Source organism: Poecile atricapillus, chromosome 2 (assembly GCF_030490865.1).
Source record: "Poecile atricapillus isolate bPoeAtr1 chromosome 2, bPoeAtr1.hap1, whole genome shotgun sequence".
In the NCBI taxonomy this organism is placed as follows: Eukaryota; Metazoa; Chordata; class Aves; order Passeriformes; family Paridae; genus Poecile; species Poecile atricapillus.
The window spans coordinates 94,474,745-94,763,102 of record NC_081250.1 but is presented as its reverse complement, the minus strand read 5'-3'; the positions used below and the strand labels follow the sequence as shown (position 1 = coordinate 94,763,102).

Here is a 288,358-nt window from a genome sequence, read left to right as displayed (position 1 = left end):
ATAGATAGATAGATAGATAGATATAGATAGACCTGCCCAAGCAGATGAAGGCTTTGAGCTTCCTCACCTCCCCCTCACTCACAAACCTGCCCCTCAGCAGCCAGTCTGGCCATGAGTAAAAGCAATAATCTCTGCAGCATGAGAAACAAGCAGGCTGCTGAGCCTTGTGTGTGTACCAGAAAGCCATCACGAGAAACTGAATAAGTGATTTTTTTTTTAAAGACGTGCTTATAAATCATTAAAATGACACAGTATGGGTTTGGGGTTTGTTTTGCAAGCTAGAATGGGAATTGTAACATCCGTATTTCAAAACACACCCTCACCCTTACACTACCATTTCCTGTGGAAAGCATCCAAATTTAACCTTTAATTTCTTGAAGAGCTGTTTCTTATATTTGTTTGGTAGAATAAACAAACAGCTGACTACAGAAAATCCAGGGAGCCTTCTAAAACTATCCAAAAGCATCAAGGTAAGTGCATTTCAAACATCCCCCAGGAACTTTAAAAATACACCACTCACCTGCTGCCAGATGTTTCACTTACTTAAATGCAGCTGGCATAGGCTTATCCCAATCTGCTGTGACCCCCAAAAGTCTGAAAATGGTTCCATCTCTGTTGTGTCAAATACAGTGGAAAAAGGCAGGCTGAGAAGAGCCTGCTGTCAAGTTAAGATCTCCCAGTGTGCCTTTGAGGGGCCACATTATCTCTGACAGCTGGTGGCCAGGCACCTGAGCACACCAACCACTATCAGAGTGCCCACCCTGTGGGGAGATGCTAATGCTCAGGAAGGGCCTGTATCCCATCCACAGGATGGGTGATCCAACACCAGCACAGGCATGGGGACTCTGGGTTTGGGACTCACTGCCCAGGGGAATTAAGGTAGATTGGGTGCCTGCTGACATCTTACTGCATTTAGACACTGCTTGCAGCCAAAGGAAGTCCTGCAGGAGGAGGTCAAGTGTGCCTTGCTCTGAACAGCAAAGCCTTGGCTAAAAGTTGGCCATAAATGACAGCAGTAACAAACACCATCTTTAGGGGCACTTGTACAGTGGCTGTGGGAATGGCTCCAGCTCCTGAGCTCCTGGGCGGGATGGGGAGCTGCAGCCACGTAACTCACGGCATAAGGAAGAGCATACGCAATCCCTGGTAGAGACTGATTGGAATCATAGTCCTCTTAAATTTGCACCCCCTTCCTACACTCTCAGAAATCAGTGTGTAAGTTGTCTACAATATAATGGTCTGGACCTGATGAATCAGGAGTCCAGTGCTCAGGAATTTCCTCTGAAACCTCACACATCCCCCTGTGATCAATTTAGACTTGACCCAGATTGCAGTCAAGCTATCCCTCAGCTGTGATGTGTGGTGAAGATGCTGGTTGCTGCAGTACCTGGACAAGCAGCTCTTAACTGTTTCTACTTTTCCTTCTGGCTGCAGCTTCCTTCAGTGACTGAGCCCATGCACTGCTTTCTCCATTGCAGCTACCTGAGCCTGGGCTGTCAGCAGGTGGTGACTGCTGATAAATTAGATTTTGGTTCTTGTAGCCCTTGATGCTGGTCATGTTGCTTCCCTTTCAGAGAGGGTATTTTTGGTTTTACGTATGTAAATTTGAACATGCAGGCAGTGTGTCACAAATGACAATGTAGCAGTTTCCATTTACCACAAACACTTATACATGGGTACATCAGCAGAAGGAGCAATGTCTGATGGCTTCTTCACTGCCTCAGATTGTACTTCCAAGATTTGGGGCTGCCACGAGAAACTGATGGAAAGTCTTTTCCATTAGCAGGAGTTGCAGGACTTTTAAAAACTTCACTGAAGTGCCAGGGAATGTATTTGTAGGAGCTTCAGGACAGGCCCCAATGCTTGCAAAGGCAGGCTTGAATAACTAAGGGTTAATAAATGCTCTATTGATGAATCTGGCTCTGATGTTTACCCCAAGGGTTTCAGAGAGTGGCAAAGCTGGGGAAGGGAGGGACTTTTCACATTGGTAGGCCCATCTGAGAACTTTATAATCCTTATAACAGTTACACTTTTCTGTGCTTGCCAGCCCGCAAGAAAGTTTGAAAGTCAGCCTGACCTCTTGTGTGTCTGATCTAGGTCCAACGGGGAATGAGATCAGGGAGCTGTGAGAAGCAAGCTTAATGGGGAGACTGCTGCAAATGTAGCAAAACAAATAATAGAGGCTCAAGTTTTTTTGTTGTTGTTGTAGAAAATACAGTGCTGTGGCTTTTGGGTGCCAAGAAGCAGTTCTTTTAATAGCTACATTCTTTGTAATGCTGATGAGTGGCAATATAGAAAGATGAAAGTAGGAGGGCATTGTATTATGGTCTTACATATATTATGCCACAAAGAAAATGCGGTTGCTGGGTGGGGATTCTTCGCCCTCCTCCTGCTGAGCTATTCATGCAAACTCTCTTCTGTGGATGGCAATCCCTATTCCATCTCTCCTAAATCCCAAAGGGTTTGCCAACTGACTTTCAATTTTTCAAGTGGAAATCGCGGGGCTGAATGGTGCATTGAAGTATTTCCTCCTACACCTAACTGCTCCTTTAGGAAGTGAGCAGACATTTTTTTCCAAAAGATGTATGCCATCTCCTGGGAACAGTAGAAACTGCAGGCCTCCTGTACGGAAACTCCCTGTAAATTGTATTTGCCCCTTCTCGGAGGGCATTATAGAACCTCCGGATAAGGTCTGTGTAGCTGGGACTACCCTCCACGCCTAAATTTGTTGAACTGTCCACAATTTACACCAGAAAAACTCAAATTACATCGAAAATTTAATCGTTTACTTTGTGCACCGGAAGATTTGGATGTATGCCAAGTAGTGTGACAACATAAGATTTGTCAATACATGATACTGATCAGTTACAAAGCAGTGGTGGAGCTTAGAACACACTGATGTGAAGTTTTTAGTCTATGGTACGAGTCTGAAATAGAGCTCTGGTGTGACTTTCTTGTCCTAGAGGACATGTGCAATAGACACAAGAAAACCAGAGATTCCCATCTTAAAATACCATACGATTCTCTAGCATACAAGAAAAGATATGTTTCTCTTAAGTCATAAACTGCAACTTTCATGTGTCAAACAACAGACTCATCTCCTCATCACCCTTCTGCTTTTTATTTGCTACTGACATACCATTAAGCTTTCCCTTGTCAAGGAGATGTAACAGGGAATTAAATCCATGGATGCAAATAAATGCATTTTTGCATAGTGAATTAATAAATATATAAGTGAATGAACCCTTTGTCTTTGAACTGGTCTTTAAAATAAGTTAGTTATATCATGTGGACAAGTCCTTGAAAAAACGTGTGTAAGCATGTTTTCATATATAAAATGTTTTTCTAGGTTCTGTCCATTGAATATACCTGCAAAATACCATTAAAATATTTTTTGTTTTATAAAGGTAGATCAATATCTACTTTAAATAATTAGGAATGGCAATCTATGCACATGCAATTTGCTTTTGTGTCGTAAGCAGTAGATTTAATTATCTTAATTTATAACTTTTTTATCAATTAATAATACTAATTTTTTTTAGCACTTTCCAGTCCTTCCACAAACCTCAGGGTCTTTGAACAAGAACTGAAATGAGATCTCTTTTTTTTTTCCAAAAAATATCATAGTAGCAGAAACTTTATAGAATAGCATCAAAAAGTAAGTAAACAATGACTCAGGAACGAGAGATGACAATGTCAGGCATCCCATTGGCTACTGGCTGAGCTTCAGCAAAGGACATCTTTTAACTCCCTGAAGTCAAGTCAGGATTCTCCAGTCCTCATCACCAAATTCAGTTTAATAGAAATTTTGCTTCACAGTTTGTTTTCATCTCCCCCTTCCTGATATCTGCTAAGTGATTCTAGCCACCGTTTAGGCTGTGCCCCCTGTGCATGGGGGGTGAGTGTAAAGGTGGGAGAAGGCAGGGGGAGGTCCATTGCATGCAAGGTGGTGGAGAGCCCTTACTAGAAGGAAACAGGCTTTTCCTTAGGGTGGATCACAGTCCACCTGCACACAGGTTTTATTAGACCGTGTTCTTTCATTTATATCCAGCTGATTGATTAATAAAATGTATTCCAGATCTCCAAACACCTAAGTAAAGTATATTTATGCAACAGGATTTGCGAAAGTCTCCACCCAGGGGGAGACAGAACATCACTAAATCATCTAGTGAAGTGGTCTGTCAGTGATTTGTGTCCCTGGCAGTCAAGTTGCAACTACTCAGTCCACTCTGCCACCCCCAAAACCACCAATGTAAACTCCTGCCATTTAACCCTTGGCTCAGTGAAATCCCTTGAGCACACATGCAGGTACTCACATCAGCATAGCTTGAATTTTTAGGGAGAAAGAGGGTAAGAAGTCTTTGCATGAAATGCATCATCTTCATAAGTTTAATATAAAAATCCCTAATCAAGTCAAAAACATTCTGGCACTGCAAAACCTTTTAGCTCCACACTGACACCAAGATTTTTAAGTTTGAGCAGCCGGAGCTAGGCCATAATTAAATGCCCAAAGAGGAAGTATCTGGCTTGCCTAGAAGTTGCAAATCTCCTCAATGCCCATGGTAACTGCACATTTCTCACAGGTTTGAAAATCTGACCATTTCCTTTTAAGCAGCTTAAGTATGGTATGACGAATCTGTCTGTAGGAATCAACGCTTCCAAGATCTCAGGAAAAGCACAGAGAAAATTAGTAGAAAGTTAGTGCCATCTAAGTGGATTTCTGCAATGAGTTTTCTGTGTGCAGTAAGCATTTGCTTGTCTTTTGAGACCATTAATTTTATATACTTGGAATGATTAGAGCTGAGACAAACTGCTCTTTCATAAGTCATCAGCACGATGCAGGACACTGTTCCACAGGTTCTCGTTATAAGGTCTCCATTGTTTGGGATGTCTCAGAAGCAGACTTTTGGAGTGTGGCCAAAACCAGAGGGAGAGTATATTATAAAGAGATATTATTGCTGTGCAAACTCTCTAACCTGGACTTTTCTTTCACTGTCTCTGAAATTGCTTCTCTCAACAATACCTATATTTAGGATTTTTTAATCTTTAAGATTCTATGTTTATGTGGGTGGCTACCGTATCAAATTTAGTATAATGATTAAAGAAAGGCTATTTTATCCTGTTTTAATTTAGTTTACTTTAACATCCATTTGCAAACTCCATCTGACAATGAAATAAAAACTCTTTCTGAAACTTACTAACTCCCACAATTAAAATTTCACTCATCTCTGCTCAAAGGTAGGCTGTAGAATACTTTGGGTTCCCCTTGCAGTCTCCTGGAAAACAATTAACTTTTTAGGGTGCTTTTACTTTGGAACATTTCTTATGCAACTATCACCACTGATTCCATTAATCTGGTAGTATTAATGGATGATGGAATCCTGATGTAGTATGAATTAATTTTTGTTACTGAAATAAACAAAGTATAAAATAAGCAATAAACAAAAAACCAAAATAAACAATAACTGATGCTATGAAGTAAAAGGGAACTCTTTTTGTATTCTCAATGGATTTTCAGCCTATGTAGGGACTCTGGGCAGCCAACACATCAGAGCTAAGCTCTCCTTGGCACTGAAGATTCGCCATCCCTCATGTCCTCACAGCATGCTGTATCCCTGACCAACCGAAAGACGAAAATATCAAATAACCTTAAAAAAATATTTTAAATCTGAAAAATAAAATCACAGTGATAGCAGCTCTGGTCTGAGCTGCTGCCAATATTAAAAGAAAAATGAGGAGAAAGTCCCCTGACTTTGTATTCCATGATTTGAGATAACGAGAATCATCTGATTAAGACTCAAGCAGTCGTTGTTGGGGGTTTTTTTCTTGGTTTTTTTCCTCTTCCTGTTTAATCCCCCAGGCTGTCGATTTCAGAGCTCAGGCTCCTCAGGCTGCTGCTGTAAGAACTGTCCGACATCATTACAGAAATCTCCCTTCAGTGGACAGCAGCACTTAGACTTGCCCGGCGTTACCCAATAAGGAAGCTTCTGTCCCTCTCATCATTGGGAAACAGCAGGACCCAAGAGAAGGAGGGGGGAAGGAAAGTTTGAAAGATTGCAGGCCATTGAGATAGATACAGAGCACTGAAACAAAACATGTTTTATCTATTTGCAAGGTCGGTGCCCTCAGCTGGAACAGAAGTTTTGGAAGTGTAGTAGAGGAAAAGTTTAATCTATCACAAGCACTAGCTAAGGCAAGTTTAAATTCTGTTTATGAAGCAGTTTAAGTAAATTTGGGCAATGGGATTTAGGAAATTGTAAACACATTTGCCTAGTAGATTGCAGAACAAATAGCAGACAAAAAAACCCAAAAACTCCAACAAATCTCCCTATAAAGTGATCTAGACAACACTCAATTCCCATGTTAGGTAAAATGCACATATTGACTGCTAGGAACAGTGATGTAGATGAACTTGACTTAAAACAACTATTTTCATATGCCTTTAACTTAAACCTAAAACGCCTGTGAAAGCTACAGCAGTCAGGCTTGTCACAGAAACATAAAATGAAAGGCACTGGCTCTTTGGCACGTCTTTGATTTCTTTCTGAACAGCTTGGTTCAGTCAGATAATTCTGTTCATAGTTATATCTATTTAGTCTTGGAGTAATGCCATCAAATTCAATGGTGTTACATGGATTTAAATTGCTTAAAGGAGAAGAAAGTATATTCATTACATCTCTAGAGTTACTCTAGCAGTGCATTTAGCCCAGAATGTGCAGCTAATGTGCTAGATTATTTAACTGTTACTGAGATGAGACAAGCACGGGGCTTAGTTTCAGAGGCCATAATGTAGCAAATATCATATTGTTTTACTTTTCAGCATTTCCATATGATCTGTCTCTCTCTTCCCACACATGTGGGTGATTATCCTTGAGGCCACAGCGCATTACATGCACACAACATACGTAGTAAATGCTTAAGAAGTTTAGGGAGAGGGTTATTATTGTGTGCTCAATAATAAAAGGAGAAGTGGCACTCCAGCCTGATGGTTTTGCAGTATTCCTTGCAAACTCCATTATCTTCTTCCTTATGCGAGTAGGCACATGTTGTGCTTACATGTACACACTCACTTTGGGTGTCAGCTGGTTAATGTTCCCTGTGGGTTCTTGACACCTACAGCTTATCTAAGTGCAAATAAATCAATGTGAATTATGCAAATACAACAAGCCAAGAATGAATCCACAAGTTCTGAACAGTATGGCACAAGCCAGGTCAGTGGTAATAATTTGTTTAAAGAGTATAATGATGGGGAGGTACGAGAGGCCTCCTCCACTGGAAGCAGAAGATATTGATACAATGGCAGCTAGCTTGTCATTAGAAAAATGTTCTTGTGTAGTAACACTGACCAGTATTTTCAAAAGATGCAGAATGAAGTAATCTGAAATTAATCTGATGAGTCAGTCATGACTGCTGAAGCACATCTAATCATGCAGCGATTAGATTGCTGGTTTACAGTCACTGCACCTATGTGCAGTGTAGGTATAGTGAAACTAGAGGAGGTCTGCAATTGTCATGACAATACTAAGTTTTTGTTGCCCTCCTGGTGGAGGAAATTGGCAAAAAGTAAAAAAGCCCTTTAGGGAAAAACTGAGTTTCAATAAGGTAGTCTGCTATGGGCATTCTGTAAGGTAAATTGTTGGCATGAAAGATGGTGTGTATGAAAATTGGAAACCCTAGTGTTTACTTGTATGTATGAAAGGAAATAGGTCAGTGACTTTGTTTCCATGGTGACCATTATTGAAATAAAACAAACTGACACCAATGCTGATTTATTTCCCTATTCTGCACCCTTTTAAACAATGGCTAAATCTGAGATTGCTATTCAATGAACAGGATATCAGAATGAACTTCCACAACGTGATGATCTTCTCAGGGTTATTAATGAGGGGAAGACCTAAAGAAAAGGTTCCTTCAGAACAATTCCATCCTCTGAGCAGGTACCATTTCCCACTATCCTGCAGCAATGTAGCTGCCATGCTGAAGAGTAGGTGCTCTTTGGCACTTACTAGACAAAGCTAGTTTCCACAAGGTAAAAAGAAACAGATTCATCTTCATCAGATCCACAGCATTTCCTAAAAGGATAGTTTGATGACTATGAATCATTGCTGGGTTTGCTGATCACCCACTCTCTGCTTTGAGTCAGAGGGATTTTGTAGTTATTGGGGTCTGTGACTTGAGGGAGACTTAAGCATCTAAACCTAATTTATGTGCTCCTGAGTGTCAGGCACATTTTAGTAGCTTTAATAATCCTGGTTTTATGCTTTTTCTTGCTTGTGGTCTTGCTTGTGATGCTTACTTCCAAATACATAAAGTGATAATTATAAGAGTTTTCTATTTCACAGAGGCTCTGGGAGGTTAAATTCATTGAAGATTTTGAGATGATCCAATAATAGGTTTATACAGACATGCTGGAAAGATAAATCTTGAAAGTTCTTGACACAACCTACCAGACCAAGGATATCAACCTTGTTATCTCAGCACAGCACATTAATAACATTAGAGATACCATGTTTGTTTGGCAATGTTTGTTGTATAAGAATTGCCACAGATAAAGAAATTAAGAAAAGAGCACGATGTAATAATACTTGTGACAACAACATCAATATTTGGTAGCAGCTGAGTGTACACAGATGTTTTCCCAATATCATTGTTTTGATCTGTTATAATCATAGCCAATAAATTTATCTAGGTAAGGTAACTGGTGAGGAACATCCAAGTCAGGGTTTTATTGTTTTTATCCTGCATATGATATTGCAGCAGCCCTGCTTTTTTCATTAGCACTTGAAGGAAAACAAAAGATGAAGGAATGCATGAACACTTTTTAAACCTCAACCTGTGAAAGCAAAGTACAAGGAGATGTGTTTATCAAAAAATGTATGCCTATCTACAAGCATGTAAGTCTCTAAGGAAACAGAAGCATAAGGAACTGAAACCACAGCTATTAAACAAAGGGAATTTCTCTCTCCCTGTTTTGTATGATGAAGCCTGTTACTTCAGTGGAAGCAAGATTAGAGTCTAGCTATTTTCTTTTGAAGCAAAGGAAATAGTCTCCCCCTCAATTTGAGCCCTGAGCCTCAAAAATGTTATACTGATATTTTTGGTTAGGATGATATTTTTTATATAAACCTCCTTTCTTAACATCCTTTCAGTGAGTTTCAAGAGGAGATTTGGATGTCATTAAAATAAAAAACAGTGACAGATGTGGTTGCTACTCAGAATTGTACTGATGGTAGCCCAGTGCAATCTAATTTTTATTATTGTTTGTGTTTTCCTATACTATGGTTTTGACATCCAAAAATCAGTGGTAGGAACTTGTGGCTACTCATTATCATGTACAGCTAGGTGCAAGATGGAAAACCATCAATTATCACATATTAACTTTTAAACAGAAGAAAAGATAAGTTCTTTGGATACTGAACTGCATCATTCAAGTTACTCAATTATTCTTCAAATTATTCTATGAGTAAGATGATAGCAAAATTGGGATTACAAGAAGAGTCCTTCTTTATCTTAATTCAGTAAAAAAACCCCAGTAATTCAATGTCCTGAATGTTTCATGCAATGCTATGGTGGTTATCTTCTTTTTCTACAAGGTCTCTTCTCCCAGTCAATTTATTTTTTTTTAAGATTTAACTAATCCATTTTAATTATTTGGGGTAAATGCAGATTCCTGTAAATTACAATTATTTTTTTGACAACTGATTTTGCTGCTAATGCTAAGCTAGCTGTTATTTTTAAATCTTCTTATCTCCTAGACACATACTTTCTCAGGAGATATCACTTCTCTGATCAGGGAAAAGATACTTTACTTTACTTTACTTCTAATGGTTGCTGGTCTCTCACCATACTTCAGCTCACTTTTCCCCTCTACATATGCATCTTTGTTCAAAGCTTATGCAAAGTCCTCTGATTTTGTTTCTGCAGAAATTAAAAAAAAAAAATAAATAAAAATCTGGATTTGATATAGCCATTAACAGAAAGGAGTTAAGAAAGATCAGTCTTTGCTTCAAATTCAGCCCACTGAAGTCAAAGGGCTAAAAGTGATTCTGATCCACTGCATAGTTTTCACTAAATCCTGCCTTTTGAGCAAGCAAGGGCATTCCTTTGAATTCCCAATGACTATTACAGGAATATAAAACTATAAATGTCTACCATGAATGGATATATTCAAGACAAAATGTCAGAGCACTGAAGAGAAGCAGATGTCTTTTTATCAGGGATAGCTTTAGAAAGATTAAATCAAATTTACCACAATACCAAAACATGGATGACTCATCAGTGGTCATATGCAGCTCTGAACATGCAATGAAGTACTAAATTATTTTTGCATAATATCTTTAAGTTCCCACAACTCTTTTTTTTTCTTTTTTTTATTTAATTGGCCTTTCTAGGCCAAGAAAAGTAATAAACAAACCAAACATCAGAAAATTATCATTTTTCTTCATTATTAAATTCTCTTATCAAGAAGGAAAAGGTCTTGTGAGCTGAGAAATGTTCCATTTGATTCAAAAATAGAATAATATAGTTTAGATGGAGGAGAAACACTTACAAACAGCCCAACTAAAGTCTTTGAACCATGAAATTACAATGGTACAACAGTTACCAAGATTTGGCTAATAGTTATCTAATATGTTTGTATGCTTTTCACATTTACATATTATCTTAGGGTGAATAGAAAAGGTCTAGGGATAACTCTACTTTGTTGTCAGAACCTTTCATCTATTAAATAGTGTGGCTCAATGTCTCTCTAATTATACTGCACTTTTTGTTCTCTCACCACAGACCAAACTTCTGTAAATTGAAGAGGCATACACTTTTCCATTGTCAAAATTACCTAGAGGGGAATTAGGTTAAAGAATTCCACATACATCACCTAAAATTATAGAAAGGGGAGTTTTTTATAAGGCATTTTTCCTTGGAAAAATAGATTTGAGCTGCGCAAAATGTAGGGAACACATATGTTAACTGGGCTATGAAATTTTCCCAAAATGCAGTGTGCTTTGTGTTCTGGGCTTTACAAATATTGATGCATTAGGTTCTAGGTAAATGAGATAAGACACTTCATCTCAGGCAGTTCTTGGCTACTACAGGGCCCCTCCTTACCCAGAGGAATGAGAGGCATTTCTTTCATAAACTTGCCCTCAAGTAAACTTTGGGTTGTACCATGCTATCACAACTATTCTATTTACATAAAAATGGAACACATACATAGTGGGTGAGAAGATATTAAGATGTATGTATTCATACATCAAGATGAGAATGTATTCACTATTAAGAATATATGAAAGGATACAGTTCCCACACTTTTGTTCATTTTTGGCCCAAGGGAAAAAAAAAACTCTCCTGCTGTGCAGTTTTTGGAAGATGTAGCATGGCTGCTTGTGCTCCCCTGAGCACTAGTTGAGTCAAACCAGCACAAAGTAGGGCAATATCTCTTCTCCAAAAATGTGTTTGAGTAGCCAAGAGGATGCCTAAACAGTTGTAATATTTCTAAGCTTCTGGGCCCAGGTACACCTCTTGACAAGGTATGGAGCCCAAACTGGGATGAGACATACGCATGCCTCAGACTCTTCTGTCTTTGTTTTTGGTGCAAAATTCATGTTTCTGGGCCAGAAGGAGCCCTGGGAGTTTGGTGAGTGGCATCTCTAGGGCTTTTTCTGGCAGTAAATCCTCATTGCTCCAGATAAGGGCAGCCCTGCACACCCCAGTTGTGTCTGCTTTCCCTTGGGTTGCTCTGAGAAAGCACACTGCAATTCCTCATGCTTTTGTTGAAAATGCCATTAAGAGGGTTGTGAGGTGAATTGAAAGCTGTTTAAGGACCCCTGTGCTGTAAAGGATTTTTGCTTGAAGGTAGTTTTTTATTTAGGAATAAAAAGCCCAAGTAAACAGCAAACCAAAGGGCATGTGTTGTGGTGCAAGTAAACACACATTAGGCAAATGCACACTAGAAGCACAGCACAAATTATGACTGCTGAGGTTAATTAATTGATAAAATCACTTGTATAGGGAGGGATAAAGTCTGAACTAGGTCTTCCTTGAAAACCCATGCCAACTCATACAGATTAAATTTACTTTGGCCTCTGTTATGCAGCATATGCTACCATAACCTATTAATTGATGAGTTGATCCCGGAAGGAACTATGGGCTGCTCCTTCCCACTTGGCAGCAGAATAACACTATATAATCTATATAATTTTAGCTATGCAGACGTACTAAAAAAATCTAAGTAATGATATCTAACATTTTAGACAGCATATAAATATGTAAGATTTTCAGTAGCACCAAGTGGCTTGGATTACTTGCAAATCATTGGTTGCTCATAATGCAACTTTATATTCTGTTAATCCCACAGTGGCTAATGGGAATCAGCTAGATGTATACTGAAATGGAAAGAGAGAATGCAAAATGGGTTGTTAGCAGCCCTGGGGACTCGGACTTTGGGGTGTTGGCTGATAAGAAACTCAGCACAACCTAGCAATGTGCACCCACAGCCCAGAAAACCAAACCTATTGCAAGATGTATCAAAAGCAGAGTGGCCAGCAGGACGAGGGAGGGGATTCTGCTGCTCTGCTCTGCTCTGCTCTGCTCTGCTCTGCTCTGCTCTGCTCTGCTCTGCTCTGGTGAGACCCCACCTGGAGCACTTCATCAGGCTCCAGGGACCCCAAAACTAAGGACATTGACCTGTTTTAGAGAGTCCAGAGGAGGCCATGAAGATGATCAAAGGGCTGAAGACAGACTGAAAGAGCTGTGGTTGTCCAGCACAGAGAAGAGAAGACTCCGGGTAAACCATACAGCACCTTCCAGTACCTAAAGGGGACCTCCAAGAAAGTTGAGGATTTTTTTATGAGGTCATGGAGTCATAAGACAAGGAGTAATGATGTTAAACTGAAAGAGAGCAGATTTAGACTAGATTTTAGGGAGAAATTCTATACTCTGAGTGTGGTAAGACACAGCAACAGATTGCCCAGGCCCCCTGGAAGTGTTCAAGGCCAGGCTGGATGAGGCCCTGGGGAACCTGGTCTAGTAGAAGGTGTTCCTGACCCATGGAAGGAGAGTTGGAACTGGATGATCTTTAAAGTCCCTTCCAATCCAGGGAATTCTAGATTTTATGATTCTACGATTCTACAAATCTGTGATAACATCGGATGTTCTGACATGACAGGAGAGAGCTTTGCATGGTTTTCAGTTCTGCCTATTTTTTTTCCTCTTTATTTTCTAGGTCATCTGTGTGAGACCCTGATGTTGTGAGCAGTCAGGATAACTAGCTAAGAACATAAACTGGGATTAACATGCAAGCAAAGAATAAAAGGGGCTCTTCAGGCAGCAGTTGCCGTCACTGGCTGGGTGAGGACAGCTTCACCTCTTGGTGAGTTCATCTAGCAGTCAGTCCCATAGGTGGTGTCAACCACAGTTACAAAAGCTGGGTTAGATAATTTGGAAATTTCCCACCAGTCATGGTGTGGATTGTTCAGATTGCCAGGCAGCAGCCTTAATGTAGCTTGTCCTCTAAATACTTCTATGGACTCCTAATATTAAATAGAACTAACAATGCCTAAAGCTAATATATAACTGCTTGTGATGATGCATTTTTTTCTACTGTAAGATATTAGGTAGAGAATACTTGTTTCTATGAGCAAAAAACAAGTCTTCAAGAATTTACTAGTATTTTAATGACATGCTGTGTTTTTGAGCAAACAGGTATGTGTGGATGCTAGCTTTGGAGCAGGCTGTAGGCCCATGGCCTGACAGCCCTGCCTGAGAAGCTAGCCTGGGAAATTCATGGGAGGATTCAAAACAATCCTCAAAGACAGAAAACAGCCTGCAGGTGCTGTTTTTCTGATTCCCGTGTTTTCCTTACAGGAGAAGGTCAGGGGGTGGTAAACCCCACTGACCAATGATGGTAATGTAGCACTTTACTAACCAATAAGAGTTTCCTTTCTGTACTCTTCACGAACTAGTCTATATAACATGGCTGTAACAATAAACTAGAGATTCTCTCCTGTTCTGACTCCCTTGAGAGTCCGTGTCGTTCTTCCTGCCGTTCCCAATTAGAACGACATCTGGTGACCCCGACGTGATGACGGACCGACCCTCCGAGGTCTGGTAACCCGACGTGATGTACAGCCGACCCCCGAGGTCAGAAAGCAACGAACGTGAAGACATCTGCTAATCCCCTGAGGGTAAGCAGCGAGCGGGAAAAACACCAGCCCTTCCCCCTAGAGGGGAAAGTGGAATTCTCCCGGGCTTTCCAGGAGGAAGCTGGTTTTTAACCAACGGGATAGTGAGCCTGCCGGAGAGCGGGCTTGGAACGGCTATCTTGGTGAAGCAGAGCTTGAAATCCCGGGTCCAAGTCGATAGCGTTTGCATAATTGCATTCGCGGAGCCGCCAAGATAAAAAAAGTTTTCATAATGTAGAACTGTGATTTAGCTGATAAGCAACTTGTCAGCTTTGCATGGCAAGACGCCTTGCTGAGCATGGGACTCTGTATTCCTGAAGAAGATATACGCGCTTTGTTCCACTGGGTGAAAGCGCAGGAGTTTGCTATGACTGTGAATGATGTGTTTAACCTTGAGATTTGGTGGTCAGTGGGAGACCACCTGTGGACTAAGCTAGCTGCGGGAGATACCAGTGCGTGCAGCTTAGCAGCAACTTGGGGAGTGATTTTTAAGGCACTGGAACAGTGCCAGCCTAAAAACAGTGAAACCGAACTGTGTAGCAGTCCTTCAGCTCTGCCCGGACCCTTAGAGAACTTTAGCAGCGGGCAGGAGCAATCCGTGAGCCAGAGATCTCCCTCTCCAGAAAAATTTGAGCGCCCGCCCTCCACGGAGCTCGGCGCGCAGGTTTTACCAGCAGAAAAACAACAGAAGAGCGAAAATCGCTCGGCTCTGCCTTTACCGCACCCACAAGCGCCGCCATCGCCAGCGCCGCGAGAACCCCCTCCGCCTGCGCCCTCCGCGGAGCCCCCGCTGCGAGCACTGCTGCCAGCGGCCGCCGTGGAGCCTCCGCCGGTGCCCCGAGTCCCCACAGCAGCATCAGCAGCAGCGAGAAAAAAACGAGAGAAAAGGTGGAAAAGAAGGAAGAAAAAGCTAACTCAGGACGCCACCCGCCGCCACCGGCCGCGGGCCGGGCGGCCGGCCGGGCCCCCTGGCTCCGGCCGGCTGCAAAAACCCCGTAAAAGCCAAGCCCAAGCCCGGATCTGGAGCCGGGGCCGGGGCCGTGGCGAGCATTCCCCCCCCCGCTCCCATCCAAGAAGCGGCGGGGGAGGGGGGGGGAGCCAAGCCCCCCTTTCGCTCGCGCGCGCGCACCCTATGAGCTCCTTTCTTCTGTGCCGCGGGAAGCGGCGCGAAACCGCGGAGTCCGCGCGGACGCCCCTGCTCCCCCCGCGCGTGTGCGCCCCGCGCGGAGCGAGCCGCGCGGAGCGAGCCGCGAGGGCGGCGCGGAGCCGCAGGACCTGCACAACACCCCCGCTGCCCCGCGCTCTCCCGCGCTCCAGCGGGGAAGCGGCGGGGAGGATGGGGAGCGAACTCCGCCCCCCCCCGCGCCCGTCAGCGTGGCCCGCGCGCGCGCGGACCGTGCTACGGGCGCCGAGCCAGGTTCTGCCAGCCTTGTGCTGCCAGGTTAACCCGAGCCGCCCCGCGGGACGGTCCCGGGGCTCGAGCAGTGCCCTGGCCAGCACGCGTTCCCCCCCCGCCTTGCAGGGGGTGAGCCGCACCAAAGTCCTGCGGTCCCTGCGAGACCCAAATTTGCCCACCCTGACCACTTTAGTGTTCTTTTAAACTACTATATTGACAAGTTAGACTGTCAGTTTGAACAGACTAACAATGTTTTGTATTAGTTCACTGAGTTAAGGATATTTGACTCAACCATCAAATCCTTGCAAGGAAAACAATCTTTAAACATCAAAATCATAAACCAAAATTCCAAATTAATATCCATTCCAATATCTAGTAAAAAAAACCACTTGTGCCGTGTTTGTTCTCTCTCCTGCAAGGGCCCAGCAGGATGTTACAAACACTGTACATTTTTTATTTTTTTTCCTAAACTGAAAAGGTGAGTTGTGGATGCTAGCTTTGGAGCAGGCTGTAGGCCCATGGCCTGACAGCCCTGCCTGAGAAGCTAGCCTGGGAAATTCATGGGAGGATTCAAAACAATCCTCAAAGACAGAAAACAGCCTGCAGGTGCTGTTTTTCTGATTCCCGTGTTTTCCTTACAGGAGAAGGTCAGGGGGTGGTAAACCCCACTGACCAATGATGGTAATGTAGCACTTTACTAACCAATAAGAGTTTCCTTTCTGTACTCTTCACGAACCAGTCTATATAACATGGCTGTAACAATAAACTAGAGATTCTCTCCTGTTCTGACTCCCTTGAGAGTCCGTGTCGTTCTTCCTGCCGTTCCCAATTAGAACGACAGGTATGCACCTGAGTAATCCTAGTCTGGTCTCAATAAAGCTGAGGTAGGACAAGGCTTTATTTTTTTCTCTTCTGTGAATCTATCTAGAACTTCAGCCCACAGGGATATAATTCAACCATTTGGTTTCAAGTGCTTCTTTCCAGTATGGTGACTTCTTTGTACATAGTTTTCTTTCTTCTGTATATGCCAGGTGTCATCTCTTATTTGGCCCTGAGGGTAATGAGCTGAATGCAAGATGGATGACTCACATGGAGCACCATTCAACTTGAAGAACTCCAAGCAAAAAAGAAAGCCCTGAAATGAGAAACCTGAAAATAAATCAGGATGTGTATATACAACAGATGTTGTATATGTGTGCTGCCTTATGTGATAGCTGGAAAAGGAGATGGGGATCCTTTAAATACACTCGTGGCAATAGGACATGAGGCCTAAGGCAAAGTACTAAATGATTTAGCTCAGACACCATTTCGTCAGGGAAAGCCAGACAACTACACTGTAGGCCATCTGAGCTGAAACCCTGGGCCTCAGAGCTCTCCAAGCCAGTTAGTGTCTGAGAGGCCACAGCACTCTGCCTGAGACATCCAAGTCCTTGTGGAGCAGCTCTGGCCTTCTCCTTTCTGCTCTCCCTCTGCCCTTGTTAGCCTTGTTAGTGATGGAACCTTAGCCAAACCTGGGCTGCACACCTTGCTGCTCTCTGTGGGTGCTCAAATGAGATTGGAAGAGGGTCCTTTTGTATGGGAACAGCTGAACAGCAGGTGCCAAGTATGACCCTGGTGCAATATTTGGAGTTCTGAATAATTTCTGTTCCAAACCCCTAAGGTACCTGTCAGCAACACCAAATAATGTAAGGGTGCTAGAGAGGAGGAAACAGCATGTATCATTCCTTCCCACTGCAATGCTTAGCTTTGGTTTTCATTACCAGTCGTCACTGATAAAAATGAGCCAAGAATAAGTAGAAAATTTTTTTAAAAAATTTAAAAGCTCCCTTTAAAAACTTTTCCTACTTTCATTTTACTTTCAAACTTATTTTTCCAAACAATGTGTCCCATATTTACAGTATTTTTACTGGAGATCTAAATACACTTTTTCAAGTCCTAGTTTATTTAGTCTCCATTCATCCTTCTGAAATAAATAAGAATTGTTTGGCAAATAATTGTAAAAAAACTGTAAAGTTGTAAAAACTGAAGCACATAAAGGTTTAGTGACCTATTCAGGCAGAGAAGTGCCTGTCAGAGCCAGGAAGAATAAGTTCTCTGATTTCAGATACTCTATCCTAATCAGAACAGCACTCCTCTCTGCATCAAACAAAAAGCAGAAGACAGGTTTGTTTTACCTGAAAATGTGCTTCTATCTACAGAGAACAGATATCATTTTTCACCATGTTTGAATGATCAAACTATATATTACACACATGCTGTCTCTTCTTTTTCTTCTGACAGTTTTTACAAGAGAGCCCCAAACAAATATATTTAATATAGAAGGCTTTAAAGCAACATAGTCCTGTTTCTTGTGGGAACATTCTGTAATGATTACATATACTGGCAGAATCCTTTGTATACCTTAAAAGCCAGCAATGAAAAATCCTTAGTTGTTTAGAGTTTTTCAGGGGGGGTTTTTGGGTTTTTTTTACTGGAAAAAAATCTAAAAAAAAGCAATACTATTATTGAGGTAAAAACAGGCACAAATGTGTGACTCACCCACTCATTATCACATCTATATTCACACTCCACACTCTTTCTAAGAGGTTCCCTGAGCAAGGAGGTCATGCATTTGAGTATAGTAGCTGTTAATCAAGCTGATACTACACAAAGAAGCCAGTTTACTAATTTTACTGCAAGAACAGTATTACTGAAAGATGTGACTTTTTTTCGGGCTGGAAAGAGGAGAAGAACTAAAACACACAAACAAAGTGCAATTATAGTGATTTTAATAAAATTACATTTTATGGGAACTGGCTATTTCAGTTCTATTGCTACAACGAAAACTGGGACAATTCCCTCCATATAGAACCGAGAATTTTCTACCGCCTTGGTATTGCTAAATCAATAAGAGAGACAATTTATTCCTGGAACTGCTACAGATATTTCTGAATGGTAATTTTGTTCCATTTGGGAGAAAGCAGAGTGCACCAAATCTTGTGTATTTCCAATATCCCTGCTGAGGCATAAGACTTAAGGAACTGAACACAGGAGCAAAACACAAATTTTTATTTTTTTTTACTCCACTGTCTTTTATTACAATAAAAAACAAATGCATAACACCTCTAATTTTTCTAGATGTTATATTCTTGCAGTCCATGAAAATGGAGTAGAATGGCTCTACTACAATTTCAAGATTTTGCCACTGGATTTCCTGTGGCTCTTCAGGTGTGTTGGCAGCACAGCATGAAGAAAGCCAGCGCAGTCCACCCATCCTTGTTATCCTGTGAGCCATGCAATCCTCAGGCCTATTCAATTTCCTCATTGCTTCTACTTAGAGGGGAGAGAGTTGGAATTACAGCTGCTCGCTGCTCAAATGGAGTGAAATCCTTCTGGACATGTGTGTAGGGCGAGGCATAATGTGGCATTAAGAGGTGGCATTTGCCTTCCACCAGTACATCTTGGAGCTGGGGACTGAGGTGCATCAGCATGGAATTTCTCATTAGCTACCACACTGCTGCTGTTGTGTTTGGGCTTACAGCATTGCAGGAAAACATGTTTGATTTAATATTTTTTTAATAAGGTTTTTACCTGCAATATTTAAGAGACTCTCTTCACATCAGTCATTCAGAGGGAGCATGGCAGCTGGTGTAAAGGTGGGCTTGAGCTGAGGAGAGCAGAAGTGGGTCAGTTTGCTGATCCGAGCTGGAGGCGTTCTGGGGAGGGATTTTGGCTTACATGAATTTGTGATGTCCAAATGAACTTTGCAAATCAAACAAAAAGACTAGACAATCAGATTACCAAATACACCTATTTCTCTGAAAAGAGTGCCGCAGTCATTCAGCTGTGTGCTGGCCATCTGTGTGCGGCTGTTCAGAGAAATTTTTCTCAGGAATACTGTCAAATATATTTCAATGGAGAATATAAAGTAAGCATTTTATATCAGGCTGCCATAACTTTTCTTGTGCTGTGGTAGGATTCAAGAAAAATAACAAAAAGTGGGTGGAAAAGCAGAACCCTGAAGTTTTATTAAGCATGAATGACATTAAGTGTTGGTGTAAACCACAGGGTGAGTCAGTGCTCTTACAGTGAAGCATTATGTCCATCTTGTAGTCATATGATAGAGAAGGAATGCTCCTCACAGCACACACAGAAATTACTTGTCTTGGCAGCACCAGCAAACACACAGCCCCAAGACATTACTGTGTAATAATTTCCCTAGCAAAGGAACACAAACTATGACTGAAGCTTTTCCTGACCTTAGAAGTGTCAGTTGGTCAAAGCTGACCTACTTTGGATTTCCATTTTCAATTTCTTTAACTAATAGCTAGGGTACTTTTGTTCTGTGACACTGTTTCTATGTTTGTTTTGTGGGGTGTTTTTGATCCAGGGTGGAACAGTAGATCGAGGAAAAGGTTTTCAAGTATAGAGGGAGATAACTAGAGAAGAATTTTCCTTTGCAGATTACATGTTTTCTAATAGCATGTTCATTTGCTACTGAATTTACTCTAAATCTGGCAGACAACACATTTCTTTTATTACCCATCATAGATTTTTATGAATCCTACTATCTGTCAGTGATTTCTTAAGTAAAGAAGAAAGAGGGACTACCTTAATTGCTCGTGTCATCATGGAGTGCCTTAGTCAACACCATTATACAATCACCAAAGTAGGAACTTTTATTTTTTTTCTATAGATTTTAAACATGCTGAGAAGAAATATTATTTATTCTTTACAAAAGGTAAGATTCAGTGTAGCCTACTCTGTACAGCACAAAGTAGAGTCAACCTACTTTTTCTTTTGCTAACCACCCAAGGCAGCTGCAGGCAGTCAGCTTAGCTACAACAACAGGGATTTTCACAGCGATACAAAATTCCTTCCCTGGCTAGAGACAGAAGTCAGAGTTGAATTCCTCATCCTTCTGGGTGGAACTTCTACAATTATCCAAGGGAATTTCTATGCAACACTACTGTTTTGCCTTTGGAAAAAAGAATATTTATGCTTTTGGGTATGAGACTTGTTCACTATCCCCTTGCCTCTCACACATCTACGCTGGGATTTCATTTATCAAAGGTCAGCCTTCCTCTCACTAACTGCAACTGGAGCTGAAGGACACTACAGGGATATGCTGCACAGTGAACAAGGTGCAAGTTTCTTAGGAAGTTTGGATCCCTTTTAATAGGCACATCTTTCAGCCTCATGCCAATGAGTCTCTTCTTTTAAAAATGTACCATTTTCCCCAACCAACCTAGTCAGTTGTGACTGAATAATTTCTTTCCCATTCTTCCTCCATAGTTTTTGGTAATCAGAAGGCACTCCATAAATTTAGACATATTTTTCATATTTAGACATACATCCTCCTGCATAGTAGTGGCGTGGTTTTCCCAAACACAGAGCAGAGCCAGACATAAAGCCCAACACCTACCTACCACCATAAATGCTGGACAAATATGGCTTGTTTTAGTGCAAATAGACTATTGTGTATATAAGCCTGGCATCTGAGCATGAAAATCACATGGGCTGGCAAAATACCAAAAGGTAGGGCTGTCATCTAGTACAGGCCTAGAAACACTGCAAAAAATGAGCACCACTGGTCTCCTTTTAATGGAAATCTCAGTTGCCTTGAGCAACACTGGAAGTCGCTGTACAAGTATTCGTGTTTGTAGCGCACTTTGTACATGCTAGGAGTCAGAGAAGGACTTGAATCCTGGCCATCAGTGCAGAAACTCCATGCCACAAGTGGAGCAAAAGAGGCATTAAAGGTGCATAACTCCCCAAATGATGGTTTCTCTGCATCCTTACTATCCACCTTGCAATTGCTGCCAGGGAGACAAGAATGGGTGCTGTTAACAGCTCAAAGTGGAGCCATCATCCTTACCAAGTGTACCAGCTCTCCCCAAAGGTGGGTTTCTGCAAAGAAAGTAAGTCCACTTTCATTCATAGGGAGCTGCAATAAGCACAGGCAAGCTAGGGCTGTGCTTCAGGCCCAGAAGACAGTTTTGTCATAACTCTAGAATATAATATCACATTGGATACTTGAGCAAGCTACCTTCAGAGTGGTGCTAAATTAGATGTCATCTTGCAGTTTCCTGTGGGACTCTTTGATAGCACTAAACCCCTGTGCAATTTTACCAGGTATAAATTCAGAAATTAAGGGATGCAGACCAATTTACACCAGTTGAAGAAAACTGGTGTAAACACCTTTTTCAAAAATCTTCACCTTTCTCTAAATTATGCATAAAGTTATAAAACGATAACTGCTTTTGCTTTATCCTTGTGGAGATAGAGACTTTTCAGCAAGTCTTGACAAATCTAGGATCTTTAGAATAGCATGGGAAGAGATCTTAAGGGCTTGATTTAGAAACAGTTTATTTCTAGTGTTTCCTTTGCAAGGATGGAGAAAATGGTGAAGGGAAGGGTGTGGTGCTTCCCAAAATATGATTTTTGACTGGTTCTCGCTTTATTTAGCATGGATACTGTGTCAGACCAGATGACACCAATGCAGCATTCACCATGCTAGCAGAGACTGGTTTGTTTCTATTGTAGAAAGAATAGAGATCTTTCCAAAAGAATCATTGTTTTACACTAAATTAATTTCCCAAGTTACATTAAAGATATGTGTTCTCACTTCCTTCATTATCACAAATCTCACTGATTTAGAAAACCTAAACTGTCATGCAGTTTTGTGGAGTTTTTAGATTTATAAACAAGTAACACTTGAAATGTTCCTGCAATCTTTTTGTTCTGTGCAGGCTTAATGCATTTTATGTCCCAAGTTTCCTCAGCCTTCACTCCCATGGATCATGACATCAGTGATGTTCCTCAAATGAATTAGTCTTTGTGTGCCCCAGAGCCTTCTCTAATATTGTATATCCTGTATCTCATGAAAGAAATGATAAAAAATGCCATTCTTTTATGATAATAAAATACAGTTGTGGTTTTTGTAAAATAACACAAATAATTATTTGACTCCATAAAAAAAAAACCAAACTGTTGTAGTTTATTTTCTGTCTTCTTAGGCACAAGTATCTTCACTGCATTGATATAGTTTAATTTTTTAAGATATATTTTTTTTATAAATTTGTACTGAAATAGCCAGAATAACTCCTCTGAATCATTGGGATAAATTCTACTCTTGTTTAGTTTGATATTAATTCAGCAATGTACATCAGTGTTGCAGAGGTCAGAATTTTCCTGAGAATTTGATATTTTATCACTCTAAGAATAAACATAGGTCAACATATTAATACAGATGCTAAATTCATTAATATAATAATTAAAAATCTATATAGAAAATTGATTCAATTCAAAGCCCAATGTAAAGTAATACATTTTTAAAAACCATATACGTAAGTTAGATTTTGTACCTCAGCAATTTTTGAATGTGTTATTCAGACAAAAGTGCTTTTCTTTTCATGTGCAGCCTACCTTTGCAAGACAATAATAATTATGTGGTCGTGGTGTATGTTGTCTTCTTGTAACCTTTGAGTCCCTTTTGCCAAATTCAACCTGATTCAGTGGCATATCTGTGCAGTATAGCAGTGCCACAAAAATAGATGGGGACATATAAACAAGACTCCATTGCTTATGTAGAAAATGGAGTAATTTAGGTTGGAAATGACCCCTGGGGACCACTTGGACAAAACCCTTCTCAAAATGGGCTATCTAGGCTTGCTCAGGAACTTTTCCAGTGCAAAACACAACATCTCTGTAAACTGATACTTCAGAGTTTCTCTGGACAGCCCCTTCCAGTCTTGCACTATTGTCTCTGTGGAAACATTTTTCCAGTAAGGCAAAGGATGGTTGTGAACTTTTTAAACTTTAAAAGGTCTACAGCAGAAATGGAAGAGCCCTATTGTGAATAATCTTAGTATGGAAAAAGCTTTGAGTCTGTTATGTCCCCGAAGATGCAGTTGCACAAGTGTTAATAAATCACGCATCATTAATTCAACTTCTCACAGTAAAACTTGGTTTTATAAGGAGTTTTCAAATTGAGTAGAAGTATTTTCCTACATTATAAAAGTCCTTGAGCAAGAACAACAAGACTTAATAATTTAAAATAAGACATAGAGAATGCTGGGCAGGGATTCCAGCAGACATTTACTAGGATATCCCTAGTATCCAGCTAATGCACAGTAACTTATTAAGGACATGGGGTACCAGGTATCCCCATGTTCCTTAGCAAACAGTAAAAGAGGAGATACAGATCCTGCTGACACATTATGCATTCTCCTCATGCAGGCGGGCAAGAGCAGGCAGATAGAGATTTAGGCTGGAGAAAGCTTTGCCAGAATGCCAGCACATTGTTGAGTTTTTGCATAGAGTTGTTTACCCTTTTCCTGAACTGCACGGGAGTTGGAAGGGGTTTTCCAAGTGGAACACAGCAGGATGTTTCTTCCTGCCCTGAATGCTTTCTGAAGCCCAAAGAGCTGCATGTATATTGTGATGTCTCCCCAGCCCTTGGTGGGGCCAAATTTATGCTGCAGTCACATCCTGACTCTGTGTAGGCTGAGACCACAGCTCCTATCCACAAAATCACCGAGTCACAGAATGGGTCAGGTTGGGAGGGACCAGATCTGACCCAGCCTCCCTGCTCAGACAGGGTCATCCCAGAGCACAGGGCACAGGATTGTGTCCCCACAGTTCTTGAATATCTCCAGTGAAGGAGAATCTACAACTTCTCTGGGCAATCCGTTGCATTTTTGTCCTTTCAGCTCTGTCTTTGTGGAAATGAAAGCACAGTATGTGGCCTGGAAGTTGTGGGGGAAGGCAATTACCAGCTTGTTTTCCAATTTGGTGAACTGGGACAAGCACAACTTCCACACAGCTTGGATGTCACTCGTGTAACCCTGAGCATACACTTGCTTGCTCCCACAATAAGCAATGCCTATACATTTCATTGATCATTTATGCTCTATTTAAATCCTCTTTTCCTTTTTTCACTGAGGAACATATATCTATGCACAAAAAAGGAAATAAAAATGTAGAGAGAGTAGCATAACAGGGATGAGGGGATACAAAATTAAATACTGTAAAACTTATTGCTACATTGTAAAACAAGGGGCTGTTTTAAATAAAAAAAAAAAAATCAGTTGCTTTATCTCTCTTCAGCGCTATCTATACATGTTTCACATGCCAAATATGATTTTTAGCATATTATTGTATAATAACCTTACAATAGATATTTGGTGTGGAAAATTTAATGTGGGTGGGGAAAAAAAATTCCTTTTAGGATCTTCTAATCAGTGTGTGGCCTTACACCTCCAATTTACACTACCATTAATTTTTTGCATGCAAGACTCACATTTGCAGATACACTGTATAAAGACTGACAAGTAATACTTTGTTTTTGCTTTTCAGCAACAAGTGCTTTCTTTATTGCCAAAGCACATTTCAGAGAGTCACTTCAGAGAATGCAAATGAAATCACAGAGTAAATGCCTTTCATCTTACTTCGTGTTGGAGGAAAAGTGAGGTCTTTTTAGAAAATATTCTATTTTGGCATCATTTGAAAAGAAAGCTTTAATTAATAGTATGTTCAGTTTTCTGATGTTGAGTACTATTCAGAAATGTGGGCATCTGCAGCCAGCTAGAGGCCATTAAACATGCTTTTGCACTCTGTTGACAGGATTTTGCCTCAGTACAAAAAAAAAAAAAAAAAAAGCTTTGACAAAAGTCTCTCCAGCAGCTACACAAAAGTGAAAAAGTAGAAGGAGCCTAGGAAAGCATGTTAATACATCAGATAATGCACAGAAGGCAGAAAATGAAAATGTGAATCTGTATATACATGGAGTGAAATGTTCATGTGAAATGGAAGCTGAGTGACTCATTTCTTCGTTTCCTGAATGAACAACAAGTTTGCTCCAAAATAAATGCTACAGAGTTGTTATATGTGGGATGCAAAGGCAGAAAGCAAAACGAAAAACTAAAAATTCACCTCCTCTTGTAAAATTGCTGATATGTAATGGCATTTTTCTGAAACATAGTACTGAGGGGAAAAAATTAGCATGCACTACTACATAACACAGAGCTCAATCCTTGCTGACCTTTTGCACTGGCCACGTTTGAAGCAGGAATGTTAAATATATTGTAAATCTGATCTGTAAGGTCCTATTGTCCCTAAATTTGAAGTGACCCATGTAATCCATCAAAGAGTGAGAGTATTCTGAGCATCTGCTGCAGGCACTTGTACAGTTGCATAATCCTCAGGAACAGGATCTTGAAGAGAAGGGAAAAATCTCCCAAGTTATGCATTCAGAACTATGATTTCTAGTTGATAGGTTTTTTTAAGAAACAAAAAGAGGAATGCAGTCCTGGAAATACACTTAACCTCGGTATCCCTGTTTGCCAGGTGCTTCACCCTGTTCCAGCGAAATGCTTTAAGCACCAGCCACTGGGAAACTCCCCTGCAGGTTGGGTTGATCCTGCTAATGCTATGCACAGTGCAGTGCTGGCACACAGTTGCTAGGACGCCTCAGCAGAGATTTGGGAGCAGGCAGGGATGCATTCACAGGATAGCTGACTGTGTTGCTATGCCTGCCAACTAGTGGGCAGAACAACAGCGAGCCCCTTATTTAGCAGGATCCATGCTAAGGGTACATTTTCTATGTCTTCCTTCTGCACATGCCTCAGGTTGATCAATACTGGTTAAAATTGTCTTTTCTTTGTATTTTCTGTCTTGAAATTTGCTGTCTGTTCCTTGCTACAACTCTTCTATTGACTTTGATGGCAGCTGTGAGTACTTAATTATTGAAAAACCCGGCCATTTATTTCAATGCCTGAAGGCAGACTTAAGAGTGTAACTTGGAATAGTGATATATATTCCAATATTTTAATTTTAAATGTATATAGCAAGAAAATGGACATGTTGTGCAAGATCCAAGCTTAGAAATACACTCAAGGCACTCTGATCTCCACAACAATCATGAACAATTACTCTAAAGCAGATCAGGTGTTGTAACATCAGTCAGGACGACTATGTCTACAGATGTCCTACAGCAATTCTGCTCACAATACCCATTCTTCCCAAAATACCTATTTGAAAGCATTAAGGCAGGAACACAGGGGTCAGAAATGAGACTCATATTCAGAAATGAGACTGGCTCCAGAAGAGCTGGTTTATCAGCAGGCCGGTGATGCTGGGGTCATTGACATACATGCTGTGGACAGCGTGCAGAATCACCCTCAGGACTCACAGGCTTTGCCAAACCTGCCATGACCTGCAAACATGACTGCAATGACCTCAAAAAGGCCTCCAAATATAGAAAAATGAGTCTCTCTATTTGAACCCAAAGCTTCCTTTTTTTGAGGCTGCCACAGCTTTTAACACACAGGAAGTGAAAGAAAAAACCCACAAAGCTGAATTTTTATTGTGGTGAACATTATCCAAAGAGTAGAGGATACTGAAGAGGGAAGAGATATCTACCAAATGTATCACGTGGAAGCCTTCACCAAGACCAGTCACTTGCAGAGTGCAAATAATGCCACTGAGAACGATTTGGAGAGAGCAATTCTACTGATTCAACCAGAACACACAGCCCTGATTGTGTCCTGAAGGGCAGCTTAAAAACATGAATCTCCCAAACTCCTTCTGTGGAGCAGAGGCTGCACCCATCCAACTCCCTGCAGTTAGGACATTTCAGAACACTGGAGAGCACAATGTTCTTTTGGCCTTTCTGCTCCACAGACAGAGTCCCTGCTGGCTGCTGGCATGTAGCACACACCTGCAGTGTTACAGGGAAAGGTTAAAAAAAACATCGGAAGTACAGAGCAAATCCATGGCCAACAGTGATGAAATTCTGATATATCACCACACCTGTTTGGTATAGTTGAAGGATGTGGAAAAGGTGTTTAGGACAGTTTTATGAGCATGCCTGACTGTGTGAAAGCTGAGAAAGTGGCCAGATAAATACAGATGAGGTGACTTACTTGGAATGTAGGATGAGAAGTGGCTAGATCAGACAGCAACTGGCTATGCTGGAAGCTGACCTACCTAACCAGCACCAGATGATGACTTCTTGAGGGTATTATTGCATCTCTTGGTAACTATCTACCATCTAATTTCCGAAAACATAGACTAAAGGACCAGTGTTGGGGTTTTGTTATTCCCATTTGGGGGGATGCATACGATGATCACGATGCCTTGCTGGGAATATTCCATTACCTATGGTGTGAGTACCAAGGCTCTGGTAATTTTCATTTCAGGCTGACAGGTAAAGTTGTTTGAAATATGATCCAATTTGCCTCAAGTAAAAAAAAGATTCTTGGAGTAAGCATTAGTATTAGGTGTCTATGGCAGATGACTTGTGTTTAATTTTGTCACTGCAAAAAAAATTACTTCAGTTAATGCAGGACTATTTTTTTTCTTTGTATCACATCTACTAATTTTTGCTTTCTCTCTCCTGGACAAAATATTGTCACCTAAACATATTGGATAATGTTATTGCAGTTTGGTTGCACAATAACTGGAGTTCATAAACTAATAGCTATTTTCCTGGATCCATTCTAGGCAGCACTCCATTAAAATATGTGATGAATGCCCCTAGCCAAGGAAAGTGTCAGAAATCTCTTCCTATGATCATACATTCATTTTTCTTGGACAGCTAGCCCCTGAAGCCCTTATTTGAAGTCAACAGGAATTTTCCTTGGAAAAAAAAAGAAAACAGAATTTGCCCAAAGCAATTTTGTTTTTTAACACAGGAAGTTTTCAAAAATCCAACAAGCAGCCCAATCTTTATTCAAGCAAAATGTTTAGTAACATCACAAGAGAACATAAAAGCCATGCAAAGAACAGCAATAAAAATAAGAAAACCGACTTATCACAAAGGCAGTTATCTGCCACATGAAATAAAGCAAGCTAAGCATGCTGTTCCTGATAACACAGACAACACAGTACCTTCTCATTAAATATTCTTTTAGTGAATCTGCTGGTGGGTGCAGGTGAGGACAGATTTCTCCAGGAATTTCAAATATTTACAAAAGTTCAATAGATAAACAGAAGAATTTGGGGAAGAGCGTGACTATAAGAATTTGTATAGCTGGGGGGGTTTCGCTGCTGATCTGCATTTAGAGCAGATTAAAATTGCTTCCATAGCAGAAAGAAACTGTGCCTTCAAATGGCTTGCTTGGAGAAGTATAAAGCACTCTGGAATGGTCTCACCCTGATGGACAGAGGACCCTATACCCACACTCAGATGGAGACAGACATCCGAAAAACACACGCCATGTTTCTTTTCCTCTTGGAATTTTGGACAGAATTTCATTTTGATAAACTGAGATTTATGCCGATGTAAATTACACATGCAAATCTTCCATATGTCAAGATGGGAAAATTTACCACTTATATTTTGTACTCGATATTTCTTTCTCCTGACTAAAGTGATTTTATCGACATAATACAGGCAGTGGGGAAACACTTCATAAGCCAGATGTTTATTGACCTATGTGACCCTCCAAGTGTTTTCCTCCTGATTATTTGTGGTATGAACATAACAGACAACATCTGAAGTAATGTGGGAAAATGGGCCTATAAAACCAGTCACTTTTGATTTTTGTTTCAGCTAATTTTGATTTCATTTGATTTTGTTTCCTCCAGGTAAGAATTTAAGGTGATAAAAACCAAGAAAACAATTGAGCTGGCTCTCATAAAGTTTCTAATTTCCACTGTCAAATGCTGTAAGGCAGCTCTGAAAATAGGATTAAATGAGATAACGGTCAGTAATTTGATTCTACGAGAGAATTTATACAGCAAAATAGATGCTATGTTTATAATTAACATTTTAGTACTATCTATGAAGGGCACTACATTGTCATAGTCATTAAAATATTATATGAAAATAATTATTCTGATCTAAAAAAACTGGAATGTTAATTGGTACAGTGCATCTGAAGTTAAAGCTATTATAGAAGAATTTAAGGTACACTGGAGGTTAAAGATGTGTAAACAAACAGGGTAATGCTTTGGAGAATATTTTGCCAAAAAGTAATTAACTACGACCAGATAATTTTATTTTTCTGTCTGGATGGCATCTGGATCCTTGAAGTTCCCTTATATTACACAACCCCAGCAGAAAGCAAAATGAAGAGAAAGGAATCGAAGAAAAGAAGAAAGAGGGATTCTCAGTCTCATCTGCATATTCTAAATAAGCAATATGCAGCCTTTGGCTAGGAGTTTCCCAGTTGTGAAAAGAGCAATTGTTATTGAAATCACTGTAGCACTCACTCCTCTTCCTTTGTCCACAGGTATTTTAATGAGCCTTCAGCAGAAGACTATTTGCCATACAGCTGATTTAATGAAACAATTTGGGTATCCCCCTCATTCTCCTCCTGTCAAGTCACCTGGATGCCACGAACTGCCATTGATGCCTAGAGAGGCTACCTAGAACAGAGGCTAGACAGAGTTAAAGGAATAAAGTAGGTATTTATTAAAAAGGCCTTCAAAGGATACACCTTGGGCAGCACAAAAGCCTGGCCAAGGCTACACCCAAGATGGACAACAGATCACGAGTTTTCACACTTTTATAAGTTTTGGTCCTTTTACATATTGGGGTGAATTGTCCACCTACAGCTAGGAGTTAGGACATTAATTTCTGTTTCATATGAAAAACTCAACTCAAAAGCTCTAGATTTTGCTACTACTTAGCAAAAAGAGATTACTCTAGATGCTTGCTATGGATTCAGAAAACCTTATCATCATCAATGAAACAAAGTGTCCCCAAACACTCAAACATTGTTTTTTGTTACTAGAAACTGAAGGATTAGACTGAAAAACGTCACTTGCCCTAGGTCTCATGGAAAACTTGCAAATTGATAGTGGACATACTGTCCTGAATGTTATATTCCCTGGATCAGAAAACATGCAGATGATTACTTTCAAATTGTATATGAAAAACACCTCCAGATTTACAAAAGTAGTTTCCAAGGCAGGATTCACTAAACCTAATACTTTACTTTTCTTTGAATGCCACAGGTTCCATAATTAAACTAGTCTTTCATTAAAGAAAATGATAATGATTGCTGCTCCATTAAATATTTTGACTGCTTGTGGGATTTTCTGAGAACTGATTTTCCAATTTACCATCAAAATGTATTACCAGGTTTATCAAGCTGTCAGAGCAAAAACTGTCTACTTTTAACCAGTATCTCAGAGTCTTCACCCAAAATGGGCTGCTGGGTTTGGTGCCACATGCTTCAAACAGCAAGAGAGAGCCATTCTGATGTGAGGGAGAACTTGAATGGGTTACACAAGGTGAAGGAGGGAAAACAGGGCAGTGGAGAAAGACTCATGCTCAAGCAGCCTCAGAAATGATGCTTAGGCAGGTGATGCAAGAGGAATCAGAAGATCTAAACCAAGTAATGTTCATCTGCTTCTAAACAGGGGAACTGAGTCGGTTAGAGGGACCAACAGCACTAGCTCCCCCATCCTTATTTACTAAAACTTTGGTTTAAATTGTTATTCTGGACAGATCAGGCTTTAAACAGTGTAAATTCAACCTCTTTATCAATAGCTGTTTCTTATTTCATCTTCAAATGCTTCAGACATATTACCAGTATTTGAGTCTTTGATACCTAAATTGGATAGGAAGAAGCTGTGTTTAAAAAGCAACAATTTATCTCGGTTAATTTCCACAGATCTCAGTTCCTAATGTTTCTTAAACGAAGCATTAGAGAACTTTGCCTGGGGTATGTTATCTGTAAACTTTTTTTTAGCCAGTAAAGCTAGGATTGAGAAAGCCTAAAGTGTATAAATAGAAATAGTAGTTGGAAGTCTTATTTTAGCATTAATGTGTTTGAAATTAGATTCTAGATAACATGCGGAGGAGTATAAACAGAAAGCACTTCTGTTGCTGTATATAAGAGCACGATGGCCTCTCCCAGCTCACAGCACACCCCAGCAGTGCAGTGGCCTCATAACAGGGGGCTGAAAATGCCAGATGGACTCCAGAAAACTGATCTTAAAAAGGATTTAAGTAGCTATGGGGGAGGGGAAGCATCTTCTGGACAATAACAAAGCCTACAGTGCTGCTTGGAATTGGAGAAAGCATCAGCGAGCTCAGCAAGCATAACTTTACCTGCCAAAATCCAAATGTAGGATGCAGTGTGCAAGCAAGAGACGAACAATAATTGTATTCATATGGAAAATTGTGAAACACTGCTGTGGTTCTTCGTGTAGAGAAAACAACCTTTTCTTCTCTTTCATGTTTCAGTTTGATGTCAATTGTTTTGAACAACAAAAGAGAAAGGACTAAAAATTTGGACTGAAGCCCATTTACTGAAATGTATGTGTAGGAAAGTACCAAAGATGCCATACGGAAAGGTTTGGACTGTTCTTTAACAAAGCTGCAATGACAGAAACTGAAAAGAACAAATGACAAGGAAAAAGCATACTTCGATTCCTTTCAAAAATTTATTACAGTGCTGTGAGATTGAGATGCCTATATGACATATATATTACTTATCTGAATGACAAAAACCTTATTTATATTCTACTTGGGTGTTTAGTTTAGAAAAAGAACACAAAATATTATTGAATGATGATATGCAAAATATATAAGCAAGTAATTAACTATTTCAACTATTGTACAAGCTGATACGGTAGTTATAAATTAAATATTTGTGGATTTCCATCTGTGTCTGTATTTACTACAAGCTTCTCAAACAGGGAATACAATATTTTGTCCATCCCAAAAATAATGTACTGGGATGTTTGGCTTCATGTAACATCAGTGGATTGAACTCAGCTCTGATACAATTTCAGTGTTCTCAAAAGAGTTACATCTGTTATATGAGGTCTGAACATGCAATACTCTTCTAAACTTCCCTGAATTTTCCTCTTTGCCCTCTACTCTTTCTTTCATTACAGCAATATGTATGCAATGTTTAGTTTTATTCTTGATACAGCTTGCCTCAACTGCTTAGATGAAAGCAATGTGAAGAACTGTAAAAATATCAGGATTTTTTTTTTAATTAAATTGTAACAATAAGATATAATTTAAACAGATGTAAATATGGCAAAATGTTAGGGTGCCTGGTTGCTTTAGCTCTTTTTCTCCTTTAGTGGGAGATTCCTAAAGCAGATGAGAGAAAGCAACTTGCCTCAGGTCACATTTCTGATTTCCCTTTATTTTACTCAGTTTGGCCAGTTTCAGATGTTGAGTATGTACATTTATGGCATACTAGATAGGATACATCATTTGTGAGCATTATTTTAGTCCAATGCTTATATTCAACCCACATTTACACACTATCTTCATCACCAGGGCTGTCTCACACACTTCTGGTTCAGAGGTTGCTGGAAGAAGACTCTTATGTGTTTCATTATATCAGCTTAAATATATACTTCATATCCTTCCTTTCCTGAAAAATGTAAAGAATTCCCATAATTTCTGTAGGCAGATGAACCTCATTTGCAAATAGTGGAAATCTCACTCTCTCCTTCCACCAGTGTCTAAAGACAGTGGTGGGTTTCAGTCCCTAAGTTCCTTTGCATGTAGAAAATGAAAATGACAACTGCATTCTTTAAGATGCGGGGCAGTCTGTAGCACCCCACTCTTCTGGCCCTATAAAATCATGATGTCCAGAAAGTCAGCTGTAGTGACTGACTGCTGCGTGGTGATACAAGGAACACAGTGCCAGGTCACCTTGAGCCCACTCTCAATGTCTCTCTCAATTTTCCTGAAATGCTTCTTTTATATATGCTAGGATCATTACTGTGTGAGCAGCAAAATGAACAGATTTCTAGCAGCAATTAGTCTTTTTGTGCATTGAACAAATGTGCTTTCTCTTTAAACAGGATTCTCTTTTTCCACAACTTCAGAGGTAATGTTTATTCCCGACAATTAAGAGGAACTACATTTAGGCTCACCACTGCTACAGATTTTTACTTGCAGATGCCTATTTTCATATTAATGCATTTAGCTTTATCTGTGGCCTCTCTCTAGGCATTATATTTTATCTTTAATCAACCATAAATTTCATTGCTATTAATCATGTTTTCCCCTGTAATTGCATGAAAGATGCCAATAGCAACTACATTTGATCCATCTCCCATTCATATCTCTTTTACAAAATAAGAGTCTCCAACTGTTCTTGTTACAAATGATCCTTAAAGACCATTTAAGAATCATCTACTCAACACGCTAAACATTAACTCAGTAAGAAGACATTATCTCATGTTTTAACATACTTTGACTTAACTCTTACAATTACATCAAATTTACAATAAACACCCACTTTGTATGTTCCTCATTCATGTTTATCCCGGGCTTGACATGTCACACTTATTTATTTCCCTAGGATTCTAAATAGGCATACAAAAACAAAATAAGTAAAGTAAGTTGCATTTCACAGAACTGGATACATGGTGGTCCTTGTAATTATTCAACATGTCAGAATCTTTTAGCAGGAGAATGGAGTTAACCCTGTGCTGCTTAAAGCTGTCTTATTAAATTTATGCTCAACAAAGCCCTTTCTAAACTGTATAATCCAGGCTACAACTTATTTGGTATCTTTACCATGGCATCAGAGTATTTTTAAAGTTCATAGTGTCTTCCAGACTATTTTTCTTAAGCAACTTTTATGCCTTCATTTACATTATTATTCATTGGTTCTTTGTTTGTGGCAGGAAGAGACCTCACCTCCTCCAATCTCCTACCCTTCTTCCCCCAAAGCAGGAACAACTAGAACAAATTATTCAGGACACTGTCCCATTGGCTTCTGAGTATCTTAAAATATAACAGCTCTCCAAGCTTTCTGGGAAATCACTTCTGAGGTTCCACTAGTCTCACAGTAAAAGAAGATTTTCTTATGTTCAAGGGAAGTTTCCTTTATTTCATCTTGTTCCATTGCCTCTTGTCATTTCATTAGGCACCACTGAGAAGACTCTGGCTCCATACTCTTTACTCCCAATCATCAACTAATTATGCACATTGATATAATATCCCTGAGCCTTATTTTCTCCAAGCTAAACAGTCCCAGCTCTCTCAGTCTCTCTTTCTGTGTCAGGTGATCCAATTCCTTAACGGTTTTTGTAGCACTTTGCCGAATTCCTTGATCATTTTCACAGGCCTTCACTGCACTCACTCTTGTGTGCCCATGCTTCTCTGTACTGGGGAATCTGAGACTGGGCACAGCATTCCAGATGTGTTCTCACTGGTGCTCAGCAGAGCCGAATGATCAGCTCTCCTGACCTGCTGACAGTGCTCTCAGTGCATCCCAGGATGCTGCTGGCCATCTCTGCTGCAGAAGCTCTTCACTGGCTTGTGATCATTTTGTCCACCAGCATTCCCAGAACCTTCTCTGAAAAGTTGCTTCTCAGGAAGTCTGCCTCTGGGGTGTACCTCTGCATGGGTTGTTCTTCCCCCAGGTTAGGATTTTGCATTTCCTTTTGTTGAACTTCATTATGTTCCTGTAGGCCCAGCTGTCCAGACTGTCGAGGTCCCCCTGGTGCTCTGTCCCTCATGACCTTTTTAAGGTTCAACAATATTGAATTATTGAATAATAAGAGGTGGCCTTGCAATGACATGGAGTTGATGAGTCCTTGTGTTGAGCCTGTTGGGCAGCCCTTTTTCTGGCCTACTGCTTGCTGAGGCATCCATACATAATTCTGTGTTTGCTGCTTGCTTTCTCCTGCTGAGGTGTCTTTGCAGCTTCTATCTGAGTTTGTAGATTATTTTTTTCTGCTCTCTTGATTATTTTGTTAGAAACATGAACTACAGTAAAAGACAAAAGTTTACTATTTGATATCATGTTCTTCACCACTAAGTGGTCAGTCACTCCTCCTGACACTAATTAATAAAGTGCCCTTAATTCATTGCCTTCATTCCTGCACTTGATAAATAAAGCAATATTAATATGAAATTGTGCGCCAGGAGAGTTATTTATGGCAATGTTAATTTGACAACATAGTAAGATACGGGGGCTGAGAATGTGTCAACTTTCTGTTTAATCAGGAATTTCTTAGATTGGTGAGTGGTACTTTGATCACCTGTAAAATAATCATTGCTTTGGCATGATAGTGTCACTACAGTATATTCTGCCTGGAAGCTTTTATTACAAGTATTTATACTCAGCAGCATCAACTTTTATTTCAAAATGTTTCAAAACATGAATTTACTGTGACCATGACTGATTTAGTGATTTATATTTGCATGGTGCTGGAAAAAAAAAAAAAATTAGGCAAAAAAAATGCTAGATAAAAATGGAATGCAGCTAAGTAGAGAACTAAGCACATCACTAGCACTGATGGACACAAGCTTTACAGAAAATACACCTTGTCAAAGTTGACATAGGTCAGTTTTGCTTCAACTTTCATAATAAAATAAATAACTACACTTCTAATTACTCTTCCAGCAGTCAAAATTGCAAGATGTCATGATTTTGTTTTTCTCTCACAGTGACTTCAAGAAATAAATATATGGTCTGTTCAATGCAGAGAATTAATGAGCAAAATGTAAGAAAATATCAGTTTGAAGCCATAAGGCTTTGACGCACCAAGGAAGCGTCATGGGGTAATGAATTGCCATGTGTCAGCTCTTGTGAGGTAACCATATACACACCCCTCCTCTCCTGCTATAATGTTAGGTGGTTTTTCTCTCAATTAAAGGACAGGCTGCTTCACTTTTACTTGAAGTAAGAGAATGCACACAGAGAATTCAACATGGCAATTTCCTATGTCCCAATAATTTGTTCACGTTCCCTATGTATCTGTAACAGTTCAAATGCAAAGGTAGGTGCTACTAGGATTACCTAATTAATATCCTGCAGAGCGTTAGATAGCAAGTTTCATTCATTTTCAAAGACAGCAATTTCCAGAGTGATCTCAATCATTTTTTGTAATCTGGATTACATATCTAGAAAGACATGACACCATCAAGCACACCCCTTAAAGACAATTAATTTGAAACCTCATGTTAGGACATGTCATCGACTGTACTTTAAAAACTTGAATATTTTTGCTGAACCAGACCTCCAAACTGTAGGGGATGAAGAATAACATTTTCTTGTAAGTGATTTCAAAGTTTAGTTCACTTGCTTTCTACTTTGAGTGCATCTGGTATTGTCTTTCAGGTGCAATCCACCCTATTTTCCTGCTCCTAAATGAATACTGGGATTGAGATAACAGACAGATCAAGAATCCATCGAGCCCCGTGACAGAAGGTTAACATGGTTGCTTAGGGGCATACCATTAGAAACTGGTCAAGGGCAGGGCAATGTTCCATAGGAATATTCTCCACATTTCCAGGTACATCCTGCGTCAGAGACTTCTGTGGGTGGCTTTAGTTGAGACCTCAATGGACCCGTCCTTCCCAGGTGTGTCCAGTCCCTTTTCTTTAACTTCCTCATCCTTCCTGGCAAATGCTCAGTTCTTGCTGTGGCTGATAAAGAAAGCTCCACAGCTGTGGAGCTGGTGTACGCACCATTCAGCCCAGTAAGTCAGCAGGATAGGCCTGACACAAACAGGGGAAAAGGAGTGCTCTGCCACCATCCTGCTCCAGTGCTTAGCAAGGACTGGGCCAACAGCTACTCCAAAGCAAATATGACAATAAACAATAGGTCGCATAATAGTTTTTTAAAATGCAAAATTTTGGCACTTTGGATGCTGAGAAGAGATGCTTTCTCTAACTTAGAGACAAGTAAAATCTAAAGGGCAGTAGAAACTGGCTTTTCAGCAGCCTAACTGGAAGGAGCAAGTAAGGGCCCCTTTGGGGAGTGGTAACTAAGTAACTAACTAAAGAGGTTGCAATTCAAGAAGATGAGAGAGATGGAGGAGGTCCCTGGAGTGCTGTGAGACTGATTACCAATGCATACATATGAGGCAAGTAGAAACCCAGAAGAAAGCAAGAGATGTCAGGGGCATACCTCTGCGAGCAAGATGTGCGGAGCTGTTTGGGGAAACATTTCTCAAAAGCCAGGCAGATTTTAATTTTTGAACAAAAGACGCTGCCTCATAGTGCTTATTTTGACTACTTCCTTGAAAACAGGATGCTGCATACATTCCTGTAAATTACCGGGATTCTCACCATTGAGCTATTCTCCATTTCTCTTGCTAATGAGGACAGGCTCTTAATATTGGCTAACTACTGCTACCAAAGGCAACAAATTTCATCTTTACATCCAAAACTCAGAAACTTACCTTCCAAGCACTTATAGACCAGCAATCTCAGTAATATTTGCATGTTTTACAGCACAATATAACAATTTCTTTTTGTCACGAGGTTCCAAAATGTGATGAAACACATAAGATTTATTTATATGGAGATGTTAAACCCTGAAGGTTCACTGAGTTTTATTAAAAAGAGAACCATGATTCAGTTTTCCCAGTGCACTTCTTAAAAATAAATGACACAACTACATGTGTAAAGTGATAAAGGATCATGACACTATGACTATATATTAACAGTTTCAACTGATATAATAGTTTCCTTTTGTGGTAATTTAATTCTATGCTTTTTAAGAAAGTGTCATACTAACTACTGTCAGGAAAAATTGGCCCCAGTCTGGATACCTTTGGGCATTTTACCCAAATGGCTTGCTCTGAAAAATGAGTGATAATCTGATTAGCTTTTCCCCAAACACAATTTTCTTTGGAAAGGAACAACCATGCTGTGTCTGAGACAGATGTGGAAAAAGTACTCACCCTTTTCCCAGAGAAAATAAAGATTGTTGTAAGCCCACCTTGCCTACCCCCTTTCAGGAATGAAACTAAATTTATTGTTTTAAGATGAAAAACATCTAGTGTCAAGGAGGTAGTGTTATATTTGTATTTATACCAATTAAAAATGACGTGGAAATGCATAAAAGCTTTTTTCAAGTGCCTTTACACGAAGTCCAGAGTTCTACCACATGAACAGGACAGTATCATTTGAAATGCAGTTGCCTTTTTTTTCACACTCCATTTCACACTTCAACTGAAATGCAGGTCCAAAGTAACACCCCTCCAACAGTAAGAATCCTGGCTCTAAATTCCCATATTAAACTTAATTATGGTCATTTCCCAGGTATTTGTTATTCTGCCAGCATTGTCCCGTAGCTGAACAGCCATTTTTTTTCCCCTCATATTTTTCTCCCCCTTGTAGATGTATGGTTGAGGAAATAAAACATCGGTACTGGGGTAGATTCCATCAGTGCCTGTGCTTCCAATTGGTTTTAGTTACTTTTTTTTTTTTATTATCATGACACAAGCAGCATGAAATATGTTGATGTCACATATTTGGGATCATCAAGAATGCGAACCAGGACTGGAATGTCATTGAATCATAGAATCATAGAATAGATTGGTTTGGAAGGGACCTTAAAGATCATCTAATTCCAACTGCACTGTAGTGGAAAAATACCCATCGATGAAATGCAGCAGCCTAAAATACAAGATGCTCTGCTTAAATAGCAGAATTTTTTGCTCTGAGAAGTTTTGCTCTTTGTACTTACAGCTGAAAACAAGATTTTGCACATATTTACCATACATGAACCAATAGGCAAAGGGAGCCCACAATACTCGGGAAAGGCACTGCAGAGATATTGAGTGTTGCTGTATTCCATAGCAGAACTCAAATGTTTCAAATCTGATGGGAGTGCAGAGGAGGACTGGGACACAACAAAGCACACATTTTGTGAGGCATTTATTTGTTAACCTCAATCTCTGTTTTATTTTGTAATTCCCCATGCAATTACAGTTATACATCAAGGTATTAAATACTTTAAATCTGCTGAAAAAGAATGAAAGGAGATTAGATGAGATGTTGTGATTTAAATTTAGCTTTTCTTACCACTATAGCGCTTTTATTTTACTAATTTTTCTTCTTCCTCTGTACCTTTGCCAAGTGTGGAAATTAACATGAATCTCCACGTCAGCCTTCCCCTGCTGTGCAAGCAATTTCTAAACATCAGGTTGAACTGCACAAGCAAAGCAACCTTGCGCTGCAGCCAGGCTGCTTCCAAAATGAGAAGTAATTTATGTACAGCTGCACTACATTTTAAACAATGCTGCAAATATGAGAACCACTTAAAGCTTGTGTTTTAAAGCTCCTCTTAGTCGTGCAAAAGAACAGCACTCCAACACTTAAGTGGAGTCCATTTTCAGATTCCTCATAAAAAATTCTCAGTGACTCAGAACCCTCATAACCAAAACCTTCCTCCAAAACCAGCCTTACCACACCACACATTCCATACCACATTCCATACCATACCATGTCATGCTCAGTACATAAAGAGGGGGTAAGAACAAAGGAGAGGGACTTTCAGAGTGATGCTTTCACCATTACTTGTGATGGAGTCCTGCGTTTCTGGGAGTGGCTGAACACCTGCCTGCCCATGGGAAGTGGTGAATGAATCCTTTGTGTTGCTTTGCTTGCATGCATGGCTTTTGCTTTATCTATTAAACCTTTATCTCAACCCACAGGTTTTCCTCACTTTTACCCTTCTAGCTCTCTTCCCACCCTCTTCCTCCGCAGAGTAGAGTGAGTGGCTGCATGGGGTTTCACTGCCAACTGGGATTAAACACTGGGAAAAGTGTAGTCAGCAAGTCAAATGAAGTGGGATTTTCTCCTTTTTGTTGTAATTAAGAGGCCATGGCCGATACTGAGTTTAGGGATTTTCAATAAAACAAGGATATGGACATATCAGAATGAACACACTGGAGGACCACCAAGATGACCAGGAGGCTGGAACACATCCCACCAAGGAGGTGATGGAGCCCTGTTTGTGCAGCCTGCAAAATGAAGTTTAATGGGGGCTAGTCTGCCGTTATAACAGGGGAAGTTTCTTCTTGATACATCATAAAAAAAGAACAAGACAATGGTCCTGAATGGCAACAAGAGAAATTTCTATTGAAACTTATAAAAAATGTTTTTGCTGGAAGAGTGGTCAGACACTGAACTAAGCTGCCCATTCAAGTTGTAGACTCTCCATCTTGAAAGCTATTCCAGACTTGACTGGACAAGCTACAGGCATAGCTCCTCACATAGGTGAGGAGAAATTTGTTTGGTTCGGTGAAGAGGAAAATATGGTGTGACCTAACAGTAGCCTGCAACTACCTCAAGGGCAATACTGCAGTGACAAATCTTTCATGGTAGTTGCAGACAGTTTTGCAAGATGCAATAGCAGCAATGTGCAGTGAGGGAAGTTCTAACAGGACATTACAAAAAATGTCTTTGCTAATTGTGGTATGGCACCAGGACAGAAATGCTGACTTTATCTTTGGAGATTTTCAAGACTGAGCTGGACAAAGCCAGTGCTGACCTGTTCATCTGTTGAAAAATTCTCATTCAACTAACTATGCTAGTGGACTGGATGATTTTCAGAAGTCCCGCCAACCAATAAGTTTATATTTCTGTAATTCACAGTTTCCTGTATTACACTGTTATGTCTCCTGCTCTGTTCCCTGGCTATCTCCATTTTCCCACTTTCCTATAGGTAACGTCTGTTCTTTCCAGAAAATAAGCCTTCTATTTCTTCTGTTCCTTGCCCAATCTTTTCAGTGATTTACACCTGTTTTTGGCTCATCTCCTCTTCCACTAGTGATTTCTTCCTTCATTTTGACCTATGACATATGAGTTTTTGTTTCATACAACCCATCCATGCATTTCTCCTCTATGTCATCTCATTTAATAGGTGTCTGTAAATTTCAAATGTCTGCACAGCCTCCTCTCTCCCTTCCTCTGCCCTCTATTTTCATATCACTCTTTCACCAATCCTCCAGCTGCTGTGCTAATCCTCAAATCTTTTCTTCTGTCTGGCAACACTTCATCAGTAGGTAATTTCCGTCAGGTACCTTTTCAAGATTAGAAAGTATTCTACAGCTTCTGCATCAAGTCCTTTTCATGCCTGTTCCATTTTTAGTTGGATTTTATACATTAAAGAAACTATTTTTCTGTCCCTTGCCTGGTTTTAATAGACTGTGGAGGTTTTTTTGGATGTGTCATATTGAGTCAACAACAATCTGTGTGGACATGAAAATATATAGTAACTTATGAGAATGATGAAGTTTGCAAAAGACAGTTTTGCCTGACCTTTTAGAAACATATAGTGTATAAATTAGTTCTGTGAGTAAGAGGTCAATTCAGATCAAATTTCCCTAAATTTAAAGAGAAAATTGTACTTCCATCATCTCACCCTATAAAAAGATTTTTTTTAAAATGCTCTTTGCTTTTTAGTCCCTGGACTTTCCTCAACATTGGCTACTTCCACTGTTAAATCCCTGCAGTTAACTGTCCATCAGCTGTGATTAAAAGCAGAAAGCTGCAGCTGGCTCAGATGCACGCTGTCTGTATTGCTCAGCTCCCCTGGAGAAGACTGTAAACTACAAACTGCAGCAAACCACAGATCCCACACACTCTAACCCAGACAACTAGCACCAACCACTGCAACCTTCTCTTGCATTTGAAATTAAGTGGGAATCTGAGAGAACACTCCACAACTTTCTGGAACTTGTTGGAGTTCTCTAGAATGAGGAGATGCAACAGGACCAAGTAGCTACAATGGATACAGCTGGTTTGAGATGTGGCAACACACGAGTAAGTGACACATATTTCCAACACTGGAAACTTATCTCTGTGTCATGATTTCCATACATTTGGTGATTTTCTTTAACATACCAATTCCTAGAGTCAGAAGACTACAAGAAAACACCAGACTTGACAGGTTTTATACATTGAGGACAATGACCTCAGTCTTCTGCTCATGGTGTACATTAAACAAATCTATTTACCTTGAGTCACTCCCAGTCTTAAAGATCTATTTATTGAACTACCTTGCTCATGAACACTGGCAATCACAATATTTTATTTATGCATGTTTACTGTAATAAAATAACACAGAAAAAGTTAATGCAGCACATTGTCTCAACCCACACTTATGGACATTTATTTTAGAATAGGTGCTTTGATGACAATTCAGATCTAGATAAAACATCTAAAACGTAACTCTTCTAGCCATCATTCCTAGTTTTGTTTGCTACATATTTTTATGTCCTTTTTCACTACTGTGGCAGGTTTATCAATTATATAGTCTCACAATATTTTGGAATAGGACTAGAATATCTGGTCACAGCACAGATACTATGCTGCTTGTAGAAGCAGGAAGGATTTAAATGAATTAGTGATACTGAAACAAAGCAAAAGGAAGGAGTTTTAAGATCACATTTTTTCAGTTGATGGTAAGATATAGCACAGCAGAAGTATAATGATTTAACTGCTTGCTTATTTAGCTTATTTTTTCTTTTATAATGAAAATGCTTGTATTAATTCAAATGTACTACATCCTTTCTGTTAGTACGTGCAACCCTGTATAAACAATGACACCATCTAGTACTGTAGATCTGTTCTATTACCTGGACACCAGAAAGCCTTTTAAGAGTATGCTGTAGTATAAGCTGCCATTTTCTTTGTGTTCTGATTTCTTGATGTTGCCTCACCACAGCTTTATGTGCTAATTTTCTGCAAATATTTGTCTTTGAAATATGCAGACATAACTTCATCACAAAAAAGTGAGATAACATCCTGACCATGGGATTCTCAGAGTGATCCTCTAAGGCCCTTCCTCCTTTACCATCATGATTTGAAAAATCTCCCCTAAAGTACAAAGACACTCATAAAGGGCATTAGGGCTGTGACAGAAGCTTTTGTCTGACCTTTTGTGGAATCAGGGGATTTAACTTAGTTCTGTAAATAACGAGCAACCCAGATAAAGATGCTCCAGTGAGTAAATAACTTGTAGAAAAAGGGAGTCCTTTTGTTCAGGCTAAAGCTGAATTTTTTATGTGTTCTTTTTGCTGAGTTGATTTTCTTTTCCAAGAGAAAAGAATACATGATGGGGTAAAAGTCTCAATTTTTTTTTTTTCTCTCATATAAGATTTGCAATCAAAGGACTGAAAGAATTGGTAAGATTAGTTAAATTCAATGTAAAGGTTAAACAGTTATTTTTCATGTGTTGTGTGCTTACAAATTTTTAAATTCAGTGTGGTTTATTTATTCCTTCTTAGTTAATGAACAAAATGTTTAGTGGGTAGTAGGTGATGCCTTGAGAGGCTACCTGGAACAGAGGCTAGACAGAGTTAAAGGAAAAAAGTAGGTATTTATTAAAAAGCCTTCAAAGGATACACCTTGGGCAGCACAAGAACCCAGACGAAGCAGCACCCATGATGGACAACAGATCATGAGTTTTCACACTTTTATAAGTTTTGGTCCATTTACGTATTTGGGTTAATTGTCCAATGACAGCTTCAGATTATGAAGCCTCATCTTCTCAGATTGCTCTCCTCAATTTGCTGTTGTTTATACTTTTTGGGCCTGAAGCTGCAACGGTGTCAGCTGGAAAAAGATTGTTGTGTCTAACTACCCTGTGAGGAGAACTTGCTAACACTTTATATGAACTTCAGTTATATAACAATGCAGTACAGAATTTGGAAAATATGAAAGCTTAATCTTAAGTCATCATAGGAAGCAGGAATTAGAAGACTTAAAAATGTGATAATGAACGGATTAAGATAATTCAAATAGGCAACCTGTTCACACCTAAGCTTTGGGTTTTTTTTTTTTTGTACCAAGTTAATATGGAACACAGTTATAATTTTACTCAATTCCTACATAATAAGCACAGTTAATTGCACAAGAAAACAAAGCAGTGTTTTGCAAAACCTGAAAGTCTTTTAAAGGTATCTGTTTCCTGGAATGATAGTTTTAAAATTATAATATCTTCTAAATAAGTAACTGTTATCAAAGAAAACAATAGGTGTTGAGAGAGAAGATTCTGCACAGAAGACTTCTCTTATATATCCAGAATCACACAAAGCATTTGAAATTTAGTTGTCTACTCTTAAATTTGCCCTAAAGGCTACAAAATTAATTTTAAAACCTGTAGATATCTTCAAGCCATTTTATATTACTATGAGACTTTAAAAGGTTTGCTACACTAACAAGATAAATACTACAAGACCAACCTACAGAATCAAACTATACATTTGTATTTCTCAAAAGTAAAAAGGTCCACAAAAAAGCAGGCATTTGAGCCAAGATCTAACTTTTAATACTTCCCCACCAATAATCACCAGTCTTTATCATCTCTGAGCAGTTGGAAAGAATTTGCGGAATACACCAGGCTAATAACGAACCTAAGGCTATGTCTATGCCAGTGAATTAAACAGTACCTGTGACTGTTCCCAGACACTGGAATATGACTGGTCTGAAATTATTAGAGCAGTCCCTGACATGCTTTTGGCCTGTACCAACTAGTTGTCTCCCAAGCAATTCCCAGGCATGGAATTACAACATCCCACAGACCATTACCACCGAAGGATTTGCATGCAGTCAGCCTGTTCTGGAGTCTGCCTGTGTTTGTTTACTGGAGTACTTGTGAGTCAGTCCATGCCAGCTGGCTTCTGGGGCTGGGAATATTCTTGGGAATGGTGTTATTTGCTGGTATAGACATATTTCTCACCCTCTCTCAGTAGTGCTCAGGGCAAGTAGGTTAAGGAAGGTAAAGACCAAGTCAATAAAGTTTCATTCAGTTAGAATAACTTTTGATAACCAAATCCATATGGATGAGGTTTTAGGCTTTTTTCTTTTTTTTTTTTTTTCTTTTTTTTTTTTTAACAAGCCCCCTTCCCTTTTAATTTTAATCCCATTGCAATAGATGCAACACGAAATTCAATTACATTCAGAAACTGTTTGAGGTGCAGCCTTTTTTTCCTGTAAATTGATTAATCCCATGCAGTATGTCAGGCTGGAGTTACATTTAAAGGTAGAATATGCCAATATCCAATGCTACCAGTAACCAGAGACACCTCAAGTCCTGGAAGCCAAAAGAGCAGAACATTAATTTGTGCTTCTGCAGAGTTCTCTTGTTTTGGACAACCTGTTGACAGTCCAGTCAGTCCATAATGTCTAACCTGTTAAGCTACAGGTTTATGCTTCCCCTCTGCCTACAGTATAATCCATTTAAGCAGACCACCAGCAGACCACCTACTGGTAAAGGCACCCCCAAAGTGATGATGATTTAAATACTTCCAGCTAAAGAGAGACAAATTGGAGGGGCCAGAGGCTCCCGTTTGCAGAATGCTCTAGCCATTGGGATAGACAGTACTGTACAACCAAGGTTTACTTTGCTCCCTTCCAACTTGTAAATACTTACTTTCAGAGGAAATCTAGATTCTTACCTTGTAGTCATAGTGTAGACATGCAAGTCTCAAACAGAATGAGTTTTCAAACAAATCTTTTACTGGTACCTTTGAGATAATTCCAAATGACTCCTCAGAACATGATGTTTCTGGGTTATCTGAACGTTGTCTAGTCCCCAAAATCTGGACTTTGGATTCCACTCTTGAGTGCAAATCTCATAAAATTCAGTTGTGCTGTGCTGAAATGAAGAACACCTAATTACTGTAATAGCTTTGGCTTTTAAATCGTTGCTGTATTTACACTGCCTTGCCACTTGGGGCCAGAGGCAAAATTCTCTGGGGACTGCCTGCAGGTTGACTATCACTTTGCTTCTCATCTGGAAAATCAAGATGCCTCTTGAAAAAAGAAATCTAAGGCAGAGAACACGACTGGCTCAAACCTGAGCCCCTCCAGGCCGCACAGACACAGCTTCAGCCAAATTGGTTGTTTGAATTCAAACACAGATTTCAGAGTCAGGAGAAACAGAGTGTGGTCTTAACTCACCATGTGTAATATGAGGAGCAGCAGAGCTTTTCTACCTTACAGCGATCAGGAGGATAATACATTCGCATTCTGGAGTCAGGCAGTACACCACGGGAGCCGTACAAAACACCCAGCCCAAAAGACGGAAAGTTTTTGGGGGTGTAGAGGAGGTCGAATGACAGCGGTACTTACAGATAACTGATTCTCAAGACAGACTCACACTGTTCTATACCCTAGTAAAAGCTTCTCCACACGCACTGACTGAGTACAGCTGAAGGACAAGGTACTTGCAGGTTTGTGACACAGGAGCAGAGTGTGGTAGGTGTCAGCCAAAGCAGGCAGCCAGGGGAACTCTCAGCTGGGAGAACCTGGCTGCCTTCCAGCCTTGCTCATCTGCATCTATATATGTATATATATTTGTGTGTGTGTATACATACATATGTATGTATGTATGAATACATATATAAAAAATACACACACACACACACGTTTGTATATCAGAGCATTTGAAAGAATCATTATCTTAAATATGTCTTCTAGATTGGCTGAGTTTTTATCTCATATCTAGTCACAAAGTAAATCTACAGATGCCTCATCTGTGATCCTCCTTGGCTTTCACATACACCACGCTGTTAAACAATCATGTTGATAGAAGTTTCTATGCTTCTCTTCTTGGAAAAAAAAATTAGGACTAAATATCCCAACAGAGCACTAGTTGGAATATTTGTACTGGAGAAGAAATATAAGTAGGCACTCCAAAGATCTTAAAAAATGCAAAATATCTTTTTACACCTAGCACAGATATGGGTGAGCAAAGGTATTGTCTAAAGGCAGTAGGGAAGAAGGAAAACCTAAATGGATTTTATGATAAAAGTGTTCATTCCTTCCACCTTAACCCTGCCCCCCCCCCCCCCCCCCCCTTTACTAGTTTCCAGGTAATTCTAATTTAATTCCTTTCATTAACATCTTACAGCTTGCTCAGCCAGCTCTGCAGACAATTGATTTTTATTACCACATGCCTCAGTGACTTTCTACTCTAGGTTTTGGCTTTTTCTACTGACTATACCATTCTTGAAATCTCTTCAAAATTGTATTTTGTTTGTCTTTTCATAGTTTAGTCTGTCTTTTCAATCAAACTGATCACTTATTTATCACATTCTTCTATACAACAAATTCAATAGATATTATATAACAGCAAATATTTACTATTATGATTCCTGCTTTCAGAGGTGTGATTTCAAGGTTCTTATTATGGTGCTGCTACAAGAGAAAATTGCTCAAAAGACAGAAAAATAGCCTAATTATGATATGGTAACGATTTGACATGTGAAAGAACAATATTTGGAAAGCACTTTTGAATAATAAAAGAGCTTTTATGATCCACAGCTGAGAATATTATGTGATGGTGCTGAAACTTCTTAATCAGATTGGTTTCATCCTTAATTAGAAAGGCAGAGTTCACACTGACACCTGCTGTTTAGATCGCCTAACTTTTTCCATCATAAGACCATTTTCAGCTTGATTGTGTGGGCTGAAATTTGCTGGAGTAAATGTCATCTTCAGAATTAAATCAAAGGATAAAAAGGGAGAGTCTGTTTCAGACGAACTTGTGATTTTCAAGAATTACGTGGGGGATAACAGCTTACTTACTTCATATGGACTCTCAGTTATTTCATTTTTAAAAAATCAGTTATCTACATCCTTTGAAAAAAGAACTTGAAAATCAGCACTTCACTCACTGAAGTTCCCTAGAGAGGCATTCATTCTTTGCCAAGCTACAAGCCCCAGAAAAATCAGACAATACACACTGACTTAAGTAGAAAAGTATTACAATTTTGTACCCAATGTCTTTGAAGGTTCTACTTCCTTTTACCTCTGACAAATCACCAAGAGTGAAAAAAGACAGTTAGGGACCTCAAACACTGACAAAGTATGTAGGATGATGAGGATAGAGGTGTTGCAATGTGATGTATAAAACAGAAGAAGAATAGAAAGTTTGGTAGGACATGCAATGCCAGTGAAAAGAATAAATATTAACAAGAAAAAAAGAGAAGGAGACAAGAGGAAAAGGATAGTAGGCAACAGGCATTTTAATGATGAAGCATTAAATCACAACTCTAATGTCTTGACACTTCTCTGATCTTTAAAAACTGCCATAATTTTCCATTTCCTTTTACTTGTGTGTCCACAAAAAGGACAATACATTTTTGTTGCTTCTTTGGTACTAAAATAATGATGAAGTTCAGTGCCAATGACCTAGGTAGCCCAGGAAATAACTCATACGGAAGATGAGCCTGTAGTTGTTCTAACCTTCCCCACAGAAAGTCAGCATCAGGCTTCTGTGAAGGTGACTGCATACCTAGAAACTGAGTCCAGACATATGCTATTACAAAATCATTTGTTCTTGTCATGAAGTGATACTACTCCATTCATGCTACATAGGAAATATCCTCCATAAAATAAATGTTGTTTGAAATTACTGGCATCCCTAAAATTGCAATTGCTGACTGCTCAACTGCTAAGACTTAGATATGAAATTATTGTTTGTTTTTTAACTGGGAGGCTTTTACACCTTCCTCTTTTCATCACCTCTGAAGAGAATTTGGAATCAGAAAACTTGGGGGCTGACTATGAATTTGCCTCTAGTGTTCTAAATTCAGTAAACCCATCGACCTTTGCTGTTACAATATCCATAAAATAAATATGAGCGACCTATGAGCAATATACAGAGCTTTCCACATGTACATTGGCAACTACATTTGGCCCAGGTCAGCAGGTGCTGAATGTAGCAAAGACTACAATGTACAAGGGGAATCCTCAAAGTCCTTCTTTCATGTCATACAGCTCAGCATTTCCACCTTCCTTCTCCTGTACTGATGACTCACATGACCCCAACACATCATGGTCATCTGCCACCTAACTAACATTTCATTAATTAGAACACCTGCAGTGATTTTAACCACAGCTCACCGGAATTTAGCCACTACTGATCTATATAAAACCAGAATTCATTAACTGCTTGGAAATTACCTGGTTGTCTCAGCCTTATGGGGTTTTAAGATAGAAAATAGATGAATTGGTTCCTTTTTATTATTTAAATAATGAAGAATATTAAAATATTGATTTGTTATGATGCTGACTGACTGGTGTATTCTTGAGCTGGTATATTCTTCAAATACTGATAACCATTATAGAGAGAAATTAATTCAAATATCTGTCCTCCCAATTTAAATTGGAAAGTTTGGAGTTTGTTTAGTTTAGAGTCCCAGAAGGTCATCTGAAAGCTTCATGTGAAGCTGGACTCTGAAATACATTAAAAGATAAGTGCTTACCACTTACATTTCAACAAAACAATTAAATGAATTAAAACATACAATAGCTGAAAAATTGCAAATGTAAATGTGTATCAAACTAGATGCATTTGATTAAAAAAGAAATTCTTCAGTATTTAGTGTTGAGCTGTGGTCATACACCTTGCTAAGCCTCTTTGCACAGAATGGCTGAGCAGTATTCACCACATCTTTGGATGCCCTCAGTGTGCTATCTAAAATTATTCTGCTTACTACTTTAGTATCTCTATTTCCCTGTTTTTATGGTTTTTGCACTCTGACTTTTCCTTCAACTCTTTTATTTTTTTTCAACTGTGATTATAATTATTTGTTGCCCCTAATAATTTTGTTTCTTCCTGGTTAATTTTTCCAAAGTTTGCCCCTTGTCATAGAGAATATCTCCTTTCAGCCTGAACCATTGTAGCTTAAGTGATTTCTAATATGGAAGTTAATCTATGTCTCTGACTGTCCTTGTTGGCCTTGACTAAATGTTCTTTGGTCCCTTGTACTTTTTTGAGGCGGTAGGGAGGGACAAGACCAGAACTGCACAATATAGACAGGCAAAACCAGAGATTTACATTGTGGCAGAGCACTAGTCTCTTCTGTTCTTCATCTCCAAACAGCTCCTGATATTTGATTTACACTTTTGAACATTACTGAGCACTGATGTTTCTGTGTGACTATTGATCTAACTCCCAGCTCTCATTCCAGGCACCTTATAGAAGTGAAATTAGTATTTTTTCTCTTTATGTACATCACTGAACATTTAGCTACACTGAATTTCAGCTGTCATTTTATTGCTCAGCCACCAAGTTTTACTACCCTGAATAAATTAGTATCATCAAACTTGATTACCTCAGTGCTAACATGCTTTTTAAAATAATTTACAACTATGTTGAACAGCAAAGGCTCTAGCATAGATCATACAGAACCTCATTTGTCACTATCTTCTACTATGAAAATTGACCATTTCCTTCTGTCTTCTAAGCATTTGACCATATGAGAGGAGTCTTCCCTCTCATGACATGGTGCAAAGCTTCCCTAAAAGCCTCTAATAAGACATTTCTCAAAAGACTTTCAGAAAAACCAAGTAAGCCACATAAACTACATCACAGTCATCCACATAACTGTTGGTAAGACTTCAGAAAGGCCAACAAAAATATAATTCTATCAAAATATTGAGTAGCTCTGTTCTTGATAGCTATTCTGCATGGTACAGATATCATGCTTTAAAAAATGCTTAAGAATTTTGTCCTTCCCCAGGTATCTTCTTAAAAAGTTTTTTAAAAGTTGCTTTCAGATTTTCAGTTGTCTAAGGCAGCTTTGAGAAAGTTACCACTGTCATATTTTAGGAGTAATTCGATTCTCTCAGGCTTGAATTCGTGTCATGACGTCATGAACATCACCTTGTCCTGGCAATGTACTACTACATGTGCTCTGTTTGCTCCATGAGTGGTCTTCTGTAGCCACTTTCTCTCCATGTGGGTCCTCTGAGGAGTCTCTCATAAAGACAGCTTTAGATCAGAATCTGCCCTGTTTCTTGTGCAGTGAGTGCTGATGAAAATAATTTAATATAATTCCTCTGCAATGCCCTAACCCTCCCGAGGGCTCTCTTTGTACAATTACTACCCTTGCCCTTCAAATTTTGGCTTAATTCCTGCTTTTGATATATTGAAAGAAAGATTTGTTGCTGCTTGTGAAGTCCTCTACTAGATGCTCCTCAAAATTCTCCTCGTCTTATTGTGCTTTTACATGTTACCTGCCAGAATATATAATTCTTTCTATTCTTTTAATATGGACATCAGTTTTTTGCGAGCATCTCCTTGCTCTTGTTATGCTTGTCACTTGCTCCTTAGTATGTGGGTTTTCTTCTACCACTTTCTTCATAAAGAGGGTGTGTTGACGCAATGCTTCCAGTGTGGTGGTGACCAAAAAAAATTCAAGTGAAGTAAGAGGATACCATTCTCTTAGCTGACCTTCTTAATTTAACAAGTTGCTTCTTTCCCTCAGTTCCCCTTTTTGAAGAGCCCAACTGTGGTTGCACCTAGAAGAGCACTAATGCTGAGAGTGCTGCAGCAGCTGCTGCAGAGCAATCCCTGAGCTGTAAGGCTCTGGGGCAGCCCCTGGAAGCTGCTCTGACATGGCTCACAGGCTGCAGACCCTCCTGGGCCCTGCCCAACCAACTGGCCCAGGCCCATCTACTGAGCAATCTCCATGGTACAGTCTCATGGTGTTCCACCTGGCAAATAAGGCAGCCCTTGATTATTCAGTTGCCTGACTTGGCTGCTTTTTTGGCGGTCTAGGATACTGAAAACAGTGTCATCATCTTTGCTTAGCAGTTACAAACTAAATGATGCATTTCTTTGATTTAGGCTTTAAATTTCAGTCCATGTGGATTTGTAAGGTTGTTTGATGAAGCAGGGAGTTTCTTCACTATATTCTAACTTTTAAGAAGCAATTAACACCACATCACCACCATGAAGACCTAATTAATTTTCACCTTCATCAACAAATTTTTTGTTTTGGTGTTATAATCTTTTGATTAAATTTCTTCTGTCAAGGTTTTGGTAAGTGTTCTATGCCACTTCTTCCACTTAGGACTGGACTTGCTTCCCTCATTATGTATCTTTTTAAGCAGTTGTTTCTGCCACATTTTGTTCTTTAACTGGAAGCCTATTTGATTTTTCTCTGCTTTGACTGATGTATCTGAAATCCCATAGCATTACTGGTACCACAATTTCCACTTCAAACCACATGTTCTTCTGAACTTACTGGCTTTCTCAACACTTCTTTGTTTACAAGCTCATGATACTCCTGATTTTAAGTGCCAGAATCCCAGTTCCCTAATGACCCCTCTCATATGTCTTCGTTGTACAAAGCAATGTTTCTAAATCCTAGTAAATCTGGCTCCCAGATTTTTGCAGCTTTAATATCTGGCTGAGGGGATGGCATTTGTGTTTGGCACCAGTATATTGCGCTTGCCAAAAACATAAAATACAAATTTGGGTCAGTTCCATAATCTCTTTCAAGTATGGTGTACCCTCTTGGACCATCATGCCAGCACAGCCCAGGGTGACAAGCTGGGGAGAGAAGAAAAATCAGTGTGAGAATGGTAGGGAGGGAATTTCTAAGTGAGAACAGCCACCAACTATTTCACAATGTGCAGTTACATCCCCAGAAGGGCTCTGTCTAAGCAACGGTTCTTCACATGGATTAACACTGTGAAAACACAAAACAATTAATTATATTGTAATGTTTGCTATTGCACAAGTTTTCAAAATTACAAGACTATGAACATTCAGATACTTACATTGATTTAGAAAATTTCAGGCTTAAGTTTAAGAGAGAAACATTTTTCAGATTTTTCTAATAAATGTTTTTAAGAAAATTTTCTTATTCCAATAATATTTCTGTTGTTCAGGGAAATATAATTGCTTACTTTCTTACTCTCACCTTCCCTGCATGCACATACTTACTTTGTTTTGTGTTTCCTCACTGTGAGCCCATTTATATTAATACCTCTGTACGTGATACAGAGTGAGAGACTCCCATCAACCAGAAGGAAAAATATAGGCTTGTGAAATTACAAAAATTCTTTAGTTATCTATCTAAAGAATGGATTAGCACTGGTTGCAGCAGCTAAGATCTTTGCCCTTCAAGAATGAAGCTGGGAAACTTAATTTTTTCTTCCTCAGGATCAAAGTATTTAGCCTACATTGCTACTTCAGGCTATGTCCTATGTATAGTCAGACTCTGAGGTCTGTAAATTTGTTTCCACTTAAAAATTTGGGAGAGAAACATCTCCTGTGCACTTGAGTTGTTCAAGCTTCTGTGGTCTGTGCAGCATCCAGATGCCAGGGCTCTGTAGCATGTTCAAATATAATACAATAGATTTAAGGAAATACAAGTAGTGTCCAAGTACAAAGATATTTTTTTCTATTAAAAAAATCCTTCACGTGAAAAGATCAATGATTCAAACACAGTCTTCGTGTTGAAAGAATATGTAAAGTGTAATTTCTATGAAAGGAAAGCCTTGTTCTTTCTGAAACTGCTCAGCAGGAGGGGTCTTTATCTGTGGAGGGCAGAATGATGTCCTGGGATTACTTGTTACCCGTAAAGATGACTACATACTCCAATGGAACCTTGACATAGGAAGAAAAGATCAGGACAGTTCATGCTTTTAGAGGATTTCTTGGATTTTATATTCTCTCAAGAATTAATGAAAAAGGTTTTTTAGAAACAGAAAAACAACTATGGTCAAGAATCTGAGGAAGACCAATACTGAATCATATAAGAAAGCTAAATTCTAGAATTGTCAGATTAAAATTCTCATCATTTAGAAACTGGAACGAAGTTGCAGAAGATTGAACAAAAATGTGCAAAAGCTTCATGTTAACATTATGAGGAGATACAGACAAACACAATATGGACAACAACTCTCCAACAGAGCAGTCTCAGGGACAATTTGGCATTTAAAGAGGAAAAGAACAAAGAGACAGCAAAAAGCCTGCCCAAGAGCTCACTCCCACCACCAAAACCATGAAAAAGCAATACAGAGCAGAAAAGACAAGCAAATTACAAGATCACATAAAATTACTATGTACTAAGTACTATGAAGAAAAAGGTGATGGATAGACCTTGTGTTTGGGGTCATACACTTGCAGCAGAATAAATTATCGTGGCAACACTTATAGTCAAGGGAAAAGGAAATAGGAGAGGGAAGAGGAGAGGAAGAAGGAGGAAGGGAACAAAAAGGCAACATAAAACAGAAAACATAAGCCTCAGCCTATCATAAGACATCAAGACAAGGCAGCTACAAACAGGAAATTAAATGCCAAGTTCACAGTAAGGCATCAGTGAACCTAGTAGGTTATGAAGACTCCTACATTATTACTTGTGAATAGAAAACAAAATTGAAACCATAACAAGATAGATTAAAATTATAAAATGCATGACCACAAAACCAAAAGGACCACGCAATAACCCCCACCCCTGCAAAAAGACACACAAAGTAAACATACAGAGAAGGCTTACAGGCTGAGATTTCAGGTAGTACAGACAACATAGAAACTAGTGTCACTGAAAGAAATAATGAAACTTATTTGAGGTTTCTGACAAATTGTTTCAAACAGATTCAAAAATTTAAGAAAAATCAACACCCCATACTATCTAGAGCACATGATACACTGGCATCCCTGCAGCAAAGCTGCTGAAAGTTTAGCAGGTTGTATGTGAAGGACTGGAACATGTAGCATGTTACACCCACAACAGAAAATAAAGCTGAGCCAGTGGAGAACCTGCCTCACAGGGTACACATTACATAAATAAAAGAAAAATAGGAGAATCAGATAGAAAATACATCGCTCTGGTCATAGAGCCTCAGACTGATCAATGTGACAGTAAAAGCTGTACCCTTAGGAATGCTGCACAAAAAATGGTGATATCTGTGCTCAGTATTAAATGTGGAAGGAGACCTTAAATCCTAGTGTAGGAGCCAACCTAGGTACCATGGTTCTGGAGGAATTCATAGGAATCCTATTAGAACTCTGACACTGACAACAAATGTAAGGTCTATCCTTTAGAGGATCAGTGTGAGTTAGTGGCCAGCTGGCAGAATGTGAAGTCACACAGATGTAAAATATCTAAGTTCAGTAGCATATGTTAAAAGAAGCTGCTAGACTCAGTGCTGCTCTTATTTGATTAGTCATCCTTGTCTCAAAATAGATTTCACCTTTAGTACAGCTCTACTTATACTACAGTACAAGCCTGCCTTACTATACTGAATTTCCTCTTAAAATACTGAACTGTACATGCAGCCTCATGGTTGCCAATGAGACTTTTATGGATATTATTCAAGGGATATTTACCTTTTCAATCTTCATTAAATGTGTGGGGGTTTGTAACAAGTGTAAACATTACATTTTCACAGGGAATTTGTTTTTCATCAAAATACTATTTTCCACTGGAATAGCACCTTTAAAAGCAAGATAGCTGACCATGCTGGAAACCCAAGTCCTTTAGCGACACAAAAAGAAATCAAGAAAGTGTAGGAGGCACCATTTCTTTGATAAATGAAAAAAACAAGCCAACAAAGCAGGAAACAACTACCTTTCCTTTAAAATTAATACATTAATGTTGGAAAACTACCTCTTTAGTGAAATCCTTCACAAACAATGCATAGTGCAGTTCTCACACTGTATAATTTTAACAATTTCATATATTCTGAACATACACCAGGCCTATTCTAGCTTTTGCTGTTATAGAAATATGACAGAAGACTTGTTTTTATTGACATTTCCACATTCCTGCAGGTTCTAGTCCAGGTTATGTGCTATAATCATCAAGTTCCTACCCAGGACAGCTTATTTCATTTTGGCAACAGCACTAAGTCTTATTTACTGTTTCGTGCCAATAGTTGCCAAATACAGTGTTCAGGCCAGGCTGGATGGGGCTGGGAGCAACCCTGTTTTAATGGAATGTTCGCTACCCACGGCAGAGAGGTTGGAATTCAATGAGCTGTAAGCCCCTTCCAGCCCAAAAAGCATTCTATGAAATTTGATCATATAGCTCTCAAACCACCCTTGTATGGAGGCCTGGCTGTACTGTGAATCTAGGATATGGAGATTGCTTCTCTTCCTCTCGCTTCTGTCTGAACACAGAACTACAGAAGTACTTTTGTATATCAGCATTTTCATCACGCTGGGAACATTGCAATGCTTTTTTCTTAAAATGCCATTGCCTGAAGCAAAACCAAGACACAAAAATGCATTCACTAGAAGTATGTTTGCTTCTACTTCAGAGGCATTAAGACATGCAAAAGCCAAAACATAAGAGTTCAAAAGGTGTTCTACTTCTCTAAATGTCATGATTTTAAGCAAATTGTAGAGGGATTTTCCAATCTGGAATACTACACATCTACAGCCTTAACTCAGGGAAAGTACTGTCCTGCCTTCCCCAGCTTGGAAAACATGGACAGAAAGATGTCACATGACCCTTAAAATGAAAAAAAAATTAAAAAAAATTGAGCACATTCTAGTTTGAATTTGTTTGACACATAGAGAAAAAGAACAAATTTGAAGTCTTACTGGAATGGACTCCTCCTGAACTAAAATTCATGCTAAGATCAAAATTTTCAACTACTGGTTTCACTGGCAAGTGCAGCAAATGATTTCATGGGCCTTCTTCAATTAAAAACAAAACAAAACAAAACAAAAAAAACCCAAGGTTGATACATAATCTGACAAATAGAAGCAGACTGTTCAAATCAACAGCAGTGAGACAGCTGGCATGGAAATTTTAGTCCAAAGATTTCAAGTAGGGCAAAGCCATAAACAACTGAAAAAAAAATAAATCTTACAATAGTAAAACAGTATCTGACAACTGCAAATAGTACCCTAATTAGTAATTAGCTTTACTGAAATTGTTCACTGAATTTCATTAGTTTGCCTTAAAATTCAGCAGCACATCTAGTAGTCCTGGTTGGTAGTAAAACTTTGTTCTGTGGCCTTACATTAACCTTACTCTCTGTTGCTTCTGTACATCTTCTTACAGTTCATCTGTAGGTATGAAATAGGCATAACTGTTAATGTTGCAGATTTTAAGGGATGACACTATAGCTGCTTTTCTGCCTAGAAATTAGTGATGCTTGATAAAATTGAACAGAGAAAGAGTTAAAGGCGAACCATCTCACACTCTCTGTATTACATTACAGACTCCATCTGGGAAATAGACCCATGTTTTCTTTAGAAGGACAGCAGAGCATAAGTAATGGTCTGCTAAGCGCTCACCTGAGAAGGCACTGGGTTGTAATGCTAGGCACACCCAAAAACCGAGAGTGTCCCCTATAGCACTTCTGGAGTAATGCCAGAGACTTTAGAGAGGGACTTCACTTGGCGATTTTATTATTTACAAAACACTAAAACTTTTAAATATTTTGAAATATCAGCTCTTCTGCAAATGCAGACAATAGATTCACTGACAAGTAGCACAGAAATTATAGCAATGCATGCAGTACATTTCTTCCAGGAGCTGCGAAGTGCAGGTGAAAAATATTGTGTCAATCACACAGACAAAGAAGGAAAATTACACACAGATTAGACAGCTTGAAAATGTAAAGTTAGGCATATGATACACCACTGAATTTCCTTATTAATAAAAATTTTCATATGCTCTTCAACATGTATTCCATACACTTTTCATAAACAGTACCACAAGCTTCTTAAGGCTCTGAAGAAAAAAATTGTGTCTATTCTGCTTTTATGCAGAGCAAGTTTTATATAAAATGAGAGTGATGCAGAAGTGTTAGAAGACTGATAGGCAATGACAAACATACCACATAAATTTGGAAGAGATAATGAACAGACTTCTGCAGTACAAAATTAAACACAATTGTACGTACTGCTGCTGAACACTGAAAGACATGCAGGGAACAATAATTTTGAAATGCTGAAATAGAAATGAAGGTTGGCTTTTGCATTAGACAATTTACATTACTATCTGTACAGACAAAAGCTGCCTGCACATACAAATTCATTTACATTCCTGTAAAGTGTGCATCAGGTCTTTTCAAAACTGAAAATAAACTCAACATTTAAGGTTCTTAATCCTGAAGCAGACGACCTCAACAAAAAATGCAGGCACTCTTGATAACAAAGTTAGAATTAAATCAGGGGAAGTATGTAAAATAATGAGGTCGTGCAAAGTTTTTTCCCGATACTGATTTGGTTCGATTTCATTGGTTTTCATTCCTGTCCCTGGGGCCTCTCTGAAATCATGCAAAAAGCTGTCACTTTGCTTCATGTACTTGTAGGTTGTATTTCACCACTGAAACGACCGGCGATCTTAATATTTTAGCACAGAACTATCCTACAGCCACCAGAGGCCACTGCTGTTCTTTGCTCTTTTCCTGCCTGCAGCTGAGTAGTGAGCGCACAGAAGCCCCAGGCATTGGTCACACCACCTTCACTCCTCCTTTCCATTTTTATATACAAATGCTGCACTTCTGCATAGAAATTTAAAACCACAACACTTTTTGTTGGCGGACGGAACGTGAAATTATCTAAATATTGCTTACCCAACCTTAGCCTTCAGGAAGAAATGAAACCTTGCATTCCAAAAACCTGAATTCATTCTTTGATATGATTAAATCGGGTTGCTTAAGGCAAGCTTTTAGATGTAACTTAATTAGGTATCTGAAAGGCTTTAAGAAAAAAACCCCAACACCCATTTGCAACGGAACAATATAAATGAACTAACGAAGTGATAATTAACATTCGATGATGAGAAAAGTGTTAAGTAATGCTTTGCTTCTATTGTTTACAGATATCAGTACCAAACCCACCCTATTTTTTTCATCACTGATCTGAAGTACCTGACCAATACTACTTGCAGAGACTACAGAAAGTGACATTAAACTAATAAATGAGAAACAAATGAGGACAGGATCATCCATCCTGGTTAATGCATCATATTAAATGTGTTTTAATATAGTCTATTGAAACACTACGTAGTTTGTAATAAAGAAACTGGACATATGCCGGCAGCTGGAATGGGGGGAGGAGAAAGGGACATCCTGGAAGGCAGTGAGAAGAACGCGAACATTTTAAGAGTTTAGCAAACAAGCAGCAGCAAGCCAGTTCAGTGGCAATGGGCTTTGGATCTATTTTTGGCTGTAAGACTTGAGTAGCCAAAAAAATTTAATTTTTATTTTTTTTTTAATACTGCAGGCAGTATTCTCATACAAGTTCCTGCTGAAATATACAGAAATCTACTCCTTTTAAAAAGGTCTTTAAAATTAAAAGTTGTAGAACACTCCCTTAATTCACAAGGAAGCTTTAGAGCCTTAATTAGGTTGAAATACAGAGATAATGGAAGAAGAGGAATCAAGTCATTCATCGTAAGTATTTTATATTATGTTTTATTTAGTTAGAAAGAGGTGTAATAAACACATCACTTTAGAAGCTGAACCCTTGTGTATTAAATGATGACATACAGCAATGTCTTTGGAAGCAATGAAATCTATGACAGTGCTGAATGTGCTGTCAAGAAAAGCATATGCAACTTTATTGCCATCATTCCAGAGAATTTCTATTCACAGAAATTACAGAATCAAACACTATGGCTTGTGATACCAAAAAATCATTATGACTTTTTACAACAACTCACATTAAGATCTGGAGAAGGACTTCTGACAAAGCTCACAAGTAGTGATAGGACAAATGGGAATGACTTTAAACTGAAGGAGGGTACATTAGATATGAGAAAGGAATTCTTTTCTGTGAGGGTAGTGAGACAGTGGCACAAGCTGCCCAGAGAAGCTGTAGATGCTCCATTCCTGGAAGTGCTCAAGGCTAGTTGGGTAGGACTTGAACAACCCGGTCTAGTCAAATGCGTCACCGCTCATGGGCAGGGGCATTGGAACGAGACGATCTTTAGGGTCCCTTCCAACCCAAACCACCTGGTGATTCTCAGATCTCCTTGGGCAGCAATTCCGTTCAGGTAGCAAAGCTTGGCCAGGGCACAGCCAGGCCAAACAATTCCAGCAAGTTCAGTCGGTTTCAGCAGCAAACCCCACCTGCACCGGCAGCCCCGCGGGCTGGAGGCTGCTGCCTTTCTGGGCACCAGGTGAGTCCCATGTGCTCATGTTTTGTACCCCTCAGCCTAAGATGAGAATTTATGGAGGGCGTGAGACGGGAAGGCAGGGAACAATCACCCACAGAGAACAGAATCACAAAATACCCACAGCTGGAAGGACTCATAAGGACACGAGTCCAACTCCCAGCCCAGCAGAGGACAGCCCCAAGATCGCACCATGTGCCTGAGAACAGTGCCCAAACACTGAACTCCGCCAGGATTGGTGCTGTGACCACTTCCCTGGGGAGCCCGTTCCAGGGCCCAGCCACCCTCTGAGTGAAGAACCGTATCCTACTACCCAATATCCAAACTAGGTTTTCCCTGGCACAACTTCGGGCCATGAAACACTCGGTTCTGGCCGAGTCCTGCTTTCAGGCTCTGAGACTCACACCCTCACAGAATCACAGAACTCTTAAGGACTGGAAGGGACCTCTACTCCAACCCCTCTGCCAAGGCAGGGCCAGCTACGGCAGGGGACACAGCTACACGGCCAGCTAGGAGCGGTAGGCAGGCAGACCCGCTGTACCAAACTCCGAGCGGCCCCGTTCCCGTTCCCAGGCCTGCTCCCCGAGGGCGCCCTGCGGGCCCCGCCCGCCGGCGCACCCGGATGTGCCGACCTCCCCCAACCCCGGCACAGGCCGGCGCATGCGCACCGGGGGCCGCCGCCGCCCCTCGCCCGCCGTGCGCCCCCCGCCCGCCCGGCCCTGCCGTGAGTTCCCCGCAGCCCCGCTCGCCCCCCCGGGAGCGCCGGCGCCCGCCCCCCGCAGCCCGTGTGAAGGGCCGGGCCCGCCCGCTCGTCCCCGCCCCTCCGTCCCCCCTCCGCCGTCGCCAAGAGTGTGTGTGTGTGGTGTGTCTGTGTGTGCGTGCGCCGGGGGGGGCGGGAGGGACGGGTTGGGGGCGGCCATGCCGAGGGGGCGGCCCCCCGAGCCCGGCGGGGAGAGTGGTGAGGCCGGCGCCGAGGCAGGTAACGAGCGCGGCCGGGCGGGCGCGATCCGCGCCCGGGGGTGGGAGGCGAGAAGCCTCCGCGGGCTCCGCATATAGTCCCCGGATATGGGGGAGGAAGGCCGGGTCTATTGTGCGAGGGTACAGGCGAGAGGGCGGAGGGGAGGAGAGGAGAGCGGAGGGAGCCGGGCCCGGCCCTGCGGAATGATACCGGGCGGGCAGCGGCGGAGCCGGCCGGGGCGGCCTCGCCGCCTCCCCGCAGCCTCCCGCCGGGGGAGCGGCGGCCGTGGCTGTGATGGCCGGCGGAGGAGCGTTCCTCGGGCCTGGCCTTCCTGCTCTTCCTCCTCCTGCCGCGGTGCGGGCCCCGGGGCCCGAGGAAGAGCTCGGGTCGGCTTGCGGCGGGCAGAACGGGAAGGCTCCGGCTCCTTCCGCTGCTCCTCTCCCTCCCCTCCTTCTCCCGGCCAAATTTTCGAGACCTTCGAGTAACGCATGAAAACAGATGGAAAATCAACTCGTCCATCTCTCTGATTTGCAAGGACGACGTTATTTTTGAGTTTGTTGTTGTCGTTTTCATTGTGAATATATGTGTAAAAATCACCAAACGAAACTAGTTTTCTCTCCCAACATGTATTAGTCTCATGCTTAAATTTTAAAATTTTTGATTGTGTTTTATTGCCGTTGATGTCTGGAGAGTACATTCAGGGCAGGATTGGTTTGATGGGCTGGGGCGCTTTTTTTTTTTTTTGACAGCAGTTCGTAGCTGCTGAGTTTTACGGCTCTTTTGTGTAGTTTGCTCCTGCTGATGTTACTGTGATACTGTGAGCAATATTGGAATAAGGCCTGCAAACAAAAAATGCTGTGGTTGAGGTAGGCCTGAAGCCCTCATAAGTGACTTCTCCTTCAGCACAAACGTGTAGCAGTAGGTTTTTTATTTCATATATATATATTTATCAGATAGAATGGAGAGAGATGTTATAAAACATTTGAATACCATGCCTATTTCAGTCATGAAAAGTCTGCTAATTAATATTTCTAGTATATATTTAGAATATTTTGCTTTCATAATGCTTGCAGATGAGCTCTGTAAGGGGAATGTGTAGGTGAGCTTTCTGTGGAATACTTTTCTGTAAAATTGAAATGTGCTGATAGGCGAAGAAAAAAGCTCTACTGTTAAGTGAAGGTTGGGAAGTTGAGCACGATTTTTTTCTACAGTATGGAAAGCCAGATGGGCCACAGGTTCCTACCAGAAGTGGTTTGGCTTGGTTTTTGTTGTTGTTATTATTAATTCTGTTTGATCTCAGATTTTGATTGCTAAGTAATCAGGATATAAAGAAGGTCCTTAAAAACTTTTGCCAGCTTTGGAGGTTGAGGTGTTTGTGGGGGGAGTTTTTTGTTTGTTTGTTTTTATTGTTTAAACTAAAAATCTATGTAAAGATCTACTTAGTTCTGTAGTTTTTGAAAGGGTATGCATGTGTCACACGTATGTGAAGTCCTACAGTAATGGCATGATGTACAAATGGGAAAAAGATGAGAATTTAGACTTGACACAAGCTGTTCAGACAACTGTAGCCTAATAGTTGTATTCATTTTGCTTGTAGCTGGACCTTGATCTTAGGCTATTTCTATGGTAAGAGGTGTGTTATGGCTGGCAAGACTTACTGTGAGTTTCATCACATTCTCTATTTTTCACATTTTCATTTCTTTTAAAAGAAATTTGCTAGTTTATTAATGATAGAGGTGGTTTGAATGCAGACAGCAGTTGAGAATTACAGGGTCTAGGGCTATCACAGGGACTGAGAGACAACTGCAGGGATTGCCCTTTATAGGCAAATTCTGTGGATTCTGGTTGTTTTGGTCCTTGAGATTTCAGCAGTTTGGGAAAGCAGCAAAGTCAGTGTTGGCAAGCAGCACGTTTTTTTCTGCACTTCCCTGTGACAAAAAAGGTCATGAATGAGGAAGCTCTAGCTGAACAGGACAGCTTGAATCTTGGAAATTTATGTTCTCAGGACATTTGGCTGTTTGTCCTGTTCATATAGAGACTGTGAAAACTGGTTGTGCATTTAGTAGGTTTCACTCTTACCAGGAGGAATTTTATTTAGAAAATACATGTTTACAAAAATAAGTTTTGTGTCCTTAGGAAATTGCATAGGTTTAGGTTTTTTTCAAGTGTGCTCTTCGGAATTCCTGCAGTTGTGCTATGCTGATGTCTTTCATGGAAGTGTTGCTCTCTGTAGTTGTACAGCCTGTATGTTTATGGTAAATCTGCTTTTGCAGAAATGGAGAAAATAAAGGTGAATCAATAATGTTTTATGTAGCTTCCTTATACTGCTCTAACCACCATGCATGTCAAAGACTAGAACAAATTCTTTGTTCTAGGAAAATTAAATATGTTTGATAAGAAAAATGAATTGTAGGTTACAGTAGTCAAAATAATACCTCGACCTCAACAGCTGATACTTTAAAAGATCCTTTTCCTTTTTTGGTATTGTATTGTTTTCCGAAAACCATCTTGCAATTTTTATTTCTTTTTTAAACTCAGTCGAGCTGCTCAAATTGACCTCTCTAGTCAAAACTGAAACATGGTAGGTTCTGTCTGAGCATAAGGAAACACTTCTTCATTGTGAGGGTGACTGAGCACAGGCAGTGGTTACACAAGGGAGTTGTGGAGTCTCCTTCCATAGAGAGGCCCTTTCTGTTTTTACCTGTGATGTTTGTCACTGACTAGCAGCAACATGAAATGGGCAGTTTTGACTTTCGTTATCTGATCATTTTCAAATGGTAGGAAAGGAATGCTTTGAACAGCAGAACTAAATATTTCAGGCTGTACTGAAGCAGTTTTTAAGCCTAGAGTGTATGTCCTTTATTAAACCCAAGGGCTACTTTTAAACAAGTTTGAACTGAATTCCTTTATGAGTGCAGTTAAAACTTCAGTATTTCATGTCTTCAGAGGGCCTGAATTGTAACAGAATTTACACATGAAGGATGATAAATACTAAATAGACAAAGCTAGGAAAAACAGAGATGGCATAGCTTTAAGTTTGCCTCTGCAGAGCTGGCTGTATTTTGTTTGCTGCCTGTCAGTCCTCTAGCAACGTTTAGGGTGTGAGTACATTGAATTAGGGGAAAATCAATTTAGAGGCTTTACATTCCAATTTTATTTTACTGAAGAAAAATGAAATTTAAATGCATGTAAGTTAAATCCTTCCAAATTTTTGTAATGTAGATGATTTTAGTAGGTGTGCATTAGGGTTTTATGTGGTGACCTCTGACTGACAAGAGAAGAATAGGTGATGATGTGATGATGTCATGCAACCAAGAATGAAGAGGTTGTGGTACAGCTTGTGTGGTGTGCAGTAAATCTCTTTAAATACAATAGGTATAAGTAATTCCTTTTGAAAAGATGCAGGAGGAGCAACTGCTCAAGCTTTTGCCTTGGAAAAAGTTCATATTTAGGCTTTAGTGGTGATACTCTGGTATCTCACTGTTCTGCAAAGGTGTGTGTTGGGTGTAAAGGTGATAAATTTGGATTACACTGGTGTGCTTTAATTACACATTAGTTCCTCACTATACTTGAAATAATGTCCATGTCTTTTCTCAAGCTGAATATCTTGTGTTGATGCAGTTGAATAACTTGTTCTCTGTGATAGCTTCAGTCCTTTTTCTGTCCCTTGTCCATAGATTTCTGCCAGTTGCAGAAGTTTTATTTCCTGTTGAATCTGTGCTCATACCTTCATTTATTCATTTATTCCCATGCATTAAGTGCTTCCAAATATAATTAAAATTGTTATTTGAGACCTCTCATGTTTCTCTTTTGAGTTTTGTTGCTGCAATTGGATTATGTTCACTCTCTGGAAGAAGGAAGACCATGCAGTAAATCATTTAGTTCATTCAGAAGTTTCTGTTAACAGTGTAGTAGCTGGGCACAGGTAAAGGTCGTGGTTTCAAACATGAGAAATCCAAATCATGTGAAAACAAACAGCTGAAAAATGGTAGTTTGGTATGCAGCTGTCAAAAAAAAGTGTAACTCCTGTTTTGGAATATTTAACAATAAATATGGCAGTATTTACCTAAATGTCAAATGAAGCTATCCAAGTTGATTAAGGAAATGCCAATTTTCAGTTGTCTGTGTAGGTCAGGATGATGTGGATGGGTCTATCTGTGTGGTGGGTTGACCTTTGTCAGCAATTAAGCGCCCTGCAACCACTCACTCACTTTTGCCTGCAGTAGGGTGAGAGAAAGAATGGGTATAGGAAGAGCAAGAAAAAGCTTGTAGATTAAGATGAGGGCAGTTGAGGAAATAAAGGAGGAACATTTAAAAAAAAGGTAAAAAACCCCCAAAACCAAACAAAAAACCCAAACCAACCAAATTGCTAACCAACAAAAAAGCTCAACCAAGTGATGCAAAGGTAAATGCTTGTCATCGCTCACAGAGGTGCAGTCTGGTGCTCAGTCTCTGAGCAAAGAACACAACCTTGGGAGAACCACCTCCAGTTTTATATTGCTGAGCATGATGGTTTATAGCTTGGAATATCCCTTTGTGTTAGCTCCAACCTTTCTCCCACCCTCAGCCTACCCACTGTGGGGGCAAAGTGAGAAACAGAGAAGGCCTTCATGCTGTGCAGCACTGTTCAGCAATAGCTTAAGCAGTGATGTTAGCAGCATTGTTTTAGTCACAAATTTGAAACACAGCACCATATGGGCTGATAGGAAGGAAGTTAACTCTCTCCCAGCCAGACCTAGTGCAGCCTTACTTAGCATCTAACTGGCTGTGATGGAGCTGTGAATTCTGTGTCAGTTAATTCAGGCTTCTCTGCAGCATCGGTGCAGCAGCGTGGCTGTGCTCTGTCTGGACACTGCTTCTGAAAGGAGTGCATCTACTTTGTGTTGGCACATGGCAAGTGACTGGCCCCTGGATGTCCATCTCAGCAGTGTGTCCCAGATTAAGTGTTGACCAAAGCATAATAAAAATACCTTGTCTTACATGAGCAAATCTTGATTGATTTCTGGATTTTGGCATGATGCATAGACTGAAGTTGAGTCCTTCTCCTGCTCTTCCCTTTAGAAGTCAGAAGGAATGTCTGCTGTTTTTGTTTAGAGTGCTGGGCTAGACTTAAACTAACCTGTTGCTTTTATGATTGCAAAACTAAGCAAAACGTTTTAATGATTCATTATCATTTGTGTTCTACGAGTTCAAGTGTAGTATGAGAAAATGTCAATATTGCAATCCCTGCTTTGTTCTCTTGTCCTACCACTTTCTGTCCACTTTTAAATTAGTAAATAGGTTTTGATAGGGTCAGACCCTTTTGTCCCTAGGCTTGCCAGCTGCCATTTAACGTAAGTGACAAGTTTTCACCCATGAATTTCACAAGCTTGCGTGTTTATTTGCAATATCCTCTCAGTCAGATTCGTGGAGGTTATTGGAGATCTAATAAGGCTGTGCTGCATTCACAGCTGAATGAGTCCATCTGCGCCTTGCAGAGAGGGCTGTGGGCTGCCATGAGGCACAGTGCTGCTTACATAAGGAGAGAATGGCTGGGAGTGCTCTAATTCTGTCTTCCTCCTTTCACATTGAGTTGTCATCAGCAGCTTCTAGCAGAGAGCACCTGCTTGCTGACTCAACTCCTGAGGTCAAGTGTTGGTGAAGGCTGTATCGCAGCTGAGTTCACCCAAAGTGATTGCTGCTGCTCTGTGAGGGACAATAAATTCAGGAAAGACATAACAGGTTGTAACATTGAGAGTACTCAAGTAAGACAATCTTTAAACTGAACGTTTGTTATCATTGATAGATACTTTGCAAATCTGATTCTTCTGTTTTTGGGCACTTAGGACAAACTGTAGGAATACAGACAAAAATACATTTGACAGTGCATGTTGACAAAGATGTGTTTGATGGTGCATAATGAGCTAAGTGCTCCCTGTTTAGGTTAATTGTATTGATACTTGACTGTCTCTCCCAAGCTGTGAAGGAATAAGGTTGATTTATGTTGCAGCTAGACTAACATGCAAATTGAAAAAAAAAATAAAAAATAGAAAGTGACAGTAGCTTCTGCACTGTTTCTATTCAGCTAACACTAATAAATGCAAATGTTTGAAACTTTCCCTCAGTTCAGCAAGGTTTATCATTTGTTGTAGTGCGCAGATCTGAAAGAATCACTTATTTTTCAGGAGGTTTGTTACTCTGAGAGTAATTTTCTGTTTTCTTTCTCTGTGATTGTTTACAGATATCACTAAGAAGCCACTCTCTAGTAAGAACATGCCAGTTTTTCGTGTGATTGTGTTGATACTTTGTGCTTAATCAGTTAGTGTCTTCTTGAGCTAAAACCTCAAACTTAATTCTTTGTTTTTGGCTGGAATGGCATTCTGAATTGCATTAATTCATTGAAGAAGCAGACTTGTGTTTTCATCTGCCAGAGTATACCTGACAATAAATACATTGATTCATTTGTGTTTCTAATGCTTATCTTTTTCTAAGAGGATAAGCATCATATTGGCTATTTATGAGATGCTTGCTAATATGATACATGTGTCCATCAAATGTTATGTCAGTTATGTCAGTATTTTGATTTTTTTCACTTGGGTACTCAGGGATTGTTTAGAATTGTTGCATTATTTTTTTTAACTGATAAATTTCTCAGTGCATTTAAAAAGGATTCACGCCTCACTGCCAACTTCTTGAACTTGCTTTTGTCTGTCATGTACTGGTCTTTAAGACAGGTTCAGTATTTTGCAGTGTTTGGCTTGTTTAATGATCCAAGCTGATGCACTAAAAGCGTTTTTTCCTCTGATATAGGGAAAGATTATTTTGTTGCTGATTTGTGTGAAATACAGTAGTGTAGGTTATTACTTTGACTTGTTATGAAAGAGGTATCTGTAAATAAAGTTTTCATTGGGATACTGATTCTTCTAACAAGCAAATTGTGTCAAATGGTTATTTCATTTTTGAAACATTTCTTTTGATAACATTGAAATGAATACTTTACAAGGCTGTGACACCTTCCTGAAAGGTCAAAATATGGCTCACTTGCTTGTGAATTCTTTAATTGACTGTGTCTTTCTTGGTTTTACTGTCCTAATTCTAAACACAGTGTAACAGTTTAGGCCTTGCTGTTATCCAGTTGTTTGATTTCAGGAGGGATATTTTTCTGAATACTCTCCTTGTTAGTAGAAGTGTAAGCTATAGAGTCACTTCCTATGTCTTTAATAAAAAGGTCTTTAATAAAAGGTCTTTAATAAAAAGCTTTAATGCAGCTCTCTGAAATAGCCAGTATTTGGTAGGTGATAGATGACCAGATGGTTCTAGTGACAATACAAAGGAAAAAGAACATTATATTTTTATCTCTCCCATAGGCTATTTCAGATGCAGTGTTAACGAATAAATGAGTTTGTGTTTTAATTTAAACCTGTATTACATAGCAGTCCTGCCCTTTGTGTGAAAGTGAAGCAATTGAACTTTCAGAATTCTTTAATGTCCAGCCTGGACTGTTTATGTGGACATGCTGGCTGTAACTGTCTAGAACAGACTTCAGCCTGATCTCCCAATAGCTGAGCCTTTGAAGACTTCTGGAGTCTAACCTAAGTTGATTGGCTGTGCCTTGTCCTTAAGGATTTCTGCACTGAGAGTCATCTGCAAAGAGAAGTTGGACTTTACACTCCAGTTGGTGATTATCTAGAGTCCAATCCTGATTCCTCAATGTCTTTCCTTTTCTTTTTGGCACTATGAAAGACAGGACCAAAAAACCCTGTAAGATTTTCTGTGGAAGAGTAATGCTTAAAATGTTACAGATGTAAGCAGTCCATTTTCTATATGGATGCACTCTGTTTCTTCTCCCATGGGATCTGAGTGCCATGGGAAGGTGGAACAGCTTGGAGGCAGCTCAGTATTTATGATCATCCATGAACTAATCTTGAGAACTTTGAGATGCTTTGGAATGGCATGTGACATGCTCCAACTCCTCATTTATTGAAGTTCAAGCTGTTTTTCTGTTATTTTTTTTATCAAATATTTTAATATTATGCATTTGTTGCCACTTTCTGCTTATTTTAGTGGTGATCATTTCTGTCTTTTTACAGAAAAGCTGAAGTATTTTCAGGTACTGTATCAGGTGGTCTGATTTCATAGAATTGTAGTAATCAAATTATTTTGAAATATTACATGATACTTTATTTTTCATTCTATAGTTAAACTCCTTTTTAAATTGCAGAAGAAAATTCACATTCACATTAATTCACATTCAGATTAATCAGTATTGTAGTCAATACAGATATGATACACATTTTCATATATATGATACATAGATATATTATTGACCCGAGACCAATGCCACTTGGCAGTATTATTCAGAAACTGGAGAGCATGTTGGGATTTTGTTTCAAAGTGTAGAGAAGTTAGCACCTTTGATGATATCACATTTCTGCTACTTCAATTGCTTAGACATTGTTTTAGCATATTGCCCAGTTCCTTTGATCTCAAGAGTGAATGTTTAAAGATAATAATCTCTTTGGCTCAAAGAAAAGGTTTGATGGCCTTTGTAAAGTCATGGATTGGATCATTTTTCATTTGTCAATTTGAAGTGAGAGGTCAGGCCTACATGGGATTGAACAATTACTTCTTTTTCCAGTGGAAAGGAAAGCTTTGTGCGTTATGTTTTCATATAGCCCAAGTATAGGAGTAGATTTTTTCTTTCACTTCTCTTGTGATGCCATTATTTACAGAAAATGATTCTGTGTCCTTTCTTCTACTCTGGCATATTTATCACAAGATTGCTTAAAGGTTTGTATCTTGTAATTAAAGCTATGTTTTTCAGCTTTTGAAGAAATGTGACCATTTCAGGGTTGTTATTGATAGTGTCTGCATACTATGAATTTATAGTCTTCTAAAGGGTGCAGTAAGTTTACACAGGATAAACATTAGTGATATTTGCATCATTCTGTTACAGAGAAATACATGATAACTAAACTTCACAAAGCAAAATTTAATTGTGTGACTTAGTCCAGGAATGGGAAGTTTAAGTCCCTAGGGCATTGTTTTTTATTGTGATTTCTTGCTTGGAATATATTGTGCTGAGATGTTTCCTGCAGCTTTCTCAACTACAAGCTTTCAAAGTTTGTTTATGAGAATTTTAGCAGGAAAAAAAAAATTGATCAGAACATAAGGTACAGATATTTTTTTCCCCTTGTAAATGGTGTGGTGAATGAGAGAGGACTTTGAAGTGGGTGCAGTAGAGTAGAAATGCTATATGAATTGTAATCTTCAATTTCCTCTGAGGAAATGTAAACAGGATGCTGTAAACTACTCGGGTTGTTGTTACTTCCTATGCCTAGTTCTTACATACATGAAGAAAAGTACTGACTTAAAGACAAACATCAGAAACTTTCCATGTCTAGATAATAAAATCAATTTCTTTTTGAGTTCTGTTGTTGATGCAGTTTTGGTTGTGGCTGTGTTTGAAACTGAATTTTACAATTTTTTTTTTTCTTTCATGACCCTAACCTGCAGCACAAGCTGATTCCTGCTGCCAGTTGATTTTCTTAAAGCTTTGTTTTTAAATAAAGATAACTTCCTTAGTAAGACAGTATCTTCTAAAATGTAAAATGTGTTTAACTTCCTTGATTAATATTTTCCTTATATCATGAAGTATTTATAGGATTGACTTCACTCATTTGAGCAGGAGGATGTAGAAACTTGCAACTTGTATATCAAAAGTTTTGCAGGAGTTCAGAAGAAAACTGCATGGGCTTAGACTGGGTCTGTTTAAAGAAAAATGCATCTCTTTCCATTGAATTAATATGAATGCACTTAGACTTGCAGTTTAGTGCATCTGTCTCAACTGTTTGAAACGTTGGTGCTGGGTTTACAGCTCTAAAGGTTTTAAAATAGGCTTTATTAAAGGTTTTATAATGCCAGAAGGAGAAGAAAGAAACTATGTCTAAACTTTTCTTAAGGCAAGAGATTAGAGAGAGATGGGAGGGAGGACAGAAAACCTGTGTAGTCAGAACTGCTGACTATATAATTTTAAAAAACTTTTTTAGAAACATGTGATGTAATATTAAAAGTAACCCCTGGCAGTATCTTACTCATACCTGGTGTTTTTTGCAACATTTCATTTTGTCTCAAACTTGATGTGTGTTTATTAAGCACAGAAAGAATTTATTTCAGATTACTGGGTAAAGGTGATTATGTATGTCTGTAGTGACTGGCAGTTTGAGGTATGGATATTTTTGATTGATCCTGTGCCAATGGAAGCAGGAATATATGTATGCCTGAGATCTGCAAGATTCCTTGAAGTTACACTGTTGGATAAGTCACAAATCTTAGAGGAATTGGAATAGTTTCTGCTTCAAATTTTTCAGGTTTTTACAATTATAAGTAGATGTGACTTCATAAAAATGTTTTGTTGGTTGTTTTCTAGATGATGTTCTGACGCCAAATACAGAGAACGGTAATTTTCCCTACCAAGTACCCAGCTTCCATAAGTGTGAGATTTGTTTGCTGTCTTTTGCAAGAGAGACCCAGTTCCAGCGCCATATGAGGGATCATGAGCAAAATGACAAGGTATGAATTGTGGTAGATATAACCAGTGTGCATTGGTATTTTCATATACTGTCAAGTGAAGCTAACACAAGACAACTTTTCCATTTCTCTTCAGTCACAGCACTGATAATTATTACTTCGGGACCTCAGAGTTCTGTGACATTTCTCTTTCATGTTTTCTCATGTTTCCTTTGAGATAGGACTTTCTTTGATGCCCTTTAATTGGATTGTTGTTTCCAGATCAGCAATTTTTAATTTTAGCCATTTTATTTGATATGTAAAATACCCAGGTAGATGACAAAGTGTGAGTTTTTTCAATAGAGTTTGCAAAGTGGTTCTATACATTAGCAATAAAAAGAAAATAATGTTTATATTAACAGGACCCTACTGGTAAACTAATTTAGTATGTATGTATTGATCAATAGATTAATGTCTTCTCTTTAGCTGCTTACAAATCAAATTTGGGAAAGAAAGAGAAGACTACAGATATGTGATTAAGACCGGACTGGTTTTTTAAATGAAGCTTTTTACCACAAGTTGCATCTGTAATATGAAGCATTTAATTTATTTCCCTTGCTTTCTATTTAACAAAGTTAGAACTACTTACATGTGGTAGGAAAATAATTTTATTACTTTTTGAGGTAGCCCTAAATACAGATTAAATTTTGCAAAACATAGCACTTGGAGATAATTCACGTATACAAAGAACAATTACACTAGTTTCAGTGTTGTAAAGTTGATAAAGTTGTACCCATGCTATTGCAGATTTATGTGAGAGCCTTTAAGTCTGAAAGTGAAACTGCTCTTAAAGAATGAAAACTGGTTGTGCAGATACCAAGTGAAGAGCAGTCAGGCCTAGTATAAACTAAGTGTTTTGCTGTTTTGATTATTAGTTTTACTTAAGGAGATTTCATGCAATCTCAGAATATGCTGAGTTGGAAGGATCCACAGGGATCATCAAGACCAAGCCCTGGCCCTGTGCAGGACACCCGAAGAGTCACAGCAAGTGCCTGAGAGCATTGTCTAAATTCTCTTTGAACTCTGTCAGGTCTGGTGCTGGGGCTGCTTCCCTGGGGAGCCTGTTCCAGTACCCAGCCACCCTCTGGGTGAATCATGATCACAGTTAAAGGAGAAAAATGTGTTTCTGTCTCTTGCTCATTCCTCTCTCCTACTAACTTCACTCTTTTCAGACAGTCTCAGTTTTGGGTCTCTGGTTTCCTTAGTTCCCCTGCTTTCTTTCCCTTTGTGCTCTTGTAATGCTGTATTTGTATGTTCCGTAGTGAAGAAGATAAAGTAATTAATATTGATATTATTAAGCATCATTATCCTCTATAGGTGCTTGAATTCGTCTTTTTTTAATGTTTAACACTTTGATTTGTATGGTTATATGTGTTACTCAGGGTATATGTAGCTTATGGGAAGACTGAATTTTGTCTTTATTTGTGATTTTAACAAACAGCCTCACCGGTGTGACCAGTGTCCCATGTCATTTAATGTTGAATTCAACTTGACACTTCACAAATGTACTCACAATGGCGAGGATCCTACATGTCCTGTCTGCAACAAGAAGTTCTCCAGAGTAGCCAGTCTGAAAGCACATATAATGCTACATGAGAAAGAGGAGGTAATTAATTACAAACATTATAACTTAATTTTAAAGAGATATGTCATAGTGGTTTTATTTAATCCCTTACCTTTATGCTTTAGATTGGAGGATTGAATAAATGATTTTGTTCAGAAGAAATACAAAACTTTAAGTGGGGAGTCTGTTTTAATATTAGTTACAGACAGAAATTAATAACCTGAATATAAATCAGTATTCCCATTGTGCCTTTATGAACAAAAGGAACTTGAGCATGTTTGATAGATACTATATTATACTAAATATAAACATTAACTGATTGGTTATTTACACATACTTTTATTTTGAAGATAATTCTGTGACCTAATATACATTGATATGCCCACGTATAATAAGTAATGTGTGATGATGTTTGATGGCAGATGTCATGGAGAGGCACTCTCACCATCCATAGAAATAGATGAAGCTGTTCCCTTATCTTAAGTGCCCATGTCTTGTTTTGGAGTGGTTGGTTGTTTCACTTGAGAGAGTACTTGTTCCTTCCCCTCTCACAATTTCATTTTCTATTTTGATAGAGTGTTGGTTAAATTCTTAGCAAACAGTTAATACATAGAGGTGTATTTTGCACACTTTAAAGCCATTACTGCATTGCTACAACTGCCAGTTGATGGCAGTGCCAAAAATACCAAGTTTTCGATCATGTAATTGCCTCTTCCTCCTGTAAAGGCTTATTTAAAATTGCCCTTTGTGTTAGAGAATCTGAGCTGAATCAAGAATGCACTTTTATTGTCAGACTTCTAATCATAAATGCAACAGTGGTGTGTTTCTCCATGCCTATTGCCGACAGCTTACAGCAGTTTTGACCTGTAAGTCTGAGATAATAGGCCTGTGTGCACTTTTCCCTAAACCAGATGCAGGGCATGCCATCTGTAGAGATTGTATTCCTTGTTAATCATTTTAGCTCATGTTTTGTCATGTACACAGTCAAGTAGGCAGCCAAGTTAAGTGGACTAGAGTACAATTTTGCTGCATATTAATATATCTATAATGATAAATGGCTTAATTGGTATTACTAAGGGAACTTGATTTATGAATTGCTAAGCACATCAGAATAAGGAAACTAAGCATCAAGAAAGACACCCAAGGGTGGTTTTTGGTGTTTGTTTCTACCACTAAGTGATTTTTCATGTACTTCAGCAGTGCTGATTTTGTTGCTTTGGTGCAGATGTCAGAAGAATAGGCTGTGTGATGCCTTCCAGTTTAAAATTCCATCTGCAGCTTGAAAATTAAATTAATAAAAATACGAACATATTTCAATTGCTAATGAATGTGTTTCTTATAGTACCCAATAGTTTTGTGGAAAAACAGAGACAAATGTAACAATTAATTCACATAAAACTGCAGGAATAACTTTCACAGTAATTACGCACAGGACCTGCAGGAGAGCTGGAATTTGAACTTGAACAAGAGGGTATTCGTGATGACACTAATTGACATTGAGGAGTTTTCCACAATGTGCAGGTTAATAAGTTATTGGTGAAGTACATTTTCCATCTTGTTTGCTCTTCTTCCTTTTGCTGTTAGAAGAGTTAAAAATCTGAAATCAGAGCAGAGGTGCTTATGGGGGGACATACATTAAGGGACATGCATAGAGGTTAAGGACATGGCTTCACAAAATGAAATTTGGGGAACTTTACCCCTGTGTTGTGCTGATCAGGCAGCTTTATCTACAGATGAATGCAGATGGCCAAGAACAAGAAATTTAAAGTGATTAGCTTCTTGGGAGCTCCAGTGAGATTTGGGAGAGTGTGTCTGTTTGTGAAACTTAGATTTTTGTGATTGGTTGCTCCCTGTGGGAGGTTCTGGAAGGAATTTTCTGGGCTATTACTACTGAGCTTGCAAGAGACTCTTATTTTTTCCTCACCTTCTTTGGTGATTTGTGTGTGATAAACGGGTGTGAGGAAAAAACTTCACATTTGAAATTCCTCACTAATAGGGGGTAGCTTTCTCACGAGAAGTCATAAAGAATATATCTTGTGTAAATATGCCCCATCTTCTTGAGGATTGTTTATCTTGTCCATTTCTTCAGTGGAAATGTGCAATGGTTTTCATTGCTACATTTTGCCCTGGCAGGACAGAAATGGTGAATAAGAACTTGAAACACAAATTATTTATTTCTTCATGAACATGAGGGACTTCTGGGCTTTAAGAACACCTTAATATATTGAAAAAGTTAAAACTGATATTCGGTGGATATAAAAATGAAAATTCCTTCATTATAAGATCCTCTTGGTTTGGGTTTTTATATTTTACGTTGTTTGATGTTGGGGTTTTGCTTGTTTGTTTCATGTTTTGTTTGTTAGGGTTTTTTTTAGAAATACTCGCTGTATTTGATTTGTACTGTCTAATAATTCATGAGCAATGATTGTCGTCCTGAAAATTAAGCCTTCTGATAATGTTTTCATAGTTTTAGTTACTTTCCCATGAAAATCCTGTAAACATAAGTTGTTTATCACATTCCTTCTAAGAAGCATCTTTTGATGGACATTTCACATGACCAGTGTGATTGGGAAGGTGGTAACTTAATTATCCAATCCCTGGTCATTGTTGAGAATCTGTAAATACTGGAGTCAGAGAATAAAGTCATGGGTTTATGTTCTGACACTAAGAGTGGTTGTGTGAATCATTTTGCGTCCTTTAGTGACAAATGATCTTTTGCAAAAGTGCTGATTAAAATCCTTTACAGATGCTGGGAGTCATAGATACCAGACAGGTGAAGATCATAAGTTCCAAAGTGTTCTTTAGATGTTGCATCTGGTAAGATAGGGAGAGGTAAAAAGGAAGAATCCAATTATTAGAACTTTAAACTTTTTTTTCTGAGTTTGGGAATTTTGCGTATGATTAGCCCCTTTTGTTTAGTGTTAAAATGTGAGTTTAACCATAGTGAGGTTACCGTGTTCAATTACTTGTTCTGTTTGTGGTGGTGATTTTTTTTTTCGCTTGAGAAGCAAAAAAAATACATTTGGTACTGCCTATAGCAGAGTCTGTTTGGCATGATACATTGGTGGGTTTTTGTAGTTTTCTGCTTTACTGTGCTCTTGCTTTCCTACAGCAAATTCCACATTACTGAATAGAATAATGAGGACTTTAATTGTCTCAAATACTTCATTTTAGGCTATTTATTTTTTTTGTTTGTAGAAGTTGCCTAATAGAATATGTATATTTGCAACTTAACATGCTGCATATGCATGTCTGAAAAATGCTGAGAAGCAATTCAAAATCCCTCAGTTTTGAGGTTCATGAGCTTGGCATAGTAATTTTAAGTTTCCTACATAAAATTTTCTTCCACTTCTAGAAATCTAAAATCATAAACTAAATTTGTTGTATAAGAACAGTAGATGCTCATAAGAAGTATTCATATTTAAATGTATGTCCTAGAAGAAAAAGTATTAGTTATTTATTGTCTCACTCTGTAACTTGAATCCAGTAATAATGACATTTAGGTTAGATGAAACAAATAATTTTTGAGTTGGTAATTAATTTCATTAAAGGACTTCAGCTTTTTAAGCTTTTGTCTGGAAATGTGGTACTGCAGAATTATTTTTTCAGACTTAAAGAACAAATTCATTGTCAAAACAGTCCATTGCATACCTGTGTTCCTCTTGATTAAAACCTTCTTGTCAATATCTTTCTTGAAATGAACACTGTTGCTTTCTGTTGTTTGTTTTTATTTTTTTTGTTGATCATCATGGGAGAGGGAAAAAAGGGGGCAGGATAAAAATAATTTCAATTTGCAGTGATAATCACAATTACTGAAAACTGAGCTGATAGAAAACCTGTCTGAAGTTACTTATGCACACCAGTGAAGAACATTTAACAGATGGATATTTTTAGACATTTAAGATTAACTCTCAGCTTAGGTTTTCTAAAATAGACTGACGGATAAAATTAATGATTTCAAAAGGCAAAAGGAAATCAAATAAATGCAGAGCTTTTAATTTTCACAGAAACAATATTTGACTTTGGTTCTTACTCTGAATTTCAGAGAAATGGCAACACTTTTGCATTAAACATTAGAAATATAATTTCTGTTCTAAATGACATGGAATACTAATATAACTGGAAAATGGTGTGTTTAACACTTTTAAAATTAATGGGTTGAAGAGGTACCTCTTAAAAACATCGTGTCCCTCTATTTCTGTCATCTTTACTGTTGAGAAAGCTTAAGAAGTCAGTGCTAACTGTGGTGAGATTACTGTTTAAAAGTGACAATCAATATAAATTTAATCTGCAAAAGTATGAAATCCCTGAATCCACAGTTACCATGCTTTTGTTTTAGAAAGTAATTATTTTTTACAGATGTTTCTCTAGACCACTGTGTAATGGCACTGAGGTGAGCTTCTGTGTGTGTCTTGAACCAGCCCACCAAGGAATTAAGGAGTGGTGAGGATGGTACTGAACTGCTTGTTTCTGTTTCCATATGAAGTTTTTCAGAACTCAGTTCTAGTGGAGTTTCTTAAAATACAAATATTAATATAATCTTGCAGTGATTATTGTACATGATTTATATCAGAGGGCTCATACATTTTTCTTGCTTGTATACTTCTCTTGCTGCTTGCTTCCAGCTGCCAATGTCCATAGATGGATAAGTTAATCTACTTGAGCAAAGCTTGTGCACTGCTGTTTTGAAAAATCAGTCTCTATTATCTCTTTCAGAATCTTATCTGTTCAGAGTGTGGAGATGAATTCACTTTACAGAGTCAGCTGTCCATACACATGGAAGAACATCGTCAGGAACTGGCAGGCAGTAGGATTCACAGCTGCAAGTCTTGTAAAAAAGAATTTGAAACTTCCTCACAGCTAAAGGAGCACATGAAAACTCACTATAAAATAAGGTGACAATCATGGGATTATAACAAAATGAGCAGATGTTACTTTTATGGTGGTAGCTGGGAAAAGCAGGAGTAGTATTTCCAGTCAGCAAAATACCATGATTTATGCAGATCATTTCTTTTCTTTGGTATGCTGCTCTAAAATGACACTTGCTTTTTAAAACCTTGCTTAACTAGTGGTTATTTTTGGAGGCCTCTTTTTTTTTTTTTTTCTCCCCCTGTTTTTCTGTTTAGGCACACATACTGAGCATAGTTCATATACTAGCTATTTGTAAGCATGGGTTAAGTTTCTCTAATGTAAAGTGTTTATGATTTTAAGCACCAATAGCAGTATATTGAAGCAAATGTATATTAATTTTACATGGCATTTATTATAATGACAAAAGTTTTAATGTTTTCATTCTGCAAAGATGTAATTTGTACTTTGCAGTTTGATCATCTTTCCCAAGAGGTCCTCATTATAACCTCCCATGAGTTTCTTGTAAATCTAAAAAAGCACAAAATGAAGGGGGTAAAAAAGAGGCCTGGTAAATGCTGTTCTTATTTTTGGTAAATATTTGTTCTGTCCTTTCTTTCAGCTCTCTAGTTTACTTTTAGGAAGGTAAGAATTACTTAAAGTTAGAAGGAAGAAAATCTTCTCTTGGTTTACTTTATATATTAATAAAGCCTAAAGTGACGGGTGATATCTCTTTTAATTTTCACTATTTCTACAAAAAAACAGATAAGGAAAATTACATATTTAAAAACAATAAGCCCTGTCTATTTCCAATTCCTTTTACTAGAAGTTAATACAGTTAATTCTAAGATGTTAATAGTTGTGTTGCAGGAGGTTTAAACAAGTGCTGTAAATTTTCATCTGCGAACAGAAATTTAAAGGTTTGAAATATCAAGTTAGGTTTCTATTGGGTTATATAAATGTATTACCTCCTAAAGCCATTCTTCTTGTGCACATCTCCTGTGCAGAGATGTTAGGATGAATAAACTAGTTGGTTTGATCTGTAGCAAAATGAATTTTGGGAATTTGTATTCTCTCTTTGTGTGATTCTGTGGAGAGTGTGATTTGTATTTGAGGGTCAACGGTGAATATTTGTGTTGTTAAATTCTTAAATTGCTCTTACCAGACTTCAGCAAGTGCATTTGTACTCTATTTTATGAGATTTGTGTATTCTAGTTCAGAATGAAGGATTTGGCTATGTTCAGGCAAAAGAAGTAAAAGTTGCACAGAGTTGAAAGTTCCCAACCAAAACACGACTCAAATGTTTGTGAATTCACTGTATACTTCTGGCAGAATTTACCCTGAAAATGTCTGAAGAGAACCTCTAAGATCTATCAGATTTTTACTGCAGAAGCAACTAAAATTCTTGGTGCTTGTAGGTACTGAGAAAATAACTGTTTGCCTTGTTCTTTCAGAATCATTATGGAATTTGGGTTTTCACTGTTGCAGCTGATACTATGTTGCCATCACGTTAATACTATGATAAAAATGATGAGGTAAAAGAAGCTTCTTCAAAATAACATTTCATATTAATAAATTTATTTTTTTTTTTCAATCACAGGGTATCAAATACCAGATCTTACAACAGAAATATTGATAGAAGTGGGTTTACCTATTCCTGTCCTCACTGTGGAAAGACGTTCCAGAAACCTAGTCAGTTAACACGCCATGTCAGAATACACACAGGTAAGGCAGTGGAAGTTTGTTTTAATTTGTTTTTGTTTTACAAAAATCAATTAACCTCTGAAACGCTGTAAATGTCTTCTTCCTGTTTGGACCTGAAATAATATTAATACATTTGGCTCATTAGATGCAACTACCTGTTGGTTTGAAATAAACTTTATGTAATTCATTTGCTTAGGAAATTTATATGCTCTTATGATTTCCAGATTTATATGATTAGAAACAGCTAAAAAATTTGAAAAACTCTATAGATTTCATTTGTTACAAATGAAAATATCAGTTTTGGTATTTAGAGTTTCAATGGGCCCTAAAATTCGAATCCCTAGATAAGGGCCAGTCATCTACTTTAAAATGGATCTTATGTACTCTAGAGAGTGGGTTCTAAAATTTACAATTGCAAAAAGAGCAAAAGTACATGAGAATTATTGATACTAATAAAGTAGTGTTCTTGCATTTTTTAAAAATTGATTTATTTCAACTTGCAAAGTGATGTTCTGAGGTGATAAGCCTAGGTTGTAATTTTAATAATTGAACAAGTGCAGGTGACTGTTCAAATTTGCAGAATGAAAAGGATATGGTTTTTGCTACATTTCTGTCATAAATATGTGCATGTTTAAACCATAAGCAATTGAAATAATTGAAAAATACCAAGCATAAAATAATACAGAACTTTTGAAGTGTACAGGTGGCTACAAAAGAATAGGTCTTATGTTTTAACCAGGTATACATATTATAGCGGGAGTTTGGCTTTAAACAAAGTCTTCACTGAAGATGTTCCAGTGATGTTCAATATGTATTTTTCATACATACTGAATAAACTGCCATTTGTCTAGTTTTTAGCTAATTCATGTATTCATTTATGTAAGTGTGCAGTTCTGTTTGTAACATCAGTCAGTGTAACATCTCTGTTCAGACAGTGATGTGATGAGTTGCCGTTTACAAGAATGGCCTTGTTTACTAAGAAATAAAAAGACCATTGTGTGACACTTTCTTAAGAATCTTTTGAAATTTTACAGATTTAGTTATAGAAAAGTAACACAAGAGGTCACCCTTGTACCTCCTTTAAAACAATTACTTGAAAATAATATCAAAAAAAGGTCAGTGAATATTAACTTCAGTATTTTAGATTCTTGGTTCCATTTAATTTGTTAGCTTATTCTAGTCAGAATTAAACAAGATTATAGTTGGTTGAGGATGCTTTTTTCAAGCTTCAAAAAGTTCAAGGCATTTATTTTTTTTTTTTAAACTAAAAGACATTTATCTGTTGAGAAACCAGAGACAGAAAATGCAGTCCCAATCTGCACATGATAGGAGGTCATTTTAACTTCTAAGTAGCTTGCAAATACTCAGTTAATTTGTGAAGTATGTTAGTACTCTAAATCTGCAGACAATCTGTCTGGCTTTCGGCTGTGTGAGATACTGTAAATATGTAGAAAACAGCTCTGCTTCAAAGAATATAGAATGTCCAAGCCTTTACATGTTAAAATAGCAGGTCTGTGCACAATGTGCAGCATTACGTTTGCCTCTTAATTGCAGTACTTTTTGTGTTCTAGCTAATCATTTCAAGCACTTGCACCCTTCTGGGAAAAAAATAAAGTCTCAGGGACTGCAATTCCCACATTAATATATGGGTAATGAACCCCTTGTCCCCCCTCTCAAATCTGTATTTGATTAGGTTATACTTGAGAAATACAGAAATTTTACATTTCCACAACAGAATTAAGATTTCGTTTTTATAGTGAGATTTACTTACGTAGGCAAACTTAACCTGAAGCAATCCTTCCATGTGTCCACCAGAAGCTCTTACTGGAAATTAAGCTTTTTGCCTATGAAAGCCTAATAGGAATTTTGTATTTCCAGATGTGAATCAGTGTTCTTTATTTTAATATCTTTAAAAAAATATACAGTTAAAACTTGCAATCCTTAAAGCACCTTCAAAACCCCTAAGCAGCAGAACAAGATACACATTCCTTCAGTGAGTTAATGCTTGTAATCAATTTCAGAAAAACTGCTTTTATTTCTGATAATGTGAATTTAATTAAGAATTAATAAGCTTAAAGTAGATGTAATTACAGCTATAAAATTAGAAATTATATAAAATATTTATTAAAACTGATTTAATGTGCACATGGTAGTACTTACTGGTGTAGCAGACAACATACTGCGTGCTTATACTGGTCTTGGCTATGGAAGTGTGCAAAGGCAAGGTGCTAAATATTTTCAAGGTCCTAGAGTTACCACAGCTGAACTATTTCACTAAAAGAAAAAAAGAGTAGTACTTAAGTTCACAGCGGAGTTCCTGGTGTTAAGTTCCAGGAGTTAATTAAGACACATGGTTGTAAGAAACTAAAATTTATTATTAGTATGTTTATGTAGCTTTGTAATCTGTTTATGCAGTCCTCTTATGTTCTGTAACTTAAAGTTTCTGTGGGGTTTTTAATGCTTATCTGGTAACATACAAAAAGTGCAATTATGCACAGCACTGAGGGCACCAAAATTGGGAAATCATGACAGCATTTCTGTAACAATATTGGCTAGTTTTCTTTTAAATAGTCAGTAGGAACAGTTTTTTTAAATTATTTTCTGGGCAGAACTGTCTAAAACATTATTTCATTGCATATTTTCAGTAGGTGGTTGCAAAGAATGAATGGCTGGTAAAATTTATTGGGGAGTGGGAACCATATACCATCTTTTGCAGTGTTGCTGTAAGACTTTGTGATTTAAAACCAGATAAAAGGTTAAATTTTTGACTGTTAGTTACTTATTACTGTCCATTTACCCTCTGGGCCTGTTGTTTCTGTGAAGGTATTTGCGTTTGGTTTAAAACACATGGTTAGGTGTAAAACATATGTGAGTTTCTTTTTTCTTTTTCCCTTTGTTTTTTTTTGCTCCAATGATTTTGCATAGCAGCTGAGATCTTTCAAACCACAAGTAGAGGGAAGCTGTTTTAAATAATTGCTTCATCTAGATTTCCTTTCTTTTAACGCTTTCACCTGATAATCCTCAGCTAAGTCACAAAACTTTCCCAGGGCTACATTTTCATCAAGAGTAGGTGCCGAGGTTGGTGGTCGAGGCAAACAATTTTATTGTCAAAATCTCCCAATAACATATATAATAACGTGTGTATTGTATTTTATTTGGTACAATTTTTCATTTAGATACAGGAAACTGCTGACAATTACTTGAATCTCCTTACTCTTCCTCCTCCTGCTGCTGTTTCCTTGCAGGTGAAAGACCTTTCAAGTGCAGCGAGTGTGGGAAGGCCTTTAACCAGAAGGGGGCTCTGCAGACCCACATGATCAAGCACACGGGAGAGAAGCCCCATGCCTGTGCCTTTTGTCCCGCTGCCTTTTCCCAGAAAGGCAACCTCCAGTCACACATACAGCGAGTTCACTCTGAGGTAAATGCAATTATTCATCGAGTCCTGGGTGCTAACATGCATCTGAACTCAGTTTTGCTATTCCTATGTGCTCCAACCAGTAACGATTTACTGCTGTAGTGTAGATTCTGGTTTGCTGCTTTTGGCTGTGAGCTTTCCTTAGCTTGGTCTGAATAAATGTATACTTAGGAGAAGTAGCAAAACCTTCATTTGCCAGTGTCTTTTCAGTACGTGGGTAGATTAATAAATAGTGGGGTTAGGTGTGTAAAAACGTACCTATGTCAGTCTTGGGAGAACAAGGGCTAGAATCACATGAAAATAAGCCAAAAGCAGCCAAGCAGAAAATGGTGACAAATTTCAAGGCCAAACAGCAGCTCACTAATTATATTGCAAAACATACTTGTCATTTGTCTTTGAAGTATATGTCTTGCAGCCTGCAAAAAACCAGAGGTTTTTTGGTTACAAGTGGAAGAAAATTTCAGAGTAAGATTAAAAAAAAATGTTTCAGACCTCTTTATGTCTGCTCTTTTTCCTCTTTTTGACAGACAGTTTTTAAGTCTCAAAAGATACTGCTGTGATAAAGTAACACAGTTTTCTTAGCAATGTGAGCTGTGCAACTGTGTTTAGTAATTTGCAGACTTTTAGTGATTTGTGGTTGGAAATACCCATAGAAAGAGATGTAGTTTTGGTTTAGAAATTATGAAGTGATTGAGGTAATGCTTTTTGCTGATTTGTTTTCCTGTGTGCACAGTATCATCTTTGTTTTCACTCTTCCCCTATCTCTGAGATTTGCAATCTTTTCCATTTTTGTGTTACAATGGTAGATATTACTAAGGATCCTTTTAGCATGTTTCTTACTTTTAGTATATGCTTTATTATATTGATATGTCTTAATATTTGTGATACAATTAATTATATTAAGTCATTTAACTTAGAGTACTGTGTCCAGCTTGGGCCACTCAGTTCAGGAAGGACATTGAGGTCCTGGGGTGTGTCCAGAGAAGGGCAGTGAAGCTGGTGAGGAGCACAAGTTCTGTGAGGAGTGGCTGCAGGAGCTGGGGATGTTTAGCCTGGAGAAGAGGAGGCTCAGGGGGGACCTTTTCACTCTCTACAGCTCCCTGGAGGGAGGCTGTGGCCAGGTGGGGATCAGCCTCTTCTCCAAACCAACCAGAGACAGGACAGAAGGACACAGTGAAGCTGTGCCAGGGGATGTTTAGGCTGGACATGAGGAGGAATGCCTTCATGAATGTGTGATGAGACATCAGAATGGACTGCCCAGGGAAGTGGTGGAGTCACTGTCCCTGGAGATTTATTTAAGATTGTACTTGTCACTCAGTGCCATGATGTGATTGACATAGTGGTGTTTGGTCATGGATTGGACTTGAGGACCTCAGATGTGTTTTCCAACCTAATTGATTCTGTGATTCTCTGGTATGACTAGTCATCCTCAAGGTTAACAGCTCTCTATATGTGATAGCTTTTGCTACATAAAAAAATGCACCAACTACCAAAAAAATTGCACTATTGATTTAATAGTTTAAATTTACTTTTTTCAGTATTAGTTAGGGGTGAAGTAAAAAATATTTTTCACCTTTTTCTCTGTTATTCTGTTTTTCTGTAAGAAAGAAACAAGCTGTGGGATAAGGTACTTTTAATAAATGCTACCTCTTGATCACATCCTATGCTGTGTTTTGCAGTCCTGAGCCCAAATTTGAATTACTACTTTGGATAATCTATTAATTTTTTTTTTTCTTTCTGGTTGTTGCTGAGTTTTTTTCAAGCCTGCATGGAACTCTTATGAATTCTTTGTTTTATTCTGAGACAGTTATAAAATAACATTGAAGCTGCTATTGCAATGAATAGTGAATTGGAGGTTTATTTTCACTTCCTAAAGCACTGTTTAGCTGTAGCATATTTTGTTACTTAATACCTCTTTTTGAAGGTCTTGTTGTTAGTTTAATGTCACAAAATATGAAATACCAATATTGTATTGCAAGTACTGCAGTGTGTTTTCTTTTGAATACCTTGTTGCTCCCTGCACATTGCAAGTACTGGATGTTATTGCTGTGTGGACTGAAGAGGGAAGGTGAGGATGGATGGAAGCTGCAAATTTAACTGCTTTAATTACCTTAACCCATTGGTCTGAAAGTCTCAAACAAGTGGCTGCTGATCACTTTCTCATTCTGTGTGTTCAAATTCAGTTCAAACCAGACATTAAACTTCCATGCCCTTCATGATGTTGGTTTTTATCTGCATTTTTCTTATCTCATACTTCCAAACTTCCATTTGTATTATGTATGATGCTTCATCTTCAGGCACATCTTAATTGATCAAGTTGCATTTCAGTTTTGCTTTTAAGTGTGGAATGGTAGGAGATGGTAAAGAGAGAAAAGTCTGAGGCCTCGTTTGCCGCACGACATTTGTTTTGCTGTCTGGTGCTTCACAACGTTGAGAAGTGGTAGTAAGCAGCTGTAGTCATGTACATAGATTATAGTTCATTCATATCCAAGAGGTACCAGCCTGATTCCATAACTGCATATTAGTAACTTGAAGAAATAAACTATTTTAGCTTTCATAATCCAGTAGTGTACTTGTTCTATAGAAAAATAATGAAAACCAATATTTGGTAGATGTAGGGAAAATTTACTTTATTATTTTTTTAAAGGTGAAGAATGGCCCTACATACAACTGTACAGAATGTAGCTGTGTCTTCAAAAGCTTGGGTAGTTTAAATACACATATCAGCAAGATGCACATGGGTGGTCCACAGAATTCTGCAAGTGCTTCAACAGATGTATCTCATGTTACAGTGGTAAGCTTTGCTTGGTATATTGTGAAAATGCCTTTGAGAGTTTAATTAGGTCTATATCTTAATTCCAGTAATTCTTCAGATAGGTTAGAACTTCTGTATCTGTAGCTGTCTTTTGTCTTTTCAAGTTTTGTGCAATTTTTGTTATTAATTTCCAGGATTAAATATTGGGAAAATGTAAATTGGCCAACTATATGCAAAAAAGTATTTGCAATTTGAGGGTTTGGTTGAAAATATAGCAGTTTAATTCTGCAGCTAAGTATAATTCTTGTTCTTAAAAATTGTTAGCCTCTTCTGATAAAATAAAAATTATGGGGAAGTCTTAGAACGATTGAAATAATGTATTAATTTCAACTCATTTTCAAAAATCGTTTGTATGATTCTAGTCCGTATAAACACATAGTGGATTCTTCTGTGTATATCTGATAACTTTTTTTAAATGTTAGCTTCTTATTAGCAAGATTATAAAGGTAAAAATAGAGCTTTACTGGAAGCAGTGAATGTTTTTCTTTCTTTACCAAGATATAAAAAAGAGCTAAAATTCAGAAAATGTCTCTGGTTTCATAGGACTACAGTATTTTTGAGCCAGTGAATATTTAATTTATCATAGTTCTCTTCTTTTTTTCTTTTATTAAAACAACCTTTTCTACCTTTAGTCCCCTCTGTTTTGCTTAATCTCCAATTCATGCTGTAATGTTCAGTGTGTGATGAGGAGTACCAGACTTTGAAAGAGGAGGGTTAAAATTTGAAGTATGAACTTCATTCTGCAGCTGTGTCTTCTTGAAATAACTTTCTAGTAATGTTGTTTGGAAAAGCTTTTCTTTTACATTTTCTGAAGCTGTTTTATAGGGCTGATGCTATTTGTTTCTCCATGTTAGTTCATAAAGAGGAAGACTAATGTGTCTTATTTGTTTGCAAGTACATATATTCTCTACGTCTTTTTTTCATTTCTACATTCTCAAGCCTAATCTTAAAAGCAGGATGGAAAAGAATTCCTTCATACTACCTCATGTTTTTTACCCCTGGCCAGCTCTGTTTTTAATTTTTTGGTTTGATTAACTATTTTGGATTTGCTTAGCATGTTGGTATTACAGCAGTGTGGTATTATCTCTGCTTTCATGAATACTTTGCTGCTTGCATGGGAGAGAGGAATAGCAAAAAATGCCATACAATACTATAAGCAAAGAGAGAGAAGGGAGAAAAGGATTCTTTCTAAAAATTGATGCAAAAAAGTTTAGCAAGGAGCAGCAGAGATAGAAAATGACATGTCAATTGCATATTAGAGGGGATTATGGTTTTTATTTGTTATTTTATATCTGAATCTGCATATATTTAATTATTCCTATTTTTTTCTATTGCTTTAGAAACTTAGTACATTATTAGATTAGCATTAACAATCTTAGATCAGAACTTTCTTTCATTCTGCTGAAAATTTGCAGAGCTGCTTTAACAACAAATCTCCAGTACAATAGTTCTATTTTGAAGTTTGCCATCAGTCTCTGTCATCCCTTGGTACATACCTGGGGATAAGATTATGTTCTTATTAAGTACACATTCCAAAAGCTGAAGTTTCCTGAAGTGCTGTGCTACCAAAGAATGTAGTCTTGTGTGATACATGAGAATATTTTCTAAATTATAGTGGCTGTAAGGCTGTCATTTTGCTGTCATTTGCTGCATTAGTATTTATAGCTAAGATGATTTTGTGTACTTCTGTTTCTCTCACATAGTCTGATTTTTCTGTGCTATGTTTCTGCATTGTATCAGCCATGATTTTCTTCTTTTTGATAAAGATTTAAAATATTTTGATTTCTTTTTAGGACTCTGTCACCCAGCCTTTAACAACATCCCCTACTAATCTTTTGCAACCTGTTGATAACAAATGGAAGAACGTAAGTGTGAAATTTTTGTCACATTTTTGTGTCAGGACTATAAGTGGGAGAAACTGTACATAAATTTGTAAATTTTTATTTAACTGGTGAAAAAGGGTATGCTGTGATACTTTGTGATGAGTTGAATCAGCTGATACGTGAAGGGAAACTCCTTGGTGAATGCAGCTGGTTATTTGGAGGTGGAACAGGTCTTGAATGGATTATTTTGCCTCATTTGTTTACACACTCATGATTTTACATGTAAGTCTCTTCAACAGGTCTTCAAAATGTAGGTAAATACTTTTCTGTATAAAAAGACCAGAGAGTAAGGAATCTTAAAAAATCTCAATTGCCTTACCTCTCTGCCTTTATTTTGCAGGCATTACCATGTTTTGTTTGGAGAAGGAAAGAGCTGTGTTCGTATGGGTTGAGTTGGTTGGAATTTAGGCAGCAGAGGAGCTGTGGGGCTCAGGAGGAGCCGTGGAGCTGGGGAGGGATGATGCAGGGCTGACTTTCTGCAACTCCATAGCAAGCAGTTGTGGTGTACAGGAAAGTCTGTGTGTGCCAGTCACCCTGAGAATTCTGGCAGATTTTGTTGCAGCTATACAGCATCGTCTTTGTCAGCTGTAGTTTGCAGCATGGTACCTTAGGGACGGACTGTCTGACTTACAGTCTCCCTACCCAAATTCAGCTACTGATTATTTTCCCTTGCAATCAAATCCACAAAACCGAGAGCTGAGAAATGTGGCAGTATTGCTTTAAAGTCACCATAAACAGCCTATCCACTCTAGGCAGGGCAGAAGAGGTAGAGGGATGGCACTGAATGTGTGTAATAGAAGGGTTAGAATGTTTGGAGCTTGCAGTTGGCAGTGGAATAGTTGAGTGCCTGGATAAGAATCAAGGGGCAAACAAATAATGCAGAGATCATTGTGGGGGTATGCTGTAGATCTTCCAGGCAGGATGATGACATTGATGAATTATTCTTTGAGGAACTAAGGGACACCTCTGAGTCAACTGCCCTTGCCCTTATGGGGGGCTTCAGCTTGCCAGAAATTACCTGGGAGAATTGCACAGCTGATACAACCTGGGCCAGAAGATTGTTAAAAAACCTGCATGACAACTTTATGGAATAGGTCTTAAAGGAGCAGACTCAGAAAGTTGCCCTCCTTAATCTGCTGCTTGTCAGCAGAGAGGATCTCATAAGCAAAATGGAGATTGGCAGTCATCTTGGCCACAGTGACCATGAAGTGATAGAGCTTAAAATCTCTGTTGACAGGAAGGAAAGTGCCAGCAAAGCCTAAGCTCTGGACATGAGGAGAGAAGACTTCAGGCTGCTCAGGGAGCTAGTAAAGAAGGAACCCTGGGATAATGTTTTAAGAGGTTCTGGGGAATATCAGTGCTGGTCACTTTTTAAATATCAGCTTCTGAGGGCACAGGAGCAGGCAATTCACAAATGTCAAAAGTCAAGCAGGCAAGGCAGAAAGCCACACTGGGTGAACAGAGATCTTCTCTTGGACATATGGCAGAAAACAAAGGTGTGTGCCCTGTTGAAACAAGGTCAGATGATGCGGGAAGAGTACAGAAATACTGCTTCTTGCTGTAGGGAGAAAATTCATGTGGCCAAGGCTCAGTTGCAGTTGAAGCTGGCCAGAACCATGGAGGACAATAAAGATTTGTTTTTTTCAAATGTATTAATGGCAATAGGAAGTATAAAAAATAACATTTGGCCCATTATAGGATGAGGATGGTCACCTCACAAATAGGGATAGGGACTTGGTCTGTTCAGCCTGGAGAACTTAGACCTCATTGCAGTTACAGCTTCTTCTTGAGGGGAAGAAAAGGGACAGATACTGATCTCTGTGGTGACCAGGGACAGGACCTGAAGAAATGCCCTGAAGTTTTGGCAGGGGAGGTTTAGGCAGGATATCAGGAAAAGGTTCTTCGCCCAGAGTGGTTGTGCACTGGAACAGGCTCCCCAGGGAAGTGATCACAGCACCAAAACTGACGGAGTTCAAGAAGCATTTGGGCAATGGTCTCAAACATGTGACGTGACTCTTGGGGTGTTCTGCACAGGGCTAGGAGTTGGACTCAATGATCCTGATGGGTCCCTTCTAAAATATTCTGTGATAATGTGATGAAGAGTACCAGGTATTTCGTAGTGAGAGGTGTGAGTTGGGAGCAATGGATCCCATTGCCTTCTCCACCCAGAATTCAAAACTGAAACTGCCAGTCAGCTTTCCAGCCACTCTGCCCCCAGCCTGTGGCGCTGCCTGGAATTTTTGTGACCCAGGGGCAGGACCTGGCACTTGGCCTTGTTGAACCTCACACAGTTGAACTGTTGACCAAGTCTGTCCAGATCCAGGGTTGTATATGGTCTGTATTTCATTTTGGCCATTTTTAGGGTTTTCAGTTTTCTGTTTATAGTGTTCACTATTCATGAACTGTTTTCAATGATGCAGGAGGAATCAGAGCCATCAGAATCCTTAAAATACTATAGTGTGTTTACTAATGAAGAGATTCAGTGTGCATTAGCTGCCTTGTCCATCAGATGAAATACTTAGATGTGATTTCATCTTCTGTTTCGAAGAAGAGGGAGAAGTCTGTCATCTTAATAGAGAAGAGGAAAAAAAGGTTGAGGGTCAAAGCTAGGCAAATTGACACTTGGAAATAAAGTATGAAATTTTAGTGAAGATGATTTACTCTTGGAGCCATGTGGGATGTCAACAGAAAAAGTTAACCACAATAAACTACTTGACTTAAAGATCTACTTTAATTTTTTACAGTTACTGGGACTTGAAGGAGTAATTCACTTAGAGCAGGCACACTGTCTCTGTTACACAGCAGATCAGACAAACCAAGGGCCATCACAAGGTCCACTGTTCCAGTTGAACAACAGTGGAATGACGAAACAGTAAAAAAGCAATTCATTTTCCATGTATTAAATAGGATATTCAAATAAGATCTAGAAAGAGACCTCTGAAACTTTCTATAATTAACGTATCTTAAAGGTAATGGTAACAAGCATCATATATGTGCATGTGTGTATATTATTGTCCAGAAAAGATAACCACCATGAGACTGTATATAAACTGCTGTATAATACGCAGGACACAGTGGCTAAATACATGTAATGCTGTAATTTTTGTATCAAAGACGATGTTGAGAAGTTGCTTCATTAACAACTAATTTTTCTCTTGCTAAAGCCTGGGAGAATTTTGAACACTTCTAGTGTAGGCATCTTGCTCTACATAAAAGCTTCACTACATTCCATTTCCAGAAAATAAATTACCTCTATAAAGGGCTGTTGCACTTTTCAGCAAACTGCTTTCCTTCAGTTCCTGTTTATCCCATTCTCATTGCAATATAGTGTGTCGCCCATATTAAAATGTTTATAGAACCTCTGCTAAATTCGAATCTGAAGAGATACGGAGTCTCTCTGTCTCACTAGTGAGGTGAAAAATAGAACTAATGGTTAAATCAGCAAAGTAACAAGTGATATTCTCACATGCATACAAGAGAAATAAGGATTTGTTTTTTATCATCTCATGAGAAGGCATTATGAGGCATCAAATTCACAGGATATAATCCGAATCAAACTAATGTTTTTTAACGTAATTCTTTGTAATCATCCTTTCTTTACTACAGTGACTGTCATCTTAACTATCTAAAGTGTCAGTATAAAGAAAATTTCAGGGAAGTTTTCAATTGAGAAGGAAATAGTACAAATGTTAAACCTAAGATTATTCTTTGCTAAAAATAATCTGAAAGAAGATAGCCTTTTATGTCTCTATGTGGTTGCACATGCACCTGGAAGTGGTTCTTTTTAGAGAACAGAAGTGAATATTAGAAGCAAATAACCGGTGTGTCCTAGGATACCCAGCTATGGCGCTAACCATTGTATAAATACATATTTCTATTTTCTGCAGTAAAACAAATTATTGAAAGCAGTTGTTTCAGCAATGGTATACTTAAGCAGTCTATTTGTTATAAGAAGAAAGTTTATAAATAAATTATAAGCAAACAGGAGTCTTTGTTTCCGATTTTAAAATGAATACCAAGGCTCTTTATCACTTTCTTCCTTCATGTTTGTTACTAAGATAGTCTAAGATACACAATTTCAAATTTAAGATTGAGAAATTAGATTTTTACACTTCAAATTTTTTTAGTATTTTGATGGAGCCTAATGTGTATTTAAATTTTTAGAATATGAAGAGATTTCTCTAAAGCTAAGTGGTTTCAAAGGTTCCAAATTGAAGGGGAAAAGTTGGTTGTTTGTTCTGAAAGGTTTTGATACAGTAATACAGCAATATAGATACATTACTAAAAAAAAAATCTGTAATGAAAGGTTGTTTTTTACAAAGGACATGCTTGAGATAAATGTGAAATCTAAAAAGATAGCCATGACAGTTTATTTCTTTTGGGAATTACTTTTCGTGTGGCCTTTGCGCATGGAATTTTGTAGTTGATCCGTGCCTGTGTTTTCTAAATTGGTTGAAGGCTCAGTAGTTGACAGTAAATTTAATTCAAGCTGTAAGCTTACAATCTCAAGCTTGGTAAGAACTTAAAAAAAAAGGATGTACAAAAGCAATTTTATAATGGAGTAAGCAAACTTTGAATGAGGCTCTGTATAGTCATTATGTCTTGTATAAATAGCCATCCTCATAGTGGACAGTTACCAGACATTTCAGGTAAGGGAGCTGGACAGGTGAGTTCACAAGACATACTCTTGATCTTCCTTGACAAACATACCACTGTATATTTCAGGCCACACATTTTCGGTCTCCACTTCTTCAACAGACTGAAAACCAGGTGTCTCCAGCTGCTGCTCATCAGGGCCAGCAGACTGTCACTGATGTCATTCAGCAGCTCCTTGAGTTATCTGAACCAGGTCCTGTAGAAAATAACCAGCCTCAACAACCTGGTCAGCAGCTCAACATTGCTGTGGGGATCAGTAGAGATATTTTGCAGGTAAGAGCTCTATGTGAAAAGAGCTTTACATTTCAGTGGTTCCTTTCTCATTCTTTCTTATATTTTAATGAAATTCGTTCTCAATATTTTCAATTAGAGCATTCCTTGTGGATTTCTAAACAATCCATCAGTCAAGAAGGAATTATAAAGATTTATTGAATGAGTATGGACTGCACTAATATATCTTGATATGGTTTTAAGTGAACACCTCTGTACATGGATATTTTTACTGATACCTTAAGCCTTTTTTTTCCTGTTGCCCAGAAGCAGCTTGTGGCGTGTCCTTAGGTTACACACTGCTTAAAGCATTATATCATTCAAGAGGGGAAAATTATTTTTATGTGGTTAAAAAACGAGAAGGTATACATTGCCTTTACCCTGTTCTGATTAGTAAGGGCTATCTGAATAGTTACTATTTGTGGAATACTTTTTTTATTGAAGTCAGCTAGTGTTTTTCTTAAAAAACTTACTATATTTTGTCCTTGATAATGACAGAAGGAGAAGCGGTGTAACAGAAGAGATGTAGGGTGGTGAGTTACTATCTGTGCATGTTCTGAAGCCTGTGCCTCATAAAGGCACAAACAGGATGGATCAGGGCAGAGAACAGTATCATTTAGTGTTAGTTGTAGCCTGCTAACCTGTAAGGTACCTTTTCATCTCTAGACTGTTAAGTACCATTTAAATTTGGGTTTGGAACACCCAAATGAACACCCGTATGCAGCTGTGGGCAGGTTCACCCTGTTACCTGTGTTCTCTAATGTCTGGAATATGAAGAGGAATTGCAAAGAGTAACAACATGGTACATAACTTTTATCCTGATAGCTATTAAAAAAAAATATTGTTGTTTCCTGAAAGGCAGTTCCTGGCAAATGTGTAAATGCAGAAAATCCAACCTAAAATTTCACAGACAATCAGAAATCAATGCTGTGTAATAATGTGTTTGCAGGTTTTGAAATACACCTGAAATTTTGTGAGAATAAGACATTTAATTCCTTCAATTATATTTACATTGTATCTTCTAAGTACTTGTTTGCGAAAATTTGGGAATAACTGTGAAATGTTTCTTCCTTAATCTAGAAGTTTTTTTGTTCTTTTTTTAGCAAGCATTAGAGAACAGCGGGTTGTCATCAATTCCCGTCTCTGCACATTCTACTGACTGCAACCAGGCTAAAGCTGCTGGGGCCCAGGATCAGAACCCAGATGTTCCAAGCCTCTCAAATCATCAGGCTGATTGTAGTAGTGCTGAACAAGATAAGGAGCAAGATAGTACAGATAAACTAGATAAAAAAGAAAAAAAGTTCATTAAGAAAAAATCACCGTTTTTGCCTGGTAATGTTGCCACTGCTTTCTACTTCTTGTGCTGTAAAGAGTGTAGCAATTGTCGATGTGTTTATGGCTTTATAAAGGATTTTCCCAAAATGTGTTGTGGATTAGTTATGAACAGTATTTGTTTTTAACCTAAAACACAGTGTAAGGTATGATTAATAGTATGTATAATTTTCATTATAAAAAATATCATTGAAAAAGCATGTCAGGATGACATGAAGTGAAATTATACTTCTAAATCTTTTGGATTAAATAATTTGAGTTATAGGAAAAGGACAAATATCTATTTTTCTCTCCCATCATCCTTCTCTGACAAGGACTGGGTTTTCACTGTGTGTCCCAGAGTAAAGAGTTCTTACAAGGGCTGTTCTTCCTCTTTGAAAGTGAGACCTTACAGAGGCATAAGGGCAGGACTGCAGATCTTGACTGATCCCATGTAGGGAAGGATGAAGGCTGGTATTATGAATAATTCTTCGTGTCACCTGTCTCTGGAATCATAGTACTGATCTAATATTGTCACCATAAATACATATTATTTTTCTGCCTCTGTACTGTGTTGTGTATATGCAAGCCTTGTGTATATGCATTTTTAGTCTGTGTGCTTAAATGCCACTTCAGTTTCAAGGTTGCTTGAGCTTTATGGTTGCTAGAAGTTGTTTGTTCCAAGTAAAGCCTTCATACTTTAGTGGCCAGCCTGGTATATACAGTGCTATAATGTGATTGCATTTTTTGATCTCTGTCTGTAGTATCTTCATGAGTACATTGATGTTGCTTTTTCTTTTGCAAGGGATGGAGTAATTGATCCAAAGTAAAAATTTGTCTTCTTCAGTATAGCTGTGATAAAAACTACCATTAAAGTTTTCCTCCTTTAATAATAATTTTGTTACTTGTGATTAACAGTAACAACTCTACAGCTGTGACTGCAGATAAAAATAAAAGGTCACTGCTGTACAGTCAAACAAAACCACTTTTGTTTTTTGATAAAGCAGCATGACCCCAGTGTGTTAACTGATTTAAATGAGCAAACAATCTGACACTGAACAGCATGTATGAATGAAAAACTTGGATACATTTTTTCATTTTTTGAGAAAATGAAAGAAGGGGTTTCTTTCATTTTTTTGGTGAGAAAAAATGTCCTGTTGCCTTCGGACAGATCTTAGGGTTCTTGGATCACAAAACAACTTTTGAAGAAAAAGTGGCCTTAAATTGTTAATCATCAGAAGGATTTGTACAGTTTTTCTTCCTTTACAAGCTTACAAAATATAACTGAAGTCTAAATTTGCAAAAGAGAGGGTCAAGCAAAGTGTGTCCTCCAGTTAGAGAATTGTTAAGTACGTAAAATAATTTGGTGTGGTTATGGTTGAGGATTTACAGTTGATGTATAATTTTGTGTTAGATACGTTATTTATAAGTTAATTGGTATATTATATTGCATTAACAGGTGCATTCTACATTTCTAAGTGGCATAGAAATTGTGTTATTTGAATTTCAACAGGATTCTGTTGGTTTTGGTTTTTTTTGTCATTCCAGGCCATCACCATTTTTGTGAAGTAGAATTAATTGGAATTAATCTTCTATAGAATGTGTTGTGATGGCATCTATTTCGCAAAGTGTTTTTGTGGTCTGGTTGCTTTGTACAACAGCATCAATGTAGTGGCATTTTTCAAGAATTATTAGAAGATTTAAGAAGCATTCATTTTGATATTCCTTGTTTTAGGTTCTATACGTGAAGAAAATGGAATCAGGTGGCATGTTTGTCCATACTGCTCTAAAGAATTTAAAAAACCAAGCGATTTAGTGCGCCACATTCGCATTCACACCCATGAGAAGCCATTCAAGTGTCCCCAGTGCTTCCGCGCCTTTGCCGTGAAGAGCACTCTAACAGCACACATAAAAACACACACTGGCATTAAAGCTTTCAAGTGCCAATTTTGTATGAAAAGCTTTTCCACCTCAGGGAGTTTAAAAGTTCACATTCGCCTGCATACAGGTAAGGCCTTGAAATGGCTTTGTGTATTCTATGATGTGGGTGGGACCTTGAATGAGACGACTGAAATGTGTAAGTTGTAGACATGTCTGCTATGTCATTGTTAATATCTCTCAGAGAATGTATCATTTTAGCTTTGTATGTGATGAGTGTAATTTTTTGTCATAACTTTATAGTGTTTCATGGCTTTGAAACTTTGGGCTCTTACAAATATCATGGGCATTTAATTTTCTCATGATGATTCAGGTGTTGTTCCTTTCTAATACCACTATTCTGAATGTATTTAATTGTGCCTTCTAAAGAGTCATACTCTTGCAGTTTGAGTTCTGATTTTATTTATCCCCAGTTGCCTTTAATATTTGCATCTTCCCTCCCCCTCCCCACACTTTTGATAATTTCACTGTAACACTGAGGGCTGCTTACTTCCCGTTTTATGTTCTACATTACAGTGTAGCTTCATGTTTTCACAAACCAACCTGTTTTCAGTATCTTACACTGAATATCCTAGAACTCCTCTGCTCATATGGTCTTTGTTTGCATAATATATGATGTCTTCAAAACCTTTTTATGTGGTTGAACTATCCTTTCCATAAAGAACAATGAAATTTCTGCTTTTGGTAGGCTACTTGATTGTTTTCCAAGTTCTTTCCTTGTTCATACAGGTAAATAAAGTTTCATCAAGATAAATGTGCTGCTCTTCCCTTTAATTCCTGTTTATGTAATTACCTTCTGCAAAAGGATCATTTATTGGCATAGGTGCATTTTGGATCCAATGTGTTTTATAGTTTGATGTATTTTATCCATGAAATATCAATGTTGGATTCATCTGCAGAAAGTTGTCCACTTTTTTTTGGTAAACTTGTAAACCAGTATATTTTTTCTGTTAGTGTGAAGTCAGGCTTACTTCATACAAGCATTCAGATCAGTTCAGAGTGGCAGAAGCACTAGGTAGCTTGGAAAACAGGTAGTCCAGTGTTTATGGAACTGCTTTGTAGTTTCAGATAATGTTTCATTTATTGCATTGTGAAGAATGGTTCATTCTTTTACATTTTTTCTGCCTGTGATTGAACTTGATAAAAGCCGTCTTCATAATACCCAGTCACATTTCCTAACTTTTTAAGTCCAAGATTTCCCCTTGAACAAAACCATAAAGTTGTTCAGCTTTGCCTGTCTCTAGCTTAACACGTTATCTAGGAAATCTCTCCCAAGGAGATGTTTCTACTGGATATCACATTACAAGAGTCTTTGATACTTTTGTTGGTGTGCTTTTTTTTACTGTCATCAAACAGAGTTGATGTTTTCAGAGACAGATAGAGAATCTTTTTGACTCTGTCACATCCCTGTTCCCTTTTATCATGTTATAAAACGTCCTGTGTGTTTGTTGATTCCTTTTTCACACAGTTTTTTAGAAGTTTGTTTTGGAAGGACTTTAACCTGCAATGTGCAATTCTTAGGAGAGCTTCTGAAACACTTAAAAATTGCTGTCACTTTTGCATCATCCAGTTTCTTGATAGGGAACTTACTTCAAGTAATGTTTCAATTAATTATCAGTTCAGCAGATTAGTTTTTACTTCGATTGGGTTTTATAGATCTGTTTTGAAAACCTGTGTTGGAATAAACACCATGAGAAAGAAAAAAAACCCAAAAAACCACCAGGAAAAAGAATCAGTATTCTAGTTACATTTATAGGTTGATAGAAATAAAATTTTAAACTATTTTTTTTTAAATCTTTTGCAGGTGTTAGGCCTTTTGCTTGTCCTCACTGTGATAAGAAGTTTAGAACATCAGGCCATCGGAAAACTCACATCACTTCACATTTTAAACATACGGAACTAAGAAAGCTGCGACATCAGCGTAAACCCGCAAAAGTTCGAGTGGGAAAGTCAAGTGGCCCAGTACCAGACATTCCTTTGCAAGAGCCCATACTCATAACTGATTTAGGTAAAGAGCGAGTAAATCCATGCTCTCTTGAAATTTGGATTTCAATGGAATATAAAGGTTGCATTTTAATCAGTCAAAAGCATTCAGAACTCACTCGTAAAAATACACCTTGAAATAAGTTATCAAAAACAAACTTCAGCAAAGTGCTGTATTTTATAGTTTGCTTGCACTAGAATTAATAAGAACAGTATTTTTTATTTACAGTGAAACTGTATAATCTTTACCAGTAAGAAAGTATGTGCATTTTCATATCAGGAGTTTAACTTGAATATTATTAGACTATTGGTATAGAGGAGACGACAGACAGTTCATTGCCTAGAGTCTTCTTAAGATGATCATGTTCCAATAAAAATTTGTAATAAAGATTACAGATATTAATGAATCAGTCTGTTACATGATTTTAAAGTATTTTTTATAATTATGACCTCAACTAAATTAGTAGTAATCATTAGTGGTCATATTTCAAAAAACAAGGGCAGCTCAATTCTGGAACCTGATGTGGAGAATGCATCCAGTTATTTTACTTCTGTTATATAAATATTGTCACAAGGTTATGTAAAACCGCTTTTTGGAAGAAGTTGTGCAAAACAATATGTTGTTGTCCAGTAGAGAAGAATTTAGTGGGTGAGGTGTTTACTCTTTGTTGTTTGATTGAACAGTCTGCTAATCCCTGACTTGCCTATTGTGCAGGCATTTTTATGGTGATACCTTTAGTTTATATCAATAAAATTATTATCGTGCTTTAAAAGTCCTTTTGCTTTCACTGGATCCAGGAGTTACTGAAAGCAACAGTAAGGCTTATTTTGATATCAGATAGAAGGAACTTAAATTTTTGGGATTCAATCAAAACTTAGCTGACAGCTTCAGACAGATCACTCAGTACTTCTTTCTTGAATGAACCCCAGAAAAAAGTATAATGACATTTCTTGATTTTGAAGAGAAGCTCCACTTCAATGCAATTAAGGTCTGCACAGTAAAAGTCCAATTTTTGGAAAAATACTAACATTAGCAAGAAATACTGTAGACATTATTTCCTATGGATGCTGATAAAACATGAACTCTGCTGATACTAGAATGTTCAATGTAAAAATAAGTTCTACGGTTTATCTAGAAGGTGTAATGGTTTTTCAACCCTCTGACAATATTTTCACATTTTTACTCCTTCCCCCCCAAAATGATCCTATTTCTTTTAGACGTGTCAAGAACCTAGTAATGTTACTTTTATAATAGTGTTAATCTTTGAGTGGCACTTGTGTTGATACATATTTTGTTTTCCAAAATAGTCTTAATTTTTCTAAAAGTCTATGAAAAAAGTCTTCAAATTGTTCTATACCTGTTTCAATGCTTTTCACAGAAGGCGTATTAAATATTTGCCAAGTTGTATACCTGATAATACCTGATATACATTGATTAAATACCATTTGCAAAGGTCGAGGTGGGAAGAAGGAGGTATTATTGGATCAGCAATGAATTCACAACTCAACTTTTTCTAAAGTTAGTGCTTATTTTATACAAGGCTGCTACTGTAATGAGGTGGACCTGTGGATAAAAGAACTTAATACTAAAATACTATGTACAGTATAATAACTGTAATGCTAGATAGATGTATGCATAATTTTAAGTAAATGCTGAAAATGTGCACATTTTCTTTGTATTTTTGGATACTACAAGTTTAATCATGGTTTCTTTTCAAAGAATAGATCTTCAGACTACTGCATCTTTGGAATAACTTTGCCAATCAAATTTTTCTTTTGTTATTTGTGTTTATATATGCAGGTCTTATCCAGCCAATCCCAAGGAATAGCCAGGTCTTCCAAAACTATTTTAACAGTAATTATGTGAATAATGCAGAGAGACCATACAAATGCTATTATTGCCATCGAGCCTATAAAAAATCCTGTCATCTTAAACAGCACATCAGGTAAAATAAGCACAACAAAGAAAGGAAATGTATGCCATAACAAATATGTGAAAAAGCATGAAAGTTATATAGTATTCACTGAAAAGACTTATTTTTTACCATCTCTTAAACACTGAACCAGTGATAATTGACTTTTTTTTTTTTTCTTGTAGAGTTGGAGGAGGCTTTGGACTAACTCATGCCCATGTGCAGTTCTAGCATTATTAAGTGGTTGTGTTCAATGTGCAGTTTAGTTTACTGACAGTTGTATTCTTTTTTTCCAAAACTGTATAGGAAATAGCAAGCATTGTTAGTGAATTCTTATGGTAATTTTGTAATTGCATACTCCAGATTGCCTCCTTTGTATGTATGTAACTCCTATTTTTTGAGAAGGAAATTTGCCTTCTGTTCTGTATAGAAAACCTAAAAGAATTTGAGCATACATTGTAGTCGAGTAAATATTGTTGGGGATCATTTTGTTGCTTGAAGCTCAGTTCAAATTCCATGTAGTCAGTGATTGTTAGAACCACAAAGTCATGGAGTCATAGAAAAATTTAGGTTGTAGGAGCACCAGTGGAGGTAACTAATCCAATCTTATTTTTAAAAGAAGAGTAGCTTCAGAGTTAGATCAGGTTGTGGTTTTATAGGCAATGAGATTTAACATTTAGTTAAGGTATGAAACAGTGCTTTCTGACTTACAAACTATAAATAATTAGAAGAAGAAATATGAAAAAACCCCACCAAAGATGATTACAATAATCTAAGGGAAGAGTCCTTACAAGCAGGTAGCAATCTGCTTTTTTCTGCAATGTAAGCTCTGTACTGCTTTCTCACTCTCTTTAGCTCAGATCATGGTGGGTTCCTCACACTCTCTGTACAAATCAAGTTCTGTATTTTTTAAGTTCTCAGACTGCCTTTAAATAGTTCTTGGGTTTTATATGCTGTTTTAAAAGAAGGAAGGGAAGCTTTACAGTATCCTATCTTTTCTTTTCTAATATCCTAGCTAGACTTCTCACTGTCATCTGTAGACACATTCCAGATGAATTGATTTAAATGAAAATAATTTTGAATTATACTGAAAATTCAAAAATACAGTGTGGGTACCAATCACCTGCTGCTGTGTTTCTTTGATCTTTCAACAGAGTACTGAGAGAAGCATGGCTTTTTTTTAAGGTTTTGTGGAGGAATTAGAAACTTTTTTCTTTTTATGTGTTTGCTCTTTGTAAATTTGCATTGCTATCATTAAATTGCTATGCTTGATAATTTTGTGGACAATGTGTCCTCATGGAGTAGTGCTGATAATTGCTTGCAAAGCTTGTTCCCCTCTCTGAAAAAAGAGGTAAATTTGTAGTAGGGGTATTTTCAGTAGAGCAGTGACTGTGAATACTGTGTCAAATAATCCCCCAGGCACACCAAGGAAGGTCAGGATACCCTACTGCTGTTTTTTATTGTGTGTATTGGTAGCAAAACAGTAATCTTAATATCTGTCATATACTTTGTTATGGCATCTGATGTGGTCATCATAGACTTCTAAGGTTAATATAATCATAAGCTGTCCCTAACTTTTCCTGATTCTATTAAATCTTACTTTTTTTATCTTCCAATTCATAGCATTCCCATTGCCCTCTTTCTAGCTCTCTCCTGGTATTCTGCAGTTGTAACCCTTAAAATTCTTGTTGCATTCCATTTCATTTCCTATCTTTTCCTTCCATCTGTTTTGTATCTCAGTGTAGTCCTAAAGGGAAACTCCTCTAGCACCTCTGGAAGGAAGGATATAGCAAGTGCTATGTATTTTGATATTACAAGTGAGAGACTTTCCCCACTTGAATATGTTTTTCACATAGCATTATGAGAAACAGTTTGTGCCTTGTTCAGGTACATCTGAGGCTATTCAGGATGGACACAGTTCTTTTTCCTAGAGTTTTGTTGTTAAGTGTAGTGGTAGTATATATAAGGAGAACCATATCTCTTTCTCCAAACTTTTGTGGACAGTTTTTTGCCTGAATTGAGTGATAATATAGTAGTCTGAAGAACTGAAGAACTACTACACCATCTGGAACAGAAAAATTAAACCCAAGTATTGTGATGAAGACAAAGTATGGTTAGAAAAGGAGAATGGACTGTAGAACATAACTAAAACTACCCAGATAGTATTGTTTTTAGCCCAGGATAGTATTGCTTTAGCCAGGTTGTTTGTAACTTCATAAAGTTTAATTTCTGGCTTTTCTTAATTGGGGTCTCTTCCATCCATACAGCTGTCCACCTTAGTTCGGTTTATTTTGTTCATTTTAAAATTGAGCCCTTTAAAAACCTTGTAAATCAAACTGTTAAATCTGTTTTAACTTCTGCTTTCTCTTAAAAAGGTCACATACTGGTGAAAAGCCATTTAAGTGCTCTCAATGTGGAAGAGGTTTTGTGTCAGCTGGAGTTCTGAAAGCACATATTAGAACACACACTGGATTGAAAGCTTTCAAGTGTGTTGTGTGCAACGGGGCCTTCACTACTGGTGGTAGCCTCAGGCGGCACATGGGGATCCATAATGATCTTCGACCATATATGTGTCCCTACTGTCAAAAAACGTTCAAAACATCACTCAACTGTAAAAAACACATGAAGACTCATAGGTATGATTGCAGTTTTATGTATGTTAAGTATGTTTTATGTATGTTAAGTATGTATCTTTCAATGTAGTTCAGCAGCTTAGTTTACCCTTAAAGATACTTGGAAAGGCAGCTTTGATCTCTAGCAACTGTATATGTTTGAACAAGGATTTTTATTTATGGGTAGTGAACCTTAGGTACCTTTGCAGGTATAGTAAATTGTGGTGTATAGTCACAATAAAAAATTGTTCATATAAATAGGATATATGTCAAACTGAAACTATAAAGTCTTTCTCACCTTACTTTGTAGATATGAACTTGCACAGCAACTTCAGCAGAATCAGCAGTCTTCTTCAATAGATGATTCTACAGTAGATCAGCAGAGCATTCACGTTTCTACACAAATGCAAGTGGAGATTCAAAGTGATGAGCTACAGCAGTCAGAAACTGTTGCAACAGATCAGCAGGCTATTTTAGAGTTAGACCAGCAGCCAGTAGTAGGCACAGAAGAAACAGCACTAGAACAAGAATTGGCTGATCAGCCTTTAGAGCAAGATGAGGGTGAGTATTTGAAATATGATAAGGTTTATAATGAGGTAAGTTTACAAGTTCTCCAATAATTGTTTCTTGACAGAAACTAGAAAAATACATGGAGAAAAGGCTACTTACTATATACTTACAGTATATAGTACAATTTCATTCATTGGTGTTCAGGTTTGCTATTAAAATAGAGAAGGATTAGGATTTTCATATTTTAGTTGTAGCAAGCAAAACTACTAAACAAATGTACAGAAAAATAATATGCCCACAAAATCTTACCATGCCAGTTCTGTTACTATTAAAAAGCACTGCTGTATAGTCTACTTAGAAAGTAATACCTGTGTTTTGGGGTGAATGTTCCACATTCTTATTCAGTTTGTAATAATGGACCAAAGTATTTTCGTTTTGCTTGTTTACTCTTTTTCATAGTGCAGTGAGTTACCAAGTGCAACAGGGGAATATAAATAAAATGTACTATAAAAGATTTAAATTCCTGTTCAGCTAATAATTGTTTAGTGTATTTTTAATGTGAAAATTTAGATGACTGTAAGATATGGGGGTTTTGAAACAACTGAAATATACATGTAATTACATTTTTTTTATACTTTCCCTTTTCCCCTGTCCTTCCTTTCCCTATTTCAGATAGATTTGTGACATCTGAGCATACTTTGCAGGAAAACATTACTCAGTTTGAACAACAGACTATAACACAGCAGCCGTTTGATCAACAGAGCTTATCACAAGGTTAGTAATAAATAAAGGAGGTGAAAAGTACTTCTTATAAATCTGGCTTTACAGCATAGCTATGATAAAACATTTCTAAAGTGGGCATCTGCAGTCATAGTAACTGCAATGCAGAGAACTTGGAAGAAAATTACCATTCTGAAGCTATACTTGGTAGAACATTATAAATACTTAATTTTTTTTTTTTTTGCTTTTATGAGCTGATGTCTAGTCATTACAATAGGGGATTTATAGTCAAGCATTTCATATTCTTTCCTTGATTGTGTTTGAAATTGGTGTGTCAGTAGGCAGTTTGCACAAGTTTCCCCCTCAATATACATGCTCATAACCTGAGATGATCAGAAACACAGTCTTAAGATTTGAGTGAGTAGCTGCTGGGATTCATTTTGGAAAAAGACGATGCCAAATATAGTCACATAAAAATCATACTTTCACATATCCATAGCAGTTTCTTTTTATATTTTATAGAGCAGTGAAACTAACAAATTAAGAGATTGTAAGCACTTGGAAACTATTTTTTTCCTATAAAATACAGAGAAATATGTGTAGGTGTGTGTAGCCTGCAAATAGTGAAGAAATTACTGTTTTTCTTTGCTTTTCACAGCTGGATTTCTTGAATTGTTTCATAATATGAAGCTACTAATTTTGTTTTGGGGATTTTTGGTGGTCGTTTTGGGTTTTCTGTCAGGGAGGCTGTTGCTGAGATGGGGAATATTCAATGGCTTTTCATTTGTTTTGGTTTGGAAGCATACATCACTGGCTTATCCCTTGATCTCCTTGTTTCTGACTCTAAGCAATAACTTAGTGTAGCTGGTAACCAATAATTGGTATTCTATCTGCACAAACTTCTCAGTTCTTAGTTTCCTTCCCTTTTAATTGTATAGTATCATTCGTAAAAACTTAATTGACTGGTAAGTTGCATCACACTGTGAAAAAATAGTATAATTTTCCAATTTTAATTCTCTAGGTTGTGCTGCTTTGCGTGTAAAGAAAAGAAAATTAAAGTTCCCATCTTTATTAAGCAAGACTGATCCAGATCCTCTTAAAATATTATGATTATTTTCATTGGTTGACTTTTACAGTTTTTCAAACGAATGAGAAGACACTATGGAAAAAAAATGAGCTTTTTGTTCTACATTACAATGAAGAGTGGTGGTAGTTTTTGTTTGGTTTTATTTTAATGGCTCCTTAGAATTTATAAACCCAACGAGTAACTCCTGTTTTGTTAATTAAACTTCAGTTTCTGTGTGTGCGTATCTTCTGTATTACATAAATATAGAATGATTTCCTGGGGAGGGTAAAGACTCCTAGAACTCACAAGACAATTCTTTCATCATCAGAAATCTATACTGATCATCAATATATTGTAAAATTGGTTCTCAGAAACAGAACATGTGTGGTGTGGGCATTTTGAAGTCTCATTTGTATAAGATGTCTCCTATTCTACTTGGAATCTCATCCACAGATTCCCAACTCTTTGAAGTTTCCTTGAAGATCCTGGAGCCCTTCAAAATTTTTGAATTTCAGGTAGGTAAGCATTTGCGCGGATGCATGCGTTAAATTGGTCGACCCTCTCCCTATGTCTGCATCTGTGCTTCATGCTCCTAATTTCTTTTTCCTATCAGCTAGGCAAAACATTCAAGCTTAAACACTGTCTTTTTTATTCTTGATATTTATAGGCTGTATTCTTTTTAAAAGATTTTGCTTCAGTGTTTTTTAATTAAATGACATAGGAGTTTAAAAAAAAAATCTTCAAAAGGATTTTTGAGTTTTCTTTTTCCTTTTTAAGGGAAAAATCCCAAATTTGCATTTTAGACAGGTGAGGCCAATCTCTAGGTCTGAATAGAACTGGCAGAATTTTGTTTCTTCTTTCAGGTTTGTTTGTAATACTTTGTTGAATTTCTTGTTTGTTCAGATAGATTTTCTTCCTCGTATATTCAGACTTGTTAAGAAGTGCAGATCCTATGAGGGTGCTACAGTATCATAATCTATGATTCATTTGAGGTAGATTTGAGGGCTGAGGAAAAGGACTTGTATTCTTGGTAGTGTGTTCAGGCATCTTCATTTGAAGACTTCAAAGTGAAGTCATAACAAATTTGTCTTTTATCTGAAATTTTCTTTGGGTTTTTGGGTATCACCTGTCACCAAATGTGTATAAATTATATCACCTTTACTTCTGTTAAAGTGTCCCTGTAAGCATGGTTGAATGATAATTCAAATAGTGGTGATAGGCAAATCATCTTGGAAAACCAGAAGTCCAAATGCTGTTAGTTCTATAGCCTATACAAATACACCCTTGCCACCAGAATGCTATTTGCTTTCCTAAGAAACTGATCTGCAATCTCAGGACTCAGAATTCTGATCTGTCAGTAACTGTTTACACGTGTTTGCAGTCAGTACTGTTCAGCTGGTTGCCTTTGCCTAAGAAGCAAACCTGCAGAACTTGTAGTTGATAGTCACTGATCCCTGTTGAAATGCACGTGTTCATGTGGGTGTTTATAATGTTAGAATTTAAAAGATCTGTCAGTAAAGAGGTGATTTTTTTTCTAAATTAATACTGTATTTACTACAAACTATCATAGGGTTGTTTTCTCATTCTCACATGCAAGACACATCTTTTTACGAGTAAAATTATTTCCAGAGTATTCTATTTTCGCTGTGTTTTGTTAATATAGAAGATGATAGGTTGGATGATGTCCTAAATCCAAAAAAACCCCAAGCAACACAAATGATTACTTGTACTGAAAAACATGAAATCCAATTCCAAGTTTACAGGACTTGTACTAAGAGGCTTCCCTTATTATACAGAGCTTAAGATATTTTCTGTTATTTTAAGATTGATCAAAAGCTTCTGAGAAGCAACATACAGTGATGAAAACAAGAGCAGGAAATAAAGGTTGTGAAATTTCTGTCTGACTGAATGTCTGGCTTCTGGTGTTTGGTGCTATGGGTTTTTTTTTTTTAGTGTAGTTCTGTATAAATAGGATGGTGATATAGCAAATGCCTTCAGAATTCTCAAAACTGTCCTATCTTTTTTAAATTTTGAGGGGAAATGGACCCTTGTGCTAGGAATTGAGCAAAATGGGGATTCATCATGTATATTCTTGTTACAATTTTGGCTTGTATTTATTTCAAAACTACTTTCAGAAGTAGTATTTGTTTCTTCATTTTGTCCTCAAATACCTCTAAATGCTTTTCTCTTCCCGAGCATTTTGTTGCACGATCCTGGGAAATTTTTCAGGATATCAATAATTTATTCAAACATTGTGAAATGAAATAGGTCATAGTACAGTAACTTCTTTTTTCCTTCTTAGACAGTAAAATTTAGCTACTGATTAAAAAAGAAGTTTCAGGGTTTTATATAGTATATTTAATAGTTGTTTTGTTTGTTTGTTTGTTTTTAATGTAGGGCATGTAAGTAACATCATTTTTCTTCAGTTTCTTGAGTCTTTTTTTGTATTCTCATCCCAAGTAGTGTGAATGTCATTTTTCTATAAAGATACTTCTAAAATTTATTTGAGAAGTAGAAATTAGCAACCTTCTTATCTCTGCAGAACTTTCAATTTAATTTGCTCCAGGCTACTTTTTTGTCATTTCACAAAGGGTAATTGAGGTGCAAGATCCAGCTTTTAGGATCTTTTTTTCTTGTAGTCTTGTTGTACTTCTAGGAGAGAAAATAATATACGCGTTTCAACATTGGGTTTGGTGATTAGTTATGACCTTATTAATAATGCTTTGAAGATTTATTTAGATTTGTGAGTTTTCATTCTCTGGTGGAAGCAGTAGCATACAGAGGGATTTTTTTCTCTACTGATTACAGTATTCTTCTGCTATGGAAAGTGTCTTTTGGGAAAATTTCTGCTTAAACTCAATACATCCAGGTTTTTGTCTTACTGTTGCTCAAAAATATTCTTTAAGCATTGCTTTTTGGCCTTTGATGCTGTGATCATCTGATGTGGGTTTGTTTCTACCCTGTTTTCATAATCTTCACCCTTTTTGTCCACTAAAGGCAAACTGCATAGAAGTACTGAAATTGTTGCCCATACATGAATTCCTAGTACTGTGGTTTAATTTTTTTCCACATGACATTATGGGTTATTTTTTAATAATGGAACTATTAAGACTTAAAAGGGTTGATAGAAAGACATCTCTAATAGCATTAAAAACCTCTGCAGTCTGAGCTGTATTTCCCTGGCTCTCAATCATTGGTGCTATCATTTCATTAATTCATTTACAAAAGGAGATGATTAAGATCTGCTATTTCAGGAGAACAAAACCAAGTTAAACTTTCAGAGTTTTATACCAGAAATATGAATAAAAAAAAATGTTTATTTTTTACTTTGCAGTTTGCCTTTGAGAGGCTCTACTTTACTATTATCTAAAGAGTGGGAGTATGTGGAGGAGATCCAAAGTAGGAGAAAATGGGGTTACTTTATCAGAAACTGGAGTTCTCCTATTGGGTCATCTCCTCCACTCACCCGCCATCCTCCCCACTGAGCTTTGCATCCTTGTGATCGGCTTCCAGTGTAGTTAAGGGAGCGTGGTACCAACGTGGATAAAGGGAGATGGGTCAACCTGTTTGACACATGCATGCTTACATACAAGAAATTCAAAATTTCAATGGCTCTAAGGTAATTGTGGCACCTTGAAGAAACTTCAAACAGTGGTTTTCTGTGGAGGAGATTTTCCAATAGAATTCCAGCTAACGGTAAGTAACCCTGCTATGCGTATGATGTAGATCTCAGAAACGTGTGTGTTTTGATGCTCAACAGTGAAAAGTACAACTATTACTATATGGTAATACTACTTATTCTCTTTTGAAGGTAGTCTTCAGAAAAGTGTGGTGCTATTCAAAGTCCAGATCAGTGTGTTTTACAGGTTTATGACTGTTCAATTTCTGGCAGGTTTTACTGTGAATGACAGCTACAATCAACAGACTCAATTTCCAGCTGTACAACAGCTGCAGGATTCAAGCACACTTGAATCTCAGGCTCTTTCAACGAGTTATCATCCACCAGCCCTTCTTCAGGTTGCAAATACAGACACAATTAACGTAGTAAGTACTACTTGAAGGCAGGATTAATTGTTCTGTGTTCAGTCGTGACTTTATTGCACCATTTCATTAGTGATTAGGTAAGACGAGAAGTCAGAAAAGTTTCAGGGTTTCTTCTCTAGATTGCTTATGTTTAACAACTGGAAAATAGGTGAGGTGAGGATAAGGGACTTGACCTTTCTGAGAAGGAAGTGTATGTTTTGATGCTCCTGACTTAAAAAATACTGTAATTGGGTTTGTGAGTTTAAAACTAAGGAGAAGATGCAATGTTATGAAATAATTTTATATTATTGCATTATATTATTTCCTAATTAGTAAATTTCTATAGATATATATGATCAAGAAATAAAAAAAGCTTTACAAATCTTCAGTGATCATTCATGGAGCTTGCATATTGCAGTGTATGATGCTTTTGCATGGTTCTCATTTAGTTAAATTTGTAAAAGGGCTCAATTGCTAAAAATACAGTTTAAATGTAACTTTTTATGACAGTAGAACTACCTGGCAGGAAGACTACCTGTTGTAATGTATTTACCATGAAGACCTCTCCGAGTTACGGTCCCTTCAAGCTTGTTTGCAAAGTGCAGATGTTGTCAGAGAACTCACATGGGTTTTAGGATCTGGAAGAGTTTGAGTCATTTCAATTTACAGGCTTCAGAATTTCCTTGGATTCAAATTTTGAAACATACTCTTGTTCTTAAGGATTATTCTGTTGTGGCTTTTACATACAGGACTGTTCAGAGAGTACTGAAGTCTGTCAGCAAGACTGTTCGGCTGCTTACTCAGTGTTTAAATTGGCTGCTCTAGTTTTAAACACTAGAATAATCTAGACAATTTAGATAAATGTTTGTGGAGATTCAGAGAAGTGTAAGTGTGCTATGTTGTCTGCTTATTCCAGTTCAGTAGCTGAACATTTTGATGCTTTCCTTCTTACTGTGGAAGAGTGAGGTATTATATTGCACTCAATTTCCTGTCAGAATGTATGAAAGCATAAATTGAATTACTTGTGTTGACTGTAAATGCTGTCATTTTCTTCTTGCCTATTTGGGAGACTATATTTTAATATTGTGTTACTAAAATTCACTTGAGGCTTTGATTTTTAGACCACTCGCTTGATACAAGATCAGTCACCACAGGAAGAACTTGAGTTACACACCCAACGGCCTCATTTTCTTGAGGATAATGAAGATCAAAGTAGACGTTCATATAGGTATGTTACACTTTTAGCTTTTGTAACAGAATTTCCTGAATCTTTTATGGATAATTACATGAAACTAATGAAAACTATTTTTTTCTAATAGATGTGAATATTGCAACAAGGGGTTTAAGAAATCCAGCCATTTGAAACAGCACGTACGATCACATACTGGTGAGAAACCATATAAATGCCAACTCTGTGGCCGTGGTTTTGTTTCCTCGGGAGTTCTTAAGTCACATGAGAAGACTCATACAGGTAAACAGTATACCAGCTCTATATTAGCTTAACCCATGTTTGGGTTTTGTAAATGTCCTATGTGAGTAAAATTAAACAAATAGCATGCTACTTATTTGTTTCTGTTACTTTAAGGAGTTAAAGCATTCAGCTGTAGCATTTGCAGTACTTCCTTCACAACTAATGGCAGCCTTACCAGGCACATGGCAACTCACATGAGCATGAAGCCTTACAAGTGCCCATTCTGTGATGAAAGCTTTCGAACAACTGTTCACTGCAAAAAACATATGAAAAAACATCAGGCAGTCTCCTCAGCTGTAGCAGCAGCTACAGATACAGGAGGGGGAGGTAAATGATTTCATTTTTACTTTTACAGTCCTTACTACATAAGAAATACAGATGTTTTGGTGGATTACATGAGTGCTATAACAGTAATGGTACAAAATAGCCTTCCAGCATTGATAATGTCTGCTGTTCTGAGATGCTGAAATCTCTGTTATCTGAATTGTTTAAAGAAATTAGTTTTCCAGGATCTGTCCAGCACATTAAAGGTATTGTATGTGACATAGCTACTTAAGTATTTCACTAAAGTAGAAGATTTTTTTTGTCCTGTATTACTTAATCTGTGTTCATTATTATAAAAATAAGAATCATAAATCCAGCTTTTTTTTAAAATGAACTACAGATATGATTAGTTAGACCTCTAAAAGAGATTGAAGTCCATCATAGTGCAAGTCCAAGCACAAAATGTACTGGCTGTGTGTTTAATAATAAACCCTTCTATTTTTTGTCATTTCAGCTGACAAATTAAACTAACAGAAATGTGTTCTTTGTTTGGGTTTGATTTTTTTGTTGTTGTTGTTGTTTTTTTTTGTTTTTTTTTACTTAATAGTTGGATGTGTTGAAGATGATGATGAAAGCTCTGAAAGAACTTCCAGAAAATCTCGTCCAGGTGTCATAACTTTTACAGAAGAAGAGACAGCAGAACTGGCAAAGATCAGGCCTCAAGAAAGTGCCACTGTTTCAGAAAAAGTTCTTGTCCAGTCAGCTGCAGAGAAAGACAGAATTAGTGAGATCAAAGATAAGCAAGCAGAACTGGAAGCAGAGCCCAAATATGCCAACTGTTGCAGTTATTGTCCCAAAAGCTTTAAAAAACCAAGTGATTTAGTCAGGTGAGGAATGGAAAATTTTCATACGTTTTTAATTTGCTGAATAGTTCACCAGAAACTTCAGCAATAACAGTTTCTTATAACTCTTTATGCCCAAGTTGAAGTTGAACTAATATTTAAATAAATTTTTCTTTTTCACAGTGTTTTAAAAATGTCTAAATGTTACATATTCTGAATATGACTAGTCCAACCTTTTCATATTTATTTTCCTGCTGTATTAAAATTATTTTGAAGTTTTAGAATAAATTGTCTTTTCTTGTGTTAATACCTGCATTAAAAAAGTAAAAATCTGTTGAAAAAATGTAAATACATAAATCTTCTTGATCTGCATAGTGTAGTGCTAGTATAAGTATTTCAGTAATTCTAAAATTAATAGGATAGAAAGTAAATATTTGAAAAACTGACATAAAAGTAGAAATTCACTTATATCCTGGAATTATTAGGCATGTTCGTATCCATACTGGAGAGAAGCCGTATAAGTGCGATGAATGTGGAAAGAGTTTCACTGTAAAATCCACTCTGGATTGTCATGTTAAAACACACACAGGTCAGTGAAGTTTTGCATGTCTTTGTTTAGAAGCTGTTTGCTTTCTTGACCAGCTCTTTACAGATTTTGCAAGAAATGTTATGTTTCACTGTGATCTAGTATTTGGAACTGTGGATGGCAGTGCTAGGGGAAATTCAGTACTTGTGACACTATCAAATGAATCGCATCAGAACATTCTGAATAAGCTATGTTATTACAGCCTTCTGTATTAGTAGGCTTCTAAAGCATGGTCTTAGCTCTTGCAAAAACTCTGTAGGTAAGTATCCTGAATATGTTCATGTCCAATCTTCTGTAGCATTTCAATGATAAATGATTTTCCTGAATAAGAAGGTGGAGGTGAGGGAATCTTATAAAATTAAGTTAGAGAAAAAAACACAAACTATAAACATTAATGTTTGTGCTGCTATATAAACTGGAAAATAAGAGTACAAAAAATTGTACAAAAATTTTGAGCATTCAGCTTTTTGAATCTTGCAAGTTGAATGTAAACCTAGTATCTGTAATATTTAGATTTTTAGAGCAGGTTTTCCTAAGTATTTCTAAGTTTAATAGTAGTATTTTTCAACTGTGATTTTGCCCTAATTAAAAAAAAACCAACTTTCTAACTCTTTCTTGTTTTTCTTACCATTGAACTTCTGTAATAAACCCAGTCCTGAACTAATTAATTTCTAAAATTGTCTACAGTTTCATTAGGTTTCATTATTTTCTTTTGTCAAAAACAAGATAGAAAGCTTTTAATGCTGTAATGCATGATTATTTTGTTCATGGAAGCTTCTTCTTCATTTTACCGTATGTGTACTTTCTACTGTTGTTTAGTAAGAAACAGTACTTACGTTACATGAAATAGTGTAGATCAGGACAGACAGTAGCAGATAGTAATAATAATGAAAGGAACAAAGCAAGGATTGTGTCATGTACCTCCAAGTTCAAGCAGTTTACAAATTGTGGAGCTCTGAATAAGAGATTGCATCTCTTTGCTCAATAGTTTAAATGGAAACATTAAATACATTAAATACATAAATTTTATCCACTTGTTTTCTGATCATAGACAAACAGGCTAAAAAGGAATGGCTTTCAATACAGTCCGTAGTAGTAAGGTCCTGGATTCAAGTTTGATTTTCAGTTTGCCATCTTGGTAATTTTGTTCCTAAGCTCGCTAGTTTTTTGTTTGAGAAATAAAGAGAAATTGTTTCCTCTTCTTAATTTTTAAGCTCTTTATGGTTGTGCAAACTTTCTGATAATATATAATGGAGCTTTGTAAATTATTATTTTAACATCCTTAAACAGATCTTCCCACCCTGCTATACATTCTCTCTTTCACATTACATACAGTACAGATCTGACGGTTTGAGTCCTTGCTCGGGTGTGTAAGAACTCTACTGCTGACTTCCAGCCTTGTGAAAATTGTCCATATAAACCATCTGTGTTCTGTCTTAGAACTGTTTTTCTTTAGTTCATGAAAAGACTGTCCTTTTATTCTATGATAGCATTTTTATTAAGATCTTTTCATATAAAACCACCGTAAAATTCCGGAAATCCAGATACAGTGGAAATCTGATCTTCTTCAAAGAGTGCTCACAGTTTTGTGAGGTGTAATTTTCACTGCAACAGTCACATCACCTTTTCCCTATTATAACTCATTTTATCTTATGGAAGTTTTTTTCCATGTTCTTTTATACTTGGGCCAGTTTGTGCTGGATAAAGTTTAGCTAATGTGCAGTTTTCTGCATTTGAGACTGGATTGCTTTCTGGAATGCTCTCTTAATCTGTGGGCAATACCTACACCTAATAGTTCATTGCTTTTATATTGAGATATATGTAATTTATTTAAGTTAACAATAAAAAAATTTTACAGTATTAGTGTCTGTAACTCCCCTAAAAATAGTTTCATATGGAAAGCTACTCTGTTCCTCATCTGTAAATGAATGTTGCCTGGATAGGAACCTACCTGATACCATCTGTAGTCAGCATTGATCCAGAGAATTAGTTTGGGGCTTTACTGGAAGATTGGAAGTTACTCAGTGAGGTATATGGTTCTTTGTCTGAACACTTAGCTCCTGCATCCTAGTGTAGCATAAAGTGGGATAACTGAAGTCATGCAGTATTGCATTTCTGTCTTCATTCCTTTTCCAGTTTCCTGATTACAGAACAGTTCTTGTTAACATGTTAGTTATGTAGCCAGTAGTGTGGCATGTCGGTGGCATAAAACACATTTAATTTTTCTACATTTGGGAGCAGTGCCAGTTTAGTGTTCGCCATTCCTCAAGTACTTTTTGTCCAAATTTATGATCATCTTCCCTCCAAGTTTCCCTTATGGACACTAACTTGAAACTACTAAATACTTCAACCATCTTTTTTATTTTTTTTTTCTTCTTTTCAGATTCCTAATATTTACACAAAAGGCCCAAGGGTCAGGTCGTAATCTCATGGCATATTTAAATAACAGGACTTCAGACAATTCTGTCTGTTTCTTCCTGCTTATTTTTTGTTGATTTTCTTCTCTCTCTCTCTTATTTTTCCACCCCCCTTTCTCCCAATGGGTGAGGATTTTTTGTTTAGTGGGAAAGGCTGCTGGATGGCTTCCTTTGTGGTATTGTGAATGTGGTAGATGACTTTGCTGCAGCCCAGATTCCCATTGTTTTACTGGTTCATGTTATAGAGCTCTTTCTTCTCCATTTTCTGAAACAGAACATTGCCAGAGGTTTACTTAGTTTTGTTGAAAAAGAAGTGACAAGAGTGTGCCAGTATTTTGTAATTTGAAGTAGGTTGAATTGAAATTCAGGAAATTGATGAAAGATTCTTCTGTGTAAATGGAAACTAGAACTCAATAGCAGGAATCATAGGCACATATTGCCTTGTGGTTTCTTGTGATTTCTTTACCAAATGCATTGGTTTCTTTCCCTTGTTCAGCTAGGAAGCAGTATTGTGCTGGAAAGCCTGGAATTTCAGGAGTTATAGTGGGCTTTCAGCTGCAGTGTCATGTTTTCTGCCAGATAGTTATATTATGCTTTTTGTGAACTGTACAGCTGTGCATATGATTAAAGGTATAAACTCTGTAGTTTGCTCTTACTTATAGTACATTAAAAATTCCATTTGAGACCAAGGATATTTTTCAGCTATTGGGTACTCTGAAAGGAGAGACAGAGAGGTCTGTGTACGTATAAACTACATTTCTTTACTTCTGGATTGCTTTGTGGGGTTGATATTTTATTTTAGAATGTTATCTCACTTAATTTTAATAATTTCCTACTTGTAATCCATTAATACTGGTTAGTTTAGGCAGCATTGAAACTGAAGAATAAAGCTGCTGGAATTAAAAGGAAATTAGTGGCTTAGTAAGTAGGAGCCAAATGTTGAAGAGGTCAAGATGAAACTTCTAATTCTCCAGTTTATGAGCTGTGTAGTTGAAACAACTGGATTAGTCAGGAAGATGTGATGGGGAGGATAACAGAGGCATGAAGGTGACCAAATAAGATTCTGCCTGAAAGCTTTAAAAGCATATGGAGTTTTAGTAAAAGGAAAAAGTTAATATGCCCTTCATTGAGAACCTTAACTCATTTGAAAAGCAGCTAAGTGATAAAGTTTGATTACTTCAAAATTTATTCTGTTCAAATTAGTTTAGAATCTATTCTGGGGTTTGTTAAATAGATGATTTTGTCCTGTCAATCTTTTCAGAGGTTTAATCACTTATCTTTCTGGTTTGAAACTTTTCTAGGCCAGAAGCTCTTCTGTTGTCACGTCTGCAGTAATTCTTTTTCTACAAAAGGCAGTCTAAAAGTACACATGCGCCTGCATACAGGAGCAAAGCCCTTCAAATGCCCACACTGTGATTTGCGGTTTCGTACTTCAGGGCGCAGAAAAACGCACATACAGTGTCATTATAAACCAGATACAAAAAAAGTTAGGAAGCCTGTTGCTCGGACTTCAACAGAGGGACTACAACCAGTCAGTCTTCTTAATTCATCCTCAACAGACCCTAATGTTTTCATCATGAATAACTCTGTTTTGACGAGTCAGTTTGATCAAAATTTACTTCAGCAAGGACTTGTGGGCCAGGCTATCCTGCCTGCTTCAGTGTCAGGTAAAAATGGATGGTGTGGTGGTGGTGTGGAGATCAATTTGTGAAATTTGCTTTCTATTAGAGTTTGGAAAGTTTTGCCAAACACTGCTTTCCAAACAGGTGAGAGTTGTACTGAATTCATGGTTTGATGCACAGTGGTGACATGAATAGAAATTTATTCATTTAAGAATGAAAGAAAATTATACACAGTTCACCTAAAAGTCTCTTCAGTTCTGCTTAGTATTGCATTGCAGAGAAGAAGAAAATGCAGATAACAAATAGCTGGAGTACTTGTATTCTTTGTGGTAATACTTTCTTTGTTTTATTTAAAAAGAAAAGAAGCAAAACAGCTGCTCTGTCTATACTGGTTATTTATGTGAATAATGAAAAGTGTCTTTTAAGTGCATCTCCTCTGTTGTACATGTGTAGTTATTTCTCCAAAATTAAAAAAAAAAAACAAAAAAACCAAAGCACACACACCAAAAGAAAACCAACCATAAGACCCCCAACCTCAAAACAAAGCAAGAAAACTCTTTAGCAATACAAAAAACTAGTAGATGTGTATGCTAGATAATGAAGTGCCTAGGATATGAAGTCTCACCAATTGGCAGTGACTACAGCTGTATTAGCACATTAAATGTGCCACAGGCCATTCTTTGAGGCCAACTGGCACAGAATACCCAACATGCTTCATATTGCAAGAAATTGGCCTTTTGAGAATGATCCTTGCTAATTTCTAATTTATTTCAAGTATTTTTGGTGTCAGTGCTCGCTGACCCAATGTCTGTGTAAGTGCTCAGGTAAACAAGACAGGGACAATTTTAAGAAGAGAATAGTGTTATGGTGTCTGGAGATGTGCCTTGGTACTCTTAAATGTACTACTTAAATTATGGGTCTTGGATTGTCTGTAATTTATGAAAGTGAGGCTTTGATTTTGTGTGCTTTGGTGTTTTTTTTAGTACATGTCCTATGATTTTGCAGGTATGCCCACAAATTCAGAGTATTATATCAATCTCTTATTTAACTGTAGTCATTGCAGCTTATCTGATTTGATCTAAACAGTTGTCCAAAACGAACAAATTGTTGGTGTTCAGAAGATACTGATATTTGACAGGCACCGTTAGTGGTGATGAAAAATTGATTGATGTTTGCTTGGATTTTTGCACATAGTAAAGAGGAGTTTTTAGTTTGTTCAGATGTCCTAGAAAGAGGCTTTCTTAAATTGAGACTAGCAATGTGGGTTTTGGCCAGGTATTTTTTGGGTGCACTGTAAACCAGGTTTACTGTACTAAGGAATTCTGAAGAGAGAAGGTGTTTTTGAAGCATCAACCAAAAGAAACTGGTTGATCACACTCAAGGTGTTTGAAGAAGGTACCTCCAAAACAAGATGACTTTTCCATATATTCTCTCAAGACCTGTTGTGGAGATGGTTTGTTCAACTTTTGAAATTAGAACCTTTTCAAGTTCTAAAGACTTTTGAATTTCAGTTGCTAATGCACCTTTATTTTCATCCACGTAAGTATGGAGGATGAACTTGGACAGTTCGATACTGAACTGTGTCTGTGCTGTGCAAAATGTGGCAGTAACTTTCATGTGTATGTTCAGGGTCAGAATGTAAATATCCTGTGTGTGTGCTGTTTTGTTTAGGTGTAGCACACTCTCCAAGGAAATCTAAACCAAATTTCTCCAGATTTCTAATGCTACTCTGGAGGGATTCTTGTTTTCTAAGCCACTAACTACTGCCTAAATAGCAATCCTTAAATCACATGGAATTTATGAAGCTTTAAAACAGGCAATCAAATTACTTAATAATAAAATTATACATTTCAAATTTTCTTTCTTGTCATAAATTAATGTGTGCGTATGTAGCCCTTATATTGATTTCATTTATAAAAATAAGCACACTGAAAGAGGTAGCCAGTAATGGTAAATAAAAACATTACAATATAACTGTTTTCTTTGATAGCTGGAGGTGACTTAACTGTGTCCTTGACAGATGGTAGCTTGGCCACTCTTGAAGGAATACAGTTACAACTTGCTGCTAATCTGGTTGGACAGAATGTTCAGATTTCTGGAATAGATGCCACTGGTATTAACAACATCACATTACAGGTAAGTTGCTCCCTGTTCCTTGCTTTGAATTCTGTAGAGTCACTTTGAAGGCTGAAGAAAGTTTAAGGAGCCTACATAATTCTGGAAGAGTTCCCTTGAGCTGAGTGGGCTAGTAACATACTCTATCACTTGTACAATGTTAGAAGACTTAAAAAATAGCTGCACAGTGGGATATTTTTCTGGTTTGGTTTCTTTAATTTTCATTTTTTCAATGTTTTTTTATCTTTCAGGGATTTTGACAGACTGCTTGAAAATATGTATTCTTTTCTTTTAATTGCATTTTGTCTTTGCACTTCAAAAGTACTTTAGGTTCCCACCCAAGCCCCCGAAGGCACCCACCCACCCCACAAAGCAAACTCAAATTATTGCACAGAGTGTTCTTTTCTAAACATAAAGCACTGTGTTACTTTGCAAGCTTTTAATAGTAGAATTTATAATTTAAATTCCCATTGAGCTTATAAAAGGACTGACAGAAAGAGGTGAGATGATTGCATTTAAAAGTTCTTGAAATGTGTGAAACAGTGATTTTCTAGAATTTGGTTGTGTTTCATCAGTTGCACAGAATTATTAGTGTTGGAGGAGCCCTCTGGAGGTCACCAGATACAACTCCAAGGTCAGGGAAGGGACATCTGCAAAGTTGCATTGATTTGCTCATAGTCCTCTGCTCAAGGAGTTTTTAGCATAAAATGAAGACATTTTCTTTTTGATTTTCTCAACTGCTAAATGCCCCTGAAGAGGAAAATGTCTTATCTTTAAGCATAGAGAACAGCTGTTGGCTTTTCAAATGAGACCTCAATGATCCTAGGATTTAAAAAATTAAATAATTTCTTGTATCAGTCTTCTCTCTGCTCCATGCCTTTTCCTTTTCAAAGGCTTGGAGACAGTGATAAGCATTACATGCACTAACAGGACAGTACAGAATACCAGCAGTGTGATTACCTGGGGCCAGGCATGCTGATATGTAACTGATCATGATTTCCCAAAAAATTTTGCTGAAGGAAGGGAGGGAAAGCGAATCTGAATAGACTGATTACATAGTCACTTTAGAGACTGGCTATATACAGACACATAAAAATTAAATGTAAATTTTAAATAGTTCATTATAAATTTTCAGTACAGTATATACTCTCTATCCTGTAAATATATATTCTGGACTTAAGAATATTCGTTTAACCCAGTTAGTTAACTTCAGATTGATTGCTGAAAACTTGTTTTTCAGATCGATCCAAGTATCCTACAGCAGACATTACAGCAGAGTAATTTACTTACTCAGCAGCTGACTGGAGATCCCACTATGGCTCCACAGAATCCCTCCCTCCAGACAACAGAAAATGCAGTGCCAGCTAATGTGGTTATTCAGCCCATATCAGGCTTGTCTTTACAGCCCACAGTAACATCATCTGCTAATATGACCATAGGGTCCCTGTCTGAGCAGGAGTCTGTGCTGACAACCAGCGCTAATGGTAAGCACTGTCAGTAGTTTGTGTATTCAATGTCTTAATTTTACTCGGGGTATAACTCGCAGTGAGAAAATGTCACCCCCTACCTCCCCCCACTCCCACCAATCACCTCATTTTAATAAAATAGCTTGCAGTTCTTTCTTGAGCATCTTCAGCAGATTTTACAGCTTTCCCTTAAGTGTCACCCTTTCTCAATACAATTTTTTTTCAGAAGGTGAATTAGAGAGTAGGTTTAGATTAGATATGAAGAAGTTCTTTACTGTGAAGGTGGTTAGGCACTGGAACAGCAGGTTGCCCATAGAAGCTGTGGATGCCCCATCCCTGGAAGTGTTCAAGGCCAGGTTGAATGGGGTTTTTGAGCAGCTTGGTGTAGTGGAAGTTGACCCTGCCCAAGATGGGGCACTTGGGACCATGTGATCTTTAGGGTGTCTTCCAACCCAGGCCATTCTGTGATTCTGTATAATGAAAATATTGAAGAACTTCCATAGTTTTGAGAATAATACAAAATCTCTGTTCTGAAAATCTTAACTGCAGAGGAATAAATTGGATGTGAAAAAATTTTATACTTTATGCTACAAGTTCTAGCATCTTCCCTTGGCTACATCAATTATAGTGGCTCAGAAAATATGGTATAAATTACTTTAAAAAGTTATGTCAGAAATATCCAAGGATATTAATGGAATTTTTTTCTTGCTCTACCACTTCCATTTAGGTGCACAAGACATTACTCAAGTCATGACTTCACAGGGTATGGTGTCATCTACAAATGGGCAACATGAGATAATGTTGACCATAAATAATTCCAGTTTGAGTCAAGTTCTAGCTCATGCTTCAGGTTCTACAACTGCGACCTCATCAGGAAGTCCCCAAGAAATCACTCTTACAATATCTGGTTTGTGTTTTTAAAAATCTTTAATACCAGATCTCTATTTCATAAATAACTATACAGTAGCATATGAGGATTTTCACAGTCCACAGTTTTCCTAAGGCATATTTTTCTTACGTTCATCAGCTTTAAAATATACTCCTCAAATCCACATTTGAAACCCAAACATGTTTGCTTTGAGAACATGTTAGATTGGTTCACTGTTTTATTTATAGCCTCAGTTAACAGCTGGATTTTTATAGATTGGTCAAGTTGGTGCTTTGAATCTAGATAAGTAAGATCCATATTTCTCTAAATATTACTAATATCAAGTATTTCTGTACATATTAGGATCTGGATTTCCATAATAACATCTGTATTAAAAACTTGTCAAACCGCTGCATAAAAATCTGCATGTGTAGAAGTTAGTTTTATGTTTTGGTTATATTTTCTACTTCTACTATTTTATGATCTGTTGTAAGAACAGTAGCAGAATAATGTTGAGATGATTCCAGTTACAGTAGGACTTATTTGTCTTCAGGCCAAGATCTTATTCAGCATAATTCTGGAAGCACTGATCTGAACACTGGCTTAAGGCTGACAGCACCAACCATCAGCAGTCAAACTACAGGTGCTACATTAACTATAAGCAATGACCAGCTTCTTTCTCAGGGCCCTTCACTAAATGCTCCAGGTATGCATACCATGATTTTTCTAATTGAAAATAATTTTTTGTTTAAAAAATAAATACTTTAATGGAATGGTATAATCTTGCACATCATGACTCAGGAGCTTTGAGTGTTTCGTGTGTTTTCTCACAAGCTTTAAATTGTTATGTCAGTTTAAATGAACTTTATTCTACACACTAAGAAAAAAATGAAAACAAGAAGATATATCTTAAATTAGTACTTCGAGGCAGTTAGAGGAGTATTGAAGAATTATATCTATAAATTGGAGGTTGACAAAATCTGGTGCCTTTGCTGCAGAAGTGATAAAAATATCAAGTTTGTTCTAGTACTCAAATTTTGAGTTTTTAAGTATGTATATTGATTTCTACCTATATATGTTTGTATATGCACGTGACCACTTGTGAGTGCAATACTGTGTTCATCAAGCTACACTTAAATGTATTTTTTTCTAATTTTATCATCTGACTGACAGCTTTAGGTTCGTGATTGGCTGTTTAACCGATTTTGTTGATTCCAGAATAGAAAATCCTAGCAACGAGAAACAGAAATTACTAAGTTCACTTAAAGTAAATTTGCAGTGTAATGTTTATGCATGTAACAGATTTTATCTTTTTTTACCATTTTTCATATGTTCCAGAACTTAATACAACAGGGGGAACAAACCTTCCTCCAGCAACACCCATATCTCAGTCTGCAGTTTCTGCACAGAATTTGGTGATGTCTTCATCAGGAGTTGGAGGAGATGGTAGTGTCACTTTGACTCTTGCTGACACTCAGGGAATGTTGTCAGGTGGTCTTGATGCAGTTACACTTAATATCACTTCACAGGTAAGACACTTTCCTGAACTGACAGATAAATTTGTGTTTCTGTCTTACAGAGCAGGAATTGCAGATTTTGCTTAGAAAATAATTTTGTCCTGTAAATGCATACTATTTGAAAATGTAGTTAATTTTTCTTCTCTCTGCCAACTGTGTGTGTATGGAATCTAGAAACATGAACTGTTTGAACAGAAATGCAGATAAATTTTGCAGGGTTGTTTGTTTTTTAAATTAACAGATAGATTCTGCTGTTTCAAACATGGTTTGAGATCAGTTTTTGCTGTTAGACCATGTACTTCATTATCACTATTCAGTAATACAGCATAGTACTCCTAAATATATTATTTCATATGGCAAATTTTTCTTTTCCTACTTGTGAATGGGAGAGTTGAACAGCAGTTGTGACAGTTCTTTTCACAGCAAGTAACAGGACAGAATTTAATTGGCTATCTTTAATAACATGTGGCATTATAAGAAATTTTATTAAAATGGTACTGTGTGGACTGTCATCTGCTCAGTAACCTTATTATTTGTTTTATTTTTAACATAACTTAAGAATTTTGTGGTGTCATCAAGAGCCACATACTGGCAAATAGACTCTACAGAGTGGGGAGATAAAAAAATAATATTGAAAGACTACAAAGCAAAAATGGGTTGTGTGGTTGACATTTCAGTGTAGATTTTACATCTGAAAAGTTGAGCTTTTTCTTCTATTTTCTTGGCTTAACTAGGTTTAGATTGATTTTTTTTTTTTAACTTCTTGATCTGAGTTAAAGTGTGTAAATGCATACAAATTAAATACTATTTATCTTGCACGTGCTGTGATTAAAACCAGTGAAGCAAAGTTATATGCTTCCCTCTGCAGTTTTGCTCTGGGGAAGGGAAGAAAAGATTTCCTAAACAATTCTTAAGATATGTTTGTAATTTCTGGTATCATAGAGTAACAAAGCAGTAGCAAAGCAAAATATGGTTTCATTTCATTTTCATTTCATTTTTATTTTCAGTAATAGTTTAAGTGATTACATTTGGCAGTGTTGCTGTTTATTAATAAGATCCCAAGTCTCCTGTTAAGAGAAGCATAAATAAAATTGAAACATTGAATAATCATAATAGCTATGCAAACACAGTTTATGTTGCTAGAAATCATGGTGAATAGACAGGTAGTATGTAAAAGAACTGTGTTTCCTGGGGAAATTTAAGTCATTAAAAGTAGTGTAGAAATAGAAGTAGTAAGATATTAGTAATTACATATCCTAGGTAGTGATTTTGCATCCTGATTTCATGGGATTTGGAAGTATGTTTAATCAAGATGTTTAAGTAAAGGAAGATACTGTGGGGAGGAGAATAGAATAGAGAGTAGAATACAGGGGTTAAAGAAAGGCAGTGGAAGGCTAAAACATTTAGCACTTCATGCAAGGCTGGTAAAAATTTATCGAAACTGAATCTAGTCTTACAAACTTCCAGCTGTTGTAGTATTTAAATGGTTGGATATAAATTTAAATGAGAAAATGAGGGAAAACAGTTTCATTTGTTCAGATAGGATTCTGAAATGTTTCTTTCTAAAGGAAAAAACACAAGTACTGTTTTGGTATGAAGACTTACATTACTACAGTTAGCTGTTTAAATACAGCCATTTAAATATAGTTACTCTTTTATTTTTTTTTTTTTTGGTGCTCCTCTCTCTGACAGGGTCAGCAGTTCCCTGCTATACTCACAGATTCCAGTCTTGCTAGCCAGAGTGGATCAGGATCACAGCAAGTCATACTGGTGAGCCATACACCCCATTCAGCACCTGCAAACTCTGATGAAATAGCGTATCAGGTACATACTATACATTTCTGTATCATTTGTGGTAAAGGACTTTTATTTATACTGGAATAGTTTCTTTTTATCTTGAATCATGAAGGCTGATGTCATTCCCCAAGAAGAGTATTGGGAAGAGGTTCTCTGTGAGTTCCTGGTCACCCAGATTTTAAGTTTTGAATTAAAAACCACTTTCATATATATATACATGCACATGAAAAAGAAATGTGTTGCTAGAGGACATGAAATGATTCACACTACTACTGTCAGTGTTAGAACAAAAACTTGTGACTTTATTATTAACTTCAGTATTTATAGGTTCTTGACAATGACCAGGGATTGGATAATTAAGTTACTACTTTCCCAATCACACTGGTCATGCGAAACATCCATCAAAAGATGCTTCTTAGAAGGAATGTGATATACATTTATGTTTACAGTTGCTTTCCTGGGAAAGCAGCTACAATTATGAAAAACAAAATCAGAAGGCTTAATTTTCAGGGCAACAGAAATGTAATTAATAATTTGTTTCTTTCTACAAATCACGTAATCATGTGCTCAACACAGACTGCTTCAAAAATTTCCAAGTAAGTTGGTATTTAGATAATAAAAACACATAACTTTTGGAGCTGGAAGGGAAAAATAGCACCTATTGGTACACTTTTTCCATTCTCTTTCTGTATCCAAGTTGTTTCAGTGATGGTGCAACATAAAGCCTTAGCAATTTCGTATGCCTTTGAATCACAATAGAAACTCCTACATAAGTAATACAGTTTTGTTATTAGAAAATGTGGTTCAGACTTTTTTTCTTGAAGGCAGAATGAATGTTTTCAACCAGCCTGGTAAGACAAGCTCTAAAATAGGAGAAGTGGGAGAGGCAGGTGGTGACTTCATTTGTTGCTTTCTGTGTTACTGTACTTAGGATTCTTCTGTATCTATAAAGCTGAATTTGGTATTAAAAAGGAATTTGGTATTAAATTATCTGAAGAAAGTAGCTTTTCCAGGCAGTTCTCACTAATTAAAACAAAACAATAATGTAGCACACCACCATCTAATTCTATCAATTATTGATTGTGTTTCAGTACTTTAGGAGGTGGAACTTTACTTCCTTATGAAAATAGAATCCCCAATAAAGAAGTTTAACAAATAGAAAATATTCTTCTCCCCTACAAAATCAGAGATAATTTTTTTCTGTCCAAAATGCTTTTGGCTTTGAATTCTGTTTGGTGGCAAATTGAGGATTATCTGAGATGTTCAGGAGCATAAAACTGAATGTAGAAAAATACAGTTACACACGTGTTCTATTTATGATGTGTTATGTCAATTTGATCATAGTTATTAATGTTGTTTTCTTAAAATCTGTACATGTGTCAGTCTTTAGAGCAATGAAATAGTAGTTCATATTTACATATAACTGACTTCTTTTGTGTCTTTAAATTGCTTGCAAATGCCCTCAAAAGTTTGTCATGTTGAGGTAGATTTTGAAAAATAAACAGATGTGGATGTGCTTACAAAATTACCTGAAATAAATTCATAAATAGTGTATTTATGAATTGTTACAGGTGACAGAAGTTTCCCCTAATGTGACTAAAAGCAGTCAAGCAGAAAAAGAAACTCGTGGGCACCAGTGTTTTGAGTGTAGCCAAACCTTTTATTCCGTCACCATGCTGACACACCACTGCAAAGAGGTTCACGGCAAGGAGCGAATACACGTTTGCCACATCTGCAATAAGGCCTTTAAGCGGGCAACACATCTCAAGGTATTTGGTAATAACAGTTGATTGTTCTCTTAACTCCTTTTGTTGTGGACTTTCTGTGATATTAACGAAAGGTACCTATTAGCCCTTTGTCTTTGCTTTCCCTTTACAGTGTGAGAGGTGTGCATCTGAGAGAGGGAATCTAAGTGATAATGTATGCACAGATAGAGAACTCTCTTCTGGAGCATGGAGAGGATTTTAATGCATATATTGACTACAGAATGAAAAATGTTAATGCCTGTCATGCAAGTAATAGTGTCAGGAAAAGACTTTGTTTACTTTATTTGCATTTGATTATCATCAGTGCTAATCCGGATTTCAAGATAATCTTTTGGTATCTCAGAAAGTTACCTGCTTTACAGTCTTAACATTTCATTTGTAGGTGCTCTGTCATGTGAGTACAAGTGACAGAGGAAATGTTTGTTTTAAAATGTCCTTATATTATTGCTGTTGTCTAGTGATACTTTCTCTGTTTTCTCTAGATTATGAACAACCTAATACTTCCAAGTATTTTAAAAAAATTTGTGGTGTACCTAAGTTCTTAATTGGATTATAGAATGTTCCTTCTAGGAACTTTGGGCTGTACTAGACAAGTGTTTTGTTCAGGCCAGTGTCTTACCTCTGAGAGATACTTACAGGAAGTATCTTGTAGAAGAGTTTTAAGAGAAGAGTAAACATATAAGTTGCTCAGAATTTTGCTATCTTCCCAGAATTTATAGCAAGAAATTTTTGACGCCAAAGGCAATGTATTTATATTTATTTATATTATCTTTATATTAGCTTTTAGGAGAGCTCTTCAGTAGATTTCCTTTCACTTTGATATAATATTTTAATGAAATAGACTCTCTTTGTGAAGTTCACCCCCTTGGAGTGATCATGTCTGTCAACTAGACTATTGGAAACTATCATAAAATATGTTGTTGTGAAATTCTTAACCTCTGAGTTAGAAGAAATTTTCCAGGAAAAAACAAAAGCACCTTAATACTTGTTTTCCATAAGTAATGGTAAGAAACTCCAAAAATCAGTCTGTCTTAAGTTTGTTTTCTTATAATTGGGCCCAGGTTAAAGATATGATAACTTCTTACCCTTGTATGTCCCTTGAATTACTATCCATAACTGATTTTTCAGGAAGGCAGCAATTAAAGTTGCAATAAGAAGTTCAAGGACAGTCACAAGAGACTTCAGGGCCTTGGGACAACTTGTTAAGGGATCAGAAGCACAAATAATCTTCTCCTCTGTCCTTCCATTTGCAGGGAGTGGTGTAGGAAGAGACAGGAAGGGTTGGCAGATCAATAACTGTCTCTGAGACTGACATCACCAGCAGAATTTAGGGGTTTTTGATCATGGATTGGTCTAAACAACATCAGGCCTGCTGCAGATGGGCTACACTTGTATCAAAGGGGAAAAAAGATCTTTGCTGAGGAGTTAGCAGGGCTCATTGAGAGAGATATCTAAATTTGTAGATTTGTAGGGAGGAAGGGATAAAAACCAGACTTGCTGGAGGTAAGCTTGAGGGCAGCACAGCAGTGTTTGAGGGTTCATGGGCCAGCGAGGCCCTTCAAGCTCCACTGCATTTGAAGCGTCCCTGTGCTGGTGCATGCATTCAATCTCAGTGTGGAGATAGGGGAAATGGACGGTGACCTGCTAAACCACTTGGACATGCACAAGTTGTCTATAGGACTGGATGGAATCCATGCAAGGGTACCAAGGGACCTGTCAGAAGAGCCTGCCAAGCTACTTTCAATCATTTATGATGAGCGGTGCTGGCTAACCGGGGAGGTCCCAGCTGACTGGATCTTAGCACCTATGATGCCCATCTACAAGGGCTGGATAACTAGGATTAGGATCTTGGAAACTACAGACCTTTCAGCCTGGTCTCAGTGCCAGGAAAGGTTATGGAGCTGCTCATCTTGAGTGCCATTATGTGGCACGTGCAGAACAGCCAGGATATCAGGCACACTCGGTACAAGTTTATGAAAAGCAGGTCCTGTTTGAGTAACATGATTTCCTGTGACAAAGCAACTTTCTCAGTGGAGCTGGGAAACGCTGTGGATGTTGTCTACCTGAACTTCAGCAAAACCTCTGACACGGTCTCCCACAGCATTTTCCAGTCAGGATAAACTGACCTCCATGGCTTGAACGGATTCACTGTTAGCTGGGAAAAAGTTGGCTAAACATCCAGGCTCAGAGAGTGGTGGTGAATGGAATTACATCCAGCTGATGGCTGGGCACAAGTGGTGTTCCCCAGGGCTCAGTACTGGGGCTGGTTCTATTTAATATCTTTAGCAATGATCTGGACAAGAGGATCGAGTGCCCTCTCAGTCATTTTGCAGACAACACCGAGCTGCCCAGGAGTGTTGATCTGCTGGAGGGCAGGAAGGCTCTGCAGAGGGATCTGGCCAGGCTGGATCAGTGGGTTGGCGTCAATGGTGTGAGGTTCAACAAGGCCAAGTCCCCGGTCCTGCCCCTGGGTCACAACAAGCCCAGGCAGAGCTGCAGGCTGGGGGCAGAGTGGCTGGAGAGCTGCTGGTGGAAAAGGACCTGGGGGTGCTGATTGACAGTGCCTGAACATGAGCCAGTGTGTGCCCAGGTGGCCAAGGAGGCCAATGGCTTCCTGACCTGTATGGGGAACAGTGTGGCCAGCCAGGAGCAGGGCAGGGATTGTCCCCCTGTACTCAGTACTGCTGAGGCTGCACCTCAGATCCTGTGTTCACATTTGGTCCACTCACATCAACAAAGACATTGAGGTGCTGGAGTGTGTCCAGAGAAGGGCAATGGAGCTGGTGAAGGGTCTGGAGCACAAGTCTTAAGCGGAGCAGTTGAGGGAAGCTGGGATTGTTTAGCATGGAGAAAAGGAGCCTGGGGTCACTTAACACTCTACAACTACCTGAAAGGAGGTTGTGCCCAGGTGGGGGTTGGCCTCTTTTGCTGGGTGATGAGCAATAGGACAAGAGGAAATCAGCTCATTTGTGTTAGGGGAGGTTTAAATTGGATATTAGGGAAAAATTCTTCATGGAAAGGCTTTTCAGGCAATGGTACAACCTGTGAAGGGAAGTTGTTGAGTCACAACTCTGAAGGTATTTAGAAGGTATGTATATGTGGCACTATGGATAGTGTCTTTGTAGACATAGTTCAGTGGTAGACTTGTTAGTGCTGGTTAATGGTCAGCTTTGATCTTAAAGGACAGTTTACCACTGGATCGTCATGTACTAAAACAAATTCCACTCCTCATCACACTCTTTTCTTTATCAAGGTGTTAATAACAGCTTCAGCTGTGAACAGCCTTCAGTGGCACATTCAAAGATAAATGTTGGGGTTTGGCTTAGGGTGTTGGGAAGAGTTCAGTGATCAGTTACTCATGGTCTTCATTTTATACTGATGGAATTCTGAAGATCACCAAAAATATTAAGGGCACTACCAAACATCAGTCTTTTCAGAAAAATCCAGTAAGAGGTAAGGGTATCAGTGTTCAGATGCCAGTATGTAACTGTGTGTTTTTTCCAAATACGTCAGTACCATCAGTTTCACAATTATCCACAAGAAAATCCTCTCTAGAGATCAAGTACAAACAGCTTCACCACGTAGCCAACCCCCAGTGTTAAGGCTTTTCAGTCCAGTGACTTCAGTTCCCCTTCTGATCTGGGTTATTCTCCTGCTTCACAGCTTCAGAAAGGAGAATCTTAAGACATGCACAGTGACTAAACTGTCCAATTTCATATGAATATGTAGTGGAACTATCTGGAAGATGTCTGTTGATAGTAAATAAGGCACAGGCATGATTCCAAGATGGAAGGAAAAAGGCCTTACCATCTTATTGAAACAATGGAATAAAACAAACTTTCTATTGCCACACTTTCAGAGGTGGTTACAATTGACCTTTCAGGAGTAATGGGGTATGAGAGTGGCATACTAATGCCAATGAGGCATTTGAAAGAAGGTTTCCTGTTCTTATTTTCTGATTAGATAATGATTGTTTGCTACCCCAAGACAATTATTCTCTGAGGAATAAGAATTATACAAATAAATTTGTAAAACATCACATGAACAATCAGTGAAATACTAACTATGTCTATAAAGAGATGATTACACTTCAGAATGTTGCATTTCCATGAACTATTTTCAAAAGTATATTTATTTTACAGGAAAAGTATAAGAGGTGCACAGATCAGTGGAACAGAATTGCATCACAAACTGTTTCTTCAGAGAAAGCTGACAGAAAGTTTTACAGGGCTATCTGGATGATATGTTGCTTGCTTTCAAGTAGAACATGGGGTGGGGGTTGTTGGGATTTGGAGGCTTGGTTTTGTTTGGTTTTTGTTTGGGTTTTGTGGTGGAAGAAAGAAGCAACTGGTTTCAGTTAATTTTTCTGAAGTAAGTCACAGTATGCTTCCACCATTTCAGTGTTTGAGGGGGTAATGAACAAGATAAAACCAAAAGATTTTGTTTATTTCCGCCTAAGTGGGGGTTTACAGATACCTGATTTTTCTCAGGAGACCTTATATTATTTCCCTATAATACTATTATTATAATTACTGTGATAATAATATTCTTCCATGTAACTGTCTCGCTGATTTTCCAGTGTAAACAAACTCTGCAGACACAGTTTGCCTCAGTTCGTGGAGTGAGGAGTAGGACTTCATAGACATCAAGAAGGCTTATTGTTTAGGTATAGTAAAGACTAATTAATAGTTTAGCCTGTAATCAAATAGACTAGAAAAGAATATCCACACGCATTTTAGAAAGTGGACAAGTATTTGCAGTACTGTTTCACAGACAGTTCTTGATTAGATTATTTTAGTTATATATATTTTTATTTATTTTCTTTTGTCATTTGAATTTTATCTGGGTATTAATAAATTTAAAATGAAAAATATTAATAGATAACATAAGATACTCTTCTAAGTTTCATCTGGGCCCAGCATCAGTGTATTAAAATCACTGAAATTAGAACTGTTACTAATGCTTCTTCATGAAGAAAAAACATCCTGCTGTCTTACCATTAAGAACCTTAGTGATTTTATTTTCTGGTGTGTTTTTCACTTAAGAGTCCATTGTGAAGTGTTCTGTTTGCATCTTGCCATCGTGCAGCTGTGTGTGTGTATGTTATAATAGCTGCCTCTTTGAGGCCTGTATAGTTTGACAGTGTTTTAAAAATTCAGATGCTGAGGAATACCCACATATGAGACAAGGAGGGAGATGGATGCTGTAGAGGAGAGGGGGGAAAAAATCCTACGTTAGCTTGCAATGCACAGTTTTCAATATACCTCTTTGTAGATGAAAAGAACATTTAAGGAACTCTGGTTTGGTTTTCTGTATTTTATTTTACTTCAGATAATTAGTAAAGGGACTAATGTATGCAAAAAAAAAAGACATACAGTTACTGATGGAGTTTTTCAGAAGTGTAAAGATACCAATGGTTAGAGAGTTGATACACAAAAAAAAAAAATCTCTTATTTAAAAGGAAAAAACAAATGCAGGCTTCCATTTTCTTCCAGCTTGTCTGCTGATGACTAAGATCCTCTGCTTTTGTCTTCAAGGTGTGAATATATTTTTATGTTAAGTACTGAAGTCTTTTTAAATGGTCTGATTTTTTTTTTTCCTATGCTGCCTTAGGAACACATGCAAACCCATCAGGGTGGACCTTCACTGAGTTCCCAGAAGCCTAGAGTGTTTAAGTGTGATACCTGTGAAAAAGCTTTTGCTAAGCCAAGTCAGCTGGAGAGACACAGTCGCATCCACACAGGTGACACCAGAAATTATTTTTATCTTGAGATTTCTTATGGATATCTGGGTGTTATGTTTGGAGCCCTTGCTTATGGTTTCAGCTAACTGCTTTTAAATACCAACTTAAGCTTAAAAACGAAGTAAATTTCTTACCTCAAATGTTTAGAAATTAAAAGGAGGAACAGCAAACTTGAAAACTCGGGCTTCACTAAGCTGATCTGTAAATTGGAACAGGCAGTACCGCAGTGATTATGTGAGTGCATGAGCTTGTGTCTAAGGGTTTGTCAGCCTTTGAAACAGATTAATAAAAGCATATTTTAATTGTTTGAAGTGATTTAAAGACTGGTTATGATCATCCTTAAGCATATAGAAGAATGTGGAAATGAGGGGTTTTAACAGTGATGTTAAACAAGGGATAGGCTTGATTGCTGATATTGACTGCTGTATGCAGTGCTTCACTGTCACTGAACTACTTGCACAGGTCATCTGTTTCCAATGCCAGTGCTTTTAGTTTGTTGTGTTCTTTTCTATGTTTCCACTAATACTATTTTCTTCAACAATTAATCTATAAAAAGTCTATATTGTCTTTTCCTAGGGAGCAGAACACTCATTTTCTGTGATGTTAAGTGCTTTCCAGGTTGCAGCTTCTGCCCTGCTATAAGTTGAAAGCTGTACACAGGCCCAGCTGCCCTCCCTGTTGCCTTCTGTGCCTGAAAATAATTTTTTTAAGAACATGAATTCTACATATATGAGTCCATTCTCTGAAACAAGTTATTTCTTTTCCCCTACCACTGCTACAAATAAAGAGCTGACATGGCTGCTAAATTTAAAGAGGACAGGGAAAAGTTATCTGTGTTGCTACTAAGATGGAGGGGACTAATGAATTTGGCTGGATTAAAAATTAGAATTAGAATTTGGCTGGATTAGAATAAGAAGATTCCCTCAAAAAGGTTATTCTCTCTTCAAGTGAGACAACCAGAGCTCTTTCCCCAGCATCAAGCTGTTTTTTGGTTACTGCATTAGAAAAGAATATTCTGGTTCTACTGTTGGTAGGAAAAGAGAAGCAGGGGTTAAAATCCAAGGAGATTAAAATGCCCTCAATAATTTGCTTTTTTGCAAAACTGACTTAAATAACTCAGACTCTTGAAAAAGTTATTGTCTCCTAGTTTAAGGGTTCCACAAAATGTGCAGGCAGCAGGAAAGACGGCCAGTTGTCATTTCCCATGGTTAGTTTCATTTCATGCTGCTGCTCCATTGTAATAGGCACAGAGCAGTTCAGGGAAGCTGAGAACAGAGCAGTCGCCTTATTGATCAGTTTCTCGTGGATCTTCACCATCATAGGAAGAGTTCTTTCTGTTTTGGAATGACTTGTAATTCACTCAGTAAATCCTTAAATCCTTAGATATTTTTGTGTTTCTTATACTAGGGGGCTCATGGGCTAGGCTGTAACAGACCTTACTAAATTCATATTTATTTTTGTGCTTCAACAATGTCAGGCAACAGTAGAGACCAAAAGAGTGAAAATGTACTGCACAGAAGTGTTTAGACGGATACACTCACATAAACTATGATAGGAAAGGTTAATCTAAATCTAAACTGACTTGTTTCCATAAACGTACCATCCTTGTCTGTGAGAAATGTTTGTGATTTCTATCTTGACTAAACATATTTAACCATTTCTAATGGGTAACTTTACTTGAATCAATGTCCAGAAGGAAAACACATTATTTCTCCTAATAGCTCTAAATATCTTGCTATTTAGGATTTATCAGTGAAGAGTGGTTTGATGAAATTTGAAATTAGAGGGAAGCAGTTGCTTCCAGTTCTACCAAAAAGCCATGTGGTAATCCATTACACCAAAGAGGCTCTTTGCCTTCACTGAATTAAAAAAATGGAATCAAAAATATTTGAGGAATTCTGGATTTCTCTTCAAGCTATTGAAAAAGTTGTTAAAAATAGAAAGAAAATTTCTTTGCTTTAAGGGACCTTCTGTTGATTGTCTGAGAAGTTGGATTTGGTGCGCAGGTGGAGACATGTTATACACGAAATACAGGCAATGAAGAGAGAGGGATATTGGTCCTGTAAGGAAGAACATAGAAAAGTGTTTTTACTCCTGTTTGTGCTTTATTGTGCTAACTAATATCAAGGAATATCTCAGAAAGTGCTTTTTGAAGTCCTTAATGACATACAAAGTGTTTATGTCAGCGATTGTGGTGTTGAGTGTTGAAGCAAAAATCTGGTTTTGCAAAGTAGGTATTTTTAAATTTTAAAGTATTTTTAAAGTTAATATGTTTTCATGTTTATAGTTAGAAATCACAGTAGTATTCTGGCAGAATTGGAACAATAAGCCTCTTTTGGTGAGATATGGGAATCACTAGTTGCTGTTGGCAGAGGAAGCCACAAGTCCCATGCAGAATTGCCAGGAGACATTTTTTTGTTAATATATTTGACTTTTTAGTTTCTTAAAGGCATCAGCTTTGTTAATTCTAGTACATTGCTTTACCTGCGTTACTCTTAATGATGTAAAAAGGTGGTGGTTTCCTTGAGTACAGAAAAGTCAGATCGGTAAATTGGTTTTTTCTTTCATACCTCTGCTAAATAACTTACCCAGATGATAAATTGGATAGGAAAGATAATATCAGTGATTTAGTACTTATGTAACTATTCTGACATTTAATTTGAGATTTTTGCTGACAATATGGAGCTATAGCATTGTTTGGAGAAAGCCTTAAGGAAAGTGATGATGTCTATTTCATTTCTAGATCATCTTGATAATTTTTACTGAATTTCAAACTGTATTTTAATCTTAAAAGGAAAATGATGAAATATGTTTTTCTTTCTTATAAAGGGGAACGGCCATTTCAGTGTACACTGTGTGAAAAGGCATTTAACCAGAAGAGTGCTCTTAAAGTCCACATGAAAAGGCACACAGGAGAGAGACCTTACAAATGTGATTACTGTGCAATGGGATTTACACAGAAAAGCAATATGAAGCTGCACATGAAACGGGCTCATGGTTACACTGGTATGTAGCATGGTGGTAGTACTGCTGAGGGTGGGAATCCATATGTTTAGTTAGGAGGGCACGGAGCACTTCCTTTAAGTTACTGAGGAATCAAGCACTAATAGCCAAAAACCACAGCTGATGAGCTAATAGTTGCACGTGCAACCCAAAAATCAGATTGAAACAGCAATTTTTTTGGTTTTTATGGTTCCTTGTTTTTTATATGGAGCTCTGTGTACAGAAATACAGAGTTGAAAAATTATTCCAGGAAAGCAGTATATTGTATTAAATTTTTAATTTTTTTTTCCAAGACTGCCTAATGAATTTACAGTATATGAAGTAATTGTATAATACTGTTCACATCCCTTTATTGCCAAGTGCTATATTTGTATTTTTCGTACACCATACATCAAATCAAACCATACTCACGTGCTTTTTTCTCTTGTGCCTTGGTAGGTCCTGTACAAGAGCCTGCTAGTCACCAAGAACAAGAAGGGGAAGACATTAGTCGCGCTCTGAATTTAGAAGAAGTGGTACAAGAATCTTCAAATGAATGGCAAAGTATAGGCAATGTTTTTCGATAACATCTTGAAATATGAAAGTTAAAATTGTTTCTGGGACTCGAACTTTACAGTTAAAGCTTCAAGCATTGAAGATACTAACAATAGAATAATATATTATAGTTTTTTTAATTATTTACAAAAGTTACCTAAAAGATGATTTCTTTTTTTAAAGCTTGTAGAAGAATATTGGGAAAACTTCATTTAATCTGTGCTAAGTTGTCTGTGAATCAATGAACTCAGGTAATAATGTATACAGTTTCATGTTTGAATTCACAGCCAGTATATCTATTTAAAAATAAACTGTACCTTTATATCAGAATAGAATGATTCCCATTTTTAATGGAGATGAAGAACTTCACAGGAAAATCATGAAACTGTCAGTCAACATTTTTAATGTGTTTAAAGAAATAATTGAGATTGGAAACAAATGTTGCATTTGATGATGCATGCAGTATAAAATAGTGGAGTTTTGCCTTTTTTTTTCTTACAAGGCACAGGAAAAAGTATTTCTTTTTAAAGCTTTCTTTTTTAGTGCATTTTGAGAATTTGTTGAAAAAAAAATAAAATACTGCAAGCTCATGGCTTTTCTTGAGTTAAACTCTTGAGATGGAGCATGTTCATTTTCATTCCAACCACGGAGGCAGATAGATGTTAGTTTTTACAATAAAAGTCTTGAGGTTTTGGACTTGGCAATAATTACTTAAAAAGAATCCAAATAAGAAAAGGTTCTAGTAAAAGCCTCTGTTGTTTGCTGTACTGGGTCAGCAGGTCCATATCTCAGTATCTGTGGAAAGCAGCCATATAATAAATCTGTGAGATAAATAAGTACAATATTGTGGTAGCAGTGATAAAATTAGATGCACACTAGGTTACATATACTATACAGTGTTCCCCAGTGCTGTAAACAGTTATCATTTTGACTCTGTAAATTCCTTATTATTTTCTTTGTGGATTTTGGAAATATGTTACATTTATTTGTTGTTTAAGTCATTGTTTCAGCAAAACTACCTAGCTGACTTGAATATTGCTTTCAAAGGTGCCACTTGTTTAGCATATTCATAGCAAAGAAACACTGGAGTAAATGCATAGTTGTCTTTTAGACATTCCAAAGACAGAAGCTGTTTTCTTATTTTTGCCTTGTTCTTTTGAATTTTATTTATATGTTACATATATATAGATATATATATGTGTGCTTATATATGTATATATATATATATTTAAAGTCTATGAGCCTCTGTGTGGCTGATCAGTATATTTTGTAAATACTAATCCCAGTTGCAAGGAGCTCATCTGTTTGGTTGCCACAAATACTTCTAGATCAGTGGTGAATATGTTGTACAATAACACAGACCTGGACTTTACTTTCTAAAAGATAATTGTTCTCAGATCCAAAAAGCCCTTTTCTGTAAATATTGTCTATATTATGTCTACGATACAAACTAGTTATTTCAGATGGCTGAAGCAAGAAATCGCTGTTGGTTTTGTTAGGGCATCTCTTAATTCTTTTGTTAACTGTTCAGCATATGTATATAAGTAATATAGTTGGTGACATAAAAATAACACTTTTGTTATGTGGAATATTTAATTGAAAAACATGCTAAATAATATTACTTTTTTCCAAATTCTGTTCCGTGTATTTTTTAAGCATATGATTCTGGATTCTTGGAGATTGGAAAAACTCTGTTTACAGAAGTGTGTTTGAATATTAGATGTAAAGAATAAAGTCCTTCCAGCAGTGCCTTCCCTTCCAGGCAGCCTGTGAGTGTTTCAGGTGTTTAAGAAAGACATTGTATTTTACAGTTGTTTGGCCTCATGGCATAGCATGCTGCTTATCTGTAATATAGCAAAATGTGCTGTTTTGCATGTACCATGGATGAAATTTTTTCCCTCTTATTTCAGGGAATACTGTATAAATGCACAGAGGGCTTGGAACTAGGTGATCTTTAAAGGTCCCTTCCAACCCAGAACATTTAATGATTCTGTGATACTTGGTACACACAACCTAAAAGCTGATCTTATGAGTAAAAAGATGGCATTTTTAATGGTTCACTTCTCAAAGTGTTACGCCTTGGTTAAAGGCAGTGAGTCTGTCTAGCAAGTCTTGGAAGTGTTAAATAGACAATGTGAGTTATAGAATCAGCTGACATTTTTCCTGAATTCAGTTTGCTATTCCTCCAGCACTTGGAAATCCTGTCAGCTACAGTAACAGACTTCTAAAAAATTTATTTTTAATAGTGTATTTGATTCCCTTCATCCTCTTCCCCCATGAACTTCAAGTGTGTTGACAGAGGTTTTTATAGCTTTGGTAAGATTGAGTTGGAGCTCTTCAGGGCAGTGTATGTGTTGATACTCAGAACGAATAGAGACACGGTAACCAATATGTCAGTATTTTCAAAAGCAGTATTAAAGCAGATGCATTATTTAAGGAAGCAGAAGAACTCCTGTTCTGAGGAGTGCTTGAGGTGCCACGTTGTATAGTGGGTAAGTGAATAGTGCTTGGGACAGCCTCTGTTCTTTCTGGTTTAATGCAGTTGTAGACTTGTGCTAGCCTTGGGGTTTTTTGCTTGCGTCTGCTCACATTTCTTTTGGTTTATGTCCATTCCTTCAGTACATTAAATTTCACACTCCTGGTATTGGTTGTGCATTTCTGTTTCAGGAAAAATCCTTTGCTTACAAATCAAATGGCCATTTAAACTGCTGGTTTTCATCAAAAGCACTAACATGTAACTAAAAGAATAAATTTCAGGCCAAGTTTTACTCTCTTTTGTTGGTAAAACAGTACTTTCAAGTAATGTACCTATTCCTTTAAAGGAAATAAATCCACAAAAGACACTTTGACCCTCTGGGAAAGATGACTGAGGTGAAAGTAGAGTGATGACAGCAAGGAAGAAGTTTTGGTTAAATTCTGTTACTCAAAATACAGTGCAGTATTTTGAAAAATGCTTTTTTTTTAACCTTAAATATTCTTTCACTTTTTGAGGGCTGTTTGCACCACAGTTGTTCATGAGGGAGGCTGTTTTTTATTGCCTGTTCATAGACATTTTATGCCTTGCAGTATCTCTCTGGCTTGCAGCTGTCACTCTGTTGACACTGGCATTCCATAACTCTTGCGTCCTACTGTCAGCCTTCTGGGCCATGCAATGTCACTAAAAGCCTGTTTACAAGGCCTCAACTTTATTCATAAACGTGGGGAGTGGAAGGGACCAAAACAAACAGACCTAAATATATATATGTAGTATATAAGTATATATATATTTATATCTCCTCTTCCTTTGTAAAAAACAAAACTGGCCCAAGTTTCATTTCAAGTTGATTACTTTATTTCAATAGTGACTATTTTTAAAAGCTCTGTTCCTATAAGAACAATATTTGTTCAAATTAAATCAACTATTACGTTGCAGAGTATACATCTGAATGAAGCTAACAATAGAAAAATACACATAGCAACCAACCAAGGTAATAGATGTAATATGTGTGTGTATGCTTAATAATTTTGGCAGTTTTGTTTTCTTTAGTCTTTATGTATTTTCTATCATCTCATCTTCCATTGCTTCATATTAATGGACACTGATTTAAACCTACAGTAGATTTAGGTGTGAAATGCAATTAACATATATATTTATAGGTAACTTTTACTGGGCACTTACTGAATGCTGTTTCAACCTAGGAAGCACTAACTGTAATCTACAGTGCATAGGCTAAAACTAAAAAATAAAATAATTAATCAGACACTTAGATGACAGTTTGAAGAAATGGTAAGTTTAAGTAATAAAACAGTGCAATTCAGAAGAGCCTTTTATTTCCCTAAGTGTGGTTGGAAATACCATCTCCACACTTTCATTTTAGTAATTTGTGAATAGTTCATTTCTAAATCTAACTGAACTATAATTTATTTCTACGAGGCAACTACAACACAACAGTTAAATGTTCACAGTAGTTTACTATGAGTTTGCTTTGGTGCACTGCCCTTAATAGGCATCCAGGTATTACTCAGGCAAAAGATGAGCCAATCAAATACAACACTGCTGAAATACCAAGAGAAAGATTTGAAATTCTAATGTGAGATGTGCAGGACTATCTGAGATACCCGTACTGAAGGGCTTTCTTTCAGAAATTAGACTTTTTTTTGTTTATATGCTTATTTACTTATTCTACTGCAAAGTTAATGCTGTTGCAGCAGAGTTTATGTGAAGCACCAGTGACATCCAGTGGTCACATGTGCAGTCTTAGATGTTTCTCTGGGAATATCCCTTGTTTTGTAACATTAGTCTAACTCAAATTTGAAATCCTCTTTCTCTCCCTCATCTACTCTTTATTCTAATGGTTTGGATGCAATGAGCAATTCATGGTATGGAAAGAATTTCCTTATTGCTATTGCTCCACATCGTATTGATTCTTTAACATCTACCCCCTCCCACACTTCACATACCTTGAGCTCCCAATATTTGATAAACCTTTCTGTGACTGCCTAATCCTGTTATGAAAATAAATTATTCTGTGAGTGAGAGAAGGAAGATTAAAATAAAACAAAAAAAAAAAAACAAACCAAAACCACAAAAACGAAAAGAAAATTTGGATAAACAGTCCTTACAACTTCTGCACATGTCGGGTTTTTTTTTGTTTTTAACAGCAGTGTCTCAAAAATTCATTAACAGCAGTGCTCAGTGTCCAAGATATTATAGCTCTTTATTTGTAATTCTGATATTCACTAAAACGAAACCAGAGGAGTTGAGTTTAAATTAGGTGCTTGGGAGAAATAAAGGAGTCCAGCATACAGTTAGGGCATCCTGAAGAAGAATGGGTAAAGTCAGAGATCTTGTTACTTCACATAAAATAAGGAAAACATCTAGCAAAGCTACTTTTTATGTTCCTTTCATTCAACTGTTGCTCAGGGATTGCCAATAGAAGTTTGTATCATCTACTGCATGCAGAACCTAATTGGCATTAAGTAATGGATTGCATCTATCTAGGTAATTGTGGCAGCTGTTACTAATTTTAAGGCAGTTATATTATGAAGCAGAGTACATGATCCTTGGATGGCTTCTTGGAGCTTCAGCGCCTAGCAATGGGGGAACCAGACCGCGATCCAGGTCGGGACCCAGAGCCTCCCTGTGGAGGGAAGAACAGTGTTGCATTAATTAGAAATTAATATGTATTTGGGGCTGTGCATTGAGGAACATCAATCTGTTGTAAACATGACAGAATTTTAAATACTATCTAATAAAAATAGCCTGAAGTATATCACTAAAATATTACTGGAATTTTTACTTCAAAAAGAAGATCGATTTTCATTGTTTTTCACATAGGATTAACTTACACTTATTAAATCTTCTGCACAGGACTAGACAGTGTCTCATTAATTACTTTTAAGTGCATGTTCTTATTCAGGCCTTCCTAATGAAAACCATTTATTTCCTTGGACAGCATGGAAAATTTCATTTTTATGTACCCTGTATTGTGTGTATACTTTAAAACAAATAACAAAATCTCCAAACCTTGCATATAAGATGTAATAGTCACACATCTGAAAGAACTGAAATTTAATAGTTTCATTCTGCAGTAAATTCTCAGTGTTACATCAACATGAAGTTTATATGGAAATCAGATACAGGAGAAAGCTAAGACAAAATAAAAGGGCTGAAACTTGCCCTATTCTTAGAAGTAATTAGGAAGTGACAAACTGTGAGGAAAATAACTGACAATTCATAAATCTGTACTTGGGAAAAGAAGCAGTTTTACAGCAAAGTGTATCTGAGTTGAAATACTGATATTTTATTTTTTTGAAATTTGAGATTAGGTTAACTTGGTATCTTGTCCCTTAGCTTTAGCAATTCTTCTCTAGGCAAATCTTGAAAAATGCACTTAAGACCATAAATTTAAGATGGTGTAATTTTACTGTAAACAGGTGATGACTGAACTGTTTACTTGAAAATAAACAACCCACCATGTGTGTACTTTGAGACTTCATTTTCTTCATTTATGTTCTTCTCATCTTTCAGTGCTGACTCCTTAGTTTTATGGAACTGTTACAGGAGATTTCAGCCTAATTCATTAGGTAATTGGCTTTTTTTCTTTCAAAGATATCTTAGAGTGGATTACTTTTTTATATTACAAGACTGTAGAACTATATAAAGAAATAGTAATTAATGCCTTCTGCTGTAAACAATGGGTCTAAATCAAAATGGCCTGAAAAAAACTTGTATCCAAGTTCCAGAAATGATACTGGCTGGGAAAAGATTATCTAAAAAGTAAAACTGGTGTATGTGTCTCTCAGAGATAGACAGATAGATAGATAGATAGATAGATAGAAAACTAAAATAGCTGTGATGAATATGCAAAAAAGAGAATGTTAAATTTCATGAGAGATCATTAATGCATATTTTCAGATGTTGAAATGACAAAATGTTACAAATAAGTCAGTATGTAGCCATGGAATAGTTGATGTACCTGAACTCCACTAAAACTACCAAGTGCACAGTGTGAAAATAAGACTTAAAATGTGTTTGGTTTTCACCTGTGATTCTGAAGAGATCATTCCTTTTCTTAAATTACAACATAGGGATTCCTACTACTTTCTTGAAATTTTTGTGCTGTCATTTGGTGCTGCATATATTTGGAAAACAACTGTACAGTGGGAGATATAAAACCTAAACTGTTTTAGAGACAAAAATGTGGTTTTTTACTGCAAAGGAAGATACTGTTACATCTGTTGTAGAGGAACAGTAGGATTCTGAGATAATCAGCTCTGACTGCTGATGGCATCTTTATGTGCAAATAGTGCACTGGGTGATTTGTTAGGAGTGAATTCACTGCCATCGTTATCTTTCAGAGAAGATACAGTCTTCCTTAAGTATCTGCCAGTGGATATGGTGTGCTTTTCATGTGTCTGTTTTCCTGACACAGAATGTGAAAAACCCTCACAACTGACCTTTTTTTTCCTGTTCTGTTTTCATTTATTGCCTGTTTTGTTGTGGCAGTGCTATGCCTTGAAATGGGGAATTGAACCAGACTAAAGATACTCTGATCAAATGTTTGTTTCTAATATGACAGTTTCCTAATTTGCCCCACTTTGTGGTTCGCTAACTTGTGATACTGACATATTGTAGGAGTTCTCCCACCTGGGGTGGGAACAAGCAGGGACTGCTGGAGTTGTTAATGCATTCAAATATATGTCCAGCACTCCTCTGTATTGCCCTTCTGCAGTTTTTCAGTTCTCCTTCATCTTCATTATCCTAAATAATTTAGCAGCAATGAGCTGTGTCACCTCATTTGTCATCTGTATTCCAGATAATTTGTGCATTTAGTAACAACACTAATCCTGGTGCAAGTCTTTGTGGAACACTGTGGGCTTACCTACTTTCCTGATAGCCACTAACTGTATTTTTACCTTTGTTTCCTATCATAGAAGTAGTCCCTAAGCCACAAAATAACCTTCTGGTTTATCCATGCAAATCTAAGTCCATTAGAAGCTTTAAGAAAATATGGTTGTTTCAACCATAGCAGGTTCTGGAGAGGTTTGGTTTCTCTTTTTTCCAGTTCAATTTTTTTTGTACCTAAAGTTCAATTTTACTTTACCAGTTTAAAGATTCTGGAAAGAGTGCCCTGGCCCTCATGATAGGATCCCTTGTGTCCCTTATGAGCAGATTTATGCTCATAGAATTTTCCGCTTCCATATCCTGGCTTGTGTGTTTCACCACCCTGCAAAGAAAGATTTTAATGTGAATTGCAAAATATCACATTCAAATTATCATATACACATTGTAGTCTTTCTTTGTGATCACTGAAATATGTAATGCTCAAATGAGGAATTTGGAGGTTGTTGCAATAAAGCAATCTTTTATGTAATAAACAAGGATGAAGGAAAATGTTAGGAAATTGTCTGAATAGATTCAAATCTGAGGGAAGCATCAATCTGTAAAAAAATGAATTAATATTCAAAAATTAAATAGAACATTAAGCTGTATGACAAAACTCAAAATGTTTTAATGTCAAACACATCAGCTAATACGTGGTGTTCTGATAGTGAAAGAAATGCTTAATGGCTTGAAGGCTTTGATATTTTGTCTTAAAATGCCAGTAATTTACATGCCATCTCATATAAAATCTAACCTGTGGTAGAGAAGTAGAATTTAATTAGTTGTGAGAGAACTGTGGGAAGAACTTGTCTAGGAATTGCTTAGGCAGATCACTTCTAACTGACAGGAAAGGTGGGACAAAATACTGAGGTTAGTGACAGCATTAGTTTTGCAGACTTTACTGTGTAAAAGCAGTTGCAAAAGTGGAATAAGCCCCTATCTCGTTCCAGCCCTCCCTCCCATTTTCGTCCATCCCAGGAGAAGAAAAATGCACCAGATGGATCTTCCAGGAGCCTTTAAAGGAAGAGAGCTTTGCCATGCAGTGGATTTTGCTCCCTTTGTGCTGAAGCAAAAGAAATTATTGCTGCAAGGGCTGTCAAATTGCAGGATAAGAGCAAGCAACACAATTACCATCTTAAAGTGCTGTGGAAGGAGGAAAGAAAGTGGAACAGGAAAAGCAAAATAGCAAACTTGAGACAAAACAAAATTATCACGTTGCTGCAGCAGCTTGAGGCAATGGAGCAAGATATGCTTTGGCCTGGTAAATAAAAGGGCTGTTACTGAAAGCACATTCATCACCTACCCAGCTAAATCTGGTGAGAGATAGTCCTCTTCCCTGTACATGCAAGAAAAAGAAACAATGACACCATGATCACTATGGAACACAGCATCTGGGTCTGCCATACACAGAAAAAGATGAAAAGACAGCCAAGATTATGAAATAATGGCCAAATAATGAGGCAGGCAGGAGTTGAGGACAACAGTCTGTGCAGTCATTTCATGAACCAAAAAAAGGCGCAAAATTGTTTATTGTAATTGCTGGAACTGACTTCAGTAGCCATGGTTTGTCATTATTACATACTTCAAAAGCCAGCTGGGTTGAGTAAATGGAAGGACAGCTCCTGGTTGGTGAGGCTTGTTTGAAAGCATTACCTATTGTTAGTTCACTATGTAAAGCAATCACACCATAAATTAAATATAAAAATCCCTGCAAGTGGCTTCAATTAGTCATGAATGAAATTAGGAAGTGCGTGAGGAAGAGAACCATGGCTTCTATGTCTTAGGCTGTTACTTTAAATTGTTCCCAGGGATACCTGCAGACTTTTACTGAGTGCCATTACACAGTGAATCAGGCTTGCAGTTGAATTAGTGTGAATTAGCCTGAGTCTCTGAAATTGCTTACCTTTGCTTGCATTGGGGGAGGTGTACGGGGTGAGACCTAAAAGCCAACACAAAAGAGGTGTCAAACAAAGGCAAAAATAAACATCAGAAATCATCAGGCCTTCTGCACATTGTCATGAGCTAAAAATGGTAATTGTATTCAGAAGCTCCTCTGCTGTCTTAGGCTTGCCTGGAATACACTGGATTCATATCTTATCTTGAAACAGTAATAATTCCTGAATACTGCCAGTGTTGAGGACACAAGGACAAAACCTGTCTATGGTGAAGCTGTATAAGTGACATGGGTAGCATTTGACTATGGAGGCTCGCATGCTTTTTTGGTAGCATTTCAGTATTGTTTGTCTTCTAGGTAAAAACTATTTTTGTATTTGAATGGCATAATGAGCTCAAAAGGCACAGTACAATTTGAGGCTCAAAATAAAGGGTAATGATTGGGGAGTGTTTGTTTACTGATGGATTCTAAAGAAGATATTTCATTTTGGTGCATAAGAGGAGGGGAGACTTACAATGTTCTTGAAGAAGTGGACTACAGGGTTGTCATCAACAGGCCGGCCATGCTGAGATCTCGGGGGGATGGACCCGACATGGTGGCTGACCCTGGCTGCATGTATGTCCTGAAAAGCAGAACAGGCACGTCGCCTAGTCAGCTGGGAAAAACAGCTTAGCAGCCATGGCAGGAACAATCATTTTCTGGAGTGAAGACAGGAGGAATATGCCTTGGAAGTCTACAGAGATTGCCCCCTACAGTTGTCAGTGCTGTGAAATGGCAAATACACAGTATGTATATGCACATATGTTGTGCATATATATATATAAATATATATGGATGCCCATGTTCTTGACATTGCAGCCCAGTGTGGAATTAAGCCTCTTATTGGAAAGTTCAGGTAACAGAAACATTGTAATTTTCCTTAAATAGGATTTTTTTTCTTAATTAGGATCATAGACTGTGATTTTAGAAAATAAACCAAAATGGAAAAAAAATTAAAATTATGTTGGATCATTCTGCATGGGAAAGCAGGAATAGATTGTGTATAATTTTTAAATCCCAAAGACTGTGTAACACTCATGAGCTGCAAGAGCAATGTGGTTTTTTTTAGAATGAGGGAATCAAGTGAGGCTGACAATTTCTATTTCAGTAGGGCTTTCTATTTTTAGTAGGGATTCCTAAGCAATAGTCCAAATGAAGTCAGATATGTGGTTTATGACTTTGATGTCTTTTGGAAAAAAAATAACCAATGCAGAGAAGTTTGACTGGTTTTTATCAGGGTTGTTTTTTTACGTGCTGATGATACGTGGACACTTAACTGTTTTTAAAGCAGGAAAATACAATTTTGGGATCTGTGAAATCTCCATAGTGTCAGGCAGTTCTGCTTACATTTCTGCAGCAGTTCCTACTTGGTTGCTAGTTCCAGTGTTGCCAAAGTAGCTTCTGCTGCTGTGATTAGGAAGAGAGAGCCAGTAGTGTTTAGAGCACAATATTTCAGCTATGGTTTTGTCTTGTTAATATTCATTCCAATCCCCTTTTGAAACCTGCAGACTGCCTCGTCTTTAGGATAGATACCATGGTGTTGCAGATCTGAAGGGCTATTCCTGTGGCACAGGAATGGAGAGAAATTGGGATAATAAGGTTTTAGAATCTAGATAGGGTTGAGTTTCTTGATTTCGGTGTCCTGACCAATTATTACGTGCTAATAACTTGGCTTATTGGAAAAGTTATGCCTGCAGTGCCAAATGTCATCACAGGCTTCAACTGTCTCCCCTTTTAATGTGTATGAAGCAGTAGTAAATCTGAAGTAATTTTTAGTGACTGTTCTGGGTGAGTTTCCTGGTGTTTAAAATAAAGTGCTAAAGATTAAAATAATATGCTTTTTCATACTGTCATCAGCAAATATCATCTGACATCAGAACCTTTGATATTATTCTTTATTTATGACAAGTAATTTACATGTTTCCTCTCAATCCATTGCTGAAATTACTCTTTCACCTCTAGTTTGTTCTTTCAATTTTTGGACTCCTAGAGACAGAAAAAAAAATCCAGTGGTGTTTTTCAGAGACTGCTTATGTTTATTACAGGTACCAGAAGTTAAATTCTAATGGATTTGAAATTAAAAGAGAAAATAAATCTGATGTATACTGCTCCAGTAGGCTACTGAGATGGTGTCATGTAAGTGGACTTTTTGAAATGAACTCAATTTAACATTTACCATGGGTTTCATTAATGCATTCAGATCATCACTATTTACCTTTAAATAAGTTTTACGTGCTTGGCTTTAAATAATATTCTTCATAAAACCTAATAGGAATAAAGAAGAGCAACTGTGTTTTAGGAAGGGATGTAATTTACTTCTTATTTGTGTTACTGGTTTCTTTAGCCCAGGGGCTGCAATGTGAGTTCTCCCCACACATCTTGCAATGTTGTTAGGAATTTCAGTCTTGAGAGCCTTGCCAATAAAAGGCATCCTTGGCTTCCATATTTATGTATTTTGAAATGTATTTGCCAAGTGTGAATATGAATTCAGAGCCCATGGGTATTGGTGGTGAAGTTTAAAATGGAGGTGCCTCTGTTTGTGCCCTTAAAGAAAGTTTAAACATACAATAATTTGCAGTACCTTAACAAGAAGAACACTCAGCTTTTCCTGTTCCCAGTTAACATTAGTGAAATGTTTGAGCTCAGTTAAGGGTCTCAACAAAGTCAACTCTTCTGCACATTCAAAAAAGCCAAAAAGAACCCTAAAGCTGAATGGTCTTAATAAAAAAGATTTGCCAATACTGAAAATTTAAGCAGTAACAGGGAGATCTGTTGACAAAAACATAGTTTCCGAATTCACAATTAAATCAGTGGTTTTAAGGATTAATAATCTATATAAGAATTCTTCGAAATATACATAAAATACCCACAGTTATCCTGTAAGGGGAGTGATTTGGTTTTTTTTTTTAAACATTTTGTGGTTCTTTCTGGTAATGCACAGGAAAGTTGCATTGTTTTACTGTGTCACCTACCTTGGTAGTATGGTGGTATGTTGGCCACTAAGACAAAAAAAAAAAAAAAGAGTAACTGTGAGTAACAGTGCGAAGAAAACATGCAGGTATTTTAAGCCTCAACATTAGCTATACATTGGAATTGCATTCCCTGTGTTAGCCATGTACTTTCACATCAGGCTAATTACATTTACTGGCACAACCTCTATTAGTACCTCGTAAGAGCTGTTAATAAAAACAAATTAAAATTGCCACTTCTCCAACAGTATGGGCTCCATTTGGGGTTTTGTGCAAGGTTATTACATTTCCAATTGACCTGAAGATACCCAAGTGTGTGTTTGTGTGTGGGTGTGCATATATTTGGATATAGATATAGATATATATGCACACTCTTTTCAGTATTATGCAACAACTGGCTCTGGGTATAAAATGGATAAAAACTACAGTTAAGCAGTTACAGACTTTTTTTTTTTTTTTTTTTTAATCAGTCATGAAATCCCATGAAATCTATCCCTGACTGTGCTTGCTATAAACAGGATTATGTCAGATCTTTCAACTCAGATGCATTAGGGGGGACTTTTAAATGCATATTATGATCTCTCTGAGGGCTCTCATCCCCCACAAGAGGATTGCTTACAGCTGAAGATTCCATATGCATGTAAGTAGCTCTAACTCCTCATCTGTCCATGATATACATTTGTGACAATAACAGTATTAAGATACTTTGGGAGTACTTGGATTTACAGGTTTTTACAGTTCCTTTCGGTATCGCTGTTGTGTGCTTCTGTTGCCTACTTTAGGATATGAGATGAAAATCTAAAGTACATCCCATGTTGTTTCTCTACTGGCAAAATCTACACATATGAAATATGGAAATAGCTGATATAAAATGCAGTCAAACAAGGTAAAGATGGAAAACAAAGGGCTTTTTCATGGGTTCAATGGGTTTCATGGTTTCCAATGGCTTTTCTTCACAAGATACCTAACAAGTTGCTGTTCGTGAGTTTAAAAGGTTTCATGCAAAATACACACATTTTAAATTCACATAGACATGAAAATTGCATTTAGATTGTCTTAGAAAACGAAACTGTTCCACAGCCTGTAGGTTGTCCATAATGCTTAACCACCCCCACTAGGACATTTGGAACTGTACTGGTAGACTAAAATTATCCTTTAAGCATTACGTGATGAACACTCTGCTGTTCTGTGGGAAGAAAAACTGAAAGTTCAACAGACAATTTGTAAGCCACTTAGCTGATTTTGTGTTGGTCCTTGAAATGGACTCTGAATCCAAACTCTAATGAAATTCCTATCCAGGTTCAAACATAGGTAGGCAATGTGGTTTCTAAATATGTATGCCAAACAGGAATTGAGATGCATCCTTCAAGTAAATATGAATGAGTTGTTTATTTTTTTCTTATTTTAATAACATGGAAAACTAAGATATAGTTTAATGAGAACTCTGACAGGCATTTGAATCCAGAAATTGTTGCATCTTGGGATTTGGAGGAGGTTTGTACATGGGGCTTTGTGTTCCTGGGTATGGCTAATGCTTCATCAGAACCTTCCAGTGCTGCTAGCCTGGCTCTCACCAAGCAGCGACAGAATACACAGCCCATGTGGGATGTATTTTTCCATGCATATTCTAGGGGTAATGTAACTTCTGTGAGCATGCACTGCTAAATCAGAGCTGTGTTGTACTGGGGTTGTTGGTTCCATCCTTGTTCACGTACAACCCACGTAGCAGTTTGCTCTTGGTGGCAGCATTTGTCCCAGGCTGTTCACCACTTGCTGATCTGTTACCAAAAACACCAGGAATGCTGACGTCTTCTCCACTGGCTGATCTGGTGATGACATGATAGTTAATTACGTAATTCAGCAGGCTTTTTTAGTCTCTTTAGGAAGGATGAGCCACACATCCTTGTAATGGTACTCTTAATTTTTTACTAACGTGGAAGTTAAGAGAGAAATTAAATTACTTGCTTAAAGGTATAGAGGAGAATTGGGAGGAAGAGGGATGTAGAATGCAGGAGATTCTGCCTTTCAGGGTTGTGCTGAGATGCATCTTTGTCTAGAATATAGGTGATGAACAAAAGGAGGAAGAATTCTTAGCAGAATGATAGGAATAACAAACGTGGCAGTAAAGAATAGAGATGACTGAAAAGTAAGAAACACAAGGAAGAAGAAGAAAACAATGGAGAACACTCCCAGATCAAGAGAGGTGCCACTCAATAATCCAGAACCACATTTCTCCATAAGCCTGTTACCCCTTGGTGCCTTGATGATTAGTGTTCATAAATTAGCAGGTAAAAGAATTACTGGGGAAAAAAGAAGAATGGGAGCAGTTTTTCAGGAGAGTTCTGGTTTATGATGGGACTCAAATGAGAGACCAGTGTCATCATACATTCTGTTTTTTTTCCCTGTGTCTAGTTTATTCCATTGTTGTGACACTTGAAAAACGGTTTCAGAGGCTGAACCCAGCGCTTTAATTCGATTTGGCTTTTTTAAAGCATTTTTTCTGCCTAGCATGAATAATTTTATTCAAATATTCTTCATTATAGAAGTTCTTTATCTGCTTGGACATAATCTGTGATGCATACTCAGTATTGTTCTATTGTTTTATCAACTTGGTATCAATGACACAGATTAAACTTTGTTGAAATGATCCATTGTTTGGGTGGGGGTTTTCTTGACTGGTTTTGTTTTGGATTTTGTTTGAGAATAATCACTCCAGCAAAAAGAAAATACTTTGGCTAGTAGATATTCTCCAAGTAGCTTCTGCAACCATCAAGCTTGACGGCGTTAAGGACTTTACTGTACATGGGCAAGATATGGAAGGTGTCCTGCACTGGTATTCAACATGATCAGTTTCTATTGATCACCTATGTATTTGATGGAAAAGCATCTATTTGTTGGTGCTGCTACAGCAAAATAATGTAACGTTGTTGGTATGGCCATTCGTAAGAAAGCAGAAATTTATTCAAATTTTAGATGTCCTGATTCCTAGTATTTTCATATAGTCATGGAGGTAATTCAGTACGCAAGATGGCCATTATTTGGAAAACAAAGCTATAAATACCAGGTGTACACTATCACTTTACAGCTGCTGGCCAGAAAAATGTTACTACAACCTTGATTTCTGGAAATCTCAGATTGCATGTACTCACCCACCCCCCCACCCGTTCCCATAAAATATTTGATCAGTTCTCACCTTTGAAGGATTGGCCCAATTCTATTTCTTTTCTGCCTTTAATAGGTAAGCAAGTGAGAAGCTAAACTCTCAAACAGGTTGTTAAAAGCACTGTTACCTGTCTCAGCATAACTTATAGAGGGAGTGTAATAGCAAGGAGAGTTTACTATTATGAAATATTTAGACATGGTATTGTTAATAGCATATTTCTTTGAAAGAAATACCATGTTAAAATTTCTAATAAATGGCTAGTATAAAGTGGGGCAGATGGACCAATCCAAACCTGAGGCCTGTATAGTTTCCAAGGCACATTAATTGTATGATGTATCAGAAATTGAGAAGTAGATTCATCATAAGCAAAAAGGGAAAGAGAGCTCATTTTGTGTCTGCAGCTTTTTTTGTGCTTTACAAACATTTTTAGATTGATTTGTAAAAAATTCAGTAAAATCACTTGAAAATGGCAGTGGACGATTTCTCATGCAGCTAAGAAATGAAACCAAGTAACTTTGGAGTGCAAAGTGTGAGTGAACACATCTAACTGGAAACCATTTCAGGAACATGGTGAGATATTTTGCATCAATACAAAAGGTGAAAGCCAGCAATTGTCACTAACACTATGTGATGACAGAGGTACAAAACAAGGTCAGGGACAAAAAAGTAGTAACTTTTGCTCTGGTTTTCTATCTGGCAGATTACACCACTGTGTAACCTGAAAACAGCTGAAGTACAGTCATTTATTTTGGCATTCTAGTATGGAAAGTGTTAAAGATAATGCAGTTCTTCATTTGCAATGAATGTGATAGAAAAAAAACCAATATAGCAGATTTTAATCTAAAGCAATTTCTTACTTATCGAACTGGTTCATCTGCAGAGAAGTAAACAGATTAAATTGTTCTCAGTCAGAGAAAGTCCTTGTGCTGAATTTTTAATAGCTGTATTTGACCATCTGTATGTACATTTTGGGGTCCTCTCACTTCTTTAAACAAACACCCCCCTCTGACAGATGGTTTTAGAATTAAATCCAGACCTTACTCTCAGCTGGACTGTGGGGCCATGCAGGTGAACAAGAGAGGAATGGCTGAGAACAGCTGGGGCTAGTTCCCACCAAAAGATCCCAAAGCTGCCATCACTGCTCCTCCAGCAGCTCTGCCACCAGGCTCAGGCCCAGGCAAAGGGCACCACAAGCTTTGAACTTCCTCCAAAGTTTCTCAAAAAAATCCTTGGAGCTCTTCTGTAGAACTTACATGCTCTTCTGCATGCAACTTACACATACTATTGTTATTATTGTATCATATTAGTGGATAGAAAACTCCAGAAGCAGTCATGCAAAGACTGAACTGAAAGATCCTGTTAGAAGTTTAATGAAAGGGGGAAACCTTTTGCTGTGGAGTGATTAGAAACAGAGATCCTTCAAATGCTTCAGCCAATTAATTTACATTTTAGCCTGCACACGTTACTAATACATTTCTGAATGTAAGAGGCACAAGACCATATAAAAAACAGTAAAAGCAGTGAAGCAGACAGGCATTCTCCCCAGTCTTGATCTCCTCTTTGACTTGTAATAAAAATCAGCAAGCCCCAAATACTTTGTCCCATTTCTGAACAAACGTTGCCATGCAGCTGATGTCAGGTGAGCACAAAACATCACTAGTACTTTACCCAATTTTAGTGCTTGCACTTTGAAGTACCACTTAAAGAGCATTTAACCTAGTCCAATTCCCAAACTCCTCTAGTAGCTTGAAATAATTACTTCAAGCAGTAACTTCCTTGAAAATGCAAGTTGCAGTGTGTTAAGTAATGTGTTAATTATTAGGCACAAATAACATGTTTATGGCCATACATGTGTTAAATGAACATGTCAAAATCAATCCCACATAATGTTGGCGCTAAGGCCTTTCTCACACGGTGTGTGTACTCACCAGTTGATATTTCCTTGTTATGTACAGGTGATACTTTCTTAAACCAGGAAGATCTAAAGTACTCTGAGGTTCTAGCATTGCACAAGCCAAATGAGCTTCAGGCTGGCAGTTCTGTTACCCTAATTCATTTTTAGGTATTCATCATTCATTACTACCTGCTATAAACAAGAGGCCACGTTCAGTTCCCATTATCATTGAGAACATCAGGATTCAGGAGCATTGGTTATTCAAAGCCTCCCCTTTCCTTCCAGAAGGAAAAATCTCTATTCTCTTCTGTCCAATGAACTATTCTAACTGAATTTTGCAGGACACGCAGTCTCTTAGTGAAGTAAAAACCTGTCATGTAAAAGTAGCAGTTTGTTGCAACTTCTGTTAATGGATTAAAGCTTTTAAAACAAATTAAATCATTAGTACACTGGTTTTTTTTGTGATGTAAACAGTTTAATGAATACATAAAGCACATAAAAAGCAAAAGATTAAAACAAAATGATTGTTACAACCGCCATAAACTATAAAAATTTTTTTACAAGTATACTGCTTGCACAGCAGGTTTTACAAAACAGTGTATCACAAGCAATACCACTCCCTGAAAACTAAGACTTGGAAATTAAAATCACAGTAAGTATTTACTTAAATCACATCAAATACTAGTCACACTAGCACTGATTTAACTACTTTTCAAATTCTTCATGGTGCTGTAGTATACATTAAAGCTTCCACAGGAAATGTGAATAGAATTCAAGTGCAAAAGAAAAAATATTCTAACTAATTTATCCATCCACAGCATTATTTAAAACTGTGGTTCCTAAACTTTTTGCCTGTGCATGGTAATTGCAACCATTTTTGTAGATCCCCACGCTAGCAACTGCTTAGCTCAGGTGTGGGTTTGGAGCTGCTGATTCGGAGATGCTGATCCCAGAAACCCTGACTCTGCTCAAGTTGAGAAGAACATCAGCCCAGTGCTGCTCCTGCCTCGTATCTGTCTGTAGCATGGGGAAGCCCCATCTCTACCTCCTGTATTTCTTGCACCCAAACACATAGAAATTGTTAGGAAACATAAGAAATACATGAAGAATGAGCAAGGCTTCATTCAGGCAACCAATACTGTTACAAGATTGCATACAAAACTGAAGCAAAGTGTAAAAGAGAAATTGATTTAATCTTTCACTAAGTGTTGCCTCACCTATTGTTTATTGTCACTCACATATTTTGGTTTGTTTGATCTGTGTCATGAGCATAGTTTAAAGTTTAGTATGTTAATGCAAAATGTTAAACCAGGACAGAAAAGTTCTTGTTTCACAATCCAAATTTTAGTAGAAAAAAAACCAAAACAAAACCATAAACAAAAGGTTTACAAAAGCATAAACAACTGCATCAAAGAAACAAAATAGCAGTCAGTACATACTGAAGTTGAATACAGACTCAGAATCTAGGAGGCACAAAGAACATTTGATTGTTTTAACAAACTTGCTTAGACAAATATTCTATAAAGATTAGAAAGGAAATAATTTATTGTTATGCTACTCTCTCTTGCATGCTATGAAAAATGTCTGCACCACAGTTTCTTTCTGACACCATTTGTAATTCTTTTTTAATTCGATTAAATTTGAGCTGTGCACAACAACAATTTTGTTTCAAATAGTTTACCTTAAAATTTTTTCTTAAAATACAAAATTCAAGCTGGTTTTGATTGAGTTTCAGCTACCCAAAATCTTGATGGAACTGGGGGGAAAATGGCAGATGCACTTGCTGCCCTTTAGAGGAAAAGGAGTATTTCTGTACATTTCAGTACTTCTATTTTTAACAACTCCCATGGAACTCCCATGCACTCTTAATTTAACTTCAGAATTGCAGGGTGAGGGAGAACCTGCTCCACATGAGAAAACAAGGCCATGAAACAGTCCCAGCATTGTTCCTACCCCACCTTTCTGGACACAATAGTGAATATTATTCATTAATGTACTTCTTAGCTATGGATGCAAGAAGAAAATGCCTCCACAAAGAATTTATAATGTGTTTTTCTTGAATGTCAGCCCTAAATCTGTACAAAGAGCAAGTGTTGTCTTTGCATTCCAGTGCTTGCTGGTGTGGGTAGTTGAGATGCTCCCACTGAGGCATGTGCTGGCTGAAGAAGGAAGACTGCAAGAAAGGCAGCTGCAGAATTGCTTTGAAATGCTTCAAAATAAATATAGAAAAAAAGTGCAAGCAAATAAACAGTGCAGCTCTTTGAAATTCATCCCTTAAGGTGCTTTTAGTGGTATCTTATTTACCAATGCCCTGTTTATTTAGTGGAGTCTGGAAAAATACCCAGGGACTTCATTCTATTCTGGCTGGTCCACGAACACCTTCATCATCTATCAGTGATCCTCTAAAAAATTCAGCAAATGGCAACAACTATTTAGAGTTTAAGTACAAATGAGCCACCTAGATTTCCTCTGTCTACACTTGTATAAATAAATGACGCCACAAGCCTTTCTTGATACAAGAAACCAAAAGGCATTGTTTCAGAGGCTAAATAAATAATAGCTGAAATGACTGTGCCACTTGCTCAATACTTTCCACACTGAAGCCCTCCCACAAGAGAGCTTCCTAGGAATGTTTCCTAGGATGTACATCAATATTGTCATTGTGTGGAAGAGTGCTAGAGATGCTTTGGCACTGGAAGTCCTAATGTGACAGACTTTTGCCAAAATAATTCAACTTCTCTGTGCTTCCAGCTCAGAACTGCAAATCAGGACTCCGTAACACTACGAGTAGTCGTTCTTAAGGGAAAAAAATCCCAAACAACTACTTCTGCTAGGTAAAAAAAGTCACAATTGTCCATAATTCTGTTCTGTTTTGCAGACATTTAAGTTCTTCAAAATAGCATTTTACAGCAGAGATAAAAGAGATGATCTCCTGTCCTCTCATACATAATTACATCAAAATCTATAGAGAATCACTGCACTCATGTTCGCGCCAAAGGATAAAATACAGAATTTTACTGCTCACAGACATTTTTTAGTCGTTACTCCTAAAAACTGAGTTGATTGGTTTGATTTATTGCCAAGCAGGAATGCACATACCTCTGTATATTCCGTATGCAGAATATAACTTTTTGGTCTTATCTCCTTGGTGTACAAAGAACATTTCAAACACTATTTTTCATCGAGTAACACAGTACATGAACAAAACAGCAAGAGTTGAGCTGGCCAACCAGGTTCCCGAAACTAGCAGCTGGGAACAATCTCTGTTATTTGCAGTAACAGTAAGAATAAAGGTTTTCTTCGTGCTCACAGCAACTGCTTGTTGCATTTTTGAACATTACACCCAGAAACATTACACACAGAAACATTACTACAGAAAAAACAGCCTGGCTGCTAAATCTTTAAATCTAAAGATTTAAATTTAAATGCTAAATCAATAGCATTACAGGCCCCAGTGATAAAGGTGAGAAATAAAAAGAACAAAACACCCAGCTTGCTTAGTACCATTTACTAAGTGTGAGAAGCTTCTGGTTTTAAGTTTCTAGAGTATTTTTCATCCAGTGGTCTCTACATTACAACAACTCTTCGGGGAAAGGCTGTTACACATTGTGCTTCCAGGTTGTGGAGCTGTGAAGGACACTGAGAGTCACAGCTGTGGGACTACCACTGATCAGTTTTACATCACAGGACACAGGACACAGTTTGTGTCCTGTCCCAGTGCAGCACTGAGAGCACAGATCACAGGTTGGAACACTGAATACACCTCAAAGGTTGTCAAAGGATTTTCAAACATTTGGGCCCAACCAGCAACTATGAACACTGCTTTTTGTGACACACAGCTTGAGCAACTACAACAAATTCAGCTAAAAGAAAGGATTTACAGCCCTACAACAGTTCTATTTGAATGCTTATGTAGTGTGTGGACACACAAACACAAGACTCCACTTATCATTTACATGGCAAAAGGTACAGCAAAGACATCTTAAAAAACATTGCTACTTGAATAACTGTGAACTAATATGCCAGCTGCATAATTTATCAGAGGAGGCAGGTATCCTGGAAAAGCGGAGAATTTAATTAACAGCCTTTCATCAAGGCTTTGTTTTTGAATTCATAGTGTAGAAATGGCTTGTTATACAACTTCTAATATGAAATGCTTGGAATAAATCTCAACTTCTCATCAGAATAAAGCAGCTGGATTCTTTTGTACATTATCCTGGGATTCAGGATAATATCTGTCAAGCCATCTCCCCAGCAATGCTGTCAACTGACTTTAAACATACTCTTGCACAAGCAGGCTGAGAATTTGGCCACAATTCCTTTTCTAACATCCATTTCCAAGTCTGTCCCTCAGTTAGTGCCAAGATAAGCAGAGATTGTCTTGCATCTAGCGCTCTCATCCAGCTCCCTTTTGCAAATATTTAAGAGCAACACACAAAAGCAGACCGAAGTTTCTCTAAATGGCACAGCATTGAAATGCATACAACACACCACATTAAATGCTCATAAAAATTCCTCCCGGTAATGTTTCTAGAGCCCCCTGGATTTCTAATACTCCTTGTTACTACCCAGAGTAGCTTCTCTTGTTTCCCAGATCTTTGATTTGTTGCTGTTGCTGTTTTCAGTTTAAAGCCAAGCATTATATTACAAGTACCAGCCTGCTGGCTAGGTCAACTCTTGCCTCATAGCAGTGAGACCTTTCTTTCAGACCCACCCTTCCTCTTTAATTGTACTGTATTTTGCTGTAGCCTTGCGGTTCTCTATTCCTCAGAGCTCACCTTGCTCGAGCCCCGCCGGGGAACGTGTCTTTCACCTCCAAAGAATCTGCCCAGCGAGTCAAGCAGACCCGAGTCTCTGTGCCGTGGGGATCCGTGTCTGGCATGGTCTATAGTGCTCGCAGATGCCAGTTTTGATCCGTGCCGGAAAGAGGAGCGTTTTTGTGAAGCCATCAAATCCGAATTCTCTGAAGCTGCTGCACTGTCCTCTTGGATGGTCTGTAGCTCGTCTGACTCTGAGGGCCGATCTTTGAAGGTGTTGTCTTCTCTTCCTGGGGCATCTCGGGAAAAGAGGCGGATCAAGTGGGGGCGACCAGTCCTGTCAGCTGGGTTGGCCTCAGGCCAGGCATTCTTCGGGTCTGCTGTGCCTTTGGGGTCTGTCACCGCTGGGCTCTTCGTGGAGCTCCCATTGTTCTGGTTCACATCTGCCTCTCCTGCAAACAACAAGGATGAGATATGAATACAGGCCTGTGAAAAACAGCCCTGGAACAATGCTGCTTTCTTTCACTTGCCTTGAGATGCTCATTTCATACAAAACCCATAATATGTGCAGTTGTAATGAAACTATGTTCTCTTCCAGCCCTAAAGAACATTAAGTTATCTTGGAACTGAAACCAGAATGATGTTCTCACACAAATTTGCAGTAGTTCTAGGTGATTTTTTGATGCTTTTTTTTTGTTTGTTTTTTAAACACATTTATAAATAGATCAATAGATGAAGCGTAACTGAAACTAACTTTATTTACATGGAAGGCTTGTGGAAGAGGAAGCTTTCAGTGAATAATCAGAATTCGTCCCTTGAGGACTGCAACTCTAATTATGCCATCTTTCTCCAAAACGGGAAAAAAAAAAAAAATTACGGTGACATAGCAGATCTGTGCCTTCATAAGTGCACATTCCCTCTCCACAATGTCAGACCTTATGGCCTCATTTGGAGCCCCTTGCTGTAACTTCAATATGGATCAAACAGCATAGTCAGGGGAAGGGGGTTTTTTTCCCCACTATAGAAATTGTCCTCACTTCAAAAAAGAGAGGACTAAACTGCAATTTCTGCTTGGCCTCTCATGACAGTTTTTGTCCATGTATGATGATCCTGGCACTCCAGGTGCAATGTCTTAGCACTGATGCTGAAGGCCTAAAACTGTCCAATTTGCATTTAGTTCTTGTGAAAAGTGACAAAAACAATTACCTGCAGCAACTGACAAGCCTTTTTTTCAGCCAAGAAAGGTACCAAGACAGACCCCTGTGGTAAGTGAAATACCTGTTGCATTCTCCACAGTCATGTTCTGATGCACCCAGTAAAGTATCTGAGAAGCATCAGCTGCAGCACACTTAGCCCTTCTTTCACCTGTAGTAGCTCCTTCTATCAGTAACAAAAAGATTTATGGAGGTTTTCATGGTCTACACCATGACTTCTACTGTTCTAAAGGAAACTGCACCCACTGAAGAATATGACTTCTCTCCAAGGAGAACCAAAAGAGTATTAATAGGTCATTGCTTGAGGAGCAACCTTCACCACAGACATCTCCCACACACTCTGCATCAGAAATGTCTTTTGGAGTTAAGGGGGCTCAGAAGTTCATAAATACGTCAATCATGTGTTACCTTTAGGGTCTCCTAATCACCTTTTTACATCCTCATTTGATTTGGCCCTTGTTGCCATGGGAGGGATAGGATCTGGCAAATACTACTGTGTTTTCAAAGTACTCTGGGCTCAAGTACTTTGCTGATTCAGCAGAGCAATTTTAGACCTGATACAGTCATTTCATATGGTTTCACCCACCCACAGGGCCCTAAAGAAACCTTTTCTCAGGCTGAGAATAATTGTGAAATAATTTTATGGGTAACAACACAAGACAGTAATGATGGCTTCTGCAAAACCTGTGTGTAGGTTACAACTGGTTGTAATCAGCCTGCTGCAGTTTTTCATATAAAAACATAAAGTGCAGTTTTGCTGTGCAATTTTTTAATTTATTTTGTGGAAACTAGCTACAAAATGTTGAGGAACTTCAAGAACAATTTCTTCAGTTAAAATATCTGAAAGTCTCTCAGGAATACAATTATTTAACCAGTGCCTAGCTGTCACTGAAGACCTCATTAGTGGTGAAAATATTTGCTGGCAACTTTGGAATTTGAGTTTTCCTGAAAAGATGCTCTTAAACCTATTAGAAACTACTAACATACCCAAATGATTTTCTTAATAGAACAAAAGAAAAGTAACTAACTTGGATGTGTGACCCATTCTGAAACTACAAAACATTTTAAACAGCAACTCTAAGCCTAGGTTCTATAATACAAATCCATAATACAAATCCATTCAAGGACAGAAAAAGAAAAGCAAACAAAAGAGTTATTGTATTTAATTAAATGCATTAACAAAACACCAGAGCATCTGCATACTAATATTTTTTACAACAGTTGTTCTTTGTGCCACTGAATACGGGTATTGGTAAGCAACAAAGAAGGGTATTTGTGCCACAAAAGTAGCTTCTCCCAATGCATACACAGCAAGCTATAAAGTATAAATCTTTCTGGAGCTTTATTTCAGCAGTGAAAGCACACATTTAAGATTGCCTCTAAAATTTTCTTCATGCTTATGTCTTCTCTAATATAGAAAAAACACGCAAGAGAGATACTGTTAATATTATTGCTAACTAATCAAAGTCTTCCAGTGCATTTGGAGAAAGAGATCACTTTAATAATGTCCTAAGGACATCCAGAATTAATGGACTATATGAATGTATGCTTATTTGTTCATTTAAAAACAAATATTTAGACTTCTATTAAAGCCTATTGTAAAGGCTGTGTATAGCTACTATTTTTTTAAGTCGTTTTTCTTTGGAAGATGAAGCTCTTTCTTAAAGTAGAGCACACAACCTGTACCATATCACTTGTACAAGAGAAAGGTGCCCAGGGAAGAAGAGATCTTAGGCGCTTTTTTGTAAAATGAAGAAGAGCAGGATACATTGCCATAGGCATTAACTAGAAGGCTATGGAAGTGTCCTCTATTTATATGTAAGTGAACATGGTCCTTGAGAGCTGCACAAATGAGAGCACAAGAGAAGCACCTCCTCACATTAGCCCCAAAACAGCAGGAGGGAGCCTGACTCCAAGAAGGGATGAGACACTCCAGGTGTGACCAAGGACCACTCCCAAAGGCAGTGCCACCTCTGCTCTTTCCCTCACCACATGGTGCTCTGAGCCTGCTGCTGGCACTGGGCACGTTGGTCAGAGTCAACGGAGGCATTTGTTCCTTGTACACACAGTGACTTCCAAAATTACAAATACAGATGGACAAAAATTCTTAGCAGTCTGTTAATTCTTTAATGAAACCCAACTGAAAGTCGAAAGGTGCTTTCAATGAGGCAATAATAAATCCAATCCCTCATTGTCCTTAATAGGAGTTAGGTCCCATAAAAGTATTTTCAAAACTACTGTGGCCTTGGAGCTTAATTAGACATTGATAGTTTATCCCATTTCTTGAGAATCAAAATAACTTTTCGCTAAGCTACTAATTGTCAGGGACCTCTCAGCCCAATGCTTCAAACAACAACTCCTCTCAACAACCACAGAAATTCATTCTGTGCAAAGGACAACTCCCAGTGGAGACACCTCAGATACAAATATCCTTCTCGTGGGTCACTTGGGAGGGCTGCTCTGTGCCAGCCCCTGCTTGTGTGTACCACAGCACTCTGTAGTGTTCTTCCATACAGAGGACAGCCTGGACAGCCACATTGTTAAGACGTTGAAAAAAGATTACAAGTTTTTCATCTCCTCCTACTCCTTTCCAGTCTTGCTTTCTTGCAGATACTTGTAATTCCTCTCACATTCCTATTGCTGCTCCCTCTACAAATGCTGTAAAACTAATGAGGAAGATGAAGCTGACAGAAGCTGAAGTACATTACCTTAGTTTGGGTTCTCAAGGGAGGCTTAGAACAACAGTCACAAGATATTGCAAATACTGATTATACATGATAGCAGCTTAAATATTTGTATGAAATCTTAAGAATTAAGTATTATTTACTTGTTACAAATGCCAGAAAGTACATTAATCAACTTTGTAACACTGAATATTTAATACACTTTATCATAACTACAGGCTGCTGTGATTGATTATACTTACTTTTTCTCGGCCTTCTTTTCTCAAGGTATGAAGATGGAAATTACTGAACTTTTAAATCAATTTTTCATTTTAGCTTAAGTCATCTATATACATAAAGCACAGTTTTTCAGTAAATTAAATATAATCTGTATTTGTCCTTTTCTACTTTTTAGTTCCTCTCTTCTCTGTAAATGTCAACTGGATAGTGATATACAATGCAGTATAGTCCTCAATTCTGAGTTCAGTTTATTTTAGTATGTTTACTGAAATGCTGACAATATAATACTGGCTAAAATATCTGACTTTTTGTATTGATTCATCCGTGCCTATTCACTTGAACAACAAAAGGCACCACCTAGAAATTAATCAACTTTGTCACAGCTGAGATTTCAAGAACTCAGGTAAGCTATAGCAGTAAGGCAAATGTATTAGTAATAGGTTGTCTTGCATTATTTAAGAGGCTGGGACCACTGTTTTGGAACATGTGGTTATTAACAATACTTGTGGTAATAACAGGCAATTGAAAGAATAAAAGGCCAGAGAAAACACACCTATCATTACTAGATACATGCTGCAGCTGAGGATATCTGGGTTCCAACTCTGTGCTGAGACAATTTCACAATAATCCAGCTCCTGGTTTGGACTTTTACTGCAGCACAGCCCACAGTAGAGTAGTGTCTCCACAGCCATTAGGCTTCACTACAGAAGTATTTGGGGAGAGAGGAAAGAATTATGTCTGCCTTGTTAAATCTGAACTGCAAAAGCTTGTTTCATCCTCATTATGCTAAGACACTGCAGACAAAAAATGGCTCTTAGCCTAACTTCTCTAATATGGTTAGAAGGCAATATGCCATCAGACACTTCAATTCACAGACCTAATTACTGGGTTTGTCTGATGCTTGTCAAACAGTTGGGAATAAATTTTGGACAAATATTTCTGTTTAAAATGGATGGCATGCAGTATAATTGTGAAACAAACATTGGTCATAGCTCTGAACATAACCAGAATGGATGTGCTGGAGCATTTAGCCTTTACACATTCTCCCCATTTTCTAGCAGAGTGAATGCAGAGAGAAGTACTCATGTGCCTCATGATACAGATTCACATGAGTTTAACACTCCTACTGCACTTAGCCAAGAGATCACTTCCGTTACAGCTTGCTCTCCTCCCTCCCTCCTTGCCAAAGCTTATCACTTTCAGGAACAAAAAATTCCAGCTAAAGGCAAATTTTCTCCATGGCTTCAGCATAACTGAAGGAATGATATTTTTCTGCACAAGAAATGCGGCTTTTTCTAGGGGCAAACCAAGCTGCAGACCAAACCACCTCAAAAATGAGAAGCCACCTGCTAAGCATGCTCTCAAAGGAGTGCATATTTCCCTCCCTGACTTCCTTCATTAGACATTTTACAGCATATAAAGCTCTTACCAGACTAGAATAAAAAAGTTGTGAGGGTGTTTCCATTCCACTGATCTGCTGAAGCAGTGAATAAGGGGTCTGCTATGGCATCATTTTCCTTACAATAAAACTTAGTACTAAAAATATAGTAAGAAGTGAAAAACCTCACCTGGTCCAGTATTTACTTCCATTGAACTACATTTAAAAAAAAAAATACCAAGTTTAGTTCTATACTACATCTTGGGTCAATAAGGATCAGTGGCTGAGCCTGCTGAAAGTTATTGCACTGCTGTTGCTAAAGGCACAATATAGTTCTAGACATTTAGACTACATTGTTGGGGCTGGGTGAATGAAACTTCTTCCACTTAACATTTTACAGGAAGTGCCTGACAAACGCTGCTTTTCCTGAATCCTTGGTACCTCATGGAACAGCAGTTCTTAGCTGTTCTCTGCAGAAAGCATTATGCCCCCTAAAAGCTGATGCCAGACCGAAAATTAATAGGTTCAAATAGGATCTATTAATGACTAGACTTTTGCTAATACCCAAGTCTTGGGACAGTTTCTTTCAGATTCATGAAAGATTTCATTTCTCCAAGCCCTCTCCTGCTGATGAAGAGCTGCTGAGCTAGCAGAGTTTGGCCTTACAGCAGAACTCACATGAAAACACAAAAATGCTTGATGGAGAGAGGGAAAATGTAGTTTGCATCCTGTCATGGAATTAACTGTCTTTGCAGTTGACACTTTAGCTATATTATTCATGCTCATATTTCAAACAAAAACACTGCATTCACTCAGGTAGAATAAGAATATGTACTTTTTAGCATAAAATTATGCAGTAGGGAAAAAGCTGAAAATTGCACAGGAGAATGTGAATTCTGTCAGACACTAACTACTACAGGATGAAAACATAAGCCTGAGTCCTCTCACTTTATTTCTGATACTAACCTAAACATACTCCAGATCTGCTGAAAAAAACCCCAAAAAGCCCTTGAACATTTGACATACTTTGGCATGAATTCACAATAATTTAATTTTATTAGATAAGAGACAGAGTGCTTCCAACAACAGTGCTGTTTCTTTTGACAATGGGATGAATAAACCTCTCAAGTTGACTTGACAGTTTCTTCTCGGTTCCCTCAGTGCACCAGACAGCAGGCCTTGCCATCATCCTGAGGTGTACCACTTTCAGCACTTCCCTCAGCTACTTGAAAGGTAATTCTCAGATCTGGGAAAATAAACCTGTGAAGTTGTTCATTGCAAAGGTGGCTGGTATGAGGGAGGTGATTCCCCCAGAAGCATTCATTAATACAACAGCCACTGGTGATCTATCTGCATAAGGATAATCAGAACCATCAGTCCCCTCTTCAGAGGAACAAGAAAGGACTTTAAGATTTTTATCCCAGGCTCAGAGTATGTATAGATTATACAAGCAGTACTGGACCCACAAAATCTGGTTAAAATAAATACAGTCCCTTCAACATGGCAGCAACTGTTTAAAGGCTGTATTTATACCAAGGCAAGTTGTAAAATTATACCTAACACAACCAGCAAATTATGTCCTTTAACAGCAAATATCATCTGCTTTCTAAAGTTTGCATCTTTCATTTCAGGGTGCCAGTGCTTAAAAGCCAGATGATGAAGACAGTGTAGATGTCAATGCACACTTATTTAATCTATAAAAGTAGTGCTGGATTATGGAGTGATAAACAATAAATAGCATTAATTTTGCAAGTTCAGTAGGTTAATAGCCTGATTTCAACTGCCTGATTTTTTTTTTCTTTCCCCTTAATTGTGCTAGACTTCATCATCCCAAAGTGTTTAATATGCAGCTGTGAACCACTGCTTGTTACAAGAGTACCAGTTAAATGATAAATACATCCCTTAAGCATTGCTCTGCAGTAAAGCCAACATTTTCTGGAAGAGGGATCCCTGCAAGGTGGTACTGGCAACTGGAATTGTTACTGTGGTATCTTTTTTGGTAGGGTAACTTTACTGACTTTTTAAACTTACCCAGTAAAACCATAATGCAACCAATCGAATACTAGGTGAAAACACACAGCTGGGATGGTGACACTCTTACAAACATGCCTAAATCTTATTTTGTGAATCAGCAAATGGCATGTAATTTTTAGTTCTGCTGACAACTTCATGATTTGATAGGATTGGTTCTGTGAAATGACTACAAAATAAAAATTAGAAGTTAAAAATATGTTGTATATTCATTACAGTTTATGTTCAGCATTATAACTCTGCTGAAGGCAATTGCATTTTATGGTATCAGTGTGTAAAAAGTAGCAATACTGTCTGAATCAGAGATTCTGGATATATCAGGAGTCATCTTGCTGGAAAGCTTTTCTGTATTTTCACCAAGGCACACACAACTCCTAGCAGCTGCATGTCAGAGATATGAAATCACTTCCAAGTCTGTGCAGTAATAACCCACAGTCCATGCCCAAAGTCTGGATATTAATGGGAAGCATGTGTGGTTACTGTGGGCTGAAAAGCTTTAACATCCCATTACCCACTGTGAGGGGCTGCACTCCAGGAGCCAGGTTTCAGACTTGGTGGAGGAAAAATAACATCATACCTTCCCCAGACTTGTACACCCTGTGTTGTTTATGCCTTTAACAACTCCCTCTCTTCTGTGTTCTTACTGAAGAAATTTAGCCAGTTCATTCTGCCCATGTCAGAGAAAGAGATGAAAGCAAACCAGTCAGCAAGGCATTTCAAAGCACAGGAATCAGAGCAACACTGGCATACCAGCTCTGTGTGCTCTCCTGTCATTGATGCTGAGGCTTAAATGCAGGGGTGCAATAGACCTTTTTCTTCTTAAACCTACTGTGAAAGTCATATCAGATTCAACACACAAGAATTTATCTGGGAGGCCTAAGTTACACATCATCTGTCACTGCATGGTGCTTAACTTCCTCTTCATGGTCTTTTTTAATGCGCTATGTGTGTATTTCAGCAATTCAGTGACACACCTTCACAAGGAATTACCGGAGATTAAGCACTGAACTGGACTGCCTAGGGAAGTGATGGAGTCACTGGAAATGTTCAAGGAATGGATGTGGCACTTAGTGCTGTGGTTTAGTTGATGTGGTGGTGTTCAGTCAAAGGTGGGATTCAATCTTTGAGGTCTTTCCCAACTTTACTGATTCTATGACTCTATGAAAGTGACTCAGGACTGTTATGAGCCTCGTGGGTGTGTGAAGGTGTTGTCTGCTTGTGAGGACAGGTAAAGAAACCTGCAAGTAAAAAGAGGCGTTCAAAAAAGTTAAAGCATCCCCTGAGTGAGAACAACTTTTGATATTCAGATTGTAATAAAAACCAATCTATACTTGGTTGCAGAAACTGCCTTGCACTCTGCATGCCTTCACAGAGTTGGGCACTTGGTTTTCTGTGCCTCTGGTTTACAATGAAGAGCTGAAACAAAGCCCACACGGTGTCCTACCATTGCAGAGGAATGCAGCAGTGTAGGCCTGGCTCGCACCCTCTCGCTCTTGTTTTCCAGAACTCCTGGCACTGCTTCCACTTGCTGAGGGTTGCAAAGGCGAGTACAGAAAACAAAAGAGCCTGTGGTTGAAACCAGTGGGACTTGCTATGGCAGAAATTTGGATTCTATGAGAAGCATGCGGCAATTCTCCACACGGCCTGCAGAGAGGTTTTTAAAAACTTCAACAAAGAATTTTATCCACCCACCAGTTCAAAGAAAAATGTTCCTTTGTGTTACTAGAACATATAGGTTTGTTTTAATCTCAAATATCTCACAAAAGATCCTCCCACAGCAAAGCGAGCTGGAGCATCATTTGTAACAAATGGTTTCTTGAACTGAAGGAGGAGAAATTAAATCACCTGCTGACCCATCAGCTTTTGTATTCTTTAAAAACTGTGCAACTGACTAGTATTAGACAAAGACTGTTTGATTATTAATCTTTTCTGCTTCAGTTTCACTGAGTCTGAGTAATTGCTAGGTTGTAAAACTTGGATATATCCCCCTCTCTCCCACCAAAGTATGGCAAAATGAGTAGTGCTTCCATTCCATCAGACCTCACAACTTCCACTACCTTTTGTGTTTTCCACATCAGTTATATTTTATTGGAAAATAACCTATTTCCATCAGTGCAACTGGGTGCCAAATACTACAGTTAATTTTTTTTTCATAATACCATAGAGAAACAGGGCTTTCAAAGCAGCAGACAAAGAAATCTTGGTGAAATGAGCAAGGTGAGGACAGTGACTGAACGAGGTGGTTCAAAAAAGTTGCTCAGAGCATGATAAGTAGCACCAAAAAAACCCCCCAAAACCAAACCCTATCTGTAGAATATTTCCTGTTAAAACCCATCATGTAGTGCCTCCAAAGAGGGTCTGCCTGGTAACACTGCTGTGTTTTTCTTTATTAGGATTTAAGTGTCTGAGTGGTATTTTATTATTTAAAGTATAAACTGCAGAACAAAGTACACTTGTAATAAGTTAACCAAATAAGCAACCTTTAAAAAACATGGTTTGATTGTGATCACAGGGAAACCACTTACAGCATGAGGTTATAAACTCCAATTCCTATAAGCTGCATTTTTATCCTACAGAATAACAGTGTTCTTGTGTGTTAACTTTCCCTGAGACCAACTAACCCAACTAAAGCCAAGCAGAGAGTCCAGAGTACTGTAGAGGAGCTTTTCATATGTTAAAATAAAGAGAGAACATGAATGTTTTAACTCCCCCCAAAATAATGCACCCCTTTGCTGGTTTGAGGACATAACTTCAAAGTTTGTTTTCCAGTACAGCCTTGTATAGGGCAGGTCCAGGTGAAATGCAAGCTACAGGAGTATGGCAGTTCTAGAGAGAAGAGTACATAATGCAAGCCAGGTTCCTGGAGGCTCTGAATCACCTGCAGGGTGATGTAATCAATAAACTTGACATTTCCATGCATTCTTCAGGTGTACATAGCCGTATCTCTGGATTTCTCTATTCTTCCCTGTTAATGTATTCTGAACTGAAGCTTTTAATAGCACAAGCGATCCCAGAGAGTCACGGTTACAGAATTTGCAGTGAGGGGAATTACACTGGTAGTCTTCAGAAGACCTTTCTGTTCCCCAGAAAATTCTGCAGTACACCACAGTGGTATAAATGACACATTCTGAGTATGACACACATATTTGCCAATATTTCTAAAAATATCTGAAATACCTGGGCACAAATAAGCCATTTACCATTCTGTTGAATTCTTGTATATGTAAAACAAAATTGGAGATGTGGTTCTTCAGAAGCTGACAAAGCATACCTCACAAACAACCACAAGCCAAAAAAAGATGGGGTAAAGTTGTTCAAGTCTGCTGTAACTGCAGTTCTTTACAATCAGAACAAGTCCACAGCCATTAGTTGTTGTCTGACATTATTTTCACTTTGGAACTTTGGATTTTTGCCTTAACACTTACCGTGAAAGGTCAGAGGAGCAAAAGTGAGCAGGAGTTTCTCCCAGTCACACAGAACTTGTTCACAGAGCTTACCACATCTCAGAGACTGATGAATTACTCTGAGTAGCCCAGAGCCCTGTGGGAGGCAGAAGCCCAGGTGGGCAAGCTCCCTGCCCTGGGAGGGTGCAGACTGTGACCTGCATACCCAGCTGTGCCCAGGAGGTGGAAGAGGCTCACATCCCCGTGGGGACAAGAGCCACACCACCAGCTGCATCCATGAGGTGGAAGATGAGCACCTCTGTAACCCTTTGGGGAAGCAGAGGACCAGGTCTTGAGCTTCACCTCCAGTTCATGATGCTGGCATTAAGAGGAGGTCCCTTTCTCTCATGGACACTGTAGCAGCCATGTGCAGCTCCAGCTCTGCCTTTGGTATGGATGGTGAGAAAGTTACTCTGCCTAAAAGATCAACAGCTGTCTGTAAATTTCAAAACACAGTAAATGCTTCACAAACGTGTCATTTTGGGGATGTTCAGCACTCCAGATCTTAGTTTTTGTCTGCCTGGCAATGCTTACTCTAACCAGATTTTAAAATCTCTTCATGTAATAATACAGGATTTTAGAAGGTGACAATCAAGATAACTCTGAACTCTGAGGAGAAACTTAAAAGCCAGATTACTCAAAAGACAAATTCCACATGCCATATCCAAAGTCAGCAGAGAAATCATAGCTGAGCACATTCACGGCAGGGATGCTGCTGGGGCACAGATTCTTGAGGCTGTGTTTGGCCATTCTCACAGATAAAGTCTCTCTGCATGCCCTGGCACGGGAGCACAGCACTCGAGGATGTTGTATCCTGATCACTGTGGTGAACAGAGGGAATGGGATTTTTGCTGCCATACTCTGTCCTGCTTGTCAGAACAGCTTTGTCTGGAAAATGCACAATGGAGAATGTCAGCACAGACCTAGGAGCAGAGCCATGGAATTGCTGTGGCAGAATGAGAGGAGGGTATAAAAATATCACAATACATGCAATGAAAGGTGGGAAGGTTTTTCTGGATCTTAGAATTAAGTATCAGAAACAAGGGCACACACTCTGTATCTCAGACTCCAGCAGGAAGTTTGTTAAAATACTAGCAAAAATTATTTCAAGGCCCTTATACAATCAATACACTAAAACTACCAAGAGTTTTAGAGGTAGTTTGGACTAAACAGCAAAATAAACTGTTCAGAGACTTCTGAGCAAAACGATTTCCTCAGTGAAGAAATTTCATAACCAGAGAAATATTTTTCACTCTAAAATGAACTCTAACGTATGCCTGAACAATTGATATGAGATTTGATTAAAATATCTGCCAGCCTGGCAGACAGATTGAAAGAAAAACTTATTCCAGAACTTATCATTGGGCTTACAGGTTTACCTTCCTCGTAACTTCCTCAACTGCAGCCCTAAAACCAGAAAAGAAGAATATTTGGAACCAAGAAAATAAAACAATGAATCCAAAGGACTAAAGCACTCTGCACTGACTGAACTTGCACAGGGCCTAATACCAGAGATATTATTCCATATAAATCCTGTCAGAAAACTGAGAATAAAATGTTCAGAAGAAAGATACCGGGGGAAGAAAAAACAAAAGATGAATGGTGTTTTTTGATGATGAACTGGATGAACTGAAAACATTTAAATCTGGATACAAATCACCTTATCTGCCTATCCTGCAAGCAATGACTGGCATTTACCAGGGGAATAAAACACCAGCAACCACATGGAAAGACTTTATACTCCAAGGTGAGACACAGCCTTACATGCCTAGATGTCAGAAAGGAAATTCTAAAGGAAAGGACAGCATTTGCACTGGTCACACCCTTCTGCTGTTCTCTCTTGTCTCCCTCTGGCCCCCAGCAGTTTCCAGTCCTTCCTCCCACCTTCCCTTCCCAAGGCTCCTGGACCAAAGCTGCTGTCCAAACCACTCTCCTGCGCTGCCCATCTGCCTCCCACGAGCTCCACCTCCACAAAGATCATGATCCCTTGCTAGATAGTAGATCATGATCTACTGCAGACTTTAGCAGGCTTCTTGTGGAGCTAATTCCAAATTATCTCGGCACAGGAATTCACCTCTGGAGTCTCTCCCTGTCGTAAGGCCTGCCTACACAGTACCAGTCAGAGCAGTCAGAAGCTAGTACAAGCAGACAACAAATACTAAACCAACTACAAGAGTCACAAGATTAAAGTGCTGCCTCTCCTAACTTACTCTGTCAAATGCTTACAACCCATACATGGTCTTAAAATGTTAACACAAACCATCTAAATTCAAGGGTTCCCCTCTTGGAAACCTAATACTGCATGGCCTTTTGTCTTTTCTCTCTTGCTTCTGCTGCTCTGGATTACTGACATTTGTCCACATCAGCTAAGAGCTTTCAAAGTCACGTCAGGATATGCTTCACAAAGACTTTCCAGCAGCAACCACCTACAGCTCTGCTAATGGAGCACCTCTGGATCAGCATCTGCCCACAGTTCCTCTTAAACCAGCAATATCTGTCACATGGTTGGTGCCACAGATTGATCTGGTTTGGGGAGTTTGTCTTTTCTGCACTGAAAGAAGAAATATTTAATTTCTCACCCTTCTCAAAGAAATTTAAATGGCTGCACTAACAATGCTGCTTCCCTTATGTCCCAATTGCAAACAGAGTTATCTCCATCTCACTCTACAAGCTCATTTATGCAGGTAGTGCATGAAAGGAAAACAAAACCTTTCTATATTGGTTAAATAAAGGAGCAAAATTACAACATTTTCCAAGTAGCCTAGGCCATTGGTATGATTTATACAGCGTGAAATCCCACATTTCTAAAGGATGTATTTAAATGGTGTTTGACAGACTGAGAGAAAATGTGATCTGCTCACACATCAACTTAAAATCATCTATTATTTCGGTGGGATTTTACCTGAGATTCAGTATGCTCTGTCATAAAAAAACCCCAAGGAAATTATTAGAGAATCCCAAAGCTGTTAATGTAAAACCAGATATAAAAGTCCATTTCTGCCTCTGAGCTAAACATGTTAGAACAGCCTTATAGATATCTGCTCCAATATTTCTGATCTCAGCTGTTCTAGGTCTTTAGAAACTTCATTCCACTCTCCATCATTATAAACAACATCCTACACTTCTAAACATATTATTAAATCTGTTTTCATCTATACTAGGCCACATCAGACATATTTGCTATACACTAACAAATCAATGATATCAGATCATAAATAATTAAGAGGTTTTTTTCAATTAAAACACCACATTTTTCCCCCCACGCTGAACACTTGTGAGCTGTACCATAGCTCTAAATGTGACTCAATGCTATATGAAGAACAATGGTGACAAACTGTATAAAACCGCGGCAGTGATCGATGGTACTTCACACAATATCTGCTTTTCAGTAGCAGCATTCTAAGAGTGAAAAACTGCTTGCACAGTACCAAGCCTTGTACCAGTTCGTGGGAGTTACTGCCATTAAAAAAGGAAAGAAAGAAAATAAAAGAATTCACAAACTTTACTTTGCTATTTGGCTACATATAAAGTCACTTTTCATGTGATGAAGAAAGCATGTTCAGCAAAAAGAGCTGTTAATTCTGAAGACTAAACTGGTAGTATGACTGAGCTACACAATATTTTAACAAGCAAGAAAGGCTATAAACATGTTTTTTTCCCAAGTGTACTTTGGGTATGTTTCTCTCAATCCACCCAGCAGGCATGAGAATGAGTAAAACCACCACTTCTGGAAAAGTTTACAAAGAGCCTGAGAACAACTCAATGGGTTCCACCAGAAATGGGTTACACTACATCAGGGCAGCAACTGTATACAGAAGATGCACACAGAACGCAGTCCTGGTTACCCTAATTTGGGATGCAGCCCTGGGGAGGCAGATAAACCATGCCTGAATTTTGCAGACAGAGATTGCTCCACTGTGCCCCAGGCCAGCAGAAGTCATGTTGGAGCCCTCGACACCACGCTCATCCCAGCCAGCAAACCTGACTAATGCCTGGCAGGGGCTTGGTGCTGCACTGGCCTGGGACTGGCAGCCTCCAGCTGGCACTTTCCTGGCTGCAGCAGCCAACAATTCATGGTTCTGGGCCTGTGCTTGCAGCAGCACTACCCACAAGCTGTTTCAGAAATCAAACAACTCCACCTTGGTTTTCTCAGCAGGAAGTTTTCAGTTTTCTTCCTCCTAGGAAGTTGTGCAGACACCTCACAGAAGGTAGAAAGTGCTCCATAGACAGAAAAATAGCTGTGTTAATATTATCTCTGAAAATAAAAAGTTATTTATTTCCCAAGTAAGTGCTGTAAGAGCATTTCTGCAGCCAGAGTGTGACTGGCAAAATGAGAAGTCTTTAATATTCACAGTCTGGTTTCCCAGAAAGTTACCTAGCATCCCTTTGAGATAAGTAAATATGTGCAATCTGTTTATAAAGCCCTTGCACCTTGGTTCAGTTCTCAATTTAGGATGCAGTCCATTGCAGAGAACCACAGACTTTGCTTATCCTGAGCAAACAGGATAACCAGGACAGTCTGACAAAGGGATGCCACAGACTGCAAAAGTCTAATGTGCTGGAAATAGCAGGAAAATTGCCATGTACTTCCAGATTTGTGTTCACGGCCTACTAGGAATTTCTCTTCTTCCCACTGAAAACCTGAAGCACTGGAATCAAGGATAAAAAAAAAAAATACCAAAGGAAAATAAATCTAATTCCATCTACAGCAACTGTGAAGAATAGCTGGAAAAACATGTGGCTTAAGGACACCTTTCCAGGTCCCAAGTGCACCAGCAGGCTCTGCAACCACTTCCCACTCACTCACTTGGGAGTTCCCTGTTCCTGCCCAATGCCAGCTCCAGCCCAGGCTCAGCCTGCCAGGACTCAGCTGGGATGAGACCAAGGCCCTGTGGATCCCCCTGGGTGGCTGGCCCGCTGCTGCTGCCCATGCCCAGCCCTGTGCCCAAGTGGGACCTGCCCGGGCTCCGACAGCCCTCGCTGCTCCTGCTCCCCTGCCCGAGTGCCTGACCCTGCCTGCCTCGCTGTCACCCTGGCACCAGCTCATCCCCACGGCTCATAATCAGGACAAACACACTTGCAAAAGTCTCCAGCTCTGACTGCTTGCCTTTCAGAAAGTATCATAAAGAGGCATTTACTGAAACAAATTCCCTTCTTCCCACCCACATCTCCTGACAACTCTTTCTGTGACAATAAATAAGACAGGTCTATCACTCACCCCATTTTCAATTTCCCAATTTTCTATTCTGGCATGGAAAATATTTCTCACATACCTGAAGGGAATAAAATTAAGCCCCATATTCTTTGCAGGTGGCTGACACAACTTAGTTGAAATCAGCAATTGTCAAATTATCCTACACTTCTACTGATGGCACAAGCAGCATGTTGCAATCCATATTAAAAAAAAAAAAAAAAGGGAGAAAAAAGAGGATAAATTGGTGTGGAGCTATACTGTGACATTATCTGAGCATCTATTCCTTTTCATACAAGTCTAATTTATCATTTGATACAGTTTGACTAGATGATTGCAAGTTGAAGTCATGCTGCTTACATCTTTCTCTCATTGCCAGGTCTGTCACACATAATAAAAGGTGTCAAGCTTTCCAAATGCAGTGAAAGTGAACTTACAGAGTATTTCACACTTAATTACTGCACACTTTGTATGGTCCTTAGAAGCTGCATGGGGCTAGCTAAATGATAAATCACCATCGCCATCACCTCAACTAACCAGCGGATAAAACTACATTATCTTCAGACATTACTCTTCTGCTTGCACTGAAGTATAGATTTGCTACTTTTTTACGATTATTTTGACTGGTATTCAAGTCCATAGGAGCCACTTGCACTTGTGTGAGTGGCAGGACACCCAGCCCAATTCACAGGAACTTTAGCGTAATTGGGTGGCTGTAAAACCTGTATATCAAAGATGTATGTGCAAGATTATCCAAAAACAATGCATCTGTATAGCTCTAAGTCTGCATGGATTCACAGACAACTGAGACCTACTTAATGGAACAAACTATTAAGTTTTGTAAGCAGAATTCTTTTGTTAGCACTACCCTGCATATACACAAATCTGATGTAATTAGCAAAAGCTGGCTTACCTGGTGACAGAACAAAGACAATTCCCTTAATAAATATAAACACTTAACAAATGAATAAATGTCAGCAAGAGTCAAGGGTGGATGTACTACAAGGCAGAGGCACCACATCCCTGGTGAGTGCTCCAGGTTACCTTCTGACAGTGAAGTTTCTCATGTGGCCATACACAGTTTCTCCAGCAACATCTACATAAACATGCCTGGGCATTAATAACTCAGAGGTACCAGCAGCATTAAACCTGCATAAGCGCTTGCTAACTAAGATCAAATATGCTTTAAATGGTAGCCAGAAAAGGAATGGACATGGAAATGAAATACATTTAAAAGAGTCAGTGATTCTATGAAAAGAAATTTATTCAGAGACTGTCTTTTCGTGTTTTGCAACACAAAATAGATCAAACAAGGCTCAGCTTCTGAAAAACACGACATTCAAAGAATACCATGCCACTTGAATGCTGACTGGAGAGATGCCAGTGATACCAGAGAAGCAATGTCTTCTCCTCCTCTACTGAAACACTCTTTGCCATACACAATAGCTAAAAAGTCTTTAAAAAATGCCTGAGTGGAACTCTTTTATCTCTGACTAAGCATACATATCGGGGACTATGTGCTTCATCCCTCTTACAGGAATTACACAGTATCATGATCCAGAACTAAGCTGATCAATCCCTGGGAAACGCCCATCATATTGTCAAAGCATTCTTTAGTCCTCCCTGCATCTGTTTTACACAAATTGGAAATTTATGTAATGCAAAATCTCTGAAGAACTGAGAAGCAGCCTTAGCCATACCCCAAACGACCTGAAAAAATCTGTTCTTTTTGTTTGTTCATACCAGGTTCATTCTTGTAGTACAGCTGTACACGTGTCGTGTGTCAGGATGTGAATTCTGACATCCTCAGGCACCCAGCCTGCTCATTAAGGTTTTTTTTACATGGAAACATAGATACAAAGGTGTGGAAGAGGGAAGTAAAGGGACTGTAAGCACATGAATACAGGTTAAAGAAGAGGACCTAGCCCTAGGAGAGATGGAAAATGTTGCTAGGGCCCTGCAATTTAGAAGGCTGTTTGTATATTGTTATCCCTCAACTTTAAAAGAAGGGACAAACAATTTTTTGTTTTAAAGGATGCACATATAAACATACATCATTCACTGAGAAAGAATTCCAAAGTAAAGAAATAAATCTTTAGATTCCAGGATCAGTTATGTGCTTGTCAAATTTTCAATCCCACTTGGGATGTGAACACTCTACTACTGTATGTGTACAAAACAGACCAAGAAGCCAAAAATAAAAGCTTTCAACCCATGACCATGGCCAGTGCAAGACACATGCCATGACCTTCAGATCAAGATCCAGGTACAGAAGAAGGAAACATCCTGCTCCCCTACCAGCAGAAGCGTACTCTCCATACTGCACATTCCTCTTGCTTCCCTTGTCTTGCTGCCCCATGAAGATGTAACAAATCAATTGTTAATGTCTCTTCTTTCAGCAAACAATGGAATGTGTTCACCCAGAGCAATTCAAAAATGAGGGGTCTCCAGAAGTGAAGTGTTCTCATTGTGTAGTTACTGCCCCAAAATGCCTGCCTTTTTGAAGAAAGCTTTTGAGTTAAATTGCTTTTTAGGGCAAATATTGACAGGTTACTAGGAAGACAAATTCAGCCTTGTCACTGGTATGACTGGGTGGTTTTGGCAGTAAAAGTCTAATGGAAATCAAAAGCAAACAGGCCAAATGTGTAGCCACTCTACCTTGGAATTAGGCTTTGTTTGTAATGGGGTGGAGAGAGGAGGTGGCAATAAAGCAGTGGCTGTCAAATTCTGCTTTTGGACTATTTACTTCAAATTTAACAAATCCATCCAAACAGCTTACAATGAGCATAAAACAAATTAAAAAGAAGAAGCAAAAATCAAATTAGTGCTTAGCCAAGTGGAACTGGATGTCACAGATGGCTGCTGTTTAAGAATATGTGTCCATTTATCCATCTTGCTTGGCTGCCCCCGGTGTGTTCTTACAAAACACACACAGCTAGGGGCATTGCTGCCAGCCAGACTGGAAAGGTTTAGTGGTGTCAATATTTTGCCTGCCAGGCAAAAGCTCATATGTAGTCTGGCATCAGGTATTTTGACCTTCAACTCTTCCAAGAAGATCCCCAAACCCTGCCTAAACTTCCAAATGCCAACAGTTGTTTTACATCTCAGAGCCCTCCGAACATAGTATTGACAGCGTTCATCACTAACACTTCCATGGACCAGATTTTTCTAGTCCTTCCCTTCCATTTACAATTCTTCCTTTGAGACTGAGCTGAGAATGTGAAAATGCTTCAGGATATTCTGTAGAGCTCACCACTGTGCTTAACATTTTTCATTATTTAACAATACACTCAGGTTATGATATTTTTGATATTTTTTCTGGCGTATTTAAAATTCCCTTAAAGTATTTCAGAAAATCTGTCCACAACATGCAAACTGCCTGCTTAAGAATTTTATGTCACTTTTTGTTTTCTGCCAGTTTTGTCCTCTTAACACAGAGGGTAACATGTTGTCAGTATATCATGCATATTTATCTGGCTTTTGTTTTGGAAGGTTGTTTTTTAAATCTGAAGAGAGATACTAATCCACAGTATTTAAAATAATTAAGAGAAAGGAAAAAAGTTCAGCAGTAGATTTAGACATTCACTTGTCTCCATAAACAAAATCTTACTGGGACCCTGAGAAAACTGACTGTACTAAACACCCTCTGCAAGATATAATAAAACCAGCAAAGCTTCCCCACCTTCCCATTCTTCCTTGGGACCCCAGTTATGCAGCAATTTGCTGTCATCTAAATAACCACTTGCTTTTGGACTCATTATCATAGGTTTTCTGCTCCACCGGGAGAAAATTAGATTGCAAAGGGAGAAATGCATGTGTCTTTTACTCAGCAGGACTATCAAATCAAGTGTCAAATTTATACATTCCCATTTCCAGCCTCTGGCCCTCCAACAATGCAAAGTCTGACAAACTGTATGCGCCTCCTGATTATAAGCAGCTCAAAGCCAACCATCACAGCCTATTCTACTGGGATAGGCTGAAAGCAGCAGGAAGAGCTAGTGAGATTCTAGAATCAGCAGTTGGTCATATCTGAGATCCAGGCTAAGACTGAAATTACTTCCCTTTCCTAAATAGTACAGACAAACCTGAAATTATAGATAAATAGTTCAAATATAAAAGTAAAAATAAGTTTCTTATGCTGGCAGCATTAAACTAATTGATGAGAAAAGGGAAAAAAGAAACCCAACAACAAACCAGTAGAACTCTATGACAAGAATATAATTATTACATTGAGGCTCATTTCAGTGCCTGAGAACTAGCAATTTTGCTAAAGAGCACGCTTTTTTTTCCTTGAGGTGTTAACAGGGCATGGGCACTGCATCAGCAAATAATGTAAACTCCAGATCTTAATTTTAAATGAATGCAATTTATAATCTTCAACTTTTATTCTTCTTCATCTAGAATGAGAAGGTTAGGTAATATGAACATCTCAGAGAACACAGAATAACATGTATTTTTACTTATTCTGCTGCACTTGTGTGTCATACAAATACTTGTTTGCACACACACATGTACAACATAAGAAAACCTCAGCTTTGTTACTAGTTTTCAAATTCAAATTCAAAGAAAATAAAAGACATCCTGTTGTGGAATATGTCTCTGTCTTGACTAGAATTTGTTATTACAACAGAATGGCCTCAATTGCCCTGAGCAATGCTATTATCCCAGGTCATCTCATCAGTATTCATTTGTGCAAGGCTGGAATAGTCACTGGTATGTGGCTTGCACTGTCCCACATTCATCATTTAAAAATCAAAAAATGTAACATCTAAATTGCTTCAAATTGACCCCTTTCTCCCCTGCCTTTTTTTTTTTTTTTTTATGATCAGGGATGCAAGAAAAGAGATAGGCCAATATTGTTTAGAATGGGAACAACCAGGTAAATCATCAAGAAGCTCACCAGAAGAACTTTGTGTGTTTGTTGGTAGAGAAGATGCTAGAAAGCAGCTGAAGTACTGATCCCCTGGCAGTAAAGGAAGACCACAAAGAGAAGAGGATAAGGAAGAAAAGGAAGGAACTAGTCAGATGGAAGGATGCAAATGCAGCTAAAGAAAGTCTGGCAGAAAGAAATGGACGAGAAGGTGAGAAGAAAATGTGGTGAGAAAAACACAGGGGAAAAAAGACTGTTGGTAAGCAAAAGCAGACAACAGCAGTAAAATAGTATAGTCACACAGAAGAAATCAGTCACAGAAAGAAGGAAAACCACTGGGCTGGAGAAATGACCCAGAGCATAAGAAAAGCACAGTGTGTGGTTCTGTTTTAGGATCTTTAAACTGCTTTAAGGAAAAGCAGTAACACCAGACAAGAGACTGGAGGGGTGGCAGGGGGGAGGTATTAAAAAAAAAAAAAAAGCACCAGGCAGGCTAAACCACAAAAAATCTCAAATATTTATTTCTGCAGCACCCTATTCTACTAAAACCAGGGAGCTGGTAACAGATCAGGCTGCATTTCTCAACTGCCAAACTGGTTTAGTTTGAGATAGTAACAACAAGGTAACATAAACTCTGACTTTCCTCCTCAGAAAGAAATCATGGCAACCAGCGACCCTATTGTGCTTTGTTGTTGCATAATTGTTAAAGAAATGCTTTCCGATGCCCTGTGAGAGGGGGTACTATCTCGAAAGCTCAAAGGGATTGTTCATTTGATCACTAAGCACAGTGTTATTCCAACCACTCATGCACGCAGAGAATGCCTCTATTCTTATGTTCCCCTGAGAGTTGAGGTCATCTGAGATATGTTGGCTATCACATATAAAGGCCGAGGTAGAACTGCTGGCAGGATGTTTTAAGTTAAGTATTTTCACAGACCTGGAATTTCTCTTCTGCCTTTTCAGACGAACTCACCAACCACTGGGCTAATTTAAAAGGTGTTAGGATACAAGCAATCCTTTAGTTAAGAGTTCCAGGCTTGAGACCCTGTGTGCTGACTGGTGAAGCAGTTTTAAGAATGACAAAACAGATACACATGTGTTTCTGATCCGTCTCTCCCCAAAGCATTAGGCAGAAACCTAAAAGTGCATTTGATTCAACGTTCTTAGCACAAGTAGATACTAACACATGAGAAAAACAAAACAAAAACCCCACAAAACAAAAAACAAAACAAAAACCACCACACCCAAAATCCCCAAACAAATCTCCCAAGAAACTGCACTCCAAAACACAAGGAAAATCCCTGCACTCAAAAACCAAACACTAGGCTAAGAAGCTGCACACAGAGATAATGTAATTAGGAAAGAATAAGGTTATTCCATTCTGCCCTGTTCTACAATCTCCCATACAAGGTTTATTTCTTACCTCTTAAATTTTGTTTTATAATATTTCATTCAAGTCACGTCCCTATGATGCTCTTTAATGATTCTTGAATTGTTTTGTTGAAAACATTAAGTTGTTTACCAGTAATCTCAAAAATGAGATGCTCAGCCTCTTACCCATAGATGTGTTAATTTAAAAAAAAATCCAAACAACAAAACAAGCCACCTCTGATTCACGCCACTTTAGCAGAAGCAGAATATAGACAAGAGCTCCAATTGGTACTATGTGCTAAAATCTACAGAAAATTATACGCTTTCCAACTTACACTTCAAAGAGACAAGGAAATTGCCTATGCATCTCCACTGTGTGCACATTACTGTTCTCTGAATTAACACACAAACCAGCCTAGGAATTAAACACATGAATGCACAGAGCATGAAACGACATAAATATGCTTTATCAAATTCCACCTCCTAATCCAAGTTGTAATTTTTTTTCTTTGCCCCTTTGGAAGACACAGCTTACTAGCATGGTTCCTTATTTTTGTGTATAAATAATATCCTTAAAATAAATGCACTATTGCAGCCACAACATTTTAAGGAGGTCTGAACTGTTGTAAAACCCTACACTTAATGCAAATTAACCGCAATTTTCAGAAAGACGTGACCTCATTAGCAATTCTAGAAAGAAGAAACATTAGGATATTTCACTCAGATGAAAATGTCACTATTTGCACAGATTTTCTGTTTAACATTAGAGAGAAAAAATTACAACTTTCCAGCATTCTGAGATCCTCCAGGTCCCTTTTCATTCACTAATTAAATTAGCAAATAAAACAACTAAATAAAAATACTAGAAGTATCAAGTATTTATATAGTTCCTCAATGAAAATTAATCAGCTAAATTAGAGGGGTTATATTTTTATTTAAATGATGATATTTGAACTATGAATCTTGCCTTTAAAAAATACTTGTCTTTATGTTGCATCACAATTATGTCAACACAAGCAGACTAATAGAGATGGAGGAGAAAATGCTCTAAATTCCAGATAGCTCCCTATGTCAAGCTATTTTATATTCTGACTTTTCCCACAATTCTTTCCTGATAGAGAACATGATTACAATACTCTGAAAATACACAGGGAGTTGACTAGAAAAGCCATGCCAGTAGTGCTTGGGTGTCAAAGCCAGTGTGTGATTTTAAATCAAATGCTGATTTCAAGACATTCACTTCTGTTTTCTCGAGGGGCCAGCTCCACAGCTTTCTTTTTCTTATTTTCTTTTTTAATGGAAACTTGAAATTAATTTGCAAGAACATTTCAGTCTCAGAAATCCTCTAATAGGTACCTTTACATAGAGCTAAAAAGGGTCTTTTTGCATGAGAACTAAGAAAACACAGTAGAAAAGGCCTCATATTTTCACTGCAGGAGACATTTTTAATCAGCACACACATTAAACAAAAGTAACCCGTGGGTGGCAAACACGTAACTCAGAAACAAGAAAGACATTCGTCCCTCCTCAGAATTATTCAAAATTGAACAACAAATTAAATTTCAATATAAAAGGATTGTTGGGCTGAAGAGAGGAATAATTTAAATGCTTGCCTTCAGGGAGCAGCCACTAGCAGAGGTGTATTGCCACAGGTGTGACACTGCAGCTGTAACCCTGGTCAAGAGCAGCAACACTATTTAGAAAGGCTGCTAATGAAGTACACATCCATGGAGAATAATTGTGCTGTTGAGATTCTGCTACTGGGTTTACCTACATAGAACAGGTTTTATCATGAAACTGCAGTTAGTCTGCAAAAATCTAGAGCAATTTGGTTTGTGTTAAAAGCAAAATCCTGCTTGGTGTAAAAACATCTAACTGGCAGGGAAACACCTCCTCTCAGAAACAGGAATCAGCAGTAACAACCTTGTTATGGTCTAATGTTTATAGACCAGCAGGCTCAGTGAGGTCCCGTCCTCGACTGGGTGCTCCTCAGTGACTGAAATAATGCTGGGAGGGAATCTGCATTTGGATTATAGTACTTTAGTACCAGAGGGAAAAAAAATCCTGTGCACCATGAAAATAATGAGAGCAGCTGAAAAAGAAAAATCCCAAGCATGAATGCATTTAGAAGTCTTAACTCCTGGGTTTCTCACTTTTAGAAAAACCCTCAATTTAATCTCGCTGATCATCCCAATCCTCATCCTGGAAAAAGGCCACTAAATATAAATTACTACAATCAGGTGAGCACTGATTTTAAAACAAACACCAAGTTTATTGTCTCTGGCAAATGGAAGTCACATCTCTCTGCTGAAACCTGGGGGAATTTATCACAGAGGAGTGACAAACAGTTATTTTGCCCAATCTTCTGCCCAAGTGATCCGCCAAAATATCTCGGTCAAAACCTGGACAGTATTTCAAAGTGTTAAAGCATGTCCTTAATTCTGCTGAAATCTAGTGAAGTTCCTCTATTGATTTTCACTTATTATTCCCCATCTGTAGTCAGCTCATGATGATTGATGTTGGCCAGCCACTGATGCCTCATACCAAGGGTGGAAGAGGGAAGCTCTCCTTTCTCAGGAGTCTTAAACTGTTTGTGGTTCCAGGTTCTATTTTAAGTATGAATCTTGAAAAAAAATTGCCTTCAGAGCTTCATATCAGAATTATATATTCTGAAATAGAGCAGTAAAATTATTTCAAGAAATTTTGGCAAATAAATCAAAATAAATTTCATTTTCAGAATTTATATTTAATGCTGACTCGGGCACTCAGGCTTGTTGTATAACTGGAATCCACACATCTATTGCCTATTTTGTAATAGATTTCCTATGTTGACAAATGCAGAAGGAATGTGATACTACAGCAATAAAATCTGGAGACCAAACAAGAGGGTCTTGTGGTCATTTTAAGGATGGCCAGTTTATACACAAGATTGAAAATGATACACAAAACAAAGGACAGCCTGAAAGTAAGTGAAAGGAAGCAGAATAACACTGCTGCCTGCTTCTGCCATAGCCTTGCCTTATAAAGTGACATACTTGCGTATTTTAGACCTGATGAATAGGTGAAGCAAAAGCTGGCAAAAATTTATCATGTCTATACCTAATCCTGCCCAAAAAGGTTTTCCAAAAAACTCAGTTCATTCATGGAAATAAATATCAAATCTGCAATTAAAACTTGGCCCATCCATTTTGGAATAAAATTATCTGTTGCACCTGTTTGACCTTGGGCTGCAAGACGTCAGCAGACCAGAAAATGGAAATACCTTCCTGCCTGAAGCTGCCCCAGGGCCATGATCAATGCCTGATGTGAAAGGCAGCTACCTCGAGCCTGCTGGCTGAGTTGATGACTTCAGCTACCATCGATCAGCATCGTCCTCGGTAGGAACTTGGGCAGAACCTCTGCACGGCTCTGTTAAAATCGGCAGAGTTGTGGTGCTGAAGAAGCCAGGAGGTCTCATCAAGGTAAACAGTCACCACATCCTGATAAACATTCAGAGAAGCAGGCTTATTTCAAAGAAGGAATCATTTGTCAAATGTCAAGTATTTATTTTAGAAGCATCAATATTTTAATTTTGTCTTCACTGAGTCCAATGAAATTAAGTCTATTCATTGTAACATAACATGGTGGCTTAGTTAATTGTCCAAAACCTATCATCACTTCTGTTTCAAGAGCCCATTCATTCACTTTTCCACAAGCAGAGGTTAAAAGAAAATGCTATTACAGATATTTCAGAACAGAAATAAGAACTCCTGTGAATTTCTTTCATCTGTAGACTGTTTCTGTTGAAGTCACTTGAGATAAACATATTTAAAATTATTTTTTCACAGTCCATGCATGTGTTAAAACAACTGAGGTTAATCTTTAGAATGCTAATTTTTACTGCAGTCCTTCTGCAGCAGATTAGTATGATGCACAGCAGAGATTTTAAGATGCTACAGCAAGAACCACCAAAAAGGAAAAAAAAAAATTCACAATGGATGACAGCTACTAGAAATAACTCAAACTAATTTAAAGTTGCTGTTTTGATTGAAATATTTGTATCCAGTATAAAAATGGTTCCTTCTAATGAAGTGGGACTATTAAAAGGACTAGAGAAGGCCAAGCTTTTCATAGGCAACAGGGAAGGGAAGCATAGGGATGGCTCTAGAGAGGGAGCCTGCTCTGAACAGCACTGGAAATAAAGAGCAGCATTATCATGGCTGTTCTCTGCCCCTTGCAAGGCTTGTGAGCGACTGCAGTCTTGTCGCCACCAGGATGTTTCTGTACAAGTACCAGTGTGTGCACACCAGTAAATACTAGTCCTTTTCACTTCTATTTTCCTCATCAAAAATGGATTATCTCAGATGTGAATTTCTGCTCTGTTCCTCCTTGTCAGCACTTAAAGGGCCACTGTCCCACCCCTGAAACTGAACTATTGCACAAGTGCTGTTGACCTAGGCATTTGAAGGAGTTAAGCCAAACCACAGTCAGCCTTCTCGAACAAATGCGTAACAGAAAGCCACAGCCTCAAGTATGGATTGGATTTCCTGCCTGACACGGTACTGGAGCCCTGGAGTTTCACAGAGCTCCAGGGTACAGTGATGGGAGTGCCAAGGGGAAACTGGCAGATGCCAAGTCCTGCAAATTTTCATTCACTCATTCAAATGCTCTGTGACTCTTCTTACTTTCACTCTCCACCACCATCAGATTCATTTTCAGTCTTATGGACACAGCTGCAAATGCCATATGTGAGGCTGAAGTACAATTTAGATTAATCCAGCATAGGAATAAAAATATTTTGTTAGGGTCAGCACCAAAACAGTGTGCATGGGGTGTTTACAATTGCTGTCATTCTCTACTTTCATAATCCTTTCACTGTGAGCTTGGTTCTCCTTCCAGAGCTACACCCATCACACACTCAAGCAGGAATTTTTGCAGAACTGCTGCTGGACAAGAGGATGCAGCTACAGTGGCTCTCTCCCTGCCCTTCCCTACTCTATGGGCATCAAGCTCAACATAAGAAAATCTACAGGTTATTCCAATTTCAGCCCAACCCTTTAAAGGACAAGTCAATGGATTTTTGATTTTTAAGCTCAATTCACTATCTTTATAGTTTTGGCAAAGTTAATAGAGCTAATTACAGTATCATGAGTGAACACGACTTAAAGGTGGGCGTGAGTGGAAAGTATCATTAAGAAATCCAACCCAGAATTTCTTAGGCCTACCAGATCCTCATGAGGAATTGGAATTTCACCCACTCAACAACACACTGCATGGGAATCATCAACTCAGCACTGACATATCGTATTTATGAGGGCAAGATGTTTACCCTTTTTCCCCTTGGTTTCTGTCTTCTGCATTCAGATGAGAAAAAAACTCTGGGCTTGGATATATCTTTCATGCTGTGTGCTATGGGCAGCCTGATGGAGGCCAGACACGCAAGCCGATGGGGTCCAAACCATCAGCAAAGTGCTTCTAACCAGGGTAACTGGTGACTGCTTAAAGTCTGAGGAGAATCCACTGTTTTAACACAATTTTTGCAATCGGATATTATTCTGGGTCAAATCAGCTATTAAGGATTTTATCTAGAAATTACATAATGAAATTCCATAGCTTGTATTATGCAGGAAGCCCAAGCTGCTGGCTTTTGTATTTTTTTTTTAAGACACAGAAGTATTATCAAATCTTAGCTGCTGTTTTCATATTCTCCTAACGTACGGTACAAAAACTCCTTCTATTTCTTTTCTAGCCACTGCATTAAAAAGTGAGCCACGTTGTAATTAAAGTTTAATGACAACATCTGTTTCAGCTAACCCAACAGAAGAGTGGTTGGCCCACAGAGAACTATTCTGCTTCTTCTTTCACTCAAACCAGAACTGAGTGGTTATTCAGCCTCAACAAAATTGGAAATCAGACAACAGCAACATTGCAAGTCCTTTCTCCAAAATAAGGATCTTTCAGAAGCGCTTTTAATTCATTTACAGATAAAATCCTGCCTTGACCCAGCAGGGTGTTTCATAAGAATCAGAGACAGAGAACACTAAGGAAGTCTGTGCACACAGAATACTCTCTTGGGCTGCAGCCTGCTAACAGGACAAAGATGACAAAATACACTGGGAAAGGAGTAATTTGTTTCATGACTAGCTAATTAGCCAAAAGCCTCATATCACCATCCAGAAACATGTGACATTAGACCACCCTTGGCCATCCTCACTTTTACATTTGGATACAATGCTTATTCTGGATAACAATAGGATGGTAAATGCCTATTGTGCTTCCCCCCATCTTGCATACAGACTCACTCTTATTGAATAAACAAGGGGGAAATAAACCACCAGCTCCTGTACACTGTACAGCAAGCATTAAAATAATGAGTAAGTCATTTATTGTTAATGTGCTGACTAATTACAACAAGAATAGCCCACCACTGCTAAAAATACAGCAGGCATCACTGTCTCAGCTCCACGCCTATGCCAATGACCCAAGGAACAAATCCAGTCCCTCTGACATCAGGAAAACCCAGACCTCTGTTATGTATGTTGTTTGCATGTGGTACACACAAGAAGAAAAAAAGTAAAAAGAACCAAATCAGAGTCATTAAAATGCCGTTAAGTGCTTGTGCACTCATTTTGCAGCAAACATAAATGTCATTGTAAAAGTAATCTTAAAAATTTAGATGATGCTACTGTAAAATACTAAATTAATTAATTAATGGCATATTAAATAATTATATGTCCAAGAGCTACAGTTACTGTTTAAAGCATCAGACTGATGCCAGGAAAAAAATGTTTAAATGCTACTTTTAAATAAAGAAAAACCATAAAAATGAACCATAATCAAAACAACCACAGAACAAATATAGTAGTTGCAAATATCTATACTTTATAAAAACCTTCAAACCTTAAAATAACAAAAAATCCTACCAACTGGCCAGCTGTTGTCTCTGAACTCCTACAGGTCTCTTTCTACCATAGCACGTCAAGCTTCACATGTTCATATATAAAAACTACACTCAGTTTGCAAAAACCACTTTATGATATGTTAAGATACACAAGATTCAGCCCATTCCCCAAAGATAAGATCTGCTGGTAGGTATAAAATAGCACACTAAAAAGGGAAAGCTGTGAGCCATACCTCTGAGACAAATTGCACAAAAAATTGCATATGGGTTTTTTATTAAAATGTAAATCTATTCTTTCCACTCAGAAAGCTAATCTAGGGTTGCTGTTGTAATCTTGATAAATCAGTGGTCTCTGGATGAAAGCAGACAGGCCAAGTCTTTCAAGAAACTGGGAAAAGGAAAGAGAGTTAAGGAAAGTGGAAATATGTGGATAGCTGGAAAACCAGAACCATTACCTAGCTTATAATGAAAACCAACAGGACGCTAAATTCCCCCATTTGCCTCTCAGGCAAGAGGAAATAACTGCACCACGGTAATAACACCTATTTTAGAACCATTTTCTGTCTCACCAGATTGATTTTTTTTTTTTGGTGTAAGCTTGCCATTATTTTGCATTAAAGTCATGGCTTGTGTTCCACAATTGATCGTGTTTACAACGATAGAAGCTTCCCAGTAAGATCACTGAACTGCAATAACCCTCAGCTTTTAGCCAGCTCCTGGCAGGACTGCTTCACCTCCTGATAAAGGCCTTGTGCCTTCCAACCCCTCCCTTCACATTCTGTCCCCTGCCCTTTTTAAGCAAGAATCAAAAAGCAAAAACAGGCACAAGAAAAAAGTGACATCCATACAGGTATAACACACAATAATTTACATTCCCAACTTTGTAAGTATATGCTGTAAGACCAGAATACAAATTCTCTCATTTTCTAAGTCAAACTTTATAAACTATCAATAAGAAAAAAAAAAACAAAAAAACTCCACGACCAAAAAAAAACCCCAAACTGGCATTCCGTGCACAGCATCCAAAAATTCCTGTGTTTTAATGCAGTGGGACCATGTTAAGGAAGACCCACAGTGAGCGTGACTGCGTCTGTCAAACCACTACAGATGGAAGTCTCATGGAGAGAGAAGTTCTTCATGCTGCGTGGGTTTACACAACTCCCCACAGGACATTCTGTGTGGGACACACAGCAGCAGCCATCAGCATAAGCAAGAATCAGACTGAGTCAGGGTCACTGTGGAACTGTGCTGAATGTACATTTTCTTGCTGTATCTTTGAGCTCTGCACACAAGAAGATACCTCGGGACATACCCAGTACTGCAGCTGGAAACAGCAGAATGGCAGATGGTGCTCAAAAAGCTCTACAATAGGATCTCTCCTTTTTGAGGGGGAAAAAAAAAGTGTTTATTTTGTGTCTTTTTAGTAAAAAAAACCCAAAGAACAAACAAACCAAAAACCAAAACCAACCAAAAAAACCCCAAAATCCAACAACAAATAACCAAAGCACAAAAGCCCACCTCCAAACCCAAATAACAGCAAAAACCCAACACCTCACAGTGCAACTCCAGGCACACAGCATGGACCCCTGGAAAGCTCTAAGCCAGAAGAAAAATGGCCACATCCAGATACAATTTTAGACCTAATCTACCAGATAAAAAAGGAAACCTTCTGGTTTGAAAAGATAAAGTCCTACTCTGTATTCCCAAGGAAGATATTTTTTACCATGAGGGTGGTAAAACACTGAGTGTGTTACCCACAGAGGTGGTGGATGCCCCAACCCTAGAAACAGTCAAGGTGATGTTGGACAGGGTTCTGAGCTACTCAATTTAGTTCAAGGTATCCCTGCCCATGGCAGGGGGTTAGGACTAAATGGCCTTCAAAGCTCCCTTCCAACTCAAAATATTCTGTGATTCTATCACAAAAAGTTACCACACTTTGACTTTCACTGCCATCAGAAAGGGGAATACACAATATACAACAGTTCCCCCTACAAAAAAATCTTGCTTGTAATTTTATGCTAATTCAATCCCACAGGAAAAAAAGAAAAAAAGTATAATTAAAATTCTGCATTTGTCGTTTTCCAGGTTAAAGTAATAGGGGTTGCACCAAAGAAAGGAAGGTCCAATCCTTCCAGTGGTCAGAATGACAAGCAGTTTTCCCCCCTGCTTCTGCCTGACTGTTGTAGCATTGGATCAAATAAACTTCTGAAAATATTCTCTGGAAGTAAGAGAAGCTAAGAGTCCCCTGCTGACCCATTTCTTTAAATGCACAGCACCATAGCCAGCAATGTTCTTCTCTTCCTTGGACTGAGATGTAATTCACAATCCTTTTCTGACTACATACTGGTTGCAACAGAGACCATGTTGACTACGTGCAAGTTCAACAGAAGTTTGTAGCGAGCAAGACATTCTAGCTCCACACCACAGATGCATATTCAGTATATATCAGACAACAGAACTCTGTTGGGTGCCACAAGAAAATCCTTTCAAAGGGCAAACAAAACTAACTCTTGTCAATTCAGAATTTCATAGCTGCAAATGCCATCACTGTGATGTCTTCTCTCTCCCAATACCCTTACCCTTCTGCTCCATTTCTCCACTCCATCCTCCTGTGCAAAATGTTCATTGCCTTTGAGAATCAGCTCTCTGAAATGGAAAACACACCTGACTTGTTTGTTTCATAAAGCAGCTGGTACAATGTGGCTTCATCATTGGCAAGGTCATTTCATCTATACCCCTGTCTAAAAATAAATATTAAAGAGAAATGAAAAAAAAAAAAAAAAGAAAAAAAAAGCCTCCTGGAATAGTAATTCCCAAATTTAACCCATACAAAGAGGAACAACAGGAAAACAGACATTTATGTGTTTACAAATGTCCCTTTACAGTAGTGGATCAAACCTTGCTTGAATTTACAAAGAATGCTACCAGGTCTAGCAGACTTGAAAGAGAACGCCACACTTGGCTCCTTACCATCGCGATATTTTCAATCAATAACAATGTGTTTGCCTCCAAAACCTGGGCCCAGCTGATAGGGACTACAGAAACCACATTTACTCTGACAGGATGTATTTTTTTAAAAAACCCTGTCATATTCAAATGGTACCGTTCATCAGGTATCTTCTGTATAACAATCCTTAGCTGCTCTATCTATTCCACGTGGAATTCCAGAGCACAGAAAATTCCCTTATGCTGAAAAGTCATTATTGCCACCTGGTCCAACGCCAACACCAACCCTGCAGAGCGAGGAGACAAGCACAAATCAAGGGATTTCTGCCTCCTTGCTGAAGAGCTTTGGAGCTGGCAGTGCAGCCTTGGTGGCGGCCAGGGGCTGGCAGCTGCTGCCACCGGGTGGCTCAGCGACAAGGGACAGCCAGCGGAGCTGGGGACACGGCTCCTGCCAGCACCCAGAAGAGGCAGGCGGCTCCCAAGTGATGCTGCCCCTCTTCAAAGGGGGCTCAGAGGCCTCGTCAGGCTCCTCTGCTGCCCGGGCTAACCTTTCTGTAGGGGGTGGCATTGTCCAGAGAGAGCTGGGGGAAGGGGTCTCTGGGGAAAATAAGAAAGTCAGAGAAGAGAGTGATCTCTGTGAAAAGGGAAGGCTGAGCTGCATCCTCTCCAAGAGACTGGAGGCTATTAAAAATTCTTCAGAAGAGGGATTCTAGTCAAAGCTGGAGCTATAAATTAATCAACTATTGGTGCACAGTTGATGCTCGGTATAATTAGCATCACTGGGGAAAAGGAAAGAAGAAAGAAATGAGGGATAGCTTGAAATAGATCAAGCCAGAGGGAGAATAACTGAGCAGGATCTGTAATCATTTAAGTCACAGAACAACAAATAACTCACCTAGGGAAAACTGCTTCAAACTTATTCTTTATCCCTATAAGACGTAAGAGTATTTTAAGAAATTTTCCAGAACTGCAGGGAAAGGCACATACAGCAGTCATTCTCAAGACAACATGAAACTTGTATCTGTGAAATTATTCTCCCTGATTCTCACTACTGTGGTTTCATTTGCATCTTCAGTCCACTTTGATTTACTCACTTGACCAGGGTAAAAGAAGATTTAGACAGACACAATTTGCATCATACTTAATCTTTTTTTACCCCCATTTTGACCTAATCTTAAAATTAAAAAAAAAAACCCAGACTGTCATTTCGAAAATGGTAGGAGGGTTGATATAAGATACTGTAGTCTGACTGGTTTCGGGGTTGGAAAGAAATTTTCCTCCTTGTGTGGAGTTATCAAAGGCTGATCAGTGTCTTATGTTAGATAACCAGCTCAGTTCACAGATTCAGAACATGGAAATACTTAGCAGTTAGTAAATCATTAGCTTTAAAGACCACACAGCATGCTGTATGTTGACTTTCTTCAATTAAAGAATTTGTTGATCCAGGATATGGATCACTGGATGGTGAGTTTAAACCTACCAACAGTGAACTTCATGCTTAATTCCCATCTTTAAACTCACAGCTCCCACATGGAACCACAAGCCTGACTAACTACTGGGTTAGCTCACTGGAACATGGGAGTAGTGATCAAAAAACACAGAAGGTTTAAATGCCTGAGATTTTGCTGCTAGAAAGAGGCAGATGGAGATCTCCTTGCTTTGCTGTCTCCACCCTTCTTATAGAAAGGAAATGAGAGATCTGCACTGAGAAAGGCACAGTTTGAGATGCACATTATGCCGTGCCATGGGGCTTTACAACCAGTCATACTGGATCTACTGCAAATAACTGGCAGAGCAAATGGCAAGGAAATGAGGTAATTAGCCTCAGCACCCATTTAATAAAGTTGAAAGCTGGTTCTAAAGTCCATTTGTGGATTCATCAGACACTGGCACTATATGATCAGCACTGGAAACATTCATACCAAGGATTCAGGCTCATGTGCCAATCACACTGTATTATCTCACTGAGAAAGGATGATTTCACACAAAACCAGTTCAAGTGGTTTCCTTATATAGTAAGAAAGACTAATTATCCATGCTCCATTCCTTTTGTACCTTGAAAGAAAAAAAAATCCTTAATCCTTATGGTATTCAAAAATATTGCACTCATCCAAAAGTTTTCAAGCTAGTCAATTTGAGTAACATCCACATGACCAGCCCTGCCCTAACCTCTTCTGAGCTAATGTTGGACTACTGCTTCTTTATTGGAGTTCTATTAGCCTAAAATCAACCTAAAGTTATAACAATAAGGTTTCCCTTATCAGGAAAAGGTGCTTCACCCAGCGGGTGGTGGGGTACTGGAACAGGCTCTGCAGGGAAGCGCTCACAGCACCAGGCCTGACAGAGTTCCAGAAGTGTCTGGACAATAAAGGCACATGCTGTGATTTTTGGGGTGTTCTATGCAGGGCCAGCAGTTGGACTCAGTGTTCCTGATGGGCGCCTTCTAATTCATCATATTCTGTGATTCTATGATTCCCTGAGTCTTTTCCAAAACTCAGTGCAGAAGAAAAGGTCAAATGTGGCTTTCAGATCAAATAATAAAAATATCAGCAAAACCTATATGGAGAGCAGGGAAGGGATTCAGAGGAAAATACCAAGAGAAGCTCATTTAAAATCTAGGCCTCCAAGAATTCTCAAAGGTCATACAGTCTATCCTTCTGGCACAAGATGATTACATCAGTTTAGACAGTTACTTGTCTAACCTGTTTTTCAAGGCCTGCAATGATGAATCTGCACACTTTCCAGATGATGTATCACAATGCTTCAGTATTTATTTCTGTATTTCCCTTCCTGACATTTGATCACATCTTTCTTTTTGCAGTTTTAAGAATCTACTGCTTATCCTCTCCATTATGGATGGAGAAAAGTTTGTTTTCCCTTACTGCATAAACCTTTAATTTTGCCAAACAATTGGATTCAATCTTTCTCCTCCTCAGAGATTATTTGTTTTAGACTGCTGAGAGCTCTTTGTTTTCTTCTTGGTCCTTTCCTCCATCTTTTCAGGTCTCTGTACAGCCTGCACTCAAATGCGGTACCTCAACATTAAATATATCAGTAGATCTTGATGTGAATTCCCTTTGTATTAACACATCAAATAACATTTTCCACTTTTCACAGTAACTCACCAAATACTTCATTATCCTCTGATGACTGCTGTGTTAGTCTGGCTGCTTTCGGGCTCTCCTTAGCTGCTTCCTCTACCTTGGTTTCAGCGTTCTGTAAAACAAACATTTACTGAAATTAGTTCTTCTTTTACAACTCTCAAATAGAAACACTCTTCAAACTTCTTAATTAATTAACTTCTTACATTTTTGATGAATACAGGTGGTTTTGTTATCTTTGCTATACATATGTAGTTTTGCAAAATATTATGAACAGATACTCTCACGAAAGCCTGATTTTTTTTCCTTTTGAGTCTGTTCTAATCTGACTAGACTACATAAATTGGAGAGTTATAAAAAACATTTAAACAAGAAAGAGATCTTAAACCATAACAGACTTGAAAGTTTCCACCTTTCCTCTTCATATTTAATTTTATTTCTATTGACGTACTTCATGTTGACTTAGTGAACCAAGAGATCAGAAGATAGCACACAAATATTTCTCCTTATACAGCAAAGGCAAGTGAGCTAGACCTTCAAATCTTTAACCAATTAATGAACTTGACTGTTTAAAGCATAAGGATTTATCTCTTTCTGAAAAAAGTCTGCATATTAGCTACCTGGTGTTAGACTGGTCCCAGAGATAAGTCAACAGCTTCAGCACTTAACTTTCCAGAAGTTAAAACATTTCATTCCCTAGCTAGAAAAGTCTGAGGAAAATGTAATCTGTGAAACACTGAGTTTTAAATATTTATATTTATAAAAAATAACTCATGTTTTAAAAATGTTTTACTTTAGTACGCAAGAGAAACATATACGCAAGCTTACAGCAATACAGACAGTAAATTGCATAAGCAGTCAGCTGTTGAATGATGGATATGAAATGACTGATACAATATTAAATATTACTGGAAAGAGTTGACAAAGGAATAAAAGAGGAATGTTGTCTGCCTATGCTTTTTAAAGGATACCTATTGCTCAATTCAAGTATGTGTTCATTTGGAAGACTTTGTGTGATGTTTGAGAAATAAAATTTTTAAAAACTGACATATATTTGAAAAGACTGCTGTACAATCTGTTCCTGAAAAATTACCATCTCTGCTCTCAGAAACATAGCACACTTGCAAATTTCTCTTATTAATAACAATAAGGAAGGTGTCAGAAGACAGGTAGATTAAGTCTGTTAACCTCCCTATAGAACAGAGGAGTGCAAACTTAAGGCACATAAACTCAAGAGAGTTCGAAGCAAGACAGCAAGAATTCTCAGAAAGAAATGAAAGATAGACCTAGCAAGCCTACTGGTGTCACACAGCAGCTGACAAGAACTGGGTAAAGCAGAGAAAGAGCCTCAGAGGAACAGTGAAGCAGGTGCTTCCTGCTTCCTGAAGCAGGAAGGACATGCAAAAGTAAAAGGATTCTGCACTCCCTCCAGGCACCAACATGAGTGTGTCCCGTGCAGAAAACCCATCAGCTCAGTACCTCTCAGAGCTGAGGAGGGAAGCCAGTTTTAGCAGATGCTCACCTCAGTCTGGCTTAACTAGTGTCCCTTGGGAAGATGGAGGGACCCAGTCAGAAATCAGTAGTGGCTATGCTGGGAGACAACTTGCTTTGGGTAAACAATTTCATGATCAGCACAATTAACTTAAGTCCTGTCCCCCAGAGACATAATCTGTCAGTTGTGCAGCCACACAGTGTGCAATGCTGTCCACTCGGACAAGGGACATATGCTAAGGCTGGCTGACAGGATCACCTGCATTTAGAGGCCACTGCTTCTGGAACCTGCATATTGGACTCAGGTTCTCCATCCTATTTTAGTTGCTCTATAGTGAGCAGCAAATCAGCTACATCTTTGCTGTACAGAGAGATGGAGAACAGCAGTCAACTCTGAAAAAAAGCAGAAGAGGACGTCTGCTACAGCAGAGTAAGTCAATCCCACAGGCAAAGAAAAATACTAAAAATTGCGTCATTGCAGATGAGACAGAATTAATACATTTAGATGATCAAAAGTTCAGGGCTTTCCCAAATGAAGGGCACAGCTGAACTCCTAATAAGAGCTATTGCTCTGGGCTTGGTAAAGACAGTGCCCATTAGCTCCATCTTTAATTGTATTCCATCATATTTAGTGTATGGTAAGGCTGGCAGTAGAGGAGGAGAGGGATTGCTGCTCTTTATGCTCTTGTTCCTCTTGGGAAACAGCTGAAGGTCTGTAACCTGCTGCAAGGCATCAAGAGCAGCAGCAACAAAACACTACCCAGCAGAGACTCAGCTGCGTCTGTGAAATGTGCTGTCACGCCAAGCTCTTACCAGGAAGATGTTTGCATCCCTTACTTTGAAAACAGGATTTTGGCAGTTTCAGGGAAGTTAGAAAGACTGAACCCTGAGACATTTTGGTTTGACTTAAATCACTATAAAGAACTACACAGCAGCTGTGCTGTCTGCTCCCTGAGTAAGGCACAATGTTGGTGTTGACAGATGCCAGCTCCAAGATGTTAACAGCAAAGTTGTGTGAAGTATCGGCCTAAAACATGACAGTGTATGGCTAGATATAATTCTACTTGGCATGCCTTTGCAAACCAAAATGCAAACTTCCAAAATACTTATTTTGCTTTATTTTTTCCATTATTATCACATTATCACTCAACACATTATTTCTGGCATATATAATATTTGCATTACCAAACCCAATACAAGACATATCACTGCAAAAGAACAATCAATGATCCAGATCCTGATCAAGCCAAGCTGTATTGAAAAAAAGTCAAGACTCGGTCAGTTGCTTGATTCTTTTTTCTATGGTCCTAAAAATTTTTAAGCATCTCCATCCTTGCAATCATGAAGAGAAAAAGTTGAAACACATTCCCTTACATTGTCTGAGCTGTGCCATAAGAGATTCTTTACCTACAGTTACAGTGTGCTTTAGGCTGATTATAAAAATAAAGGCCCTTTGTACATAAGAGAGTAAACATAATTTTACCTAGCTCTTTCAGGTTGAGTACTCAATACAATCTCAGAAGTGATGGGGAAAATAGATTTATTTTACAGTATCAGTTCCCAGGAGAGTATGTAATACCTGATTTTAGCATTAAATAAATATTATATAGGCCTAAAATCACAAAAAACTGTCTCCCCCAAAAAGCATCTCCTTGACTACTCATGTTCCAAAATACCATAAAATACCTAAGGAGCAAGCCAGCAGCTACTGCATCATAACAGCTGGTGACAGACTAGAACCACCTCTATTATTTCATAAAGCAGTTTCAAAATGAGATATGCACATACACTACAGCTCTATATATGTGAATATGTACACATACAGCTGCTCTTCATTCAGAACTGATAAAAATTAGAATTGCTTTATAATCTGCCTCAGTTTTATAAGATATTTTTTGCCCAACTTTCCACTGTAGCTATCCTCTGGTGCCTTACAACTCAGTTCACCTGTTTTCCCATTATCCACCATGTGCACACCAGTGTCCACATTACACAACATTTTAAAACTTTGATAGGTAAATATACAAATAACCAGTAGCTGTCAAAATATTTGCAACAAATGAACAGCAATATCAAAAATGTTACATATACACCCATTAGTGCAAGAAGAAGCTACTTTTTTTTTTGCTGTCAGTGCCTACTTAGATGATCTTTACTTACATGGGAAATATTAAGATATCCTGAGTTACAGTGAGCTGTATTCTGCAGGTACTACCATCTCAGGCCAGGTTAAAAAGTGCAGTGAGGCATATTACATTTAGAGAAGCAGCTAAGTCATCAAGGAATCATAGGCCTTGGAAATGGAAAGTTGTACTCCAGAGTATTCAAGCCAGCTTCTTAACTACGTTGCCAGTTTTGCATACTAGTTAGGAAGGGCTTGTTTCTTTTCCTTTAACCACAAAGCTGTTACTCAATGACTTCATTTTCTAAGTGATAAAACCACACAGAAAAGTTAAAGCTTCTCATCAGAGATAAAATGATTATTCAAAAAGTGTTATGTCCCAGTGAGAATTAAAGAAATCCAGCACGAAGCACAGAGTCATATTGTCTGTGCTTTCATTCCTGCCTTTTACAGTCTACTCCTTTTCCTTATTATATGTATTTAGCTAGTATGTTTAGCTCCATTCCAATGGTATGAGTGACAACAGCTAAAATTTCCTTTCTTTTCGGAAAAGTGTCACACAGGCATCGGAAGCTGCAGCAAGACAACACAGACTGTGAGTGCATCAGCAGCTGCTTTGGCAGCACAGACATTTCTCCGGCTCCTTCTGTCATTCATTCCTCCCCACATTACCTTCCCTTCACAAAACCCAGCAGCACTGGGGGCATGGCTAAACATTTGATTCTTCCCCTATGCTGCATCTACAAAGCTAAGATAAACAACAGGCACCACATCAAAAGACAAGAGTTACTAGTGGATAAAACCTGATTTGACTGGCAATAAACCTTCATTTTGAAATAACAGAAAAAGAGTAAGTTGTTCCAGGCAGTAACAATCTGAATAATCTAAACCATATCCTTAGCAGTGGATCATACTGTTTCAGACTCAGCAGAAGAACTCTGCAAAACATTCCTGATTTCCCACTTCTGCAATGATATTCCCCTGAACTCTACCACACAAGGCTACCTTTCATTTAATATTCATTAAATATATGTATGATGTTCAGGCTACAGTATACCTTCAGGACAATCTATACATTGTCTCTTCTCAGAGGTAACTGATTTTCCACGGAGTTCCATGGGGAAACAGTCAGAAAATTCTTTAGAACATGAATATGTGCTCCTTCAAAATTGTGACAGTAACAGGATTGAGAGACAAGTGTCAGTAAGCCTGTCAAATGCACGGATGTTTCTCTAAATACCAAATAGTGCCGCAGTGAGCAGGGCAGGATCCAAGTCAATCTTAAGAGTCATAATTTTCCTGTGTTTTTTGTATTCTTCATCCCCATATTAAGTTTTAATAATGTTGCTTTCATAAAAGCTGGAGAAATTCCTTGCTTGTTCGTATCATAAGACCTCAATCAGTATCAGAATTTTTAGCTCCTGTTCACTGAGAGGAATGTCTACACATTGAGTTAACACAGTCAAACAGATGAGATGCTGTGGACAACACTTATTAAGCAGCAGGAATTCATGGAATGGCAGCTGGCCCTCTTCAGGTGAGCAGAGATCTTCTGGACCTGCATTAACAAGTATGTTCAAACATATTCTTGAACTCGACCATTAATTCTTCTTAAATGTGCAGATTTCCCAAAGGCCTTTCCACTGATACAGAAACTCAGACACACACTAGCAAGCACCAGGCCTCTCGCACTGAGGGTGAGTAGTCAATTTTAACAATGTCATACTGGCAGATTTGCACTCCTCAAACAAGACCACTGCCATCATTCAGGACAAGGTTATGCCAGACTGAAGCTGGGCTTGTGCTCTCTACACAGGTCCAAGCTCTTGAAAACATTCCAGGAAATCCTACACCAGTTTGTTCTTCAGTCTCCAGTCCCCAGTTCTTCCAGTCAAGAAAAGGATGCAAATTTTATCATTAATTTTCGGTTAAATGAAATAACTCCTTTAAACATCAAGCAAATCACAATCATTATCTCCAGCTTTCTATTACATCTTGTTTTCTCAGTTTAATTTTCATTTCTACAGATTTTTACATGCAGTTTCTAAAATGCAAGACTCACAGTATCCTCTACTTCATAGTTCTCTATGTAATTATTTTTACGTTCCCATGCATGTGTCAAAATCTTATTTAAGGCATAAGAAAGAAAGAAACAATGACAGGATGATGGAAAAAGGGCTAGAGTTTCCAAGGACAGTTTTCTGTTCCTCTCAGCTTCAACAGCACAGTGCTACTGCTGCTGTCACCAAAGGAGAACTTCAAAAGGAGTTGCAAACAAAAAGATTCTCATCAGTAACCCCCAAGGCAGACCAAGGCACTTTGATAAAGGTCTGATGTGCCTCAAACACATTACCCAGGTCTTTGAAGAAACTGATTCAGTCTATTTTGAAACTTTTAAATACCAAGGGGTTGAAGTAAAAAACACTGAATTCCAATTCAAAAATTTGCTACATTCTGCATTATGGTTCCACACTATTTTGCCACATGCTTCCCTTCTTTTATGAAGGCTGTTTTAAAACGACTTCTGTTTCTGGAAAAGTTTCACAGATTTCACAGAATATTCTGAGTTGAAAGGGACCCACAAGGACCACTGAGTCCAGTCAAGCCAAAGGCCCAAACTGGGATTGAACAGATGACTTTGACTCTGTGTTCTTACAAACTGGGTAAATACAGATAATATCTCACCTTTAAATGCTCCTGACCACAATGGGGTTCTCCTACTTTCTAACTGAGGTCTCTTCAGCTCAGAATGTAACAGACAAAGACAATTAGTGGACATACAGTGTGCTACTTGTCAGCTTTTACTATAGGGGAATACACAGTATTCCCCTATGCTGAGGACAGAATTTCAAGCATGCAAAAAAAAGAAAATGAGGGACTACATTACTGTGTCTGTACAACTGACAGAGACAAAAGGCATTTGGGAGCAAGATGTTAAAATGACAGCGTCCATTTGGGAAACAAAACTAAATAAAAAACAGGTCAGACAACCCCGTGCAAGATTTAAGAGTTTTGCATTAATACTGTGAACTGAAAAAAAAAAAAATTATCTCAGGTGCCCTGTGCACAGGGAAAGGAAAAGCTTTGTAAGGGACCTTTTACTTTGTAGGTACTCTAAGATATTGCCAGGATCAGGAATCCTCCTAGAACTGCAAGGAATTTGCAAAACAAGTAAAGGCAAGACACAAAAATATGCTGTGGGTCAATATTTTCAATTTCAAGCAACCGTCTTTCACTCTGTGCACATTAACCCTGAAACTACACATAGGAAACCCAGATGTGAATCACATCAAATTCAGACAAGTACGCGCAGGGCTATGACTTGTTACTTGTCTCTGCCTTGTTATTTCCCTGGTCCTAGAGAACAGAGCAACCATCACCACACCAGCTGCACGAGCAGTGCAGTGGCATTCATTCATGAGATGAAACTGTGAAGACCAATACAAGGACCTACACCCACACTTGGGAGCACAGTGAGGTTCAACAGCCTCCAGAACACCCAACCTGGAACTAATGCTATTAAAGAACATGTGATACCTGCTTTGAACCCAGGCAGGTTTTCTACAGCTCCACTGCAAACAGCATCTGGCAGGCACATTGATGGATGCAGCTCTTGACCTCACAAATCAAAGAGAAACCGTAACAACACTCAAGGGACAAAATCAAAAACCCGTACTTTGGACACCAAGCACAAGAGCATGTCCCTTTTACAAAAGGTGTTCAAGCTGATTTCCAGAATTGTCTGAAAAGTGACAGCTGTCAATATCAATGTCTTCACAGCCCACTCATCATCTTGATCTCATCTGAGTGCAAATTTACTTTCCTTTAAGCACTTATTTTAGCCACATGCTGAACAAGTGCAAATATTTCACTCTGTTTTTAAAGAAAAGGATGTGGTTTAAGTCATAAACACAGTGTTGATGCTGCAGCCTCAATCCTCGGTGTACCTCCTTAAGAGCTTCATAAATCCATGGAGCAATGTCAGTGCCTGGCCCCAGCAGACTGGTAATTTTCAAATGCCACCACATGAGGTCTTTCTGAAGGGCTATAACCAAAGTGTACAACAACAACCCTGCTTTATTCACAGCTAATGAGAGCACTTCTATATTCTAGCAGACTGATAAAATCTGAATTCATATATATGTGTATATATCCAATATACCAGAAAAAGATATTGAGCATCTAATTACTCTATCTATTGTAAGAGCACAACAGGGATGCAAAAAACTGGCAGCTACATACAGAATGATACCCAATAGTTAACAGGAAGAAAAAAACCAAACCAAACTCATTTTAAAAAAAGTGCAAAATAAAAATCCACTAGCCAGGGAGAGAAGATTACAAATATTTTGGGCTTTTATTCAGGTAAAAAAATGCCTTTCAACCTCCTACATTGAAGTTCTCATATCAGAGGTCTCAGTTTGCCAGTTTGCAATGAAGAAAGATCAAAATGATTGCTGCATAAGTAGAAATCCTCAGTCCTGAATCCTCCTCAGGGGCCTGTGGAGGACTGAGTGTGGCAGTAAACCTGGTGATTTGCACCTTTTACCCACAGGAAGAGATGCAGAAGGGGTGGCAGCTGTCTGTGGGGATCACAAAGCCCACCAGGGCACTGAGCACCGCCACAGTCCTGGCTGGGAGCAGGGCCAGGAGGGTCCCTGCAGGGTTGCTGTGCTGTGCTGCACAGCTGTGGGTGCACCTGCCCAACGCAGCACTGAGCAGCAAACAAAGCAAAGGCACCCACAGCTCTTCTACGCTTCCCTGCGGGCCATCTAGAAACAGCTGGCCACAAAGGAGCACATCTGGGAGAGTGCATGGTTCTGAACCATGATTCAGTGCAGAAGTCACCTGATGTCATGATACACAGAGGAAAGGCTCCAGTCCTTCTGCAGAGTCCCACCAACCATGGCTACGTGAGGCTGCAGTGCTGCATTTGCATGATACTTATGGTTGTTTAAAAAAATAAAAAAATGAGAAATTAGGCCTGAAGCAGTGTCCAAATCTGGTCCATCAAACACAAAGACGGATGTCTGCAGTAACCCAGGAACAAGGGGATACTAAGAGTGTGTTAGATAAATAAAAATAAATAATAAAAAAAACTCAGTTAAATCCTCTTTACCTTCTTCCATTACCTGAAAGGTATTTTGAGTGAAATATCTTATGAAATGAAAGCTGTCACAGAGCATCTCAAAAATATTCAGGGAAAAAGTGCCAAACTTAAGAATAGTAAACAACTATTAGAGATGAACCTTTCTGCTGAATTACCAGCAAAATATCTTTTTTTGTCCCCTAGGTGTGAAAATGTTCTGGCTTTTGCAGTACTCCAATTGACAATGGACAGGTATTTTTGACAAACCCCAACATAGCTGATATCCTGACTCTGCAGCCGACATTAACATTGTTAAGAGAAAACACACGAGGTTCCCCTTGTCAAGATAAATTGTTGATTCCACCAGCCTGCAGGAGCAAAGTGGAACATGTGACTGTGGGGGCTACAAAGAGCTGAAGCACAACTGTGCCAAGTAAATATGCACAGCAGGAACTCGGCACCTAGCACAAGAGGTTAGCTCTGCCCAGTTCCCCAGCAGCAAACCAGGCTGCAGGGAAGCCAGAATTTCACTTCTGGTATTTTATTCCTAATTCCATTACGTGCATGAACCAGTGCAAAATAATTACACAGAATATGTGTCTGGGTCATTTCCTCAACACGGATGCAGACTGGCTTTCTTGAATAATAAAAATGTCTTTTTAGTACTTTCCGTAAGGTTACAGAAAGAAGACAAAAACAGTAGATAACTTTAGAACACTTTCTTGCTGTCCTACTCACAGTGGGGAAGAGATAGAACAGATTAATTCAAATCCCCTTTGAGCTTAATGAGTCTGAAACACACTCTGAAACAATTGCTAGTGCACACCAAACATGAACTTTCAACTTCTTGAATTTAATTTTCACTTCCAAGTGTCTAGCTCATGAGGAAAGAAAGCTCAAATGCAACTATGTAAAATGCATTCAAAAACATTTAAAATTACATCCCTTCAACTCCCTAGAAACTACTAAGACATTTTCAGCATTTAAAAAGCAAGATTTATTTTCTTTTATTTGCCAAGAATTAAAAGAAGAATTAAATTTAACATCAAGCAGTCAATTTTAGAAGGGCAATTTTTCAGCACACTTGAAAATGCTTTAGGTCACTTGGCAGTCTCTAGCCTCATGAAGTATATTTCGAGGCCAATGCTAAGAAAAATTATACATACAAGTTGCCTGATGCTAAAATACGTTACATTTCCCTGCAAGATTTGTAGGTTCAAGGAAAATTCTGAACACAGTACTTATCAATGTTTCTGAACTGTGATAAAGCAAAATTAAAAGACGTTTCTTAAATTTTGTAGAAAAAGGTCTTTTTGAGGCTGGTGGGTTGTTAAGAAAGAGACACTTTTGCCTTTCCAAAGTGGCAAGGTATTTTGACACAGACATTTCAGCTCATCATTGGTGCGCTCTCCTGCCAAGATCCCAACCTTGTCCCATCTCCAAGGAATGTGTCCTCGCTCCTGACCATACCTACAAGCTGGGCTGCTCCCAAAACTTTTTGGGCCCTCAAGGAACTGGACAAGGGGTGAAAGACGGACTAAAAATAATCCATCTTAGTAACATGATGGGGGAGAAGGGGAGAAAATGGAACCAAACCAGCTCTTGGGTCCAATCCACCAGAATTCAGCTGCTCCCTCACTCCTGTATGGGAAAAGAAGGTTTGCTATGTAGCATTTGATTAAGGGGGAAGCTCCCATGACCCTGCCACCATAGAAAACAAGGCTTTGGTGTGCACATACCTGTCTATCCACCCAAGACAGAATATTGCAGAAAATTACTTTTCCTTTTCCCTGTTTGATTTAAATAGGACAATGTCAAATGCATGATCTTGAAAGAAAATGAGTTTTACTGCTCCGTGCTCCCACAAAGTGCACAGGTCCTCTGTGTAGTGTAAATAACTGCACAAACACCACTTAGAAAAAAATGCTTTAAAACATCAAGACTTACGGGGTTGACATTTACAAAATAATCAGAACAACTGCCTTCTTCAAAATGTAAATAATGATTTCTTTTCAGATAAGAGTTTTGAAATGCAGCTGGCCCGGAAGCAAGGGTTGTTCTTTTAGCTAAGGGAAACTGATAAAGGCACGAAACAGTTTGTATAATTGCAAAATAGTGGTATGACATCTTTTAATTCCCACATAAGTAAATTTTAAAAAACATCAAGCATACAATATGTGAAGATAAGGAAGAAAGACATTGATCATGTTATCAAGGATCACTTTATCAATATACTACTGTGTCAAAAACAGCCCCCCACTATAGAACTATATTAAAAACAAGCAAAGAAAAGAAAACTCTTAAAAATATCATTACAAATATTAAAATACTAAGTTTTATCAAAAGTTTGAGTCTAATGCAGACTCACCAGGAAAGTTAAGACACTAGGCAAAACTGAGTATTTTCTTGATAGTTCATGGAACCAACCTCTACCTTCAGCCTTGTTACGTTTTTTCCAAGGTTCTTCTTGTCTGCATCACCCTGTGCCCTTCATTTTCCAACCCAATTCCATCACTTCCTCACTTGTCTGTGGGCTGTCATCTCTTTCTCCCTTATTTTTCCTAGTTTAAAGCCCTCCTCACCAGATTGACCAGCCTGTTGAAGATGCTTTTGCCTGATTTAGTCAATTCAGATAGATTCAATCACTTCTGAGGGGCCCTTGACCCTCAGAAAGCATCTCCATGATTGTAAAAGCCAAATGCCTGTTGTCAACATCAGCTGTACAACCAGTTGTCAACCTCCAGGATCCATTCACCTCTTTCCAAGCCCTGTGCCCTGCCTGGGAGCACCAGGGAGAAAACCTTGGCTCCTGTGCCCTTGTTTCTCAGACCCAGAGCCATACCATCAGTCTCAGGATCCCCCTACTAGTATCAAGGCTGCCCACGTATCAAGGAAGAGAAGCAGTAGGGTTAATAGCCCTAGGATTTCACAAGCCCCACGAGCCTCACCACAACACCATGGGCCCAAATCTCTCTCCTAGAAGAGAAAATACATGAGCTGGAAAGACAGCATGCACAGAAATGTAATTGCACCTCACATAATTACCTTGGATATTGATAATGATAAAAAGACAGGAAAGAGGGACCATTAGTTTTCAGAACCACATTAAAGCCCCTCAAGGAGTCTGTTTCTCAACATGCGTAAAGACCAGAAGTTACCTCCCCTTTTCATACCTCACCAAAGACATTACAATAAGTTTCGCAGCAGTATTAGTCACCTTTGTAAATATTTTTTATAAATAATTTTAAGAGATAGACCTCACCCATAAACTCTCAGCAACTTCAATTCTCACAAGTCAACCAGCCTGAAGCAACAGAATGATAAATGCTAATTTTTTACTTTAAAATCATCTTTCAGGAACAGCTGCCTCTTCAGAAAGCCACAATAACATCCCAAGGATTTGTTCATCTATGTCCAACTATAGGCCCAAACAGGGCTGACCTTTCTTTCATCAATCCATGTAAGACTTTCAAGTATAAATCAATTGCTAACTAATAGACAGCTGTCAATGGTACATAAATAAAACTCCTTACTAGAACACAGAGAAATAACCTAAGAGATATTTCCTAAGAGACACAGAATATACACTGAAATGTATGCAATACTTGCCTGAATATTTTTTAAAGAGCAATTTCAGAGCACCTATTAAAATTAATTTACAATTTTGCTTAAGACACTTGAAGAAAGCACAATGAGGATCCCTTCCTCATTTTTCCTAGTTACCTTAACAACCACAAAATGCAAAATTGCAAGAGATTAACTGATTTCAGAAATACTCTAGCTGTCAGTCATTTTTCAAGAAACTGTCTAAACTGAACCAGAAAAAGTGTCATAAAGTAAATTACTGAAAACAATGCACCTAATTAACACTAAAGTAATAGAACCCAAGTCAGGAGAATGTAAAAAAAAAAATCTAACCAAAACCAATCCACTCCAACAAGAGAGAAATTCCACAGCAACAGAACAACAAATCCCCCAAATTCTCACAACAAAAAAAGAAACTGCTCCCATTCACTGCTTGCTTTGACTTCTTCGTCTTTTATCAGGAACAAGGAGCAGAACCCTTACTGGCATGATAATTTCCCTTTCACAATGTTCATATGCACTAAACATGTGATAGAGCAGCTTTGGTAGGCACCAGGAATCCAGCCAGGGTCAACCCACCACATTTTCTGAAAACAAACAAGAGAACAATGTTTCCCTCCATGCTTTTAGCCAACACAGAGGCATTCTCACAAAAACTACTGTGCAGAGTTACAACTGCACCAATATTAGAAGAAAAATTGGCCATTGTAACACATGTATGAAGCTGCACACTGAAATACTAACCTACATATTCAACAGGTGAACTTTCCCATTTCAGAAGGGAATAATGAAGTCTAAGGGCAAAATATTTTGGAAGTAAGTACAACAAACCCAATTGTTTACCCAAACATGTGCTGAGAGATGACATTTTAATTGTTTATTTTCAGCCTGTTTAAAATGTCTAAATTAGCATTCAAATTGTAATGACCTCTGTGAGGAGGAAAACAACAAATCCTGAAGATCTGGACGTTCATGAATGGCAGAAACCAATTCCATTAGCTGGCCCAAAACTGGTATACTGAAAACTCTGTCAGAGCATGTGATCACACTGGGGCTTCCAGGCATTTTAAGGCTGTCACTCAGAGCCTGACCTCATCAGGTTCTGGCTACCAGGCCACCAACTGGTTTGTTATACCAGTTGCACTAACACCTCCAGATTTTGGTGCCCTCCCCTGGAGCACACTGATAATCTAATACAGCCCAGATTGTAACATGCACTGTGTGTGTTCACACAATGTGGTGAGTTTGCAGCAGCTATTGGTGATTTCATATGCAAGGAGCACAGCTAAAATGTTACATTTCCCCCCACATATCATTAATTTAACATGTTCCTGACTTTCAGAAACAGTCATCTCAAGTTATCTATTGCTGCTTACCACACTGAACTCGGGGTAAGACAAACCTTGAGAGCCCAAGGAAATGACTCACTCAGATCTCACACTCAGTGCTTCTTCAGTCCCAGGTGACACCTGATTCATCTGCAAACACCTACTATTACTCACCTGGAACTAGGGAGGGTTTTCCTGTGGAGTTAATTGCTGCCATTTCTGTACACCATAAAAAAAGGACTGTGGTCAGTAAGCATCTATCCAAAATGTCTTCAGAGGGCCAATATGATAAGATAAATTCTCCATAACATAAATGGTTCATAAGCCTGTTCTCATACCTTTTGCAAAGCACGGGCAGCTAATCTATTAACTGAATAAGAGAGACCCCATTTGCACAGTACGCAATCCTGTTCTTCAGGAACACTTCCTGTTTTGTTGCAGGGACAGTATTGTTTTAAACAGCTGTAGCTACCACTTCTCAAATATATAAAGTCAAACAAAGAAACTAAACCTGAGAAAGATCAAGCAATATAAATCTCATACTGACTGAGAGCTAAATGTCCAATTTATCCAATACCAGTGTAAATAAGCATCAGAAGTGATGACACTGAAACACTCATGTGCGTGTATAGACAGGAGAAATAGTTAAAACCAGAAATACAATTTGTGAGCAGCCAGCTTACCACTCAGTGAGCCAAGAACCAAACAGAAACTGTCATTTTAAAAGATCACAGAATCATTCAATATGCCAAGTTGGAAGGGACCCACAAAGATCTTCATATCCAAATCCTGGCCCAGAGTCACACCATGTGCCTGAGATCATTGTCCAAACACCCCCTGTACCCCCAGCCTTGGTGCTGTGACCACTTCCCTGGGGAGCCTGTTCCAGTGCCCAGACACCCTCTGGGTGAGGAACTCTTTTCTAAAATCCAACCTAAACCTCCCCGACACAACTTCAGACCATTACCTTGAGTCCTGTCACTGCCCACTACAGAGCTGATTCAGTTTACCACAGTTTGATTCACTAGTGTGGCTCTAGTAAGAACTCTGCATCTTCAGGAGAAATATTGCATTGAAATTCAAGAGCTACATGTTAAAAATATAAAGAAAAAAAGGTGATTTAAATAAGCTCTACTTTGCACTAGTTATAGTCATCATCTGTGCAAGCCCCAAGCTCTGGATGGGGAGCACGAAGCTCTACAAGCATACCTATTCACTGCCTGGGGGTATCTCCAACTCCAGGCAGGAACATTTGTTCTTTTCTCCAACTTCCACCTTTTCCTCCAGTGCCTAATTCTTAGAGCTTTCCTCTTTTATAGCTATTTAACAAACAAACAAACCAACAAACAAAAAACCTAATCCAAAAAACTCCACCAAACCCAAAACAACAACAACCAAATAAAAACCCAACTGACAGCTCAGCCAGACAGCATTGCCTTTTTTTCTGTAACCACTCAACATTGACTTTGTACCATTACACTATACAGGCTGCTGTCAATCTGTCAAGACATGGTAACTGTGACAACTGTCCACTTTTCTAGAAAGGTTTCAAGAAATCAAGGATCATCATACAACTAGAAAGTGCACTTCTCACCTCTTTTCTCTTTTATGTGGATTTGTCCTGAAAGAAGGCCTCAATATTTCTTTTTGTCAATAATTCAAAAGTGCAATACTTTACTGAAGGATAAGAGACTGTCAAAGGAAGGTACATTTTGTACTCAACAGAAACCTCTGCATTAACACTGAAGGAGTGATAATGCATTAGTAAAATGAGAGACATGCTTTAAACACAGCATTTCAAAAGCTTAGCTGTCTTTTTTTAGATGTCATAATAGTTTTTAACAGTAATTTTTCCCCATGGATAGAAGGTGTGTAGGAGCAGCCTGCTTGGATTTATCAAGGGCAAATTGTGTATGACTATCTGCCCTGATAGCATCCTGTGATGAAATGACTGGTTTTGTGAAGGAGGGGAAAAGCATGACATCATATCCCCTGACTTTAGCATGGCCTCTGACACAGCCTCCCACAGTCTGCCACTCTACCCTTCTAGTCAAACCAAGAAGACAGTCTGGGTAGGTGGAATACAAGGGGTGGGTAACTGGTTGGACCACCAAGCTCAGAGGATGGTAATCAACGTCAGAGTCCATCTGCCAGTCAGTCAGCAGCAGCATCCCTCAGGGATCAGCAGTGAGGCAAATTTCGATTGATGTCTTTATTAAAAATCCAGGTAATAATAAAATGGGGGACTGGTAAGTACACAGAGGCAGAGGTGCTCTTCAGACAGGGACCTTGACAGGCTACAGCAGTAAACAGACAAGAATCTCATAAAGTCCAAGAAAGGCACATGCAGCTGAAATGGGTTAACTCCATTCACAAGGATCGGCAGGGGCCAAATGGCCTGAAAGTAGCTTTGCAGAAAAGGTTCCATTTATTTTTTTGCATCCATTTTAGTTAAGTAACTATGAATGGTTGCATTACAGGTGTTTGGAACTGATGAGCAGCTCCTGAAGTGTGGCATGGCAAAGGCAGGTGCTACTGGCAAATAAGTTTAACTCCAGTTGTCCTGAACTTGGCCATTTGAGAGAAAACACATGAGCCACTAAGGAGCAACAAGAAAAGGCTTTGGAAGAATAGATGTGTCAATTGTGTGACAGTTTTTCTCCCCTTGTTATGTTTTGCCTCTTCTGTAGACTCTAAAGATACTTTGCTCAGAGTCATCACTCCCACCAGTGATGACAGCTTCCTGAGGAAAAAGCTGTGGCCAATACACCAGTTTAAAACTACTTGGGCAGTCACAGCTGATCACAAGAGTTACAGAAAAACAGGAGCTTGACTGAACAATGAAGAATTCAGGATCAATTTCTCTCCAGAGGGAAGAGTTTCTGGCCTCAAAACCAAAATGAGTGAACTGCATGAATGACTACAAAAACCCTCAGATACTATACTCTGTCAAACACAGCCATAAAATGCAGTCAGACAGTACTTGAGAATTATACCCCATCAAAAATGTGAAGGGACCTTACAATGCCAGGAACAGAAAACACACACACTTTTAGAGAGATGGTATCACTATGTTTGGTTTATGCTTGGCTTGCTGGGTTGTTCTTGTTGTTTTTTAATTTGCATACAAAGAACAAGAAAATAAAGTAAAAAACAATTTTCATGAGTAAATAAAGTATATTTTGTGCAGTTGACAAATTACAATACTTTTTCCATTATAGTGACAATGCTGGCTACTGAAAAGCCCAAGATAATAGCATAAGATCAACCCCTGGCCATAATGCATTTCTCAGTGATCAACAAATAACTTCCTTGGATTCAGCTAAAATGACATAATTAAAATCCAGTAAAATAATGACTAGATATGCCTGATAGTTATTTATGACACTTTTATAAAAGGAGTGTGATAGTACTTCACTATAAAAATTTGGTTTTGCCCATCTTTTATGTACTCTGACATAATGACATCATTAACATAAGAACCTCACTGAAATACAGATCTCTTTAAGCCACAGTGAGCAAATCACACAACCTGATAAGCTTTACTTTCCCACTGAAATAATTATTTATAAACATGCACACTTCTCCCTATCCTCCATTTTCAGACAGAAAGTAGCCTGGCAATAGAGAAATTTGTTCAAAGCTGTAAGACTTCATGAAAGTTCAACAAATCATCTTCATCAGCATATAAAGGTCTGGAGTTGAAAGCCCTACTCTTAGTCATATTAGGTGTGATTTAAAGGAAAGGTTGATCATTTAAGTAGAACCTTTTCCAATACAAAAGCTCATTTTCAAGGCTAGACACATGACCTTTCCCAAATGACATTTATTTTTAAAATATTCTTAGAAAAAACAAATGCTCTATTAGACTGTGAAAAATTAGAAGCAGAGTTAATAGAAGAGACACATTTGAGACACAGCTCAAGGGAAATTTCTCCTTGTATTATCAACACTCAATCCATCCCCAACTCTTTTTGTTTTTTTGCCACTCAACATTTCTCCCCCTGAAGGAAGGTACAAACACAAAACAAACATGTGGAATCCTTTTTATATATAGACAGAAATAGATATAAATACAAATACACACACAAATATCAAACAAATATTAAAATACACAAAATGCACACAAATATTTAAAATAGAACCTCCAGAGCCGTGAACTGGAGGACCACAAATGTGAGAATTATAAACTCCAAGCCAACCTGACCCTGTGGAGGACTAGGTTCTTCAGCTGGATCCCTTCAAATTTATGGTGTCTCACGGGATTCATCCCAGGATACTCAAGGAGCTGCTTGAGGTCACCATGAGACTTCCCTCAATGATTTTTCAGCTCCCTTGGGAATCTAGAAAGGTCCCAGCTGACTGGAAGCTGGCAAATGAGGCAGACACTGATCTCTTCTCTCTGGTGATCATTGACAGGACTGAAGGGAATTACCTGATGTTTTTTCAGGGGAAGTTTAGGTTGGGTATCAGGAGAAGGCTCTTCACTTAGGCACTGAGCGGAACCAAGCCTGAGAGAGTTCAAGATATGTCTGGACAACACTTGCAGGCACATGGTGTGATATGCTTGGGAATGTCCTGTGCAGGGCCAGGAGTTGGACTCGATGGGTCCCTTCCAACTCAGAATATTCTATGATTCTACGAAATATATCAGGGTCCTTAATTACAGTGTGGTATGGAGAGGATGAGGTAGAAGGGAAAAACTGGGTTTCATCTCCTGTCTGCAGGGTCAGGCTGCAGAGACTACAATCCCTTAAAACTACACTGTTGTTTTCCCAAGGTTTTGCTCACACTGCCCACAGCAAATCCCATTACATTAATGTGCAAAATCTATGTTAATGCAGTACTTGGCTGGGAATTTTAAGTGCACAGACGTCACACAGTTAAAGACTGCATTTCCCTCAGCAACTGTTACTTAGTAACCCTCTGCACATAAATAGACTTTTACATCACTGCATATGTGTTGTGAAGGCTAAAATCCATGCCTCGGTTCTATAGGCTGGCAGGAAGGAAAGGAGTCATGTGGGTAACTCTAAAACAAAGTTGCACCAACTATTTTCAACTGCTTCTCTAGGCAGAGAATTCAACTGGAGAGAAACCTGTGCTTAAAGAAGAAGGTATTTCCACTGCCCTTCTTACAGTGGTATTTCATCATAAAAAAGAAGCAGGTAGACCTTCGATAGACTTTCTGGTATTATTCATTTGCTGGGCAGTGAAGGCTGGAAATGTAAGCACAACAGACCATGCAAAGCTCTTCACCTTCTCCCCTAGAGGTAGTATAATCCTACATAGGCTATGTAGCTTCTGGGTAGAATTGGTACTGCCAGAGCCACAGTCAAAACAATACTAAAAAAAGCTGTGTGAATCAGATCCAGGACTGAACAAAACAGGTGGAGCAGGATGGCTAAAAAAAATAAAATAAAATCTTAAAATAAATTCAGATTAGAATCCATCAACTCTAAACACAAAAGCTTAAATAGCTGTATTTTATTAACATAGATATTCAACCCCTTACATATATAAGCAACTTGTGACTTGACAGTCTAACTCCAGCAGCTTGAATCAACATGGTACATCATAATCACTTTAGACCCAGAGACTGCCTTTTTAGCACTGAACAAAAGAGATGGCCTGCTGGAAATACCTAGACATCTTTTTCATTCAATTCCCTAGCACTGCAAATATCATATTATTATTACTCTGCTTAGTCCCAAACTTTGCTTCTATCACCTCCAAGCTGTAGCTTCTTAAATGATCTACTATAATAAAAGTGGATCATCTTGACAAAAAAAAAAAAATAGTTACATGTAAGTAACAAATATATTCATTTCAAGAGGTTACAGGTAAACAATATTTGCAGTTATTAAACCAAGTGAATAAATATAAGCATATAGACAAGCAAACACACTTAATTTGCAATTCTACTCAGCAAGTTTACAAGCCCTAAAGCACTTCCCCTTAAGTGAAGCATTCAAATAATCATTTCTTACTTCTTCTGAACAATGAAAAATTGTTTTTCTAAAACAGGATTTTGAAAACTTTAGCAAACCAAAATATTCTTAACCTCCAAAATTGTTCCACTCAGATCTTGTCGTGGTAAGAGGTAATTCAATAGATATGAAGGTTCTCCTTGCAAAATCCCAGGGAATCAATCCTTTGAAATAAGGGTTCCTACTTAAAGCTTTTTTCCCCATCACCTTGATATTAGTAATATTGTAACAAGCAAAATAAGCCAGCTCAGATCAGCAATATTTACTCCAGGAAAGCATCAAGAAATTTATTTCTTTTAAGAAAATAATGTTGGGCTATGAACCATTTTGAGGTTTTAAACTAACCACATTATATCATGACTAAGAGAAGTCCAGATGCTCAGAGTTCTCTCTGGAGTCCTCATTTTCTTAAGGCCACAAGACCCAGCTTGGCAGAGCAGCAGCAAAACTGAGAGCTGAGTGAGAGACTTGGGCCAAGTGTTACTCAGCGACTGGGACAATTAAATGGCCATCTGGCTCCCTCACAAAGACAGCAGCTCTGCACCTGTTCCACCAGCCCACGGTTTGCAGCCTAATTGGTTAAAGAAAGCCCATGGGGCAAAACCCAGAACAACTTGTCATCTGCTTAGACCAGAGCTCAAAGCTGTGATCGAAGCCAGGGGCCCCTGCTCCTGGTGGAGCCATCTCCCTCGGGGGCTACATGCAAGAGACATTCAGAGGGTCCCTCCTGCTCCCTACATACAGCAGCAAGAGGCAGCAGCAGAAATTATCAAAGACATACAATTCAGTTGATAGGAAGTCTATGTGTCAAGCCCTACAGGCTTCCAAAATGCCATAAACCCTTTATTCTCCCATAATCAGGTGACTCAATAGCTGCAATAGAGGATAACATTAGTACCGTATTAACTGCATTATGCTATGGCATTATGAACTCTGCAAAATCCCAGAGGAGAATCTGATGCCTAGAAAATCTCAGCATCCCTTGCCAAAGGCAGACATATCCCTTGCTCCACTGGTTGTTCTAGAGCTGAAGCCAATGGCCAGGACACCTGTACAATCTGTTGACAGGGTGTTAGAACGCAGAGCTCCCCATCTCAACTGAACACATCCAATGACAGAGATCTTGTGGCCTCCTTTTCCCCAGGCTCCGTAAAACTTTCATTATTGTATGGTTTTATCAATCCTCATATAGCACAGCATAATATAATAATAAATAAAAAACAATAGACAAAATGCCAGTGGAAAGGAAAATAATGCAACAGACAGAAAGGGTATATTGAAGAGACTCCTGAATGTAGTTCTGTTCCTTCCCTTTCTGAGATGACTGCAGGAAAAATGAACACAACACTTGGGTCAAAACAAGAGGAAAACTCTCAAAGCTTAATTTTTATTAGGTATTTCACCTATTTCTTTTTCCTTCTTGCCAATACCCTTACTTATATAGCAAGAAATTAGCAGAAGCACATATAAAGAGAAACCTTTTGTTTTGACTATTTTTTTAAAAAAATATTGTATTGTAGAAACAAAATACCAGCATTAATTTGTCAAGTAAAAGAATCCTGAAACTAAATGCTCAGAATATATTGTCAGCACCCACAAACATGCCTCACTTAAGCCAATCTGAATGTAATGGATTACAGTGGTTCAGATCCATCTCAAATAAAATATATAATGTAGGTTTTCTCCAAACACAGATTTGATTCTGAAGGAAACTGAAGATTAGCACCCTGCCATAGGAGAAGACCTTCTCTCAGCAAGTTTCTATCAGCAAGTATCCTGCAGCACATGGCAAGTTATTTATCTCAGCACAAAAATATAACATTGTGCACAGCCTTGACCTAGAATCTCATCTCACGTGACCAAGCTCCAGAAATAATGTCAATCATCCAAAACACACAGAGTTTTCTGTGCCGTAGTGCACCAAAGACAAAACAGTTGTTACTTTATGCAGTGGGTCTCACCTACTGTGAGTTTTGAAGCCCCTTCTAGAACATGAAGATATGTTTATTTATACTAGTGCTACAGATTTGTTAAATATATTGAAGATATTTAATTTTAAATCAATACATATTAAATACTGAAATATATTCAATATATTTTATGATATATAAATATTTCTCAACATGACAGTCACTGACTTGAGATTCTGAGTCTCACATGCACCAATGTTTCATCTTCCAAGTCTCAACAATCCAGAATTGTCTGGAATTTCAGACAAGAGTCTAAAAGAAAAAATAAGTACTGATTATTCAGGCTTTATCACTGTGTACCATAAGGCAAGTTTCATCTGTAGTAGAAAGCTCTGGCTTAACATTAAGAAAACATTTAGTCTGTAGTTCACAGGGAAGATCAGAATGAAAAGTCAGACTCCCCAGGGTGAAAAGCTGTTGGTCTTGCCTTTTGAAACTAATACAGGGAGCACGTCTGCAGGCGTGCAGGGATAGAAGCACAGTATCTTGAATATATACTTGCATTTATATACAAATATTTTTTTAAATATACATCTGTACTTTTTTCAGTATGGACATGTGCATACTCACATATATGTGCACAAAAGAAACAGAAGTGGGATTTAAAGTTTTTGCACAGTTCCACTTCACACTGACAAATTTTAGCCACATTTCCCCAAAAGGACTACACAGAAGTTCTTGCATTTGCTGCATATAACAAATTCTTTAACAGGTACAAATGCAAAAATTGAAGACAACTTCATGACAGACCAGTATATAAGTGGCAATGATAGATGGTGATAAAAATTGAATTGAAGAATATTGCTTTGATTTTCAGCTTTCAAATATTGACAGTGGCACTACTGGATTGATTTATAAAACAATGTACTGTGGTAGGCTTGGAAGGTTGCACTAAGTCGTATTCTAACATGAAGAGAGAGAACGGGCTTGAAGAGAAAGTAATTATTCCAGGGGGTATGTGTTATCAAAAAGGTGCAAATTTTCTGTTTTATTCCACAAGTGTTCACACCTTCCTGATTGTACTGCCTGTTAGCTGGCCATCTCCTCACTGTTTCTGAACATTGTTAGCAACTAAATATTATTTCTAATACCTCAGAAAAATCAAAGCAATGCATTTTGACTGTGTCAGAGGTACTGGAAGAAAGCAGCATGCAGAAAAAACTGGGTGAAAGAAGTAGAAGAAAGATAAAGGAAGGAGCCAGATGGATAAGTTAGCTGTGACCACAAAACCAAACCCAAATTACTCAGATTTCAACGTCACAGTCTCAATTGTTTTTTAATCACAATGTCTCCAGTATATTGGTATTTCCACAATTCATCTGAAAATGTCCGCACCACCAGTGAATCCGTTCCTGAAACTCTTACACTGAACAGGAGAATCTGAGGACACAAAAACAGTGACTATTATTTTGCTAAGTACCTGTTTGAAGATGTATCTCATTGGTGACAGACTTGCTAAGATTTCTGAGTCAAGAGACCAGACCAGGGTCTTTTCAATGTTTTCAGGGCTGCCTAGAGTTACAAGCAAGCTGAGTGCCCTCAAGCCTTCCTAAATCCAGCTTTCAATTCTAAGTCCAGCCACACACTTTCAATTCTAAGACCAGTCCCGAACACCAGGCTGTGGCATTGTGAAAAAACCACAAGATTTCCATTATTGCCTCTTTTCGATTGCAACTCAGAAGTCCCCCAAATCATCCAAGGCAACTGGCATGTATCTTGTGGCTTTCAGCTCTATGCAAATTTTGATATCTCTATGGCCACATCCACTGGATGCTGCACTGAAAGATCAGATTGTTTATAAGAGTGAATCTTATCTCAGCAATCAAGAGTAACATCATATTATTATGCTTAAAACTTTTTCAATTTCCTTTCACAAAAAACATTTTTTTTTCTCTCCCAGAAAATGCTACCAAAGTATTTCCATCAACTTAAAGCAGACAGCCTGAAAAAGTTAAATAAAAGGGAAAAGCATTCCGTGGCATTTCTGCTCAAAGTGGAAAAATCAATTTCTGAACTGTAGCTGCAGACAAGTTAAATGTATTCACTGTACAAATAGCTCCAATTACCCAATAAATTCAACTTCTGAAGTGCAAAAAGCAGTTACTGTCAGCAATACTTTGCATGGGAAAGCCCTACAATTTTGCTCCTTCCAATGTCTGTTACACACTTGCTGAATTTATAAATGAGAGCAAAAATTCAACTCAGCTTAATGTGGAACCCCTCTTTTCTCATGGCAGAATATTTAGCATCAGAGCTGAGAGTGTCTTGACTTTGTACTGAGGCGCAGTGTAAAACTATGTCTTACAACTACTATCTGCACAGTCAGTTTCATTATCAGAAATACAATTGTGAGAAACTGAGAATTAAAATAAAATATGGCTCCAGAACTCTTCCTCACAGCTGCTGCCCAGGAGCATTGAACACCACTGAATCTGCACAAGGAAGAAAAGGATGAGAACAAACCTTAAAATGCACTTCTAACAGGTTTTAATACTTTAGTAAGTGGAGGTTTATTTTAGTACTTTAATACTTTAGTAAGTGCAGGGCAGGTTTGCCAGCCACTGTCTTAGACACTGGAGATTCCTCTGTGGCTTGACACCGGATACCCAGAGGTAAAGCTCAGCCATTTCTCTAAAAGGGAGAATACATTTCACCACAACTTATTTTACAGATATAACTTAATCTTAAGGTACTTTACACATTACTGCATAAGATTTTTCTAAGCTCTTCTCAAATACGACCAAGGTCAAAGTAACAAACCAGACTTTTCATCTGACCCAGTTTTGGACCAGGTGATACAACATTACTGCCACATCCTGATCCATGACCACCACAACAGTAAAAACACAAAAGGTTACGTGAGGAAGGAAGATACTGCTCCCTTTCACGTCACTTAACTGCTTCCTCAAGGTTAAAAATATCAACAACTTTCCCTTCATTTTTACGGCATGAAGGTGCCAAAACACTGAACAACATGTTCTCAGGCTGAAGTATGGACTGATTTACTAGAAAAGTCATCTCAGCAGCTAGAACAGTTCACAGAGAGTTCACCAAGAGTGCCTACTGCATTACACCCCTGTTCTTCCAGCTCCTTGCTAATTTAAGTGGCACTGGCATTAAACTCATTTGACAGGACATTTATCTAGTTCTGCATCAAGGCTAACAAGGAGGGAACTGTAGAAAACTACCACAAAACCATGGCATCTGAAGCACAAGACCTTAAAAAAGCACAGAGTGCACTTCCCTCTTTCAGTCAGTTCTGCAGGCTGAGGGTGGGAGAACAAAGCAAAAGACCCTCCCTCCTCCCCAGCCAAAACCACAGTGACTGCACCTCTTCCTTTTACACCCCTGCAGGTTTAACCAGCTCAAGACCCAAACCAAGAAGCACTAGGACTTAGCCATTGCATGCAAATCAGAAAAGCATACTTGGAACTGATTTCATGCAAACATTGCCCATACATTTACTCACTTTTTCAGTGAAACACAGATCTAGTGATATACTACCATGGTTATACAATTCAGGCAACTCCTTAAACATTAGCAGTGGGTGCTGTGGCAGGGCCAGAACTTGTTCCTCACACCTGCCTTGCTTCTCACCTTTTCACTTTTCCACCCATTCCTTGCACAGCAGAACACTGTACCTTCAATAGCCTTCACATGCAATGAAGAGAAACATGGAAGTGCAGGAGTATCAGCTTCAATTCAGGCATAATTTATCTTCCTTACAAAATTTCAATAAGCTTGCCGTATTTTAGACATGAGAAAGATTAATTACAGCAGCTACAATTGACTATACTGAACTCAGCACCCAAAGAGTTTAATGAAAAGTCAAGTATTGAAACACAGTACTTGGATTTAGACACAAGTTGTTCCTTTAAACTTCATAGTAAAACTATTTGCCCACTGAAACATTAACACAGACTTCTGATACCATACTGAATGCTGGTTTTTAAGGTTAATTTTTGAGGACAGATGTCACAGCTACTTCATGCTTGGCATTCTCAGAGGTTTCAAACAGTACAGCCATTTCTGTATCACTGTGAAATCATCTCACCAGCAGAAACACGTTAGTGCCTTAAGGCTCCACTCAAGGTCTCCAAGCACTACTATTAATACAGAATGACATTGCATCTGTCCCAACAAACCATCCAGTTAGACAGCACAAAGGTTAAGAAACGAAACAGGAAGACAGAGCGAGCACACGAGGATTTGCTCAAGGACAAAGTTAGGTTGATGGTAGAAAATGAGGAAAACAGACATCTGTCAAATTCAACTGGTATTGCTGAACCTGACTGCCCAGAACTTCCCTTCACACCCTTGAAGAAGATCTTCCTCTTCCAAAAGCAGCAGTTCCTTGTACCAGGCAGCAGCATAACCAGACACTGGTTGGTCATAAGGACTCTACAGAGCATATCTAACTTGTAAAACTGACTGGCAAAAATGCTCACCAAATCTCCCACAGAAAACACTGGCGCTCTCAACATTTTAAAGTTTTTTTCACTTTTTCACTTGCCTTCAGAAAACATACTGGCTCAAGGGGGAGTGTTTTAATCAATCCATCAAATATCATAATAGTTCCTGTGCTCTTTATTGCTTTACAGAAAAGAGCAAAACTCTGAGAAAACACACAATTCCATTGGAAAATAAAAATAGTGCCATACAACTTTGCTAGGGGGGAAAAAAGTGAAAAGGCTTCATGATAAATTTTGTATGGTAATAGGAATATTTTTTTTTGTTCACTTTTTACGGAAAAGTGCACCCCAGACTTCAAAATCCATACCGACTGTATGTCATGTCTCAAATTGTACATACTAAAAAATAATAAACTTTTATCTTACAAAAATAACACCTCAGAGCAATTAACTAAGCAAGTATTTTGTCTGTTGTTTTTTTTCCTTTTCTGATAATTTATGATGCATACCGAGAGGAAGCACCTGGCGAAAACCACACATACAGCTCAAGTCTGTGAGCAGCCCAAGCCATGAGGGGTAGTGAAAGCTTTTATGCTTGCAGATTGCTGAGCATATATGAGATGAACAGTTCAACTACCATCATATGCCAGTCATCTTAAGAATTTCAACTCCCTTTCACCAGGAAGAGACAGAAAATTACCAGACTGCAACCTTTAGACAGGGTGGAAACTTCAAAACATTAGCAAGGCAACAGGGGAAAAAAAGAGGAGAGAAAATAGAATCTCCTCTAAAGCAGCACAGAAACCACCTGATTTACAGATACATGCCCACTGAAGCAATTTAGCTTGAACTAGTTAAACTGAGGTCTCCTTAAACACTGAGAACCAGTCAGTTTATTAAAGTTATATCAAATCAACCAGCGCAAAACACATTATAGATAGAATCTATGTACATAAGACAGGGCAATTAAAGGCAAGATTTTTCACAAGTTCATTACCCAGCAAGACTTGGTCATTATTAACAGATTATTTTTAGTTCAAAGAAAACATTAAATTGCAGACTGAATGCCTATTCATCATTATGCCCGTTTTCAGTTTTGGCCTGCAATTACATTCCCCGAGGCTTTTCAGAGCTGAGTACCAGAAGTGGCAATTTGGTTTGGTTCCTTCCTAGATTTTTTACAGCACGCCCCAATTACATGAAGGCCATGAACCAGGTAGATAACCCAGCATTTCCCATAATCTAACATGTCCCAGTCCTGTATAAATTTCTTGGGCAATCCCTTGACACAGTAGTGCAGGGGGTTTTGATCTTTCATTATAGGTCACGAACTTGGTTTCCAGCTCCCCACAGTACTATTATGTGACTATGGAAACCAGGCTACTTGGACCAGGTGCATTTGGAGGTTGTGGAATAAGTGGGACAATGCCAGAAACATTCCTTCCAAACCCCTCTTACTGAACAATCAATGACATTAACGGACAGTTTTGATAGAGAGCAAGTTCAAAGATTTTTGGGATGGCAACAGTGTGCTGTGCAGAATTCTCTAATGAGGAGTAGCAGAGAACTGTGCTGCTGTAACACAGGCAGTTTTAGTCACTGCAAAGGAGGCTGTGGCACTTCATGGACTAATGATGACAAATTAGCATATACCAACTAGAATGCTGAACCAGCAAAACTCCACTATCTGTTCTTTTTACTCCTCTACATTTAGCTCTATGAGAAGTTAAGGGAACTCAGGGCAAGAAACTCAGGACAGCCCATTCTATTTGTTATTGTTGTTCTTAGATATATTTATGTTAAGTTCAAACTCAATTTATTACCACTAAAAACAAAGTAAACAAAATAAATACTTAAACATTCACTAACACATTACGCAGATGCAAAGTCTAGTATCATTCAAAGTAAAAAGAAAAGAAAGAATGCTGGGTTCATTAAGGAACTTTTTTGTATCTTACAAAACTAAAAAAATGCAGATCCATTAAACAAAAAAGAACGAAATCCTGCAGAAATTAGGTGGTGCATGCTATTGCTGTGATTAAACCAGAAGGGTTTTGTAAATACTCCTCCACATTATTTAGGTCAAATATTTTTCAAAGCATTCACTTAATTTCACAGTATCTCATTATTTATTAAATAATCACTGTAACTTGCCATATTTATATATCAAGAAGAGAACATACTTTGAAGGAAGTGTCACAGCATGGGAAGCCATCTTGTCTTCTGTAAATTTCCTAATTTGAAAGCATATTAGTGTTTTAGACATTTTAGACCTTTCATAATGTAATTGCTTTCCAGAAGTCCATTTCTAATTTCATAATTCAAATGCACAAATTCACTAAAAGTAAAGTGAAGCTAGATGTCAACTCAAAAAGCCACCAAACCAACCTCATCGTAATTGGTGGATTAAGGGACATTTACTTGACAACCAAGAGCTGTGATTGCTGCAGTTGGCAATAGTCTCTTTAATGTCACTACACATAAAATAGCTTTGTGGAGAAATGGTCTGCTGGTCAAGGAGCAGTACAGTGGCCATAAATCTCATCTCAAAGGTTCAAAGAAGCTGCCTAAAATCATGTTTTTCATTTGGACCTACAATTTTGGGAAAGGACTTATAAACAGGCTGGAAAGTGAAAGTAATGAAATTCAGAAAGACCCTTGCTGAGATGTTTGCCTCTTTCATTGCAGTTCTATTACCATGAGTGAGGAGAGGCAGCTCAGCATTTCCACTGTAGTCTCTGTAAGCCTTCAGCAGGTCCAGAATATTAGTGGGAAAACAGTTCTAATCTACTGCAATATTGAACAACAACAAAAATAACTACTTCAACTTTGGAAAAAAAAAAAAAAGATAAAAAAAACCCCAAAACAAACCGATTTGGTTAATGCAACCACTAAGAAATTTAATGCTGCCTGAAAGAACTGAATCAAGAATGACTGACTATAAGGAATCCATAGTAGCGCTTTAATCATATATTTCCTGATTTATAATCTATGGCTTTATAATTTTTTGTGGCATGATTACTGTTTTAGATAAAGGGAGATCTTGCACATTCCTGTGCATAAAGGGAGATTTTGATCAAGCACTGCCAGTTTGAAAGTTTGGGGGGCTGGTGTTGTGGTTTTTTGACCCTCTAGGAGGATGAGTGACGGACGGAAGGTATTACTACAGTAGTAAGTTCCCGCTTCACAAAACAATTTTGGTAAAGGAATTTTATTTTGATTGCAGAATCAAGTATTCTCCCTGAACTAATTAGGAAAACAAAGGAATTTTAAAGAATTGCAGGAATCCATTTCCTTGTAGTTCTGTCCGACATACCAAGTGCAGACTCATCGTCACCTTACTCTCACTCACCACCACAGAATTTGCACCTTTTGCATAAGCTGTTACAATTTGAAGAATTTTTAGCTTTTTGAAGCCAGATGTGCCCCACAACTCACCCACCTGGCATCCAGATGCATCAAAAACATGTGATCCCACAGCAGAAGAGAAGATACAATGTGGTTCTTTTAACCAAATTTTATCCTCAAAGACCAAAGCAGGGGCTATTTGGTGCACTGCAGCCATCAAGCTCTGTAAACTTAATTTATCACACCTGCAGGATCTCACATGCCTACTCAGTAAGGATCAAAATATTTGGCTAAACGTATCTGTTTGGTGCATTTGACTTTGCTACACAAGAGAGTTCTCTAAAGGGCAAGTCTGCAAGCCACCAAAAGACAGTAACTTAGGATTCATACTATTGTTTGCACTCAGACTGAAACTTTGGGCCACAAAAGCATTTTTCATACTGCAAAACACTGCATCGACACAAAACAAAACCACATGTAGCCAGCTGTCCTCTGTTCCTGCTGCTTTCTCCCTACTCCTTCCAGTGTGACTATGCATTTTCTAGTTTGTATACCTTTTGGGGATAACTGCTTATCTGCCACAGCAAAGCAAAATACCCACATTGCTCCAAAGAGAGCCCAGAACTATCTGTTTACATCTTATGTCCGATGCAAAGGGCAATAGCTTTATGCAGTGTGGGCTTACACTGTAAACTGTTATTTTAGGATGAGGATGTGTGCAGGGAAGATAGCAATAGCTAGCAACAAGCAGTGTTTTGGGTTTTTTTACATATAAATATATATAGAAAGATGCTCTGTTTTAAGATGTGTGAAATCTCTTTTGGTACAACATAGAAAAACAAATAAACAAGATATTATCACAAGGCAAACAGAATACCACATTATGTGCAGAAGACACAACAGTGTCAGCAGATGCTTAGGAATCAAATACTAACTTTTAATGAACATTTTGACAGTTCTCATATTTTTTTCCCCTAGGGAGGAAATCTTTAAAGCTCTATCTCCTTGAATTGACAATCCTTTCCTTGAAAATCCTCTTGCTTTACCTATTTTTTCATAGTGTCTTTCTTATGGATGAAGCCAATTTTATTGTCCAAATGAAAAACTGTCAACACACAGAACATAACTCTGCTCACTCACTTAAAAAATTCTACAATATCTTGATTCAAAGTCCCTTGCATTCATTTCCACCATGACTGAGATTATTATCAGCTATGGATCGAACATCACATCTCTCACTAAATCCAGCACAACAAAATCTTCATTTGGCCACATCCAATCTCATCTCACACTTTTTCAAAAACATGGTCATTTTACAGTGTAAACTACAAAACAGTAATGATAACAGTGATCTGTCGAATAACTACTTCCTAAAAATCCTCTGCATATCACAGAATACATATTTCCCAAGTGGTTCTCTCTCTTCAATTTTATACACTCACCTTGGCTGACTTCTCAGTGCTATGCTCTCGTTTTCCTACATGGTTCCCCATGATGGATCACCAAACGTTAAATTCTGAAAAGAAAAAAAGAAAACAACATTTTTGAAACCAATACCTTTGTAAAGAAATACAAATTAATTTTTAATATGACACATAACAAAGAAATATTTCACATACAATGAGAATTTTTACAAACCAAGGTAAGGTTGTGAAAGATCCTAAGGAAAAAACCCCAAAACATGCTTTTCTGGTCTATTTTGCACATTTATGCAATATCAGAAAGCTTTCCTACTTCTATTAAAAAAAAAAAAAAAAGACATAAAAGGGATGGAAAAAGATAAAATGTTCTTTTTGAAATTTGCACATAAAACAAAACTAGATTAGAAATTAGGCAGAGGGCCTGTCTTTCAATATTACGTTTCAACAACAAACATCGCAGTACCTATCAAACAACTTGTGACTATAAACTTCAGTAAAAGTTCAAGTAGGTTCTTTTGAATCCACATTTACCATTATATAAACAGCCGTTAGTGAAAAAAACACCACACTAATTGCTATCAATTTGCTGTGGAGGTTTAGAACATGTGAGTTGTTTACAGCTCCCACTTTCATGACGAGCACATAAGGAAGTAATGCCAACTCTCTATTTTCTGGTTCATCCTGTCGTATCTCAGCTCTAGCAGAGCTTATGTAGGTTAAACCACAACACTCAAATTTCAGCTTTTAGGGCACACTTGTGGCTGTGCCACATACTTCTTGCCATAGAAGCGGGTCTATGTCTGTACAGGAGCTTACATCTGCTGCCTTGAGGTGATTTGAATGCAGTGCATCCCAGCATTTGACGTCATGAAACTTAAAATTACATGCATTTCTTTAAATTACAGGCATGAAGGAAAGCAAGAGGCTATATAAACTCATATATTGTTATAACCCCAGCTACACACACTGATTTGTGTACAAAAGGATTCTAAAGACAGAAACTTTGCTTTTGACAGAGTACACATCTGTGACGGACAGTCTTAAGTAATCAACCTTATTTTGCATCTCTACTTTTGGAGAGACTGATAGATTTATTTACTCACACATTTCACCATCCCACCCAACTCCCAGCGATACATTTCAAATTTTGAGGGTCTACAGTGCTTATCTGGCAATTCACTCTATTTGCTTAAAGTTCCATGTTATCATTGCATCCAATTAAATAATTCCTCACAAAAATCCATACCCAAGGTCTCTCAAAATAAAATTTAAAATAAAATTCTCTCAAAATAAAAATTAAAAAACATCCAAACTCAGTAAAAGCACTCAAGAAAAAATTTATTGCTAAACTGGAAACAGATTTTTTTTTAAAAAAGCACTATTACATACAAGATAAAAAAACCAAGAACAAAAACACCCTGTATTTTCCAACTGTGAGATCAGCACAGCCAATTCACCCATTTCTGACATTCTAAAATTTTTCAAGGAAAAGTACAAATAAATTCATATACACTAAGTCTCAGACCTGAACTTCCTCAAACTGACCTTTGCTCTACAAATTACGAGCAGCAGCTCATTCCTCATCACCTACTTCCCAACATAAGGAAAGGTGAGTGGAGTACAGAACTGTAAGAGATGTCTACAGCAGAATATAAAGGCAAATGTTCTATGTGTTATTCTTCCACCCATTTATCAAAAAATTAACTATCAAATTTGGTCTATAACACACATATGTCTGAGTACACAGATGATGAAGCCAGCATAACACTTGCAGACCAGATCTGTGATCCTTTCCTCCTGCCTGCCATCAACCTCTCTTCATGTCTTTGGAACAACGCTCGAGGAACAACCAAAAAACACCCCAAAAATACTGTACCCATAAAACACTCAAAACTAGATTTTATCTTTCTTTTTTCATGCATAAATGAATGCAGATGCTTGACCTGAAGAGAAGTTAGCTACAGGTAACTGCTATTAATTCCTCACGTAGTAATAAAACTACTTTTCAGCCAAAGGGACAAAAGCAGCCAGCCACTAGCAAGGGTAATCTGTTACAGATTTCTTCATGCTACCTATAAAACAGTGAAATCCAAGTAATCCTTTGGCAAAGAAAGGCTTCCACAAATCTGACATGAATTATAAAAGAAACTGTATACAGCCAACTGTTCTGTAGATATGATTAGGAAGCAAAACCACACATACATGTAAGCCTGTCAATATTAAAAACACTTATAGCAGCTTAATCTTTCACTTCAGCCTCAAGCAGAAATCTGCCTCACTTGACTGAAAACTGAGCAGACAGGTTGTTTCCACCTCAGGATGAAAGTACACTCTGTAACACTGAGACTTAAACACTGACTTTGGTTCTTACTGTCCTGAGGGAGACCATACTGCTCAGTTTCTACCTGCACCAATATTCACGCAATGAGTCACTGACTTCAATGGGATTTACTCATTTTACAATCTTTGTAGGGACTTGCAGCCAACTATTCCAAACATCTCAGCTGGAAAAAAAAGTCATATTTTCTTTTTAGTCACCTTCATAATGTACAGGTTGCCAGACTAAGCAGCTCTGTATGACATGAAGAAACAGCTTCTTACACTTCCTAACAATGTCCATCAACTGAACAATACTCTTTGCAGAGGAATCCATGAATGATTCAGCAGTGATGAACAGCCACAAGAACAGCCACGGTGCTCCAAGCAATGAAGAAACAAGTACTGTGGAAATGCAATACCTTACCTGAATTTCACATGAATCACATCTAACAATAAGCTGCCAAAACAGGCCTGCACATGGCATCGAGCTTATGACCTCAACAGCATTTGCCAGAAACCTTCCTAGTGAAACCCTGCAAGTTTTGTAAATCCTATGAGATGACAAATTTTGCACATGAGTTTGAGTCACAAATGAGAGGGGACACTACATGCCTGCAGTGAACAGAGTTACATCACCAGCTCCCCTATAAAACTCCCCATCAAGAGTTGCTGGTTCCATATTAAAACCATCTGAGAGGCTCAGAAAATTACAGGCCACACAAGTAAACTGATTTAACAGGACTATAAGTTGAAAACACTTCTGCTACCTAAAAAGTTTTTAGGCTGAAGTGAGTGAATTAGGGCAGGAAGTTGTGAACCACTGCTGCAGGTGCCACCAGCAGAGTCATCCGGCTGCCTCAGCACTGCCACAACCACCTATTGAGCTGAATCAGCTCTGCTGCCATGACCTGGCACTTCCCAATCCATGACTGATACAGCACTGACTCCACCTAAGCCGGCTACTTTGAGTAATTCCAAAAACAGCTGAGGGATTTTGCCCGGGGAAATGAAATAAAGTGTCTCCTCCCAACAATTCACCTTCTTACGGAGTCAGTCTTACAGAGAACCTGATGGAAGTCTAGACCAAGCAGCTTTCCCACTTTCTTCACAACAGGAACCCATATTTCAACTAGAAACAGCTCCTGAAATGCCAGTGCCTTACCCAAGGAGAAAAACTAATATTTCCAAAACTCAAAATAAAAATAGAGATGGAAAAATTCTGTTCTACACAACACATACCTATAAAAATACACTTATGTTGGAATCATGTAATTTATCTTTATCTGAGCAGTTGATTAGGGGTTTAGAAAGATAGATCATTGCAGCGTTTTTTTTAGCCCATTCTAGTCTGCCTGTTGATATTTGCAGCTAAACAAGTGGTTCCAATCATCTTCCCATACACACCTACTGTCCTATAAAGAAGTTTATGATTCAGAATTTTCACTGAAAGGCAGAATAACGCTTCTCCAAACCTTCTGAATATAACAAGAAATGCACTGGCATTACTTTCTGCAGGTTATGCAGTTTTAACTGCAAAATAGCATTTTCTTACTCACAGGAGCCTGAGAAAAGTTCACCCATGTAGTCATCAGACTTTAAACAAGTGATACTGTAATTCAGGAGTCAAAACAGTCTGTAAGCCAATCCATATGGAGCACTTTTATTGAACATTAATGGTTACTTCAAATTAAAAAGCATAAACTACTGAATGTGTATCACACATTCCTGAAAAAGGATTGTTAAATATGGTCTTACCTCTTCCCACACGTTATTATGACTCAACAGAACTACATGTAATAATAAAGGTATGCAAGGACTTACCTATTTACAAGTATCAGAACATAATTACTACCTTGTCTAGGAATATGCATTCATCACAGACTGATGTTGTGTAATAGTGCAGAGCTACAAGTGCTCCTAGCCTTACTCACCCATGGGAAGGGTAAGCATAGAATATAAAAATATTTGAGGAATTTACTTAAAACTTCCTGCTAAGTTCATAACTATACTTAACTAAGTAAATATGGCATTTTACTTCTATATACAGATCTTATTAGAAAAAAAGAAGTGATTTCTTTTATGAAGTGTGCAAGTTCACTCTAATTATGGTAGCCCCCTAATGTAAACTCTTAATTACAAACTTATCCAAGTTTTTGCGGGTTTTTTTGGTCTTTGGTTTTTTTTTGGTTTTGTTTTTATTTCTGTGTTTGTTTGGTTTTTTGTTTGTTTTTGGCAGTGTCAGGTGCTGGTTACATAGCTTCCTGGGAAACAAGCTGACACAGTGCACAGCAGTGGCTGCCAGCTAGATGGAAATCTTTGAGTGTTTTTTTTTAGGCTCTCAGTGTGATACACATCTTTGCAAGGAAGCCTTTCACTTCATCTTCTTTCAAAACAAGACTGAGACACTGGGCACGCCTCATCTGTTTCTTCAGAATTCCCACATCATGGTAACCTAATATTCCAACTCACCAAGGAAGAAAACCTCCAGCAGGCACATGCTGGAGCAACCTGCAGCTAAATCCATCAGCAGCCACAGTCGGGCACTTTATAGACAGATGTGAGCAAACACGTAACAAAAGTAACCTGCCTCATGGACAAACTGCTCCCCAGGAATTCCACCCTCTTAATTCAACTGTTAAATTATTTCATAAAATACAATGCCTTAAGTTCCTTAAAAGTTTCGTTGTTATTTAATGCAGATTTAATTTTTCATTACTGTGAAAGAGTGCAGTACTTCCTACATCAAACTTTATTTTACTTTTGATCCCACAACTATATTTCTCTGAAAGAAAAACACATTCTTCCAGACATATTTCCATCATGAATTATCAAAACCAAGACTTCAGTGGCAACCATAGCCTATAAATCAAAGAAGTCAATGGGAGTTTAGTACTTACAGATGTATTTAATCATGCTTTTACAGTGCCTTGCATATCACAGTCTTGACCTATCTAGATATTACAACAATTTCCATGTTTACCGATAACTTCAGGTACCTTAGCAAGGACACTAGGCCTAGAAAACCACCCCTCTGAGGGATTGGCTGAGTTCTGAAACACTATTTACCTGAGAAAGTACTGCCCAGTGCTAGCACAATTGCTCATTAATTTACACACACTTCATATATCATTGCAAAGGACACTGATATTATTTAATATTCTCTAAAATTTTCTGCAACACTATGGCACATGAGAAAGGCTACAACAGGGAGAGATAATATATTCTGTTGTTGCAAACTATTTCCTAAAATTTCCATAGGGTAAGCAGGACCCAAGGGTTTAAGATGCTTCCTGACTTCTTTGATTACCGTTTTCCTCTATTGCCAACGAGAAGGATATTGCACATTATTTTTTATAAAACCATGTGATTTCCAGGAATCTCACCTCAGCATGCTGCACATAGTCCAAACTTGATTCTAGACAAGAGTGAAATTACAATGAAATTGCTAAGCCACATGTATTTATTTTCTGTAGCTTAGGCTTCTCTTGCTTTTCTCTCTTTTCTTCCTTCAACCCCCTCTGCCCTCCGTGCCAAACCACTACCATCAGCCCTGTCCCACCCATTAAGAAAAAGAAAAGATGTGATCTTAAAACAAATTTCTCAGCAAGGCTTTTCTGCTTCCCAAATGGAAAAATGCTCCCCTAAGGGCACATAGCACGTGCTGGTACCTGCACTCCTTCACACAAACAGAAATCATCAATGACCACAAACACTGGGCATTAGCCACATGTTTACTGTTTGTCTTCAAAACACTAAGATTAGCAAAGCCCTGTGAACTCTGCGCCAATCCACCTGCACGGCCATAAGGAAATTTCCTATATCACCTCCAGTGCATGTGAGGAGGGAGCCAGGTAGGACCCCAAAGGCTTGGGGCAAGGTACAGATGCACCCAGCATGTTAGAGCTCCATCCCTTCTGCTTGCTGCACCTCTTCCACTCCTCCTACAACTGGGTCTTGACTAAATGTGGATTTCCTTGTAAGCACCCTATGACTGCTGAGACACTTGTGCTTCTCAGCTATTCCTAGTCTAGGGAGCAGAGAGGGCCACACATACATCACCCCTGAATGTATATATCAAATATAAAATAATTTTTTATTTTATATTTGATATATATGAAAATAATGCCCTCCTACAAAACTAAGACTGATTTTTCTGTTTTTATCTCAGTCATTAATACGAAGAGGTTCACTTAATTTGCTACATGCTGTCTTTTATGCACAACACCACAACAAAACAGGCTGAGTGTTATTATTTTCTTTTTCATGTAGGTTTAGGTCTGCATAGCATACAACGCCTTGGAGCTACGACCAGTTTCTCCCAGCTTTCTGAAAAGGATCAGACACTCATTCATCAGTTACTATTTTCAGCACCTATGTGCTCCGGAGACAAAATAATTTGATACTACAGTAAAATAAATTATATCATGAAAAATAAAAAAAAAAGAGACAGAGAAAGACAAAGTTTAAGAACAGAGACATATCATAGCCTCATTCTGTGTACTTGTAAGATATGCAGTAGACTCCTAAAACCAGTGCTTTCCACCACCACGGCTTCTAAAATACCGTATTTCCTTTACAAACATACTTCCACAGCTGTGAACCTCAACACTCAACAACCTCAACTTTTAGTGAGTCAACAACTAAAAGTTAGACATTGGTTCTAAATTCTTAAGAAGTTTCGAAAAATAGGAAACACCACAGAAGAATGTATAACCCAAGTGCAGTATTAACCAGGAGAATGAAAAAAAGAATGAAATTCATATTCAAATCATGGAGAATTTCAGGCCAAAGTAATAATCTTAACAGTACCAGAGGGCAAAAAAAAAAGCAACTGAGAAATGATACAGAAAATTTTAATTGTTACTTGAAAACTTTCAGTTTCTGAGATTAAGGTACTCTGAAAACAGACAAGACCTAGCACCTCTTTTCAGATAAAGATTTAAAAATGCCAAGAGAATAAAATCAAGGTATATTCAATAACTCACTTTTTTTTTTCCCGTTCTCTCCTTAGAAAAAACAGCCCTCTCCAAATGTTGAGCAGTGTATTCTCGCTTTCAAAGTGAGGTAGGTTACCTAAGCTTCCTGGAGAACACAGGCACTTTGATGATCAGTATTTCATTAACACTTTGTAGAGACTGATGACAAAATGCACACCTGCAGTTCCAAATACACTTGAATTCAAGGCACTGTGTGCTTGCTCTTCTCATATTCAACAGACTGACAGATGGGGCAAGGAGATGATTCACCCCCTTCAGACAGCATTAACTGTGCTGTGAGATAACACTGAATCACTTTAATCTTCTCAATTAAAAAAATAAAAAAGAAGTATCTCTCTCCCTCTCTCTCTCTCTCTTCTGACCTCATATATGTTATCTATGCTGCAAACATATCAACCAACAGATGGATTTCCTGTAGATTCTCCTCTGTAACATCTGGCATTAATAATGATATTGCGAAAGGGTCTGACTTTTACCATACTCCAAGTTGACTCCCTTCGGCACAATCTACTTCTCTACAGTCATGTCCTTCCCTTCCTTCCCATAAACACACTGCCAAAGAGGCACAAAACTCAGTGTTTCTTCTCTGACACGGAAAAAATGCATCCTTAACTCTGTGCTTCTATTTCTCTCTACTTGTGCATTGCGTTTCTCACTTCTTTTTGCCTTCTTTTGCCTGGCCTTATTGTCTGAGTGTTCATACATGAAACCATGGTCCTAACGCACTTTCTAAAATAATTTGATGAAGACTCAATTGTCAGTATTTTAATTTGTAAGCACGCTGAAAACGTGCAAGAACGTTCAAAGTTCACGTGGCAGCCTCCTAAAAGGTTATCCAAAGTCCATTAACAGAAACAAGATCAGAAATGGTTTCCTATGCAAGTTGCAAGTGATATCTTGTGAAGCTTAAATAAAGATTTAGGAACTTCTCCGGAATCAGTAAATAAATTTAAGAACAAAGTAACTCAGAAAGCTGTAGAGAAGCAATTTTTCTGGGCTCATAAATGATTATATGGAAACACAGATGCTGTGACCCCCGTTTGGGATTTCCTCTGGTGATGACACAGCAATTTGCTTTCCCTTCTGAGGAGAGAAAGCAAAATCAGCTCTTTGCTAAGGATAATTGCATAGCTGAGAAATAAATCAATTTATCTTCTTATCAAATGGAATTTTAATCCAGATGGTTTGGCTTTAATTGTTTAGGTCAGAGGCTCACCAGGTTACAGTCACTAAGCTGTGAGTTGTTGCACTTGGAATTTGAAATAATTAATGAGTAACTGCAGCTGAAATCTGCACGAGAAACATCACCCTGACATAATTATTGTACTTGTGTGCTTCTCTAAATATGCTTTCAATAACTCGTGGCTCGTACTTGAACACTGTCTCATTTTATCTAAATCTTAAATGTCATGTGCTAATGTTTTTCCAATCTTTATCAGGGGTACATTCAAAGCCAATATAGAAACAGTCATTCCTGAATAACTACTGAAGAGAACAATGACAGACCCAGGGGAAAATTTCCATTTGAACATGAGAATGTTCTAAATGTACACAAGACTATTATCTCCCCTTCTTTTATTAAAAAGAAAACCAAATTGTTTATTCCACATTAAAAGAAAGACAAAAGCATGTGACAAGCCAAACACTCATTTTTTCATCATGGCTTTCAAATGCAGTTCACCATTTATCAGTGTACAAAAGAGAAAGACAACAAAATCTGGCAACACATCAAAATAATGGAATGAGAAAATACATGTTTCAATAAGGAGACTAGCAGTGTATTCACATTCAATCATGATTACCAAAATATATCTCAAATCCACTATATGATTAAAAGTAAGCCTGTATATAATATTTGCAGCACCCACCACAACAAGAATATCTTGTTCTTGAACAAGTTGCACTTGAAAACTATTTTACTGTTCACTAAATTTTTTTTTAAGAAGAAGATTTTGCAAATGCCATCATCTGTGACAGGGTCTACAGCCTCCATCCAAGAGGGGTTTTCGAGACAGTATGTAAAGATAGCAAGAAAGTTCCTTCCCTAAAGGTCTTGCAACATAAGTAGACAGAACACATGACCAGAAGGTAAACCTTTCTCCCATATTACAGATGTAGAGCAAAGGCAGAGATAAGTTAAGGACAATACATAAAAAAATACTTACAGCCCACCTGAGAAGCTTTGGCAGACATTAGAAAATTAAATCCAGAACTGTAATTCTGAAAACCCAGTCTCAGCCATAATGCCAGGGTTTGTAATCACAACACACAGCTCCTTTCTTATTTTACAAGTGCTCCATGGCTTTCAAGTTCTGCCATCAGTCATACAAAATAACACTCCAGCTATGATGACACAGCCAAGCAGCTTCACATGATTTTATACCAGAAGCCCATCAATATACAATGAGGTTATTTCTCTGACATCCTAGGTCTTCATTCAGGCAACTTTGTCTCAAACACAGAAAATGTGAACTATCAGGCTCAAGATTATCACAAGACCGAGTGGAAACCACTACAACAACTCACTGCCCACCCTTTTTTTTCCTAAGCAGCTATAGCAGAAGGTCACCCATACCATGAGATAATAAGCTTGTGATTAGCACACTCACACAGGATGTGGGAAACCAGGGATCGCTTTAGACAATACTGAAGGGAAAGATCAGTCTGGCTTTGATCACAGGATAACTGTGAGTCACCAGTGCGATCTGGCAAGGGGAAAATAGATTAAAAAAAAAAAAAAAAAAAAGGCAGACAAACAGACCTACATGGTATCATGAGGGAATATTTCCAGCTAAGGCAGGGAAGAATTAAAGTCATCACACAAGCCACTAGCAGAACATCAGCTGAATACAAGGTACAATTCTGGTCAGCCGTATCTAACAGCATGAATTTTTTACTAGAACAGATGCAAAGATGAGGGCAGCAATAGGAACCTATCAGACAGAGGTAAGACTAAAAGCTCATGACGTGTCTAAGCCTAAGTAAAGCAAAGCTACATGAGTGTCGGATGAGGAGAAAATACACACTGCCCACATATAAGTGTAAACTGAAAGTCAGAATATTTCTAATCATCAGGAGAGCAGGGTTCTGAGAGAACCAGAGGAGAGTAGAAAACCTAGCTGTGTTGAAGACAGAAAGCAAGAGTCTGACCACTGTACTTCAGGGACTGCATGAATGGTGTGGGTCATACCATGGCAGGACAGCCCCAAATGACACAGGCCACTCCTTTGGCCTGGGAATATTTCAGTCTGTATTTCTGAACAGTGTACCTGGAGCACTGGGGTAGGAAGAAGTGGGGGGCAGAGAGGGACTACCTTTTTCTGAATCTGTTCATACATTGACAACTGACTCTAAAAAAGGATAAAATTATCAAAGCCCCAGACAAAACCACAAAACCAGCAATACTCTGGAAAGGGGGAACAGAAATGAAATAGGATAGCTTTTAGCAAGCTGGATTTCACTGGCATGTAGGATAGTAGACAAACAGACTTTATTCCCCACTCTGTGCTCATCCACTTTATCTTTTAAGGGATCAGTGTAAGTATGGAAGAGCTGTAACTCTCTCTGCAGCAAGACACACATTTGCTGAAGAAAGGGAACACAACTCTTGCTCAACAGCCTCTGCCTTGGCATCCTGCCCCTTGCAGCAGGAAACACAGGTCTGAACCCTCGGGGAAAGAGCTGGAGCTGATCTCCATCCCAACCACAGCACAGCAGGGTCTTGGCTAACCACCTCTTCTGCAAGTTTGTGAGCAGTGGCCCCCAGCAAACATTTCTGACACACACAAAGTCCACCTCTGCCCTCCACAGCTCTGGGAACAGGAGCAGCGGTGAAACACATTTTGTTTGGATGGATACTGACTTTCGGGAGCCTGTGCTCATTGGCTACATTGGGTAATATTCTGAGACATCTAATTCTGAACACTAGATAGACTAGGGGTTGCATATGAGACTCTTCAAGTCTCTTTCACCCCTATTTCCCAAACCATTTACAAACCAACTGCTCTTTTCATAACATTCCTCTAAGACTGTATTCCTAAAGAGTCCTTAAAATCTCCTCCTCAAAAACTCTGCAGTAAACACTCCTCCATGGAAATGCAATAATGAGTAATATTTCCAGTCTGTGACTGAAACTTCATATCACATATGCATAGAACAAACTATCTAACAAACTCTTCCAGCAATTTGTTTGTGCATCTCATCATTGACTCAATCCATAAAGGTGTTTCTCACTCCACACCTTAAGAGAGCTAAAGCCTTTCACGAGAGATACTTAGCTGCTGGTTTGACCAAATTCTTTATTTCTTACCTCAAACAATATCTCCAGCCAACCTACTACCATCCAACTCATAATGCACCTACAGCACTTTCAAACAACAACTACACATAGCAAAAATACAGTCATTAATACAAGTTACTATACCTGAATCAAAACCTGTCATTTAACATTCACATGAGTTAGCTATGAGTGAAAGCAATCTGTCTGTTATTCAATGTAGCATCATACTTACACCATACTTAAACCAGCTTTTATTGAATTGCAAGAAATTAAGTTATACCAATAGGTTTTAGCTGATTTATAATACATTTTTAAGTGGAAATTCAGCTAATAAAGTTAACAGTTATGATAAGCTTGAGATGTTACAGCTACAGTTACAGATGCTACAGTCTTTCACTCACAAATTATTAATCCCTTCTTTATTTCAACATTGCCCCAGTGTGGTCCTTAATATTTAGTCTGTGGCATTTTAAGACCTTAAAATTATTTGGAGTGACGAAACTTGCCTTTAATAAGCTAGGTACTGTTTTCATCACTACCTTCTTTTGGTTCATCCAGCAACACTAATGCATTATTGTTTATAGGTAAGTATCTCTTAGCAAATCCATTCCCAATTTGGTATTTGACCCAACATTAATGCAAATTCCCAAAACAAAAATACAACAATGCTAGGGAAAAATAAAAAAAATTTAAAAAAAAAATAAATAAAAAAAGTGTTTTCCTCATTCACTATCTTGCAGCACACAATATTCACTCAGAAAAAAAACACAAGGCTTCAGAGCATCTAGAAAGGATGTTTAAAAACAAGCTAAAAGTACTTCAGATTCTGTATGTTTGAAGCTAAGCAAAGCAGAAAGCAATTATCACCAGAACTGTTTTGGGTTTTTTAACACAGTTGCATGTAAACATTTCATCAGTTTGGATATATCAGAGTGTACTTTTTTCACTCTTATATTCAATTAGTCATGCACAGAAGTTTCCCTTATCTTTCCAACTACATAACATAAATAGCTAGTCCTGAAGTACTTAAAATGTCACCAGATACTGGTGGTCTGCTAAAATGAGGAGGATTGCAGATCATACCACAAATGCTCTCTCAAATCCCACATGGGGAAAAGGTGTAAGCAGACAGTAAGAGTCAGATGCACAGTGATGCCAGGTCCAGTAAGACAGGAACATGCCCAAGTTGACAAACAAGAGGTATCACAACACTGCAGAAACAAAGGCACCTAATAACTTTGGTACCAACTACTATTTTTCTCATTTCACCTCATAACTCCAGCAATACAATTATCTTGCCCATCACTTGCTTGCCATCTGCCCATTGAAAACCATACCCAATATAATACATACTCAAATATAATACAGAATATATAATTTTTCACAGAAGCTTTTTTTCATGCACCGTGCCCACAACCTACCTGATCTTATATTGTAAATACAGAATTTGCAGTCAGAAGGGAATCTTCTCTCTTGGCCAGAAGCTCACTATATATGTCCCACCACCATGCTACTCAGCATCCTCTTCAGTCTGAACTATAATTTCTTGCCTCCCAACAAAATACAAGTAAGAATAACTTCAAACATTTCTGAATTGAAGCAATCTTTAAATTGAGAAAATTTAAAATGCCTAAATTATATGACAGGCAACTTGTTTAACTGACACAACAGGAGGTTTTATGCAAACAAAATAAGCTGGAATTGAGTCAACATACTCTAAGCCAACGCCTCCCTCAATATATAAAAAAAAAAAAAAAATCACAAAATGTCTCAATACCACAAAAGGATAAATACAGAATAACTTTTTTACCTGTTTATTTTCTATTTAAAATCAGTGTGCCAACAAACCTTAATGTCTTAAAATCCTGCTTTCATTCAATCTTACTTAAATGGTCTTTCCTTATACAAGAAAGCCCACTGAAGATTGTTGCATTGTTTGTATCCGGAAGACACTGCAAAACCAGTTTTTATGCTTGTGTGGGCCAGTATTATTGCTGTAATGCATGAATGATTATGAAATTACTTAACTGCCTTATTTCCAAAGCCCTGGTTATTCCTCACAGGTTAAAGTACAGAGCTAGCTAATTGTACAATACATTTAATCATTTGTCCATTTCCAAATGTAATATTCTACAGATACTGTATTTGCATGTTAATCTTTTATTTGCAAAAATAAAATATTTACTAAACTGAACAAGAGGAAAATGTGATTCTACACTTCACAAGTAAAGCATAAAACCAGATTCCTAAAATATGAGACAGGCATTATAGATAAAAGTAAGAACTTAGGTATCTAAAATTTACTATATAGGTACCATTTAGTCTTTATCAATTAGCATTTGACTTTTTCCCCTACGTGCTTTTTCAGTCTCAGTTTAGAAAATGCCAGTATGATTTTGGAATACATGCAAGATTGAGTTAAAATACTGACAATGATTTGCCAACTATTATGATTTCTTTCCTAAAGTAATAAAATCTTACTGCAATTAAGCACTATTGGAAGCATTAAAATAATGAACTAGTTATACCTGCCATTCAAATAATTTTATGAATACTGTATTTTTGATTAATTCACTGGTGATTAGATGGATACTAGAACATTTTAGAACACTTCTAAGTTGTAGAATGTAACTCTTACAATCAGTCGAGCTACTGCTCCTTTAGAAATGTTTTATTAAATGTATTTGAAACCTCACTCTGAAGGGGCTTTTCAGTAGTTAATAAAAATTAATATATAAATGTATACTTCTATACAGGACAAAACTAAGGACAACTATCATCACATGACAAAATTATTTTGACACCTGATGAACTATGGAGAGTAATAACTGCTCATCAGCAACAGAAGTTGGAAATTCAAGTATCTGAACCAGTAAGGCAAGTGGTGCTAATGGTAAGATCTGAGAAACACTGAATTCCCCAATAAGTCATTATGAACTCACTCTTCAGCATCATACAATCAGGTTAAATTTCTTTGATTCTTACTACATGCAAATCAAGCAAGTCTCAGTTTTAGTGTGGCTCTTACTGCATTTGACAGGTCCTGGTGTTTTCTAAAGTCCACCTAAAATTATGAGTAATAAGGGAATATCAAAATTAATTATCAAGTGATTAGCAGAAAAAAAAACCACAACATAATTAGACAAGTTGTAAAAGCAGGTTAACAACAGCACCAAAACAATAAAAAAGCAAACAACTACCAATCTGTATTTTCCTTCTGCATATCAGAAGGAAAATACAGATTTTTCACACACCCTGACACCTGCATATGCATTAATTTTACTGTCAAGCTAATGGCAAGATAATGGAACTAAATCAATACAAAAGAGAGCCCAGGGCAAAGCCCACTGGCTTTAAGCAGATCACCAATATAATCATTAACACACATTAGATCAAGCCAAAATAATTATTAAACTTACTGTCACTTTTGCTGTCACCTTCTTATCTTATAAATTCCTCAAACACACACACACACACAGGGAGCAAGAACCACTCTAGAAGCAACATCCTGTTCCTGGCAAACTTGTTATACCAGGCAGGTCACATGAAGCCCCAGCTTATTCATCACCACATTCCCAAGATGCAGCTGCTCCATCCTGTGACCAACAGGCACTCATCACCTACAGATGGGCAGCAACTGGGCACCCCAAAAGAAGAGCAGGAGAGGGATTATGCACAGTTACCAAGTCTGAGGGATCACTAGGAAAGAAAACGTCACAGTTCAGCCTACTCTCGTTTTTTGCTAATCTCCTTCCACAGTATGTTCAGACATACTGATGTCATTCAGCCTGGATGTCATTTTTGGGCCTATTACGGAGAAGATGGTCATTGGGAATCACCAGGAGGGATTTACAGAGGTTAAATCTGCCTGACCAATATGATTGCCTTCTGACATAAAATGACAGGATTTGTGGATGAGAGAGCATTGGTGTCACCCACCTTGATTATAGGAGTACTCAATCTCTCCTGCAGGATCTTTGCACCTAACCTGATCCAAGTTACAGCATGGATGGGTAAAATACTAGCTGATAAAAAAAGCCCAAGCATCTCTATCATTAGGCTCAAATAGCAGCTCTTAATGGTTCACAATCCACCCATGGCTACAAAGTGAATAGGTTAGGGACCCAATCCTGTTTAATTTCTCTTACAGTGACATGGCAGGGCACACAGTAAGTCTGCAAACACTACATTTAGGGGTGTAGAAGACACACTGGAGGGCAGGGTTGCCATTCAGAGTAACTTACATATGGCCAACAAAAATGTCATGAGACCATAGCCTGAAGACCAACTTGCTGGGGAGCAGCTCCCCTGAAAACAAGCTGGAGGTCCTGGCAAGACAAGAATCAGCCCTCCACCTGGCAGCAAGGAGAGCTAACAGCTTCCCAGGCTTTGGAAATCAAAGCACAGCCAGTGGACCGAGGGAATTGTTCTGCTTCATCCACAATCCACTTCTCTGGTATCTGCACTACCAGGTCCGCTTTTGGATCCACATTATGAAATGTCAACAGGAGCAAGTTCAGTGGAAGGCCACAAGGACAGCTGTCAGCTGGAACACACCTCCTGTGAGGAGAGGCTAAAGACACAGGGATTGTTCAGCCTGGAGGGAGCTTTGGAACACCTAGTATCAAATTTTCAATACCTAAAAGTAAATTATAAAAATGATGAGGCCAGGCTTTTCACCAAGGTGCACAGGGGCAGAGCAACATCAGCAGCGATCTGGGAAGTTGCAAGTATGTATTAGGTAAGTGGAAAAGGAACACAGTCCCTAATGACAGAATATAAACTGCAGTTAATAATTCTAAATATGATGCTACTCAGTGCTTTACCACATAACTCCATTAAGACAAGGAGCATACTTTTGTTGTTGCTGTATGCTGTTTGTGGCCTCGCTAAGGCCTAATGGACAAAATATTACTCACAGGGATGAAACATGCAAGCCATTTACAATAAAAGGCCAATTATATTGCAAAGTAGTTTTCATTACTTCTTTCTCAATCTTTCCAGGGGCACAAAAAAATCTTACCCGTGGCTATAATTTCAGCGTTCAGTTGGAACCAAATATCTTCCTACAGTGCTTTTATTAATAAAAAAGGTTGTGGCATTCAGGAATTAGAATTAAGAGGGGGGGAAAAAAAATCAACCAAAAAAACCCCTAATCCAAATAACCAAGCCACATACAAAGTATTTTACCAGTGGAGGAGGAGAAGAATGGAGTATTTCACAACCCACTCTACACGTTGGCCAAAGTTTAAAATTAGCTTTTCAACACCAACAGCCCTGCACTCACTTGAAAAGCACCTACTAAAATTTCCATTAAAGCAACAATTTTTCTATGTGAGCCTATTATGAGTTATTTCCCATTTGACAAGAGTATCTTTCTGAAGAACAAAACCAAAGCCAAATTACTGCCTATCTTCCATGTGAACAGCACTGACTCAGACTATGCTGATGAAAGCTGTTCAGAAACTTATGTGTATCTCTTTTCCAGGAACAAGTCAGGGCAAAGTAATAGTACAGATAAAAGATAATACAAAGTACAAGTCAGGGAGCTCCTATTTGTAGAAGCTCTGCACTTCGGTGAGAAGTCCCTCAGCAACTTCCAACATTTGAGGAAAGACTCTAATAGTAAAAGTCTCAACAAGAGCCAAAGCACAAGGTAGCTGCAAATGCTCTCCTTTAAGTCTCTCCCAATTATTTGTGTATGTATATTAAGCTAAAAGACAGCTACGAAAAAAAAATCCATCTTCTTTCTACTTTCAGAAAAATAAAAGGAGAGTTAACACCAAGGCTGACTTAAGAAATGTGGGCAGGTTCTACTCATATCACAACTTTTATTAATACATGAAGGACAACAGGCAACCACTTTCAAAACAGTTTGCCATTGTTCTTTAGTCAGCCTTCCAAGCATTGTGGTTTTTTTCTTTTAAGCTAAGCAATGTAGAGATGAAAATGCCTGGAATCAAATTGATGACTATTTTTCAGTGACCATCTCTCTGGAGAGACAAATTTAAATGAGATCACTGTGTAACTTGACAGTGGATTTTAGTAATACATGGGATTATGAGTTTTACTCCAATTTTAGCTCTCTAGAATAGTATGAGCTATCAAAACATTACAAATGCAACACAGTAGGGGTCCGAAAGTTTTCTATTACAGTGATTATATAATTCCTTATGGATAAATCTCCAAGGCACACATCAATCCCCAAAGTTACTGTTCTGTATTGTTTCATCGGTATTTTATCCCATACCACAGAATTACTAGAAACACAGGCAAGCTATTTTCCTTCATTTAGTTTCAGACTTTGCTGTCATAATTTTCAGTATAACAGGTCCTTTCTGGATACAAACTTGTACAGCCATCCTCCACAAAAAAAAAATCAAACCCAGCATATGCACAAATCTGCCATAATTTCTTCTGTACCTTCTTAACTCTCTAAGGGACAAGTATAGTATTTTATTTTAATCACTGTAACTTCTGTCAGATAATACTCCAACACTACTTTTCATCCAGAGAACTAAAAAGATTTGACAAGAGAGTTTAACTAAGGACTCATGTTTTTAGAATTAGAAGAGAAGAGCAATGCTGGCATCCAGGAAACAACAACTCTGGAGAAAAATAAATGAAAAGCATTACAATAGATTAGACAACATCATAAAGCAATGTTTTGTTACTAACCGTGAGGCATTGTGGATGATATGGAACTGCCACCCCCAGAAGTGGATGAGTCTTTTCTGAGATGAACTGAAAGTCTAGGTAATTGAGGAATTTGTCACAAATTGCAGGAATATTTCCTTGGAGTGGGTACTGTCGGAAGCCAATAGAAGCTCTAAATATACACAAATATTATTACATATATTAGCGAGGAGAGAATGGCAACAAGCTGGGGGATATGCTGATGAGACACAGGTGTAGGTACAGATTTGAAGGACAGAGGACAGTTACAGCTGTCATTGGGATCTGCAGAATTGCTGCATTTAAAAAAAAATAATTTAAAAAATCTAGGCTTTACCCTCAAGGCACTAACCCAGCCTGAGGAATGAGAGATTTGGTCAGCTGTGTGGACACAGTGAAAGTGATAAAAAGTGATACTGTTAGGTTGGTGAGGTAGAAGATCTGAGGACACAGCACCTCTACAACTTAATCCAACCAACCAGCACTACCAACCTGAAGCCACCCTACCTCACTTCAGTTTATCCATCTGAAATCCATCAAGGAAATCTACGGAAGTTAATGATAAACAAAAATTACAGGACAACTGTCCTTAGTGCTCCAAGGTTATTGCTATATTGGAAACTATGATTTTACTATGGCAGTTTTAACACCTTAAGTCCAGAAATGAACAAACCTCATGACTGACCTTCTACCACACTTCTGCAAACCATGCCCAGAACAGGTGAAGTAGCTGTACATTGTCCCCCAGAAGACCCTTGAATAACCAGAAAACATCTGCCTTCTAATCTGGAAACTATCACAGCCCAATCTGTAACTGAAAAGAAACAAAAACCCCCCAAAAATTGGCAGGGCACTGACAACAACACAGCAGCTGTATTTCAGGACTTTTCCAATCTTCAGAGAAAAAATACATGCTGTTGAGATGACAGGCTGTTATTGCACTATAAGAGTCATCGATCTAACTTAATCCCTTACATATAACCATTATTTTTCATGGTATTTCATGTATTCACAAGATCAGTCAGAAAAACTGGTTCAGAAATGCAGCTTTATGTGTGAATGGCTTTATATGTGTCTGGTAGTACTGATCTCTCATACTGATAAGCCTCTTTCCTAAGTATCTGAATTCCAAGAAGAGCTATGAATTGTCCAACTGCATAATTTTACCTGAATTTTGTGACTTCCAAGTGAGAAGTAAGCTAAGAACAAATCGATTTTCACTTGTGATCCACCAATTTCAACTCTTTAGCAGAAGACAAAGATAATGCACCAGGTAAACATATAAAAAAATACACAACATGCCTGAATTAATTTTAGAAATATAACTTGGTTTGTATTTCATTTTCCTTTCCCTCTCACTTTCCACTCATAATAGATAGATCCCCTCGGTTATTAACTTCACCACATGTGAATTCATTAACTTCACCATGTGGAATTTAAACATTTCCACGTGTTTAAACTTTCCCAAGTGTTCAAAAAAATTAATACTAAGAATTTCAATTACACACTATGAAATTTTACAAGTGTTGGAACAAAATACAAAAAAGTCAGATTTAAAAAACATCTTTCCTTCCAATGTGCAAAACAAATGTAGTACAGCTGATACATTGATCAAAAACTGCTCAAATTTTAAGAAAAATTAATATAAAATCCACTATTTTACCTTCAGTCATTGTATATTTAAAAAGAAAAAAAAATCTCTGACTTGATCAGTCTTTTCAAATTTATCAATTTTCTTGTTTCTCCCTTTGAAAGGATTTCCAAAAGCTTGGGGGGAGGGGGGGCAGGAAGTAAAATAAAAAGCATTATTTAAGTATTTAAACTTAATATTTAGAAAACTAACTTCCTCTCTGAGTTATTTCAAAATCATTTCAGGACAGAAGAAAAAAAAAAAAAACCTGTCTGAAAATTTCCATGTTATTTCTTGTTTTTCTCTCACGTGCCTTTTGTGTGGGCTTTCCTGGGTTATGTCCAAGATTTACAGCTATTCCAAGCAACAGAACTGGGATTTCACAGTTACTGCAACTGATGCAAGAAGTCTCATAGGAATTATCTCACTCTATATTAACTAGAGTGCTCTACTTATTTTTAACAGAGCATTTTGAGAAGCATAAAGCTTCTTTCAGAATACGAAAGCCCAAAAACATTGAAATCTGAATACTGTTGTCAGGGGCTGTTTAAGTGCCTACTATTTAGAAATTCTTTAGCTATCAGTAAAGGATTATGAATCCTTTAAAGAAAATAGTAGTAAGCTGCGCGTCAATCTCTATAAGAAAAAGTTAAACCCAGGACAATCAACCCTTTACAGAAGGGTCAGTCTCTGGAAATGTCTCAAGTAAGAAGATGAGGTGTAGAAAATTGATGAGAGTGACTGATACATTTCCCAAATGTCTAAGAAAAGTGTTTTAAAAAACGCAAAGGCCAGACTCTGAAAACAACTGGCAAAGCAAGAAAATATGAGTACAATTTTGTCTTTAAAGAAGTTAGTAGGATTGTTAATCATAAACATAATATCAAAAATTATTTAACACTATATCCAAAAGCTCACGTGACACATGGGTTCAAAAACACATTTGATACGTGTGGCGATTAGACTGAAGAAGACATTTCTTCATGTGCTACTAATACAAGAAAACAACGAGTGAAATAAACCTAGAAAATCCATACTTATCTGAATGAAATTATTAAGCAAGGAAAATATAAAACTGATTGTGACAAAGCCTTTATTTAATGCCACTGAATACATAAGATTAGGCACTATCACTGTCTCCCTAGGGAAAAGCTATCACTGAAGTTCTGTGCAACTCTTTCCAACCACAGCTTAGCATAACTTAGAATATTTTGTCTAAATTCTCGCATTTGCAAAACCCTTAGAGAGCTACATTTCAATTGTGCATGTTAACTTAGGGCTTAGTCAGCACCAGCATATTGTGCTCCTTTTGCTCCAGCACAGCACTCACAGGTTGTCTCCTCGGGCTGAGAACAACCTGCCTGCACAGCCAGAGCCAGAACTACGGCTGAAGGCTACAGTAAAACAGCTCTAATGTCATCTCCACTGCAGCCAGACACTGCCTTAGGCAACTGGATTGGTCTCTCAGATGCCAATTTGTTCACTTTATATTGATTATTTAATTAGGCACAAATCAAGCACTCTGTGCAGAAGGCTGGACACCCTGGAAAATGGATATTAACACAAGAAATATTCAAATACAGTACTAGAGCCTAGAGTTATCTGTCTGAAATTCCAGTTGTACAAGTGATTTGAGCAGTCAAGCTCTAAAGCTTATGTCCTTTTTCTGATTCTTCTTCCATTGGCTACTAACTTCTCTTTAATACATATAAATTCAGGCTTCCTCAGAAATTATCATGTCCCACTGACTTTTTCTTGGAAGCCTCTAACAGTTCTGGACACCTCTCCATCTTCAACAGATTCTTTTAAAAAATCCAGAAGAATTCCTGTTTTATAAAAGACTAGCAGGTGTCTGTATTAAAACCAGCAGTTCCTGACCTGCTGCTCTTCATCACTGCTGTGCTTTATTTAAGAGCCTCACCTTAGGAATCACAGGTAAGTTTCAACATGTGTTGAAATTTTTCTTGCCTGAAAGAAAAATTATTCAGGTAATTAAATACCACACTGATAAGGACATAGCACACTGACAGGATGGAGCACTTTACCAATGATCCAGAAGAGTCTGCTGTCCTTTAATCCACGGCAGAGGTTATACTTTAAACCTGTATGCAAGATCAGAGTCTTAGACTGCAAACATTCCAGCCTTCTCCTCATTAAACACTGGTTATGATTCTAGTGTTTTAGCAAAAAATTATTAGATTTCATCCACATTAGTCCAATAACAATGCTGACTGTCAAAAACTGTTATGTTCTCACATAAATTAAATTAATTTAGTTCTGGTAAGTAAAATTTGGCCCAGGTTCTAATAGATAAGCACCAATGTATTTTCACAGCTCTCCCTTCTGGCAGGTAAGAAGCTAACAAAAAACAGTAGCATTTGAAAACTGAACAACTTCTGGTACTTATGCTTCAAGTAAGTATGAGATGTATATTTCAGCTCATTTGGCCTTCTCTCAACAGTTTATAATGTGTTTCTTCTGTCACAAAAATCATGTAGCAGAGCAATTAGAGCCTAAAATGTATGTTCTATTTGATGGAATAACCAAAGTGGCTATTTCAACCATATGGGTAATTTATGTCACGTACTGAATAAACCCTCACAAAAAGAAAAAGCAAGAAATTTTTGGATACACAACGGTAGGGACACTCTGTAATGAGGGTAATAGTGGGATGAGGCTGTTCTGTTGCCTCATCCCACCATTACCACTCCATGTACCTTGATTTGTAATCTAACATACCACTAACACTCATTTTCTCAAAGTTTCAGAACTGGAAAGAACTGGATGCATGTCCCAGTTATGTTATGAATTTGTGGGGTGACCAATGTCATCTCTGTTGTTCTCAAGAATTGAAAACAGATATAATCCTGCTCTACATGTGCAGGATACTCTGAGTTGATGATTTCCAGAATTCTGACAAGCTTGTCTTTAATGCGGATGTAAGGCTCTAGGTGTCATATGGGACCTGGCATCATGAGAAACAAATCCCAATGTAAGAACAATTCTATCATGAAATTTTTCATAAATGCACAAATTTAAGCAATTATAAATATGAAACTATTTTTAAGTAACATGTTCCAATTTCTATCATTAAGAGTCTGCGGTGAGCTAAAGTTTATCACAACTGTGACTGTAACATTCACTGCCTTACTCATATTAACTATTGTGATAGAACAGAGGCTTTGAAAGTCCATGAACATTCTTCAGCAGTGCAGAATGGCATAAACTCAATTTCCATTCTTAACTCTCTACTTACAAATCCAGTGAAGCTGACCATACATTGTATTCATGGCTGTCTCCAACTCAGTGAAAATTAATTTGAATCCATTTCATTAAGGTGCCACTCTTTGCCTTTTTATTTTCATTATAAATATCAAGCTTTGTTTTAAATGTATTATCTCAGAGCCTAATGCATGTACACCACTTGGAAAATTAATATCCCTCAATATGACTCCTTTGCATGGGCCTTGCAAACAAGAACTTGCCCTCTGACCATCTTATCAGTGATTAATAATGTCTGTAGAATGCTTCATCTGGTTACTTATGTCCTCGGAGACTGAAAAAAATTCTGTATGGGATCAAAGAACTAACTTCGTGTTGATCAAGAGCAAAGGCAACACTTCTACCCATGGCTTGAGCCACAGCTGCCTGGAAGAGTATTCTAGGGAAGCATCAGTGCAAGCTTTTCCTTTCCTGGTCCTCTCTAGACTTTTACCAGTAGAGACTTGGGTATACCCTGGTATGGCATTTGTAATGTTCTCATTGCTGCTCTTTAGAACGATTCAGAATGCAATCCATGACAGCCAGAGCCGATGTAACCCACAACCCATGATGCTCAAGAGCTTTGATGGACTCATACCAGTTATTACTAACTGCTTTAAGACCATTTAAAGATTTTAGAGAACTGTTTCCTACTTGACTGCCAAGAGTAATCAAATCATTAACGTAAACCAAGACTGTTCTCTTACTCTGTTATTATTTACCTTGACTGACAGGGAGCACTTCATCATCCTTCCAGCCACGTATTTCAAGCCTCTAACACAATCACCCACAATCTACAGGTTAATTTGTTTGTATCTGTGAACTGGCAGTACTCCACACCAACAAAACTGTTGTATTAGTCTCAGCTCTTTAAAGATGATTAGAGGATACAACAGAAGTAAAACAGTGCAATATACATGCTATGATTCCTGATCACCTGAGACTAAATTCTGGTTCAAATGAAGAGAGGGAAAACTTCAGTTTCTCCACAAGAATTCGTTATTTTCCCAGTGTCTTCATATTATTTCAATCAACTTTACTTCAAACACAGCACCTGATATACTTACTGAAGGGTAAAGGCGCTGCACACAGGAAATACTATCAGGATGGACCTACTTAACATTACAAAAATACATGTTTACGTTCTTCCCAAGGCAAATCATGCAGCGATTTTTAAAAAGTCCCCACAAGCCTACGACGGCACTAAAACTACAGCCTTTTCTATATCGCCACAGCTCATCACACACGGAGACACAGTTACCTCAAACAGCGCCAAACCCTCCCCAGCAAGCGCAGGCATCGGAAGCAACCTGGAGCCGAGCCGAGCGGCTGAGGCTGGAGCAGGTGGCGGGTCCCGGGGCGCTTGACAGGAGCGAGGTCCCAGCGGCCCCGTGCACACCTTCCCCAGGGAAACTTAAGGAAATGCCTGCAAGAGCCGCTGGGTGCCCGGCCGAGCAGGGGGCAGCGGTGGCATCGCGGAGAGGACAGCGCCTGTCCCGCTCCTCAGCTCTCCGCCAGCGCCTGTCCTGCGCCTTGGCCCCGTGAAGTGCGGGGGAGGCGAGTGTCAACAAAACAAATAAAAGGAGAAGTTGTCAGTTTCGGTGAAAGGCTCCGGGCACGGCCGCGATGTGAAACCGGAAGGCACGGTGCGGACTCCGGGCCTCCCGCCCGCTTATGTAAGGCACGGCCACCCCGACGGAGGGGGACCCTCGCGCCCCTCGCTGACACCTCCGAGGTGCCCTCCCCGCCCTCCCAGCAGCACTCGCCCGCTCCGCAGGTACCTGTCCGGCGGGCGGGATCCCTCCCTGGAGGGAGCCCGGGGCCACCTACGGCTGCCACCTGCCCCAGGTGTCCCGCACGCCCTCCGCCGAGCCCCCGCGGCCGGGCGGCCGAGAAGGACGGGACGCGGGCTCGCACGGCCAAGAGGAAGAGAAAGAAGCAGAAAGGCTGCCCGCCCTCCGCCGCCCGGGGGGAGCCGCTCGCTCTGCCGCCTCCTTCCCCGGAGCACAACAACAACAACAAACACGGCGGAGCGGGGCGCAGCGTGCGGGGCGGGCACAGCCCCGGAGCCGCCGCTGGTGGGGAGGCCCCGGCTGCCCCTCTCCCCTCCCCTCCGCCCGGAGAGAAGAAAAAAAAAAAAAAGCCCTCTAAAAAAAATAATAATAATAAATGAGTTAGTAAATCACAACGCACCCGGCGTATCCTCCTGGGCTGCGGTGCTCCGGGGGCTGCGTGCAGCGGGCGGGGGCAGCCAAGGTGCGAAGGGGCAGCACACACTCACCCGCCGCCCACCGGGAGCGGCGGTGAGGGGAGAGGCAAGGATGGAGCAGGAAGGGGGAACCTCGCAGGGATGGAGCAGGAAGGGGGAACCTCGCTCCGCTCCGCGCTCAGGAGCGCGAGTGGGTCCCTCCCGCCGCCACACAGCCGCGCCTCCTCCGGCGGGCGAGCCGGCAGCGGCCCCCGCTCGGTGTCGGCGCCGTGTGCCTCGTTCCCTTGCTCCTTCCTGACGCCAGCCCTCCCCTCGGAAGGCCGGCGGCTTTACCCCGGTACCTGGGCGGGAGGTGCGCCCGGCAGCCGCGCCCCGCCGCCCGCCCGCCCCGGGCCAAGCAGGAAGGAGCAGCGGGCTAGGAGGGCGGGGAAGGGCAGGGAAGGACAGGGATCGCGGGGGCCAAGGAAGGACGGGAACCCGTTACCCCCACGGGGCTCCAGCTGAGAAGGGGACGCGAGTGGCTCTGGGGCACTGGGAGCTGCGTTTGGCACGGCCTCAGCCAGGCGAGCGCTGGGAAGGAAGCGCCTGCCCGCCCGGCCGGGGCTGGCTGCCCTCCCGCGCCCGCCCGCCTCCCGTAACTGGCCGTACTGGGATAAATCTGATTCCCCGGGGGTGGCGGGAGGAGTAGGCAAAGAGACCTGCAGCTGTAGACTCAAAAATCACACTCTCGCAACAGAGACCGAGGGTCGCCGTGGTCTGCCTGGTCCGAGGCCCAGGGAGCATCTCGCTGTTCCAAGGGGAATCCCACGCTGTCCGATGGGCATCCTGGAGCCCAGGACACGGTGTCACCTTAGCGCCAGGCACAGGCAAACTTCAGCCACCTCCGTGGAAAGAAGCTCCAGAGCACGACCCCCGGGGGCTGGGATGTTTGGAGTTCACAGGGATGAGAAAGTGCCTTTTGCGTTTCATCCAGCTTTTGGGGGAGGTTCACTTGGTTGAATACTTTAGGCAGTGTTTCCATTTAGTTCAAAAATGCAACAGTACAAAGTAAATTTGTACATTTTTTTATTTGAAAAGTTCATTGATGATTACTGTATCTGTTGCACCTGCACCGTGTTTAAACCTCTATAAATAGAGACTAACTAAGCTAGCTGTACACCAATTTCTCATTATGTAAACCTTTTTTCTGTCTTGCTATTCATCTCCAACGAGGGAGGAGGTCTTAGAAAAGTATTTTGGGCCAGATTAGAAACTCAGTGTTCTCATGAATAAACGGTTATTTGCATAAATATTTCCATTGTATGAAATGTACATCCTAGCTGCTTAATTCCTTACAGTGCAAAGTGAGAAGTTTTCAACATTAGTCTGTATTGAATGTGTGAAGACTACTGTGCAGATAAAATGCTAGAGTGTGAGTTAGGAAAGGTTTAGAAGGAAGGAAGGTTTGTAGAGGAAATGAAGAGGTGGAGTATCACCATTATGAGCAATTCAAAGTCTGGGAATTTTATATTAAGGATACATAAAATACTGCTTTGAATCATCTCTTTCCTCACACTTCTTCACTGGGAAAAAGGTATCACTTCTTTTCATAGAAATTTGAGGAAAATACTAAATGAGTTTGATACTTTAGTTTTATGTACTTTTAAATAGAAACTTCGGTAAAACTCATTAAAAAAGAAACCAATATTTAGCAACTTTAAGAGACAACACTCAATTTCAGATTTTGGGCGGTTATCTCTGTCTTTTCTTGCATAAAAATCTCAAGGAAAATTAGATCCAAAAGTCTTATCTGATCACACCCTCAGAAGACAGATGAACCAATTATGGTAATGAGATTGGAACCCAAATTTTGCGTTCTTTCATATTATCTGTAGTTTTGAGCTAGAATAATTACCCTTTGGGCAGTGGGCCATGTGTTTACACATGTGAACATCTTTGCATACAGATGTGCTTACAAAATTATACTTTTTTATATGTATATGTGCGTTTCTACATACAATCATGCATGCTTACTCTGTTGAGGCCTAAATGTCTACGAAGGTATGAGAAGACTCACAATTGCAGAGTGTGCACTGTCATACAGTATATGGGAGAATAATTTGAAGAAATTACTGCCCTTGTACAGCTGTGTTAGCTGGCATAGCTGCAACATCTCTCTCTTAGTGTGTTGAACATCTCCTTGCTGTTCACTTGGTAGTTTCCCCCTATTGTTCCAGGATTTTTGTATGTAAGCAGGCATCAGTATGCTCAATTACATAGGCAAATTAAACTTCTGTAAAAAACACTAGTGAGAAGCACTGGTAGCTAGAAATGTAGACATTCTAATTTGTCCCTTGTAACTCTGCTACTAATGAATGTCAGCTCCTGGAAATGTTTAATGGTGAAAGAAAGTGTGTATGTAGGGCAGCAATGTGCACACATCTACAAAATCGGTATAATTTTGTCTTTTGTTTGCTTCCTTTTGCAGGTAGAAAAGAAAAATGTCATCTTTTTAAATACTCCACACACTATTTCACCCCTGGTCTTTGGCCCACTGTAAAGAATTCTACCTGAATAAAAGACAGTATGAAAACAAATGACACAGGAAAATTAATTTTTATTTATTTTTTTTTAATTAACTGTCCATGAAAAAATTGCTTGAGTCAACTATGAAATGTTCCTTTATGCAAATCAGAGAAAGGCAATGGAAGGAGAGCAGAATTGCACAGTATTTCATATGTACTTTTATACTAGAATTGCCATTTATTTTTCTTAATGAGAAGCAATTGACCTTGTTGGCCAATGGATTAGACTTATTAGGAAAATTATAGTTTGTGTGTGATAGCCTCATAATGGGTAACCAGACCAATGTCATATAAACTCTGAGAAGGATTTAATTAAAATTCATGTAACGCTATTAAATTAAGATGAAAGAACAGCTATTTGCTTTCAAGAATTGAAAATGGCAAATGGCAAATGTTGTAATGAGGAACCATCACTGAGACAGTGGAGACTGCCAATGCAAGATTAATGATATCAAGCCCTACATGCAGAGGAAACATAATCTAGACCTAATTAGGAACTCATTTGAAATTTTTCATGAATGGGCCATCAGTGAGTTTCAGATGATTATAGTTTCATTTAAGTCTTAGAATCAAATCTTGATTGTAAAGACCTAGGATGTTGTTGTGTTTTCCCAAAACCTTCTATTATGTGTAAGTCCTTACAAATAACAACACAATGCTTACCCTACTTTTATGAGCACTCACACAAGTTCTTGATACTTTTTTTCCAAGAAGACTCTGATTCAAGAGCATTGTCTCAGCAGGTATTTGAGTAACATCAGGCTGTTTATATTGGCAAACAGAACACCATTACCTGCGGATGCTGAGAACTCTCACAGACTGGGAGCTATGTGTTAGCAGTCAATGTATTTCAAAGTTAGACTAGAATTCCTGGTTAGGAATTTTCTATATGGTCAGGGTGGCTAAACTTTAGAAGATCTCTGCCAAATATTTAGAAAAATGGCTTAGCACGTGCCCTTCTTCAGCAAATACTTGTGAAAGGGGAAGTTAAAAAGCCACTTAAAAGTGGCTTAAAGAGTCTTAGAAAAATTGCAGTTTTACTTTCACAATGAACCTTGGGAATCAGGGTGGTGTTTTGCAGCCACAAAGTGACAAAACCTATTCAGAAATCTTGTCAGAACTCAGTTTCTTATTAGCCATGGGTATTAAGGTATTTGACCTTGTATTGCATTGTATATATACATTGTAAAGAAAATCTTTCTACGGGTAAATTATGATTACCTGCTGGATGAATCAGCAGTGGATGAATGACAATATAATAGATATTGACAATCCTTTCAAATATGGTATATCCTTTCCTGAATGAAAAAGAAAAGCAATCATTTACAGAAATACTGGCATTTAAAGATCTGAGTGATTGCATTTTAGAGAAAAAAAATAGCCTGTTAGTGATCAAACAAGGTTTTTTGTTCCAAATTGTTGACCTAAATATTTGTCTTCAGATTCTAAAGCACTGTTCAAGAGGTGAGCATTATTTTCATGACACCGCCAATATCTCGTTTTCAGGAAAACATTGAAAAGCAGTTGTAGTAGCACGACCATGAAGATGACCATAGCAGGCTTTCAAACTAATTTTCTCCATTTTCTATTTCTTTTGTCTGTCTAATCCTTGCCTCTGACACCCAGTTTTCTGTGAAACTGATCATCTCGTAAGTTATTTCAAACACATCTCATGTGCTGCTGCAATATAGGTCAAGGAAGTCCTATGATAAAAGGAGTTTTTACTCTTCTTTTTCTTCTAACATGAACATTCCAGCTAATGGAAAAAGTTCACCAAAAATATTCGATGTGTTCAAGTGCTGTTAAGAACATTACCATGTTTCTGTTTTTCACTTAATCAGTAGAGAAAACATGCCTGCTGTGTACAGTTAATTTACAAATTAATGAGCAGAAAACAAGCCTCTTCACTTAAACAAATTAAGGTATCTGTATTCACAGTACTTACTTACATATGCATGCACACAAACATACACATAAATTAGATCCATTTCTATCTCTGTTTTTTTAAGCCATGATAGAGTGTTTTAAAGGTTCCTGTGGGCAGATGGAAAGTTAGCTTCAAGAGAGACGGAAATTATTATGTACAGGACTACCTACTATGAACCTCTGTTCTTCTCACCTTCCCTTTTTTACTTATTACACCTTGGCTCTTACGCTGTGCGTGCTTCAGAACTGGGACTTCTTTTTGGGATGACCAGCACAACACTTCCTCTGTTTCAGTATAGATGCTTTCAAAAGTCCTCAAACAGTCCTCACTCAGCTCAGTGACAGGGGAAGTTCTGCCCGTCTGTTTCTCCATCCATTCTCTAAATGCTTTATCTGCAGTGTGTTGAAGTATTGGTTTGTTTCTAATGCCAGTTCTGCAGCCATTTGGAGAAATCATCTTTATTCCAGAGATGTGAAATACCTAACTTCATGTCACACTGAACTTGGAAACAAATGTAACAGGCAGGGCTGTCCAGCTCAAAGTCCTTTTTACTTCTTGTCATGAAACAAAAGAAAGAGGAATAATGCTTTTGTTCAGCCTTAAAAATGAAGATTTACAAGTCCCCCAAGTGAAAGATTTCAAAAGGGGTAATTGGAAAAGAAACCAGGCTTAGTCCATAGAGACAGATTCAGTGTACTTTCTAATAAGAATGATCACCTGGCACCTACAATGAAATAACTTTTTTTACTCTTTGTAAAATCATAAGATTCTGACATTTGATCTTCCAAGTAAATTTTTGTAAGGGAAATAAAAGGACTATTGAAACACATGATAAAAAGTAATGACAATAGGATTTTGTTTACTATGGCACAATTCTTGAAGTGAAAACCTGTTAAACGCTAAAATTTGTATTATATGCAATGTGTGACCACCTAGCTCTTGAATTCAGTGCAGTTTGAGAGAAAATCACAGAATGTAGATGTGTCTCTACAAGAGAATCTAATGTGTGCTGAGATCAGTTTTACACTAAGTAAAACATACTCCTTAACACTCAAACATGACAGCCATCATTACAATTTCTCCTGCTGCAAAAGAGAGAAGCTGTAGTCACTGTGTGGGCAGACATCTACAAAGCTCTGCTTTATTGCTATTCAGTGCCTTTCCAACAAGAGGAAGTCAACCAGCCTCACACATAAAACTTACTCCAGAGTGCCTCAGCACAGCTGCGGCAGTATCAGCAGAGAAAGAGCAGAAAACAGTTTCGATAGCTGAACTGGGGCCGTCCCCTTCACACTACCAAAACAATCCCCTACTGCAAAAAACAATCACATTTTGCAGCTGGGGGTTAGCTTTGTAGTAGAGGAAATCATGCCATTTTTCAGGTTTGCTATTGCATAATCTAGAGGGATCTGAAAACAAGCAGTTTTCAGTACAAATCTATGCAAAGTGTACAATTATAGGGCATGTAGTTGCTTGCACTGCTTTCTGTTTTCCCCACTGGGAAATACTTTTCTCTTTCATACATGGCACTGTGCTAACCAATCTATTTTCTTTCAGTTTAGCAGATTAAATAGCTAGTGCAGTATACATAAGAAAGAATTTTATCAACTATGCTTACAGTGCTTGTTAATGGACTGCACATAACTTTGTTCTGCTACCGACTTTAGCTGGACTTGTCAATGTATAACGTTCCCTCCCCCTAGTTCTACATTTGCAAAGTGGGCAAGTTAGCCAGCTGAAGGTGAAGGATACAACAGGAACAGAAGGATATTATTTGCACCTGTGAAGTTTGTTTCTAGAAAGGAGGATGCAGTATCCTTGCAGGGTGTTGTGTCACTGCAATGGAAGAGGTCTAGAAAACATGGAAGTCATTTTTGCCAATTAGCACAGTAGTATCCCAATTTGTGCTGGAGAATGCCTGTTCTTGGTGATCTCTTCTAATTGTCAGGTGTGGATGGACTTATGCTATGGGGTAAGCAAACAGTCAATTATAAAAAGAGAGGCTTTCAGTAGCACTTCATTCCTTTACTGTGTGTGCTGCACTGCATTGCTTGATACTAGAGTTTAGATGAATCAAACTTTAATCAGAAAAGTGCTTCAGATATATGCACCTAATAACCAAAAATAAAAGATTGACCAAAATAAAAGATTGTTATTTGGACTGGCTGTGAAAAAATACTGTAAAAATTAGAATATTGGAGAGATCTGAATCTATCAAAACAGATACAATATTCAGTAATCACTGTCAATAAAGTTCTGATCTTGTGTTCCTGAACAAGACAGGTAGATTGAATACTATTCCTTCTTTTTTACAGTCACAGTGTAGCAATTCTCAACTCCAAAAATCCACAGCCCCCAAACATTCAGACAATTCATAACTATCCTGGAAGTTTCAGATGGGTAGCAGGGTAATTGTTATCTTATGCCTCCACAGTCAATAGTGAAAGCTTCACCTCAGATAACTCTGGAAATTACTATGCCAAGCTTTCTATCTCTTGGCCAAAACAAATGTAAGGTATGATAGGGCAGTGCTACCTAATATTCATTTTAATCTGCATGGTAGATCTAAACTCTAAATATTAACAAGCTACGTGGATTTTTTTAGACATACATTGCATAATCTAGGTTTGCTTGCTTGTTTTTACATGAAAAACGCAAGTTTCTGTTTAGTCCTAGTATATGAAATAGATTAAGTAATGTTTTCAAGATTTTAGGGAGGGGCATAGCCCAAATAAACTGTTTTCCTAAATAATTGAAATATGACAAAATTTTAAGTGTCCAAAGTTGAGTCTTCCAATGGATGGTGGTAACCACCTATCAATAATTCCAGGTGGATCTGTGGTCTGTTTTGTTGGTAATTATTAGGTATTTCATAATGTATTTGATATAAATGTTTTGTAAAAAACTATATGCTTATAGTTATTTCATAACTATATAGTTATATATAGTTATAGTTATTTCATAACTATATAGTTATGAAATAGGTAAATATATCCATTTCCCAAAATACACTGCTGTATAAATTTTAAAGGGTTCTCTGATCTCTGTCATAATGAAAATGATGCCTCTTCTTTGTGTTTAGTTGTTTAAAATCTTAAAGCTTTCTCTTGAAGGCAAAAGAATAGGCAACTCAGTGATAGCAACAGTCCTGTTTTTTCTATTTCTGATAAGCTCTAGTTACTAGTATAGAACTTCAGTTTCATTCATAGAGAAAACAATTTAATAAATGGGAAATTAAAAAGAAAAGCAAGGCAGTATGAAAGAAGGTAGCAGTAAGAGGAGGTACAGTAAAGGAAAATTTGTGTCTTTAATGCTTTTAGACAGGGACACACCAGTTGTCCAGATTCCTTCTTCTTTGACATGAGCTAGAGAAAAAGGATGGCCATAAAGTGGGTGGAAGGAGCCAGCTGAGAAAGGATGTAAGTAATTTGATAGGACAAGATGAAAATTAAAATCTTGAAGAAATGAAACTTTAAATCTTTCCTAGGTAGTGCCTTTATGAAAGGGTGAAAAAAAATCATTAATACTAATGAAAGTAGGCAGCAGTACTCTAGGAAATGGCTGGGGCTTACAAGTATAACACTAACCTTATTAGACCAGGGCTCAACATGTAAATCTTCCAGTGTATAAAAAATTGTTATAAGCTGGTCAGATAAGAGCAGAAAGAAGGTGGATTCATTTGTAGCAAAAATGTTTGGAGATGGTGAACACCAAATAAAAGCATGAGGTGAAAAACCAGAAAGAGCTCCAGCTCCGATGGCCTCGGGCAAGTTCTGTCTGCAGCAGTGTGAGGTACAGCCAGTGCTCTCTCCTGGGGCTGCTCCTCCATGCCTCTGTAGCTCTCAAGATCTGTCATCTGCCCTGCTGATGGCATGCATGCCACCAAAATCACACATCTTGGTAGCCCAAATATCCTGATGAGGACTAAGCAATGGGCATGATGGCACTCACTGGGTTAAGGAATGCCACCATGGTGCCAGAGCACAACTGATGTTACTTGCAGCTGTGGCAGTTTTGTGGAGGCAACATCAAGTGCCCCAAATAGCTGGCAAAGCTTTCCATAAGATTAAATATTGGGAAAAAATTTTTGTGTTCAATTTCTTGTGCAAGTCCGATTTTAGGGACTCAGTGATGGTAGCTGAAAGAGCTATTTGTCAGATTCAGAGTCTTCTCTCTTTTTTATTTTTTTGAGTAGAACTAAATTTTAATTAATTAGCATTAGTGAAACTGGTAATCAAAATACTGTGTTCAGCTATGCTATTTCTGCTCCAGCTGAAACAAGAATGTTTGTTTGGGCATGTTAATGATGCCACTAAGCAGAGAGGTAGCAACAAGGTTAAAGAGAAAAAATATATTCTTAAATTTATTTAAGAAGATTTATATTTATTGCATAAACAACTGACTTTGTACAATTTTTGGTTAGTGGGATGACACATCCAGTGTTCAATGCTTAAGAAGAATGCCCCTTTTTCTAAACTAAAGAAAGTGTGAATTATACTCCATTGTTGTACAGCTTACACAGCTGTGGAAAGATTGGAATCTGATGCATCACCAAGAGAAATGATGTAAACTGGAAACATGACATTTCAAGGGAAAAAAATACTTAAAATTGAAAGCAGGGGGGGAAAAAAAGCTAGTTAATTATCTGCATGAAGCTGAATTTCCAAGAAGAAACAAAGCCCAACAGATGTTTTTGTGAATGCTTTTTAAACTTACTGTCAGCACCTTCATTGGGAAACATCCAAATTCAATGAGTAAATGAGTTTGGAATTAAAGTGAGTGTACTTATAAATTTGAGTATATTTTAATAATTTCATTAAAATAGTCAAATAATAAAGTTTCAGCTCAGAACATTGAGTCCTGTGAACCTGTAAAAGTCTTTAGAAATGAATAAACCTGTGAAGGCAAACATTTATGGTTAGAAATTGTAATTATATAGTGAAAGGTGTAAACTATTGGAAAAACTTATCAGAGCTGAAATGCTGCCAGTGGCTGAAACTATCCCAGTAAAAAATGCCAGTGTGAGGAGTTTTTTTGTAGACTGGTCTTATCTGTGGTTCAGCTTTAACCCAAAGAAGTCTTTCTCTGAAAATAGCTCTGTTTTAGACATATTTATTATGCAAACTGTACATATGTTGTTTTCGACCTTATGCAAGCTTTCTTTCCTGTGTCATAAGCCATTGCATCTCTTTCATTAAACTTGGTGTTTGTTACAAGAGTAATTGTAGGCCCTGGCTAGGTTTCTCTTCCACAGTTTTCCATCAAGCCCATTGAAAACCTGAAAAAAATTCAAAAGGTCCTTAGAAGTTAATAAAACAGAGAGTGTTTTTCTAGATACACTTTAAACAATATTCAAATCCATAAATTTAAAAATAAACTCCTAAAATAATATTTAAACAGCAATTTTAAGATGGTAAGAAAAAATATTTTATTCACTATACTTGGAAATTCACATTAATTTTGTTCAAAGATAAGTTTTGTTCAAAGAAAGCATTTCTGTAAATTAGCCTGTGCTGCTGTGTGTGTGTGTCCATAACAGCAGAAGACAGTTGTAGTTTTTTATTAATAATGTAGCTGGTGTATAATTTTTCCACCAAGTGTCAGCATCTCACAGCACGAGAAAACAATGTATTCAAAAAGGACGTGACAGAGGGAAGAATATTAAAGAGTCCTACTGGAGAAAACTTCTAAGGGGAAATGTGATTTTCATGACAGTAATAGCCCATCAATCATTGTTAAATCATGTATATATTTAATACTAAAGATCTTAAATTGAATAGCACTTCACATAACAACATTTAGGTTTACAAGTAATGTACTGTTCATCCCCATTACCAAAATCCCATGCAATAAAACTCTCAGAGAGTCGAACTTCACCAAAATGAAGGTAGACTGATCGTATGAAGTGAAAAGGTCTGAAGACAATTATTTTGTTACTGAGTACATAAAACCCACTGAAACTGGCACAAACCTTTGCAGGGGAAGGTAGAACACTGTGAGATTATCTGCGCCCTCAATTTTCCCCGTAAGCATCTGCAGAGCTCTGTCTTTATCCTCCCTCCACTTGCTTTAATACCTTCAATTGTATTAATGCACATGTTAAAAAACCCACAACAAACAAAATGTACCCACCCTCTGCCCAAATGAAAACCTCAGCACGACTGCATCAAGCTTTCAGTGGACAGCGACAAGTGCCAGGCAAGCTGACCGACTGTATTTGCCTTGTTATGCTGCTTCCCATCTGCCTGTGCCCATCTGCTGCCTTGTCCATTATTCAAGGTCCTTGTAACAATCACCATCTTCTGCTGCTTGGCGTGAAAAGGCCTCAGGTTCACCGTGACATTAATAAACATTATTGCAGCTAAAACACTCTTATTATAGTGTGGGGTCAGGTTGGTTGTTTTTTGTTTTTTTTTTTTTCCATTTGGCTACATCAGATTCTCATGCTGTGTAGCTGCAGTTCATGACAATCTTTGCAGAATCTGTACTACCTATTTTTTAATGAAAATTCCTACCTCCTGCTGGTTTGGCACAAACTAAGGGCCCCAGTACAATCTAATTTGCAGACAGACGGGGGAGAATATGTGTCTTTACAATGACCAAACATGTTTAGTTCATGACTATTAATTAGCTCCTGGTTTTCCCATCAAATGGGAAAGAAATTAGTTAAATCGCTGTTTTCAAGTCTCAGGCATGTCTTCAAAACCCGCCGATATGTGTAAGAAGTGTTGTATTTCTAAAATTAGGATTGCTTTGATGAAACTAATCTCCAAAAGTTAAAGGATCCCTTTCAGCATCAGTCCTCTTGCTGATCCTGAAGGCTGAACAAGCTGACCAGTCTCTCCTGCCTCACGAAATCTTGTGTTTTGCTCTGCTTGTGTTGAATGCTGGGAGTGGCACTGAAAATCATCCCATTTATTCAGTAGAAAGTATCATTTGAGTGGGGAGAAAAAAGTGCTTTCAATGGGTGTTCCACTTGCAAAGAACAGCTTGCTGAATGTTATCTTGCATTTACAATCACTGAAGCTGCCTATTCAAAGCAGAATGTGTCTGCAATCCTTAACTCCAAATCTGGGCCGATGCAATCAGTCCCTTTCCCTTAACCTAACGGGCAGATCTACGTCGACTTTAATGTCAGCTTAATCAGACTCTAAGCTCTTCAGGGAGAGGAATTGAATTTCCCGTGGTATGTGGCTTGCTGTCAGAGATTTAATTCAGGGTGATAGAAGATAACACCACCACCCCCTGGAATTAATTTTATTAAGTAGAGAAGAGAGTATTTTAATTATGACTTCTGTCATAAGGCTGCAGTTTAAGTGGAATATTTAGGTTAAAATAAAATAAAATATCTCAAGCATAAACTTGCATTTATGGATACTCCACAGGTCTGTCACTCAGCACTGCATATAAATCAAGTCTGTTTCTTCAATAATACGTTGTTACTTATCAATGTCACATTCTCTGTTATTTCCCTTGCAAACGAATTGTAATGGTTTATATTTGCCAATTTGAGCAAACCTCCTGAAATTTCCCTCCTCACCAAATATCAATTAATGCAAAACCAGCACAGGAATGTATTTAAAAGGAAATTATTTTTGTGTTGTCAATTTCTCTGTCTCTGTATCCATGTCTTGAATATTACATCACAAAGTAAATAAATAATTCTGCTTTATCCAGTAATTTTGAGAATAGTGATACAGTGCACCATCATTACATAACTGTATTGGGGAAAAAAAATCTCACTTTAGGGTTAGATCTTGCAAATTCTTAATGTGGGATGAAGTACATACTTTTTTTTACAAGGACTACTTTTAAAAAACAGTGACATTGGTTGCAAAGTTTTTTACTGTATGAAGTGTCAGAGTGGGTGAATTTGCCTTTCAAACAGTGACCTGTTTTACCAGGAGCCTTTAACACATGGTGATGTACTGCTCAAGGGAGGTGCTGTGCTATAAGGTCTGTAAAAGTGTCATTGTCTTTAGAAAATATCTAATATAGATGTGCTGCCACCTGTCTTTTTTCCAAAGAAACTGTCACAGCCGTTTCATCTGAAGGCTGGGAGTTAAGTTCCCAGCTGTTGTGACCCAGTTCAGTGTCTAGCTTCTGCTTACATTGATAATTAACTTCTCAGTTGTCATAAAAGGCTTCAGATTGAAATACTGTGAAAAGTGGTAAAAATAGTGGATGTTATACTTCTCTGGGGCAAACAGGCTTTGATTTATCATAGGATCACAGAATCATGGAATTGTTTGGGTTGGAAAGGATTTAGACATGATCTATTTATTCTGGTATTTTTATTTTTTTTTTTATTTAACAAAATATGTAATTTGCTTTTTGCTCTTGAAAAATTAGTTTCATTGAGAAAAAACCCCAGCTACTGTCCTTATTTTTTCCTACTGTTAATCAAAGGGAAAAAGGCTGTAATAGTGAAATAAATGTAAGTGATTTGGGAAAGGAAAATGTAATAATCATGACACCTCATACAAAGTTAATGCATAACTATTAGCACCTGATGAGCCCATTAGCTGTATTGATGCAGAAGATCAGTTTTATCTGTTATGAAACTGTTTTCTCCCCTCCAGATTAATGAAATTGCTAAATTTGATCTCTGTGCAGAATAAGATGAAAAGATAACAGTAGAATTGTGTAAATACTGCCAATGCTCTCTAAATGCATTCAAATAAGTTAAAACCCCCAACACATTAATTTTTCCATATTTCTCTACCATGAAGACAAAGAAATTATTGGTTGAAGCTTCCCATCAAGTGTTTGGGAAAAGTATCCCAAGGAGCCAAGAAGCCCGAAGTGAAACTACTCACTTTGGAAGTAGCACTTTTATTAGATGGAGACCTTTCAGGATCCTAAAAAAGAGGGCTCTTTAAGCCTTGTCATAGCCCTGGCACAGAGTTCAATTAACAAACCCAGCCACTGACCACACCTCTCTCTTCATTACTGGAAAGGATCATGCATGTACAGTGAGTTTCTCAGCAGTGACAGGACAAAATCAAAATTTTCATTCAGCCACTGTCAGGAGCTTAATTCTTCTAGGAATTATGCTTCAGGTAGAGGACTTAACATTCCCAGATAAACAAATACTATCTACAAGACAGAATCTTCTGGAGCTCTCTAACTCTTTCAGGAATGAAGCAGCCATAGGGATTTTAATTTTTGGAGGATAGAAAAAAGGCACAAGGTCTGGAATGTAGATCTACAATATTTCTGCCCATCTTTACTCATAAAAGACACTCAGGCACATGCTTACAGCAACTCCAGTGGGATTCAGTCATGTGCTTTAAGTTGAATATCAGTGGTGTTTTGAAGGTCAATAAGCACATATACTCACTGATCACACAGTGACTAGTTCTAGCTTCAGTTTTGAGATGCTACTGACTAGGTAGAAAAATGTTTTCCAATTGTTAAAAAAAAACAACTAACATTTACAGCTTTATTGTCCTAAGACAAAAACATGTTAAATTGAATGCTCTGGAGTAGGAGGTTGGAGATCAGTCAGCAAAATTTATTTTCAGCCCAGGCAGTACTCAGCCAATAATGAGAGGCAGACAAGCACCTAAGTGTAATTATCTCAATTATGGTTTCAATGTACAGATTGGTATAGAATAAAAGTGCAATGAAAGCTACATCCCACACTGAAACCTGGGAAGCAATCATTAAAGAGGGGAACAAAAGACTTTTACTCACCAAAGGAAGGTTTTCTCTGCTAGCTAGTTATATATAGGCCTTGGCCAAAGTGCTGCTGCAAGCAATATATACATATTGAACGAGGGGGAACAATCCTGGTTTCCATTGAGAAGAATGGGCTGATTATTGGCTGTATATGCATGGATTAACATGAGTTTTGGAGCACGAGAATAGGTTCATGTGGATGTCCTTGAAGGACTGAAGGGAAGGAGAGCCAGTATTCCAACAAAGGATAAGAAGGGGACAAGAGAGATCTAAACATAACTGAAGATGCACTGAGAAGGTGCTTTCCCATAGGAAGCCAAAAACAGCTTAGTGATGGGAAAGACTTTAGGTGGAGGTTACTGAGCAGGTGCAATACGAGACAGGAGGGAAAGACCCAAGCCACAAATGAAAAACAGAAATAGCGTTTGCATTAATAAGGATGAAAGATTTGTCTTACATAACCTTGCCTAAGATACACTGGAAAGGTTTTCTTTCACTTCTGCATGTATATAGCTCTTTTTTGGTAATGATTTGGAGCTGTGCTGCTCCGGGACATGGATGCTTGTATTTGCATTCTACTGTAACTGAGGTTGGATGGGATTTAATTTAACTGTAAGTGCACACCATTGGTAACCTAAAAAAAATTGTACTGGGTTACCTCAACAAATCCCTGCCTCCCTAGTACCTATTCCTATACTCAGAGGGTGACAGAACAGATGACATTTCAGTAGCACCAGTCAGATGGAGAGTTGCACCACAGACATCAGGAGAAAGTCATGGTTAAATGTGAGGCTTGCAGGGAAAATGTCAGCGTCATTATTGGTTTCTACTGCATTAAAGGCTGAAAGAATCTTTTAGGAAACAGAACAAAGCCACATGCTCTACAAGCTGCTCTGCAACTTTGGAGCAAAAACTATATAGGAGAGGAGGCATAAATATTTAATGAACCAGTAAAACTACAATATGATCTTCCAATGCAGCAAGCTCTTTCCAAAAGCTTTGCAATACATTGCCCTTAAAAGCCCCCAGGGGTTTTCTCCTTTTTGAACAGTGGAATGACATGAATTTCAAAAGCAGGAGATTATGTAAAAGGAAGAGAGAAGATGTTTCATTCAGAACCAAAATGGCAAAATCAATGTATTTAGCTGACATTTAGACTTCATATTTATCTGTAATATGAGAGTCCATAATCTGGAATTGCTTCCATCCTCTTATTTTGCCTTTCTTTCTGTACCTTTCTGAAAGTGAAGGCCTTAGTGTAGATCTCTGATGCTCAGAAATGCAAAGAAAAGGGTTTTTGTTTAACAGTTCTGTGTTCTGCAATAATTTATAAAAACAAATATATTGTTTATTAAATTTAAATTATTATTACAGCATTTCTTGCAAGATGCTGCCAAGATTGTATTTGCCAATTATAACAGCAGAGTTGAAAAACACACTAAGGGCCATTGTGCAGAAGACAAACTAGACAAATTAAGGAATAAGAGGATGGAAAGATAGATTAAATTGCTTGTTTAAATACTCAGTTTACTTGTGACAGTGGCTGCAGAAAATGTAGCTATTCCTGAAAGAAAAAATCAGACCTAACTGTCTATCAAGTTTTGAAAAAGTTGGCCACAAATCTGAAATCTGCAGTTAATCTCACCCAAATTTCACAAACCAAAGTCCCACACAAGCATTATCTGAGGAAAAACTAAAACCATGAAACAACCCACGTTCATCTGTTTTATTTGTTTTATTAAACTGCTTCTTCGTTTCTTGCTAGTTCCCTTCAGCCTAGTGATATCAGTCCCCAGATCTTAAAATCTGTAATATTCTGTACAGAAATGAGCTTACAAACAAAATCATCTGTGGATCAGATGACCCTCTCGCTATAAGGAGATTGTCCCTGAGGGACATAGTCTGTGGGGATGAGAAAGCATCATGTGTTACATAATCCCTAAGTGTTAGTTGATGCCTTGAGCCATGAGTAAGGCACTGTGGCAGACTCTAGATAAAATGTACCAAGAAACTTGAACAACTCTGTGTGGGTAGGGAATGTTAAACACTCTTGATAAATAAAGAAAAATTAACCAAGACAATTCCTAGATGTATCCTGTACCTTCTAAAGGTACATCACCTGAAACACCAGATTCTAAGGCCAAAATGCCTACACAGTGTTCTAGCATATGAACAAAGCAGATCATTGAATTCAACAATGTTTCAAAAAAACTGTTTCCGCACTTGATTTTGAGTGCCATGCAAAAGGGACTGGGCCAAGATGCATTTCACCAAGAAGCATATTTGTCCTGGTATGTGGCTTGTACATCTATAAAGATGGAGGAGTAAAAGGACTGCTATCAGCAGGGAATAGCTCACTCCATTATTTACACTTCATGAACTGGAAGATACAGTGTAAAGCACTCCTGCCTACTTATTTTGTGAGAACCTCTAGTCTGTAGTGGAGAGTGTTAATTGAGAAATGTGGTGCAATTTATTTTTTAAAATTCCAGTACTATTGTTAGAAAAGGGGGAGGAAAGGTAAAGAAATAAATTAAGGACGAGATCTTCTGTCACGGGTTTTCATTTTTAACAAAAATTACCGCACTGAAATTGTATACCCTTTACTGTCTGGCATACAATACCTGGTTTTAGTCTTCAAAGCAGATCAACAGGAAAACAAAATGATTTTTTTTTTCCCCTACTAGGTGGATATGCATAATCCACATTTTTCTTTCTAAAGTTAACATATGACTATTGCTGCATCTGGTGACATCCAACTGTGTCAGGTTACAAAACCTCTAGCCAAAGAAATCTAGCCAAAGCAATCTAGCAAAACAAATCTGCTGACAAGATTTGGGAACAAATTGGGACTCTGAGATTTTCACTTCAGGAAGCTTTTCCAATATGTTGTTTTGAGGCATGTGAGAGTCACTATCCACTTTGGCAACTTTGGAATTCCTCTTAGATGCGTGGTAACAGGTTCAGCTTTCGCCACTCTTGGGTGAAGCACAGGAGCACATCTTAGCAAACAGTGGTGTGTTGGAATTACAAAAAGTTACCTCACTAATCAACCTAAGGTCGATGTAAAGTATGCATGTAATAAGCACAGAATTGGCAGAGTGAGGAATGCTTGCCTTGTCTGAATTATCTGCACTTCAGTGCTGTTGCCTGTAATACAGTGGGACTGCTGCACGAGCAAGCAGGATGAAGAAAAGTTACATGTTGGCTAAATCTCTTCTTCCTGTGGAAATCCACCTATGTTTTAAAACATTCCTTTCACTTTAATGGAGGCTTCTGCCAGAAACAGATCCTTCTGCAATGTTGAAAGAGAGAATACTACTCCACCACAGGTCCCACCTTTCTGTGCTCTGTAACTGGCAAATGGCAGCACGCTCTCCCATCTCGTCACTGGGGTTTCCTTTAATTGAATATCTCCAGAAATGCAATTTATTTTTCTTATGTACACCCACAGTGTTTTCCTCCTGGTGCAGAACAAGCTGGAGCAATATATTTGTTTTTAACACCAATGTCATGGGGCAATGCCATGACACACTGCCACCTTGGCCATTCCTGTCTGGCCCAGGAAAGAGAATGAGAAGTCAAGCTGCTCTTGCTGGGCATGAGCAAGAGGGATGGATGTGCATTTTCTGAGGCTCTTGGTCCAGCTTAGACACAGAAAATGGGTCATTGTGAAGCCCAATGTGTCCCATCTGAAATATATCCACAGCAATTTGGCCTGTTAGTTTATTTGTGTCCATTTTCTACACCAAGGACCTTACTTGCTTGTGATACTCTGAAATGTTCAATGGGAAGGGTGGAGAGAAAATACTGACTGTAGTGGACAGTAGGTGAAGGAAAGACCCTGTAAATAACTACACCAGAGCATGAAACATTCTGCCCCTCTTGCCCCAAAGAAAAGTAAAATCCCTTCCAAATGCAAAGAATTAAATAGTGTTAAAGGGAGCAATATCCAGGCCTGTCAGCTATCCTTTCCTTGGATACAGGAGTGACACTTGCCGGAGGATGTTTCATTCTTTCTCTAATGTTTATTCGTTAACCAAGCGTACTCATTAATTACATGTGTCTTGCTGGGATTTGCAGTCACTCAGAGATGAACAGAATAGGAATAACTGTGTCATAAGCAACTCTTGCCAAAGTGCATTTAAAATTGTTGGGTCTAAGCAATTATTTCTTTTCCAATGAGAATCATTAAACATGAGATTGAATTTTAGGAACAGGCATAGCAGACTATCAATGGTCTCAAAGCATAAGCAGCAATTTGAGCAGTTATTCTCTAAGGTAAAAAAAATGTATGGGGAAAAATTCTTAAAAATGTTCAACTGAGAATTTTGCAAACAAGTTAAGTCTACTGGTGAAAATGCGATTATTAGCAATTAAAATACATTCAAATTTTAAGATACATTAAAATCGTGGCACTTTGCAATATGGAATGGTGGTGTTCTGTCAAAGGTTAGACTTGATCCTGGAGGTCTTCTCCAACCTTAATCCTATGATTCTAAAGTGTACCTAGGGAAAATTAACCAAGTAAATGCATGGAAAAATATAATGCTTTCACCTGGAAGAAGTTATGATCTAAAGATATCATAGAAAGGCAAGAAATGGATGATAAAAGGAAAGGAACAAAACCAAGTGAAAGGCAACTGCACTTCTTTTCTATGGACTCCATTTGTTATCAAGCCAAAAGGGTTTGAAACCCTATGCATTAAAATAGTATTTAACAATTGCAGAAAAATGGAAATAGAAAGCTTGGGGAAGAGTGGGCAGTCAGTGGCACTTAACAAAAGCTGAATGAACAAATGTCTGAATAAAATGAAGTCTCTAGTCAGCTTCTAATTCCTTTGTTAGCTCCTCTAGCTCACAGCTTTGACACCCTCAAAGTGATATAATATACAATAAATACTAGTAAATATGCTTAGAATTTCAGAATATGCTGAAACAATTACCGTCACTTCTATTTTATTCTATTTTCTATTACCCATCTCCAAATATTCTAGTGAGAGATGCAAACATTTTTGAAATACAGTACAAATCTTTACAAATAGGAGGGGTAGCTCATTTTGATGGAAGTCTTCTTGGGACACTGACAGATACCTGACACAATGGTTCTTAATGGCCATATGACTTTTTGTTTCCTTGCTGCCTGTGTGAACAACTCTTTGCTAGGAGCAAGATACAAATCCAATCCTCCATACACCCAATATTTATCATCTCTGAGGAAATTTCACAGTTCAGAAAGCAGCATCTTTGTTCATACAAGATTTTGAAGTTTTCAAAATAAGCAATAAAAGAAGCACTTTAGTCTAGCAACAGAGATATAAAATTGCCTTTTCTATTTACTTACTGAGAGAAGGAGCACCATAAAATTTGATGAGTTTTTCCCTAACCAAGCTAGTAACTATAAAATGAATAAATCTAATTTTCACTACTTTGTCTACAGAACTACAGTACGGGCGATGATTCTGTCTGGGTTTCATCTTTGATTTTGCACTGAGTTAACTAAAGCCATGACAATGATATGTAGTGATGATGAGATACAAGCTGTGTCTCTCAGAAGGAATAGAAACTATCAGTGTTGTTATCTAACGCTGTTAGTGTTGAAATCCTACTTAAATTTGTGAGTATGAAAAATCTTCTAATGGAAAAAATTCTGACAAAATCTAGAGGTGTCTTGAGTTATGCAGCTAGAACACAGCCTGAAATCAGATCCAGAGATCTTGGCTGTCATTTTCTAGTGCATTAATTAGTACGTTAATCTTTCCTTCTGAACTCTTAATAAGGCCCAGCTTCCTCTGCCCACACAAAGGGAGAATCTTTAATATGACTTAATAGTTAACAGAAGTGTGAGTCAGTACATTCATTATCCTTAATGTCAGTCCTTTTCCCAGAGCAGGAAACTAAGAAAGCCATAGCAAAAAGGTGGAACTTCTGGAGAGAAGAGCCTGGAGACATGCTGGCCTTTCCCCCAACAGCTGATTTAGGAATGAATTATGAAGACAATAACATTTTGCTACAATAATCTTTAGCAACTGTTTTGTGTCAGAGTTACACCTTAGGGAGACTGTAGGTTTTCTCCTAGGCATCTGTGCTCCATTAGCAGATATAACTCCAAAAGGTTCATGTAATTCCTGTAAAAAGTTGGAAAGGAAAATCTGAGCAGAAAGAAAGAGAAATACAAGTGGAAATTCACGAGTCCCTGTGGTCTGTCAAGGCAGTAAATTTATTTCATATAATCCTAACCCTTTCAAGATAAAAAGTGATGGTCAATATTCTTCTACTACAGCAGAATCGCAATTTTAAATGTCTGCAGTGGCAAAGTGCATAAAAAGCATTAGTTTACATTGCTGCTAAGCCCTGCTGCTTTATTAAGCCTCTGAGGTCTCCTACCACTCTCTGCACTGCCCTAAATAAACACCTCTATGCCACCTAGTGCCTTTCGTGGACGTGGTTTTCCATCTGACACCCACTGAACCCTTTCTCCACCAGTTTTAGCAGTTCTATGGTATTTGGTGGCACATGATCACAAATGAGACACCAGTTCTGCAAAAGATTTAAATGCTATTATGCTCTTGCTCTCCTGAAAAGTGCACCTGAACATAATGCTGGTGTTGGTACTGTCCTTCCTGAATAAAAGAAAGGAAAATGGCAGGTATTATTAAACTCTCAGGTTTAATAATTATATACTAATACTGTGCAGGTATTATTAAGCTCTCTACCTCCTAAATTCTCCATCCTGCACTGATGCTCATGCATTTAATTACATTAGACCTGCAGAATAGTTTAAATATATGTTAGATGATGATTTTTTGCAGCTATTTTATATGTTTGTCCAAAGTTAGGCAATTATTTATTAGCTTTAAACAATTTCAACTAATTGAATATTTATGCAACTCTACACTTTGTCCTTTATCTTTGCATTGAATTTGTCTACTTAACTTACAGTATTAATTTATATTGCCTTCAATTAGATGGCTTACATTTATGATGTTGTCAGGTTGGCTGTCAAAGATTTTTAGTTTTGATCTATGTGAGGCTCAGAAGCGTTATTGCTATTGCATCTGAATTGTAAAGTATAGTATTAAAATTTAAATTGGGAAATGGCTTGAAACCAATTATAAATTAGGGAGAAATTACTGAATTTTTTCAGGATCTTAGTAGTTTTACAGAATTGTTTTACATAGATTTGATTTACATACAGAATTCAGCTAACAGTTCAACCCTGAAAGCAATTCTCACAGCCATTTCTGAATTTGAAGAGAAAATAAAAATTCAGAATCCAGTCACTACAGATAACATTTTTTTGTATATATATTTTTTCATGTCTAAAGGTAATAACCTATAACCTAACACTTCATATTGCATTTGATTCATTGCTATTTTATTGCAGACATGCAATTATCTGGCCAGGAATTTATGCAATATTTTAGTACAGAATTTGAAGGGAAAAAAAAAAGGCATTTTTAGAATGAAAAACATCAAAATGCTAAAATGCTATTAAATGCTGGTACAGTACAATTTTTTTAACAGTCTTTTAATTTTCATTATTTTATTTTTGTTCTTTGTGAAGTTTTGGCTCACTTTTGAGCTCATTTTATATAGTGAAAACTAGAGTTTTGATGTTGCAAATCACTTGCTAAATGCTGAAGGCATTGTATTTTTGTTGCAATATCTAAATATAGAAGGGATTTGGAAATAGTTGCTCTCACCCATATTTTCAGCGGTTTCTGTGCTGAAATGCAGGTGACAGCAAAGGATAGAAAGCAGAGTCTGAAGAAATGCTGACAGAAACAAAGAAAACATTTTTAAAATTGGAATAATTATATAAAGCTGAAAAGTTATTACATTTTTGCTGTAGAGTTTATGAGGCTTTCTCCATCTTTTCTGTCATTATTTTATGACCACTAGTTAAGGAAACACAAACTCTCTTGATTGTTCTTTACCACATTACAAAAACTTCCATGCTCCTTGAATACATCATACTTACAAAACAAGCCCACCACAGACAGAAAACCTATTAAGTCAAGATTTCTGAAGTTAAGAAATGCAAACATAGGGGCCATCACTGTCCAGCCACATAACTGAGTGACATTTTCCAGTGGTGCCCCTGCCTCATTCAGCACACAGCTGGGCAGTGCTCTGCAGATAGACAGCAAATCAGTATTTTGGCGATGGTTTTCCCCACAATGTTCAGGTAATGCATTATTCTGCCTTATTTATCACTTTTACACTAAACTACAGAAATAGTGTTCTAAAGACAGATCTCTTTATTTTCTCATGATCTTTTATGCTGCTTGTGAGCACAGCACTAGGATGTTTCACAGCTCACTTGGTACTTGAAGAGGAGAATACAGTCAGAAACTGAAGAGAGATGTTTCTGTTCGTTTATGTACCCAGCCTGAATTGTCTACAGCTTGTTTTCAAAGTATCTAATGCTGCAATGTCACATTTTGAATGCAAAAAAGCCAAGGTCTCTTTGGCTTAGCTTGTGCTTGTGGTACAGAGTGAATGAATTCAACGTAGCCCATAGCATTTAACGGTCTCACTTAGCGAAACTACACTTCAGTGAACAAACACAGTGTGATTACATAAACTATCATGCTATGTAACTAGCACACTGTGTGCCCACAAGAAAAGCAGTCAAGATTGGTACAATCTTCCTCCAAAATTGCAAGAATGACAGTGACAGCTACAAGAGCCTTTCATGGCCAGAGGTATTAGGTTCCTGCAAAAGCTCTGAGGTTGCTACTGCTTTTTCTGTCACTCAGCCCACAGAGTAAGGTGCAGTGCCTTCATTGTGCTGTACTTCAGGGCAGATATGATTGGAGATTATCCTCATAGAGCTTTTTCGTTTTCTGGCTTTATGTGTTAACATTATTAAGAAAGCTCCACATTTTAATTTTTCCAGTCTATGCAAAAATGATCTTACTCAAGCCCTCTGAAAAAAATTGTTACAAAAACAAGGAATGGAAATTTCTAGCCTGAATGCCTTGCTTTCCTAAAAGTGAGAAATAATTACAGTAAACATTGTCAACAAGCCTAAAAGGACAAGTTGCAGGCCTTCTCTCCCTGCATTTTGGAAACTTCCACTGCCATTTGATTATTAGCATGTATGTGTGCTGCTGCAGCACAAAGGAGGATGGACTTAGAATTGTCTTTCTCATTTTTCTCAGATAAACTTAATAAGTTTCAAGATACAAACATACTATTTGTTTTCATACATGGTTTTACTGCATTAAGATTTAAGCAGCTCTCTTGTATAGAACTTAAATTTTAATACACAGTTCTTCTGCAAGACATTTAGTTAGATATTTTATTATTTACTATTTATTTTACCTCATAGCAACTTATTCTGGGAATTGGTGTTTATATGGATCTCATATTGTGACAAAAGGAGCAGTTGACAAGATGCAATCACTCTACAACACAAAATTTGAAACATTTTTGGTTCTTTAAATGTAACACAATACAAAATCAAACAAATACAATTCACTTCATTAGGCAAGAGGAGAGACCTTTTTGTTCACCAGATGAATTTTTACTTGTGTCAAAATTCAGAGGAGTCTAACACAAGCAGTTCAAATGATGTTGCCTAAAAGTAGTACATTCACATTTTGTAACAAGTACTGCACTATTTCATGTTTACCATCTGCAGCTGGCAGCCTCTCAGTTTAGGAGAAAGTCTACACTGGAAGAATGGGTGTGAATATGCAAATTGGGACTTGTAGATTGGATCTAATCAAACAGCCAGGCCTGGTATAGTCTAGCATTTTGAATCAACCAACATCTTCTTCCACTAATCTTTTTATGCCACTAGCACAGCATATAAATATAATTTAAATCAGTAACTGAAGCATGTTGAAACTGCTTCACTGGTGTATTGTATCTGCTTCTCACATTTTTAAGTTATACTTTTATATCTGTCTTGAAAAGCATATGGTTTCCAATAAATAGGTCAAAAAAGCTAGTAAAAAAGAAAAGAAGAAAAAATTTTGATTTCCATACATGTTGTTCAACTTCCAATTGAGTGTAGAAAAAATTCTTTCACTTTTAAAGCACAAATCTCTGAAATTCTCTTTATTTTAGCTGAGGGAAATGATTCTTTCCTTATAATTTTGCTGATCCATGGCTTGGTCAGAATTCATTTTGCTCATAAAGGATTGTTTAGAGGATTTAATGACAATCTTTTTAGGGGGAGAGAAAGTACATTTCTTTATATTATAAGGGTGGTTGCAGCTGTGCTCCTGAACTTCAGAACATTTGAATTGCTTACAGGGAACTTGAAGTACTTACTGTGAAACTGGCTTTTAAAACTCAGCAGTTTTTCCCTACTTCAGTTTTCCTTTGATCTGCTGAAAGGCCCAACCTGCATTATTTTTAAATGTTCGTCAACAAACTTCCAAATTCCAGTCCAATTAATTTCTTGCCTAACTTTGACAGAGCTTCTCATTTAACTACATCTGTCTCACTGTGAATGAAAGACTAATTTTCAAGACTAAGACTGAAAAGAAGAAAGTGTAACTATCTTTTTTTTTTACCTACTGCATACAATTCAGCCTCAAGCATTAGTCCCAGCATGTAAAACAAGTTAAAACCTCTGGAAGGTTTTATACATATTTCTAGAAGCTTGACTTCAATGGATAAAGTTTTAATGAAATGACAATATTTCTCCATAGTTTCAATTAAACCAACCTTGAATTAACAAATATTTTAATGGTTAACACAAGTGAATAAATCAAGCTAGAAATGAAATCTATTCTTACTCAAATTTCTGAAAGTGATGTAGGTTGCAAAAGGTCCAGCTTACCAGCTGTTATTAAATCACTCAGAAGATGATGCCTGTGTACTGAGAAGTAGGAATCTGGATGAACAGTATAAGACTGAAACCAGAGATGTTGGCACAACAAGACCTGGATTTGTACATTTTATTTAAGAGCAGTGAATTAGCATATTCTGGAAAGTTACAGACCCATATACAAACTTCTCTTCATTCTTCCACCACTACCATAAATGTGAAGTATACATTTTCACTAGACTGAAACAACCTGTTCGTTCAGCAGTCTTGTGCATGGCATAATACAGTCAAAATACAGGCTGGCCATGAAGCAGTGCAACCTCCTTCAATCTCTGTTTGCCAACAGCTTTATGAGCCAGGTACTTCTTATCTCACTGCATCATGTTGGAAACTAAATGTCACTTCAGATCAAAGTTAGGCAAGGAAGAGGGATTGTCAGAAAACGCAGACACAGCACAAGTCATGTTAGATAACTGCATTACAGAAAGGACGAGAATTTTAGGTTATCTATGGTGAATAAGTATGAAAACTTAATCTCACCAGTGGGTAGTACTTATCCAAGTTCTTTCTTATGTTCTTTCTCATTAGACAATTACCAGCTCTTACAACTGGCTGAAGTCTTTAAGAGCCATTCCAGACCACGTGTGAGCATGCAAACCTACACTGATTAGATGCTATCCCACAGCATCTGCAGCTGCTTTTTAGTTGTTAGAATATTGCAAGTCCAAGTATTCTAACAAGAACAAACGTTGCCAGTCTAACACCTAAACATGAAATTGATTTCAAATGGTTACAACACTGGGTTTCCCTTTCTCGAGTTCTTTCCCTGCATTCATTTTCCCTGTTCGTTTTCCCTGCATTCTGACTTCTGAATCAACTGCAAAGGAAACAATGAGACTGTGAGGTTTCAGTCAGGTGACACAAACCATTGATGACTTTTAGGAAAAAACCCATTAGTATCTGAAAGGTCACATTAGAGGACTGAGACTTTGAAACTTTAACAAGAATTATAAATATTCTCTATTTCCTCTTGAACACAGCACCATCACAAAGCCTACCCTACTGCTGTTGTCACTGGACTATTTCTCTGGCAGAGGAATTCTATTTGGTGAGAAGAAACATTTTTGCTCATAGTAAATGTTACATTTTGAAGCATCAGTTTATAGCTGTCAGGAAAATAATAAGATTAGAGGGAATTGAAGATCTGCAGATGTTTCTGGTAATATTATACAGATCCAGTGACTGTACTGTGTAATATTTACTTTAAAAAAACATACCACAGCCCCCAAGATATGCTTATCTTCAAAAGTACAGTACGTCACTCAAATGGCATGTAGTACAAGAATTAAGACCCAGAAATGAATGTGAGATCCATCAATACTTCTACTTGCTTAAGAAAAGTTTAAATCTGAACCCCTTGACATGAAAATTTCATTTTCCATGGTAGTGGTGCCAGTGTTTTTTACCAGATTTTATAAAATTCTGAGTAGATTCATGCATATGTGTGCAAATAGTGGAGGGTTGTGAGAATACCATTATAGAAAATAAGACCAATATGGGTCACTCATCACATAATATTATAATAATATTATCATAAGATAATATTAACCAGATTAAAAAAATCCAGTTGCTATGCTTTGAAACACAGGAGAAAAAAAAAGGGCTGTTTCCTTGTAAAAGATCAGATTGTGATTTTTCTCTCTCATCAGTCCTAAGTCCCATAGGCCTGTCTTCTACAAGCTTGGGGATAGTCAGAAAAATCCTCAGTGAAAGCTCCTACACAGAGGCCCAAATGTATAAGAAGACTATGACACATATAAACAGTAGAAAAATATATATACATGCATATATATATATATATATACACACAAGCATATGAAAGCAAATAGTACCAGTTATCTCCAGAATCACACATTGACTCCACCGTGCCATGTTGCCATTGCACATCAACATTTATTAATACAGAATGACAAAGAAAGTTTTTTAGTGAGATTTCTGAAGCTCTGGCGAGAACAGAGTTCACTTCCTCCAGTGCAGAAGGCTCTTCCAACACAGAGCAAAATAATGGAATGTACAGAGGAAGGGGTATTACCCTGGAACAAGAAATGCAGCTCCACTGGAGCCCATGAAGTTGTCAGATGCATGGTCGACCTTGAAATGTGGTATTAGTGAAGAAGTCAGGCTGATGGAGTTGGCAGCTGGAGCTGGTATAATGTTTCCTGTGCTGGGTGCTTCATCCTGCAAAAAATCATTTGTTCTACTGGACCCTAGGTTTGGAATTGAATGCAATGTTTTCAGGGAATGAAATTGCATTGACAGTCAGGGATTTTTCCATTAGTTTGTCCTTCTGCAGGATATTTTGGCTTTCATTGTGCATCCTGTGAGTGACTGGGCAAATGAGAGATGGAAGACAGTTGTTTTAGGAGAAGGAATAACCACTGAGTGAGGGGAAGACTACTGTCCTTCCAGTAGCTGATCATGTGGAAGAGATTGTCCTACCAGCCAAAGCAAATTGGATTTGAGACATAAAATCATGTTGCTATCCACCTATCCCCAGTAAAGAGCATAGGTCTTTATGGAGCAGGTTATAGAGGGAGCTTAAGGAATTGTAACTTGGCTTTACACAGAACATGTGAGTGAAGGACTTGTCCAGAAACTGCTGCTTGCAGCTGGCACAGAATGACTGATTCCTGCTCTCTGACCTGCTGCAGTGGGAAGCTAGAGAGAGGGATTTAGTGAGAGCTCATGTGGCTGTGGGGACCTGCTCTCTGGCAGAGTTGTCCCACTGCATAAATTTATATGCTTGATGAAAGCACAACTCTACACCATTTGCTTCTGTTGTCTCTGCAAAGCTGAAACATGGATGAACCATGTGCACCAAACATATCTGGTGTTTCAGGCTTTTTAACATGTGAGTCTGCTTGCTTAGGCTGCTGTGAACTCATTCAAGAGTCTAGCACCAGGCTTCTAGGGAGTACCCAAAAGAGAGATTTCATTTTCAGAAAAGATGTTCCTTTGGATTTACAGTTGTCATACCTCTTTTTATTAGACATACTACCTGCTCCAGGGACTGTAAATGTATAGTGTACTCACTGTAATCTCTCCATTTTTCCTGAGAAGTCACCCCCTTGGCTTGATAAGCCAGTATTTCTACCTGGTGGCACAGCTCCTGGCCATCTCCTGATGGGTATTGTGTTATTGCAAGCACCTCTTACTCCTCAGTTTAAGAGGCTGAGGTGAGTCAGGTAACAGAATACCCCTCGAAGGCTGTGGCTTTATTGTTGTTTCCTCTAAGTAATCAAATAATAAAAAAATTGTTCCTCCAATTTCCTCCCCTTAGCAGTGTGGCTGAGTGACCACTTGCATCTCTGACAGCAAAATGTTGTCAGGTAACTTGTAAAATTACCTGTACAGGTAATTTTAATTACAGGTACTTGTAAAAGTACCTGTAATTACATTGTACAGCAATGGCATAAGAAAAATTGCCCATGACAGCCACTAAGTCAAGACAGAATTTTCCAAATCTTTTTCATTACTAGCCTCTGGATATTCTGATATTGCAGGATGTAGCAATAGAATTAAACTGAGCAGAATGCCAAAATACCTGCTAATTAACTTTATTTAACTTCCTCTAATATCAGTCTATGAACAGGATATGATTTCAAATTATTAGGCATGTAAGATCTTTAAAACTTCCTTGATTGTTTTATTTTCTAACTGCATTAACTGAATGATTTTTGAACCCTTTAGATTTGTACATTGTTAGGGCTGATGCTAGTGGAGAGATGCTCTGTGGCTTCCCTTCTGAATGTCATTAACATGACATTCTTAGCTCAGTTTAAAAGGAGGTATGCTGAGCTTTAGAGAGCAGCTGCACAAAATAATTCTACATAGTAGAAGTGTAAATCAAGAGACTGAGCATATTTCTTTCAATTCGGGGAATGCAGGAGGGTCTATGTACAAGTACAGACGAAAACCCCTCTTTTCATACTGAATTAGGAAAGGAGTACAGCAATACTCCCTCTCTGCTACTTACTGAACCATCTGCCTATTTATGATACTGCTGATTCTGCCAAGAGCTGTTCCTTAATTTCACAGTAATCAAGGAGGATCTTTGTGGTTTTTATAGACCATTGCATAGGTTGGACTTCTATCTTTGCTGGGGGAATTGTGCAATCCATGACAGCTGTACTGTGACTATATAGCTGCAGTCATTTCCCTTTCCAGAGAGAGAAACTGCTGAAATGCAGTCTCCCTTTGGCAGGACAACATATAAACTTGTCTAAATCACTCATTTGTGCCTCTGAGGATAGTGACCATTAAAAACACAGAGAGTAACATTCGCCAGGTGAGATGCTTCTGGTTCTATCCCCTTTCCTCTGGGTTTCTGATGTTTTCACTGTCCCTTGTAGTTTCATTGTAGGTGCATTGGTTAATCTGCACCACTAAAGCGTTGAAACTGAACAATATCCATTTTATTTGAGTTCTTCATTATATCACTGCCAAAAGAATGCTTCCTGCCCTTGCACTCATGTATCATGCACGATGGCAATGAAAGGATGTGTGCAATTGCTAAGCACACTACAGGAGGGAACTGGATGTAGTAACCAGCCCTTAAGTTGTCTCTCTTGTTTTGTTTCCTTACTAGGTGTGACTAGTAGACATAGAGAATTAAAATAGCCTTCCCATAAGGCTATAAAACCCCTATTAGCTACCTCAACAGGAGAATGATGTTTCACTAGAAGCTAGTTAGAATGAAGCATCCTCAGCAGCAGCTCTAACACATTTTGAGTGGTGAAGCTCTCATGAAGAAAACATGAGAGTAGATTCGTGCACAGCTGCAAATCTGTGCAAGGTTAACACAGTTGATATTTCAGTGAGCAGCAGAGCACGAAGCAAGAACAGTGTGTGCTACTCCTAATAGTAACACAACAAGAAGACAAAACAACTTCAGTGTTAAACTTTGCTGTTTTGGAAACCAGAGAAAAGAGTCATAACCTTGTAAAAGGCCCTGTAATTTTCTTCGGCAACATTTTCACACTGACTAAATTGCTGCAGGCTTATCTCTGAAAGCTTGAGGACAGCCAGAAAAATTTCTGGAACAGAGATAATGTACAGGTGGATAAATGCATGAGAACTTTATGATGCATTAAAACACCAGTAAAAAAATACATATATATATGTATGTATGTGTGTGTGTGCATGTGTGTGCATGTTGGGCATGCTGTAATGTCTGACATCCTGCATTTATTGTGGCACATTGCCTCCTACTTACAACTTGTATTGTGCTATGCACATGTTACCATTAAGACAGAATGAAAAAAAAGTCATTTAGTAAGAAGTATGAGATTTTGATGGGATGGACCCCGCTATTCCCAAGGCAAGAGCTGCTCCTGTTCTCTTTGTCTGGTTCAGCACCATTCTCTTTCTCTACAACACTTCCCTATAACAGTAACAGCCCATCTGGGCATACTAGCAAAAGGAAGTTCTGTGTCTGTCCTGAGACTGATCAATGATTCATGAACATGCTCCAGTTCCTTCCTGGCCTGAGCATGCCTTTATTGCTGCCATAAAGCAAAACTCACCAGAATTTAGAGCTAGTGTATGTTTGTGCATATTCACACATAAACAGTCGTGACAATTTGGCACACGGTTAGCATATGAATCAAAAATAGTTGTGTTTCCATCAGTTTAGATGTAAAATGCACACTTTGATGCTTGTTCTGTTTGACTCTATAACACTCCTGTAAAACATTCTCTTTAAAGAATAGAAGGGGGGGGAGATTGTTGTTTAGAAAATCCTAGAATATTAGAAACCTCTCTATTGACTGACACCAATATCAATCCTTCTCATATTCATGGGATACTGTATTTCTCAGGCAGAAAAATTAGTGCACTTGTACTGCACATTATTTAGAAGTTTATTTAGAAGCAGTGAAGGGACTGTGGCAGCAGTTGGAGCAGTAATGGGAAGTTCATGTTGTACCAATCCTTTTATTCTCAGTTATTGAAGGAGACATACCAAGACAGACTGTTTGTATCACCCTGTGAATGAGGATAACTTTGCAGCTGGCAGGAAGAAATTGCCCTTTTATTAAGAGCAGGCTGAAAGTTCTCTGATGAAAGAGTTCTGCATATGAAACCTGAGAATGTGGGTCATGTCAGGGTTGTTATCTATGGCTGCAGAGTACCCAGGATACTCAGTGGATGAACCTTCAATATAGATAGAGGAGATGTGTTTTCATTAGATAAAGTCCTGTATGGGAGTAAAATAGATCTATGAAGCAGGTGCTGCAAATGAACTGACTCATGAACATTCTAGGAAAATCACTGGAAAATTATTTTGTATTGGAAGATAAATTAATCATCACCATTTATCTTTATCTCCGGTATATGCTCGTGACTACTCTGCAAAATAAACCTGTATGCATTTGTCCTATCAGATGCTGAGTGTTTAACCCACCTCTTTGATGTTTACCCTCTCATGTGATACAGGGCTTGATCCATCTTCTGTGACAGCCATGGAGCTGGATAAGGCTCATTTGCAAACAGCCTTGTATAGGCTATTTTAAACAACTTAAAAATGGTCTTCATCACAGCAGAGATTAAATGATTTTTGTTAGTCATCAAGTACATTAATAAAATTATGTACTATGATTATTATGAGCTATTTATTTATATATTTATATATTTACATATTTATAATGTATTTCAAATTTTGACCTATCTTCAGGATACTTTTGAAAGAGCGTCCCCTCCAAAGAAATTCTTAGTGTTTTATGTTCTAGGACAAGCAGTAGGTTCACACTGAACAGAGAACATGCTGTTCTGTGATGATGTACTCTGAAGATGGATGTTGAGCTTTGTGCTGAGAGAACGTGCGAATTCACTTGACTTCTTTCAAACAAAGCTCAGTGTATGGAAAAAGCTTGGCGACTTTGCTTGGAAACAGTTGGAAACAGGCTAAATTTCAATAGCAACCTTTACTTGACACCGCACCATGGTGCCAACATGCTAAACAAATAGAAACGTAGTGTAGCAAAAGACACATAAGAAAAGTAAACTAAATAGTTTGGCACCATAAATGATAGCATTTGCTGTGTACTTGACAAACAAGAGGGGAAAAAGCCCTGCTGCTGTCAGCAGTCATGCAGGGCCCTGCCACGCTCTGTACCTGCTGTGCTGCACCAGGCACTTCCCCGGTACCATAATAGGGTATGAGATATTACAAGAAAAGGAGTACATCAAAAGTAAAATGCTTCTTTCTTTCTTTTTTTTTTTTTTTTTTATTAACTCTTGGGTGAAAGTATGTTATTGTTTCTATGAGAAAGATAACAAAAATTTGCTTTGCTTCCATTTACAAAGACAATTGACACAGTGATAAGAATGAATGACATAAAAAGTCAGTGTTTTAACTGATAACAAATAATCCTTAAAAACAGAGCATTCATAAATAACTGTTTAGAACATTAAAATTAAGACTTACAATATTATGTTAAAACTATTACCCTGATTTGAAAGCAAGGGAAACTAAAACATGGGAAACTGGTTTTTTATCAAACAAGAATGAGAAATCCCTCTTATTTCACCCCCAAAAAAAAGGAATTTGGTGTAAATAGCTCAGGAAAAATGAAGATCCCAGATTATACATTGATATGTTGGTGGCTTTCAAATTTATAGTAATAACACTAATTGATGCTTGCTTTAACTGTAAGAATACAGCTAGCATCAAGTATTATTCTTAGAGAGAAATTATTCTTCCTAAAGAAAAGACAGTCCACATTTGTACATGTACACAAAAGACATTCATGGACTGCTAGTTTGTGTGAAAATTATTATTTCTGTTGGAACATTTTTTTAAAAATCATGTCAGTATGAAGAATGGTTTCCATTATCCCAGGTTTTTTACATTTCTTTTAAATGTTCCCCATCATATATTATTAATTTCCTTATAATAGCTCTGAAACTAAAGAAAAAAGATTTCTTTTACTGCAATTCCCTTCAAGACCTCAGAGGAAATGTTTTTATTTTAGGCACTTTGAATGAGTGTGTAGTCTTCTAATGTGCTTGGGAGTTTGATAAACCCTCTGACTGCTTCCAAAATGTTCACTTCAATGAATAAAGGTTTTAAACCCCAAAGATTAAAGCTCTGTGGGGACAAAGCAGGTTGCTGCAGGTATTTTGAGTTATAAACAAGACTAAATTAAAAGCTGTAAACCATATGAGACTACTCCAATCTTGAATTAGAATCCTGCTGTTCCTTATAGAACAAACCTCTACAAAAGCCAATTTCTTTCCATAAACCTCGGTAGAAAACAGCATTATCCCTACATTTCACCTTTCACAGTGCTGCAATTAACCAGTTGCATATTAATTGCTTACGTATTGTAAAGATTTTTTTCAAAGTACTCTTTTTATACAAAAATTTCCACTGTTAAAGACAAAAGTCAGCCAATGCTACCAGAGAAACAGACACTATGTGCACTCTGTTAAAGAGTACGTGGTAGGACCACTTTTTCTTGCTGATTTGATCTGCAGTAGGCAGAACCCACCAAGAGAAACAATGAAAATTTTATCAGGGATATGATTTAGGAATTGCTTTTCAGCCATGTTTTCATGATACAGAGAAAGGAAAAAGGAACCAATAGCAGGTAAATTCTGTATCATTGCCATCTAGTCTTCCTTTATATTTGCTGCTTGGTAGAAAGCAAGCAGTCAAGATCCCATCTGTGTTTGAAAGTGATAGCAAAATGTTCACCACTAAAATATAGCAGGAATACATTTCCAGAAAGAAATGCTTTGTCTGTGAGCATTGACAGTAGTTGTCTTGACTCACATAATGCATATGTATACTAAAAGAATGTTTGCAGAATGTCACATAGATAAAAATATGAGTCAAGTTTCAAACTGAGATAGACAAAACAGTAGAAGGAAGTACAGCCTTCTGTCTCTATGCTTTTTGAAGATGCAGGATACTTTATTAGACTATATGTTAAATATAGAAGTCATCTATCTATCTATCTATCTATCTATCTATCTATCTATCTATCTATCTATCTATCTATCTGTCTGTCTATCTATCTATCTATCTATCTATCTATCTATCTATCTAATCTACAACTGTTCACATAGCCTATTGATCTGTAGTTAACACTTGAGCCAGCTCTGACTTCAAGAGAAAATAAAGCAGGCCTCTGGCCCTGGAAGTTCTGACATGAAAAACAGAATTGACTCCAAAGTTAGCAAGCTGTAGAAAACCACATCCGCCACAGAGTTCCTTCATCATGTTGTAAAAACAAGATACATCTGAAATTAACAAGGTGAAGAACACACTGATATTATATTAGTTTGGGGACTTTTTCTGACATGCTGGGTGTTCAGATTATTTGATTCTCACAGATTGCTCCTGTGTAGTAAATAAGGATTTTATAACCCCATATATCATTGTATGCTTTGTTGTGTGCTGCACAGGCTCAGAGAATGGTTCAGTGTAGACAAAAACACAGCATTTGTGTGAATATGTAAACAAGTGAACTGTATTTGGTTAAAAATGTGCTCCCTTGGAACAGTTCTGCCAATTAAAGAGCACCAATAATGTCTTATTTCCCCAAATTTCTAAAAAGAAGCCTGACAAAAAACCCTGAAATTCACTGTATATCAACACTGTATATCAAATTCACTGTATATTCAACCCTGTATATCCATTTAATCCATTTTTAAAAGTGGTCATCACTACAGTTCCTGCAAGGACCTCCCTTTCCCTCTCCTATTCACCAGGAGTGCTTCTGCTGGTCCTGAAGTGGATCTTTGTAAGCCTCACAAGGAAAATCACTAGTAGCTGCTCCTCTGTCTCTAGAAGCTAGGCTACTTCTACCTCTCTGTCTACATGCCCCTCTTTTCTCTTTCTTCATACCCTTCTTTCTCACATCTAGCCAAGGAGGGCACATTTATGGTACCAGTTAACATGGAGCCAAATCTTCAGGTGTGGGGAAAAATAGCTATGCTAGCTTTATAGCTGAGCCTCTCCCTTCCCTCACCCAAGCCCCAGGGAGACCAAATGTTGGGCTGCCAAATACCAGAAAAAATGTTTGTTCTGCTCCCCTGTGTAACAATGGAACGTCACTGGGAGTTGTCGCATTATTAGACCAGACAATTTTCAAAATAAATTGAGTCAATACGGAATATCAAACACATTTTTCAGTCAGGCTAAAGAGTGAGATTTGCTCAGTAGGCCTTTTTAAACTAAATCATACAAAAGTGTATGGCACCATCTCAGAGATTTTAAAGAAATGGATAATTAATAAAGAAAAAATGCATTATCACTTTTTTTCATGTGACTATGAAGATAATGACCTTATCTCCTACGAATAATTGTACAAACCTTCTTCAAAAGTGCTGCACAATTTTTGATCATGCAAGATCTGCAGGAACATTCAACTAAGAAAATAATAAAAAAAACGCTGTCCTGGGTTGATTATGATGTTAAATTGTATCCCCATTCGTCCACCTAACCCAGAGACAGGTTTTATATTCTTAAAATTCCATCTGAGACTAAAAGTGAGTGGAAAAGAAGCACCGAGTCTGTTATCAGAGACTGTACTTGCTCCCCCCACATCGGGAGTTTTGACTACAGCACAGACAGACAACAAGACACAGATCGCCTTGGCTTTCCAACTAGCCGGAGCAGAGAGGTCTTCCTGGACTGTTTTCTTTCCCTTTTTCTGAAACAAATCGAACCTGCTCTGGACTGGGGACTCGGGGGAGCACCGGGAGCTTGCACCCGTGGACTACCGGGAGCCCAGCCTGGGCAGCGGCATTTTCCAGCGCCAGAGGGACTGATAACAGAGCGAACACCCACAGGAAAGAGACCCTCTGAAGTTTGTCATCTCTTCTGAAGGGCGAGAGGTTTTGTAATTTGATATCATTCAGTTTTGTGCTGGGTGGTGCTGTGTCTGTGAAATAAACAGGTTTTTTCCACTTCTCTCAGAGAAATCTCTTCCCGAACCGGTTGGGGGGTGGGGGAAAAGAGCCACGTGGGTTTGCTTCCCGGGGGGAGCCCCACTGGAGGTTTTTCTCTTAAATTTGCCCTAAACCAGGACAAATACATTAACTGGCGCCCAGCGCATGGCACGAGAGAGTGGAAAAACCCTGTACTGATTGTACTGAAGTGGCAATTACTTTGTACTGGGATAAGATAAAGCGGTCCCTAGCCATCCAGCCATGCTGCTTGAATTAATAATGTCTTTTGGGGTGCAGGCCTTCATGTGTTTCTGGTCTCTAGGCTTTTTTGAGGTTTTAATACCTTTATGGTCCCTTGGTTTATTTTCTTATCCACAACTAGCCCCGGTATTGTCCCTAACACATAGCTTTTACAGTAGAGGGGCACGGATTAGAATAGCTATTGGGCTGGGACTGGTGATTATGATTTCTAAGAAGGTTATTCAGGTGCTGGAGTCTGTTCCAAATATAAAGGATTCATGGGTATGGTTATGCACCCAGTTTGTTAAAGGAGGAGCAGGGAACGAGGCTTTTCAACCTTTCCTTTCCTTCTTCTCCTCTGAATCGGTTACATCACTATTGGCAAGTGTTCAGTTTCCCCTGAATGTTAAAGAGACCATCTTCCTGGCATTTAATTTGCTAAGTTTCCTCTATACAGTCTTCAGCCTCTCTAGAATGAGGGCTGAGATTTCTAGAGGGACTGATGAGACCCCTGAACCGAGCATGGAAAATCCTGAGTGGGGTGGAGAATGGGAGGATATGGGCCAAATCCTGAAGGAATTCTCTGACCCTGTAGTTTGGGACTTCCCACATGAACAAATTCTGAATCCAGCTGAGATGGGGAAATACCTGAAAGAGAAGTGTCAGGTTAATTCCAAAGAAAAAAAGATCATTGCAGTAAGCTGGGCCCTGGCATATGTGTACCGTGCATTGCTGGATACTGTAGGGCAGCAAACAGGAGGAAGGGGACAGGGAGATAAATCAACAGCTACCCCAATTACTCAGGCTGCAGCCAACCTCCCAGTTACAAAGCTGGTAGCTAAACCAGACAGCAAGCCTCAACCAATGGCTGTTGCAACTAGCACAAGAAGTGAAAAGTGCACAAACAAAACCGATCGACCAGTGGATTATGATGATGATGAGGATGCAGAGAGATGGAACAACACGATGTGTACCTCAGGGAGACCTGATCATTGGGTAAAAGGTTACTGCCATTGTCTGTACATTAAACCATGCAGACATGAAATAGAAGGAAATGTGCAAGTGTTGAAGGTATGAGTAAGTGAAAGACGGTGTTTTGAGTGAGTAAAATGAGAGAGTGGGGAATCCTGCAGCTCTCCAGCATGGGGGTCTGGATTCAGTAGCTTGGTGTGGGGCGTGACAGGGGCATGATGGATATATTGCTTGTATTTTTTGGGTGGAACGGAGAGGAAGTTTTTATGTATGTAAATGTGTGCAGAGTTAGAATGTTAGTTTTGGCAGTAAGTCGACGATATGGGGATAAGGGGTGGAATGTCCTGGGTTGATTATGATGTTAAATTGTATCCCCATTCGTCCACCTAACCCAGAGACAGGTTTTATATTCTTAAAATTCCATCTGAGACTAAAAGTGAGTGGAAAAGAAGCACCGAGTCTGTTATCAGAGACTGTACTTGCTCCCCCCACATCGGGAGTTTTGACTACAGCACAGACAAACAAGACACAGATCGCCTTGGCTTTCCAACTTGCCGTAGCAGAGAGGTCTTCCTGGACTGTTTTCTTTCCCTTTTTCTGAAACAAATCGAACCTGCTCTGGACTGGGGACTCAGGGGAGCACCGGGAGCTTGCACCCGTGGACTACCGGGAGCCCAGCCTGGGCAGCGGCATTTTCCAGCACCAGAGGGACTGATAACAGAGCAAACACCCACAGGAAAGAGACCCTCTGAAGTTTGTCATCTCTTCTGAAGGGCGAGAGGTTTTGTAATTTGATATAATTCATTTTTGTGCTGGGTAGTGCTGTGCCTGTGAAATAAACAGGTTTTTTCCACTTCTCTCAGAGGAATCTCTTCCCAAACCGGTTGGGGGGTGGGGGAAAAGAGCCACGTGGGTTTGCTTCCCGGGGGAAGCCCCACTGGAGGTTTTCTCCTAAATTTGCCCTAAACCAGGACAAATACAATAATGACCTTATCTCCTATGAATAATTGTACAAACCTTCTTCAAATGTGCTGCACAATTTTTGATCATGCAAGATCTGCAGGAACATTCAACTAAGAAAATAATAAAAAAACCGCTATCATGCCTTTTTTGTGTCTCTAGCAGATAACTAAAATGTGCAGAACTCCAAAAATATCTGGTGGCAGGATATATTTTCAACTTTCTTCTTTAGATATGCAAAGAAATTTAATTAAATTCATCACTGTAGAAGGCATCACACTTTGAAAAGCACAAGCAGAAAGGGACATTTCTGGTATCTATGAGCAGAAATAACTCATATAATAAGCATTTCTTAAATAATATTAGCTTAATAGGTGGTTACAGATTTTACAGATCAATCAAATCATATCCTCTCCACAGGGAGCGAGATTAAAGAGAGGGCTCATAGTGACCTACTTTAAATGCAGTAAACTGATCCTTATAAAATCTCTCTCCAGCCTTCTTTTCCCTTTCCTTTTCCTCTCCTCTTCCTCTTTCCCCTTCCCACTTCTCCCCCTGCTCCATAAAGAACCTTTTTATGATGGGCTCAGTAAAATGGTTTTAAGGATACCTCCCACGCTCCCCCATGCAGTTCACCAGAGAAGTCAAATTAAGAGATTAAGAAACTCTCAGCGCAAAAGACTTCTGGAAAATTCAAGTTGGAATGTATTGCCAATGGCACCCTGCTTGCTAAAACAAGGGGCTCTGTGCAAGCAGCCCTCTGGGAGAAGATCTGCTGATTGCTGTATTACGACACAGAGAGGGAAGGGGAAGACGCTTGCCTAGATAACTGATCCAAGACCCCACTACAGACAGTGCAATCACTTACTTGGAGATCAGCAGAATTTAAAAGAAGCCAAGTTTCTAAATTACATAGACATTACTAGGTGTAATTAGTATTTCCTCAGTGATTATGCATTTGTCTTACGTGCCCTCTTCAAAGATTATAAATGAAGTCAAGCACATCTTCAAAAAATATCCTTTCCAATTGCCTGGTTCTCAAATCACTCCCTACCACGCAAACATATCAAGAGCTGTCTTGACAGATCTTGACAGACCACTTCTAACAAGAAGGCAGCCACAAGTACTTTGATTAAAACAGGTTCACTAAACTTCAGGCATCACAGATCTGTTGTATTTTCAACTTCTTTTGAATTTACCATTGGAATTAATGTATTTTTAGATGCCAGAAACTACAATCCTATGCTGGACTGCTGGCATTTTTAGGCTGAGCAATGCCTGCAAACCTTGTGAGCCCTTTTATGCAAGGAAAAGAAGCTTACTCCAAAAAAAAACCCAAACCAAAAAAAACCCAAAACCCAACAATGACCTTTTTTCAGTTGAGTTGTTATTTAAGTTTAACAAATGGAGACAAAACTTTCAGAAGAAAGAACAAGTGTTCTGTTTTAGGAGAACAACTATTCCTGCTTATGCAGCTTCTTTGAGGGATTACCTCCCTGGTGCCACAGTTTTCTGAAGTGCACCTGAACCACTAGGTGTGTTAGCATGATCATTATATTTGAATTTCAGATAAGAAAGTCATCTTTTCCAGTCTGAGGGGAATACTTTAACTTTTATTAAGCAGCACAAAGGATCAGCATCAGCATAATAGTAATGCAATTATTATATCCTAAAAAGACAGGGTGAGCAAAACAATTATCAAGATGAGATCAAGATGAGATCAAGCTGAAGTTGGTGTGTTGCAGCAGAAACTGGAAGCCACAGAGGAAAATTAGGTGAGTCCTTAAAAACTGTAACCCTTTACAACATAAGATGATGTGATGAGGAAGAACGTCATCAAAACACCACCT

The 288,358-nt window shown here is 38.2% G+C and overlaps 2 protein-coding genes across 8 annotated transcripts; one reads left to right on the top strand and one right to left on the bottom strand.

The window, feature by feature from the left end:
- Positions 1-59,458: 59,458 nt before the first annotated feature.
- Positions 59,459-137,513, top strand: ZNF236 (zinc finger protein 236). Of its 2 annotated transcripts, XM_058833667.1 has the most exons (33): positions 61,027-61,105; positions 71,493-71,635; positions 73,074-73,238; positions 77,913-78,091; positions 79,645-79,769; positions 82,994-83,166; positions 85,811-85,957; positions 87,772-87,843; positions 92,587-92,790; positions 93,891-94,119; positions 95,834-96,106; positions 97,841-98,044; positions 99,821-99,965; positions 102,308-102,568; positions 102,855-103,105; positions 103,727-103,828; positions 108,733-108,884; positions 109,985-110,091; positions 110,183-110,334; positions 110,449-110,661; positions 111,206-111,485; positions 111,926-112,029; positions 115,745-116,110; positions 118,056-118,201; positions 119,421-119,664; positions 120,374-120,553; positions 121,068-121,220; positions 121,853-122,043; positions 123,724-123,855; positions 125,400-125,597; positions 131,208-131,337; positions 134,167-134,343; positions 134,779-137,513. In XM_058833667.1, exons 1-33 carry the CDS (start codon positions 61,045-61,047, stop codon positions 134,904-134,906), a joined length of 5,787 nt encoding a protein of 1,928 aa, XP_058689650.1. In that variant the 5' UTR covers positions 61,027-61,044; the 3' UTR covers positions 134,907-137,513. The 2 variants fall into 2 exon arrangements, with proteins under 2 accessions (XP_058689651.1, XP_058689650.1); XM_058833668.1 differs by lacking the exons at positions 61,027-61,105; positions 110,449-110,661 and adding an exon at positions 59,459-60,850.
- A 669-nt stretch (positions 137,514-138,182) lies between these two features.
- On the bottom strand, positions 138,183-275,528 carry MBP (myelin basic protein). Of its 6 annotated transcripts, none has more exons than XM_058833673.1 (11): positions 275,470-275,528; positions 223,062-223,135; positions 192,309-192,399; positions 156,978-157,408; positions 153,639-153,662; positions 147,146-147,172; positions 144,649-144,756; positions 144,144-144,179; positions 143,544-143,576; positions 142,461-142,583; positions 138,183-139,994 (listed from the first exon to the last, which is right to left on the bottom strand). In XM_058833673.1, the coding sequence occupies exons 2-11, from the start codon at positions 223,110-223,112 to the stop codon at positions 139,938-139,940; spliced, it is 981 nt and encodes a 326-aa protein (XP_058689656.1). In that variant the 5' UTR covers positions 223,113-223,135; positions 275,470-275,528; the 3' UTR covers positions 138,183-139,937. The 6 variants fall into 6 exon arrangements, with proteins under 6 accessions (XP_058689656.1, XP_058689655.1, XP_058689654.1 ...); XM_058833672.1 differs by lacking the exon at positions 275,470-275,528 and adding an exon at positions 248,395-248,706; XM_058833671.1 differs by lacking the exon at positions 275,470-275,528 and adding an exon at positions 247,983-248,118.
- Between the last annotated feature and the right edge of the window lie 12,830 nt (positions 275,529-288,358).

Bases quoted from the DNA above. Each gene is read 5' to 3' on its own strand.
- MBP (XM_058833670.1), bottom strand. From the start codon at position 204,997: ATGGGAGCAGTTTCTTTTTTTGTTGTGAGAATTTGGGGGATTTGTTGT. The intron at 147,173-156,977 runs GTGAGCTCTGAG...TTTTTGTCTTAG, and splicing joins CCCGGCGGGGCTCGAGCAAG to TGGCCAACATACCACCATAC. The intron at 144,757-147,145 runs GTAGGTGACACA...TCTGCTTTTCAG, and splicing joins CATACCACCATACTACCAAG to GACATACATGCAGCCAGGGT.
- ZNF236 (XM_058833667.1), top strand. From the start codon at position 61,045: ATGCCGAGGGGGCGGCCCCCCGAGCCCGGCGGGGAGAGTGGTGAGGCC. The intron at 118,202-119,420 runs GTAAGTTGCTCC...CTTGTTTTTCAG, and splicing joins TTAACAACATCACATTACAG to ATCGATCCAAGTATCCTACA. The intron at 123,856-125,399 runs GTACATACTATA...GAATTGTTACAG, and splicing joins CTGATGAAATAGCGTATCAG to GTGACAGAAGTTTCCCCTAA.